Source organism: Lagenorhynchus albirostris, chromosome 18 (genome assembly GCF_949774975.1).
Source record: "Lagenorhynchus albirostris chromosome 18, mLagAlb1.1, whole genome shotgun sequence".
Classification (NCBI taxonomy): Eukaryota; Metazoa; Chordata; class Mammalia; order Artiodactyla; family Delphinidae; genus Lagenorhynchus; species Lagenorhynchus albirostris.
The window spans coordinates 21,353,955-21,607,392 of NC_083112.1; the positions used below are offsets into that span (position 1 = coordinate 21,353,955).

At 40.4% G+C, this 253,438-nt stretch overlaps 3 protein-coding genes, 1 long non-coding RNA gene and 1 pseudogene across 4 annotated transcripts; 1 reads left to right on the forward strand and 4 right to left on the reverse strand.

Moving 5' to 3' along the window:
• Nucleotides 1-17,948: 17,948 nt before the first annotated feature.
• Nucleotides 17,949-171,132, reverse strand: GTF2F2 (general transcription factor IIF subunit 2). Its single transcript, XM_060129191.1, has 8 exons — nt 170,887-171,132; nt 156,383-156,456; nt 145,883-145,901; nt 144,510-144,654; nt 87,570-87,651; nt 46,879-46,978; nt 32,651-32,794; nt 17,949-18,502 (listed from the first exon to the last, which is right to left on the reverse strand). Exons 1-8 carry the CDS (start codon nt 170,950-170,952, stop codon nt 18,383-18,385), a joined length of 750 nt encoding a protein of 249 aa, XP_059985174.1. The 5' UTR covers nt 170,953-171,132; the 3' UTR covers nt 17,949-18,382.
• On the forward strand, nt 107,913-109,247 carry KCTD4 (potassium channel tetramerization domain containing 4). Its single transcript, XM_060129261.1, has one exon. The coding sequence runs from the start codon at nt 107,920-107,922 to the stop codon at nt 108,697-108,699; it is 780 nt and encodes a 259-aa protein (XP_059985244.1). The 5' UTR covers nt 107,913-107,919; the 3' UTR covers nt 108,700-109,247.
• A 3,060-nt stretch (nt 171,133-174,192) lies between the features above and the next one.
• LOC132508899 (phosphatidylinositol N-acetylglucosaminyltransferase subunit Y-like) lies at nt 174,193-174,578 on the reverse strand. The gene has a single exon (XM_060129339.1). It carries the CDS (start codon nt 174,576-174,578, stop codon nt 174,402-174,404), a length of 177 nt encoding a protein of 58 aa, XP_059985322.1. The 3' UTR covers nt 174,193-174,401.
• Nucleotides 174,579-175,046: 468 nt separating this feature from the next.
• LOC132509012 (protein preY, mitochondrial-like) lies at nt 175,047-175,390 on the reverse strand (annotated as a pseudogene).
• A 546-nt stretch (nt 175,391-175,936) lies between these two features.
• LOC132508818 (uncharacterized) lies at nt 175,937-204,166 on the reverse strand. The gene is made up of 3 exons (XR_009536783.1): nt 203,981-204,166; nt 180,730-180,953; nt 175,937-176,392 (listed from the first exon to the last, which is right to left on the reverse strand). It is a non-coding gene; the product is annotated as an uncharacterized LOC132508818 (long non-coding RNA).
• Nucleotides 204,167-253,438: the final 49,272 nt, after the last annotated feature.

The window sequence follows — 253,438 nt, forward strand, 5'->3', positions numbered from 1 at the left end:
CTGCGTGACACTGGATGCTTTCTTTAACCTCTCTAAGGCTAACTGTATCCCTCTGAAACATGGAGATAGTATTTATTTTCCTAGTTAGTTGTGAGGTTATCTACCTATCTATCTACCTATCTGAAACATAACATGACATTACATAGGATTTTTCTCTTTAAAAAATTGGATAAACTCTGGGGAAAATCAGGGCAGTGGGGAATGTGTGATGTCCCATATTTAGGTCCTCCACATGCTGGCATTTCAGGATCCCCAGAACCATGGCCAGGTTCCCAACCTGCTCACCACAAAGTGAAGTCTGTTAGTTGAAAGTCCTGCCCACACACACAGAGCTCCAAATCAAACATGCAATTCCTTGTTTAAAAAATGTGAACAGGGCTTCCCTGGTGGCGCAGTGGTTGAGAGTCCGCCTGCCGATGCAGGGGACACGGGTTCGTGCCCCGGTCCGGGAGGATCCCACGTGCCGCGGAGCGGCTGGGCCCGTGAGCCATGGCCGCTGAGCCTGCGCGTCCGGAGCCTGGGCTCCGCAACGGGAGAGGCCACAGCAGTGAGAGGCCCGCGTACCGCAAAAAAAAATCCAAAATCGTCATTTCATCTTGGATCTTTCTTCTCCCTCATCCCCCATATAAGTTACTAACTGGTTATTTCTTTCTTCAGAACATCTCTGTTCTACTCCTTATCCATTTCCACCTTAGTTCTCAACTTTATCCATTTATTCATTTAACAAGTCTTTATGAAATCTCTTGTGTGCCAAGCACTGTGCTAGAGAAGGGTCAAACACTGATTCCCAATGCCAGCCTGGTAGGAGGACCCGCATGTGGCCTTCTCACCCAGCAGTCCGCGGTCTCCCTCTTCCACCTCCCGCCGCCGCTGACCCAGCAGGCCGGGCAGTCTGAGCTTCAAGAGCGGTTCTGTTCACACAACTTCCTCCGCAGGGCCTAGGAGTTTAAGCAGTGCCACTACTTGACAATTCTCGTATCTCCCTAAAACCTGTTACTCTGGAACCATTTCTTGAAGAAGGAGATTTAAAACATCGGCAAGAAGAAGCCTCCTGAGTCTCTTGGGCATGTTTGCCAGCAGAGTGATACCAGGGAAGAGGAGGTCAGGGCTCTAAAAGCGTGGAGCTTTGAGAAAGAAGACACAGGGGACAAGATCAGCACTTGGACTGAATGCGTTTCAGAATGCGGTGAGCCGGGGTGCAGGAGCTTAGTTCCTTATTGATGAGCCTCCAATAAATTACAACATCGTGGAATGCGTGTTCAAGAAGCGGGCCTACAGGGAATTCCCTGGTGGTCCAGTGGTTAGGGCTCCGCGCTTGCTTCCACTGCAGGGCACGGGTTCGATCTCTGGTCCGGGAACTAAGTTCCCACATGCTGTGCAGTGCGGCCAAAAAAAAAATAACGGACCAATAAACTACATTATTGCACTGCTGCATTTCTATCCTTTATATTTGGGTCCATGGGGCAGATTCATTCTACTTTTTGCTTAAGCCAGTTTGACTTTCTGTCATTTGTAACTCAAAGGGCCCACACTAATAAAAAGAATTAACATGTACATATTCTTCGACAGACTACGGTTTTACCCTTACAGGAAACAACGTAAGGTAGGCACTTTGTTGTTCCCTTTATAAGGAAGAAATGAAAATGCAGATAGAGGCTGTCCCCAAACAGCTGAAATTTGAGCCAGAGTTCCTGCCCCAGAGCCTCTGCTCTTTTCTATTGAACCCCCTTCTCTCATCTGTACAGGAAGTTTTTTAAGTGGTCTCAAACACTTTCTGAGGATGGGTGTGGTTCACATTACTTACACATGATAAACTGAAGCAGGGCAATTAGGAGCTATGTTTTCATTGACTTTTTTTTTTTAATGATAGTGCTTTTTTTAAAAAAAATATTTATTTATTTTGCCTGCGCCGGGTCTTAGTTGCGGCCCGCGGGATCTTCGTTGCCACATGCGGGCTCTTAGTTGCGGCGTGTGGGATCTAGTTCCCCGACCAGGGATTGAACCCGGGCCCCCTGAATTGGGAGCGCGGAGTCTTAACCACCAGGGAAGTCCCTTCACTGATCATTAATTTGAATATTCCCACAGTCTGATTTCTTTAGGTCCTTTTAATTTCTTTCAAATTCTGGACAATGGGGCCTGACATAAACGGCAAAATGCGAGACCCCAGACTTCCCTTTACACAGGTTTAGTCAAAGCCTTAAGGGAATCGCTAACTTCTCAGCCAGGACACTTCCTTTCTCCTTTCCCACTCGAGAGGCATGAGCTATTTCTGTCCCTATTATCAAGTCTCTCTGCAGCCAAGTGAGGGGATGGTGTCAGGTGCCAGGAAAACTAGAGGAGGCTCCTGCAGGCCTGATGGAGCTTCTAAATTTCCTTTGTCAGGGGTCAGCGGCTGACCCCACTGCTGGCTGTATCACGCTCATTTCCACCATCCCGAGCTCCGAGGTCAGTCCGAGTGTTTTCAGCCCACCTGCTGGAATTGCTATTCAACCCAATTTAGATTAATTTGGCAAGTCAGTGCTCATGAGCTGTGGCATCACCACCCTCTTCAAACCCAAAGTAGATCCTGTAGGTGTACCCTCCGCTTTGATAAATAACAGAGTTGTGCACTCAGTTCACGACGAGGCAGCAAACTGTTTTCAAGATACGGCTTGTTCATCATCAAAACAAACATGATCTGGAGATAGGTTCTCATATCAAGCTCGTTCAAGGTGTGAGAAGCCAACCACTGCACCAAAACAAAGATGTGTCCAGACTCCTTGTTACCCAACTAGGTGAGGGTCTCCCCTGTTCAGAGGTGTCTACGTCTCCTTGTGTGTCACCAAAGCGAATGACGGCACCAACCCAGTGGGAACTCCGAACATCACACACTTTCTATTTTTCACCACTGTGGATTCCGAAGCGTGTAGGACTTGAGGGTACAACTGAGAGTGCCTGCCTTCCAAGGAGTGACCATGAAGAGGTACTTTCTCCATCTGTTCTTAGTGCTCTTATCTCCTGAGATGTACGGAGCAGACATTGAAGGAAACGAGGGACCTAAAATCCCAAACGACTGGTGTTTTGGAGGGTACGTTTGTGCACAGCACACTGCGGGGGGACAAGTGCTTCCTCCTTCCATTGTTTACACTGGGACACTCACGCCAAGGAGGGACTTGATAGGAAAACTGACAGGAGGTGTGGAATCCAGGCCTGGACAGACTGGCTTGCCCACTCTGGTAGCCCTGCTGGGGCGAGTGGAGGTGAGGGGAGACCTGCTCTTGGGGCACCTGAACCCTCAGGGTTCTACACCAGTTAGCAAGGCTTGAGGGCCAGTCAATATTTACCTTTGTTTTATCCCAAACTGGAGTGAATATTTGGCCTGTTTGATTAAAAACAATTACCATTATCCAATATTGGATTTCCTAGGTCTTCTGCTTTTCATCCCTGTTAACCGTTTTGGCCATTTCCTGTGAAATGGCTAGAAATGAAAGATGAAAAGTGCAGGTTACCCATATCATTTAGTGACACCATCTCTGGAAACAGATTCAACAATAAACATTTTTGAACACATACCATGTGGCAGACACTGAGACACAAGAGCTACAAACTCTCACGTAACCCTCCAGTCCCGGTTGGAAGTATTCTCATCTTTGGACTTCAGATGAGAGCAGGGAGGCCTCGTGAGGTGTCCACGTCATACGGTCAGTGTGGATTCACCCTCAGGTTCTCAGGGCAGGCTGTGTGGGGTGTGATGCATACGTAATAGATACGGCGCACGTTTTCAGGAAAGCTGGAAACTCTCTTACAAGCCCTTCACGGTCGGGAAAACACAACCTCCCTTATTTGTTCTGGGGTTGGAAGTTTTGACGAGCGCAGCTGCTTCCAGATCTGGCTGCTCGTCACAAGTAACTGTGGAGGGACTTCCCTGGTGGCGCAGTGGTTAAGAACCCACCTGCCAATGCAGGGAACTCGGGTTCGAACACTGATCCAGGAAGATCCCACGTGCCATGGAGCAGCTAAACCCATGCACCTCACTACTGAGCCCACGTGCCACAACTATTGAAGCCCGGGCACCCTAGAGCCTTAGAGCCTATGCTCTGTAGAAAGAGAGGCCACTGCAGTGAGAAGCCCGTGCACCACAACTAGAGAAAGCCCGTGCGCAGCAACGAACATCAACGCAGCCAAAAATAAATAAATAAATAAATAAATAAATAAATAAATAAAGTAACTGTGGAACCTCATTAAAATACAGAGCCAGGGTCCCACTCCAGGGATGTTTCAGTTCTCGGGTGGCGCCCAGCAGTCTGCATTTTGCACGCCCCCTCCCGCCACAATGATTCTGATGACTAGGGAGGTTCAAGAGTCCTGGGGCTGCAGAGACCACGGCACTGGGGATGGTTCACCTCTCTGTGCTTTTCTGTGTCTGTGGAACGGGGACAGAAAGGGCTGTTAAACTGTAAGAGATGTTAAAAGTGCCTTTCGGTGCACACTAGCAGTGTGTAAATACAAGTATCACCTCAACCTTCTCAGAACTGGAAATCAAATATTTTAACTTTTGCTAATCGTATGTGTGAAATGGTCCTTTATTAGCTGAATCTGCACATAAGCACGTCACCCTTCTCTTCGATCGGTTGAGTAGTCTCTGTTCTTCTACCTTTACAGGGGAATTCCAGGAATTTAAAGCCGGAAGCCCCTTTTCTCGTAATTCTCACCGTTACCTGAGCTTCACTGGTGCATCTTTCCCCAGTGCCCTCTCTCTTCAGCTGTGGGACTCCAGGCACAGACTCTCACCAGAGAGGAATACACTGGAGCAGAACCCCAGGATTCTTCTATCCCCAGATGTGCACTCCTGAGTGACTCTGTTGGGAGGGCACCGAGGTCGCCTTCGGGGGTGCTCGGCTAGCAGAACTGCTTCCTTGGGAAGCCCTCCTGTCCCCGCACTGGCGGGGGCTCTGTGGACACACGCTTCCCTCCACTGGTCAGATTAGGAGCGGCAGCAATCAGATTCTTGCAGGAAAGCTGGAGATGCGACCCGGAGTTAGAGTCAGTCAGCTGTGGGAAGCTGGGCTGAAAAGTCATGGAGAAGTGAGGCTGGAGCGGAAGATAAAGCGAAGTGCGTGCTGCAGTTCTGGGGGAACATGGAACTCTGGAGCCAGGGAAGCCTGATGAGCGCAGGACGGAGGCAAACCAACGGCAAAGACCACATGGCCCCTAAGCAGGAGGGAAGAAGGGCCAGTCCCCCGGAGGACTGTCCTTCCTGCCTTTGAGCCAACTTGAGTGGATTTCTCTTTCTTACAACTGAAGAGCCCCGCGTAGGACGGAGTTGAGTAAGGACTGGGTGACAGATGAGTATTTCCGGGCGCGGGCAAGACGTGCAGAAGCAGGGGCGCCTGCAGTGGGGGGCAGGTGATGCTGTGAAGCCAAGTAGCAAATGGTCTTTTCCCAGAATACACACACCTGTTAGTGCCTGCCATCCTGTCCACAGCGGGACATTGATGTGTACAACTCAGCGTGTGTGCTGTAGCTGGGGCTGTACCATGTGCAGAAGCTGTGAGGGAGAATAAACCCCGTTCCAGTCTCGGGATGGGCAAGAGTGACGGGCAGGCCCGGCCAGGCCCACGGCTTAGAAATATGGAAACCCAAAACCAGACAGGATGCTGGAGATCATCCTGGCCAACTTCTCACCAAGTACAGATGCCCTCTTCTGCTGACCAGTCTCCCTCCAGCCACTTGCCCTAAACCACAAGTTTCTCTGTCCCAGAATACTAGTGATAGCAACCACCTAAAAGCACCTGGCAAAAATAAGTATTAGATATGATGGAGAATGTGAAACCCCAATTCTAACTTCCTGGCCTCTCTCCTTGTTCTTTTTTAGCACATGATACCCCAGCCTCGACTGACATACTCAGTATTTTCATGAGGAAATCAACTACTTGGGCCCAACAGCAAAGTGTTTTTAAAAATGTTATTTAAGGGCTTCCCTGGTGGCGCAGTGGTTGAGAGTCCGCCTGCCGATGCAGGGGACACGGGTTCGTGCCCCGGTCCGGGAGGATCCCACGTGCCGCGGAGCGGCTGGGCCCATGAGCCACGGCCGCTGAGCCTGCGCGTCCGGAGCCTGTGCTCCGCAACGGGAAAGGCCGCAGCGGTGAGAGGCCCGCGTACCGCAAAAAACAAACAAACAAAAAATGTTATTTAAGATAATGCTTTTTTTTTTTTAAAGATAAATTTATTTTTGGCTGCATTGGGTCTTCGTTGCTGTGCGCGGGCTTTCTCTAGTTGCGGCGAGCGGGGGCTACTCTTCGTTGCGGTGCGCGGGCTTCTCATTGAAGTGCCTTCTCCTGTTGTGGAGCATGGGCTCTAGAAGCATGGGCTTCAGTAGTTGCAGCACGTGGGGTCAGTAGTTGTGGCTCGCGGGCTCTAGAGCGCAGGCTCAGTAGTTGTGACTCGGAGGCTCGAGAGCACAGGCTCAGTAGCTGAGGCACACAGGGTTAGTTGCTCCGCGGCATGTGGGATCTTCCTGGACCAGGGCTCGAACCCGTGTCCCCTGCATTGGCAGGCAGATTCTTAACCACTTCACCACCAGGGAAGTCCAATAATGCTGTTTTTCTTTCCTGTCCTTTCCCAGTTGATTACTTGGTAACCATCTGCAACAGCATTTAACTAGAGACATCCACACGCAGAGGTGTTCTCATTTCAATGTACTAAGCTTGCAGGCAAAGGTTTGTGGGCTTTCAGATGAATCTTTGTGTAGGTGGTTAACAGAATGCAATCTCAGTGCTGACTGACTGATGCTGTTAAGGTTTCACTTGCCAATGCTGTCTGAAGGCGATTAATAAGTTTTATTTTCTGAGAGGATATAAAGCTTGGTGAGTAATAAGGACTCACTACCTTCAGAAGCTGCATCTGAACAGGCCCATTTGCCTGGGCTCACTGCAAGGCTGGCCGGCACCCAGGAAGCGAGGAGGCCCTCGCGCTCCTCTCAGACCCTTGGCTCCATGCAGGGATCAGGCTGCTCGCCTGGAGGCATGAGACGTGAGAAGGTGGATGGTGTGGGGCCGACAACATTAGCAAGAGCTTCAGCTCAAGGTGACTCGAGTTCTAGCCTGAGCTTTTCCGCAGTTCCACGGTGACATGCTCGAGAACTTATCTTGGTTTACTCTGCTTTAAAACCAGCACATCTCTTGCCTCCCCTACTACAGTAGGAAATAATTATTCAAAATTGCTTTCTCATACACTCAGCAAATCAAAGAAGCGAGCGGTTTCTCTTTCCTCAGTGACACTCATCTTCCAAATGTATTGTGCGTGTATAAACGACTCATCCCACTGCTGACTTTTCGTGGACCCTCTCCCAGTGGACTTAACTCAAGGCTTTCATCATTGCACATACTGGGCACTTTCTTCCTTTTCGGAGATGGAACTGACCTCTGTTAATCCTAAGAGAATTTGTCAAGGCAACAGAGCAGGCCTCTCTCAAACACTCTAAAAGGGTACTGACCCACTTCTCATGTCCTTCCCTGATGGAAGAGATCCACAGACCCCCGGGCTTGCAGTGCAGGATGAGGATGGAGCCTCATTCGGCTCCCCCAACCCAGCAGCTAGGGTGGCACCTAGGACGCAGCAGGTGAAATTCAATACATGTCTGAAGTGCAGTTAGCCTCTCTCCCACATTTAGTCCTCTAGAGAGAGGGTCTTCCTTGATGGCTGGACTTAACGTATTCTCTAACCCTATTGTCCAGTGGGGTAGAAATGGAGTAGGGTGTATCTTTGTAAGTTAGTTTATTTCATAAAAGCCATGCTCTCCTTTTAAAATATAGGTAGTGTAATATATATACATACACATATATATATATATAAAAACACATATTCAAATATTCAAGTCAGTAATATACTCACTCTCATTATAAAAATACAGTCATCCCTCGGTATCCAGATGATTGATTCCAACAACATCCTCGGATACCAAAATCTGCGGGCGCTCAAGTCCCTCATAAACAATGGCGCAGTACAATGAATACTGATAGAGAGGACTGACTGTACACACATAAAGATAAACCTCCCCCTTGCCCTTCTCCCTATTCTAGTCTCCTCCCTCGAGGTAGCTCTGTTAAAGAGTTTGGTGTGTTTCCCGACTTTTTCTTGTTTATATACATGTGTGCTCATGTAGAAATACATACTTTGTTTTGCTTTTATTAACAGAAATGGGACCTTACTATTCACGCTGATTTGAAACTTGCTTTTTACACTCAAGAATACTGAACTCTTTCCATGGCAGTACACATTCTTGTATCTCATTTTTTAACGGCTGCAGACATTCCATAATACGGATGAGTCATTGTTTAACTTTTCCCTATTGATGGATATTTTTTCCAGTTTTCATCCAGTTTAAGTTTCTAAAGCCAGGTGTATTGAGGTATACTTTACATGCAGTAAAATTCACCCTTTTAAATGTGCAGATGATGTTTTAGCAAACACAGTTATGTAACCACCACCACGATCAGGAGTTCCATTACCACAAAAGTTCCCTTGTGTCTCTTTGTAGTAAACCCGTTCACGCACCCTCAACCCCAGGCAAATGCTGACCTGTTTTTATCCCCATAGCTTTGCTTTTTCCAGAATGTCATACAGTCAGAAGCATACAGTATGTAGCCCCACAAGTCCGGCTTCTTTCGCTTGGCACAAGGCATTGGAGATTCATCCAAACGGCTGTATCATTCGGTCCTTTACTTTCATTGCTGAGTTGTATTCCACTGCACGCCTACACTACAGTTCATCTAGGCACAAGTTGGTGGACATTTGGGTGGTTTTCAGTTTCTGGCAATTAGAATTAAATCTGCTTAAACATTTGTGTACAGCTGTTTGTGTGCATGTATTATGTTCATTTCTCCTGGGCAAATACCTAGGAGTGGGATTGCTGGGTTGTATGGTGGTATGTATAGCTTTACAAAAAAAATGCCAAACTACTTTTCAACGTCCCTGTACACTTCTGCATTCCCATGAGCAATTCGCACGTGTGAGAGTTCTGGTTGCTCCGCACGCCCATCAGCACTTGGTACTGTCAGGTTTCTAAAATTTTAGCCATCTTTGTAGGTATGTAACCTTACCTTGCTGTGGTTTTAATTCGCATTTCCCTAATGACCAACGATGTTGAGCAGCTTTTCATGTGCTTCTTTGACCATCCACAGCTTCTCGGTGAGGCGTATGTGTACATCTAGTGCCCATTTTTAAGTTGGGTTGTTTTGTTATTATTGAATTGAGAGATCTCTTTTTTTTTTTTTTTTTTGCGTTATGCGGGCGTCTCACTGTTGTGGCCTCTCCCGTTGCGGAGCACAGGCTCCGGACACGCAGGCTCGGCAGCCATGGCTCACGGGCCCAGCCACTCCGCGGCATGTGGAATCTTCCCAGACCAGGGCACGAACCCGTGTCCCCTGCATTGGTAGGCAGACTCTCAACCACTGCGCCACCAGGGAAGCCCTGAGAGATCTTTATAGTCGAGATACAAGTCTTTTATTTGTATTTTATAAATATATTCTCCTGTATAGAATTTTTAGTCTCCCTTTCAGCATCACTGACGAGAGATCATTACTTATTTCTGAAGTGCTATCAGCAGTTTCATGCTATACTGCTCTTCGGAGATCCACATGTGACAAATGTTAATTGAACGTATGGCTGAATGAATGCTCACTAATGTCTCAGCTGAGTCCCGGGGGAATCGGGCAGTACGCTGACTTAAGGAAGGGACTCGTTTGAGAACTCTTGGTAGCTACCATTCCATCGTATGTAAAGCCCATCTTCTCTGTTTCCACCGAATTAACAAAGATTCCTTAACAGTGTATCAAACAGCTCTGACACTGTATTCCTCTGTACCCATCCCCTGTTCTTGAACCCCTATGTTCACTCCTCATGGGGTGAGCATGCCAGGCTGTGCTTGCCTCTGGAAAGTCCGGATGTTTTTGGACTTTATTATTTTTAACTGAAATACATCTGACATAAAAACACTGTGTTAAGGTATACAACATGATTTGATAATTTATATACTGTGATATAATTGCCATTGTAGTGATAGTTAGCTCCTCTATCACATAATTACTTCTTTTTTGTGGCTGGTATAACTAAGATCTAGTCTCTTTGCAAGTTTGATGATTATTAATACAACAGTGTTGCCTTTACTCATATCAGCTCTCTAGGACTTATTTACTACTAGTTGCAAGTCTGTACCCTTAAACAGCATCTCTCCTACCCCATCCCCACAGCCCCTGGTAACCACCATTTTTCTGTTTTTAGGAGTTTAGCTTTTTTACATTTCACATGTACATGATATCATACACTATTTGTCCTTCTCTGACTTATCTCATTTAGCATAATGCCCTCAAGGTCCATCCACGTTGTTGCAAATGGCAGGATTTCCTTTTTCTCATGGTTGAACAATATCCCATTGCATACATATACACTACGTCTTCTCTATCCATTCATCCACTGATGGGCACTTAGGCTGTTTCCATATCTTAGCTATTGTGAATAATGCTGCAATAAACATGGGAGTGCACATCTTTTTTTTTTTTTTTTGCAGTACGCGGACCTCTCACTGTTGTGGCCTCTCCCGTTGCGGAGCACAGGCTCCGGACGCGCAGGCTCAGTGGCCATGGCTCACGGGCCCAGCTGCTCCGCGGCATGTGGGATCTTCCCGGACCAGGGCACGAACCCGTGTCCCCTGCATTGGCAGGCGGACTCTCAACCACTGCGCCACCAGGGAAGCCCCACATATCTCTTTGATATCCTGTTTTCATTTTCTTTGGGTATATACACCCAGAAGTGGGATCGCTGGATATGGTTTTTTTTTTTTTTTTTTTTTTTTGCGGTACACGGGCCTCTCACTGCTGTGGCTTCTCCCGTTGCGGAGCACAGGCTCCGGATGCGCAGGCTCAGTGGCCATGGCTCACGGGCCCAGCTGCTCGGCGGCATGTGGGATCCTCCCGGACCAGGGCACAAACCCGCGTCCCCTGCATTGGCAGGTGGACTCTCAACCACTGCTCCACCAGGGAAGCCCGGTAGATCTATTTTTAATTTTTTGAGGAACCTTGGTATTGTTTTCCATAGTGGCTGAACCAATTTACATTTCTACCAACAGTATACAAGAGATCCCTTTTCTCCACATTCTCACCAACACTTCTCATCTCGTCTTTCTTGAGGACAGTCATTCTAACAGGTGTGAGGTGAAAGCTCATTGTGGTTTGATCTGCATTTCCCTGATGATTAGTGATGTTGAGTATTTTTTCTCGTATCTGTTGGCCATCTGGATGTCTTCTTCCAGCGGCTCCAGATTTCTCACCTGCAAATGGTTAGGTCAGGCCAAGCAACAACCAGTGGCTGGCTAGTGGTCACTAACTGAGGAGAAGGATAGGTAAAGAAAGCTCTATTTCAGCCTCAGCTCTTAGCTAGGTCTTCCAGTCCAGCTAGGAGTCAGTGGGCGTCCAAACGGAATCGTTTGACCCCTTTAGTTCTTACTCCCTATTTATCTTTATTGATTAGTTTGCAGTGGTGAGGGGCAAATGATTGGAACCTCAAACCTCTAACACATGATTCACTAAGGTTGGTTTGGACTGCTACTCTAATAGGCCCATACTAAAGAAACGTGTTCAGGAATAAGTCAATGTGAAAAGCATGCTACAAATAAGGGAGCAACTGCGTCGTCTGCATCATTTTGAGCTTGTGTGGACAACCGAAGGAGGTGAGCCCTGCCTAAACCCTCATCCATTCCACCTAGGCCCAGGGTGCGATTACCTGACCTCCAGGTTCTGCCATGAGACTCATGCTGGACTCAGCTCATCCAGCTACACTCCTCTGCTACTGAGCGACATCTGTAAGAACACTGAAGGGGTGTGTGGGTTCTCACTCCAACTACCTTGTGAAGAAAGGCTGCTCCTAATATCCTTACACTTGTTCTTTCTGTATTTCCTGCCTCTTGACTTTTATTAAACTCCTAGACCCTTCAAAACCCACTTCAGATATCAACTCCTCTAAGAAGCCTTTCCTGATTCCTCAAAGATGTAATCAATCATTTCATGCTCCGTACTACTTCTGTATTTTACATATTTTGTATATGACAAAGTTGATACTTATAAAGTACTTTCTATGTGTCATGCAGTGTTCCAAGTGCTTTACATATATTGACTCATTTAATTTTCTCCACATTCTATTCAGTAGATACTCTTTTTTTTTTTTGCGGTACGCGGGCCTCTCACTGTCGTGGCCTCTCCCGTTGCGAAGCACAGGCTCTGGACGCGCAGGCTCAGTGGCCACGGCTCACGGGCCCAGCCGCTCCGCGGCATGTGGGATCTTCCCGGACCGGGGCATGAACCCGTGTCCCCTGCATTGGCAGGCGGACTCTCAACCACTGCGCCACCAGGGAAGCCCAGTAGATACTCTTAATATTCCTATTTTGCAGATGAGGAAACTGAGGAACAGAAGGTAAACAACTTGCTGTAAGTCACAGGCTTTGAATCCGGGTAGCTCTTAAAACGTTTTGCCATGTACTTCTACTGCTGCACTTACTACACTGTATTGCCATGTATTTGTTTCCAAGTCCTCTTCAACACTGTGAGTTTTTGAAAGCAAGGACCTGTCTTATTCGCTCAGCTCTGTACCTGCAGTCTTATGCTGAGGAACTTCTTTTGTGCTCACTAGGCCATGGCAGAGACCCTCAACTGGGACCGGCCAAGTCAGCATCTTTCTCATAAGTCTGGGATTGGACATTCACTGGGCAGTCGAGAATGTAAGCAAATCAAATGCAGTGGCCACCTGCATTCGTTCCTGGGAAATACCTCATCTGAATCTACAGCAAAAAAAGGAACTTCATCCCACAAGTAAGAAACTCTAGAACCTGAACAAGAATTGGAAATAAATCTCTGATGACAAAACAACTCAGAAGAGACTCTACTGCCCATTAGTTAGAAGTCAAATACAAGTCATATGTCAATTATATCTCAATAATAAGAAGAAGAACAAAGCAAACAAAAACCTCCCAAACATGGGCAGGTGCATTACAGCTTTGGGTAATCAGCAGCGTAGCACCCATTATCAACACAGGACAGTAACTAAGAGCCTGCACTGCAGAGTGCTGCTCTGGGATTTGAACCTGGCAGTGCCTCTGACTGCTGTATGACCTTGGTCAGGCTTGTTAACCTCTCAGTGCCTGGAATTCCACATCTATATAACAAGGGTGATAAGAGAACCCATGCTGTTGTAGGGTTGTTAGGATTACACGAGTTATAGGAGCCGAACGCTTAGCACAGTGCCTGGCACATAGTAGGAGTCCAATACACACAAGCTATTCTTCCTGCTTATTTAGTAAGGTAGGCAGAGAACTGGTGGCATGTAAGGCACATTATCACAAACACCACCTTTACCCCTGGCGCCTGGCATACAATGGGCAGTCAGTGGGTTTTCACTGAATGAACGAACGAATAAATGGCTAAAGTGGTTGGTAGGCTTTTGTTCAAGGAGAAATTAGAATAGCAAAAAGAAGTAACGCTTAAAAGTCACGAGGACTAGCCCAGTAAGCACTTTAGTATTCTATTAACAAGACTGAGGGATTACAGACATCCACTGTATGTGTTCATAATAATGATTCTTAGGCACTGTATAAATCCTTTTGTGTCTTAGGAATTATCAATGGTTATTTTCAAAGGAGTTTTAAAATTAAGTATATACTACTGCATCCAGATGCTTTAGAAATTGGAAATCCACGTAGAGCATAAATGGCAACATGAATTAACTGGAAAATCCTGATTGACTGTAACGCTGAGTTCACACTTCTGTGCCCACGTGGTGTTATAATCCGTCTACATTCTCTATTTCCAACTAGACTGTGAATGCCTCTAATGCCTAGCACTCTTATATCCACAGCGCCTGGGATATATTCATGGTCAATTACTACTTGCCAAATAAACAGCCACCACGTTCCATGACCCCACCAGATTAAAGTTTTTAGTCCAGCAACATACTCTTTGGTGTACTTACATTTACAAAAGAGTTAAAAACTCTTATCTTCTTAAGACCTTTTAAATACAAATTTCAACATTTAAAAATATGGTATACCTTAAGAAATCATTCTTTTTTTTAAAAAAAAAGCAAACTTAAAAAAAAAATTTATTTTCTTTTTTATTTTTGGCCACGCTGCGCAGCATGCAGGATCTCAGTTCCCCGACCAGGGATCGAACCGGTGCCCCCTGCAGTGGAAGCACGAAGCCCTAACCACTGGACCACCAGGGAATTCCCAAGAAATCATTCTTTAAAACCCTAAAATTTAAGACTAAATGACTTGACAGAATTTAGTTTAAACTGGAAGCTAGAGTATTGAAAAAGTCCTTTTTAACTTAGACGATTTCTAACAAAATCAGATAAAAGCTGTTAATTTTTTGTTTTTTCTTTTTTAAATTAAAAAAATTTTAACCATTGATAATTAACCAATTATCGGTAACCAATTATTGATAATTATCAATTAACCACTGATAATTCCTAAGACACAAAAGTATAGTTGCTTTTAATTTTCTTATATTAAACCATCAAAGACTTATACTGCTGGTCTGTCAGATGTTACATCATACTATTGTATAATCAATGGTGCTACCTGCTCAAAGGAAAGGAAGTAGGAAGAAGAAAGGATGGGAGTATGTGAAGAAAACTAATGTTAAAAAGTGACCTCTGCTCCCTCCTCTTACACACTTTGAAAATGATATTAGGCTTAGGAACCTGCTCTGGACGCACATAGCAATGAAAACTGAACCAAAAAGATAACCAGCTTACCACCTCCTGGACCGTCACACAAATGCCACGGAAAATGGCCAATGCATTGGCCATCAGCTAGTGCCCCGTCCTCCTGTCACATTCCACTGCCATCCTGAACTCCGATGCAGGTCTAAGAGTCCACTCTAAAGCTGCATACCCTACCTGGATACTTGAAGTGTAATAGGGATTAAAATGTCAGCAAAAGGAGCTTGACTTTAAAGGAGGGAATGTAATCTTCATCCTGTGGGTAAGGGAGGTTTGGGTGTCTGGATTCAAGCAGGGATGCCAAAGACAATTTGGCTGCCGTTTTGATAGCCCTTTTCCTGGTATGGAGATAAGACTGAGGGGAGGGAGGCATGTGCGGGCTTCTGGGAAAGTATACTCTGGTATTCACTTTACCCCAAGGGTAGAATTCCCCTAAAGAGGGATCAGTACTCATGATAATATGTTGGGCAGGAAATGGTTCTATAAAATGGACATTATCTACCTCTTACTTAGCACTAATTTATAACCCGGGAGAGATCTGATTGTATCTGCTGAAGTGTGTCATTACTGAATTGCTGCAATGTGCCTCTCTATGTGTAATACCTGGTCATTACACTACATATCTCTAGATCGTTTATGTAGTTACATGAGCCTGTGTTACTTACACAATTAAGCAAAGCTTTAATAATAAAAAAGAAGCATTTAGTCAATAGCATAAAATATCTGTAAGAGAGAGTGGTTAACAAGTTTATTAATAAGGTTAATAAGCATATTAATAAAGTTAATATGTTTATGCTCATCAAGCTAACCGCCTGATGATATTGACGGTGTTTACTGTAGAGCAGAAGGGCATCTAGTGATTAGATCTAAGTATATGTTGAATCATTAGTTTCTTTTCATTTCAGAGACATAGAAATAGATTTTAAACTAGAAAGAACCTGACTATCTCCTAGGCAAGAGTAACTGAACAAATACTGTACATGTCATTTCAATGTCTCTGTATAATACGTGTTCATTTTTAGTTTATAAAGAGGTTATAAAAATAAAATGACAAAACACTATATTACTGATGTAACAGTGTTTATATAAGGTATACTTCTAAATTAAAAAAAAATAATGTCTTAGCACTAAGTCTGAGGATTAAATGAGATAATATTTTAGAGCATTTAACACATGGCCAGGCACTGTTTACTCTCATTATCACTAATATGTACCAACAATGATGAAAACAGCTTCAAAGAAAATGTATTCACAGACCATTAGGAACAAATGCAACTCTGCTGAAACCCAGGAGAGCTGCTTCTGTTACAATAGAGCAAAACCTGTTTACTTTTTTAAGATATATCACTTTAGATGTTACTGTGGCAACATGTGATTTCAAAGCTTTCCACTGTCCAGCAACTATAATCTTATTACATTCTGTCAGTTAAAATATCCCCAAAGTGGGTGCACTAGTTGAGTTTAACCATCTCATTTGTTAAATATGGCCTTCCTCTCCTCTTACGATGTGACATCTTACCAGATGTGTATCTCCCTTATCAGCCTTCCTCTCTCTCCATCTCACAGTGGTTATAAGGGTTTAGGATGTTTGGCTGCCAAAACCATGTTTATCAGGGCAAGAGAATCCTGGAATAAAAGAAAAAAGGGAACCCAGGTGGAAGGGAGAGTCTCCTCCATGGCCAATAGCTGTATTTTTGTACTAAATAAGAAAGCAATTTCAAAAAAATTAATCAGGAACGGCACCAGTCAACCACCTAGATTAGCTATCCTACTGAGATAACAAGTTGTTGAAGAGACACAAGCAGATACTATCAGGTGTGATGAGGTACAAGGTCACTAAAACAAGCTAAAGAAACCAGGTTTGCAGAAAATACCAAAGCATAGCTTCAAATGAGACAAAGTTCTGCCCTGGAAACTCTACCAGCAGCCAGCAAGTTCAATCTGGCAGGTGTTGTCACCACAAAAACAAAAGGCAGGGGTAGAGGAGACACAGGTCTGTTTCAGGGCAGTACCATACCTCCAAAAAGACAAGGTTTGGGGGGAAGGTATGTACTATGAACAAAGCGCATGACAGGTGTCCCGAATTCTCAGCCCTATACGGATTTATCACACCATTGTCCATCTGCTTTCTGACACCGAGGCTTAAGTAACTAGGAATTGAAACGTAATGGGGATACAACATCTGGTTCCTGCGCCACAGCAAGGCAGGATAAGACAATTGGAGGTAGGGGAGGGAATGGGACCACCCTCCTCAATCAGTTTTATTTTACAGTGGGAATGCAAGGACAAAATTTTTCTTTATGCAGTGGTACCCAGCCTCAGCATTCTGGTGCTCTGCTGCTAAAAATCAAATAATACAGGAAAATATTTATCTGAGTGGATAGATTATCTCCTTGATTTGCTTTAATTACATAACATTAAAAATTTTGGCATTTGCTGCTTCCTGGTTGCAGCTGACAAAATTAACAAGTAAAGAAGACGCTTTTCATTGTGTTTAGTTTGCTAAAGCTTCTTTGGTTCTGATGGTCTTGTTCATGGGTATGCTTTTGGATTGCCTAATATATAACATTTTGTCCTAGAAAGACTTTAACCATGGACATGTATGGCTTTTATTTTAAATTAATTAAAGAGAAAGATAAAAGAAGCACTTTCATTCCCCAGGGACTGGCATCAACCTTTCTGTCTGCACCTATCAGCCTCACCCCTACAACCCGCATCTAGTCTGTAAACAGCAAGAGTCGGTGCACACCCGCCGAGGGTGCAGGAAGAGCTGGGGGGAAAAGTCAGTCTTTGAGAAACTTATAATCTGGGTGGGGGATAAATATCTTGAACTGGAAAAGTACTTAATTTCTAATGATTTTATTCTTTTCTTTTTTTTGTGGCCACACCACAGGGCTCGTGGGATCTTAGTTCCCCGACCAGGGATCGACTCTGAGCCCTCAGTAGTGAGAGTGCGGAGTCCTAACCACTGGATGGCCAGGGAATTCCCAATTTCTAATTATTTTAAAAGAAGAAAGAAAGAAAGACTAATTGACCATGATTTTTTCCATTTCTCATGTCACTATTGCTAGGGTAAAATAAGCTAATGATGAAGACAGCTATCTTAGTACAAACATAAATGCTATCCTTTCATTAATGTGCGTGAACATGAAACACAGACACCTGTTAAAAAAAATAAAGACAGCTTTGTTCTTCGACAGTTTCAGATGAAGGAACTCTTTTTAATCCCTTTTGAGAGTTTCTGTAGTTGACTACTTTTTCCTGCTATGCCATTCGGTTTCGATCTGTATCACCTCAGCTCCTCAGAGAGAAACAAGTACAGGGAGTCCTCATTTAGAAAACATTTCCTAATTTTACATTTTAAAAGTTAATATTTAAAAAGAAAAGCCTTCTTCAACCCCCAACCGCATCATGAATAATCTGATTAAGTATATAAATAAATGTGTTCTTTTTCCTCAAAAATCACTTAAGCAACTTGACAAGAATTATTGTTTAAAAAATTTACCTAGAGAAATTAAAGTACCAGTCATTTTCCCCCTACAACAGATGGTGCTCAAGGATTTCAGGTATCAAGGCCGTTTGCTTAGCGCATCACCCTTTAGTTGTTCTGTTAGCAGGCAGGCTTCGAGTCTTCTTAATCACTCTTTTCTTCTACTTGATAATGTCTGTACTCTGGCTTCAGCTCCCACGTGTTTTTGTGGATCCCTTTTACATTTTGAATACCAATTTCTTTTAAGATTTCCTTCAGGTACGACTGAAAAACAAAAACAAAATAACCTTGACAGATGAGATTATGAACGCAGGAAACAAGATTTAAAATAAAATGATACACCAAACCACACTTTTATTAGTAATAAAAATTATGATCCTGAAAGCTCGACAAGATTTCTCTATAAAGAAGCTCAATAAACTGCTGTTTTGACTCCAGGCATACAATACGTGAAAACTGCATTAAATATATGATCATTTGCATTAAAGGGGTTGGAAGTCCCGAATGCCAGCAACCTTGAGAGCTAAAGAAAAAAAAAAAAGAAGAAAAAAAAGTCTAGATGAAAATACACTAGAAAATTTGCTTGTGCTTAATTTATTAAGATTACACAGCATACCAAGTGTGATCTGCCCTTGAGTTCAGTGGCAGCACTGAGTTCACAGTCAGATAGGGTTATTCTTGGATTGGAAACAGTTGTTTCAGAAGCAGGAGCATATATTAAAAAAATGACATATATCTTTGGGACATTAATACTCTATGAAGCAAGCACATGATAGGTACCCAGAATTCTCAGTTCTAAGGTGAGTTCTCAAACTTGCTATTGGGCTACTTATTTTTCTTCTGGGGGCTGCAGCTTTCTTGTGCTTGGCTCCACCAAAGGAAAGAGGTGAGTGATGACGGAGGGCAGAACACTGCGTTATGGTATTTCCGGCACCTGAAAATTCAGTATTACCCAAATGCTTACTACAGTCATGAAAATGATGGCTATGACAAATGTAATATCAAACCCCACCGTTGCTTGCCAACGCCCAAGGTGAAAAAGCATTTCACTATAAACTGATCAATACAAATTACAGTACTTCCTTCTTGGGGAAGACAGAAAAGTTAATCATTTAAAACGGACTTTTTTCTTCTTTTTTTGCTGCAGAACCAACCAACCCAACAATAATTTTTATGTGTATGCTTCAAAGAACCAGTTACAGGTACATTACAGTGACCCATCCCATGGATGGAAGATGTAATATATGTAAATTTTTAAAATTTACTGAAATGAGGCACTAATTAGAAAAATGGCTGAGAAGCTCTTACCTTGATAATGTTTAAGGCAGTGCCTTTCTCAAGTGTGGTGCTAGACTATCTGCATCAGAACCTCATAGGAGCCTGTGAGATAAGCCCCATTTTAGAGACAGTGAATCAAAATCTCTGGGGCTAGGCACGGGACTATGCATTTCACAAGCCCCCAGGAGCCTGATTTAACTACACTAAAATCCACAGCACCTGCTTAAGGGATTCTTCTGGCTCTAACAGTCTGGCACCTTTGGGTCCTCGAAGTATTACTTATTTTTCTCAGCCTCACTGTTGCTGAAGAGCATGCGTGAATCAACGTCACCTAACACCACCTTACACAGACTGGTATAATGCTCTACAGCTGATAACGTACTTCCATTTAGGGCCACCTGTTCAGCACTGGAACTACGTACGGGTCCCTCAAACAGCCCTGGATGGCTCAGCTCTCGCTGGAGCAGCCTCCCCATCCCGGCTGCCAGGTCCCAGCAGGTGGCAGCAATGAACCAAAGGAGGCCTGGGTTTCCCCAGGAAAAGGCCTGCTTGCCTCCCACACCTTCTGCAGCTGGCTTCACCGAAGGACCCACCCGTAAGGAGTAAGCGAATTACTCAGGTGAGCTTCAGACAGCCAGGTAATGTGCACGCCTGCCATCTGCTACTTCAGATTGCATCGAAAAAAATGGGACACTGTTGGTAAACTACTTTCTAATAAACAGGATTCGTAAGTGGAAAATGATGGGTTGGGCTTTGATTTTCAGTTTAGGTGCCATGAATGACTTCTTTGTAAAATTCCAAAGAATGGTTTATTGTGAGAATGGCCAGACCCTGGGCACAAACAATCGCGCAACTGTGGATGCACTGTGATGGGTCAGAAATGAACAGAGCAAGCGCCAGGAGCATGGTGGCTGCCTGACAGACGCTCTTCACTTCCAGTCTAGCAGGGTCATTTATAATCTGGATACAGAAGATGAAAAGCCTAGAAAGGGTTAAACACAAAATATTAAGAAAGTCTTAAGGGTACAAATTCAGTTATCTTCATGTATCGCCCACCCTCACTTTATTAAACTATCAGTAGTATAATAAGGTTATGGAGTTATTTGTTTTTTATAAAGATGTCGCTCTTTTTTCTTTTTTAACAATAAGAATGCAATGAGACAGTCACAGTCTGTCAATCTGTCAGGTAACGAGATGGGATGAGGGTCGCCATATCTAGCATGGTACAGAAATCTTTTGGGGAGGGAGGGGCAAACTCCTGAAGTTTGAGAATGTTCCAAACTGCAACCTAAGACCATTCTACTATAACTAAATGAATTAACTTGGCACAAAGCATTAGCAGAGAAAGTGGTAGTAATAATAGAGAAAAACAAGGTCAGAAAATCCTTGAAGGAAAGACATAGGTAGAGAACAGTGAGATTATGTCATTTCTCTGTTTCAGAATTTTCTCTGACTTCCCCTTTGGCCTACAGGTTAAATTCCAAATTCTTTCACAGGCATCCACCCAGGTCTGTTTGCCCTTTGGCCTCTTTCTCTAACACCTCCCCATACGCGCGCACTTGCCATTTCTGCGTCTGCATGCTCTTGGTTTTTTTCCATGTGCCCTACCCTTTCCCTGTAATGCGCATCCCCTTCTCTCAGATCTGAACTCCTCCTCATCCTTTCCGACTCAGCACAAATGTCACCTTCTCAGAGAAACTTTCCCTAATGGTCCTACCTCTCAGATCTACATTTCACACTATACCTACTTCAGGGAGAGCGCTCAACTATATTATAACTCTTTGTGTACATGTCTATCTCTCCCATCAAACCCTGTGCTCCCACTGCAGGGCCCGACTGCACATCAGAGCTGCAGCGCACTGATAGTGAGTGAAATGGGTGTGCTTAAGAGTAAGGAGCTAAGAGGGTTTTGGACGGTGTGGTTGGCTGTGGGGAGGTCACTTAGAAGGCCCAAAGGAATAAACCTCTAATTCTAGTTGTTTTCATTTTTCATCTCATTAACATATAGGGCAATGACCCGGTTTGAGAAATAAAAATTGATTAAACTGTATTACCTGAATCTGAATGACATTTACTACTAAAATCTGTATTATAGTGCTAAAATATTATTTGAGACAAAGCCAACTGAGGTGGAGATTTTTTTTTTTTTTTTTTTTTTTTTTTGCGGTACGCGGACCTCTCACTGTTGTGGCCTCTACCGTTGTGGAGCACAGGCTCCGGACGCGCAGGCTCAGCGGCCGTGGCCCACGGGCCCAGTCGCTCCGCGGCATGTGGGATCTTCCCGGACCGGGGCATGAACCCGGGTCCCCTGCATCGGCAGGCGGACTCTCAACCACTGCACCACGAGGGAAGCCCAAGGTGGAGATTTTAAAGGTTTTAGCAGGATTGAAGATTAATTGGTAATCTAACTTTCCTTTTAAAAAATGTATACCTTCACACTAATATTTATTCTAGTATCAGGCTGAGTGGCACACAGTGTGTAGTCATCCTCACAGAGTTCACAGTTTAAGATCAGGGTGTTAAATGGGGGGAAACAAAGGCATATAAGCAGGCAATCATAAACTAAAACAGAAGCACAGTAATAGGACGTAACACGCAGGACATTATGGGAGCACTTGGAAGGGGCACCTAACCCAGCCGGAGTCAAGATGTTAGGTTCTTTGAGGATGTACATTTGATCATTTGAACTGAATGGCAAGTCTGTGCAGGGATCAAGGGAAACTAGTTCTCCTCTTACTAATTCTAAACACTGATTTTGCAATTTAATCTTTTGCCTCATCACTTGTATTTTAAACACCAGATTCCAGAACTGAGTAGATCACCTTTATGTCACATAGGACTGGAAAGATTTCTCATTACCAACTGTGGGCAGTTCTGCAGAACAAGATCTGAAATAATAAATTGGCTCATGTCCAGCAATTCTTCATCAAAGAGATGTGTGGGAGGGTATTTACAGCAAGCCCGAATGCAGAGAAAAAGGGGATAGAACATTACACCTTCCTTGCCAAGGGAAAGGCAAAGCACATACTGGAGCAGAGAGGTCTAGTGAGTAGGATGTGGTGTGCATGTGTGGATCAAGACAAAATGGTGGTGGCCAAAAAGCTGGAAATTCACAGATCAAATTCCTGATCTCTCCCCCAAGATCAAGACAAACCTGTGGAGAGTCACAGAGCACAGTAGCCTACTATTTTAGCCTCTCTTCTTCTCCCTCCTTACCAGCTTCCACCTCTGCCATTTTTCATATCATCTTTTCCTCTACTGCTCTGCCAGCCAAATGGAAGATTTATCTGCATTTCATTTTATCGGGCATTTGAGTGTTAAGCATTAACATACATAATAATAAACTAACTATAACTAAATTCCTAGAAGTTGATAAAAAAAATATATCTTTGACAGAGAGCTGATCACCAAATAATAATGCTTTAGATAAGCTAAAGATATAACCCTACTAGACTTATCATCACAAAATCTTCCCCAAAAGGTTGGAATAAATGTGCATCATACCAAAGACGGCACTGGTTAACAGTCACCAAAGGGAAACTGCTACCTGATTTTTATAAAGTGACCCAGGAGGCAAGGGCATTCATGATCAGTTATGTGATAATTTCAAAGTATCACTTCATATTTATGTGATTTTCATGTGACTGACTGTGACTCCTTTAAACAAGGTTAACAGAACAGAGGACTTACTGATGAAGATGTTAGTGGCTCCAAGGCACAAAATTCTTTCATTAAAAAGATAAACAGGGTTTCCCTGGTGGCGCAGTGGTTGAGAGTCCGCCTGCTGATGCAGGGGACATGGGTTCGTGCCCCAGTCCGGGAAGATCTCACATGCTGCGGAGTGGCTAGGCCCGTGAGCCATGGCCACGGGGCCTGTGCTGCGCAACGGGAGAGGCAACAGCAGTAAGAGGCCCGCGTACCACAAAAAAAAAAAAAAAAAAAAAAAAAAGATAAACAAACTGCACATTATACATAAGCTGTGAACAAAGGCAACCTATGTTTCATTCCTTTAGACAGAGAGAACTGTGAACAGGAGAGGGAAGATGGTACTGAGGGCATCTCTGGAACATGGGCCATCTCAGCACTTTTCTCCTCTTTTCCTTCTGGTTTCACCTCTGTTTTTATACTAGTCTCCACCCTGTCCTCCTCTCAGGGTCCCACAGGTTGCATTCCTCCCTTTGTAAAACTCTAAGAAGCAGAGAGATGATCGGTAATGAAATGGCCAAGCCACAAACTCTACCCACCCCCAGCCCTACTTTATGGCTTAATCCAAATTCTAAAGAAGAAATTTATCACTGCATTAATATTCACGTGCTGGTAAATCATCTTACTTTTAGTTAACACTTCATCTGTCCAGCAGTGAGTCGCAAATGATTCACATACTTCCATATTTCAGATAAAGTTTACTTCCTTTGGGCCAAAACTTTTAATTTTAACTATATGTTTAAAGACATGCCTTCTAAACTGTATTAGTTTATTTGTATGCTAAACATAACTTAACCTTGGAATACTGCAAGGTATTCCAAGGCTGGGATATGACGGCTTCCAACTGGGGGAAAAAAACATACATATATTCATATAGTTAATGTTAAAAGTGTTAACTAGGAACATACAAAGATATCTAAAACTTAATAAAGATGAAAAAAATTCCTATTGAAATATAAATATGAATTCTTGCATTTAGAACCATGGAAACTACCTATTAGTGCATTTGGTGTGACAAGTAGTTTAGAATGTACAAAAAATAAGAAGATATCAATTGGCAGCGTTATTATTAGTCCACTTGAAAATATTGCTCGAAATTAAATGGCAAGCAATGAGACTCTTTAGGTATATATTTTACCATAAAGAATTTTTAGAAAATTAGCTAGTATTCTCAACAATGAAGCATTATTCACCCTTAAAATATTTGGAATAAAGTTTTACTTTAAGGCAATAGTAGATAAAAGGTTTGCTGGCTAAGGATTAAAAAAGGATTGATGGGGCTCCCCTGGTGGCGCAGTGGTCGAGAGTCCGCCTGCCGATGCAGGGGACACGGGTTCGTGGCCCCGTCCGGGAAGATCCCACATGCCGCGGAGCGGCTGGGCCCGTGAGCCATGGCCGTTGCGCCTGCGCGTCCGGAGCCTGTGCTCCGCAACGGGAGAGGCCACAACAGTGAGAGGTCCGCGTACCGCAAAAAAAAAAAAAAAAAAAAAAAAAAAAGATAATTCCCATAAGGATAGCAAGCTTAAAACAAGTCCTTCCTTCTAGCTTGCTCAGGGACTAAATAAAGAAATCAGGAGAAAGCAGTTAATGAGCTTAAACATTTACTTTTCCCTCCCTTTAAAATTAAATGGGACTGGAAGGGTGGAGAAAGAGATTTTATGAATAATGACATTTTTCAGAATAAACATAAATTGTGTGGCCTACTGCTTAATTTAAAACTCTATGTAAATTCTGTATGTAAATAATGCCCAATTTTGCATACTGGGAGCCTATGTCAGATATTGCTGTTACCTACATAATGTCTCACGTAAAATATGGACTCAATTGGTTATGTTAGTAAATTCACCCCCAATTTTACCCCATGCAGAAATAAGGTAAAAAAGAAAAAACAGTAAAAAGGCTGAAACAAACCGTACAATAAATTAAAAGAGAAAACGTTACTATTTCATAATAAACTCATTAGTAGTAAATCTATTAGTTATTAGAACCTTCTACTCATAAGGAAAGCATTAAAATTTCATAAATGTGCTTAACTTTTATCCTTTTATATTCAACATAGTTAATAATTTATTTTAGTATGACATTTCATATTCTAAAACTTTTAATTAAGGCTCAAATTCACAAGCAAATAGTTATTTTTTAGCACCACCTTCTAACCAACTAAGTTAACCAGCCACTGCAAATAATTATTTTTTAAAATGGAAGTCTCGTGACTTCCCTGGTGGTCCAGTGGTTAAGAATCTGCCTTCCAATGCAGCGGACGTCGGATGTCGGTTTGATCCCTGGTCGGGGAACTAAGACCCCACAGGCCGTGGGGCAGCTAAGCCTATGTCCCACAACTACTGAGCCCGCGCACCACAACTAGAGAGAAGCCCACACACCGCAACAAAGAGCTGACGCAGCAAAAAAAAAAAAAAAAAAAAAAAAAAGTCTCACAGAGGGCTGTCACTAGCTAATATGCTCTGCTGGGAAATTGGTGGTCTTTTTAGTTTTGGTAGTACCATTCAAAACTGAAAACTCCCAGTTATAGGAGACATGAAGAGAGAATAGAAAGGAAATATGTGAACAGAAAGGAAATGATAAAGATTCAGGGGAAAAGAAGAAAAAGGAATCATGTAAAAAAGGGAAAGCATATGTCAGAACAAGACATTATAATAAAAACAGCATTATTCAGTAGTACATTTGGGAATGAACTTCAAACACGTAAAAAAACCCATTTTGGGGACTTCCCTGGTGGCACAGTGGTTAAGAATCCGCCTGCCAATGCAGGGGACACAGGTTCCAGAAGCCTTGGTCCGGGAAGATCCCATATGCCGTGGAGCAACTAAGCCCGTACGCCACAACTACTCAGCCTGTGCTCTAGAGCCTGCGAGCCACAACTACTGAGCCCACGTGCCACAACTACTGAAGCCCGTGCACCTAGAGCCTGTGCTCCACAACAAGAGAAGCCACCGCAATGAGAAGCCCGCGCACCGTGATGAAGAGTAGCCCTCGCTCACCGCAGCTAGAGGAAGCCCGCGCGCAGCAAGAGAGGACTCAACGCAGGCAATAAATAAATAAAAATAAACAAATTCATAAAAAAATTAAAAATAAAAAAAACCATTTTTACTTTGGATTAGAAACTGAATGAGCTAAGATAAAGCTTAGATTCCATTCTCTATGTACTTAGCTTAGATTAACGATGATGATTCTTTCTTTTAAGTTGGTTTCAACTTTTTAACGATACAATTTTTAAAAATTGATTAATCCATTAATTTTTACTTTTGGCTGCGTTGGGTCTTTGTTGCTGCACGCGGGCTTTCTCTAGTTAGGGCGAGCGGGGGCTACTCTTAGTTGCGGTGCGCAGGCTTCTCATTGCGGGGGCTTCTCTTGTTGCGGAGCACGGGCTCTAGGCGTGTGGGCTTCAGTAGTTGTGGCTCGCGGGCTCTGGAGCACAAGCTCAGTTGTTGTGGCGCACGGGCTTAGCTGCTCCGCGGCATGTAGGATCTTCCCAGACCAGGGCTCGAACCCGTGTCCCCTGCATTGGAAGGCGGATTCTTAACCACTGCGCCACCAGGGAAGCCTGGTGATTCTTAATAACACAGACATTTGAAAGCAGTCTGCCTGAGAGAGAAATTAGCTTCCCCCCTGCTCATTAAAAAGGGGCTCCTATTGTCAGAAAAACATTTTCTTTGCTTGTCTTTGGTTGTATACACATGTCTGAATAGAAGAGGCAATGTGGTAAGAGATGCCTTCAAGCCACTAGGCAACTTCCTTCTCTGGGACTACAACTTAGACTAGATTATCTCTAGGATTACTTTTATCTTTTAAGATCCTGAGCCAGAGATATATAACACATATATGATATATATGTACCATAATGTGTAACATAGATATCATGAAGAGGAAACAGGAGTACAGATGTCTGGCTTGAGCAACTTGGGGAATGGTGGTGTCACTGCAGTGGGGAAGTCTGGGGGGTCGGGGTTGGAGGGGTGTAGAAATCAAGAGTTTTGTTTTCAACAAACTAAATTTGAGATAACAGTCAAATGACTATGACTCATCAGGTGCTACTTCTGTAGCAAGCAGTGTGGCACAAGGGTGGGAGAGGCAGTGGGCTCGGTTGATGGACTTCCGTACCCTTGGCTCAGGAATAAGCATACAACCCCCATCAGGGCAATTAAAGTCTTCCCTGAGCTTTTGCTGGAATCATCAGGACAGATATTGTCTTTCTGCTTTGAGGCTGCTAGCTGTGAGGTGCTTCAGGAGGCCACTTTGGTTACCACATGGCAAGATCCTGCCTAAGGATAAAGACAACACACAGAATGATGAGGAAAGATGTGGAGAGATGGGGAGGGACAGTTCTAACTAAATAATATTAGTAGCTGGATCTAGCCATGTCTAAAGCAAGATGCATTCCTGAACTTCCCAGCTACAGGAGTCTATAAATTCTATTTTTGTTTAAGCTAGTTTGAGCTGAGTTTCTCTTTCTTGCAGAAAGAGTCCCTACCAATTCACAGATCTATAGGAACATATACTTGTAAATAAAATTTTATTTTTTTGACAGGAGAAATGCTCAGTATATCAAATTCCCTAGGTATTTTATCCTTTAAGAAAGCATATCTTCTTGTATCTCACTGATGCCAAATTTCACTTATTTCTGTTCAAGCATTTATTTAGGCCTGTCTGGAAACAAACTCTGAGGATTATGTTAACACTACCTTATTGCTGCATCGGTTTTATCAAAAGCTTACTTTGGGCAAATAAACAAGTCTGTTCAGCATTATTTAGTGCTAGGCAATTTGAAGTGCGGGCACCAAGCTGCTTCACAATCAAAGCCATGCAAATCTCTGCCTCATTTTTCTTGTTGATTTGAACTTACTTTATAAAAGCATGCAAACTGTTCAATTACATACACTGAATTGAAAAGTAAATGGTCCACTGGATCGACATGATTGGGGCTGCTGATTTAGAAGCGTCATCAATAATTAAAGATAAACTTCCCTGAATCTTGACGTGAAATTGAGTGGATTTAGAGCATAAGGAAATGAAGAGGTTCAGTTATAATTAGAGCTGATTTTCGACGACACTTCTAATACAAAAGGATGTTTAGAGAAACACTGGGAAATGGGTGCTGTGTTAAGAGAACAGTATGCTAGGGCTCAAAATGGTCTTCGCAGTTTGGTGTTTCAAAGGGAGCAATTATATACAGTTTCCAGTGGTTTTTTTTTTTTTTTTTTTTTGCGGTACACAGGGCTCTCACTGTTGTGTCCTCTCCCGTTGCGGAGCACAGGCTCCGGATGCGCAGGCTCAGCGGCCATGGCTCACGGGCCCAGCCGCTCCGCGGCATGCGGGATCTTCCCGGACCGGGGCACGAACCCGTGTCCCCTGCATCGGCAGGCGGACTCTCAACCACTGCGCCACCAGGGAAGCCCTGGTTTGTATTTTTGAAGGAAATGATATTATGCTTCTATTTTACAGATATAATAAAATATGAAGAAAGACTAGACATAACACATTCAAGGTGAAAGAGCAAAGACTGCCCGGAGAGAAATAACAGGCTTCCCCTGATAGTTTACTTTAGAGAGGGGGAAAAAAAAGTCAAAATTTAAACTGCATAAAAACACTTCTTTAAATGGATACCGTGTTTCCAACTTTTTATCAGTTACCAGAGCCTGGCATATTAATAAAATTGGCTTATTTGCCCTTAATGAGTAACTTTAATTTTTTGGTTGCTTATGCAAGTCACACACCTGCGAATGAGAGATAAAGGCTAGCCCTTAAGGACAGTTTCTCTAATCAATAATTTTGCTTGTAGAAGTGAAGGTTTTTAGGAAGAATATAGAAGGGAAGGAACTGGAAAAACAAGAAAATACTTCAGATTCACTCAGAATGTCAAAAATGACATTTTAAAGGTCAGAAAGCAGATGGTAACTTAAGAATACAGTAGTAGTGTTAATAACAAAGAGGAGGTATTAAAGCAATACACTTCATGGTTAGAAACTTGGTATCAAAAGTGGCACTGGGCGCCACTGGAAAACGAGAGCAGGGACTTCCCTGGTGGTGCAGTGGTTAAGAATCCGCCTGCCAATGCAGGGGACACGGGTTCGAGCTGTGGTCCAGGAAGATCCCATATGCCGCGGAGCAGCTAAGCCGGTGCGCCACAACTACTGAGCCTGTGCTCTAGAGCCCACGAGCCACAACTGCTGAGCCCACGTGCCACAACTACTGAAATCCACGCACTCTAGAGCCCACGTGCCACAAATACTGAGCCCGTGGGCCCCTAGAGCCCATGCTCCGTAACAAGAGAGGCCACCGCAATGAGAAACCTGTGCACCGCAACGAAGACCCAACAAAGCCAAAATAAATAAATTAATTAATTAAAAAAAGAAAACAAGAGCATGTCATTAAATGCATACACTAAAGAACTGATTTAACACAAAGAAGATCTCTTTTCTTCCCTTTTACACAGGGCTCAAAAATTTGTTTAATAATACTAATAATAATAGTAAAATACTTTGCTGTTGACAAATGCAACTTTCATAAACATTAATTATTACAAGGATCCTGTAAACTAGGTATTTTAAAAACATATTTACAAAGTATAATATGATAAACATTTACTTTGAATATGTTGGTAAATTTTATATTAAGAATGTCATATATTAAGTAAATTAAATATTAAATTATATAATGTATTAAACATTAAATGCATTTAAATACCTAGGACTCTTTGGCTAAATGGCAGGGCTGGGACTTGAACTGAGATCCTATTACTTCCAGTCCCGCGCTCTTTCCATCATACCAGGAAATCTCTTTCCTGGATCACTGACCTTCATGCGACCCTGGGTTCCTTCGTTCTCTTGCTATTGCTCAGACTAAAATCAAATTAATAAGGGTATATTCATGACAATTAGTACAGACTGACTTATGCCCTGTGAACCTTTTAAAGGGGATAGTTACCTACACAGAGGAGAGCTGGGCCCTGGCCACTTTCTTTCTAGGTCAAGGGGCTTTGCCAACTCAGTTCAAATGTGAGTGGGAGGTGGAGAGGAGGAGATGAAATAGGAGAAAGAGAGAATCACAGATGGAGAGCTGGAAGGGCTCACAAGGATTATCCAGTCCAACTCCTCAATTTTAGCAATGGAAGTGACTTCTCCAGATCCCACCGAGGTATGGCAGGACTGGAATCAATGCTGACCACTTCCTGTCCTCTCCTCCCCTCTATGCGAGGATAACGGTAGCTCTGGCATTCCATGCTTTCTCGAGATGGCTCTTTCTACCCTGCTCCTGCCATAAACGACATGAGGCCTGTCAAAATCCACCTGAGGAAAATATGGTGGTCTTTAAATGCAGAGGATGGGCCATCTCCTGATTCTTAGATCAATTACTGAATTGCTACTATGTTTGTGTTGTGGAATGTATGAATATTTAGGGATATGAATAATATACAAACCTGCCTTCAAAAACTTTACGCTTGCCGAGGCAATTTAGTCCCTAAATAATAAAACTATTATAAAATAATTGTTTCTAGGTCAGTGGTTCTCAAGCTCTTTGAGGTTCCCAGGCTTTCTATGAGAATCTGATATAAACTATAAATCTGCTCTCCAGAAAAATCCACACATTTCTGTACATATTCAGGGCGTTGCTGGATCTCCTAAAGCCCATCTACTGACCATGAATGAAGAAGCTCTATTATAAGAGATTCACTGAGTTCCACCATGTAAAAATTATCCGAAGAACAAAGATTGAGAGAAATACTAGTTATCCCTTTTCTTTGATGCAAAATGAGTAAACTTTAAAAATATGTCATCCCATGTTAAGGGCAAAGAAAGTGCTTTCCCTAGTATCATCTGAATGGCCCTCTACAAACACTTATTTTCCCATATCTAATTTTGTGTGTGTGTGTGTGTGTGTTATTCTATGAGAATATACTGTTTGCATCCAGAATTTCTGGAATGGCCTTTTCATGTATATATAAAATACAAAGGTAAACTTCATTAAAACCAGAAGAAACAGAGCTTAGCTTATGAATTATTCTATTTCAAATTTTTTATCTAGCTTGGAATGCTGTTTCTAAGGCTTTGATGCTGAAGGGAGCGAAGTCATTAAGATGAGTGGATAATACTGCTGGCATGAGCACTTTCCTCCTCTCTGGTAAAAAAAAAACAACGACAAAGTACTTAGGTCTTTCGGAATTCAAATTTCTTTCTTAATGAAAAAGTGAAAGGATGAAATATAACAGTAAAGAAATCTCTACAGAAGTGGGAAGCCGTACCATCAATACTGAAGTTTCAGAAATAATTTCCTAAAGCTTTGAATAAATCAGAAAAAAATTATACCAAGCCATTTATGTTAAAATATTTTACAAAAGCAGTTATCTTGTTACATATTCTGAAGCAAATAAATGGAGCAGTTAGAATTAACATATTCTTGAGTATCCTGGCAAAGCGGACAAAATAATAAAGCAAAGTGGGTAAGAGGACAAAAACAAGGGGGTTTCCATCTAATTTTTAAAAACCTGTAAAGTAAAATACTTTAGGTAAAATACTTAAAATACTAAAATATTTAAATACTTAAAATACTAAAATATAATTCAATTTGATACTTTGCTAACCTCAGGCGTGAGAAAGTTAAATGGAAGGAAATGTGACCCAAGGCTGGAGAAAGGGTTTAGATCCCTTACTTGTTACCAACATTTTAAATGGATTAGAAACACAAGTTATTAGCAAATAGGCACAAGAGTCTGGAGAAGTGATTAAAAATGATTACTTATAGAACAAACAAAAACTTTCTAAAACATCAATTTATTAAAATTTTCCTTGAAAATGGAGAATAGCCCAACGCAATCATAATCTCAACAAGCATTGTGAGGCAGTACAGCTCAAGTTTAAAAAGACCTAATGTTAGTGCTAGATAGATTCTGATTAAAAAAAAAAAAATCCACAGAGAACAGTTCACAAAACGGGGATAAACATTCACTGTGAAAGCCCCATACAACTCTTCAAGTTGAGCTTTTTTGGAGGGAGGTAAGAGAACAAAAGACAGACTAGAAAGGATATAAACAAAGAGACTTCAGGCTTAAAGTCAAGGATCAGTCAAAAGGAGGACAAATCCACCTTTTCTTCATATGGAACTACTGATAGTAAATGTATTTAAAATTGAAAACAATGAAGCTGAGGTAAGAAAACAAAATGAAGGAAGGGAGGAAAGAAGGGAGGGAAGGAGGGAGGGAGGAAGGAAGGAAGGAAGGGAGGAAAGGAGGGGGGGGAGGAAGAGAGGGAGGGAGGGGGAAAAAGGCTACACTGAGACATCTTTTCCGTGTTGAAACAAAACCTGACATCAGCATAGGTGCAAGTGAACGTATTCATTTACAATACACTTCTCTTCAGGAAAGCTGTATTAATGAAGCAGGACGTATTTAAAGGATCAATGTGAGCATATACATACCACAGGCTGTTTTGTGATGTCCACCAAGTCTTTAAGATTATAATATTGATGCTTCTCAAAGGCCGAAAACAACATGTCTAAAACGTGTTGTTTATCAGCTCGAGCTCGTTTCCCATCTTCTTTCTTTTTCCTTTCATATTCAATCTAGGTGCAAAAAGCAAAAAAAAAACCGGAAGGCATTAATTCAACATGCTCACTTTGAAACACAGGTGCTCTCTTTTCAGTCCTCCACGTGACACTTAGATTTTAAGCTGCAAAGCAGCAGGTCAAAGGGTGGTGGTTCAGTACCTGGGGTCCTCACTGCCCCCTGGGCTCCTCAGACCTTTAAGCCTCCAAGAAGGTATTAAAGCCCATCTGTAACCCGTTTTCATTATTCCCTAAAGCTTTACATAATGTGTCCACTTCCTCGCAAAAAGCCTTTCTTTACCGAAATTATATCAGTGCAGCGTGGCCACCAGTTAGCTCATGTTGATCACAAAGTCTAACTTGCAGTTCTTTGTTTTTGATTACCCGAAATTCAGTAAAACAGTTTATCTGCTACATGCAGTTTGGTAGGCAACATCTTTCAAAATTGGAGTTTTTCAGGGCAGGAAGAGGGTTGAGGGGCAGGCAGATCATAGAACAGGTTCTCTAGGGATGAAAAGTTTGGGGAACATTGGTAAAAAGGAAAGCACATGGGAGGTGACAGGAGGCCTTTCCTCCTCCCAACTGTGTGACCTCTTTGAACTTGCTTCTTCTGTAAGATGAAGTAAGCAGTGACATGAAGAGAGTGTATAAACTCTCTCCTAGTGTTACCTTCCAGATGTGCATTTGTGCATTTGTAAAAAAATTACCTTTTTATTGAAAACGTGCAACTCACTTGCATTCACATCAGTTGATTAAGCTTTTAATTTTTTTTTTTTAAGAAAAACTTTATTTTATTTATTTTTGCGGCACGCGGGCCTCTCACTGTTGTGGCCTCTCCCGTTGCGGAGCACAGGCTCCGGACGTGCAGGCCCAGCGGCCATGGCTCACGGGCCCAGCCGCTCCGCGGCACGTGGGATCCTCCCGGACCGGGGCATGAACCCGCGTCCCCTGCATCGGCAGGCGGACTCCCAACCACTGCGCCACCAGGGAAGCCCAAGAAAAACTTTATTTTGATAAAGCCTCAGGAACTATATGTTATAGGACATGTGTATAAACTGCAGCAGCCCACCTGGTAAATACAGCATCAGAAGGGGAGGTGAAAGCTGCCAATAGAACAATCTTCTGTGCGTCTCTATAATCTAGAGACTAGCTTCAAAGACAGTGAAATACGTTTCAAAATGTACAACTAAATTAGGCACAAATTCCAGCTTCATAGAGTTAGGCTTATTCTCTGGATTTTAACAGTAAAGTTGTAAAAAGATAAAGTCTAATTTCTACTGATGTCAAGACTAAATAATATATCAGAGACTTTCAAATTAGAGGCAAGAAGTAACTGACAACAAGTATCTGTCCTTCAATTAGATAAAATTAGGAGCTATACAAGGAAAAAGGACTAAATTGAATGTCTTAATTTTTATGATATGTACATCTTGGGAGTAAAACTCAAAACCCATTCATCTCCTCAACAGATTAAGCATAGATTAGGTGCGTGGTATTGCACTAAAATATGGGGCAAATAAGACACTCTCTTTCAAAAGGTATCCCTTTCTTAGCGCTTGTGTATTAAAATGTACAGACAGGGCCTTGAGCATTTTAAATGTAGTAATAGTAGTAATGTAGTAATAGAGAGCACAGAGCTACCTAGAACAAGATCATGATGCTGAAAAAAAGTGCAAATGCATGGCACAGACTGTATTGTTGGGGAGGAATGAAATCTAGCTAGTCTCAAGATTTTCTGGGTGGAAAGAGCCTGAAAGAAAACAACTGTGGGCAGCTACAAAGGAACTGCTAAAGAGCAGAGTGACTAGAAGAGCTAGAAGCAAGACTGCAGAGGGGAGAGACCAGAGAAACCCATGACCAAGGGGGAAATCCATGCCTTCTCAATTTGAGGAAGATGGAAGAACAGATGAAAAAAAAATGCACTTAAGGAAAATGGCAGAATTACAGATTCTGCCCCAATTCTGAGAGAAAGGAGGCTGCAGAGATAGCCAAGACCAACAGAGATCTACCTGAGGGCCACTCAAGGAAGAATTTTCTTTCTCTCGGGTCAAAAGAAGGATAGAAAGAACTAAGACAGTGGCTGTATGATGGAGAAAGAAATCACGACAGACCAGGACAAAACCCACAAATCCAAACAGTCTTTGGATTAAAAAGAAGAATGAGATCATGGAATGCCTTAAGGGATTAATCTTTAAGCCTTGCTTTGCTGACCAAGGTCTCAAATATGTCATTATTTCCCCCTACTTACATTTGTACTTAGTTTGCATCCTGACATTCCCTTCCACAGGTGCACTGTATTCGAAAGGGTTTGCTTTGTCCACTGTGATGGACAGTCTAGAAAGGAGGGCCTGGTAAAAGAGTACGAAAGTCTGGACCACGGGATGAAGATGTTATAGCCCTTTACTCTGACCAAGTGGGGACTAAGAGAAACTTAACTTGGTATCTAGAAAATAGAGGGAGATAGAATCAGACTAAGGAGGAGTGGGGAAAGCCTATTCCCTTCCCACAGGCTTGAGTGGGATGTGGGATCTCATTTAGGGAAAAGCCATTGGTCCTCAAGAAAAACAAGACAAAGAAGTGGGGACCTAGCAAAAGACCAGTGCTAGGCTTTGGACTCTAAGTGTGGAGCTACAGTTGTATGATATTCTGTCTTCTCTTCTGTCCCAGCTTTAATTTATGCTGAAAGAAGATGGAAAAAGTTAAATTAAGGAAATAGGAAACAGAAGTTATGGTATATTCAGCTTCCACCTTTAGCCATCTCTTCCTTGTGTAAAATGACTCAAGGGCTTCCCTGGTGGCGCAGTGGTTGAGAGTCCGCCTGCCGATGCAGGGGACACGGGTTCGTGCCCCGGTCCGGGAAGATCCCACATGCCACGGAGCGGCTGGGCCCGTGAGCCATGGCCGCTGAGCCTGCGCGTCCGGAGCCTGTGCTCCACAACGGGAGAGGCCACGATAGTGAGGGGCCTGTGTACCGCAAAAAAAAAAAAAAAAAAAAAGACTCAAGAAGCTAGGAAGATGAACAAAAATGTTTTCAAGTAAAGAAACATGCTGGTAAAGCAAGATGGCCCAGTTCAGAGAGGGCATACATTCTAGCTGGCAGTGGAGAGAAAAACTTAAGTGTTTGTTATCAAGTTGTCCCAACCCTAAAGCCATATGTCAGACCCAAAAGGACTGAAGAAAAGAATTTAGAATAAATTAGAAAGAAACTTCAAAATCAATATTGAGAATAAGGGACTTCCCTGGTGATCCAGTGGTTAAGAATCCGTCTTGCAACACAGGGGACGCCAGTTTGATCCCTGGTCGGGGAACTAAGATCCCACATGCCTCAGGGCAACTAAGCCCATGCACCGCAATTACTGAGCCCACACGCTCTGGAGCCCTCGTGCCACAAGTAGAGAGAAGCCTGTGTGCTGCAACGAAAAATCCTGTGTGCCACAACTAAGACCCGCCAAATAATAATACAAATAAATAGATATTAAAAAAATACTGAGGATAAGATTAAGAGTCAGATTAGGTTGTGATTTGTAATGTTAATGAGTACTGAGAAAAGCACCAATTCTACACAGAAATTTTTTTTAAAATCTTGGTTTACATGTTTCAATCTCAAAACACTGTATTTAACATTGCTGCTTTCCTTCTTTAAATTGTGGAGAAAACAGACTAGACTTGTATGCTTGTCTTTCTGTGTTAACCATGTCTATCAATGGCTCAATAACCCAGGGGACAGTGCAGCCTAACTTTACTTTTGACTAGTGAAATAAAAACACTTAAAAGCGCCCCTGAAACTAACACAACATTGTAAATCAACCATACTTCAATCAATCAATCAAATATTTGCAAAAGAAAAAAAAACACTTAGAAGTGTAATCTGAAAACCCAGACATATATCTCTTTAATGCCCTCAGGGCCTGTACTATAGGATAACTTACAGAAAAGATTGTTTTAAAACAAAATTTCTGCAGTACCGCATTATTTAAATCTTTTTTGATAATGTCCAAGACAGGCTTATAACCCAAATTCTGCTCTGTGGTATCAGGTAGTTCCAATATATGTGTAACTATAAAAAGGGACTGAAATTACTTCCATGATCATTTAGTTATTAATAACTGATACTCAGGACAAAACTAAGATCCCTGAGGTAACTTTTCTCTTTTAAGCCAAACAGTGTAGAAATGCCAATCTTAATATTGCACTTACAACTTTGTACTACAAATAAAATTAATTCTACAAATAAGCTACAAATGATATGAACTAGTTTAGGAGAAGACTACTGTTTTGAGATAATGCTATTTCTTCTCATTCTAGCTCTTTTCCCTTTGGGCATTTTGTTTTGTACTGGCATTATAAGGAGATGACACTCAAAGCAGTCATATTTTCTAACTTTTTAGCAGCTACCACAAAATATTAGTAGGAGAGTTACTGGACTAGAAATAGCTTTTATATTATATGAATTTTAATTACTGATCTTATATCTGCCCCCAATGACCACAGACTACAGTGTAACCAGCTGCATAGAAATAAATGTCAATTCAGAAAGAACATTAAATTTAATCTCTAGTTACAAATTTTTACAATCCAAAAAATCCATCATATACAATTTTACTTTCAAAATGAAAAGCAAATTATTCAAGACTAAAAACGCAACCAAATGTTGAAAATCCATTGTGGATGTGGTATAGAGCTGTTCAACCATCATTACTGAAACAATAATCACTGACTAAAATTATAAATGCCACCCACTGCCAATTAAAGTATTAAAATACAAATGTCTGTAAATTTCTAGATTGTTGTTTGCAGAAATATTTTGATTGCTTTGTCAAGGCAGTCTTTGTGGAGGCTTGTATTTTAACTTTTAAAGTGAGCATGACAGCCTTGAATAACATGGTTTGCATTTTAAATCCTTATGAAAGACTCCCCCCCACCCCCGATGCTCCTGTTTCTGCTTAGTGTGTTGTTATCTCTTAGGAGGAAATTATTTCTTTAGAGTTGATCAGTCCTTGGTGTGCAAATTCAAATGAACGAAGCATGTATCCTTATACTACACTATATACTACCCGATATATTCGGCAAATATTGCCGAAAGGCCTTTAGATACAGTCCTGCAGGCATCCATTTTAATCAGCAAAATTCCAAATTCATACAGATACCTGAGAACAAAACAAAAAGCCAAGCAAAACCCCCCCTACTGCCAACAACCCTAGCTCTGAAGACTAACACAGTTGGTTGCCACACAGAAGGAAACAGAGTATGCATAAAATAAATTTTCTTTTTAGTTCCTGGGGGTTTACGTCAAGATTTTATGTAATAGTTCTATTACCTCCAACAGTAGTTTTCTAGTTCAATTTTTCTAATTCTCTATCATTTTCAGACTAAGAGCTCTTGCCAGGAAAAAAAAAGGGAAAGAGAAATCTTTTTTCAAGCTGGGGTGGGTGGGGCATAGAGGGGGATTGATGATAACAGAGACGAGAAGATACTAAGCCTTTTTAAAAGCCTTAGGTTTAGTGGAAAGAGACTTCCTGGTCTCCCGGGCATCATTTTTGCTCCCCACCCCAACAGGAGATGGCAGACAGAGCTATAAAAAAATGCCTGTAACTGTGGATCAGTGGCGGAATGCTAGAATTACCTAGGGAACTTAAAAATTTAAGACAGTTGGCCTCCATAGTAGATCAATACAATCGATCTCTGGAGGTATTTTTCTTTTTAAAAGCTTCCCAGGTGATTCTAGTGTACAGCCAGCATTGCGAACCACTGTCTAGACAAGAGAAGACACAAATCCTTATGAGAAAAGGGAGTCCTTATGAGAATGGTCATAAGATGGAGACTACATATAAGAATACTGTGACATTTACACAGGCTGGATGATGATGTCCACAATGTCAACCAGAACACACATACACAAGCACCCTTACTTGCAATCAGGGATGGAGGGAGCTGAAAGGAATCTTACACGTCAGCCGACTCTATATTTTGATTATACAACTCTATCAGTAAAAAAAATTTTTTTTTCCCTTGCCACGCAGCTTGTGGGATCTTAGCTCCCTGACCAGGAACGGAACCCAGGCCCTCAGCAGTGAAAGTGCTGAGTCTTACCCACTGGACCACTGGGGAAATCCCAATCAGTAAAAAATGTAAAGCATGAACTATATGAATATATATTTGTAAATTATTAAAAAATGTATTCTGTATTAATATGCACAGTTATCTTTATAAAGCATACAAGAACAAAAAATTTAAAGAGATGAAATAAAAATAAAACTATTTTAGGAATAGGTTTTAATTTAATTGGTCAAAATTACAAAACACTTTTTTTTGTTTTGCTCTCAAAATACAGTGGATCCGTCTTCATGTTCTGGAGGCTTAGTCTTTAAATGAATTGCAAACTGTGATGGCTTTGAACCAGCAACAGCTAATACAACTTACGGTACAACACAAAGGTCAAGGGTCACTATGTCAAATTATTTCCAATAAGCCTTCAGCTCCCAGCCTTGGCGGCGGTGGTGGCGGCGTCAGGGGACTGCAGGCCACACTTCCGAGACCCCCCCTGCCAGCCTGTTCCCAGCTGGGGCTCTGCCAATGGAAGAAGGAAGCAGGAGGAAGGGCGGTTTTCTTCTCTTGTGCTGTGGAAGCACCTCTGGAAGCAGCAGCTTCCTCATCTCTGGCAACCTCAGCCCTTCCATTTTTGTTATTCCATTCTGTAAACCATTTGTAACCACTTCCCTACTTTAAGTGCCTTTCGGCTTGAAATATCTGGAGTTGTTTCTTCTTCCATGACAGACACTAATTGAATCATTAAAGACAGGGGATCACAAGCCATATTTAGAATGATAATTTCCTTTTCGGGAGGGCCAAGTTCTTGTCAGATATGATCACGTCATCACTGTTTCTACCTCACAAAGTGACTAATAAAAGAGATTTTTTTTCTTTGCCATGCCACACGGCTCACGGGATCTTAGCTCCCCGACCTGGGATCGAACCTTGGGCGCACAGCAGTGAAAGTGCCGAGTCTTAAACAGTGGACCACCAGGGAATTCCAAGAGATGGTTTTAGAAGAGAAGTGTCAGTTTCGCCACTTTCATGTTGATATATATTTGCTTCATTACTATTATCTTTAATCTACAGTTTCTTTGTTGGAATCTTTTTAAGCCATTTATTCACTTTTTGAGATTGAATTTAGTTAATAATAGATACTATAATCTGTAAATCCTTAAATTTAGCACCAAACCTAAAATGCTGAAAACAAAAGCGTGAGGTGCTGAAAGCACCAATGCCAATCCCTCTGTGTTGCACAATTTCTTTCTTTTTTCTTTGGCCACACCATGTGGCATGTGGGATCTTAGTTCCTTGATCAGCGATCGAACTTGTGCCCCCTGCGATGGAAGCTTGGAGTCTTAACCACCTAACAGCCAGGGAAGTCCTTGCGTTGTACAACTTCTACTCCTCTAATGAAAAATGACTGATTAGCACAGGGACTGCATAAGGGTACCAAGGTCAATCCCCATTGTAAATATTTCTAGAGCTCAATTTCTTTCCTTTATTAGGTAAAAACCAAGAAAAATATAAGCTCCAAAATCTCCCCCTCCCCCAATGGGCCCTTTTGTAAATCCTATTTTGACAGCCATTATTTTTCATAGTTTGTTTTTGCTACGTGAAAGGATGGGGGATGGGGAATGTGATGTTCAAATGTTTACAAAATGCAGGATTAAACAAATTCCTAGAGGTTCCCAACTTTAGTATATTAAATGCAGTGTCAATATTGAAGGGGGAGGATATAATCAGAATCTACAAGTTCTTTTAACACACAATTCTTTTTACACAACTCTTTTTTTCAAGGAGATTCTCATAAAATTAGTGTTTCAAAAAACTTTCTCTGGAAAAAGTTTCAGAAACTTAATGATGATCTAATAAGGCAGAGCAAAGGCCACGAAGGGAGAAACCTGACAGGTCACATCCTACTAAAGGGTGAGTTTTTCACGGCCAAGCTTTCAAGGAAGGACTATTCTAAGAGATAATGCTACTAATATCATTCTTTTTGGCTCCCAAAATGCTTTCTGAATGGCAAGAATAGTAGGTATCATATCCCAGATAGTTTGTGAAGCAAAGAGATAAATTTAAATTTAATGCTTAGAAAAGCTCTATGTACAAAGTAGGAATTCAAATATTTGGAGATGATCATATATACCAAACGTAAATTTATCTAGGTGTCACAGGTGAGTGAAAATGTTTCTGGGGGTAAATGCAAAGTGGTTTCTTTCTGATCAAATGTATGTATGGATATTCTTTTACAAATATATATGTCATTTCCACCTCCTTTAAAATTTTTTGTACAAGTTTTTCCCCCCGTATTTCTGTCCTGAAAATTGCATTAAAAGACCCTCAACTGTTAAAATGAAATACTGGGCTTCATGTTTATATAGCTCCACCTGGCAAAAGTTTGAGAACATTTCAACCTCATATTGAATTTAAAACTGGACATCATAAAGCCACCTAAGGAGACAAAAGACCTGTATGCAGAAAACTATAAGACACTGATGAAAGAAATTAAAGACGATACAAACAGATGGAGAGACAGATATACCATGTTCTTGGATTGGAAGAATCAACACTGTGAAAATGACTATACTACCCAGAGCAATCTACAAATTCAATGCAATCCCTGTCAAACTACCAACGGTATTTTTCACAGAAGTAGAACAAAAAATTTCACAATTTGTATGGAAACCCAAAAGACCCCGAATAGCCAAAGCAATCTTGAGAAAGAAAAACAGAGCTGGAGGAATCAAGCTCCCAGACTTCAGACTATACTACAAAGCTACAGTAATCAAGACAGTATGGTACTGGCACAAAAACAGAAATATACATCAACGGAATAGGATAGAAAGCCCAGAGATAAACCCACACACCTATGGTCACCTTATCTTTGATAAAGGAGACAAGAATATACAATGGAGAAAAGACAGCCTCTTCAATAAATGGTGCTGGGAAAACTGGACAGCTACATGTAAAGGAATAAAATTAGAACACTCCCCAGCACCATACACAAAAATAAACTCAAAATGGATTAAAGACCTAGATGGAAGGCCAGGCACTATAAAACTCTTAGAGGAAAACATAGGAAGAACATTCTTTGACATAAATCACAGCAAGATCCTTTTTGACCCACCTCCTAGAGAAATGGAAATAAAAACACAAATAAACAAATGGAACCTAATGAAACTTAAAAGTTTTTGCACAGGGGCTTCCCTGGTGGCACAGTGGTTGAGAGTCCGCCTGCCGATGCAGGGGACATGGGTTCGTGCCCCGTTCCAGTAAGATTCCACATGCCGCGGAGCGGCTAGGACCGTGAGCCATGGCCGCTGGGCCTGCGCGTCCAGAGCCTGTGCTCCGCAACAGGAGAGGCCACAACAGTGAGAGGCCCGTGTACCGCAAAAAAAAAAAAAAAAAAAAAGCTTTTGCACAGCAAAGGAAACCATAAACAAGATGAAAAGACAACCCTCAGAATGGGAAAAAATATTTGCAAATGAAGCAACTGACAAAGGATTAATCTCCAAAATTTACAAGCAGCTCATGCAGCTCAGTGTCAAAAAAACAAACAACCCAATTCAAAAATGGGCAGAAGACCTAAATAGATATACCCTGAGAAAACCATAATTCAAAAAAAGTCATGTACCACAATGTTCACTGCAGCTTTATTTACAATATCCAGGACATGGAAGCAACCTAAGTGTCCATCGACAGATGAATGGATAAAGAAGATGTGGCACACATATACAATGGAATATTACTCAGCCATAAGAAGAACGAAATTGAGTTATTTGTAGTGAGGTGGATGGACCCAGAGTTTGTCATACAGAGTGAAGCAAGTCAGAAAGAGAGAAACAAATACCATATGCTAACACATATACACAGAATCTTAAAAAAAAAAAATAAAAAGGTTCCGAAGAACCTAGGGGCAGGACAGGAATAAAGACGCAGACGTAGAGAAGGGACTTGAGGACACAGAGAGGGGGAAGGTTAAGCTGGGACGAAGTGAGAGAGTGGCATGGACATATATACACTACCAAACGTAAAATAGATAGCTAGTGGGAAGCAGCTGCATAGCACAGGGAGATGAGCTCGGTGGTCTGTGACCACCTAGAGGGGTGGGATTGGGAGGGTGGGAGGGAGATGCAAGAGGGAGAAGATATGGGGATATATGTATATGTATAGCTGATTCACTCTGGTATAAAGCAGAAACTAACACACCATTGTAAAGCAATTATACTTCAATAAAGATGTTTAAAAAAAACCACAAAAAACTGAATATCTCAGTACTTCCCTGGTGGCACAGTGGTTAAGAATCCACCTGCCAATGCCGGGGACACAGGTTTGAGCCCTGGTCCGGGAAGATCCCACATGCCGTGGGGCAAATAAGCCCGTGCACCACAACTACTGAAGCCCGCGCACCTAGAGCCTGTCTTCTGCAACAAGAGAAGCCACTGCAACGAGAACCCCCGTGCATTGCAATGAAGAGTAGCCCCCGCTCACCACAACTAGAGGAAGCCCGCGCGCAGCAACAAAGACCCAACGCAGCCAAAAATTAATTAAAAAAAATTTTTTTAAATAAATAAATAAAACTGAACATCTTGATTACATAATCTCTAAGTCATTCTTGTTGAATGAACTACATTGAAGTTTCTCAATCACTTAAAAATTAATGTTCCTGACAATAATAACAAAAGTTTTATACTCTTCTTACAGTTGGCATTATAATACTGAATATCCTTTTAAAAGCTATGCAGGTGCCTTCACCCATTTTGATACAATCCCATGGAAGAAATTCACTAAACATTCAAATAACATAATGTGGTAAGTTACAGTCAATCTCTGTTAATCAAAGATTACTATATGACTCATCACTGTAATTACGTTAATATTAACGACTCATTTACGCTATGACAACCTTAACGAAGGCTGTTACCATGAACTGAAATGTCACTTAATGTTAAAAAGAGTCTTTAAAGTGGATGTGATGGCTTTTTTTTTCTTTTTTTTTAAATAGATCTTTATTGGAGTATAATTGCTTCACAATACCGTGTTAGTTTCTGTTGCACAACAAAGCGAACCAGCCATATGCACACACTTGTCCCCACATCCCCTCCCTCTTGAGATGGGATAGGTTTATATCCTAATGAGTGGTTTAGAATATACAATATATTTGTATTTATTTTAGCAGTAGAAAGAAAGCAATGAAAAACATTCTAAAAATGACATTTGGAATGTATCTTCTATACCTGACAGGTAGATATAGTGCCAATGTCACTCTGTATATGAATTAGATAGAGGTCAGAGCTTTAATACTAAGCAAAGGTGCCGGCTTTGACTGACCTAAGAGAGATTTTCCTTTTGCCTCAGAAATGATGGTATGTGGTAGTATAACAAGAGTGACCCTTATAATGGAATTTAAGAAAAAACAATTATAATATACAAATGTGGAGTCACTAGGTCAAAGGAAATACAGATTAGACCCCAAATGGGGTCTGAAAAGGCATGACCAGAGAAATTGAAAGAAGTGGTAGCTGTTGCTTCTTTCTTCCGTGAAGACAGGAATTTTATTTATTTGGTTCACCAAGAGTAGGTATCTCAGGCATAAAGCAGGCATTAAAAAAATATTATTTTTGTTGACAGAAGACAAACCTTAGATAACTGTGGAAGGACATTGTCATGGCTAAGTACTAACACTCTTCCCTAGCTTTCTTCCCTTTCCCATTCCAAAAGAAAAGTTTTACTGCCCACTGTAACAATTCAGACAATACATGCTCACTGTGACAATTCCAACAATTCAAAAAAGATTTCATAAAGAGGAAAATTAGGATAAAATCACTCTAGAGCCTACCATCAAAAAATAACAACTTAAAGTACTGAACTAATCCTTATTTTGGGACAAGTGTTTCTGATCTTTTCCTATCTTAAGCAATAGGGAGAAACACTATTGCATATACATCTTTGGCCACTTGTCTTACTATGATAAATTCTTAGATACAAGACTGCTAGATCAAAGGATGTATCCTTTTATAGTGCTTTTGACACAAATTACCAAACTTCTCTCCAGAAAGGCTATATCTTTTTATAGCCTATGGAAGGTGTGGTCTTCCTTGTCCTCACTGCAATAAAAACTTACACAAGAGTAGAAACAGGTATACAGAAGCCTGACCCATAAGTGGAGAAAAAAGCACAGTCAGGGGCTACAGGAGAAGCATATTAATGAAGAAGCGAGGCAAAGACAAGTAAGACCTATCCCATTTCACTTCTCTGTTTCCACCTGGCTCCAGAAGGTTGTATGTATCCCCATCTAAGAGTAGAAAAAGACTGGAATAGAAGAGGACAAAGAAGGACACTTCTACTTACTTGTCTCAGTCAACAGACATCATAAAAATACCTCTCTTGGATTATCTTATGTTTGTCCCCACTTATCTTGCCTATCCTCTTTTTTAGTTTATTTTTCCCCTGACACATAACCAGAGGCTAGAAAACGAAAGCCTGCGTGCATGCAGCTGAATTGTGACTTGCTTGACTAAATCCACACAGTGTAGCAATTTTTAATATCTGAATGTCTTTAGAAGGGGCACATACACTCCAGTTCATCAGTCTCTACCACTTATCTTCTTAAATTTCAGCATCCCACCCAGAGACATGCCTGCTTGGTCCTGGAGGCACTTGCATTTGCTACCTTTCACATAAAATAACCAAAAGAAATTCAAATATCATAAAGCAGTGGTTTGGCAGATACTATCTGCGTCACTGAATAAGCCTGGGACTTAAGGCCAGTCTTAAAGAGTGTTTATTTCTTCCTAAACTCAGTATCAAGGGGAATCTTAAGCAACAAAGGAGGACACAGGTTATCAACTCTTAACTGCTACTTGACTTAACTTAGGCTTCCTTTTATTTTCAGAAAATCATCACATTTCTCCTGACACTGCAGGTACTTCAAGACCCAGAACCCTTGGCCCTTTTAGCACTGCTAATAACGTGCAACAACACAGCACAGTGGTTCATTAAGAGTAAGGCTCCTACTCATAGACACAGGAAACAAACTTATGGTCACCAAAGGGGAAGTAGGGGGAGGGATAAATCAGGAGTATGGGATTGACAGATACACACTACTATATATAAAACGAACAGCAAGGACCTACTGTACAGCACAGAGAACTATATTCAGTATCTTGTAATAACCTACAATGTGCATAACCACATCACTTTGCTGGACACCTGAAACTAATGCAATATTATAAATCACCTATACTTCAATTAAAAAAAAAAAAGTAAGGCTCTTAAAACAGACTATCTGATTCAACACCTGGACTGGCTAATTACTGGCTGTGTGACCTCAAGTAAGCTAACCTCTCTGTGCCCGTTACTTCATCTGTAAAATAAGGATAGTAGCAGTAGTTACAATAGTAAGAACAGTGCCTGGCACAAAGTACACATAATATGTATACATGTGTATACATATTTTATACACACAGAAAATATATACTGTGTGTGTGTATATATATGCTGTGTATATATATAATAAATATAGTATATATGATATTCTTCAATAAAAGAGGTTTAAATACACACACACACACACACACACACACACACACACACACACACAGGCAGTCCTTGCTTTGAATGGTAGTGTGAGGCCATAAAGATGCCCATAAAAGTTGAAACTATGCAAAGCCATCTTAATCAATGGGAAAAATTATCATTGTTTCACGGCCTTTAAAACTTTTTGTCAAAACATTAAAAACTCTCAGTAATAAAGGTATTGAGAAAAAACAGCAAAACTAATATTTATTAAGGACACTAAAACATTAGAAACATTGAAAAATGAAGTGTTTTATTTCTTTGAAAAACTTTTCAGGAGTCATTTGAACAGTGGTTGCCTTCTTCTCATCGTATGATTTAGGATACACAGTGAATATCTTTTCTATGCTTGGCAAACTGTTATCTTCCTCACTAAGTCTGGATAACTCAAGCGCCTGACAGCAAGTTATGTGACTGCCAAGGTCCTTTCAAAACCTAAGAGTTTGTGATATTAAAGACAGAACAGAGTGAAGAAAGACATGAAGACTTACATTGTATTGATGATTAGCAACAGGTTTGTAATTGGTTGTCACAACTTTGTCTAGTTGCTGTGATAGCCTCACAGGTTTGGAAGATTCTTCTATTTGTAATCTGAAAAACAGAAGGCATTATTAACAAACTTACTTTTTTACTGGGTGAAACCTGAAGAGTTATTCCTATAATTCTTCAAGACTAATACTTAATATATAAAGAAGATACATCAGTCTTAATACTTCAAAAACACACTGAATATGACAATAATGTAGAAACCAGACCATAAGTTAAACATACAAACCATGTCATTTAATTCTACAACTTCCTTCTAAACCTATACTTTGCAGTCAAACTTAAGTTTTAAAACAAAGAAGCTAATCAGCTTTAAATTTCTAGAAAAAAATTTGCATGTAAAAATGAATTATCTTAAGTTATATGGTCTAAAACGAATCAAGGTATTAATCCAAAACTTCTATTCATTTGATGAGATTAAAGTATGATAAAAAGATGATAAAAAGGATCTAGTGGCTAGTAGCTGCTTTAATGGACAGTGCATATAAATAACATTTCCATCATCACAGAAATTTCTATTGGACAGCATTGGTTGTCCAACTGTAGGACTCCATCCATCTAAATTAAAATATAATTAAAAACATCACTTTTGGAAAAAGAGTCATAAAATAAACCTATGACACTAGGTATAGCATATTATAAATATATATATTCAAATAGCAATCTGAGGAGATTTTGTTTTGGACTAAATATTACCATACCCAGTGACTCACATTCAACCATTTACTTCTTATTTTAAAAATTAATTCTTTGGTATATGAGCACAGTAAATCTAAAAAATGTTTTAAGGGGGAAAATGGTGTAGCTTTCAAAATGACTTATTTTTTTAATCGAAGTGACTATTTTTTAAAGGACAGAAGATACCACTGTACCTCTAGACTTCTCATCAGCAAGATATCAGAATACAAGAATATATTTAAAGTACTATAGAAAAAAAAAATTGCCAACCATGTCTAGCTAAATTATAATTGAAGAGTAAGAGTGAAATAAAAGTATTTTTGTACAAAAACAAAGTTTATCATTCACAGGTCCTCACTGAGAGAACTACTCAAGGATTCATTTCAGCAAAAAGTAAAATGAACCCAAAAGGAACTAGTGAAATGCAATGGTCACAGCAAAGAAACTGAGAACCATGTTAGAAGATTATCTACTTGATACAGACAAAAAAAAGAAGGTGGGTTTTTAAAGAAAATGGAACTTAACATGAAAGAATGGGAAGAAAGAGCAAAATGAATGCATTTAAGATTTCCATATGCTTTCTAAATTTTCTGCAATAAGCATCAATCACTTTCATAATCAGAAAAGGAAGTATACTTTCTTAAAGGAAAACGAAAAATCATTTCTTATTTGAAAGCCTTAAAAATGTTGGTCATTTAAAAATAATACATGTTGAACATCGTATTACTTTATTTTAATGGGACTTTAAATTCTTTGGTTCAACAGAACAGGAACTAAAAATGTTCATTTAAAATTCCTTCAAAAGAGAAAAACAAATACTGTATGCTAACACATATATATGGAACCTAAAAAAAAAAAAAAAGGTTCTGAAGAACCTAGGGGCAGGACAGGAATAAAGATGCAGACTTAGAGAATGGACTTGAGGACACAGGGAGTGGGAATGGTAAGCTGGGGTGGGACAGGGAGGGTGGGAGGGAGACGCAAGAGGGAGGGGATACGGGGATATATGTATATGTACAGCTGATTCGCTTTGTTATAAAGCAGAAACTAACACACCATTGTAGAGCAATTATACTCCAATAAAGACGTTAAAAAAATAAAATAAAATTCCTTCAAAGGCACAACTTGAAGTATAAAAGGTACCTGCTTTTATAACATTCTTATTATTTAATTACTTGGTTGGAGTTATTTCTGTTTATTTCTGCCTATTTTTAGGGATATAATACCAAATTCCTCAGAAGATATTAAATATCTACCAATTGCTTTTTTAATTTGAAAGCTATAAATACTACAGGTTTTATTTTTAACTATGATCCCCAAAATGAGTATAGCCATTTCTGTATTAAAATATAAATATTTTAATCCTTCCAATTATTCATAAATCCATATATATCCTTTAAATACATAAATTCATTATTTTATGAAGTGTAAAAAAAGTACTTCAGAAATGTCTTTAGAAACTTACTGTATATGTCACCATAAATCATATGTAGTTTGTTACTTTGCTTTTCATGGGCCGAATACACTTTCTATGAACCAGGAAGAAGGCACTCGCTAGAGGTCTAGAAGGGATATGTCCACCCAAAGATGGACTTGGGCTAACAATCCTTCAATGGCCTCTTAACTGTTCTTGGGTGACACATAAGCTCCTTTACATGACTGCATGTCCCTATGGGATCAAGTCCCTGCTCTCTCTCCAGCTTAATCCACTGCTCTCCCACATCTGCACCCGCATGGCTCCAGCTGTGCCATGACCAGACTTCAGAAGGAGCCTCTCGCAGGCAATCATCCAGCAAATGACTACTGGGTGCCTCTCTCTGAAGAAAAGACTTGAATAGTGGAAGACAAACACTAAACAAACGCTTATCTGTAACGGATTATCTGCAGGACTGAAGAGGGACAGGGGGTTGATATTATGACAACTGACTGGCTGCTACGAAGTAAAGATTAACTCCGAGATGTGCACTTGAGAGTAAGCTGGAGCAGGGCAATCCAAACTTGTAAGAGGTGAGGCGAAAAAGACTGGGCAGAAATCACTCCTCCAAGCTGAGAAGATGTCTCAAAGTGACAAAGAGATAAGCGTTTAGAGAGAAAAGACTGATTGATGACAGATATAGGAATGTTTACAAAGAGGTAGAACTAAGCATGTGTAATTCCTTGAAAAAAGGGCGGAAAACCCCCCCCATAACCAAGTGGCAACCTGTCTCTGAACACCTCTCTGTGCTCTAACCTTAGCCCCATCCCCTTAATGCAATCAGTTCTCAGGGGTTTGGCCTCTCTAAATGGTAATCTACCTGTTATGCTGCCACTAAATTATCTTTCCTGATTCAATTACCTCACTCCACAATTTGATCTTATAGGCATTCAAGGAGGGAGGCATGCGCTAGCTTCTTCCTTCTACATTAAATGATTGTTCCCCTTACTTCACAATTTGAAAATTCCTTGGGGTTTCAGTCTGTTCAGGTAAGTGCATTTTTATAAACGGTAGCTTATTCTCGTCATGCTCTTACACTAGAATTTATTTTCAGCCACTGCATCCCGATTCAGGTTCATGTGGCACACTTTCCTTTCAATTCCAATACAAAAGTTCTAAAAGCCAATTTCATCATCCATAGAGTGTCATGACTCATGCCATTTTTATCCTCAAAGTATTTAATCTTTTAAATATATAAAGGAAAACACTGAATTAACTTTTTAAAAAATAAAAAGCTCACATTAAAATTTAACGTTTTTATTATACATTTAAAAAGTCAAGTCTAAGCGTTTTGTTTTAATTAAAAGAAGATATCTTTATGATTCAAAACTCAAAAGGTGGGACTTCCCTGGTGGGACAGGGGTTAAGAATCTGCCTGCCAATGCAGGGGACACGGGTTCGAGCCCTGGTCTGGGAAGATCCCACATGCCGCGGAGCAACTAAGCCCGTGCACCACAACTACTGAGCCTGAGCTCTAGAGCCCGTAAGCCACAACGACTGAGCCTGCATGCCACAACTACTGAAGCCCACATGCCTAGAGCCCATGCTCTACAACAAGAGAAACCACAGCAATGCGAAGCCCACGCACCGCAACGAAGAGTAGCCTTCCGCTCACCGCAACTAGAGAAAGCCCATGCGCAGCACCGAAGACCCAATGCGGCCATAAATAAATAAATAGATTAAAACAAAACAAAACAAAACACCTCAAAAGGTTAATCTGTGGACTGAAAATATAACATATTCTTAAAGAACTAAATCTTAAAATACTTTAACTAACCTGAATAGTTTAAAATACTTTAGCAGGGTTCTTTACTTAACATTAAATAATCCATTTAACATTATCTCATGAAGCGTCAGAACAATTTGCAACTCCACTTCATCACTGAATAAAGCACCAAATTAAACATCACTGACCTCAACATGCCTTCAAAGTCAAAATGAGGTTTAAAACTAGGCTTGTACAAAATAATTTAATTTGGAAATATTAGGTTTGTACAGCTGAACAGCAAACTACACACAGAGGTTTTATGCTGGACTGGGAGGAAGCTAAAAGTTTTGCTGTCCCAACCATTTAAAAAATTGGGTCTTAACTTTTCCAGAAAATTTAAAAACATGGTGTTATTTTCAAGAAATAATAGAAAAATATTACTATGTGATCATTTAGACACAGCTAGGCCCTGTTTTACAAACCATTAAAAAAAATACGTGTTGCTAATTATTACCACCATTTCAGGACAATTTAGAATACACATTCACATTTTTAGAAGACTAGGACTCAATGAATTCCCAGTCTTTCTAGAATTATTATTTAAAGAGTCAGTTTTTTTGTTGTTTTTTTGGTTTGTTTTTTGCGGTATGCGGGCCTCTCACTGCCGCGGCCTCTCCCGCTGTGGAGCACAGGCTCCGGACGCGCAGGCTCAGTGGCCATGGCTCACGGGCCCAGCCGCTCTGCGGCATGCGGGATCCTCCTGGACGGGGGCACGAACCTGTGTACCCTTCATCGGCAGGCGGACTCAACCACTGCGCCACCAGGGAAGCCCTAAAGAGTCAGTTTTATCTCTCATTTTTTCCCAGCAAAGAAAAAGCTCAAGGGCTACAAGACCCAAGAGCTTAAACACTAATAAAACGACAACTATAACAAATAACAGACATTTAAAGCACTTACTATGTTGCTAGAAACTGTGTTAAAAGCTTTACCTACATCTTCTCAATCCTGCTTTTTCCTTATAGAAGGCAAAACAGAACTGGAACTCAGATCTTTTTTTTTTAACCCAAAGGTTCAAGCAGTTAATCTATACAGTCCCTAAAAGGCCATATAATAGAATAACATCTCTAATTAAAAGCTTATTGAATTTAGATCAAAATAAGTAATTCTCTTATAATAACTATAAATGGAATATAACCTTTAAAAATTGTGAATCACTTTGTTGTACACCTGAAACTTACATAATATTGTATATCAATTATAGCTCAAAAAACACTTAATTCTCCTTGATGCTCATCAACCTGCCTTCAACTAGCCTAATTCCACACACGTGCGCGTGCGCGCGCACACACACACACACACACACACACACACACAGAGAGAGAGAGAGAGAGAGAGAGAGAGAGAAGAGCACATCTCCTTTATAACACTGAAAAAAAATTCCTATTAAGTCAATGTCACTAGGCTATAATCATGGTGCATAATCACCCTTATTAAAGTTACTTCATTATACTTTATTAAGATTTATGCATTACAGTGGGAATTCAATTCTCAAATTGTTTAGTATATTTTGAAAATATAAAATTCATTAAAAAAAAGTAGCATAAACATCCCCAAATATTTTAAAGTATGAACACTGGTAAGATCTAACAGGAACTGAAAAAAGCCAAATTCTACTGCTCTAAGCTGTTGGCAGACTGGGGAAGAGAAGTCTACAAATTTTAGTCAATAGATTTTTTTTTTAACCTCCCTGCTACATATAATGCTGCTTATGTAAAAGTAACTCAAAAATATTGGCTAAGCATATGAACAAATGACCTTTACTGGACACCTTTTTTAGATCACGAAGGCTGAATCCCATATTAACAAATTTCCCAATAATGCCTGATTTTATACATATAGACTATTCTCCTGCCTAAGCAAGACACCCTAAGTAATACTGCCTTGCTAATCTGGTTATTAACTATAGAGTTAAACAACTACAAAAACACTGAATGACAAATGTTTCCATCAGCAGCTGCCAATGTAGGAGTCATTTTATAATGTAAACATCACTATTTTAGCATTCATCTATCCTTTGTGCTCTAGCTGTGTTTGATTGCAATTTATGCTATTCTTAAAATGACAGGTTTCACAAAAGAAGGTAAATTTTCTTAAGATGCTGATTTCAGTTTTGAAAGGGAGAGAGTAAAGCAGTGAAGGAGGTAAACAGTGCCTCCCAAGGGGGAGAAGGAAGCTGACATTTGCCGGGTGAGAGAGAAAAGTCTCTGAGCAAGGAGAAGCAGGAACAGCCCCGGAGCGCTGGGACTGCCTGTGAAAACACCCACTGGGCCCTAAGTCAGATAACAAAAACAAGTTTCAGAAGAAGGCCCAGCTTGGGAGCAGGTGGACAGAAGGCTGGGAGAAAGGCCAGGTGAGGGAATAACCAGATGTATGCTGAGCTGATTCACTAATACAAAAAGGTTCTGATGATGCCTAGTTTTAAGACAGTACATTTATAGGAAGCTTCAATAGGACAGAGAGCTTCTCAGAGGAATAGTAATAGTAAAACATTTTAGTCTATTAGAATGTGGATTTGAAAAAATTTTAGCACTTGCAGTTGACGAGTCATCAAATATACCCTTATCTGGCAGGACTACTAGAAGTATTACAGACAGTAAATATTAAAATTAAGTATCTCTTAGAAATATCTGTGAATTATTTGTAAGCTTCATGAAAACAGGGACCTTGCTCACATCCCTAAAGCCTAGAATGGGCATGCAATATAAACATGGTAAGTGAGGAAAAAAAGGATGAGAAGAAGAAAGATTTTAGGCTGCATTTAATCAGAGATGGTAATTTGGATGTAAAATCATAAGACTTACAGCGATACATGCTAACATTTAGATCCGGCATCTAAGAGACTGTAAAATACATTAAGGTTTAATGTTCACTCTGTAGGAAACACCCAATAAAGGGAAAAACTCCATTATCTGCTTGCACTGTCCAATACAGTAGCCACTAGCAACATGCAACTCTTCAAATTAATTTAAATTAAAACCTCAGTTCCTTAGGCACACCAGCCACATTAAGTGTTCAACAGCCACATGTGGCTACCATACTGGACAGTACAGATATAGAACACTTCTATCATTGCAGAAAGTTCTACTGGAGAGCGCAAGAGAATCGCCAATGCAAATGTCTACAGGGGCCTGTCAAGTAAAGAAGAAAAAGTAACAGGGAGAGGTGAGGGCTGTGGTGACTGGAAACAGAGCACAAGCTCCACCCCAAGTGGGCAACTAGTCCTCAGCACCAGGTTACTCTGCAGGAGCGTAAGACTGCTATTACCAGATTGCCTAATTACTCAAGAAAATCCAGAGTCAGATTTTTATGTGAAATCATTCATTAGACTCTGCCAACTAATTCAATTTTTTTAAAAGGGCAATCCTCCTCCCCCAAAACAAAACAAAACCCCCCTCAAAACCAAAAAACACATACACTAGCTATACCAGGCCTCCAGTTAGCAGTCCTCTGATCCATATATCTATATCCCAGGGGTTGTTTTTTTTGTTTTTGTTTTTTTTTTTTGTGATACACGGGCCTCCCACTGCTGTGGCCTCTCCCGTTGTGGAGCACAGGCTCTGGACGCACAGGCCCAGCGGCCATGGCTCACGGGCCCAGCTGCTCTGTGGCATGTGGGATCCTCCCGGACCGGAGCACGAACCCGTGTCCCCTGCATCGGCAGGTGGACTCCCAACCACTGCGCCACCGGGGAAGCCCCTGTTTTTTGTTTTAAGCAAAGCAGCAGCAAAGATCTAAGGATTATAACTAGATCTAAGAAAACCATGACACAAGTGCGTCATAAACACTGGCATCAAAACTACACAATTTTGTTGAAGGACCTTGCAATTCCCTGCACCTCCAATCCCACGCTGCCATCCTGAGATCCATGAGCTGGCTGATGGACTCTCCCAGATTCCTCTTAGGAGAGGGCATTTTAGCTCGTGCTCAAACAGTCAAAAAATATCTCCTATATAATACAGAATTTTGATCATTTTTGGCTTTTTATAAAACTAGCAATTTCATATGATTCAACCTAACAGCTCCCTCTTTTTCTCCTCCCTATGATTGTTTTTTTAAAATTTTATTGAAGTATAGTTGATTTACAATGTTGTGTTAATTTCTGTTGTACAGCAAAGTGACTCAGTTACAGATATGTATACATATATATTCTTTTTCAGATTCTTTTCCATTATGCTTTATCACAGGATACTGAATACAGTTCCCTGTGCTACCCAGCAGGACCTTGCTGCTTATCCATCCTATATATACTAGTTGGCATCTGCTAACCCCAAACCCCCAATCCTCTCCCTGCCCACCACCCCTCACAGGCAACCAGAAGTCTGTTCTCTAGGTCGGTGAGTCCTAACAGTTCCCTCTTAATGAAAGGCTTAACGCTGAGTTGAATTCTTTTACATGAGAGTAATATAATTCAAATCACTAATTAAGTCCCAGCGTGAGGGTGACTTGCCCATGATCATACAGCTTGTCTGAAAGGGAAAAAAATTCAAGATTCCTCGTCCAGTGCTCTTGTATCACTGCATCTTAAACATAATGAGGCAATCCAGATGTCTTTTCAAGTTGGTAAACATATACTATCCCAATTTAAAATATTTATAGCTATTTAAGAAAATACATTATGTCCAAAACGCGTCCATTACATTAGCTAGCAAGTTGTTCGGAAGGGACCTACATCTGGCGAGGGAAACCATAATGCACAACGCACCTTGTTTTCTCCTAGATTCGTTAGAAACAACAGCCATCCGCAAGTTTTTGGTATGTGTTCGGTAAGGTAAAATAAATGACAGTGTAATGAAGACATTTTATGTGTCTTGGTTTAATTTTTGCCTAATTTTTTCTTTTTCACCAAAACACTGTAAGACTGTCAATCCAATTTTCACTTCTCCAGGAAGAGCATATATCACCAACATTCCGGAGAGTATCTGTTTACCTAATCTGTGAGCTAAACAACACAATCTCCACTCCACAGTCCAAAATATAAATATCTTATCTGATGGCCAGAACATTTTTACTATCTTATGTAGTTTCTTTTTCTCTCATAGTCCTTCCTTATGTAATCTACTTAATATCTTGAACTTGAAGGCACCTTCAGTGGATCCCTTTAGCCTAAGCAGTAGCATTACTTCCCAGTCACCAGTGCTCTGGTTGCATGCAAGTACTACAGATGTCCAAATGGGAGGAAGTGGGTCAGGAAGACAGCACATGCAACTGGTTCTTAGGAGTCTGGGAAGCAACAAGGTATCTAAGGTTTGCACTGCCCGGAGTTTTTGTTCAAGTAATTATAAACTTTGGTCGCCTGAAACTTTTTCTTTGCAATGTGTTTTTTCTTTAGTCCAAGAAAGGCATGACTTCTTATATCATCTCATGAAAGCAAATTGTTTTTTACCTTAGAAAGTTGTGATTTCAGTGTAAGAGTGTGTGTGATAGGGAAGGGGAAAAAGAAGGGGGGCAGTTGAAGCGGGGGCAGAAGGAAGCAATAGCATTTGATGTAAGAAACCCTTTACTGCTTATGCTTTTCCTGTTAATCAAATACCCTAGTCAATATTTTGGTACAGGCACAAAGCAGAAACACATGAGGACAAAAGTTTAGCTAATCAGGGAACATTAATTGTTTCTCAATACATGTCCAAGTAGCTACTCTTTTTATGCTAGAAATGAAATTACCCTAAACTCCAAAGGATGATGAATGACAAAAATACTTGTTTCATTTTTAAGAACTTTTCATTTTATTTCCCTTCTCCATACTCCAAGAAAAGTAAAAAGCCTAAATAATTTGGTATGATTCCCAGGGGTGGCGGGTAAAAGCTTATCTATCCAAAGGACCAGGAACCATATTTATAACTCAATACAGTCGGGTCCTCCATATCTGAGGATGCAAAACACATGGATAACAAGGTCCAGCTGTATTATACCATTTTACATAAGGAACTTGCACATCTGTGAATTTTCGTGTCTGCAGCGGGTCCTGGAACCAATGTCCCGTGGATACCCAGGGATGACTGTTTTCAAAAAGGCAACAAAGAAATACCTTTTGTATTCAGATTCATGCTGATAACTTCCCATTAAAAAAAAAAATCAGAGATTAAGCAAACCTATGGCACACAGAACAACTCTGAACAATGCTTAGTTTAGAAAGAATGTACCGTATCATGGTATGGTAGGGTCTGAACCCAGACTCCAGTTTTAAGGTCCAGATCTACTATTAGGTGTTACCTTGGTCAAGTTAGTCAATCTCTTCAACACCTTGGTGCTCTCACGGGGAAAAATGAGAATTACAACAACAGAAATAAGTGAGATAATCTTTACAAATGGCCTGTCCCATGGGACGCGTTCAGTACATTTTATTGTTATTTTACTTACTGTAATCACTTCAGTAGCCACACTAAACAGAAATGTATGGAAGTTATTTGAATAAACATAACTTCTAATAATTATCTGCTTCACTGATTAGATTTATGGAATCTGTGTTCATCTTTTACCCTGATGGGGGATATTTGGTTACATCAGATAAAAAGTACTTTCTTTGATCTCCTTTGACATTTTCAAGGATAAGAAAATTTCTTTCCAAATGCCATTCAGCTGCAGGTAAAATGTGTAATGCTCATGGAAGTGCTAATTAGAACTAATTATAATTTAACCACAGCAATAGGGCAGCTTACAGTTTTGGGTAACTGTTCATATATCAGATTTTAAAAATTTACTGGATTTCAGATGTAGTCAAAATATGTTTGGAGTTAATCCTTAGGGCACTCAAATCAATCTCTCATATATGACCTTCAACCATTAGTGACCAGAACATGAGTTTGAGTTTAACAAAAGTAGAAAAATGCATTTGAGCAGAACATCTTCCTAAGTTATGCAGATACCTCACAACCATTTTAAAACTAAATATTAGTTTCAAAAATATCTTTCCCCATCTTCCTCGTCATATTAAAGCATGATTCAAGGAGGTTATGTAAATATTTTTCTTCCCAGGTGACAGGGTCACCTCCAGACAAACTGCATAGTGGGTGCAACTGAACGAAGTAGCTGTTTTATTCCTCTCCTTCCCTTTATTGTGGATATCTAGTTCACTGAGGTGAGTGGCCCTACTTTTCCACCTCCTGGACCTTTTTAGTCCTTGATTTTCTCTAGGTTTCTCTAGGACCTCTTGATTTTCTCTAGTTTTTCTAAATAGCTCTAGATTATTTCATACACATTATTTTACCTCATCGGCCAAAGAGGCTAATGCCTGCAGGAAACATTAAACAATAGTACTTGGGCCCATTTCTGCCCATAATCGCTAAGGAGTAGTTTAGAATTTCATATCCAACATTTATCCACACTGACCCGCGTACACTTCTGTGTGAGGCAGATCCATTTAGACGGTGTTCAGAGATCTTCTTGACATCACCGTTTCACTCATGCCACTCAGATTTCACCACCCATCTCTTCTCCCAGATTACTTTCATCAGCAGGAGGTGGGTGTTGCCTAAGTACTAATTCTAGGGGCTGCTGCTGCCTGAACTCTCCTGCCCAGCTCAGGAACTGACTCCTGTCTTCTGTTTCCTTGTGGAGTCCCCATGAACAACAAGAGCCCACAGAATCCCACAGGGATGTGTGACTCAGAGGACGACGGGATGAGAGAATTGTGGGCCAAACAGTCAGTGTGGCAGCTCAGCGTGGTGTACTGGGGGTTGCCAAGCCCTTGAATAGTCTCGAATCACATCATACACATCTTGCTAAAAACACTTTAATAATCAAGTGTTTAATAAACAGAATGCAAAAGCCTTTTCTTTTCATCAAGGATTGAAATTTATTCATTAATTTAAAGTTGAATTTGGTTTTGAGAGCTTAAGTCTCACATAGGTTCTACCTTTGTGGATAAAATTCTTTAAAAATTAAAAGAGAAACTGCTAGAAATTACCATTAATATAATAAAATTAACTCAGTTTCATAGCAGAAACACTAATGCTCAAATGTTCACCACATTGATAAAGTGCTGAGAGCAGTTATTACACTAAGGTTTTCTATTTTCACAATTTTGTCAGTTCTTGTTGCCAGCCCTCTCAAGAGACATTCAATCCCCACTTTTATAAGCTCCTAAAACCTATCCACTGACTGATAAATAGGCTTCTGGTTTGGTATCATTTGGTGGGGAACTGTGAACACTGACATGACCTAGCCAACATGCAAATTTTCTCTTATATAGAGCCTATGGATAGATTTATTAAGAACTGAGGGACTTTCCTGGTGGCGCAGTGGTTAGGAATCCGCCTGCCAATGCAGGGAACACGGGTTCGAGCCCTAGTCTGGGAAGATCCCACATGCCGCGGAGAAACTAAGCCTGTGCGCCACAACTACTGAGCCTGTGCTCTAGAGCCCGCGAGCCACTACTGAGCCCATGTGCCACAACTATTGAAGCCCGTGCACCTAGAGCCTGTGCTCCGCAACAAGAGAAGCCACCGCAATGAGAAGCCCGCGCACCGCAACAAAGAGTAGCCCCCCACCCCCCAAGGCTTCCCTGGTGGCGCAGTGGTTGAGAATCTGCCTGCCGATGCAGGGGACACGGGTTTGAGCCCTGGTCTGGGAGGATCCCACATGCCGTGGAGCAACTGGGCCCGTGAGCCACAACTACTGAGTCTGTGCGTCTGGAGCTTGTGCTCCGCAACAAGAGAGGCTGCGACAGTGAGAGGCCCGCGCACCGCGATGAAGAGTGGCCCCCACTTGCCACAACTAGAGAAAGCCCTTGCACAGAAACGAAGACCCAACACAGCCAAAAATAAATTAATTAATTAATAAACTCTTACCCCCAACATCTTAAAAAAAAAAAACCTATCAGAAAAACAGAAGTGCAGGAACTGGTCAAGACTAAATGTGAAGCAGTATCCCCATTCTTTAAAAAAAAAAAAAAAAAGAGTAGACCCCGCTCGCTGCAACTAGAGAAATCCTGCACGCAACAATGAAGACCCAACGCAGCCAAAACTAAATAAATAAATACTTATTAAAAAAAAAGAATATATCATTTTATGAGTTTAACAAAATAATTTTTCTTGCTATTAGTAGAGGGAAGAAGGCATTATAGAAATGCTTCAGTCTGCTTTTTCTAAATATATAAAACACTACCTGGTTCAATTCAAATCTAGGATTTTTATAGCTGGTCTTAGAACAAAGACAATAAATTTAGCACATAGGAAAATGATTTCTAAACAAGATGTGGGCAAAAACAGTATTGATGCTTTATGGATTTAGACTCTATGTGTCATTTTACTTGTATTACCAGCTCTATTTAAAAGTACCTTTACCTTTTAGTCACTTATTTTATAGCCTATAACTCCTATAAAGTTTATTAGGGATATCAGGCTATTCTTCATGTGGCTCTGGTTAGTCACAGAATGACTACTATTAGGGGCCCCAAACAAACGTATAAAAACATTTCCTGCATCATCAACATGCACGGATGTATTACAAGTTATTACACAGGCTACTTATATGGACAAAATCCACTTTATTTTGCTAATGTGTTGATATGATGATCTGGGTCATTAATCTTTGTAAATGTTGCTTTGGTAGACATCCTGAATGAGGCTGAATAGCAGTAAGAAAGCATAAACTCCTACATTAGTTTTTCCAGTTGTGGTAATGGTTTCATACCAAGCTCTTTCACCCAGTTCCTTCTAGTGTCACTAGCTAAAGGCGAGGGCAAAATCTGTGTCCGTGGAACAATCCAAGGTAACATGCTCAAATAGCAACTGACCATACAACCTTGGTCTCCTCGTGAATCCATTCAGTAACTGAGTTAGGCAGGAAAAGGTGAAAAAAATATGCATGTATGTATATGTACATATTTATATTTGAATAAACACATTCTAAAATATGCCCATGTTTCTTCAGGTTCAATATTCAGAGCCCAGAAAGAAATTAGTAAGGATTTGAGCTTGCTGCATTTTTATACAGATCCAAATGAAATTACAGATGGCTAAAGGGAAGTGGGCATCTGTGGGTTTCACTCACTCATTCGCAAGGTAGGGGTTAAAGTATAGAGTGTGTTTGATAAAAGCAATTTAGGTGTGAAATGAACTTGGTGGTTTAAAGTGAGCTTTTACATATTTTAAAACAGATGGTACAGCAATAATTTTTTATCATTTAAGATGAGATCAGATTCTTGAAACTGTGAATTCTATCACAACAAACAGGCTACACCGTCTTCTCCAAATAATGTATATTAGAGAGTGTGTATTTTCTGCAAGGTACATGTTTACGCTATGTGAAATCTGAAGAAAACACATTTTAAAAATGAAAATAGATTTATGTAACTTAGTTTCAGTGGTGACTGAAGGAACTTAGAGTGGGTGTGTAGGAAGGGAAATATTCAAATGAGGTAATGCAGTTCAAAGAAGCTGACCTAACAGAAATCAGACAATAAAAGACTGGAAAAATTACTGTGATGAGAAGTACTTTCCGATTTTCCCATTTATTATACTGTAGCTTGAATTCTTATAACCAGAATTATTTAAAATGGTTTAAAGCCAAGCATCCAAGATTATCAAGCAGCCCCAACTGCTAACCTCTGATCACTTTCTTTTACTCCTAAAAATATTTAGGTTAGGGATTTAATAAGCTGCTTATGAGGATAAATGCAATGTTTCTCTAGCCAGTCCCTGTGATATATACTGCAAGTATGAATCATTTTTCCAAATTAAAATGTCTATGATCCTATGACTACGTGATGGGTGCCAAGAGAATACAACAGTGGAATCAAAACAACTTCTATTCAGCAAATTTAAAAATACCATTCTGCAAATTTCCAGTTGCCTCTGAGCAGAAATCAGAAATATTAGCCGCATATCATGTCAAACTGTAAGAAGCTACCCAGGCATACATGAACCAAGACACTGTTGCTATGGTGACTAAGCAAATACAGCAAATGGCTACTTCATTAGTGACTCCATGAAACTATAAATGCTGGAATAATAGATGGGAAATATCTGGCAGGCTGTGGCCATCAATGTGGGCTGGAATTCAGAGAGAATTTCTGAAAAAATGAGGTAAATTTTAATATGCTGTTTTAGCAACCTTTGAAAAATTAAAAAGTGAGATTAATTAGCACCAAATGAAGCTGGGGGGGGGAAATCAGAGGAGTGGTTTGGTTCAAGAGAGAGTGCTCTGTTTAGGATCAGCTGCTGTGGTACTGATATTAAAGAGTGAGAGACACTTAGACTATCATTTAGGACAGCAAAGGGAGGAAGAAGGACTCCCTGTTGACTCACTGCTTCAGACTTCCCATTGTGAACGGGGTTCCAGGCCATATGGTCTCACTTTCTCCCTATCAAGAAAATTAATTCAAACCCTTCCAACTTTGAAGAGTTTAAACTTTACATTCAAGAATGAAAATAAAAGCTGGATATGAACTTCGGTAACACAGTTATAAAAGATTAATGCTAGAATTAGATTTATCTCAAATAATTTAAATTATCCAGCATTCCACATACTCTTACTTAATCTTATAAAAACAAAGGCTGGAAACGAAAAAAACCCAAATGTTTTTGTCTTTTCCTCATGAATTTACAAGGCCTCTAAGAACTTTTAACTGCCACTATATAGGTACTAACTAAAGACATGTTTATATTTTAGTATCTTCTAAATTCTACTGATATAAACAATATGTTATATTAATATATTATGTTTGTACATAAATGTTAGTTATATCTGACCTTTATTTTAAATTAAAACTTTTTTATTGAAGTATAGCTGATGTACAATATTATGTAAGCTACAGGTATACGATATAGTGATTCACAATTTTTAAAGGCTACACTCCATTTATAGTTATTATAAAATACTGGGTATATTCCCCTTGTCATACAACATATCCTTGCAGCTTATTTTATGCCTAATAGTTTGTATCTCTTACTCTCCTACCCCTATATTGACCCTCTCCCTTTCCCTTTCCCCACAAGTAACCACTAGTTTGTTCTCTAAATCTGTAAATATGCTTCTTTTTTGTTATATTCACTAGTTTGTTGTAATTTTTAGCTTCCACATGTAAGTGATATCATACAGTCTTTCTCTATCTGACTTATTTCACTTAGCATAATGCCCTCCAAGTCCTTCCAAGTTGCTGCAAATGGCGAATTTTCATTTTTTTTTATGGCTGACTTCTAATAAATACTAGGCAATGCTATGCTTGTTTTTATCCTTGTTTTGATTGGTGTAAACGTCAAAGTGTAAAAGCCACAGTTACTACACACCTCAATTCATCCTCCCAGATTTCGATCAGGACTTTCTAATCCTGTCCTATTTAGCCCAGTGACGTGCACACTACACCACAGCAGACTCTGCCCTTGCTTTCTACTTGAATGGCTTTTTCATCAGCATCGCTCAAGACACACAAATTAGATTGGAATCACCTTTTTATGCCAAACTGAGCTATCAGGAATCAGTTGTTAAAACACGGGAACTACAGCAAAGGATTCACTGTAAAATGAAGATGAATTCTGGCAGCAATATGGAGAATGAAGCAGGGTAAGGAGAGACTGGTGTCAGGGAGAACAATAAACAAGAGATGAAGAGAAGCTACACAGTACCAGTGAGTGGAAGGGCAGAGCGGTATGTGAGTACAGTAAGTGTACATATGATACTGAATTCAAGAGGGTTCTGCAGACCTAACATAACCTAGGCCCAGTGTCAGGTACTGGAGGAGAAACAAATATGAAAAAGCTACCAGCTGTTGGAGGAGTAGGCAAGACAGACTGCTAGCCAAACAAAACATCCTCTAGAACTTTTGAGGATCCGCTGGCATTTGCCACCTTCTTTTCTATTCTTACTCCTCCTTTTCTGCCTGGCAAACTCCTTCCTGGGTCATCGCCTCTCCAGCAAAGCCAGCCCTTACTCCGGAGGCGGCTGCTCCGTCTCCCATGTTCTTTACTCACAGCTCACATACTGGAGGGTAACAGTATTCCCACAGGCACCTGCGAGGCAAGTGCTGACAGCATTGTACTAAAGAAGGAAAAGCAATCCAGTGTTACTCAATTACATTCCGCCTAATACATTCAGAGTGTCTATTACCTGTCAGGGACCATGGTAACTACTGATCTGCACTCCTTTTCAAGTTCATTAGCAAAAACTGTAATAGAAATCTTCAGTGAAAGCAAATGAAGGCAAGACTCAGAGAAGACTTCTGAAGAAGAAGTCTTCTGAAGAAGACTTCAGAGAAGAAAACTGACTCAAGCAAAGATTCTGTGATACTGTTTTTTAAAACAGTTTTATTGAGGTGTAACTGATATACAATAGACTGCACATACTTAAAGTGCACAATTTGATAAGTTGTCACATACGTACATACCTGTGAAACCATACGATACTTGTTTCAGAAAAACCACCCAGCCTTACAACCTAGGCTCCTCCATGCTGAATTTTGTATTCCCCGTGGAGGAATCAATAAACTCAAACTGAATTTTTTTTTTAAGTTACTGTCTATTTCTGATCAATAATCTCAGGAACTTAAGGACACAGAAGTTTTATTTTGTACTTTTAATAGAATGATAACTATGGATATATATATTTATATAAAACTCTTCTAAGTTTCATATGCTAATGAAGTATCAGTATATATTTGCAGGCAATATAACTATATGCTTTTAAAAAAGAGAAACAGAGCTTCCCTGGTGGTGCAGTGGTTAAGAATCCGCCTGCCAATGCAGGGGACATGGGTGCGAGCCCTGGTCCGGGAAGATCCCATATGCCGCAGAGCAACTAAGCCCCTGTGCCACAGCTACTGAGCCTGCACTCTAGAGCCCACAAGCCACAACTACTGAGCCCATGTGCCACAACTACTGAGCCTGCACTCTAGAGCCTACGCACCTAGAGCCCGTGCTTCACAAGAGAAGCCATCACAATGAGAAGCCAGTGCACTGCAGCAAAGAGTAGCCCCTATTCACCGCAACTAGAGAAAGCCCGCACGCAGCAATCAACACCCAAAGCAGCCAAAAATAAATAAAATAAATTTATATAAAAAAAGAAATAACTGAACAATGATAGACTAGAAATAGTGCAAATATACAAAAGTAGCTTTCTTATATTCTAGCTATATAATATTTTTTAAGGGAAAGCAGTTACAATAGCAACAAAAATATAAATACACAGGGCAACCCTTACCAAAAATGTTCAGCTCTATACGAACAAAACTACACATTGTTACTAAAAATATAAAGAAGGCTTGAATAAATGGAGAAAACAACTGTATTTCTGAATGGGAAGATTAAATATCCTAAGAAGCTGATTCTTCCCAAACAATTTTATAGGTTTAAAATAAATATTTACCGGAATTTTTTGAATTTGGAAAAAAAAATTGTTCTAAAATTGACATGGAAGACTGAACAGGTAAAAAGAATTAAGAAAAACATTTTCAGGGACCTAATTAAATTTAAAAGCTTTTGCACAGCAAAGGAAACCGTAAACAAAACAAAAAGACAACCTACAGACTGGGGAATATGTTTGCAAACAATGTGATGAATAAGGGATTAATTTCTAAAATATACAAACAGCTCATACAGTTTAATATCAAAAAAATAAACAACCCAATCAAAAAACGGGCAGAACATCTAAACACGTATTTCTCCAATGAAGAAATACAGATGGCCAACAGGCACATGAAAAGAGGCTCAACATCGCTAATTATTAGAGAAATGCAAATCAAAACTACAATGAGGTAACACTTCCCACTAGCCAGAGTGGTCATCATTAAATAGTCTACAAATAATAAACGCTGGAGAGGGTGTGGAGAAAAGGGAACCCTCCTACACTGTTGGTGGGAATGTAAATTGGTGCAGCCACTATGGAAAACAGTAAGGAGGTTCCTTAAAAAACTAAAAATAGAGTTACCATTATCATTCTACAGTCCCACTCCTGGGCATATATTCAGAGAACACTCTAATTCAAAAGATACATGCACCCCCTATGTTCACTGCAGCACTATTTACAATAGCCAAGACATGGAAGCAACCTAAGTGTCCATCAACAGATGAACGGATCAGGTAGATGTGGTATATATACGCAATGGAATATTACTCGGCCATAAAAAAAAGCCATTTGCAGCAACATGGATGGACCTAGAGATTATCATACTTAGTGAAGTAAGTCAGATAGAGAAAGACAAATACCAAATGATACTGCCTATATATGGAATCTAAAAATGTGACACAGATGAACTTATTTACAAAACAGAAAGAGACTCACAGACATAGAAAACAAACTTCTGGTTACCAAAGGGGAAAGGGGGGTTGGGGGGAGGGATAAATTAGGAGGATGGGATTAACATATAACACTACTGTATATAAAATAGGTAACAAGGACCTACTGTATAGCACAGAGAACTATACTCAATGTTTTGTAATAACCTATAAGGGAAAAGAATCTGAAAAGGAATATATATATATATATATATATATATATGAATCACTGTGCTGTACACCTGAAACTAAAATGATACTGTAAATCAACTATACTTCAATTAAAAAAAAAAAAAAGAAGTCTCCCCTAGACATCTAGATCCTCTCCTTGGAGGCAACCACTGACACAGTTTCTCACATATACTTCAAGATGCATTCACTAACACTTTATTTCTAAAGAAGCTGTTGGGTGGAAATGTTCTGCCTGTACTCTAGCGCTCTAATAACTGTTATCTTTGGGAGACAGTTTGTCATAGGCCACTGTTATTCTCATGGAAAAGATTAATTGTTGGTGGGGTATTCAAGAGAGAAGAAACACCATATTTAGATTTAATCATAGTTTCCAGTAATTTTATCTCAACATAAAGGTAAAAAGTAGAAACATAAGCCAGTGATTTAAAAAATAGACTCTTGAGATAGTTTAGATTATAGATGAAATACTGATCAGGTTAAACACAGAAATACATTGTTCTTGTCTACATACCATTTGAAGACTGTACCTCCTTGTAAATAATTCCTTATCAGCCAGACACATATTTGTCAAAATGTGCTCTCAGGACAACTTACATCAGAATCATCAGGCTGCCTGTTAACAGTGCATATTTGTAGTCCCAACTCAAGACCTACTGAGACAAAAACTCTGGAGGCCGGGTCCTGGAATCAGCATTTTAAATAAAGTCCCCAGGTGATCTGTATACACAGGTAAAAGTCTGAGAGCAACTGGGTACTACATAAGCCCTATAAAAACAGAAACCCTGGTTTCCTTATTCATTTTAGGCATACTACCTAGGATAATGCCTGACAAAGTACGTATCCCATTATATATGTTGGCAGTTTATTGAATGTACACTGGGCCTAACTGCAGAGTATCCTGATATGCTGTCAACACTTAATGGATTTTGAAACTGCATACTTCATCCATGATAGAAATTTGAATTTGGAAATCAACAGCTTTTAGAGATCATTAAGTTGTATGACTCAGTTTCATGGCAAAGCACTTGGAAAGATGTCAGGGAATTTAATTAGCAATACTTTATTATATATCTGAATTTCAGATAGATGGTACAGTGTACCAAGGACCAAGTGATCCAAAGGAAGGGTTCCAAATTCTACATATTTTCTATTTTGTGATTTGTTAAAACACAGTGACATCTGTCCTAACTAGTACCAGAAAAGAAGCCAAAAAGAGCATCTCAGCAACCAAAACATAAGTCACAAGGCCAAGTATGACAGCTCTGGGCACTTGACTCATAGGCGAGGCCATTAGACCTTCACTCAGAGTCTATTCAGTCCTCTTTTACACATATTATTCATTCTAACAGAATTTTAAAACTGGTTCCCTAGCTCACAGGAAATTAAAAACACTAAATCAGAACAAAGAGAGGGCCTGCAACTGACAGTAACACAATCAACATTACAAAAAGATAGTTGCTAAGAGGGGAGTGAAGAACTACATAAAATAATCAAAAGAACTCACAAAGTACATACTCCGTGGCCATCTTATGAAAGGGTAAATAACCCACTCTTCTTTTTTTTTTTTTTTTTTTTTTTTGTGGTACTTGGGCCTCTCACTGTCGTGGCCTCTCCCGTTGCAAAGCACAGGCTCCGGACGCGCAGGCTCAGCGGCCATGGCTCACGGGCCCAGCCGCTCCGTGGCATGTGGGATCTTCCCGGACCGGGGCACGAACCCGTGTCCCCTGCATCGGCAGGCAGACTCTCAACCACTGCGCCACCAGGGAAGCCCAACCCACTCTTCTTGATGTATCTGGAGGCAGCTACCACATAATTCAAAAATAGGCATTCGTGAGAAAAAACAAGTTAAAGAGAAGGCTAAATTATGTTCCCAATAAACTTTGTGAGGTATGGCTACAAGTATAATGTGTAATATATTTTAGGAAGATTTTCATTCATGAAGCTAATTTAAAAAATGTTAAAGTTACAAACTTTCAAAAACAGTTTAGTAACAGCTATTTGGAAAACTATTAGAAACAACTCATCTCTCTAGAGTTTCAGGAATAAAAAAGATACTAATGTACCAGACCAACAGAGGAAATTTTCAAAACAAAATGTCCTTGAAGGGCTTCCCTGGTGGCACAGCGGTTAAGAATCCACCTGTCAAGGCAGGGGACACGGGTTTGAGCTCTGGTCCAGGAAAATTCCATATGCCACAGAGCAACTAAGCCCGTGTGCCACAACTACTGAGCCCGCATGCCGTAACTACTGAGCCCGCAGGCCACAACTACTGAAGCCCGCGCACCACAACGAAGAGTAGCCCAGTTCGCCGCAACTAGAGAAAGCCCGTGCGCAGCAACTGAGACCCAGTGCAGCCAAAAATAAATTTAAAAAATAGTCCTTGAGGGGACTTCCCTGGTGGCGCAGTGGTTGAGAATCTGCCTGCCAATGCAGGGGACACGGGTTCGAGCCCTGGTCCGGGAAGATCCCACATGCCGCGGAGCAACTAAGCCCATGCGCCACAACTCCTGAACCTGTGCTCTAGAGCCTGCAAGCCACAACTACTGAGCCCATGCGCCACAACTACTGAAGCTTGTGTGCCTAGAGCCCATGCTCCACAACAAGAGAAGCCACTGCAATGAGAAGCCCACGCGCCGCAACAAAGAGTAGCCCCCAGCTCACTGCAACTAGAGAAAGCCTGCGCGCAGCAATGAAGGCCCAACACAGCCAAAGTAAATAAATAAAATAAATAAATTTAAAATAAAAAAATAATAAAAATATATAATGAGATATCTTAAAAAAAACAGTCCTTGAAAAAAATAATTTGTTATCTCTTGGTTGACATGGTCAGCAACAGTTATTCCTATTTTCCATATTTGAAGGACTGTACAGCATATATCCTGTCATTTAGTCACCACTTAGAATCCACATGGGGGTTATCTCTGGAAAAGTCAGGGTTCTGTATTCTATGAATTATTTTCATCTTGAACCATGATATTTTATGAAAAAGAAATATTTTACATTTATATTACAAAAAATAGTGCTACTGAAATGCACTAAAGATAACACAAATAGAAGTATAAACTCCTAGTGAGCTGCAATAAAATGCCATATGGCATTCAATGTAATTATGTAAAAAGCATTGAAAATTCTGTGAACAATAGCACTTGGCCGCCACCACACCCGCCCCCTCCAAAACTGGTGTGTGTACCAGACAGTACTGGTAAACAACAGATTTGTAAATTAACTTTAAATATTTCACATTCATGTTAGCTTCATAAAGTGTATGTGTGTGTGTGTTTCTTCTATACAGCAGCATCGTTCTGGACTATGCAGTAAGGCTTTTTAAAAGCTAGAAGATAGAGTGTAGTTCATAAAGTAGATTTAGTATTTTTCTTTTGAAACTACACAGAATGTTGCATATAAAAGCACAAGCTTTCTAAAGTGAGCAACTCAAGGACAAGTAAAGTGTCTGGTACATAATAGATGCTCAATGTTTACTGAATAAATGATTTTACATAAACTTGTGAAGCTTGAGCTGTGAAACCTTTGGTATTATGGTGTAAAATACTGATTCTGAGGGGGAAAACTCTACTCATTCTATATTATTAACTTCAATTTCAACACGTAATAGCATCTTTAATTCCCTGTCCAAGCTACAGTATATAGTATGTGTCATACCAAAGACACGCCATTTTAAAGAAAAAATGATTTCTTTGAGATTTTAAAATTAACTTTGGAATATCTGTAAATTAAATATAAATGAATTCAATTTTATGAGAATTCAACAAATAAAAAAGTATTAGGACTGAACAAAGGAAAAAACCCTGTCGATCTTAAAATAAATTTCTAAAATATAAGAGGGTAAAAATATTATGAAAAACATTCATTCATGTAACAAATAATTATTGAACATTATCCTGTGGCAGGCACTATGCTAGGTGACAGGGATACCGTCAATAAGTCATAACTAATAATTAATAAAGGTAGTGCCACACAGTACTAAGTGCTAAGAATACAATAAAACTGGGTAATGGTGTAGCAAGTATCGGGGAGGAGGCTATACTATTTCATAGGAGTGGTCAGGAAAGGCCTATCTCAGGAGGTAACATATGACCTGAGAACTGCATGATGGAAAGCAGGCTGACCCTTTAAGATCTGGTGAAACACTTGTGCTTAGGCTGAAAGAGCCCTCAAATGGGACTGTTCTTGTTCCGAGGGACGAGAAAGTGGCCATTCTGGCTGCTGCCTAGGGAATGAGAGAGGAGTGTGGTAGAAGAAGAGGTTGAAGAAGCTTCAGGATCACATCACGTACAGTCTGGAAGGCCAGAGCATGGAGGATTCCTGTATATTCTAAGCAGGCAAATAGTACGATCTGATCTACTCTGAGGACTCTGACTGCTATGTGAAGAATGGTCTATAGGGGGAAGCAGGGAGCCACTAGTTAGGAGGCGTCTGCTATGGCAGAGGGAAGGCCAGCTTTACTAGCAAGTGCCCCATGCAGTCACCCTGCGCCTGCACTCAGAAGGGCCTTGCGCTTGATTTAATGCAATGTTGGCACCATTCTGAAATTCTTAATAATTTACGAACAAGGGGCTCTATATTTCCATTTTGCAACAGGCCCTGCAAATTAGGTAGTCAGTCCTAAACACAGCTGAAGAAGGCAGCTCAGAACAGTGTAGCAGCAGGGTGTGTAGTGTTGGTACAGCTGACAGACCCTGAAAATGGACTGCATGTGTCTTGTCAAGAAAAGAGGACTCGGGCTTCCCTGGTGGCGGAGTGGTTGAGAGTCCGCCTGCCGATGCAGGGGACATGGGTTCGTGCCCCGGTCCGGGAGGATCCCACATGCCGTGGAGCGGCTGGGCCCGTGAGCCATGGCCGCTGAGCCTGCGCGTCCAGAGCCCGTGCTCCGCAATGGGAGAGGCCACAACAGTGAGAGGCCCGAGTATCGCAAAAAGAAAAAACAAAAAAAAAAAAAAGGAAAGAGGACTCAAGGATAACTCCCAGGTTTTTTATCCGAGTAACTGAGTGGAAACGGTGAAGAGTGGGGGAAGAACTGCATTAGGGGTGGGAGGGTGGGTAAAAACCAAAAATTCAATTTCTGGCATGTGAAGTTAAGATGCCTGTGTGATATCCAAGTGGTGTTATCAGGGGGAATGTTGTACATGTATGAGTATGAAGGTCAGGAGAGAGGTCTGGGCTGGAGATACAAATTCTGGAGTTACTGTGTGTGTATGGTGAAAGGGGATGGGATCACTCAGCGAGATAATGTAGGGGGGGAAGAGATCAAGACAGAAGCAAGAGCTACAAAGACTATTAAGGCAAGAGGAAAACTAAAGAGGACCACAGTAACAAAGGGAGGAGAGTGTGCCAAGGACAGAGCTATGAAGGAGACCTGGGACCTCCCTCAGAGGGAAATATGCTCAATCAGTTGATTCACTGGCTCGCCTGCCTGTTCAGTCTAACACTGAAATTCCCTACAATCAGCCCTCTGTCTAATCTGCCAGGCTGATCTATGTTTCCTAGAACACTCCCACTGATTTATCTCAAATTATGCTGTGCTGTTCCACCCAGAATCCCTCCCTCCCCCTCTTCATCTAGTCAAACACTATGACTCCTTTCTCTGACTTTACCAAGTCAATATTTTCTGAAACCTGATATTTACTGCTTGTGCCAACCTCTCTTTCATGCCCCTGAATAACTGTGGTAGACACACACTGCCAACAAACATTAGACGTAGAGCATAAATCAGAAGTGAATTGCTTTAAGGCCTTGGTTTTAATCATGTTGGGCTATAACCTAGCTATTCTGGCTGATACGAACCCCTTAGTTATCAGCTAATGTGTTACAAAGATCTACAGGAAATTCTGTATCCGAGTAAGCCAGGAGGAAACCCATCCTGGTAGATCCTGAGATCTGTGTAATATAATACGCGTGATTCTTCATGTAAAAGATGATGTGACCCAAATGGTTCAGTCCTTTCTAATAATAAAAACTGTGCTTTCTGGAATATTTGTGCTTTGTAATACAAGTCACGTCGTGAGTACAATGCACACAGTTTTTGGAAAATAATTTTTTCTCAAAAAAATATGATTATAAAAAATTATAATCACATAATACTCTAAATTATTATTTAGGACCCAGCTACGATCCATTCTCAAAAACGAATAAGCTCTGGTTGCTTTATGTTAGTTACACTGCTTAGTACACATTAGCTGCTCAATAAATATCTGTTGAGCAAATGAGTAATAAATGACACTCTGAAGCTATGAAGCATGGGGAAGTGACAGAAGTAGATAAATTAACTTGGCATGCAACAGCCTGAAAAGGCATGACTCATTGTCATCAAAGTCCTAGGCAGCCTGTGAGACAAAACCTAAGTCTCATGCCTTCCTTTCTTCATTCGACAAATATTCACTGTGCACCTACTAGGCGCCAGGCACTCTTCCAGTCATTAGAGATACACCAGTGAACAAAGCAGACGAGAAGTCTTGCCCTCATGGAACTGCATTTTAGTGGGAATACCGTTCATTGGCATATTTTGTTTTGTATAAGCTTACTACTAAGCCCACATCTTTCTCCCCTGTTTTTCCCACATGTCTACTGTTTTTCAGTTTGAAAAGTTTCTGCCTGAACATTATGATTATTGTTATTCCATATTTTCATATTTTCCATATTTTTTTCATTTTTCCATATTTTTTTATTTTTCCATATTTCCATATCAAAATATTCCATATTTTCAGTTTTCCTCAAATTTTTTTTATTTTCATATTTTCCATATTTTTTTCATATTTTCCATATTTTTTTCATTTTTCCATATTTCCATATCAAAATATTCCATATTTTCAGTTTTCCTCAAATACATAACATGTTACACAAAAAGGGTTTCAGACATCCTGAGGCCTTCAAAGTCACATACAGATCAGTATACAGTACATGACAAGTGTAATACTAGGGTATATTAAAGAGAACTAGATCTTCAAAATGGTACAACTACTAGTTCATCAAAAGTACTCAAAGTATTACAAATTACACGTCAACTTCACAAAAGTAAAACAATAAACTTCACAGACATAAAATCACTTAATACTCTACCTCTCTTCTACAGATACACGGAGCTTTGAAAGTCAAGCAAGTTATGCTAACAAAGCTCATTTTTAAGTTGTAGAATCTGAAATTTGATTTAAAAAATCTAAACTGAAACAATGAAGCCATTATATATTTTATATAATAAATCCATAAATGTTATCCTATTGTATAGTGAAACAGAACTATGGTCCTAACGATATTAGTTTAAGTTGTGGGGCATCAGGGCAATGATCATCCAGTGCAAGAGACGAGAGAAAGAGAACAAGCTCCCTTCCCTTTCCCTACGGATAAGCCGGGCAACGTTTTGAAACTACAAAAGCCAGAAGAGGCAGCCTGCCACCTAACACATTGGAATCAATCAGATCTCAGTTCAAATTGCAGCTTTGTCATTTACAAACTGTGAGCTTGGGCAAATCACAACTTCTCTATGACTCTATGATCATTTGTGAAAATGGAAATAAGACTAAAAAAAACCAGTAACTAAAATAAACATCTAATTAATATAAATATGAAGCCATTTAAGAGTGTGTGACCCCTAAAATCAGTTCCCCAAAACAGTCTTTTAAAATCTGTAAACAATATCTTCTCTTTCTCTACTTATAAATTGAAAGATTCTTTTAAAAAAATCCAAGTTTTCTTTACAAATACATCCCATGGCAATTGCATTAGAGTCTCAAGAAAAAGAGATAGTATATAAGATGTTTATGAGTCAGGTTTTCTTGTACTTTGATTGACTAACTACTAAGAATATTTAAAGCCTGATCATCCCAAAGTTTAATTTAGTTCGTCCTAGCAATAAGTTAAAGGCTTGATTATCATTATTCCTACTGATTCAACATACTAAATGGGACCCTTGTTCCCTAATAAAGGAAGATGTGGTATCTTTCCTTAGTTTTCAAGTGCTTCAGGGAATCACAGACCAAGAGATGAAAACCCAGTGCCTGCAAGGACCGGGCAAGCAACTTAAATTTTAAGCCAACTGGTAAGAAAACAGGACCTGAAGGCCTGAAGGCCTGCAGCAAACCAGAGAGTAGAACTCCTTCCCAGGTTTCTCTGTTTAGCGTGTACAGTGATGCCACATGAAGGGGCACATTCGCATCAGAGAGAGCAAAGATTTGTGTAATTATTATGACAATTTTCTGGCAGGTGGTAGTAATGTCTTATTTAACAAAATATGTAAATTACTATGATTTTCTGACAGATACAAATAAAAACACTTGAGGAAGGATCACCTTTAAAAATGTGTACAATACATCCTACAGACTAGTGGTGGTCCTGATCCTGCCTAAGGACATTTGGCCACTTCTGTGGGTCACATTCAGCAGCAAGTTTTAAATTCTCAGAACAGATCTCCAACAAATGCAGCTAGGCCAGATCTACCCACTCGGGCCAGGAAGCACAGATGGTTATCCTGGGGATAAGTCCCCCTGACAAACAAAAAGGCATATTTAATCTGTGTTTAGGGCCAACCTATAAATGCTATAATTTCAGTGACTTTTCTTCCTTTCTCGTGAAAAAAATGTGCCCACTCAAATACCTTGAACAGGTAACCTGATGGCTATTATCTCACATTTAGTAAGAAAAGGTTTAAAATCAAATACCCAGTTTGACTTAGGCCCATTCATTCTTAAAATATATTCAGAATTGATAGAATAAAAAAGATTAGAGCAGGATAAAAAGTAAATAGGCATGGACACATATACACTAACAAACGTAAGGTAGATAGCTAGTGGGAAGCAGCCGCGTGGCACAGGGATATCGGCTAGGTGCTTTGTGACCGCCTGGAGGGGTGGGATAGGGAGGGTGGGAGGGAGGGAGACGCAAGAGGGAAGAGATATGAGAACATATGTATATGTATAACTGATTCACTTTGTTATAAAGCAGAAACTAACACACCATTGTAAAGCAATTATACCCCAATAAAGATGTTAAAAAAAAAAGTAAATAGATGCGTAAAGACAGCATTACTAAGAGGAAAAGAAATGAAAAAAGGAGATGCTGGGATAATAAAGATAAACTTTCCAGACTTCACAGTTTTGCCTAAGGTTTAGCCCTGTTGATTTTCAATTGTGAGTGAACAAAGAGAAATTGTGTATTGAGGTTTTTTATCCTGCAAAGCTGTGAGGCTTTGTACAAACACCACCACATGCCAATACTGTTTCTCAGGGCCTATAATTTGAACCTTAAATACAGCTAAATGCATCTTTAAAAGAGTATTCATCCTGGAGAGATTCATTAATTAAGGTACACTGTAAATTCTTAACTTTAAACTACTGATTTTTGGTCAATTACTCCCCTAGCACTTATTGAACATAAAGCTGTTGGATTAAACATGAATGAGATTACAGACCCTGACCTCAAGGAGCTCACTATCTAGTAGAGATATAAACAAAAGTAATAAAAGTAGAATGAAAAGCAAAATGCGATTAGTGGTTTATTAGAAAAAGTATAAGCAGGAGCTTGGTGGAATGGTACTTATCTTGGGTGGAGAGAAACAGTTGTGCAGGTTGACATTTGAGCTGAATCTTAAAGGACGAACAGGAGTCTGGAAAGCAGGAAAGCAAGGAAAGAGCACAGCAGACAGTGGGACACGAAAGCACATGGGGAAGACTGATAATGACTGGGTTTGCTCTAGTGCGCGCTTGAGCTGCAATGGCAGCAGAGTAGAAGGGGTCAGAAGCCCCAGGAACACCAAGACAGCGGGCAGAAGAGGTGGGGAATTCCAAAGACGAGCTGTGTTTAGGGTGAGACAACGGTACCCAGATACTGAAAAAATCCCTCTCCTCCTGCAATCTTAAGGTAAAAATATCTGAGGACTTGAAAGAAGGATTACATAGAACCTTTGTTTGTTGTTTAATTATGCCAATGGTTTAATTTTTTAATATATCAATATATTCCTGATAACTTTTTATAATCATTTGGAAAATCCTTATTTCATCAGAATAGTAAATCTTTAGGAGCAGCCTACAGCTCAAGGGCTGTGGGGACAGCTTCTAGGGCTCTTCAGAGGGAAAAGGGACATCTTTACTGTCAATCTCCCTAAGAAGTCTTTCTTACACCAGGAATGCCCTGGCAATCCAGTGGTTAGGGCTCAGTGCTCTCACTGCCGAGGGCATGGGTTCGATCCCTGGTCAGGAAACTGAAATCCCACAAGCCCCACGGTGTAGGGGGAAAAAAAAATCCATTATTGGGACTTACCTGGTGGCGCAGTGGTTAAGAAACCACCTGCCAATGCAGGGAACACGGGTTCGAGCCCTGGTCCGGAAACATCCCACATGCCGTGGAGCATCTAAGCCCGTGCGCCACAACTACTGAGCCTGCGCTCTAGAGCCCGTGCACCACAACTACTGAGCCTGTGCTCTAGAGCCCACAGGCCACAACTACTGGGCCCGCATGCCACAACTACTGGGCCCGCGTGCCACAACTACTGAAGCCTGCGTGCCTAGAGCCCGTGCTCCGCAACAAGAGAAGCAACCATAATGAGAAGGCTGCGCACCACAACAAAGAGTAGCCCCCGCTCGTCCGAACTAGAGAAAGCCCACGCGCAGCAACAAATACCCAATGCAGCCAAAAACAGAAGGCTTCCCTGCACCGAAAAGCATTCCCCATGAAGATCTGTCTTTTAAAAACTTCTTGATAAAACACCATGACTACCTTTTCACGGTCGTTTTATCCCACTGGTAGTTTTGCATGTTTACTGCAGCTATCTATTTATAATACATTTAAAAATTATTGTACTTCAATGAAGACATCCAGCTTCTTTCACATAATGCTTCATTTTTTTTTTTTCCTTCTTTTTTTTTTTTTTTTTTTTTTTTTTTTTTGCGGTACGCGGGCTTCTCACTGCTGTGGCCTCTCCCGCTGCGGAGCACAGGCTCTAGACGCGCAGGCTCAGTGGCCATGGCTCACGGGCCCAGCCTCTCCGCGGCATGTGGGATCTTCCCAGACTGGGGCACGAACCCGTGACCCCTGCATCGGCAGGCGGACTCTCAACCACTGCGCCACCAGGGAAGCCCCTAATGCTTCATTTTTAAATGGTAGTTAAAAAGGAGCAGTTCAAGGTGAAAGGATGTGAGAACAAGGGCACACTTACGGCAAAGAAGGTTAGCTGCCTTCTTGGGTTAGCTCTCTAGGACTTCCTGTTCTCTGGCCTTTAAAAAAATCTTTGATGAAGAAGATTTACAGCCCCACATTCTAAAAGTCACACATTTGGGTACCTCAGGAGAGTCATCAGCTAAAGTATCACTGCAGGAGGGGACGATAAGACTGTTTCCAAAGGTAACTTGGGAAAATTTCAGGATCAGTAACCTTTACAATTTCCGTAAAGATTCTGAACATCCAGTAGAAGATTTATAAACTAAAAATCCATGGGTTTCTGATCTATATATGGTGGTGGGCACATTAAGGAGTTCTTGAGGGCAAGAACAGGGTAGATGAAAAGACTGTGAAGAGAGGGTTAACTCAGTTCCTTGGGTCTGAATCTCGATAATATCTAGGAACTTCTAAACCACTACTTTAGGGTTTTTGTTTTGAAAAGAGGATTATTATCATGAACTCTATAAAAAAATTCTTCAGATTCTTTTTCTTAGCTCTAGTTCTCTTTCTGCTCTATTTCCAATTTAAACTTGATTAAACTAATTTATCTACTTCAGGGCAGGAATTCAAAAAGAATCCTTGTGTGCAAGTCTCTTTTATCAGGAGAACTAAGACAAACCGGGTTGGGTTGGGAATATCTCCAGAGGGTTTTAGGACAGGAGTACTTACTCAGGCAACTGTCATAAACATAATGGGTAATATTTATTGAGTACCTACTCTGTGTCAGACACATCATGTAATATATAGTGTTATTTAATCATTATCATAACACAGATAAATGCCACTACCACATTTTACAGATGAGGAAACAAAGGCACCGAAAGGCCATGTACTTTGCCCAAGATCATAGAGCCAGTAAATGGGGAATCCAGTCTTTGAAACCAGGCAGTGAGACTCCAGAGCCCAACCTCTTCACCATCTTACCCTATTATTAGGGCATCTTCACAGAGTTGCTTTCTAATAAAAGTTCTGACCCTCTTTCAAGAGAGAAGACGGTCATTCCTCAAGAGAAGCAATGAAGGGTGCGAATGTCCCTGATGAGTGTTTCTTACCCCTAAGATGCTTTTCTGGTAAAAGGAGTTTCGCTGTGATCTCAGGATTATCTCCCTGGCGCCCACCCTGTGCCCCGCGACTGAGTAGCAGCCACATGTGTTGTTCGATGGGACTGACCCCCCCTCCTGTACATTTCCACAGGTGGGCCCCAAGCATTAGTGCGCACTTCCCACCTTCATTAACACATTTATTGGTTTCTGAAATAAATTCAGAACCATGTTGGCCCACAGAAGGAAGTGAAGGGTTCTGTTTAATGGTTGGTTGAAGACAAGGTCACTTAACTCCCGAGGCCCCGTATAAAGAATGAGGTAGACAATCCTGGGAGCTGCAAGTAGCCCTCTTGCTACCGGGAGAAAAGCCCGTCTGAAAACAGGCAAGCTGGAGACAGACAGACCCCAGAAAATTCGAAACAGCTCGAACACTAAGGACGCTGAGAACTCCTAGGTACAGCCACGGCTAAAGCCCACAATACCGCTGGATTCAATATATGGGAGTCAACAAATTCCTTTCATTTTTAAGCCAGTTTGCACTGGGTTTTCTGATACTTACAAATGAAAGCATCTAATTAATACAAGTACATTAACCATTAACCTCAACATTCACCAGAAACTCTGTTCAATAAAATCTGTTTCAAATAAGATCACCAGAAAGCTAAAATCCAATACTGTATTTCCCTGGTCATTAAAATTATCTTTATTGAACCCTGAGTTACTTCTATAACCTCACCTTTTATTTAGAATTAACAGAAAAGTGATTTTCTGCAAAGCTAAGTTTAGTTTATTATTCATTTTGCTGTTTAATAAACTTTATCTACAAATTTACATTAAGATTATACAAATATACATTTAAACGTTCACATCGCACTGTCATATGCCCAGATTTGGGTGGCTACTGGGACTCACACAACAGTTTGTGTTCAGCCATAGCAGTTTCTATTCTAGATTTTCTGATATATGTTTCCTAACTGCCAGAACTTTCATTATTTGACTCTTTAAGTTCTCATTTTAAAGTTAGCATTTTAATATATCCAGGCTATTCACAATAAGGGTGATCTTACATCGCAGTTTATGTGGGACAGTTTACACTGCTGTCTCAGTGTGGCTCTCAGGTTAGGCCTACTTTCATTCTTAAAAGTATCCTGTTTTAAACGATAAATTATATAATTACCCTATTTACAACTCATTTTGTACTTTTTTAAATATAAAGGGACATAGCTATAAGATAATCATCCTAATATATAAGAAATATCATTTATAAAATAATTATTCTTTATGTAATTTATATATGAAGAAAAAAAATAAAAATTACAAGGACTAAATATATTCAAAAACTAGTTTAAATATTGTGAAAAGAAAATGCTTCAGTGCTGTTATTGCATTAAGCAAAAATTTTATTTGCAGAAACTTCTCTGGGCATGAATCACATCACCCACAAATTACGTAAAGAGCTACTGAGTGAGAGGGTCCTTTCCACTTCCCTTACAATAAGACATTCTAAGACATCTTTTACCATAATATGAAGCATCAGGAATCTAGGCAGGTACAGCAAGGTAACTTCTCCCCAGGAGAGAATATGAATCACAACTTGCTTCCTCTGTCTGGTGTCTTAGAATAGAAAAAAAAAAACTGCTTTTTCTTTTCTCCACCCATCTACAGTCAATGTTCTGTTCCCAAAGGGAAAAGCTTTTCTTATTAGGTTTTTTTTTTTTTTTTTCTTATTAGGTTTTTGAAGAAAACCCACAAACACTGAAAGAACTAAAAATAAAAATTTTTGAGACAAATATTTTTAGATGACTTAGTGACAGAAACATGCAGAAGTTAAAAAGCCATATATTTTCCTATTACTAGGATTTCCTACACGAAAACACGTTAGGATGATTGTCTTATATTTATGTCCCTTTACATTAAAAAATGTACAATATGAATTATAAATAGGTTGATTACATAATTTATCATTTGACTATTAAGGAAAAACTCAAAATGATTAGTAAAGTTACACTTAATGAAACAATACAAATTAAATTTTAATTACATACTACATCAGATATGAGCTATTTTAAATATATTTACATTTAGCAATTCAAAATAAATTTCCTCCTAATAAAATATCATTCAAATCCATCCAAATTTATGTCAGATAAAGAGAAAGTACTAGAAGCATTGGAAATTTTTTTTTTCCCATTTGATTTTTAGATTTTCTTGCGTGGCTAAATGGATTTTTGTAAAACTTTATATACGTGATGGGTTTGGACAAAAGAAAATTATAGCACAGGATTCATTTCTTTCTTGGCTTAAATTTCACTGATTCAAAGGTTTACATATTTCTTGGGTTTACTGCAATACTAATTTCCACCTTCATTTAAATGAATGACAGACTCTTACAAACTAACAGAATCTTACTTACATTTGATGAATACAGGAGTTATAATTCTCATAACATTTGGCTAATTTATCAGCTAAATTTTAATAACAGAGAGCTGTAATAAGAATCTACTACTAAAATTAAATTCCCACCAAAGCAACACATCGTTCTTAGAGAGTATTACTTATAAATATAAAATACACTTTGTATATACCCATTTACATTACTAAGAGTATAGTTCAGCTGCTATTTGCTAAAATATAATATAGTAAAATCTCACTGGTTTCAGGAAAAAACCTCACTCAATTAAGTCAAGGAAAGAAAGGTCTTTGATACAAAGGCTTTCTTTTCTAGTCCTCTGTAAATGGAAGACTACTCAATTCTTATTTTATACTTTGAAAACCTTTTTCGTTGTTGACAAAATGTTTCTATATTTGTTTTACAATCACTTTCTTCTCAAAGCAAGATGTGTGTGTGTATGTATGTGCACACACATGCACATGTAAATGAACTGAAAAATCAAGTCCAGGTTTCAAGTGTAGCTCTGAGTAAAAAAAAAAAAAAATTAAAGCAGTTGAGTGCTGCTGATTTCCATGTTTCCGTACCTAGTTTTGCCATTCATTTCTATTTCAATCAATTTCAACCCAATAGATACTTCTGGATATTTATATATTTGTAATGTGCTATGCCAAGTGCTGAGATACAAAAAGGAAAGGAGGAAGGAAAAACGGAAAAGAAAGGAAGAAAAATAAAACTCACAGTTCCTGCTCTTATGAAGTTTATAATCTTGTAGAAGATGCAACTATGTACACCTAAGTAGTAGAAACATAGACATTTATATATACCATTAAAGAAGAACAGTATGTGGGAACATAGGAAAGGGGCAGGGGAGGCAGATCCTGACTGGAGTGGGGAGTGGAAGATATGAGAAGGTTTCTGTGAGTAAGCGACACTTGGGTTGGTTTTAAAGGCCCTTAGCAGAAGGTAGTTAAGGCCTTCCAGATAAAGGATGCAACATATCACACAGCCATAAGATGTACAAGTGCCTAGTACATCTGGGAAAACAACTTGTAGTGTGATATAACTATCGGGCATCTATGTAAAGGAGAAGAGCTGAAAATGAAGCCAGGAAGTGAGACAAGAGCCAGATTATCAAAAAAACCCTGAATGTCATTACAGAGTAGGCAGTCAGAAGAAGTCCCTGATGGAAGATCTAAATAGACATTTCTCCAAAGGAAACATACAGATGACCAAAAAGCACATGAAAAGATGCTCAACATCACTAATTATTAGAGAAATGCAAATCGAAACTACAATGAGGTATCACCTCACACTGGTCAGAATGGCCATCATCAAAAAGTCTACAACCATTAACGCTAGGGAGGGTGTGGAGAGAAGGGAACCCCCTGCACTGCTGGTGGGAATGGGAACTGGCACAGCCACTGTGGAGAACAGCATGGAGGCTCCTCAAAAAACTACAAATAGAGCTACCATACGACCCAGCCATCCCACTCCTGGGCATATATCGGGAGAAAACCATAATCTGAAAAGATACATGTACGCCAGTGTTCACTGCAGCTCCATTTACAATAGCCAGGACATGGAAGCAACCTAAATGTCCATCAATGGATGAATGGATAAAGAAGATTTGGTACATATATACAACAGAATATTACTCAGCCATAAAAAAGAACAAAATAATGCCATTTACAGGGACATGGATGGACCCAGAGATTGTCATACTGAGTGAAGTAAGTCAGAGAAAGACAAATATCATATGATATCGCTTATATGTGGAATCTAAAAAAATGGTACAAATGAGCTTATTTACAAGACAGAAATAGTCACAGATGTAGAAAACAAACTTACGGTTACCAAAGGGGAAGAGGAAAGGGAGGGATAAATTGGGAGACTGGGATTGACATATGCACACTACTATATATAAAATAGAATACTAATAAGGACCTACTATATATATATATATAGCACAGAGAACTCTACTCAATACTCTGTAATGACCTATATGGGAAAAGAATGTAAAAAAGAGTAGATACATGTATATGTATAACCGACACACTTTGCTGTATAGCAGAAACTAATACACCACTGTAAATCAACAACAAAAAAATTAATTAAAAGAAGAAGAAGGCCCTGAAAAACTTTGAGCCTGTGTATGAAATATCTAGGTACAGGATATCTGAAATATTGAATCGCCAATTCTGTTCTCAAACACTTCCACTTTGAGATCACCCACCCACATCTGAAAATCTGTCTTTCCACTTTACATCAATAGTACCACAACATTTCTATTCCTCCCCCACTACACTGTCAATAAATATTTTTAAATAATCCTCTGTGTGTGTTTTCTTGAGGTTCAAAGACTGAAAGCTCTCTAGAGCAAGAACAGTTATCTAGTGATTTTTCTAAAACTGAATCTTACCTTAGTGATCACAGCAGACATTGGAAAATGTTGAATAATGATAAACAAAACACATGAGATACAACTTATGACTTAGATTACTTTCCTATTTTGAGAATTTACCCATTGTTACGCTTCTTGAAGTTTTCGTACTTCCTGCTTCCTTAAGTTTTTACGTAAATTGTCAACCAGGATTTAAATTAAACTGTCAGGACTTCTTTATCCCTCTGACCTCGTCAGTGCATTGCACAGGATGGTATGCAGCCAGTCTGAGACTCACAGCAGGACATGTATCTAGGCCACAACACAAGAGCCACCACCATCAGTCTGGTCCTAGAGAAATCCCCTGTCCCACAACTATGGAAGTTTTAATTAAATTATTTATCTATCTATCTATTTATTTATTTATGGCTGCACTGGGTCTTAGTTGCTGCACGCGGGCTTTCTCTAGTTGCGAGGAGCGTGGGCTACTTTTCGTTGCGGTGCGTGGGTTTCCCATTGTGGTGGCTTCTCTTGTTGAGGAGCATGGGCTCTAGGCACACGAGCTTCAGTAGCTGTGGCACGCAGGCTTCAGTAGTTGTAGCTCACGGGCTCTAGAGCGCAGGCTCAGTAGTTGTGGCACTCGGGTTTAGTTGCTCTGCAGCATGTGGGATCTTCCCAGACCAGGGCTCGAACCCAGGTACCCTGCATTGGCAGGCAGATTCTTAACCACTGTGCCACCAGGGAAGCCCAACCATGGAAGTTTGAGATGAGTTTATCAAGTCGCACAAACTCTACCTCCAAATATCCTCAGAACCTAAGTTTCTCATCTCCCTTCTGCCTAACCACCTTGTTTAGTCATTCTGGCATTTTGTACCTGGGCTATTATGTCAGCCTCTAATTTATCTCCCTGGTTTCAATCTCTGTACTATGGCCAGAATGACTCTTGTAACACACAAATCCCTTCGCTTTCCATCAGCTTAAAATCCTTCAGTGCCTCCCTAATAGTAAAAGCACACAAAGTCCCAATTTCTTACCACAGCATGTAAGACCTTTTAACAAGTAATTTAACAAGCATATGAGACTAACATTTTAACTTTTGTCCTGCCATTCATCCACTCAACAAATATTTCCTAGGACTACCCTGGTGGCGCAGTGGTTAAGAATCCACCTGCCAATGCAGGGGACACGGGTTCGAGCCCTGGTCCGGGAAGATCCCACATGCTGCGGAGCAACTAAGCCCGTGCGCCACAACTACTGAGCCTGAGCTCTAGAGCCCGTGAGCCACGACTACTGAGCCCACATGTCACAACTACTGAAGCCTGCACGCCTAGAGCCTGTGCTCCACAACAAGAGAAGCCACTGCAATGAGTAGCCCCCGCTCACCGCAACTAGAGAAAGCCTGCACGCAGCATTGAAGACCCAACGCAGCCATTAATTAATTAAAAACAAAACCAAAAAAAAGCACACAAAAAACCACAAATATTTCCTGACTACCTGCTACATGTCATGAACTATTCTAGACACTTGGGGGTATGCGTGTGTGTATCAGTGAACAAAGTAGGTGCACATACAGACAAAACAAAACAAAAAACAAACTATGGGAGCTTAAACTGCACTAGGGCAAAGCTGGTAATAAATATAGTAAATAAATTACATTAGGTGATGTGTGCTATTGAAAAAAATACAAGCATAGAAGGAAATAAGGTGGTCAGGGTACACCTTATTGAAAAAGTAGAATTTGAGGAGAGAATTGAAAGAGGCGAGGTGAGCCATGCAGCTGTCTGGAGAAAGCGTGTTCCAGGTAGGAAAGAACATCCAGTGCAAAGACCCTCATATGGAACTGTGCCTGTGCTCGTGGACTGTTACGAGATCAGTGTGGATGGAGCAGAGTGAGTGAGGGGGAGGGAAGCAGGAAGTTTGAATGGGGAGAAGGGGAAGAGAATGGTAGGGAGATCATGTAGGTCCCTGTATACAATTATAAGGACTTGGATTTTATTCTGAGTAATACAGGAAACACTGGAAGTGACATGTGAGCAGAGGAACGGCACAACTTGACAGGTTTTAAAAGAACTGCTCTGGCTACTGTGCTGACAACAGACTCCAGTGGGGCAAGGGTGGAAGCAGGAACTCTGCTAGGAGGCTACCGCCGTGATCCAGGTGAGAAACAATGGCAGATCATGTGGGTGGTGAGAAATGGTCAGACTGCAGACGTATAATATTTTGAAGGTACAGTCAGTAAGATTTTTCTGACACCCTGGATGTGGGGTGTGAGAGAGGAGTCAAGAATGCAACCAAGGTTTATGGGTTGAGAAAAATGGGAGGACAGAGTTGGCATGAGCTCAGATGAGAACGAATGCTGGTGGAGCAGGTTTGAGGGGCGAGACTGGGAGTTCAGGTTTTGACATATTTGAAATGTCTACTGGACATCCAACCAGGCTTTTGGATATTTAAGTTCACAGTTCAAAAAAGGGCTAGAGCTTCTGCTTGTTCTGCCCCAAATAAACCCTGCGTTCCAGGCTTGCAGAACTACACACAGGTCCCTGATGCCTTCCCCGGGTCTCTGTACCTACATGTCTCTCTGTGTAGAAAGTGTTCTTACTCATGTCTTTTTCCACTGGGTCAAAAAAAATCTCAGCCTTATGTCATATAGCATCTAACTCACATAATTATCATCTCCTGAATCACCCTGTTTCCTCAAGTCACTGAAGTAACTGAAATATATAATGGCTGGTCTTTTAGCATACTCCAAAAGGCTAAACAATTTTAATGTCTTTTTTGGTAAGGAAAAAACAGCCATTTCATAAACACAGCAGGTGACTTGCCTGATCTCATCATCAGAAATTTTTAGAAACTTTTAAAGAAAATTAAGACCACAGAAAAGTATCTTGGCAAGCAGCAGAGTAATCAGATTTTGCATTTTCCAATTTCAGTAGTTATTTGAAGAAAAATTCTCAAAAAGACTTGTATTATATAATAAACTTTATAGGCCCAAAACAAAGAGAAGCATCTGCCTGTGTTCCAAAGTTATTTACTGTTATAAAAATTTTTCATTTTGATTGTCATCCTTTTACTTGCCCTGGGGAGGCATTGAAATTAGAGGGATTATTGGACAAAGCCAGTCTCTTTGTTTCATTCCCAGGAGACAGACTTCCAATCTAATTGAGAAAAGGGGAAAAAATTTTTAAATGTGAAACTGAGAGCTGATCCAGCTCAGCCAGTTTGGATATCCATAAGGGCTGCTGCTGTCACTTGAAAGTGTCCTCCCAACTACCAGTTCTGAGCAGCTACAATCTTCTAAAATGCAAGTGCCATGAGGGTAGAGATTTTTATTTGTTTTGTTCACTACTATTTCACATAGTAAGTGCTGGGTAAATGAAAAAATGTGTAATTCTAAACTACATGGGGTTGAAATACATTCAATATAAACTATAAAGCAAGTACAATAAATACATTTCTTCCAGGTTTAAAAAATTGACTCTTTGAAAGTCACAAAGTTTGAAGTATCAAGAATTCACGATCATAATCTTTAAATATTAATTACAAAAGGTTAACCACGTACTAAAGTGGGGAGGAAGGACCCCTAAGCAAAATCTCTAACAAAGTAATAAGTTTCTAAAAAGTTCTTTGAAGATTAAGAGAAAAGGATGGTATTCTAGCAACTAACTATACTTGCTTTTTAATGTACAGTATTTTAGATACATATTCATCATGGGAAAATTATAGCCCTTGAAAATAAAATAGTACAAAGATCTTATTACATGTCTTTGGAGAATCAAGATTTATAAGGACAACTAGAAAAAGACATTTAAAAAATTTGATTCCAGGTTATATTAACACAGTAGCTTAATATACCCCAAATTAACAGCCCAGGTTCTGAAAGTTCTTTTGCCAAAGAAACTCTTGAGTTTTTAAAAAACTGAGGTATAACTGACATATAACATTATATTAGTTTCAGGTGTACAAGAAACCAATTCAATAACTGTATACTTTGGGAAATGATCACCACAATAAGTCTAGTTAACTTCCACCAGCATAGGTAATAGTTAAAAAATTTTTTTTGTCTTGGGATAAGAAATTTCCGGATGTATTCCCTCAGTAAACTTTCAAATGTGCAATAAAGTATTATTAACTACAGTAACCATGTTGCACATGACATCCTCATGACATTTATTTTATAACTGGAAGTTTGTTCTTACTTGGTTTTAAAACCAAACAACCTTTGAAGAAAACACTTTCAACAATAACCATAGTTTTCATGCAGTCTATAGACAATCTAATATATGTATTTCAATCCCCAAAAAGAAATAGCAGGTATTATTTTAAAGTTAAAAAACACCAACCTCTTTAATCTCATGTAGTTTTCACTGGCAGCAGGTCGGCATTCAGCTCTTTGTACCACTATTCCTTCCAGTGAAAGCTTATCTTGAATGGAAAGACAAAAATTAACAAACGTATTGAGAAATAACATTTATCACGTTCAAGACTGTATTTTGACATACTAACCAAGGTAACAATGATTACAATCAAATATAGTTAATAATAAAAATCAAGGAAAGAAAAGGAATATTTTTAAGTTTACAGTAATATCATTGGTCAGAATAGAGAAAAACCTTATTCTTGGCTAGTAAAAAACTGGGCTTCTGTCAGGTTTATTTATTGGGCTGCCCCTTGCCAATAACAGCTTTTATACACTTAGCTCTTCCTAAAGAGAGTGGCTTAAAAGGGCATAAAAATCAAGTAAAAATTTGAAGGGTGTGGCAGCTATATCATCTTTGGGAGAGAAGTAAGTTCTGAAAACACAGCTAGCCTAAAGCACTAAATCAAAAATTCATACACACACGTATATGCATGCACGGGCACGCACACGTATATGTGCAAAAAAGAAAATTCTAGAATACACGGTGACTAGTACAGCTAGCTTAGAAAATACTGTGGAACTAGGCAGGTCCTTGATTGGGTTATACTGTGTACCAGTTCTGCCTGCCAGTTGCTCTGACTTCTATTTTCCAGCAAAATGATTAATATGATGTGTCTAAACTAGACCTTTAACTGCTATGAATATCTGTCCAAACAGAAGGGCAATTTATCCCACCATTAGTAAGAATTCTTATGGTGACCCTGACACAGAATTCAAGAGAAAACAAAAGTTAGCACCTACTGCATACCTACTAGGCACCAAGTCACTTTAAGACCTCATCTTATTTGATAATGCATGTATGACTGACCCACGATGGTATGTGCTTTACTGCAGTCTGGAAATGTATGACTATGGTTAGGAACAGTTAGGTTCAGTCGTATTTCCAGGAGAGTTCACCCAGGTTTCTGGAAGAGATTCAGGAACTCCTCTGGCTCATCAGCAATGCATTTATGATCCATCTTTTCAGGGCGAATGACCTCATGCATTCCACAAACATTAACTAAATGCCTACGATGTGAAGGGAACCATCTAGGCATTGCAGAATCGAAGATGACTGAAATACAGTATCGTCTTCAAGAAGCATACAGTTCACTGGAGGAACAGATAAGTTGACCAAAACATAGAATGCAGATAGATCCATGCCCACATGATTTATGTTAGAAAATTTTTCTTATGGTGACCTTTCTCGATTTTGCCTCCAAAATCTAGGAACTCCTTATTATAGCCCCTAAGTACTAATACACACAGTAACTCAATAATTCAATGTAACATATGCAACAAACCTCAAGTAGAGGCTGACAGATGACTGCAAAGAGCAATGATGAGAAGCACGTCTACCTTACACCAAAATATGCCAGGAAGGAAATAATAATAAGGCTGCAATTATTTTATATTAAATTTAAATATCTAAAAGTAATTTCCTCTTATTAATGAATTTAGTAAGATTAAAATTTGAATTTTCTTAAAGCAAAAACAAGTATTATATTTGAGCATGCCTCTCCACTGAAGCTGACAGTTGTATCTAGAAAAACTCTTGCCATAACAATAACAAGATTTGGGAAAGATTCCAATCTATAATGTCTTAAACGCATGAGAAAAGTTCACTTTTTTTTTTTTTTTTTTTCAGTACGCGGGCCTCTCACTGCTGTGGCCTCTCCCGTTGCGGAGCACAGGCTCCGGACGCGCAGGCTCAACGGCCATGGCTCACGGGTCCAGCCGCTCCGCGGCATGTGGGATCTTCCCAGACCGGGGCACAAACCTGTGTCCCCTGCATTGGCAGGCGGACTCTCAACGACTGTGCCACCAGGGAAGCCCCAAAAGTTCACTTTTTAAACATAAATTAATCCTTTTTAAAAAACAAAATAGATCTGGAATACTGTCTCTGAAAATAATTTAGTTACATATCCAGGTGTTTACTAATGCTGAATACTAAAAACCTACCTTTCAACACCACCTGTGAATGTTCCCCACTTATTTATCTGTACCTACTCCTGGTGGACAGGATGAGTTTAATTTCTAGTTAAAGGTTTCTGCTGTCAACGTTCCACACATAATACCTGAAAGGGTTAAAAGCATCCAAAGCACCTGCCCATTTCAACTTGGCCACCACTCATCACTCTTCTTCAATCAAGCTCACTCACACAAAGCAGTAAAATTCACCTCCCCAAACCATGATTTTCTGTCCATCACATCCCCTTTTCAAATCTAAAATAGCCTTCAAATGCTTCTCAAATGAAAGGAAAAGTCTTCATCAGCAGCAATGAAAACTTCTACCAATTGGCTGCTCTTAAATAACCCCACATCTTTGTTAACTCTTTGCCATTCCCGCTCTCTTCCTAAATAAGTTTTTTTAAAAACCAATTTACTTATAATACAGCCCCCTAAGCAAGATTTAAAGGGGTCACACACTTTTTAAAGCCTCACAGGAACATGTTTTCATATTCTTTCCACGAAACCATGCTTCTCTTCTTCTCCAAAACAGTGCTTAAGATTTCAGGGGAAAGCTATTAAATATCCCATTTTAAGGCATTTGAAAGCACCCACTTGCACACCACTGCTGTTAATTACAGATCATATTCATTAAAACAGGAATCGTGACTTAAGACTACTTCATTGGCCCAGTTTGAAAGACTGTAAATACTTGAAAAATAATCTTTTTATTGCTCATATATTTATCAAATATTTACTAAGTGCCTTTATGTAAAAGATAATACAAAAACACATCAGGAATAACAAAGATAAATGAAACTTGGCTCTTGCCCTCAAGCAGTAGAGGCTAGTGCAGCCGTTCACAAACGTGTGGCATATATGCCTGAAAAGTAGGGAGGAACCCAAAGAACCTTTTATGTAGGTTTACTACTGATATTGATCACACTAGCAACTAAAACTGAAAAATGTTTAGAAAATCAGAGTGAAAAAGGCAAAAAAAGGCTTGGTATTATTATAAAAATAGCTTTGATTTCACAGGCCCCTTAAAGGGTCTCCAGGACCCCTCTACCCAGTGGTTTCCAGATCACATTTTGGGAGCTTCTGGTCTAGTAGGATGATGAGATAGGCATACAAATCACTTTAACACACAAGAAGCACTTGTGATAGACCTCCACTTAACCCACTTCTAGATTACCAAGGCTGTCAGTTCCCATCTTAACTATGGCGACAGATGCCCACAGCTCACTATACACTAGTGGGTAGTAGGTTAATCTCTACTACTCCCACACACTTCTGCTCAAACTATGCAGAACTTGTTTATGCTAGTTTTACTCTGTTAGTAATTATGCAATTTGATTCTATATTACATAATCCCATTAATTAAGAGTATGGGGGGGGCTTCCCTGGTGGCGCAGTGGTTGACAGTCCACCTGCCGATGCAGGGGACACAGGTTCGTGCCCCGGTCCGGGAAGATCCCACATGCCGCGGAGCGGCTGTGCCCGTGAGCCATGGCCGCTGAGCCTGCGCGTCTGGAGCCTGTGCTCCGCAACGGGAGAGGCCACAACAGTGAGAGGCCCGTGTACCGCAAAAAAAACAAAAAAAGAGTATGGGGGAGGGAGATGTTTCTACAAAAACTAGGTTTAATGCTTTGTAAGATGTGATATAAAGATAAGTTGCTAAAAATCTGTCAAATTAGGTACTGGAGAGACAACTAGAGATTAGAAGAGAAACATAAAAGTCTAGAAGGATTCTGCATTCATACTGTTTCGCAGTGTCTAAGTTTTTGCTCCTTTTTAAAGAAACCAAAACTGAAAATCGAAACTAAATTATGGGTTTACTTTTCACAGGAAAGAGAAATCAGATGCTTGTCAGCACCCTATACTGAAAGCAAAGGCCTTGTCCTTCATGTACACTGGTGACTAAATGTACATTTGTGGGTCTTAAAATGTTTCAGGCAGTAGGAATATATACTATTATCATTTTTATGATTCCCTACCTTTTAGTTTAACTACTGGAAGGACTGCCAGTCCTTCCATAAAGGCTGTGGGATCTACTGTACTACGCAGAATTTGCCATGGCTTATGAGGGTTATAATCTACTGACAGAGACACAGAGTACTGGGATTAAAACACACAGACACGAAGAGAATATGTCTAGCTGGGGATTACGATGAGCTGTGATGGAGAAAGCAATGTTTGTGCTGGACCTGGAAAAATGGGTAGGATTTAGACTGGGAGGTGAAGCAGAAGGGCACCGAAGGTGGTGGGAACAGCATGAGCAATGGCTTTTGTCTCTTCTCTGTTTCTCTGTCTGTCTCTCTCAGAATTTTAAACTAAGGGACCCATACCAGAGTCACTCCACCTCAGAAATCTCTAGAAGGACATGGTCACGACAGCACTCTGAAGAGAAGCCACATAGGCTCATCCTACTGAAAGCCCAGCCATGGCTTGGTTCCTATCTTTCCCTAGGCTTGGCCATTCATTCAACTCTTCTTTAGATTCTGGGAACTATTCCAGGATCTTTTTCTAAATTTTCTCACCTCCCTCGCTTTTGGGGCTAGATTGGTTTGCTTATTGGATTCTGCTACTTGTAACCCAAAGAATCCTCATGACTATGAACATACACCTTTGGTGATGGTATTTTATTGGTCTATATCCTGCCACCTAGTTTCAGAAAACAATTGAGAGAAAGTTTTAAAGGGTAAGTTACACAAAGTGCATCCTATAACAAGAATGGAAGTGTTCTAGTTCTGATTCTGTCTCTAAACAGCGGTGTTACTTTGGAGAAATTACTTTACATCGCTGGGCCTCAGCATCTATATGTATAATAAAGTCACTGGGATCTCTGAGATCTCCTCCAATTCTCTCTCACTAAAATAAACAAAACAAAACTGGCCTTCCCCTCCAACTGAGGATGTTTTATTATTTCATTAGTATTTATTTTGTTTGCCCTAATACTTTCTAAAAGACCTAGATATAATTAAATTTTCTTTGAGTAGAAATTAGAGAAGAACTGTTTCTTGAAATGACGATGAGAAAATGTTGAGAAGCTGTCCAAGACTTGAAAATATACAAACTTCTGTTCTAAGCTGGACCTTCCAACATACTCTATGTTGAGGAACCCAAGAGAAACAACTGACTGGCATTTTTTACAAGTTAAGGGCCTGGCTAGTTTGAAAAAGTTAAAGTGGAAGTAAACAGGAAGGGTGTCTATTAGCACTGGCATGTAAGTAATGAGAAGTAAGGTGTTAAGAAGATGTTGGGGATCAGGAAGTTACAGGCGTTCATTTCCACAAGAACACTCGATCCAGTTCAATGTGGAGGCCTTTAAGAGCACTTCCAACTCAAGTTAAAACACAGACAAGGTTAGAACCAAGATTTTGGACTGATTCTTGAGATTTGAGGCTACTTTCCTGATTCTTCCTTACATCACACCTGTGTCTACCCTCGCTGGAAAAGGACTAAAGAAATAATATTTCAACAGAGCAAGAGCATTTAAAAGATAAACCATTTTTAATACTCCTACCAGTCTCCACTGTTCTCATTTAAAATCTTTTCCTAGCAGTTTCTGCCTGTGGTTCACAGGGCAAGGCCTATTAATACATGCTACTTGGCATCTTAACAAACCAGCTGGGCAAAGCTGCAATCCCTATGTTATTAAGAAGGTGTTTCTTGCTGTATTCAAATTTGTCAATTGATGTTCTGATCTCTATCTAATACTCAGGAATTTTAGGAATAAAAGATCATGCTCAGATTTCAGTAAACCTACAGAGTCAGCATTTGATTAATTACCTCAAAAGCAACAAAATGAGCAGCCATATAAGTACTCCCCCAAATTATCTGTTCACGCAATATGTTTTCTTGTAATGATATTCAAATTACAAACATGCCTGAATAGCTGGGAATTCCCAATTTTAAACCAAATACTGAAACCATAATTTGAGGACTAGACTTCGGATTAGAAAACATCTCGGCTTCCTCACGCCTACTACTGCTCTTCAACTTTTCCCCTATGGACTGGGAGAAAGAAGGTTTATGTACATTCCTATACAAGGGATGTTGTAATGCTCATCAAAGAGTACCTGTGAATGACAAGACTGGTTGTCCGGGAGTAGAAGAGTGGTTACGTAAGGTACAAAATCGAAGATGGAGGCCTTAAGCGTACAAAGGAGTTGGGATTGTTCTAGGAGTCTACAGAAGCCATAACAAACTTTTCGTCAAAGAAATAACTTAGAGAACGACATTTTTAAAACAAACATTTGTATGTTTTACTGTTTACAAGGCAAGTTCACAAGTTATCATTCCTCCTATACTTCACAGTAGTCTTCTTTTTGCTTGTTATATATAATTATATAAATAATTTAATATATATAATTAATCAATATAAATCCTCAAATACAGATGTGGGCATAATGTTGTAATGCTGTATAAACAGACATAATTCCTAATCTAAAAGTTGCTTTCAAGAATAAGAGGTTGGCTCTACCTCTCCACACCAGCTTTCTAGTTCCCAATTCCCTCTTCCTCTTTCTCCTCTTGCCCTTCCAGTCCTCTGACTCTGAGCCCCCAGAACCAGCCTCTGGCCCCATACATGTACGGCTGCCCCACTGCAGGACCTCTGGTTTGCTGGCAGCTGTGTCTCAGGAAAAGCTGTCTTCAGCAAGGCAGAAGCAGTTCCCTGCTGGTATTCCCAGAGTCTGGTGGAACGCCTAACACATACTGTGTGGCTCACAGGGTCTTGGTGCTCCCGCCAGGTGTCAGGCGTGAACCTCTGAGGGGGGAGAGCCAAGTTCAGGACACTGGTCCACCACAGACCTCCCTGGTAGTATCAATCGGTGAGAGCTCTCCCAGAGATCTCCATCTCAACGCTAAGACCCAGCTCCACTCAACGACCAGCAAGCTCCAGTGCTGGACACCCCATGCCAAACAACTATCAAAACAGGAACACAACCCCACCCATTAGCAGAGAGGCTGCCTAAAATCATAATAAGTTGACAGACATGCCAAAACACACCACCAGACGCGGTCCTGCCCATCAGAAAGACAAGATCTAGCCTCATCCACCAGAACACAGGCACCAGTCCCCTCCACCAGGAAGCCTACACAACCCACTGAACCAACCTTAGCCACTGGGGACAGACACCAAAAACAACGGGAACTACGAACCTTCAGCCTCTGAAAAGGAGACCCCAAACACAGTAAGTTAAACAAAATGAGAAGACAGAGGAATATAAAGCAGATGAAGGAGCAAGGTAAAAACCCACCAGGTAAAATAAATGAAGAGGAAATAGGCAGTCTACCTGAAAAAGAATTCAGAATAATGATACTAAAGATGATCCAAAATCTTGGAAATAGAATGGAGACAATACAAGAAATGTTTAACAAGGACCTAGAAAAACTAAAGAGCAAGCAAACAATGATGAACAACACAATAAATGAAATTAAAAATTCTCTAGAAGGAATCAATAGCAGAATAACTGAGGCAGAAGAATGGATAAGTGACCTGGAAGATAAAATACTGGAAATAACTACTGCAGAGCAGAATAAAGAAAAAAGAATGAAAAGAATTGAGGACAGTCTCAGAGACCTCTGGGACAACATTAAATGCACCAACATTCGAATTATAGGGATCCCAGAAGAAGAAGAGAAAAAGAAAGGGACTGAGAAAATATTTGAAGAGATTATAGTTGAAAACTTCCCTAATATGGGAAAGGAAATAGTCAATTAAGTCCAGGAAGCACAGAGAGTCCCATCAGGATACATCCAAGAAGAAACATGCCAAGACACATATTCATCAAACTATCAAAAATTAAATACAAAAAAAAATATTAAAAGCAGCAAGGGAAAAGCAACAAATAACATACAAGGGAATCCCCACAAGGTTAACAGCTGATCTTTCAGCAGAAACTATGCAAGACAGAAGGGTGTGGCAGGACATATTTCAAGGGATGAAAGGGAAAAACCTACAACCAAGATTACTCTACCCAGAAAGGATCTCATTCAGATTCGACGGAGAAATTAAAACCTTTACAGACAAGCAAAAGCTAAGAGAATTCAGCACCACCAAACCAGCTTTACGACAAATGCTAAAGAACTCCATGCAGGAAACACAAGAGAAGGAAAAGACCTACAATAACAACCCAAAACAATTAAGAAAACGGTAATAGGAACATATATATTGATAATTACCTTAAATGTAAATGAAATAAATGCTCCAACCAAAAGACATAGACTGGCTGAATGGATATAAAAACAAGACCCGTATATATGCTGTCTACAAGACACCCACTTCAGACCTAGGGACACATACAGACTGAAAGTGAGGGGATGGAAAAAGATATTCCATGCAAATGGAAAACAAAAGAAAGCTGGAGTAGCAATTCTCATATCAGACAAAATAGACTTTAAAATAAAGATTATTAAAAGAGACAAGGAAGGACACTACATACTGATCAAGGGATCAATCCAAGAAGAAGATATAACAATTGTAAATATTCATGCACCCAATACATAAGGCAAATGCTAACAGCCATAAAAGGGGAAATCGACAGCAACACAATAATAGTAGGGGACTTTAACACCCCACTTTCACCAATGGACAGATCCAAAATGAAAATAAGGAAACACAAGCTTTAAATGACACATTAAACAAGATGGATTTAATTTATATTTATAGGATATTCCATCCCAAAACAACAGAATACACTTTCTTCTCAAGTGCTCATGGAACATTCTCCAGGATAGATCATATCTTGGGTCACAAATCAAGCCTTGGTAAATTTAAGAAAACTGAAATTGTATCAAGTATCTTTTCCGACCACAACGCTATGAGACTGGATATCAATTACAGGAAAAAGAAATACAAACACACGGAGGCTAAACAATATGCTACTAAATAACCAAGAGGTCACTGAAGAAATCAAAGAGGAAATCAAAAAATACCTAGAAACAAATGACAATGAAAATACAATGACCCAAAACCTATGGGATGCAACAAAAGCAGTTCTAGGAGGGAAGTTTGGAGCAATACAATCCTACCTCAAGAAACAAGAAAAATCTCAAATAAACAACCTAAACTTACACCTAAAGCAATGAGAGGAAGAAGAGCAAAAAACCCCCCAAAGTTATCAGAAGGAAAGAAATCATAATACCAGATCAGAAATAAATGAAAAAGAAATGAAGGAAATGATAGCAAAGATCAATAAAACTAAAAGATGGTTCTTTGAGAAGAAAAACAAAATTGATAAACCATTAGCCAGACTCATCAAGAAAAAAAGGGAGAAAACTCAGATCAATAGAATTAGAAATGAAAAAGGAGAAGTAACAACTGACACTGCAGAAATACAAAGGATCATGAGAGATTACTACAAGCAACTATATGCCAATAAAATGGACAACCTAGAAGAAAAGAACAATTTCTTAGAAAAGCACAACCTTCTGGACTGAACCACGAAGAAATAGAAAATACAAACAGACCAATCACAAGCACTGAAATTGAAACTGTGATTAAAAATCTTCCAACAAACAAAAGCCCAGGACAGATGGCTTCACAGGTGAATTCTATCAAACATTTAGAGAAGAGCTAACACACATCCTTCTCAAACTCTTCCAAAATACAGCAGAGGCAGGAACACTCCCAAACTCATTCTACGAGGCCACCATCACCCTGATACCAAAACCAGACAAAGACGTCACAAAAAAAGAAAACTATAGGCCAACATCACTGATGAACATAGGTGCAAAAACACTTAACATAATACTAGCAAACATAATCCAACAGCACATTAAAAGGACCATATACCATGATCAAGTGGGATTTATCCCAGGAATGCAAGGATTCTTCAATATACGCAAATCAATCAATGTGATAAACCATATTAACAAAGTGAAGAATAAAAACTGTATGATCACCTCAATAGATGCAGAGAAAGCTTTCGACAAAATTCAACACCCATTTATGATAAAAACTCTCCAGAAAGTAGGCACAGAAGGAACTTACCTCAACGTAATAAAGGCCATATATAACAAACCCACAGCCAACATCATTCTAAACAGTGAAAAACTGAAACCATTTCTACTAAGATCAGGAACAAGACAAGGTTGCCCACTCTCACCACTATTATTCAACATAGTTTAGAAGTTTTAGCCATAGCAATCAGAGAAGAAAAAGAAATAAAAGGAATCCAAATCAGAGAAGAAGAAGTAAAACTGTCACTGTTTGCAGGTGACATGATACTATACATAGAGAATCCTAAAGATGCTACCAGAACACTACTAGAGCTAATCAATGAATCTGGTAAAGTAGCAGGACACAAAATTAATGCACAGAAATCTCTTGCATTCCTATACACTAATGATGAAAAATCTGAAAGAGAAATTAAGGAAACACTCCCATTTACCATTGCAACAAAAAGAGTAAAATACCCAGGAATAAACCTACCTAAGGAGACAAAAGACCTGTATGCAGAAAACTATAAGACACTGATGAAAGAAATTAAAGATGATACAAACAGATGGAGAGATACATCGTGTTCTTGGGTTGGAAGAATCAACATTGTGAAAATGACTATACTACCCAAAGCAACCTACAGATTCAATGCAATCCCTATCAAACTACCATTGGCATTTTTCACACAACTAGAACAAAAAAACTGCACAATTTGTATGGAAGCACAAAAAACCCCGAATAGCCAAAACAATCTTGAGAAAGAAATACGGAGCTGGAGGAATCAGGCTCCCGGACTTCAGAGTATACTACAAAGCTACAGTAATCAAGACAGTATGGTACTGGCACAAAAACAGAAATATAAATCAATGGAACAGGACAGAAAGCCCAGAGATAAACCCACACACATATGGTCACCTTACGTTTGCTAAAGGAGGCAAGAATATACAATGGAGAGAAGACAGCCTCTTCAATAAGTGGTGCTCGGAAAACTGGACAACTACATGTAAAAGAATGAAATTAGAACACTCCTTAACACCATACACAAAAATAAACTCAAAATGGATTAAAGAACTAAATGTAAGGCCATACACTATAAAACTCTTAGAGGAAAACATAGGCAGAACACTCCATGACATAAATCACAGCAAGGTCCTTTTTGATCCACCTCCTAGAGAAATGGAAATAAAAACCAAAATAAATAAATGGGACCTAATGAAACTTAAAAGCTTTTGCACAGCAAATGAAACCAGAAACAAGACGAAAAGATAACCCTCAGAATGGGAGAAAATATTTGCAAACAAAGCAACTGGCAAAGGATTAATCTCCAAAATTTACAAGCAGCTCATGCAGCTCAATAGCAAAAAAACAAACAACCCAATCCAAAAATGGGCAGAAGACCCAAACAGACATTTCTCCAAAGAAGATACACAGATTGCCAACAAACACATGAAAGGATGCTCAACATCACTAATCATTAGAGAAATGCAAGTCAAAACTACAATGAGGGGCTTCCCTGGTGGCGCAGTGGTTGAGAGTCCACCTGCCAATGCAGGGGACACGGGTTCGTGCCCTGGTCTGGGAAGATCCCACATGCCGCGGAGTGGCTGGGCCCGTGAGCCATGGCTGCTGAGCCCGCGTGTCCAGAGCCTGTGCTCCGCAACGGGAGAGGCCACAACAGTGAGAGGCCCGCATACCGCAAAAAAAAACCAAAAAACAAAAAACTACAATGAGGTATCACCTCACACCGGTCAGAATGACCATCATCAAAAAATCTACAAACAATAAATAATGGAGAGGGTGTGGAGAAAAGGGAACCCTCTTTCACTGTTCATGGGATACAGCCACTGTTCATGATACAGCCACTATGGAGAACAGTATAGAGGTTCCTTAAAAAACTAAAAATAGAACTACCATATGACCCAGCAATCCCAGTACTGGGCATATACCCTGAGAAAACCATAATTCAGAAAGAGTCATGTACCATAATGTTCACTGCAGCACTATTTACAATAGCCAGGACATGGAAGCAACCTACGTGTCCATCGACAGATGAATGGATAAAGAAGATGTGGCACATATATACAGTGGAATATTATTCAGCCATAAAGAGAAATGAAATTGAGTTATTTGTAGTGAGATGGATGGACTCAGAATCTGTCATACAGGGTGAAGTAAGTCAGAAAGAGAAAAACAAATACTGTATGCTAACACATATATATGGAATCTAAAAAGAAAAAGAAAAAAAAGGTTCTGAAGAACCTAGGGGTAGAACAGGAATAAAGACGCAGATATAGAGAATGGACTTGAGGACACAGAGAGTGGGAAGGGTAAGCTGGGACGAAGTGAGAGAGTGGCATGGACATATATACACTACCAAATGTAAAATAGATAGCTAGTGGGAAGAAGCCGCATAGCACAGGGAGATCAGCTCGGTGCTCTGTGACCACCTAGAGGGGTGGGATAGGGAGGGTGGGAGGGAGACGCAAGAGGGAGGGGATATGGGGATATATGGATAGCTGACTCACTTTGTTATACAGCAAAACTTACACACCATTGTAAAGCAGTTATACTCCAATAAAGATGTTAACAAAAAATAGACAAATGGGGGGCTTCCCTGGTGACGCAGTGGTTGAGAGTCCGCCTGCCGATGCAGGGGACATGGGTTCGTGCCCTGGTCCGGGAAGATCCCACATGCCGCGGAGTGGCTGGGTCCCTGAGCCATGGCCGCTGAGCCTGCGTGTCTGGAGCCTGTGCTTCACAACCGAAGAGGCCACAACAGTGAGAGGCCCGCGTACCACAAAAAAAAAAAAAAAAAAAAAATAGACAAATGGATAAAGAAAAAAAATAAGAGGTTGAATAGAACCCAGAAATAAAATATAGTTCTATTTAAAAAAATGAAGTAATGCTGCATTGTAATAATAAATGAAAAGGAAAATCAGAGTACTGTGATAGTTTGTCTTAGTTAGACCTTCATCAAAGGGTGCAATGCAGCTTTGGCTGTTGCACTTGAAATTAGAGAGAATTCAAAAACAATAGCAAATGTGATTAAATGGACAGAAAAACAAATCCTTCTAGGAAAGATTAAGTCTCCTGGAGAAAAGACTTTTACTATAGTGCTTCATTACAGTTAAGTAGTGCCAAACACTGTGCTAGATGTGATGAGGGGTACAAAGGAAGAAAATTACAGACCCCTGCACTTAGAATGCCCGTAATATAGTTGAGGGATACAATATTAATATAGACCATCTGATGACACATTTTTAAATCAACTGAATATGATTCAAGTTTCATTACTTTCATCCTCAATAACTCCTGTTCTCTTCACCATGTTTAGGAACAGTAGTAATACCACATACTAGTTTAGTTCTTTACAATTTTCAAGACACTTTAATAGTAAGTGATCCCCATAACTACAGAGTAGAAATTATGCCCTCATCATTAAGAACTCTTTTGGGATAAGTTCCCCTTCCTGAGCTCATCAATTTCCTGTATATGGTAGTTCTTCAACTCTGCTTGATCCTAAGAATCACCTGGGAAGCTTTTTAAAAACTACTGGGCCCACTGTCAGAGATTCTCCCTTAATTGCACTGTGCGGGCAAGAGGTGTTTTTACAACCTCGCTAGATAATTCTAATATGCAGCAGCCAGGGTTGAGAACTACTGCCCTGATATTTCTCTCCTCCTCTCCCCTACATCTTTTCCTCTTCCTGTATCTCTGGTAATTTTATTTTCTGGTGGTATGGGGATAACAGCTTACAGAACTGCTCAAATATTTCATCAAATCTAAGATACCATCAATTGTAATAGTCACCATCATTTTATGTGCCCCCAAGAAAGACACAATACTACCATGAGAATTTTACAAGCCAATGATTTTAAGACATACCCTGATGTCAGAAATGTTAAATGTGAAAAAGTGTGCAATATGATAGACTTCTCCATCCCTGATTTGCAATCACTCTACACTGCGTAAGAACTCCATTTCCTCCTATGAACCATGATATCCCGTCCTGCTGGTTCAGGACCCCCTCTCTCCTCAACACCATGTCATCACTGAAGACACAAGAGAATCTAAAATCAAGATGATAACAGGAGGGACATTGGTAGGACACCGCATCAGCAGCGGAGACTCTTTGGGTTACTGATTTCATAACAATATTAACTTTACAACTTTTCAAAGTCATGAAACCTCATTTTGAGATTGTAGACAATGGCTATTAACTTAAAACATCTCCTTCTGAAAGAGGAGGCAAAGTTCCGTTTTGCCAAATAGCACTATAAAAATGAGTTCTACACAATATAATTTCAGTGTTCATTTGATGGCTCATAGAAGTGCTTTGCTCATCTAGTTACAATAAAATTTTCCAGTGAATAATAATGCATAGTCTGCATTTCAAAAAAAAGAAAAGCAAACTCATTTTTAAAAACTTAAATGACTTCTGCCTACAGAATTATAAAATACAGTTTTCCCTGAAATACTCATCTCCCAAAGTACATTTAAAATATGAATTAATGTAATTTGTAAATTGTTTTCAAGATTACCTCTGTAATGAAAAGCAAAGAAACGTGGAATGGAATTTTGCCAGAACTTCTCATTTAGTCTGTCATTTTTATTTGTGCTCCTTTTGATACAAAGTGTTTTCATCTTTTCTACACTCCTCAAGTGAGGTTTAAAAATTTGCTGATGCAGCAAAGTTTCCTGGGCTTCTCTGAAGACTCAGTTCAACACTGCAAAACATTTACAAGCTTATTCACCTGACTGGAATTACACATCCACATCACCTTCCTGCCAAAGCTATACTGAATGTGTCCTAGGAGGACTTCAGCACTCTGCACAGGTGGTGAGATACTGTGGTCAGTCAGCTCCATAAGGTAGTGAGGTAGTACTTGTGGGGATGGAAGCCCAGTACAAGACAACATCTAATTTTGCAGAAAAAATTTTATATTTCAAAATGAAACTAAAGTTTTGTTTTGTTTTTGCGGTACACGGGCCTCTCACCGTTGTGGCCTCCCCTGTTGCGGAGCACAGGCTCCAGATGCACAGGCTCAGTGGCCATGGCTCACAGGCCCAGCTGCTCTGCAGCACGTGGGATCTTCCAGGACTGGGGCATGAACCCGTGTCCCCTGCATCGGCAGGCGGACTCTCAATCACTGCGCCACCAGGGAAGCCCGAAACTAAAGTTTTGATGTTCAAATAGAATTAGATTAACACAGAAAAATCCTTGATTCTTAAAATATGTTAATACATTACACTGTGTAATTTATTTATATTTTTTAACACCAAAAAAGAGGCTAAAATAACAGGATTACAGCTGAATATCAAAGTGAATATTTCTCACATTCAATGCTATTAACGGGAGGCTATGAAGAACAAGAAAGCCACACATTAAAAAAGAGAAACTCAGCTTGTAAAAGTTATAGGAAGATCAAGGCAAACAGGAATGAGAGGACATGCAAGTCAGATGGCCAGAGGTTAGCCAGATTTTGGAAAATGAACAGATAAAGATATCACTGCAGAATCAAGTAGATGGGTATCAAATTCAAGTGAAGAAGAAAGACCCAGATCAATAAGCCTTAAAAAATCTGCAAAAGACCAGGGCAGAGACATAGTGCCAGCTTTAAGTGAAAATTGACAGCTACTGCTCTTTCTGCAGTTGGTTTTACTTTCTTCCTAAGGTAATGGGAAATAATCTTTTTTAAAAAACAGGCATTAATGTATGCAGGTGAAAATAACCAAAAAAGATTTGGTAGAGACAGAGAATGAGGAAACAGAAGCCCAGTGTTTTTAATAAAGGCAGCTTCTGAGACCATCCCTTTTCCTTGGAAAGAAGTGCTTGAATTTCAGAAAGTGATCGGTTGAGTCTAGGGGAATTATCACATCTTTTATCTTCCAACCAAGAGAAATACCTTCTTGGTAAGGTTCCACTTCCTTCCATGGCAGGAGAATACCTCTGGCATATAAATGGAGCAAGCATATATTATGGTCATGTTCTGTGTCAATAATGTTGATGATGATGACCTCATTTCCTATCAAGAGTTGGTAGATAAGATGGAAATTCCCACTGGCCTGGAATAAATTCTGCCTAATGCAGACAGTGGAAGATTAGCATCACCATATAATGGAAAGGTTTTGCTAAAATTTGGTTAGGCATTGGGCCTAACCAATGAATATACTCATAACAAGAACCTGACAATGACACTGTTTACATCCTCAAAGTTGGCTATCATCAACAGGAACACAAATAACAAATGTTGGCGAGGATGTGGAGAAAAGGGAATCCTCATACACTGTTGATGGGAATTAAACTGGTGCAGCCACTGTGTAAAAGAGTATGGAGGTTTCTCAAAAACTAAAAACAGAGCTACCGTATGACCCAGCAATTCCACTCCTAGGTATATATTCAGAGAAAACTCTAATTCGAAGATACAGGCACCCAATGTTCATAGCAGCATTCTTTACAATTGCCAAGATATGAAAGCAACCTAAGTGTCCATCAACAGATGAATGGATAGAGAAGATACATACACACACACACACACACACACACACACACACACGCACACACACACACTGTAATACTACTCAGCCATAAAAAAGAATGAAATTTGCACAACATGGATGGACTTGGAGGGTATTATGCTAAGTGAAAGAGGTCAGACTGAAAAAGACAAATACTATATGATATCACTTATATGTGAAATGTAAAAAATAAAACAAAACAAAACAAAAAAAGAAAGGCAGATAACACCAAGTGTTGGAAAAAATGTGGGGAAACAGGAAACCACAGGCACTGCTGGTGGGAGAGTGCACTGATAGAGCTGATCTCGGGAGTCATCTGGCAGTTCTAAGTGAAACTGAACACGGCCAGCAAGCCCTCAAATTTCCACAGACACCCATAAGAGGACGTGCTTGAAACTGTTCATCACAGCAAGGGATTGAGGCAGCCTGGGTGTCCATCACTAGGGAATCAAAAACAACATTTATTGGGTACCTAAGTGTGAAATACCGTGTGCCACCCACAAGTAGTGAAACAGATGTATACACAGCAGCATGAACTAATTCAAAAAACAGAGTTGAATGAAAAAAGTAAGAAACAGATATATATATATATATATGAAAATAAATCTTCAAAGTTGACTAAAGGGTTCTTTTATATGTGTGATTACAGATGTCTATGACAGACACTTTTTAAAAAATATATCTTTCTGCCTGTAAAGCAGATGAAATCTTCAAGTCTAGTGGTCAAGTGGACTAAAGCGAGCTAATCTTTTTTTTTTTTTTTTTTGCGGTACGCGGGCCTCTCACCGTTGTGGCCTCTTCCGTTGCAGAGCACAGGCTCCAGACGCGCAGGCTCAGCAGCCATGGCTCACGGGCCCAGCCGCTCCGCGGTATGTGGGATCTTCCCGGACCGGGGCACGAACCCGTGTCCCCTGCATCAGCAGGCGGACTCTCAACCACTGTGCCACCAGGGAAGCCCACGAGCTAATCTTTGATGTGTAGGTTAAGCCCTTCTGCTGAAACCACTGAATTGATTACTTCCAGTTGGTATCTGCAGTGAGGCAGAGAAATGTAGTCACATAAACCATGGATGTTTGCCTTGGAATAGTTATTGAAGCACCATTTTTACAGTTTTAGGGATGTGTGGATTTGATTGACATGACTCTCCCCACCCTACAGCCCCCCAAAGCAGGTAAATATAAGCTTAAAAAAGACTAAAAAGAAGACAACCTGGCTTTCTCCTAAGGGGCATATGAACCACCACAGCAGCAATGATCAACAAAGCCCCGTGATTTCTGTAAACTGCAATCATCTTGCTTTAATGGGGATGGAGCGGAGTAACGCAGAGAAGCTGGGACCTACTGGGTACCATTTTTATTTCTCAAGACGGCAAGTTGGGAGCAATAGGACATAAAAGAAAAGTCCTACGGATTCTTATCAGCTTCCAGTCAGACAAGGCTTCTGTTACACTATTGCTGCCAGGCCACGGCTGGCAAACAAATCACACAGGTCAGGTCTGCAGAAGCCAAGAACATCAGAGTGAAGTCTACAGAGAAAGAACGGTCAAGGGTTAGAGGCACATGTCTAGGCACACGTCTGTCAAGGCAAGCCAGCAGAAACAAAGAACACACACCAGGAATTTTAAAAACCAGAAACCAGAAGTGAGCAAGTCTGCAAGTGTAAGGTGGCCCTGGGGGTGACGGCTGAAGGGATCAGCAGTCCAACTTCCTCCAGTCCTACCTCACCTCCCCACCCCATGGAAGCAAATCCTCCAGCAGCACTAGCTTTAGGGCTCCCCCAGGAAGGCATCTATAAACAGGCCAAACGGTGTAACAGGAAGCAGACTAAGCCTTACATAGAATTCAACTATATCACTTTATTTAAACATACAAAGAAAATTCTAGCACAGTCTCCACCACTATACTACAGTTATGTTCTATTGATTCTGGTGTCCCACGAAGTTCATTGACACAGGACTATAACTGTAAATGAAACTGGCATGCCTTTGCTGGTTTTGCCATTACATGGTACTACTCACGTGCATTGACTATTAACACAAGAATTCCATTTCTAAAGTTGTACCCCCCAAATCTATTCAATATTTCAGAAAAAGTCATAGCCATAGGTAAGACCTGATTCCAAAACCACAAAATCAACACATATGAAATTGTTAGAATATAATAGTAAACTCTTCTTAAATGATGCAGTACTGAGAGGAAGTTTTAGTCAAAATGTTGGCTTACTATTAACAAGTTGTAAAGTTCTATATAAAACACTAAAAACTCTCGAGAATTCAATCTTACCTTTGGTTCTATTTCATGGTCTCAAAACAAAAACTCAGCCCTAAGAATGTTATGTCTTAGATTCCTAGTTTAATTTCAATGAAATTTTGATAAGCTCAAGGATACGTAAATACTAAATTCAAAATGCGCTATAATTAAAAGTAAAATTTTTATATCTGAAGAAAATCTAACATTGTTTAGAGAAAATGCAAGGCACGCATTTTTAGAAGAATCTGTACCAATATTTCTATCAACACAAAGTTGAAAAAATTTCAAATACCTTTAATGTAATAAAAATATAAATCAATTTAACAAAATCTAAAGTCTAATTCTCAGGACAACGCAGCTCCTCAGAATAATCTGGCAGGTAGATCAGCCAAATAATAGTGCACTGGGGACAACGCTCACATTTCTTACCACTGGGTCTTTAAATTCTAGAAACGAAGACTCAAGATCCCTAAAATGTTTTGGAAGGCAAGTTACAGCGGAAGGAGGAAAAAAAAGAAAGGGGAAAAAAACACCACACTCACACTGTTCCAGCTCCAAAAAAAAAAAAAAAAAGGGCAGCTAGGCTTTGGTCTTTTCTCTCCCCCTATGTGAACACTGAAAAAAAGCCAACAGCGGCAAAAGAAACCCAACTAACTTAGCCCATGACACTATTTTACAGCAGGTATTTTGAATGTGTCTCTCTGTTATCTTCTCAAGGGAGGACATGCCTGCGTGCACACACACACAGACACACGGTTACAGTGTTTTCCACAGCAGTCCAAGTCTTTGTTCAGCAGTGAAGCACGTTTAGGGTGAAACAAGCTTATGAATTTTCCATAGGAAATCTTAACCAAAAAAAAAAAAAGATTACTGTAAAACCTGTATATTTGATTTTTTACCTTTAGGGTAAAAAGCCAAAATAACAGAGACTTTTGTTAAAGGACATGAAGAAAATTTCTTCTCACTCGCTAAAGATCCACAAAGCAGAATCACAGGCAAATCCAATTAAATTCAAGTACAATGTCACAAACAACAGGTTAAATATTCTCACTTGTGTCTCTAAAATGACTACACCACTTGTGAAATGTGTGACTTTTTTTAGGAGAAAAACTGCTATACACCTAGGTCCTTTGTCTTTGGGTTTCCTACTTATGATTTACTTTAAAAAATGATACTAATTCAACATACATTATTCTCCAAAAGGTGACACTATTATTCATTATTAAGCCTGCCTGATTAATAACTTAAAAGACATTTAGAAGTGGATAAAAATTCACACTTAGCTGGAGAATTAAACATATGTAACTGCTTAACTGCCAATAGGAAATTCAATTTATTCAGTAACTTTCATTACTTCAAAGAATACACATGAAAACCTTTTCACAGCGAGTTCCTTCCCTGATACAGTTAAATGCAAATTATCTTTTTCCCCTCTTACTCCAGAAAGCTCCTGCATACATAGCTGATACGCCACCTACTGCAAAACCGAGCTGACAGCACAGGCAACGCTGCCAGCATTTCCATTCCATCACCAGGCTGGGGCTGAATAAAGGCGTGTTTGTGTGGTAGTGTTTCTTTTTAAAAAATCTCAACGCCAAGAAGAACAAGCTGAAATAGCATTTTCAAAAATGGAGCGTAAAATAAACAGAAGAGAAAAAGAAAAGGAGTATGAAGGGAAACACAACAGCCTGGAAGATGCTGACCAGGGAAAGAACTGCAAATCCACCCTGATGACCCTCAACGTTGGTGGATACCTATACATTACTCAGAAACAAACACTGACCAAGTACCCAGACACTTTCCTTGAAGGTATAGTAAATGGAAAAATCCTCTGCCCATTTGATGCCGATGGTCATTATTTCATAGACAGGGATGGGCTCCTCTTCAGGCATGTTCTAAACTTCCTACGAAACGGAGAACTTCTACTGCCAGAAGGGTTTCGAGAAAATCAACTTCTCGCACAAGAAGCAGAATTCTTTCAGCTCAAGGGACTGGCGGAGGAAGTGAAGTCCAGGTGGGAAAAAGAACAGCTAACACCCAGGGAGACTACTTTCCTGGAAATAACAGATAACCATGATCGCTCACAAGGACTGAGAATCTTCTGTAATGCTCCTGATTTCATATCAAAAATAAAATCTCGCATTGTTCTGGTGTCCAAAAGCAGGCTGGATGGCTTTCCAGAGGAGTTTTCAATATCGGCAAACATCATTCAATTTAAATACTTCATAAAGTCTGAAAATGGCACTCGACTTGTACTGAAGGAAGACAACACCTTTGTCTGCACCTTGGAAACTCTTAAGTTCGAGGCCATAATGATGGCCTTAAAGTGTGGTTTTAGACTGCTGACCAGCCTGGATTGCTCCAAAGGGTCGATTGTTCACAGCGATGCACTTCATTTTATCAAGTAATTACCTGTGTCACGAACAAAGGCAACAAGCATGCAGCCAGCAAGCTTCGGAAAACCACAGCATCAAAGGCATCCCAAATAACGTGCCCAGCTAGCTCTGTACTCAGAGACCTGCTGCTAATCAATTACTGTGAGCTAACGGTATGTAAATTCTATCGCTAAAGATGTCCTTCTCTAGGGTGTTCCTGCCGATCAGACTCGTACACTTAAAGTGAAAACAGTGATCTTCTACATATTGTAAATAAAGACTGAATGCTTTTGCTATTTGTTTATTTTTCCTTAAGCTGTCTTTCAATCAGAATGTCTTAAGTATTTGCACAATGAACAAGCATGTACATTATCTATCGTTCTTTCAAGTAAATGGTAATAAAATATTTTAAGGGACTGTAAGATTTTAAATCCTTGCTACTTATGGCAAAAATCTACAAAGAAAACTGAACTGGTAAAATTAACCATTGAGACCAAGACAGATATGCAGATCTACTAAAACAGAGCTGTGGTGAAACAAAATGAGGTTGTAAGAATTAAAGTTATGGATTTAATTTTTAATGGTAGGCACCAAAAGCTTGTTCATAGTTTCTGTATTTCATACTAGAATTACAGCTGAATTGATATATTGCTGAAAATTCCTAGAAAACGGCTTGATGACAATAAAAAAAAAAGAAAGCACTACTAACTTCTTTGCTTTGTATTAATAATTATAGTAAAAAGTTAAATGTGTCACTTTTAAAACAAATAGTACCTTTTGACGACTTCACACAAAATTATGCATTGATGTGGTCAACTGGCAGGCTGCAGTAACCCTGGCTGGACTTGCAAATGACAAAAATCAGCCAGTTCATTTCTTTGCAGGCTGAGCTCCAACACAGCATGGATAACTTAGTCTCAATACAGTAGTACATGGTATTAGAATAATGAAAGAGTTCATTTTCAGAATCGTCCTATCTTCATTTTTCAAGCTCAAAAATATTAGATGAACATCACTAAACATCCTTATGAAAGAACTTTATTCTTCTCAGCACCTCTTCTGATGCTAAAACTCAGACTCAGTGAGTTGTGGTAATTTTTTTGCTTCATACTATATAAGAAGGTATTTTTAGAAATTAAGTTTTATATATGGCTCTCAATTAAATAATCTAGAAACTTAGCTTTAAATGTGAGTGTATTTTTTTCCTCCCAAAGAACAACTAAATCATTTATTTCTATGCCATTTATTTTCTTTGGCTTCTAAGAACAAATTACATCTTAAATTCGCTCCTTTAAAATTTAACCATTAAAACTGATAATTAAATCTTAACTTTAACAAACTTCAACAAAGTATTTCTGAAAATCTTGACTGAGGTTACGTAAGTTAGCATATAAGCCAAAAGTTTGCTTACACATAAAAATTCAGCAAAGCTAATATTCATTCTCAGAAGTAAAAATGATGTCCCATTACAACATCTGAGGTAATACAAATGTTGGCTGTACATACTAAAAGAAATATTTAAAAACCTCTTGTACAAAAAAGTCCCTTAAAAATTCACATTAAAAACAAAAATCTCTACATCAACCACGCAATCTTCTTTTTGTATTATAAGAAAAAAATGTTTCTATTAAAGCATCAAATTATCTCTTATGTACTTAAAAATGGCTTAATCAAGAATTAAAAGAACTATGAAAACAGAAAACAGTAATAAAATCTATTTTAGCAGTCACTATAATTGAACTGTTTATATACCTCTCCAGCTTACAAGTTGACTTTTCCTTGGCATTTAGACTTCGTAATGAAAAAAAGGGCAGTGATTTAATGTCAAAGCAAGATTTTCTCTAACAGGGTTTCATTACAGATAATAAAAATAGCCCTGACATCTCTTTTTACAGGAAATATAGCTGAACAAATCTCCTTAAAAGTATTATAAGTGAGGTTTTTGCATCAGTTCACAAAAAGAAAGTTTAACTGTTATAACAAAATTATTGATGGAAACCATTACTTAAAGAAATTTGTCACTTGTGTTTTTGTATATCTCTAAAAAATCGTTTCTGGAATGCATTCAATTTTTCCTCAAGCTTTTGATAAATCCTAATATCCTAAAACAATTTAGGAATCTACAAGGAAATATGGCTAGATTGATAACTCTTGTGTAACTTTTCATAAATGTACCTTTTTAAATTCAAAATTACCTGAACTTGTATTTACATATTCAAGTGCCTAAATATTGTAAGTGTACAGAAAGTATCTAGTTTTTAAATTTCACTATTAAAAAAAAAAACTTAGAAATACTTTCCATTCAAAAAATTCAAGAAATCATACAAAATGCCAACTGTAAGTCAGAGTGAAGCTGTCATAACATTTTTGTTTGCAGTCAATGAAGAATTTCTTCCTCAAATCTTTTCTCGTAAGTATATATTGCTCCAAAGAATAAATCACAAAGTGACTCGTCATCTTCTTTTTCAGAAGAAAGGTAATAAAAAATAGGTTACTGTACTTGCCATGAGCCAAACATATATACGCCTGTATTTGGAATTACACCACACAGTGATTCTGGCATTGCCCTTAAAATATTAAAAATAAACACATAGCTTACGGTGTACTATATTTCTAAAATGTGTGCAGTGTGCAGAACAAATGAAGGGAAACACTTATGAGACTTTTCAAATGATACAAAAAAGATGACTACCATCCCAGACTGAAGATCATGATACCAATTAAGCTTGTTCAGTTATTTTTTTTTACAGAAAATTACTTATATTTAAAGTGTTATTTTTAAGATAAAAAGGTAACATTTATTGTTTTATTACATGCCAGGTATCATGCTATGCACATATATTATCTCAATTAATTCTCACGATGACCCTAAGAAAGGTACTATTATTTTTCCTTCTCACAGATGAAGAAAGAGCCTAAGAGGGCTAAGGAACCTGCTAATAAGATCATACAGTTATTGAGAGGTAAAGGTGGAACCCACATTTGAAACCCAGCTATACCAGTTCCAGAGCCAGCAGGAACTACGTCTGCTTTTGCAGGTCACTTATCTCTCTAGCACCTAGAACCTGGTGTTAAACAGGTTAAAACAGGCATTCGTGAAGAACATGCTAAATAAAGCATACCAAAATACAGGTTTGCCTCACTTGATAAAAATTTCACAATGCAGGTATTCTTAAAATGTTAAGTAAAGCAGCTGAATTTTGGGAAAGCAAATAATATTTTAAATGTCATGTCGTGTCATTTATAGAACATGAGATGAATCATCTCACAAGAATAAAGAATATCCCAAATTTGTATATTGGCAAATCTAGATTTTCACATGTCAGGTTTGCTGAAAAGGGGGGTTACTTTTTATGACTTATACAGTCCACAGAATTGACATATTTTTCCTCATAGGAAAAAAATATGGCACAGTGAAACACACACAGGCTCTGGAGTCAGACTTGGGTTCAAATTCAATTAACTTCCACTAATTTGCTTACATGACCAGAAGCAAGACGCTTAACTTCTTTGAACTTCAACATCCTCACAGTAAAATGGAGATAATAATGACTAGTTGATAGAGCATTTATAAGGCTTAAATTCTAAATTACATGTAAAATGCCTCACCCATCACAGACTTCCCATAAGCACTGGTTATTACCTTATCCAGTGTAAAGGTACCTTCATGACATAACCATGAAGAACAAAAATGCACATTTACATTAACTAGGCTTTCAACTTAGACATGAACAGAACAGAGAACTTTTGACAAATGCATGCTTACTACTGTGATGAATACTATAAGATACAAGAATCTACTTTAAATTAAATTGCTCCAGGCAAATGCAGTTTTCAACTTTATTAGTTTAAAAATACATATAATGAGTTTTTCTTGGGACTTTTATCTTCTAGCTTCATGCACAAAATCTACAAGATCAAAATAATCACTGCAGCTGTTTTATCAGCAATTTAAAATCAGTCAGCAATAATATATGATACCATACTCTTAAAGATATCCCTGTCTAATAAATTACGATCAAATGCCTTAAATTGCAATGATGTCAGTCAAGGTTAAAATCTGAGTATCTGAATCATAATTATCTTGCAAATAAAGCAGAAATGTAATATGGACTATCCAAAACAGCATGCAACTTAGAAATTGTTTGTATTTAGCTTTTTAATATTTTTTATTTAAGTCGAGTTGATTTACAATGTTGTGTTAATTTCTGCTGTACAGCCAAGTGACTCAGTTATACACATATATATTCTTTTTTATATTCTTTTCCATTATGGTTTATCCCATGATACTGAATATAGTTCCCCGTGCTATACAGTAGGACTTTGTTGTTTATGCATTCTATACGTAATAGTTTGCGTCTACTAACTCCAAACTCCCAGTCCATCCCTCCCCCCTCTCCCGCTCCCGCTGTATTTAGCTTTGAAATATACAATGGCTACTTCTGTAGCAGACTTATTTTCCTAATCATATTTTCCTTAAGCTAATATTAAAATTAATTTGCTTCTGTGAATAAACACCAAGGGGGTGGGGATAAAGGAAGATGTGCTGGGCAGAGGGAAATATCTAAGATGAAATTTTATTTATTTTTAACATCTTTATTGGAGTACAATGGCTTTACAATGGTGTGTTAGCTTCTGCTTTATACAGAGTGAATCAGTTATCCATATACATATGTTCCCATATCTCTTCCCTCTTGTGTCTCCCTCCCTCCCACCCTCCCTATCCCACCCCTCTAGGTGGTCACAAAGCACCGAGCTGATCTCCCTGTGCCATGCAGCTGCTTCCCACTAGCTATCTATTTTACGTTTGGTAGTGTATATATGTCCATGCCACTATCTCACTTTGTCACAGCTTACCCTGCCCCCTCCCCATATCCTCAAGTCCATTCTCTAGTAGGTCTGTTTCCCGTCTTGCCCCTAGGTTCTTCATGAACTTTTTTTTTTCCTTAGATTCCATATATATGTGTTAGCATACGGTGTTTGTTTTTCTTTCTGACTTAACTTCACTCTGTATGACAGACTCTAGGTCCATCTACCTCACTACAAATAACTCAATTTCGTTTCTTTTTATGGCTGAGTAATATTCCATTGTATATATGTGCCACATCTTCTTTATCCATTATAAGATGAAATTTTTTATTTATTTATTTTTTTTTTTTTTGCGGTACGTGGGCCTCTCACTGCTGTGGCCTCTCCCGCTGTGGAGCGCAGGCTCCGGACGCGCAGGCTCAGCGGCCATGGCCCACGGGCCCAGCCGCTCCGCGGCACGTGGGATCCTCCCAGACCGGGGCACGAACCCGCGTCCCCTGCATTGGCAGGCGGACTCCCAACCACTGTGCCACCAGGGAAGCCCATAAGATGAAATTTTAAATTTGCCTAATTTATAAAGAGGTGACTGTATTCCTACTTCTTCTCTTTGCAAAGATACACAATAGTTCAAGAGTTTCTATCAAACAAAAGTCACTGATAGAAGTCTTATAAGCTATTATAAATAATTTAATTAAATCTTTCCAATAATGCAAAAACTATACAATATTAAGCATTCTGTACGTAAAATATGGCAATTCTAAATTTATCTAAATTACTACTTATTTTAGAAAAAAATACTGAACTGGATATTAAAGACTTAGACAATTATAATATACTTCTTTATTATCTGTCTTAAAAAACTGTTCCCTAGCATAAAATATAACACAGTTAACCTAATAGTACAGCAGGTTTTTCCAAACCAAGGATTCCAGAATATTCAGTTACATTTAAAAGCAAGTTTTACTAGCTATTTTTTTTAAAGATCTAGTTAATTTTATAAATTTCTTTTTGAAGAAAGGGCCAACTTTTCAGAAGTAATTTTGACTATGGCCTTCTAGAATCTTCAGTACATATTTTTCTACATCATTAAAGTGTAAAATTGGGCAAATTTACTGATTTTTTTAAAAACAATTCCACCCTACTGATTTTGCCTCGTTATAAAAGAGATTTATTAACTAATTTTAAAGGTTCTTAAAACTGTTGAATGATACTAACTTTAACCTCAATGGTTGCTTGAGTTTGATAACCTTCTATGACTTAACGTGGTTTTACAAAGGACTACAACATTTAGCATTAACTTCAGGTACCGTACCATTTGATGAATTTTTATTTAGATTTATTTAAAAAAAACATTAAAATTAAATATACATGCAGACATCCTAAGAAAACTACTTTGAGGTTTGCATATCTTTTCTATCCATGTATAGATATTTTTAAAGAAACCACCATGGAAAGAAAAAGGAAAGACGCAGGGCGCAGTGGGGCGTGGGGTGGGAGGGAGGCGCAAGAGGCAGGGGATGTATGTACACGTACAGCTGATTCACTTGGTTCTACAGCAGAAACTAACACAGCATTGTAAAGCAATTATACTCTAATAAAAAAAAAGGAAAGACTAATTACAGCTGTGTGCAGAAATAATTATTAATAAAGGTTGATGATTACTGGAGAAAAACATCAAAAGAATCTAAAAGTCACAGGTGACTGATTTATAAAACAACAAAACAATGCAACCACAGGCACTTATGACACATATATGCTTACTTGTTACAACACAGCCAGAAAATAACACATTGGGATTCAATATAAAAATATTCAGCTACCTTGAAACCTGGAGGCAGGCTTTATCAAAATGTTATTTTGGTTCCCAGTTATATATCCCTTCCCTCTTTTTTCTATCTTATCAAAATTTAGATTATTTGGATATAAGGCAAATTGTACTTAATAAGAGGCAAGAAAAGAAGGCTCGACTATAGCTCTATTATAGAACAAAAATCTGTGTATTGTAAAATTCACTACATGATGAATATACAGTAAAACAGCAAAGCTTAAAAAAATTGGTAGTTAAAAATTTGGTAGTTAACAATGAGGTGCTTTACTGAAGCAAGGCTAATAAGCATTAAGTAAAATCATTCCCAATCTTCATTCTGTATCACCCTAAGACTTTGCATTTAACTAAAGGATGTAATAAAAACATTTTTAAGTGTAATAAAAACATTTTTAACCCTAAGACTTTGCATTTAACTAAAGGATGTAATAAAAACATTTTAAGTTAAAAATTTGGTAGTTAACAATGAGGTGCTTTACTGAAGCAAGGCTAATAAGCATTAAGTAAAATCATTCCCAATCTTCATTCTGTATCACCCTAAGACTTTGCATTTAACTAAAGGATGTAATAAAAACATTTTTAAGTGGAATTAATTCTCTTTATTAAAAAAAAGAATATGTACCAATCAAAGTAAAAAAAGACATATCAACTCCACCAATGTTAAGAACTGCTAATGAAGCAAAAAAAGAGGAAACTTCTACAGAGACTAATGGTTTTCCAACAAGGGAACAACCACTACCTACCTAGCTCTTCCCTTCAAAGAAATCATCTATGGTTGTTTCTGTAAGTTTCAGCTATTGTATTACGGTATTATAAAAGATCACTACCCTGAAAAGTATATGAATGGGTGGAAAGGAATAAGAAAAAGTGGGACATGCTGGTAATATGACCTTTTAGCAAAAGTCATAAAAATGCCTGGCATTCACTGAGGCGTTACGATTTGTCAGTCAGTACTTAGTACTTTATTTGCCTTATCTCCTTTCTAGTAGAGCTACACAGATTGCTTGTTACTTCCCCAACCCTCATTCTTCCCTTACTTGTTAGTAACTGAACCCTAATTCCATTGAGGTGGCAACTGTACCCAGATAAAAACCTGTATTTCCTGATATTCTGTGGCTGCAAGGTCAAGTTATCGAGTTCCGACCAATGGAATATAAGCAAAACTGAGAGGGTGTGACTTTTGGATATGGTCCTCTCACAAAGCTGGGTGAGCCTTTCTGCCTTGCCCTCCTGCTCCATTTTGCTGCCTGGAATGTACATGTGATGTTTATAACCACAGCAGTCATTCTGGATCACCTTGAGAATGGAAGCCACAAACTAATGATGGCAGACAGTTGCTGATAACCATGGAACCGCCATACCAGACCTGCACTTCTTACCTCAGAACTTCTGTACAAAGAAGAAAAACGCATTAAGTCATTGATACTTTAGATGGAGGTGGGTGGTATTAAAGCCCCCGTTTTACAGATGAGAAAAGAGACCCACGGAGTTAAACAACTTGCCTCAGGCGCACCGCTAGCAAGCAATCTCCACTTACACCACTGTGTAAGACCACTTTCACCCAGGCACCAGGAACTGAGCGGGAGACTCAGCAGAGGACGTGAGCCTTGAAAATGGGCAGGATAACGCTGAAGGGAGGAGGGCACCTCTACTCAGTAGACTATGCCAAAACCTGGCTTAAAATACTGGAAGACGCCAAAGTTAATGAAAAGGGCATCCAGTCAGCCTGGTGAGTTGCTACAGAAAAACCACACTAGAACAGAGAATCCACTGATGAGAGGTGCGGGGCCACAACCACAGAACGGAAAAGGGGTAACTGATAGGTCTGGGAACAAGTGTAACCTGGAGAGAAACCTCTGTGAGCCAGGCAGATTTTTCCTCATTCAGGTACAGATTCATTACTGGATTAAATCCAGAAAAACAGCTACCTGGGAATAACCACCCAACTGATTTCTAAAAATGAACTAAAAATTCTTAATGGGAACATCTAAGAAAAAGTAGAATATCTTTATGCAAATAGGAGGAGAGGAAGGGTGTTTATATACCAGGTAGGCACAGGAACAACTTCACAGATTTCTGAGATATAGTCAACTTTTATACTACCACCCCCTCCCCTGCTTTGGGGGTGGAGGGGGAGTGTGAGGGTGGAATGGAGAAGAGCATAATCCTCCTGTTTCCCTGCGTTATCAAGCAATTAAAATACTTAGGATGAAAAAGCATCTTGCATGCTCTGTTTTAGAGTCTTCCGGGAGGGAATGAAGTAAAAAAACTGAGAAAGAGAAACAGTCTGAAAAACTGAACTTGTGGAAGCTGGGAAACATAATGATCATTTTTTTAGAAACAGTAAGGGATGAATGAATGAAGAGTTACATAAGGAGCTACCTCCAGACACAGAGAGGGGCCTGAGGCTTTAACCAGCAGGGCGGCTGTTTGTTCCCTAAGTAGCTAGTACTATCTTCAATTATCCAAATTAATAAGCTTGTAGTAAACTACTCAAATAATTAGACATTTTCCCCAAGAACATGTTAACAGAAGGATCAAGAAAAGCTACTGCTAGCTTTTTTACACATAAGTTAAAATACTGGAGCACAGATGATAAAGCTCACATACTTTTTAAAATAACCAGATAAAAAGTGACCTAAAGGACACGGATAAGTGAGTTTTTCTGGTTATATAACCCAAATTCGACGATCCCTTAAGAGGCAAAACGTACTCATGCACATATTAACAGATTTATTTTATATTTACATACTACTTGTTTTTTGTATTGCACAACTTTAAAAGATAAAATACAGTTATTGTTGCTTAAAACTTTATTTTACACAGCCACATGGGAGGCAAATTATTTATAAATCATTAGAAGACTTAAACACAAGAACACAGCGTAAAAGAGTTCATCAAAGAAAAAAGTATTTCGAAAATTAGTAAACAAATAAATGAACGATGTCAACTAAGACCAATACAATTAAATAGACCCGAATGTTGCCCTGCAACTTTTAGCTTCTGGTCACTTATAGTGCATTAAATAACTAAACAGATGAGGACAGACAGAGAAATGTTCTTATTCTAAAACATTCAAGGAAGATGCCCGCTACCCTAGTTCCCTACCAGTCTTTTATAAAATTAAATAGAGAAGCACAGGACCAACGTCAGTGCGTGGTCCAACTTTCTGGATTGAACACACACCTAACTAAAGCTGCTAATAGTATCTTCTGCTTGGCTTCACATTGATTACAGACTGCTTTCAAATGTCCTTGTAATCTGATACAGGCCAAAGCAATTAGACCCATATCTTTAAAACATATTTACACCGGACGCTTATTTAAAATTGTCTTTGTAGCTGAAGACCCTTACACCTTTAAGTTTATTGCTCAGCTCTGTTCAAAATCCTAGCCTGCACAATTACAGGCTCATATTATATGTGTATAATAATAATAATAAATTAAATTAAAATAAAGATGAATAAAAGGTTAAAATGAGCATTAAATCATGCCAGGCACTCTGCTAAAAACACTGTTATTGCTACAACTCATTTACAAATGGAGAGACTGAAGTCTGGCAAAGAAGTGTGTCAGACTTCCGATCTCCTAATGAGAGACTGAGGAGGGTTTTAATTCAGCAGTCAGTTTCTAGAACCCATTCTCAATTACTACCACATACATTCTGTCAACCTACATTCTCCTTCTAGCTTTGAAAAGTAGAAAATTGACTTTTTCCTCCATCTATGAAAAATAGTGTTCATCAAACAACTTAAATCAAACAACGTAAATATGATTCAGAGGTGAGGTGCTCAGCTCATCAAAAAAGTGTTTTTAAGAACATTAGAGATGTTTACATATGTAAGTAACTGACACATTTTAAATAGTCTTATAGCTATTCATTCGAAGATTCTCCCCAAATCTCTCTGGGCCAAGCTCTTTGACTCTGATTTATTATTTTGAAATAATGACAATGACTTTCCTTAAAACTACTATGAATTGGGACTTCCCTGGTGGCGCAGTGGTTAAGAATCTGCCTGCCAATGCAGGGGACACAGGTTCGATCCCTGGTCCGGGAAGATCCCACATGCTGCGGAGCAACTAATCCCGTGCGCCACAACTACTGAGCCTGTACTCTGGAGCCCGAGAGCCACAACTACTGAGCCCACGTGCCACAACTACTGAAGCCCACACGCCTAAAGCCCGTGCTCCGCAACAAGAGAAGCCACTGCAATGAGAAGCCCCCACACCGCAACAAAGACCCAACACAGCCAAATATAAAATAAATAAAATAAAGTAAGTTAAAAAAATAATAATAATAAAAAAAGAATCTGCCTGCCATTGCAGGGGACACGGGTTCGAGCCCTGGTCTGGGAAGATCCCACATGCCGCGGAGCAACGAAGCCCGTGCACCACAACTACTGAGCCTGCGCTCTAGAGCCCGAGAACCACAACTACTGAAGCCCACGCACCTAGAGCCCATGCTCTGCAACCAGACTAAACAAAAAGTACAAATCTATTTATACAATACTAAGGTGAAATAACAGGAGAATTAGCTGCAGAACAGAATGTTAATCTTAATAAAGTGAAAATACAACCAATGAAATTTGAGAAATTGTGTTTTGAGGAAAATAATTTCCTAATTTTTCGTAACAGAGAATCAACAGATTGTCAAAAAATGAAACCTGGAGTTAAAAAAAATAAACAACGTAATGACTCCAATCCCTTAATTTCTCTCCCCTCACATCCACAACCTCAACCCCCAACTTTAGAAGGAGCTCTTGGGAACTCATAGTTTTTGTGGAAAAGAAGCATTTATCTGACATTCAGCAATTCTTTCTGTTATCTTTCTTCTGTTAATTCAAGTAAATTAACTAGAGTTCTTCCTATTCCCTATAATGGTGAGCTAAGTTATTTAGATCAAATCTCACACCAAAAACAACTGTAAAAGTTGAATAAAATTTTGAAAGTATTAAAAAGACTACAAGATAATAAGTAATCACCAAGCTCCAAAGATAGGGAAAACAAGACTCTCTGAGGTCATGGGCCAATCCGAAGAACACGAGACCCTTTGTTTAGACAGATGTCCAAGGCGAGTGTGGGTGGACAGAAATCAAAGTCCAGGGTGCGCACAAGGTGGAACGCCTAACAGAAGTTCCTTACTTTAAAAATTAAAATCCCAAAAGACTATACCCACAGGGTGAGAGTAAACAGGATGTGGAAAAGTCCCCTAACGTTCTATAATTTAAAACATGCCCACTCAGACTAATCAGTGAATTGTGCTAAATATTTAAGTTAGAAATAAACCCAGTCTCATATAAGTTCTTCTTGGTAACAAAAAAGGGGGTCACCTCCCCAATTCATTTCATGAAGACAGTATAACCTCAACACACCAAAACTTAACAAGGACATTAGGAGAGAGGAAAATTATGGGCCAATTTTACTCATGAACATAAATGTAAAAATCTTAAACAAAAGATAAGCAAACTGAATCTAGCAATATTTAAAAATATTATAAATCAAAGCTGACTTGGGCTTATTCTAAGAATAGACGTTTGATTAGCAGTAAAAAAAAAATCAACATAATTTTCCACATTAATAAGATAAACCTTATAATCATCTCAATAGATACAGAAAAGGTATTTGATAAAATTCATCATCCATTCATTGACACGTTTAGCAAACTATGAAGAGAAGGGAATTTCCTTAATCCGATGAGGACTAACTACCAAAAACAGCAAACTAACTAAAAGTTACAGCAAACAAAGATAAATGTTAAACAGAAAGTGACCTTATCACTTCCCCAACTAGTAAAACAGAGCAAGAAAAAGAAATGACAGGTATAAAATTTGGAAAGAAAGACATAAAACTGTGATTATATTCACAGATCTTAAAATTATATAGTTATAAAATTTTTTAAAAGTCTATAGATAAATGAGTAGAATGTATAAAGGCAGTTTGGCAAGGTTGTTGGATATAAGATCAATGTTAAAATTCAACTGTATTTCTATATGCCAGCAACAAAGAGAGGATAATCTTTTTAAAGATACTTTATACAGCAGTGTCAAAAATATCAAATATATAGGAATTATAATTAAAAAATATAAGAAATCTACAGAGAAAACTATAAACATTACTGAGAACAATTAAAGAAGACTTCATAAATGTACATATATTGCAAGAGTCAATAAAAGATGTCAATTTTTCCTAAGCTGCTATACAAGACATCCCCCACCCCGGCCAAATCCAGTCAAATGCTTTGTGGAAAATTTCAAGATGATTCTAATTTATATAGAAATGGAAAGGGGCCAAGAATAACCAAGAAACTCCTGAAGAAGAACAAGGTGGGAGGGCTTGCTGTCCTGGATATCAAGAATTATTAAGCTAGGATAGGAAAGAAAGTGTGGTATTGCACAGGAATAAATGAATTGATTAACAGAACGGAGAGGAAGTCTAAAAACAGACCTGTGCTTCAGTAGATACTTAAGGCAAAGATAGCACTGCATAACGGTGAGAAAAAGATGGTTTTTAAAAGTACATGATATTCATCCATAAGGAGGAAAAATAAAATTTGACCCCTATCTCACACCATACAGAAAAAACAATTCCAGGTAGACTGTAGATCTAAATGTGAAAGACAAAAGAGCTTCTGGAAAATGATATGAGAATACCTTTATGATCTTGGAAGCTGAAAGATTTCATAAATGGGACACAAAAAGCACAAACCATAAAAGACAAGACTAATAAATTGGACTGCACTAAAGACAATAACTTCTGTTTATCAAAAGACACCTTTAAGAGAGTGAAAAGGCAAATCACAAAATAAAAGACATTTGTAACCCATGTAACTATGGGCTATACCCAGAATATATAAAGAATTACAACTCAAAAAGAAAAAGTCAACGCAATAAAAAATAGACAAGAGGGCTTCCCTGGTGGCGCAGTGGTTGAGAGTCCGCCTGCCGATGCAGGGGACGCCGGTTCGTGCCCCGGTCCGGGAGGATCCCACATGCCGCGGAGCGGCTGGGCCCGTGAGCCATGGCCGCTGGGCCTGCGCATCTGGAGCCTGTGCTCCGCAACAGGAGAGGCCACAACGGTGAGAGGCCCACGTACCGCAAAAAAAAAAAAAAAAAAAGACAGAGATATGAACAAGCATTTCACAAAACAGAAAATCCAAATGGACAATAAATACATGACAGGGGTTCCACTTCATTAGAAATCAAGGAAATGTCAAATCAAACCACAAAGACAAGTCACTACACATCACGATACCAGTTAACATTAAAAAAAAAAAGGACAATACCATTGGAGAGGAATTGAAACAAAAAGAACTCACATACACTGCTGATGGGACTATAAACTGGTGTAACTTCTTCGGAAAACAGTTCGGCATGATCAACTAGAAGCGAACATAAACTCTGTGACCAAAGTCCACACTTAGGAACATACCTTTAAAATTTCATGTACCAGGGCACAAGTATAAACATGCGACAGCAGCACTGTTAATAAGTCACAAATATCCAGCAACAGTAAAAATGGATAAACTGAGTTAAATACACACTGTGGAATACAGCGAAGAAAATGAATAAACTGATGCTATATATAACATGGATTAGTGTTAGAAAACAATGTTCAGTGAAAAAGCCATGCCAAAAAATAGTGCATACTCTGTGGTTCTATTTAACATCCAAACACAGGCAACATAAAATATATTGCAGAGGGATGAAGGCTTAAATGCTAAAATTACGGGAAAAAAGTGATTATCATAAATGTCAATGATAATGGCTACCTCCTTGAAGGAAGGAATGAGCTATGACAGAGGAAAGATATCCATGTTCTATTTCAACTGCTTATGTTAATGCATTTTTTCTGTATGTTAGTGTTCACATTTAAAAAAAAATGAATTTTCTGTATGTTAGTGTTCACATTTAAGGGACCTCCCTGGCAGCTCAGGGGTTAAGAAACCGCCTGCCAATGCAGGGGACACTGGTCAATCCCTGGTCCGGGAAGACCCCACATGAAGCGGAGCAACTAAGCCCGCGTGCCACAATTACTGAGGCCACGCGCCACAACTACTAAAGCCCGTGTGCTCTAGGGCCCGCATGCTGCAACTACTAAGCCCGCGTGCTGCAGCTACTGAAGCCCACGCGCCTAGAGCCTGTGCTCCGCAACAAGAGAAGCCACCGCAGTGAGAAGCCTGCGCACCACGACGAAGAGTAGCCCCTGCTCGCTGCAACTAGAGAAAGCCCGCGCGCAGCAACGAAGACCCAATGCAGCCAAAAATAATTTTTTAAAAAATTTTAAATGTTTTTCTAAATTATCCATATTGTTATTTTTAAAAATAGCCACTCTGAAAAACAGTTTGTCAGTTTCTCACAGAATTTAACATGCATTACCATATGACCCAGCAAATGCCTTCTCGGGCTTAAAGAAAAACTTACGTTCACACAAAAATCTATACACAAATGTTCATGGCAGCTTTATATAATAGCAAAAGACTGGAAACAACCCAGATATCCTTCAAAGAACGACTAGACAAACCGTGATACATCCATACTATGGAATATTCAGTGAAGAAAGGAATAAATTATTGAGACATGCAAAACCTTGGATGAATTTCCAGGAAATTTATGCCAAGTGAAGAAAGCATTTATATAACGTTTATTTGCACAACATTTATGATACTTTTTAAGTGACAAAATTATAGAAATGGGGAACAGATCAGTTGTTGCCAGGGGATGACGACGGGGCTGGGGTAAGCAGGGGCTGGGGAGTGGGAGGAAGGTGGCATGGTTACAGAGGGTAACACAAGGGATCTCTGTGGGGATGGAACTCTCTGTATATTCATTACGGCGGTGGCTACATAAAACTACACATGTGATAAAACTGCATGGAACTAGACACACGCAAGTAAGTACAAGTAAGACTGGGGACAGCTATCTGAATAAGATCAAAGGATGTCAATATCAAAGTCAGTGGACTGTACTATAGTTTGGCAATATATTACCATTGGGGGAAACTGTGTAAAGAGTACACAGGATCTCCGTGTTAGTTTTTACATGTGAATCTACAACTATCTGAAATTAAAAGTGTAATTAAAGTAATTTCAAAAACAGAACAAACACAATTTCTCTCTCTCTCCCTTTCTTTCTGTCTCTGTGTATCTTTATGATGTACAGTTGGGATGATGTTCATTAAATGATAATTACAACACTTATTCCTTGATGGTGTAACTCTGGGTGATTTGAATGTTCCTATACTGTTATAATATTTTTTATAACAGGCATCTCTTTTTAGAAAAATAACAAGTCATTACTTAATTTTTTAAAGGCAATACAGTATGAAACTTATGCTCTTAAAATTATAAGACACTATTAAAAAATTAAGAAGACCTAAATTAATGAAAAGACATCTATGTTCATGGATTAGAAGACAATATTGTTAAGATGACAATACTCTCGGGCTTCCCTGGTGGCGCAGTGGTTGAGAGTCAGCCTGCTGATGCAGGGGACACGGGTTCGTGCTCCGGTCCGGGAAGATCCCACAAGCCGCAGAGCGGCTGGGCCCGTGAGCCATGGCCGCTGAGCCTGCACGTCTGGAGCCTGTGCTCTGCAACGGGAGAGGCCACAACAGTGAGAGGCCCAAGCACCGCAAAAAAAAAAAAAAAAAGATGACAATACTCTCTAAATTGATCCACAGATTCAACACAATCCCTCCCAAAATCCCAGTTGGTATTTTTGCAGAAATTAACAAACTGATCCTAAAATTCACAGGAAAATTCAAGGACCCAGAATAGCCAAACAATCATGAAAAGTAAAATGAAGTTGGAGGGGCTTCCCTGGTGGCGCAGTGGTTGAGAGTCCGCCTGCCGATGCAGGGGACATGGGTTCATGCCCCGGTCCAGGAGGATCCCACATGCCGCGGAGCAACTGGGCCCGTGGGCCATGGCCGCTGAGCCTGCGCGTCTGGAGCCTGTGCTCCACAACGGGAGAGGCCGCTACAGTGAGAGGCCCGCGTACAGCAAAAAAAGAAAAAAAAAAAGAAAAAAGAAAATTAAGTTGGAGAACTCTCAACTTCACAATTTCTAAATTTACTACAAAACTATAGTAATCAAGACTGTGGTACTGGCATAAGGATAGATATATAGAGCTATGGAACAGAATTGAGAGTCTGTAAAAAAATTTCTGATTTTCCACAATGGTGCCAAGACAATTCAATAGGGAAAAAAAGGTAGTCTTTTCAAAAAATAGTGCTTGGACAACTGGATATCCACATGCAAGAAATGAAGTTGGACTCTCACTTCATACCAAATACAAAATTAACTCAAAGTAGACCATAACCGAAATGTAAGAGATAAGACTATAAAACTCTTAGAACAAAGCACAGGAGTAATTCTTTATGACCTTGAGTTAGGCAAAGCCTTCTTAAATATGACACCAAAACCAAAAGCAACAAAAAGGAAAAACAGACAACGTGGATTTCCTCAAAATTAAAAGTTTTGTGCTTTAAAGAATACCATCAAGAAAGTGAAAAGAGAACCTACAGAATGGGAGAAAATGTTTGCCAATCATATAACTGATAATAATACACATGTATACAGCTCTTACAACTCAATAATGAAAGACAACCAAGTTTAAATATGGGCAAAGGATCTGAATAGAAATTTCTCCAAAAAAACAAACAAACAAACAAAAAACCCAAAACAAACAACAAATGGCCAACATACACATGAAAAGATATTTACATCATTAGCTATCAGGGAAATGCAAATCAAACCCACAATGAGGCCACTTCACACTCACTAAGATGACTATAATCAAAATGACAGATAGGACTTCCCTGGTGGTCCAGTGGTTAAGACTCCGTGCTTCCACTCCAGGGGGCACGGTTTGACCCCTGGTTGGGGAAGTTCCACATGCCGCCCTGTGCGGCCAAAAAAAACAAAAAACAAAAAACAAAAAACAGACAGACAATAACAAGTGTTGATGAGGATGTGGAGAAATCAGAATGTTCATATACTGCTGGTGGGATGAAAAATAGTACAGCTGCTGTGGAAAATAGTTGAGCAGTTCTTCAAAAGGTTTAACATAAAGTTACCATACGATCTAGCACTTTACTTCTACGTATATACTCAAGAGAAATGAGAACATAAGTTCACAAAAAACTTGTACACAAATGCTCACAGCGGCACTATTCATTGCAGCTCAAAAGTGGAAACAATCCAAACATCCATCAATTGATGAATGGATAAGTAAAATATGGAATATCCATACAATAGAATATTATTCAGCAATAAAAAGGAATGAAGTACTGATTAATGCTAAAACATGGATGAACCTTTGAAGCATTATGCTAAGTGAAAAATGCCAGTTACAAAAGACCGAATATTATATGATTCCATTTACATGAACTACCCAGAATAGATTTATCTATAGAGAGAGAAAGTAGATTAGTGGTTGCCTATGTGATGGGGGTTTGGGGTGAAAATAACAAGTGACTACTAATAGGTATGGGGTTTCTTCTAGTGATAAAAATGTTCTAAAATCGATTGTGGTGTTGGGTGCACATCTCTGCAAATATACTAAAGAGCACTGAATTGTAGTACATTCTAAGCGGGTAAATTGTTACTAAGTGAATTATATATCAATAAAGCTGTTCTATTTAAAAAGGCAATATAATGCAAATACTTTTTCATTTACAAGACCACTAAATGACATCACGTTTACTTATAGACGAAATAGGGAATTATGAAAAATTCAGAAATTCAATACAATGTTTAAGCAGAAAACAGACAAGTTTTCATTTTGGAGCTATTTATTATTTTATTTTATTTTAAATACGAGGGATAAGAGCAATCCTTAAAGAAGGAGTAGGATCTGAGGACCAAACTAACATATGCACAGAAAAGGCGATAAACCTGGAATTTGCTTTGAAGTAATCTAGCAGTGGATAAGGGAGGTAGGAAAGGGAGATAAAAAATGTAACAGGACTGGCTGTTGTCAATTTTTGAAGCTAAGTAATAAGCATATTGAGATTCATTTATTACTCTCTCTACTATGTTTGAAGTTTTCCATTAGAAACTAAAAAGTATTTTTCTAAAAATAAATCAATAATTATATTATATTCTAATACAATATGTCATAATTTACTTCACCAGCTATTTGTTTTTGGACATCAGCTCTGTCCAATTCCATTATTAGTATGAATGCTGGGTAAACAGTCCCCAAATCACTTAATGCAGACTTAGTTGGACCACACACCTTGGGAAAGAAGGGAAGATCAAAGGAAGCAGTAGAGGATACAATTAAGGTGCACATTTTTCGCTTTTGCCCCACCCTCTACCTGGTACTGACAGATATCCAATTACCCCATGGTTAGCTCTGGAGGTTTTGAGATAGACTCTTATGATGATAATACATTAATCATATCAGAAAAATAAATAAATAAAATTAAAAGTATAACCTTAAGCACCAAACTTCCAAAGAATTATTTAAAATAGTACAGGGACTTCCCTGGTGGCGAAGTGGTTAAGAATCCGCCTGCCAACGCAGGGGACACAGGTTCGATCCCTGGTCCAGGAAGATCCCACATGCCACAGAGCAACTAAGCCCGTGTGCCACAGCTACTGAGCCCACACATCGCGACTACTGAAGCCTGTGTGCCTAGAGCCCATGCTCTGCAACAAGAGAAGCCACTGCAATGAGAAGCCCGTGCAACACAATGAAGTGTAGCCCCCGCTCACCTCAACTAGAGAATGCCCGCGCGCAGCAATGAAGACCCAAGGCAGCCAATAAATAAATAAATAATACTATAAAATCAGTTTTACAATGATATCTATGGTTCTGCAGAAATGGTACAAATGGTTTTCAAATAAATCTGATTTCCTAAACAGCTTAGACAGCACTATAGTATCCTCCACAATAAGGCAGAGTGTTTTAAAATGGAAATTCTTACCAACTTATATCAAATATGCATCATCTGATTAGATCTAAAGCAGATTAAATGTGTTTCTTACTATTTATAAAACATCACTATACCCAGCTAACGATTTGCATAGTCAGTTAGACAATATATCAACCAAGACAACTAAAAACTGGCTCCAGGAACTTTCCTGGTGGTCCAGTGGCTAAGACTCCATGCTCCCAACACAGGGGTCCTGGGTTCCATCCCTGGTCAGGGAACTAGATCCCGCATGCCACAACTAAGAGTTCTCATGCCGCAACTAAAAAAGGTCCTGAATGCCACAACTAAAAGATCCCCGCAAGTTGTAGCTAAGACCCAGAGCAGCCATAAATAAATATATAAAATTTTTAATAAATAAATAAAAACTGGCTCCAAATAAGGGCTAATGATTAACATAACTGAAAAGGATCTTAAACAGAATTATAAACACTAGCAAAGCTAATTCTTTTCACTGAAGGGTAATGCCATGAAACAAATGATCATAAAATGTGAAATCCTTCACAAAAGTATTCAAAGCAAATTAAATTTTAGAATGACAAATATTCAAGTGCTACAGTATGAGAAGTACTGTGCATTGTCTGAATAAAAGTAATGAGAGATAATACTGAAAAACAGTCACCATTCGTGAAAGAGGCACTTAAAGATAATAGTTGTCTTGTGAAAAATACTGTACCCCCAAATGATCAAAACATTCCTCATTCTTCAGTAGGAGCAATAAGAAGATGAAATAGAAATGCATATAAAATATTTATAGCTGCATGACAATTAACTGCAAAATGATACTGAGTCTCTCATGAGCCCCTTTGGAATTACATGTCTGACAAATTCCAGGCATTAAATATCACGTCTCTTTTCCCCTCCTTTCTTCAAACCTTTATTCTAGTAGCACTGCTCAGTCTGAGATGCTCTGCACCACAGCCCCTCCCTACCTCCTGGATTGTGAGGATGCTACCAATCTTTAACGCTCCCAAACCATCTTCCCCAAGATGCACACACTTCCAGGAGCTACCATTTCCCTTCAGCAAAGTAGGGGAAAGCACTCATCATCAGAGCTCGACTCACTCTCTGATGTGTATGCACATCTAGTCCCAAGTCTCCTCACTCCGCGCCTCATCCTTTACACTCGCAAAGTTCCAAACCCATCCTGCTCTCGCACCTCTGCACACGCTGTTTCCGAAGGCCACAGGCATGCTTTGCTTGCTCATGTAGAACCCCAACTAATACTTCAGGTCTTAACTCCGGCTAGGTTCTCAGCGAAGCTTCTCTCACTCATCCAGGATAATCGGCTGCAGCTTCTCCCTTTTGCTCCCAGTAAACCACCCCCATTTCAGAGGCGAACTCTCTGAGGACAAGAACTGTGTGTCTTGCCAAAACATTTTGTTCTCAGGGCTTGGTATAACGATCTCATAGTAGGTGGTCAAATTATATCTCCTTAACCCACCTTGAGTTACTTATTTTTCCTATCAGAATTCTTGAGGATCATGTGATAGTACTGCAGAAGTGTTTTGTAAAAGCACTGTACAAATGATGGGTTTGTATAGGCTGTACTTATCTTTTAGACAGTGAATCACAGTGCTTTTCATCCTAAATTATAGTTGGGAAATATAGACACCCTGTTAGTCTCTACTGTCGAATTTCTTAATTCCCTAATCAAATAAACGAAACGATTCCATCCCTAAGATTAATCTGACAACCTTCAGGAATATTAAGATTCCCACTTCAGGAATTTTTTCTTTTAATTTCCCCTAGGGACTTCTCTGGTGGCGCAACGGTTAAAGATTGCGTGCTCCCAATGCAGGGGGTCTGGGCTCGATCCCTGGTCAGGGAACTAGATCCCACATGCATGCCGCAACTAAGAGTTCACATGCCACAACTAAGACTCAGGGCAACCAAAATAAATAAATTAAATAAATAAATAAAGTTTAATATCCCCTAACCTCAGATATAAAGGAAAATTTATAGTGTTTATTATTTGCCTCAGAGGTGCAAAATGAATAGTCAGGCAGGACCCCCCAATTCACTTAAACCTGTTTCTTTCAAAGTTTTGTCTGGACGCCTAAAGCAAAAACTGCAGAGCACATTATCATTCTGTCCTGTGTCCAAAGAGATACAACTTGGCTTCTTACTCATCTCTTCACTTCTTTCCTATCCTTTCAATGGCAGGAAGGACATGGATACAGAATAAGAAAACTGGCCTCTAGTTCTATTTCTCAAAGGCATTCAAAACAATTTTGCTACCTCAAAAAGAAAGACTGAAAAAATAAGAGAGACTGGACTAAAATTAGGCAGTCTCAAATTGGGGCAGGTAAAAGAGTTATGTAAAACAACTGAGTAGTTAATAAGGAATAATGGTTACTATCCTGGCCCTCTGGAGAAGAAATGTCCTGCCTAAAAATCTCAATATTCACTAAAAACAAAACAAAAAGCTAGCCAAATAAAATACACCTGAAGGCTGGACTCAGTTTCTTACACCAGCAGTATTTTAGTAGCCATAACACACATAAATTAGTGAGTCATATTCGTGAGTTCCTTGCTGATCCTGATAATCTTTAAGCACTGCCTCTTCTACCTTTGAAATTTAACTCAAAAAAAAAAAAAAAAGGACCATGAGAGCCATGTTTTCCAAGTTAAAGATATTATGGCTGGGAGATAGTTTCAACAAGCCAGAGTTGCTGGTCCCTATTTTACTCTAATAATGAACCAATATCTTTGAATGTCTTGTCCTAAAACATCTTTGGCCTAGTACTAAAACTCTACCTTCAGTCTATGACTTTTTATTCTCCCAATATACTCTTTTTTTAAAAAATCGAATTGTATACTTTATTTATTTTTAATTAATTAATTAATTTTTATTTTTGGCTGTTTTGGGTCTTCGTTGCTGCGCATGGGCTTTCTTTAGCTGCGGCGAGCAGGGGCCACTCTTCATTGCGGTGCGGGGGCCTCTCATTGTGGTTGCTTCTCCTGTTGCAGAGCACGGGCTCTTGGCGCATGAGCTTCAGTAGCTGTGGCACATGGGCTCAGCAGCTGTGGCGCATGGGCTCAGCTGCTCCGCGGCACGTGGGATCTTCCCGGACCAGGGCTCGAACCCGTGCCCCCTGCGTTGGCAGGCGGACTCTTAACCACTGTGCCACCAGGAAAGTCCTGTACTCTCCTTTTAGCTGTGCAGCAAAGCCACCATCCTTGAATGTCAGAATTACAATACGTTTATTCATAAACGAAGGTCGCTTCCAACCAATATCCCAATACCACCACAACCCCACACACACGCGCACACACAACTCCTGTTCAGAAATGGTCTGGTTCATAAGGCGTCTCCCTCTCCACTAATAATGTGAGAAGATTACCATTTAAATAGCACTCCTTCTAATTCTGTAAATTCACCCAATAGGATTCCACTGGTTGAAGTATATACTATTCTCCAACGATGCATAAACTATGGGACAGACATAATCGTGTGCTGCAGAGTCATTCTCAGGTTCCCAATCAAATGTCATAATATCGTAACCCACAGGGTAAGCTTCTGGAGAAATCCAATCAAGACAAAAATAGTAAACTGTAACTCTACAGTTACTGTACTCTGCAGTTAGGGTGGGCCCTAACGCCACACGACTGGTGTCCTTTGGTCATAAAGTGACACACCAGCGGTGCATGTTCACAGAGGGATGACCATGTGAAGAGGCAGCAAGGGGGCATGCCAAGGAGAGAGGCCTCAGAAGAAGTCAAACCTGCCAGCACCTTAATCTTGGACTTCTAGCCTCCAGAACTGTGAGAACATAAACTTGTTGTGTAAGCCACGCAGTCTGTGATATTTTGTTACAGCAGCCCTAGCAAACTAATACAATGTGATTTAATACCTGCGATTAAAAATTTTTGAACAAACTAAAAGATGTGGTTGGATTTTTAGAAAAATGTGTTTTCTCCTTGTGCTTTGCTTTGTTAATACAATTTGTACTGAAATATAACCTACGTTTAATAAAAGTATACAAATCATAAGTTTCCAGCTTTGATGACTTTTCACAAAGTGAACACATTCATGTAACCACCACTCCTATCAAAACAGAAAACACTGGTAGCTGTGCTTTCTGAATTCATGGATTCAAAACTGAATTTTCTATACTAATTGCTTACATATCTTGAGTAACTTTGTTTCCTTCCTAATATAGATTGTTTTTTATCTTTCAAGCATAGGTCTTATTGGACACAACCAGTATTGTTTAGAAATACTGCAATATCAGAAACATTAAACTTCTTAAGGACTAACATGTTAAAAAGAAACCAACCAGAGTCATGGTTCCATCATTTTATCTATCTACCTATCTATCTATCTATCTATTCTTCTTTTTTTAATGGGAAGAGACTGTGGTTATCTTTGTGAGACACACAGTCTGGTAAACTTATCACATAGGCTCCAATTAGTTTTTCTTTCTCCCACTTAATATCTTTTAACATTTTCTTCCAACAAGACTTCAAGCAAGTAAAGACTTTTGTGGAAAGTGAATGTCAGTTGAAGCAGTGATGCAGTTAATTTATTTGAATTACTTTTCATGAATTTTATAGTCTTGAAATGAAATTGTTTCCAACAAGTGATAGTTTTTTCAGCTAATGAGGAACCGTGTATTATCTTCCCCTTGCAACTGTCTTCCTGAGTAAATTATATTCTAATGGAAAAGTTCTACGGTTTTGAAGTAGTTATTTCAAAAAGCTGGAGAATACAGAGAAACTGCATAAATGAAAAACTAGATGCTGAAATCCAAAAAGATCAGAGGCAGTCTCTAAGAGAACTTTATTGGAATCATAACCACAGTTCATGGAGGGATTGGAGAAGTCCAGATGAAGAGAGGGGCAGGGATGAAAAAAGACAGGATTACCCTGGGGGCTGAGGGGAGACGGTGGTAAAAGCCCAGTGAAGGCAACAGCAGCGTGATCAGTCATCCTGATCACGGGTGCCAAGGTAATCCCTATAAAGACATCATTTTCACTTTCTGAATAAAGGTAGGGCTATAGTTTACTATCTCTATCTTGGTTTGTATTCCTCCAGAAGCTGACTGAGACAAGGTTTTAAAGTTCAGGTAGTTTATTTGTAAGGTGATCCCAGGAAACACTGGAAGAGGATTGGGGAAAAGAGACAGGAAGAAGAAAGAAGTCAATAAAGAGCCCAGTCTAGAAAACGGGTACCAGTTGCATGCCACTGTGGACAACTGCAGAACAACTGCAGTTCTGCTGCAGAACTCTGCAAGACAGTGTAGGACGCGTGCCCCGGGTCACCCCACCTGAGGGTTAAGAGAGCTGGGTATTTACCCACCAACTCCTTTCAGATATTGGTTGAGGGCCGCTCCCAGAGTGAGGGTTAATACCCTGACATTTCTGACCCGTCCTCCAGGCCAGCAGAGGAGCTGGCAACAGAGAAAGCTCTCAGGCAGAGATACAGATACTGGGATTTAGAAGTTGGCCAGTGTGCACAGAAATGGCAAGGGCTGAGGGACTCTGGGAGGGCACTGAGAGCATCTAGGGCATGTAGGTCACAGTTCCTAAACCAGGGGAATCTGTCCCTAACTTGGAAATGTAAGAAACATCACCCTTCTCCTAGAAGATGCAGAAAAAGGACTGAGAACTGCTCTAAATCAATAGACATTTTCCTTTGCTAAACAGTAGAGGTGCTCTTCTCAAGACATTGTTTAGCTATGATACATAACAAGTTACAAAGAAAAAATCTGCCAAATCCTCATAGTTATTAAGTTCTGCATAGTTATATAAAAGAAACCAAAGCTGTAAACGACCCTGGGTGGTGTGCTTTTTTTCTCTATGAGCAGAGAAGGCCACAACTTCCAATCATAAAATATTCTCCAGAAAGGCACTTTTAAAGAGAAGAGAAAAAAATGTAAAAACAGTATGTCTGTAGAGTTTTCCCCTTCTTCTTTTGGAATAGCTAATGATACAATATAAGCAAGAAACTGAGGACTGATACACATACACATGGTTCTTACAATAAACTAAAAAACAGACTTCAGCTGAATTTCTTTTCAAACACAGTCTTTCCGAATACGCTGGCTCTCCATCAGTGTTTCACCTCTGGCCAGGCCACAGCTGTCTATGTCTAACATTTGGTAAGAACATGTAAGAATAAGGTTTTATTTAAGAACTTAAAAATGTTTATTAAGTCATTTGGCATTAAAGACATATAATTGACCTAACTTTCAAGAGGTTTATTTTAAACTTAAACTCAACTTAGATGAGATCGGTTTCTCTAGTCTTCTTGATCAATTTCTTTAATTTTCCAAGAAACTGATATTCTAAATTGAGGTCTGTACACAAATTGTATATGTCCCTATTGTTTTTTTTTTGTTTTGCTGTACGCGGGCCTCTCACTGTTGTGGCCTCTCCCGTTGCGGAGCACAGGCTCCGGACGCGCAGGCTCAGTGGCCATGGCTCACAGGCCCAGCCGCTCCGCGGCATGTGGGATCTTCCCGGACCGGGGCATGAACCCGTGTCCCCTGCATCAGCAGGCGGACTCTCAACCACTGCGCCACCAGGGAAGCCCCCCTATTGTTTATATTGAGATAAACTAGTACTTCCCTACTCATAGTAACTATATTGGATTAAATAACATTTTTTAGTCCATTCATCATATAAATTCTTACACAGCTTCTATTTTATTGTTAACTTTTATTTTAAAAGCCCTCTATGCCTTTAGAGTTTGGTCATATTGCGCTGACAACATTTTCTTCTTTCTAAATGTATCTATTTGTTAACTTTAACTTTATGCAATCTGAAAATAATCCATGACATTCGGTAAACACAGTTTAAGTATTTCCCTCTCCAACAGTGTTACAAATTTGACATCAGTGCCTTGGTACAGCTCTAAAAATGATTTCCTATTCTGTCACTTCTTTGCCAGCCAAATTCCTGAAACAGTTCTGCAGAAAGACTGCTTCATGCCTTCACAGTAATACAAATGACTTGATGAACTGTATTTTCTCCAGTGGTGCCTTCGTAAGTGGACACTGTAAGCTGTTAAATTGCAAACCACTGTGATTTCAGATAAAGTTGAACCACAAATCAGAAAACAGAACGTAAAGAGGAAAAACAATCAAGAAACACTGGAGTCTGGACTACATCTATGATGATATTTTGGAATTAATGTTCATTTTCTTAGGTACCATAATGGTACTGTGGTTATGTATTTTTTAAAAAGGAATCCTTATGGAGACATGTACTAAGAATTTAAAGATGGAATGATATGCTGTGTGAGATACAATAACCTTGTGAGGTACAAAGGGCAGTGGCTGGGCTACAGCTGAAGCAAGACTGACCAAATGTTGATCCTCTGAAGTTGGATGACAGGCACATGGAGTTTCACTATACTATTTCTCTACTTTTGTATATGCTTAAAATTTTTTCCACAATGAAAAGTTAAGCTGCAGGCCAGAAGGGAGTAGCATGATATATTTAAAGTGATGAAAAGGAAAAACCTTTCATCACTTTAATTCTCTACCCAGCAAGGCTCTCATTCAGATTTGACGGAGAAATCAAAAGCTTTACAGACAAGCAAAAGCTAAGACAATTCAGCACCATCAAACCAGCTTTACAACAAATGCTAAAGGAACTTCTGTAGGTGGGAAACACAGAGGTGAGAACAAAAGAGTAAGGGAAGAAAAAAGACCTACAAAAACAAACCCAAAACAATTAAGAAAATTGCAATAGGAAAATATATATCGATAATTACCTTAAACGTAAATGGATTAAATGCTCCAACCAAAAGTTAAGCTGTCTCAAGAGCAGTCTCCTAAAAGCACAGAAATTTCTTCTGATACAACAAAAGGAAGAAAAAAGGCAGAAGGAGGACGGGAAGGGGAAGAACAGGAGGAGAAGAACAAAAACCAACTATTGGGGAGGTGAACAGGTTCTGGTCACTCCTGTTGGCTCCGTCAAAAAAAAAAAAGGCATTTTTATTTTATAACTTTAATCTGATCCGTAGTTATACCAAATAGCTTGTCCACTAAAAATAACAGCTTCTCTTACACTAGACAAGGGTTTCTCATCCTTGGCACTACTGACATTTGGGCTGGGTAATTCTGTGTTGCGAGGGGCTGTCCCTGTGCACAGCAGGATGTTTGGTGGCATCCCCAATCACCAGATGCCAGGAACATGCAGCCAGTGTGACAGTCAAAAACGTCTCTGGATGCTGCCAAAGCAGCCTCCAGGTGGAAACCATTGCACTAGATAATACATAAACACAAATACCCATCTGGAAAGAGGCAGGTTAAAAACATATTGATAATCTGCAGACAGACAATGATCAGACAGATTATTTTTGTTTCTGCAGGGCAAACCCAATAGGGAATTTATGAAGGAATTGAGGTTTAGAATAAGTGAAGCTATATATCATTTTGATAAAATCACAATGATAGGCCTTACAGAGGCTTAGGAGACAAAATGCAGCAGGGCAATGAGGGGTGCAAATATTTAAGAAAAAAGCAAAATACCTTTTTATAAAAGTAATTTGTTCTTTATCACTGACAGCACGTTAAAAAAGCTGGGTGGGGACAGTACACAGGGTTTATTATAATATTCTACTTCAGTATATGTTTGAAATGTTCCAAAATAAAAAGTTAATTTTTTTCCATTCTATTTCTCGCTTTCTTTTTTTTAATGGTGCCAATTACTCACAAAATTGATTTTGCACCTACACTCTGAAAACCGCTAGAATGATGATTAAGGGCACAGGTCTACAAGCTGTATGTTGGTCAAATTATATCCTATGTAAACTCCATTTCTCTCATCAATAAAATAACAATAGTGCCTACCTCATAGGCTTGTTGTGTGAAATAAATAATTCCTGTAAATTGCTTAACATAGTGAAAAAATAAGTGCTCAACAGGTTACCTACTTCTGTTTAGCTATCACTGCTTAATGACAAGAAAGACATAAACCTTAGTAAAAAGTTCCTTCAATTTTTCTAAACCAAATAGTTATGAGAATATAAAACGAGACACTATGTGTCACAGCAAATGTAACCAAGAATATAGTCCAACTATAATTCAAAGATACATGCACCCCTATGTTCACAAAAGCAGTATTCACAATAGCTAAGACATGGAGACAACCTAAATGTCCATCAACAGATGAATGGATAAAGATGATGTGGTACATATATACAATGGAATACTACTACCCACCATAAAAAAGAATGAAATAATGCCATTTGCAGCCACATGGATGGACTTAGAGATTATCACAGTCAGTGAAGTAGGTGAGACAGAGAAAGACAGATATCATATGATATCACTTATATGTGGAATCTAAAAATATAATACAAATGAACTTATTTACAAAACAGAAAGAGACTCAGAGACATAGAAAACAAATTTATGATTACCAAAAGGGAAAGGGGGTGAGGGAAAGACGGATTGGGAGTTTGGGGTTAGCAGATGCAAATCATTACATATAGAACTGATAAGCAACAAGGTCCTACTGTATAGCACAGGGATATTCAATATCCTGTGATAAATCTTAATGGAAAAGAATTTTAAAAGGAATGTATATATATATATGTATAACTGAATCACTTTGCTGTACAGCAGAAATTAATGCAACATTATAAATCAACTATACTTCGGTTAAAAAAAAATCTCAGAGTCCCACTGCAATGGCAATTAGTAATATACAGATGGTGATAATTTATGCAACAGTATAATTCATGTAAAAGCAGTGATAAGAAAAAAATTCAAAAAAGAAAACAGCTGTAGTTTGAAAGCTATAAAGCACACACAGATACACATAAAGCTTAATTCAAACCAACTGACTCTCAACAAACAGGGGAAATGCACCAAGCATTATTATAATGTGTCCAGTGGCTAACCAAGTGTCACATCACACAGCACTGAACTAATCTGATTAGCAAAGAGAAAGTAGAAGAATCATCTGTGCCAAAATAAAAATATAATGAGCAAGAAATAAAGTAGGGAACAAAGGAATTTAATATTCAATTTTGAACCTCAAGTGTCCTAAGAAAAAGAAGGAAGAAAATCTACCCTTTTGTCACTAACAAGCCATCTCACTTAAAAACATGCTAAAGAGTACCTTTAGAGTATTAGTAATTCTTAGGAGAAAATAAAGGAAAACAAACTACTTCAACACATATTTGCTTTAACAAGCCCATGTGCTATGTGCTCAGTCCTACTCTGGAGACAAGCATGAGCCACAGTCCCCTGCCCATAAGGTTTAATTCCGGGACAAAATGAGTAATACAAACGTTACTACCACACAAGTCCAGATGAAGGAAGAATCAATCAAATCAAAAGGCTACAGCCATAAAGGGCAGAATGGTTATGACTGTAAAAGGCAAACAAATTCCTGCAGAGGAAAACAAGGGGAAAAGGAGAGGCAGCAGTGCCAGGAAGCTACTATGAGAGAGAAGGGATTCCAACAGATTGGACTAGAAGAGGGTAGAGAGGATTGGTGAAGTTTTCAGAGGATTTTGGATTAAGTGGTATCGAGAAATGTATATGTGTGATGTCTACTATGGGAATGACCAAGTGGGTAACTGACTGAATGTGAGAGTTAGAGGAGGCCAAGAACTATCATGGCCAAGAGAACAGAAGAATGATGTTATCACTGACAGAAATATGGATACATAGAGAATAAAGGAATGTAGAAGTCAATTTGATTTCATAACTTCCGAGTTTCAGGTGATAAGAAATCCAAGTGGATTGTCTGTTAAGACAACTAAAGATGGAATGAACATCAGATGAGAAAATAGACCTTTGTCACTGCCGCCACACTGGTCCAAGTCTCTGTCATCTCTCCCTGGATTACTGCAATAGCCTCTAGCTGCTACCCTTGTCCTCATGGTCTCTTCTCAACTGGCCAGAGAGGGCCTTCAAAATGTAAGTCAGAGTATATCACTACACTGCTCAAAACCCCCCAGTGGCTCCCCATTTCACTCAGTAAAATCCAAAACCCTTATAATGGTTCACAAATCCCTTCATGATCTGCCGCCGCCAACCCCCTTCCTCTCCAGCCTAATGGCCTCTTCCCTCTGCCCATCGATTCTGCCCACACTGACTTCCTTGCTTCTCCTAGAACATTCCAGGCTTGCTCCCACCTTAGGGCAAATGTGTTCCCTCTGCCTTGAAGACTCCTAGCTGGATAACTAACTCCACAAGGCTACCCTTTGCCTCTTTCAAGACTTAGTTCAAATCCCACCTTCTCGACGAGCCCACATCTGACCACACTATTTAAAATTTCAAGCCCCACCCTCAACCTAGTACTCCTGATCCCACTTCCTGCTTTTTTCCCAGAGAACTTACCACCTTCTAGGCTGCAATGCAATTTATTTATTATGTTTACTATTTGTTACTGTCTCCTCTTACTAAAATGTAAGCACTATGAAAGCTGAGATTTTGCTCACTGAAGTATCGCAGGCCTAAGTAAAAGAGGGCTTGCAAAAGCTAGGTACAAATACCAATTTTTTAAATTAACAACAAGCTGCTAAAAAGGGGTCAAAGATAATGAAAACTGGGGCTTCTCTGGTGGCGCAGTGGTTAAGAATCCGCCTGCCAATGCAGGGGACACGGGTTTGAGCCCTGGTCCGGGAAGATCCCACATGCCGTGGAGCAACGAAGCCCGTGTGCCACAACTACTGAGCCTGCGCTCTAGAGCCCATGAGCCACAACTACTGAGCCTGCAAGCCACAACTACTGAAGCCCATGCGCCTAGAGCCCATGCTCCACAACAAGAGGAGCCACCGCAATGAGAAGCCCACGCACCGCAACGAAGAGTAGCCCCTGCTCACCGCAACTAGAGAAAGCCCGCATGCAGCAACGAAGACCCAACGCAGCCAAAAATAAATAACTAAAATAAATAGATTTAAAAAAAAAAGAAAATGAAAACTTGATCAAAAAAGTCACCTTGTCTCTATCAGCTCCAAGCCTGCCCATTTCTTCCAATACTTTCTAACTCAGTAATGGTCTCACCATTCAACCAGATTCTCAAGTCAAAGAAGCTTGGAAACCATCCTAGACTTCTCACTCTTCCAGTCCCTGCCCAGTCAATTCATCACCAAAAGCTGTCAAATTTCCTCTAATATCTCTAGAACAGGAGCCCTCTTGTCCACTGCCACTGTACCAGTACAAAGATTTTCATCTCTAAACTAGACTATGAAATCCACAACTGAGCTTTTTTGCTTTGCTCTAACCAGGACCATTGAACGGACTTTAGATGATGACAGAGTATGACAGGTAGCAGAAAGCTAAGTGAAGAATAGGATACTTGAAGGTGAGAGAAATAAATTTTATCTTCACTTTCTTCCCTCCTATTGATGTGCACTTATTCATATATTTGAGGTCCAGTTCAAATATTTTCTCCACTTTTGAAGCCTCTCCCATTTCCTTCAGGCAAAGTACATACTCTTTTTTGTACATAACTCTAACAGAGCACTTTCTGTAGGAATTATTTTTTCACATATCAGTTGCCCAACTGGACAGGAGTCGAGTCTTATTCTAGCGTAGAGCCTAGCATCAAAAATATCTGTTGAACAACTTTTAGTCTAGAATTGGCAATTGTAAAATGAAAACATAAGTTTGAGCAAAGGTAGTCGTACAAAGGACAAAAGAAACAGAAGTTATCTGGTTACCAGAAAATAGTAGATAAAAATACTAAACTGAAGACCCAAGGAAAATTAAAAAAAAGGCCAAACACATGAGGCTTTTCCATGTAGATGAGGGTAGAGAGATAAGCTAATAGAGATCCCCATGGAAATATTTAATAGAGAAAATAGATTATCTGGAATTCCACGGAGAAATCTGGAGGTGGAAGAAGGGCTAATCTAAATGGCCCTTAAAAATGAAACCCATTCTCTGAGATAGGAATGCTCAACTAGAAACAAATGAATTGTGTTCATCAAATGCTCATAAAATGCAGATTGTTTTAATTAAGGAGAAAGCATTGTAAAACATATCATCAGGCCCCTCTAACCCCATCACCCCAAAGACACTCAAATATTTAGAATTCAACCATTAGAAAAATTGGCTCAAAAGAGGTCTCTCAAAAACCGACAAAAGTATGTTAGCTGAGAAAATAAAGCTATTAAAATTAAACTCAACACACTGAACTTAAGTGAAGGTCTAATCTTTTCTTATAAAATTCTGTTTTATAGACCTGGGCACTAGTAAAAAGAAATAAAGAGCCCAGAAAAGCAATTTTTTTTTAATAAGAAGGTACAGTTCTATGCTTGAGAGAAAAATGGAAAAATATTCAGGATAATGTCCGCCTCCATGTATATTTCAATGTAAAATAAATGGCTTGCTCATTGTAAGATGACTCAGTCACTTACACTTTGGCAGGTTCATGACAAACCAAGCTAATACTAGAGTGGTGGCTCTTTAGCTTTTTTGGGTCCCAGATCCCTCTGAGACCCCAATGAAAGCTAGGGTCCTGTCCTGCAGAAAAACATGCAGATATACACTTAGCTAGCATTTTAAACATGTCACAGCAGTCACAGAGTCCCTGTTGTCTATTTATGACTTCCTAGAGAGCCAAGGAACCCAGTTGTACAACTGATACCTTAATGAGTAGAAATAGCAAATGACGCAAGGCTCAGAAAAGGAAATGAACCGTTAACGATTCTAGAGCATTTTTCCTGGTCCTCCGGGCAATTAAAAACACTGAACATAAAAATCTCTTCTGGTTGAATTTTATCAAGTGATATACACCCAGATATAGGTAAAATGCATGCACACACCTTAAAATACATTTGAAACCTAAAATGTTTAAAAGTAAAATCTAATATTAATAATAGTAATAACAGCTAATAGTTACTGAGCATGTACTATATACCAAGTATTATTCAAAGTGTTTTAAATATATTCATATTTATGCACTAATGTAAATAACTATTATCCGTATTTCATAAATAAGGAAATTAAGGCCTAAAAAGGTGCAAAGAGAGTTAAGGAACAATGACATGAAACAGAAATGACTGAGATTAGGCAGCAAAGACCTCCCTTATAGTGTGCACCATCTAATAGCAACTTAGACCTCCCTTATAGTGTGCACCATCTAATAGCAACTTAGACCTGCACTTGTATTATCACAGTTCTACAAAGCAAGAACATATTGTACAAACTCCAGAAGAAGGATGACAATCTTGATCTTTTTCCATATTCCTGGCAAGATAATCCTTATAATACCATGTTCACTTTGGAGTACACTGTAACCAGAAATGTGAATACAAAATGTTCAAAAAGATCACAATGCTAACCAAAGGATTTACGAGATTAAAAATGAAAGATTAATTTTGAGGGTAACAAACCTTAGCTTTCTAAACCACTGTCCTCTGTATACGTACCAGCAATGAATCATGCTTTGGAAAAATGAGCAACTTGGTAAGAGGTAAAAAATCTGAAATAGGGCACCTTTTTCTACCAAGGAAGCTCAAGTTTCCCTACCTCAAGCTTTTTTCCAGACTGCTTCCTTTTTATCATATTGGTGCCAACACCTCTTCTACTCCAGGGACACACACAAAAGTAGAGAAAACCTCACAGGTTCAATAGGTCTTATTAAATCCCATCAGTTGCAAGACTAATTCAGATTCCTTGGATGTGCCTATGCTATGCCCTGCACAATGTAGCATACAATAAATATTTGTTGAATGGTTGAATCTTCTCCAGGAGAAAATGCATACGTTTAACATTTTCTACTTCCCATAATAATACACTACAAATTATTATGGTAACAGAATAATGTAATAATACAAATCTTTTACCTTACCATTTTTTAAATTCTACGTCCCAGGGGGAAAAAAAGACTAATTTTTTTGACATCAATTTATGCAGCTATTGGCAATCCAAGACACCACAAAAAATTTATCTGAGTACAGGTGACGCCTGAACAACATGGGTCTGAACTGCACAGGTCTACTTATATGTGGATTTTTCTCAATGGTAAATACTACAGTACTACACAATCTACAGTTGTTAAGTTTGAGCACACAGAACCACAAATATGGAGGAAGCTTGGATACAGAGAGCCCACTGTAAATTACATGCGCATTTTCAACTCCGTGAGGGCTGCTGCCCTTAACCTTCCCATTTTTCAAGGATCAACTGTATACTCTATTTAAACAATAATGTTCTTAACATATTATAATTTCTTACAGCTTTCTTTTTTTTTCTAACATCTTATCGGAGTATAATTGCTTTACAATGGTGTGTTAGTTTCTGCTTTATAACAAAGTGAATCAGCTATAAATATACATATATCCCCATATCTCCTCCCTCTTGCATCTCCCTCCCACCCACCCCCATCCCACCCCTCTAGGTGGTCACAAAGCACCGAGCTGATCTCCCTGTGCTATGCGGCTGCTTCCCACTAGCTATCTATTTTACATTTGGTAGTATATATAAGTCCATGCCACTCTCTCACTTCGTCCCAGCTTACCCTTCCCCCTCCCCGTGTCCTCAATCTTACAGCTTTCTTTGTAATGTTTAATGAAAATACAACAAAACCACGGATGTTTTTCTTTTAAACAACCAATAAACTTTCTGAATCAGGTAAGAGAAATTAGTTCTGTTAAAGTGAGGTGGCCTGCTGCTTTACGAGTAATATGCTAAATTCAGTGAAGCTTAAAAACCAAGAAACAATGAAAATAAACATATACTCTTACATATGCCACAAAAAAAGTTCCCTTTATATTTAATTCACAAACTGAAACACCTGCTCTCATTTACTGAACTGTTAAAACATCTGAGAGCAAACACACAAAAGTAAAAACTACACAGTTTTCTTAGAAGTTGATACCAATGAAAAGAAATTAATTCCTATGCATTAAAAAGTACAGAAAGCATGCAAGAGCCAAAATATTCCCTCAATTTTGACTAAATATTCCCTAATATTCAGCAGTACTTTTTAACACAACTTATAGTTACTGAATATTAATTTACCAAAACAGGCAAGGATGACCTTATCTTGGCAAAACTCATAATACTGTTTCCTCAACATCCTAGAAGACAGCTTGATGCACCACACTCTTCCATCTGCTTTGTTCTATTTCTTCATGCCCCAAATGGAAATTAAACCCTTCCAGTAACAGCCAAAATTTCATCAGTCACAGGAAAGTACTTAGCGCAGAGAAGTAGTATGATATGAATAAGAGGTAAAAAGAACAACAGGTGGAACAGCCCTGGTAATGACCTTAGAGTATGTGCTGAGAGAGAAAATCTACACAACATGTACAGGAATTGCATTTAAATAATTCTCTTCCCACTTACCTGATGAGCTCTCAGTAAACACCGTTAATGTCTGTCCTCCAACACTTTGCAAGACAAATGGATGTTCTCTAGGAGCACTGACTGAAGCTGGTTTCCCGCCAATATCATGAATGTTTGCAAGATCCTCATTCAAAGTAAATGACACCTAGGAGACACATTAACCGGAGCTTATTACAATAGATTTCTGTATTCAAAGTATCTGTACAGAAATTCTAACTATAAATCAAATACTTTTTTAATGTGAATCTTTTCCAGTCATTTTATTAAGCATTTTTTTAAAACTTTATCAAAAAATTTTTAATAATTAGTCCTAATAGGAGAATCTATCCCCTTTTGTCAGAATAATGGGGCTAATCTACCATTATATAGACAGCTTTCAAATGTTTTCTCTGGTCTATGGCTGAAAAACTTCTATTTACACAATAGAAATAAATTTTTTTTCCTAAGGTGTCTGAGGTCAAGGAAGAAACCATGTCTTGTTATATTTATACCCCTAAATAAATTAGATAAGTATTAGGTGGATGGATGGATGGATTGACAGATAGATAGATAGATAGACAGACAGACAGATCTATCCATCCATTCATCCATTCATCCATCCATCTCCTAGCAAAATGCCTGGCACACAGAAGGAAAACAGTGTTTGCTGAATGACTGAACATTTTAAAAGTATTAAGAAAGCGACTGTACTTGAAGCAGGGGGAAGTGAGCTATTTACTCAGGAAGCTTAAACACTCCCATAAGCAGAGGATGTCTTTCTTGTTAGATCCAGTAACTGTATGAGTACACGGTGCTGTTTTACTTTTGAATATTTCAACAAATACAACTAAATATTCGTAAGGATAACTCAATATTGAGGTTTAGAATAAAAAGACACAGTAGGTGTTTTTTCAAAATGATTTTTACCATATCTCCCCCAATTTTACATCAAAGGGATTTATAAACTTAACATACTGATCTCTTAACCACGTAGAAAGATTATGAAGTATTATTAAATGTCTCTCTACTATGCGAAAGGTACTGCAAATTATGTCCTGGACTTAATGGGTCAAAATCTAAAGCCTTCAAAAATCCAAATCAAATGCATTTGCCAACCTGAAATAATGTTTAAAGTATTACTGAAACAATACTAACTTTCATAGTACCAGAGCGGGGATGTTTAGGTCAAAGTAGAAAAATGCTAAGCATGAACAACTAGAAAGGAGCCTATTCATTCACACAAGAGTGGCGTTTATACTAGTATGTGTTCCTGACCAGCCACCAGCTTGATGTGGAGTTTTCCAGAATGCAAACACTACCCTCTCTTTACTATTACTAAGGCATAGTAAAATAATCTAATGTTTTAAATAAAATTTCCATAGAAGTAATCTTACCTCGGTCCTTCCTTGATTTCTGAAAGAGAGGAAAGAAAAAATTTTCAATTATTTAATTTCATTTTATTTTCAAATGTAAGCTAAGAACTAAAAGAAATAATGCTACTTCATATTTACATAAAAATATTACATTTACAGAGATTAACTAATATTTATCCTTGGCTCTCCTAAACTATTCTATTTGTAATCCTATAGGAAAAACAAATACACATTAATCCCACATGAGTATTTTAGATATTATGAGTTTGTGTCTCTTAACACTATTACAACCTGACCTAATAATATTTTATCCAAATAATGATCTTATTACAATTCTTATTTTAATTTCTGAGTATTTTAATTTATTATTTATTTATTATTTTTGGCTGCATTGGGTCTTCGTTGCTGCGCACGGGCTTTCTCCAGTTGCGGTGAGCAGGGGCTACTCTTCGTTGCGGTGTGCGGGCTTCTCATTGCGGTGGCTTCTCTTGCTGCGGAGCATGGCTCTAGGCATGCTGGCTTCAGTAGTTGTGGCACACGAGCTTAGTAGTTGTGGCTTGTGCGCTCTAGAGCACAGGCTCAGGAGTTGTGGCACACGGGCTTAGCTGCTCCACGGCATGTGGGATCTTCCCGGACAAGGGCTCGAACCCGTGTCCCCTGCATTCACAGGCGGATTCTTAACCACTGTGCCACCAGAGAAGCCCTCTGAGTATTTTTAGCATTCAGCAGCATGTGAATGGTATATTTAATACCAGATATATAGAACTTCAACAAATTTTACTATTTATTTTGTCTAGCTGAAGAAGTTTCACTTACCTAACAAAATCTTAAAGATCAAAAATTATTTTTAAATTATAAGCAATTTTCTCTGCTATAAAAATAATATATGCCCATGTAGAAATAATTTTATTACAGACAAGCCAAAAGTTTTAAATTAGCCAAGATTCTACTGTTAACATCTACTGCTATCCCCAGTAAATATCCTTCCATACGATTTTTAATTTATTTGAATTACATTTAAAAATTTTTCTTTTTCTTTTTTTAATAAATATGGGATCAATGTACACCCTAATAATAGCCTAATTTAAAAAAATCATGTATTAAATACCTGCAAAGTACTGAGTGGAAGGCCCCTATCCCCAGCCAGCAGAAGATATAAAAGCTAAATCCAGGGGCTTCCCTGGTGGCGCAGTGGTTGAGAGTCCGCCTGCCAATGCAGGAGACATGGGTTTGCGCCCTGGTATGGGAAGATCCCACACGCCGTGGAGCGGCTGGGCCCGTGAGCCATGACCCCGTACGGAGCCTGTGCTCCACAACAGGAGAGGCCACAACAGTGAGAGGCCCGCATACCGCAAAAAAAAAAAAAGCTAAATCCATAACTATAAAGTGAGATGAATTTTAATTTTAATTAAGAGAGCCACAATGTGCTAGGATTAGGTAGGCGTACACCACTTCTTCCATTTTAAGAGTTAAGGACTGGCTCAACAAGAGGCAGCTTTTGAGCTATAGTATCAAACGTAAAACAGATAGCTAGCGGGAAGCAGCCGCATAGCACAGGGAGATCAGCTCGGTGCTTTGTGACCACCTAAAGGGGTGGGATACCTAGGGTGGGAGGGGGGGAGACGCAAGAGGGAAGAGATATGGGAACATATGTATATGTATAACGGATTCACTTTGTTATAAAGCAGAAACTAACACACCATTGTAAAGCAATTATACTCCAATAAAGATGTTAAAAAAAAAAAAAAGTAAATAGCTAAGTGGGACTTTCCTGGCGGTCGAGTGGTTAAGACTCTGCACTTCCACTGCAGGGGACGCAGGTTTGATCCCAGGTCGGGGGAACTAAGATCCTGCATGCTTCGTGACAGGGCCAAAAAAAAAAGCAAAGTAAATTGCTAAGCAAAGCCAGGAAAATGTGATCAGATTTGGCTGGGAGGGAAAGTACAAAATAAAGAATAGTAGGAGATGAACTATAAAGGAGAAATGGGGCCAGACCATATAAGATCTTGAATATCACAGCACAGAGCATGGACTTCACTCTTTAGGCAATGGAGAGCTACAAGCATTGTTTGAACCAAAGTATAACAAGTACAAAGACATGTTCCAAGAAACTGACATCAGAAAATATACACAGAATGGATATGAAGACCAGTTAGAAAACTACTAGTTCTCCATAACACCCGGCTGAGTTCCAACCTGTCTTCCTTCAGTGGTTCAGTCATTCACCGTCATTAAGTGTCTGCTATACATCCACTAGGCACTGTGACAAGTGCATGGTATAGTATGAGTATAGGTCTTTATCCTCAAGAAGGTCCCAGTCTAATGAAAAAAAAAACAGCTCCAATCCATGAACAACTACAAACAGGACAATAACTTCAAGACAGAGGTATAACAAACTGTCATGGAAATGCAGATATGAAAGCTAGGAAAAGATGAACTGAGTGGGGGATGAGATCAACAACAAGTGGCCATTCCAGGCTAAGAGAAGAATCCAACTAAACACCAGAAATGAGAAAGTATCCAGCATAGTCCTTCTAACATCAGTGAACGGTAGGTTGGAGTCAAGTGGTAAAGAGCCTTTTAGGCCAGACTAAGGATTCCAGATTCTTACAGAGATTTGTTTACTGTAGGAATTCCCAGTCTTTCATACATTAAAATACAATGTCAATCTTCTTTTTGTTGGGGAAGTACCTAGAAGAGAGGTGAAAAAAGTTTAAGATTTCACATAAAAATAATGAATTTCCAGCTTCTCTTACAAGACCGGAAGATCTGGCAACAATGTGCTCCCAGTTCAGCATGACAACAATCCCCTCAACATGCAGACAGTCAGGCACTGAATTCACTACAGTCCCTTCCCTATCTCTCCAGAACTTTCCTTGTAGAGGAACTGAATTTAGCTACCCTAAGAGAGAGGCACTGTAGGCAAAGCAAAGGGAAGGACACAGAAGGCACTCACGTAATGTTTACTGAATTGAACTGAGGTTAATGCAGAAACGCATATAAAAAGTAATGAAGGCCTGAACCAGACAGCTGTAGAATTCAAGGAGGAGTGTGGCCATCATCAAAAAAGCTAGAAACAATAGGGCTTCCCTGGTGGCGCAGTGGTTGAGAGTCCACCTGCCGATGCAGGGGACATGGGTTCGTGCCCCGGTCCAGGAAGATCCCACATGCTGCGGAGTGGCTGGGCCCGTGAGCCATGGCCGCTGAGCCTGTGCATCCGGAGCCTGTGCTCCACAACAGGAGAGGCCACAACAGTGAGAGGCCCGCGTACCGCAAAAAAAAAAAAAATCTAGAAACAATAAATGCTGGAGAGGGTGTGGAGAAAAGGGAACACTCTTGCACTGCTGGTGGGAATGTGAATCGGTACAGCCACTATGGAGAACAGTATGGAGGTTCCTTAAAAAACTACAAATAGAACTACCATATGACCCAGCAATCCCACTACTGGGCATATACCCTGAGAAAACCATAATTCAAAAAGAGTCATGTACCAAAATGTTCATTGCAGCTCTATTTACAATAGCCCAAAGATGGAAACAACCTAAGTGTCCATCATCGGATGAATGGATAAAGAAGATGTGGCACATGTATACAATGGAATATTACTCAGCCATAAAAAGAAACGAAATTGAGCTTTTTGTAATGAGGTGGATAGACCTAGAGTCTGTCATACAGAGTGAAGTAAGTCAGAAAGAGAAAGACAAATACCGTATGCTAACACATATATATGGAATTTAAGAAAAAAAAATGTCATGAAGAACCTAGGGGTAAGACAGGAATAAAGACACAGACCTACTAGAGAATGGACTTGAGGATATGGGAAGGGGGAAGGGTAAGCTGTGACAAAGTGAGAGAGAGGCATGGACATATATACACTACCAAACGTAAGGTAGATAGCTAGTGGGAAGTAGCCGCATAGCACGGAAAGATCAGCTCGGTGCTTTATGACTGCCTGGAGGGATGGGATAGGGAGGGTGGGAGGGAGGGAGACGCAAGAGGGAAGAGATATGGGAACATATGTATATATATAACTGATTCACTTTGTTATAAAGCAGAAACTAACACACCATTGTAAAGCAATTATACTCCAATACAGATGTAAAAAAAAAAAAAACCACTGATAGAAGAGGAAATGACTGAAAGTGGGCAGCAAAGGAAAAAGGATGGATTTAAGATCATGCTGCCATTTCCCATCAGTGACTAGAAATCACCCAGATGCAATTAGGGAACACAGGAAGGGAGGTCAACTTCCTTTTCATATACAGTTGACCCTTGAACAATGCAGGAGTTAGGGCAGACGACACCCTCTATGTTCATGGTTCCATGTCCATGGATTCAACCAACAGCAAACGTGTGGAACTGTAGCATTCAGTCAGTAGACTGAAAAAAACCCATGTAATCAGTGGACCTGTGCAGTTCAAACTCTTATTGTTCAAGGGACAACTGTATATATTATAATAGCACCTTAGTTGGAATGATAAGAGATTGATCAACTCTGGATGAGTTAATTTTCTAGAATAAATATTAACCCTTGAAAACTTAAAATTTATTTTAAAAGGATTATGTATTGCCTTGTCTTGGTATATGAATGTATGAAGTATACATGACCTTTTGTCATTCTACATTACAACTAAAATGTACCCTTCCCATGATGATCTGTGGTCAAAGTAATAAACATCCACTATTGTAAAACACAGTAATGGCTTCAGAAATGGATGAAGTAAACACCTGGCCCACCCTTTCACCGAAAGTCTCATAATGTTTCTCGTTACTCTGAGTCTGTTTCTCAATACTCCACAGATACTTCTTTAGACTCCAACCTCGTTCCTCTCGCCTTTTTTAAAAAAAATTAATGTATTTCCTTTTTCTTACACTCTTAAAATACATCTTAGATTTGACACCAATGGGGCCAGACTTTTCACTAATCACTGATAACCAATAAATCACCTGCTTCTTCAGGATAAGAAAACCAACCAAATAATAATAATAATAGCCCTGTGCTCCCACAGGATTTTTTGTGGTTTTTGTTTTGTTTCATTTTGAATTCCTATTCATATGTCCCCTTCTTGAATAATATAGCTCAAAAACCAATAGGGGAGGCCAAGCAAGGTAGGCATCTGCAGAGCGGGTTGAGCAGAGCAGTCATAGCCCAAGTGGAAAGGAAGCGCCTGGGGTAGAGAGGGCAGGCCGGGGCAAGGTGCCAGAGCCCATGGGGTAAAGGAGGGCACCCCATAACGGAACAGCTCAACAAGAAATGGGTCAGAGCCTAGTGAGGCGAGGGCATCCACATGGAAGGACACACTGCAACAGGCTATTGGAGCCCTAGCAGGGTGAGGAGGCATGCCTTTGAGGAGAGGGCAGCCTCACAACAGGGGTGGAAGCCTAGAAGGGCTGAGGAGAGCATCCCTGTGGAGGGCAGCAAAGGTTAACAACAGCCTAACAAGGGTTGCTATAGCGCAAGGAGGGTGAGGAGGGCAATCACCAACGCGGGGAGGAGTGGGGGACTCTGAACAAGTAAGAACAAAGGCCTGAACAAATAAGTGAATATATTAAGAATAACAGGAACCAGGTTCCTCACTTTCAGAAAAGAGGTACGAATATGAAAAGGGAGGAAACTAGAACACACCCTGTAGTGCTGAACTGGAGCTGGGTATTGGTATAAATTCATGATCTTCAACACATGTAAATATAAAAATAAATGCAGACCTAGAGGTATGTGTGTGTACATATACGGCCACTTAGAGGGTCTGGGAGCAGCCATGAGCACCTGTGGTAACCAGAGCTTAGTTTCCAAATCCCATTTTCCTCTAGAGGAAACCAAGCCTCTTTGGAGAAATGACTGACTCTAGGGCTCAGACAGAAATGTACAAGATGAGTCTAAAACATCTTTCCTTAACAAAAAGTAAGTACTCAAAGAATGATGAAGACATGCCCAAAGTCCATGGGACTTACACTATTGAACTGTACACTTAAAAATGGTTAAGGTGGTAAATTTTATATGTATTCTCTACCACAATAAAGAAAACAAAGATCATGAGTGCCAGCTAGAAGGAGCTTCCATTGGCTAAACTTTGGACAATTTGAACATCAGAATAAATGATGATAAATTGAGTCTCTCACTGTCTTTCTGTAAGGGCAGCACCAAGAACTGAACATAATGCTTGCACTGTGAACTAACCGGCAGAGGAAACAGTAGGATTATTATTCTACTTTGTTTTGATCAGCAATGTGTATCTGTGCCTATGTGTGTGTATTATATACGTATATGTGTGTATATATATATGTGCATTGATATACATATATGTTTTGCCACACTGCCCTTCAGAAAGTTTGTACTGATTTAAACTCCTATCAACAGCATAACACTGTTCTAAACTTAGTCAATTTTTATAACAAAAAATTATCTCATTGATGTTTTTTATTTGCATATTTTCTATTATTAGTGGGCCCCGATATGACCTTGGAAGTTAAGTGTGTTTAGAAATAAAACAAGAAATTAAACGTCTCTGAAAGAAGCTGTATTAGTACAAACTGTATGACTGTCAGTAAAATAGGACATATATCAAACATTTTGAAAACTGAAGTTTGCTGAGGCAGGATGGTAATGTAGAAAGGCTGGTTTTAAAATTAAACAAACTAAAGCAAAACTATAAACCAATTAAAATGCAGTACACATCAGATGTCCAAAGGTATAAGAATAGTCCAAGTACAGTGATTTAGGGACATGGCATGAATTGCTTGACGAAAATGGCCCAAATGTTACCAACTGTTAAGAGAAGCTGTTACTCTCATCTTATTCTGGACTCTCCTTTTTTCAGGTATTAAAAGAACCAAATTTGGGAAGAGCTGCACTCCCAGCAGCATGTGTTCCCCTCCCCTCTGCCTCTCTTGATTCCTTTACTCCACAGTGCCTGTCTCTGCTGGAATCAGCGTCCACACCATGTATTTCTCCCTAGCTTCTGGCCTACTGCACAGCAAGCTGGTGTTGCTGCTTAACTCTGGGAGAGCTGACGGGGAGGGGAAGCGCCAGACATGATGCAGGGTCTACTGCCTGTGCTCTGTGGGGTGTGGGGCATGACAGCAGGTGAACACTTACGGAGTATTTTACATGCACTTAACCTATGAGGTATTAATACCATCTCCTTTTCACAGATGAGGAAACAGAGAGGGTAATAAGCAACTTCCCCAAAGTCACATAGCTGGTAAATGACAAGGCCCGGATAAAAGCCCAGAGCTGACTGACTCCTGAGTCCATACTCATTATAGGTATACCACACTGCCTTTTTAAAACCTTAGGTATTTTTCATTTTTTACCCAAATATACGTTTTTTCAACCACACAGATAACCCACCAAATGGTTAATCTGCCTCTAAGGATCAATAGTTGATCATACATCTTCTAGTCTTTAAAAACACTTGAAGACAGTTTCACTGGTTTGCCCTAAGTCTTCTCTCATTAAACAGCCATCGTGCCTTCAAACGTTCCTCACAGGAAATTGATTTTAGTTTTCTCATTGTCCTCGTCTCACTCCACTGAATGAACTTATTTGTCCATGTCTTTAAGTGCAGCACTAAAAACTGAACACAGTGTTTGCTCTGGAAGCTCACTGGCGAAGAAGAGTGGGGCTATCATCCCACTTCATTCTAAACAACAATCATCTATTAATGGAGCCTTCTGTTTATAGCCACAAAACCTTGATGAGTTATATTTAGCTGAAATTAAAGTATTGATAACTTAGTCACAGGCACTGCTAAGCCACTCCTTGCTCATCCTACACTTGTTTAATAGTGAATCTAGTAATCAGTAAGAAGAATGAAAACTAAGTAAATTAGAAACATAACTAAGATAGCCAGTAGACCTACTCTAGAACAAGCTGTTTTCAAGCATTTCCATAGCAATCTTAGGATACCAACTACTAAAAATCTGTTCCCACCATTAAAAGCATCTAGCTCTTCTGCGGCAAGATTATATTTCATGTTAGGTAGAAAATCTGCTAGATTTTTTATTTACATGTAAAATACACATACACACATCTGTTAATATTAAGGGCAAACATACAGTTTATTGCCAAAACCAGGACACTCTGGAGAGTGAAAGAGGGGACACTATTAATAATTACACAGGAAAAATATGTAAACCAGCGCTGTAAAACATGTAAATTGGTCACGACCTAGGGATACGGCCTCCCTATGCATATTAGATGTAACTATATAAAACATCTGCTTTAAACTAAGGACAAGCTTGAAATTTTCTTCCAAACAAAGGGTGATCAAGAAAAGGTGATCACAGCACACCCACTACTGTTTATTTAGCATGCTATCTTTAATATTTACCTTAGGGATGAAAGCAGTACTTAGCGCTTACATAGGTTTCCCTAGAGCTTGGCTCCCTTAACTCTGTTTCCCATACCAGCTCCCTCCTCCCCACACCAAAAGATTTTACATTCCTCAACTAGGTATTTTCTTCACACAGGTTTTCAGGAATGCAATATTCATGGTAGGGAAAGGTAGCGAATCTAAACTCAGAAGATTGAGTATCTGTCCAAAGTCTCACTGATAGCAAGTGACAGAGCTGGCACTGGAACCTGTTGGAGTTTTCTTACCACTCAAAGGACTGAATTTAAGCCCAGTTCTGCTATGAAACGTGTAGCTGTTTCTTAAGAAAAGAAGATGTTACTTCTCTCTACCTAACATTAGAACTTTGGATATAAAAGCATGCCCATTTCCAATAAATATCTTGTGAAAACAAAAGGGAGAATTAAAAGATCTGTCTGAAACAAATGCAAGTAAGATAAAGAACAAAAATGTTGATATTTAGGGCATAAACCATGAAAGTATCAAAGCTTCTTACTTTAAAGACATGACATCATCCAAGAACACAGGATTGCTCCTCCAAAGAACAAAACCCAGAGGGTGTCCAAATAACATTTAGAAATTGAGAAGATGAGAAGGAGCCAGCAAGAGAGTGATGTCTCAGAAGTGAGGTGAAAAAAAAGGGTTTGAGGGTAGAAGTGATCAACTATGTCAAATTCTGTTGAAGGTCAATTGAGAAGAGCTGCTAGTTGACTCTTAGATTTAACAATGTGGATGTGGTAGGGGCTTCCCTGGTGACGCAGGGGTTAAGAATCCGCCTGCCAACGCAGGGGACACGGGTTTGAGCCCTGGTCTGGGAAGGTCCCACAAGCCGCAGAGCAACTAAGCCCGTGTGCCACAACTACGGAGTCTGCGCTCTAGAGTCCAAGTGCCACAACTACTGAGCCCACGTGCCACAACTACTGAAGCCCGCGCGCCTAGAGCCCGTGCTCCACAGCAAGAGAAGCCAATGCAATGAGAAGCCAGCGCACCACAGCGAAGAGTAGCCCCTGCTCTCCGCAACTAGAGAAAGCCCGCGCACAGCAACGAAGACTCAACACAGCCAAAAATAAAATAAAATAAATTTTTTTAAAAACTTTTAAAAAAAAAGAATGTGGATGTGGTAGATTGTAAAAAAAAAAAAAAATTTTAGGACTACAAATTATTTGCCTCAAATCCCATCAAGAGGTAGAGTCTACTTCAAGTTACATTTACATTGGGCAAACATGATGCAAGCACAGCTTGCAGAGCACTTGTGTAGTGGGGCTTCCCTCTCTCTTGCTACTAGGAACTCTTTCACCACCATGTGGAGAAGCATGCTGGAGATGAAAAACACGTGGCAACTGCCCCAGCTGACAGCAAGCCAACCACTGGACACATAAATGAGGCCATTCTAGACAGGAAGACCAGCCAGGTCAGCCTCAACCAGAACAGTCTAGAACGGCCCCACAGAATTATAAGCTAATAAAATGGTTTTGTTCTAAGCCACTAAACTTTGGGGTGGTTTGTTATGAAACAAAAACTCAGTGATTAAGAGGTGGATATTGGTGGTATACAAGAGCCATTTGAATGGAGTAGTGGGCATGGAAATCTGATTAGAGCCGGATTAAGAACGAATGGACAGTAAGAGGGGAACACAAGGCCTATGGCTGACACCAGCTGAGCTATGGAGGCTTCCTTTTCAAACAAGGTTATTTTCTCAACCAGGAAACAATACTCTTAGATTGTTTACTAGGTGTTCCCTACCCTCTTCCAAAGCCTCTGTAAATAGGTATGGTGGCACAATGGCAAAATCCTTCTCCTGAAGCCCTTAACTTGGTGCATCCAGTTATGCCCAAGCATACCTCCTCAAAGATGCGGAGCGGATAGATGGATGAGGGAACTACATACTCTGCTCTTCACTGCCAATAGGCTTTACCAATACATTTTACTTGATATTTACACCTTTCATTAGAGGAATGTGTGTGTGTGTGTGTGTGTGTGTGTGTGTGTACACACTAATCCTTACAGGGCACCTAATCATCTCTTGACAAGCCTTGGCATGCTCATTACTTCTTATTTTTCAGGTAAATTCTCAGTTTGCAAAAGAACTCTAATTACATTTAAAAGCACTTGTACAAAAAAATTCAAAAAAGTTTTATAAAATGTCAAAAATTCATAAATAACTTACTTGGCAATCCGCAGTTTCCCAACTTCACCTCTTCCAGGGGCTTTAGTCCATTGCTGTGACAAATATTTAGGAACCTAAAACAAAATAAGACACTATTAGACTATGTTTTAGATGCTAACAAATCTTTTTAAACATAAAGTGATATACGGCTTCTATATATACTTTGTCTGTAATAATTGCTAATTAAGTAGCAAGCTCTCATTATATGTTTTGCACTAAAGAGGTACTAAGATATGTAAGAAATGATTTTAGCTCTCAGTGTTTAAAGTCAGTCGAGTTGATGACACAAAACTAAAACTGGTCATATAACTTAACAATAATGAAGTGCTAACTTATGTTCCCAGATAAGTCCAATAAAAGTTCAGAGATGAGAAAGGCTACCAAAAGAGGCTTCTTGGAGGAGCATAACATTCTGACATGATATTATTATTATTTGTGTGTGTGTGTGTGTGTGTGGGGGGGGGGGGGGGGTACGCGGGCCTCTCACTGCTGTGGCCTCTCCCATTGCGGAGCACAGGCTCCGGACGCACAGGCTCAGTGGCCATGGCTCACGGGCCCAGCCGCTCTGCGGCATGTGGGATCTTCCCGGACCAGGGCACGAACCCATGTGCCCTGCATCAGCAGGTGGACTCTCTACCACTGCGCTACCAGGGCGCCACCTGACATGATATTATTTAGAGACACTACTGAGCTTAAGATGATTCAAAAGTCGTATTTTGTATTTTTATATATTTTACATATATTTATTATGTATAAGATTATAACTGACCAATATGATGAAGGATCTGCTGAAATAAAAGAAATTATTCAATATAACAGCTAGCAGTTATATAATAGTACTTTCCTGACACTTATATGCATTTTTTATACATTTATACCTCACGTCTCTACAGGGAACTTTTTTAAAAATTAATTAATTAATTTTATTTTTGGCTGCGTTGGTCTTCGTTGCTGCATGTGGGCTTTCTCTAGTTGCGGTGAGCGGGGACTACTCTTCTTTGCAGTGCGCGGGCTTCTCATTACAGTGGCTTCTTGTTGCGGAGCGCAGGCTCTAGGCGTGCTGGCTTCAGTAGTTGTGGCACGCAGGCTCAGTAGTTGTGACTTGTGAGCTCTAGAGCACAGGCTCAGTCGTTGTGGCCCACAAGCCTAGCCGCTCCGCGGCATGTGGGATCTTCCCAGACCAGGGCTCGAACCCGTCTCCCCTGCATTGGCAGGCGGATTCCTAACCACTGCACCACCAGGGAATATCCCCATTTTCCAGATTATGAATTTGGAGCACCCAGGGATTATAAAATGTAGCCAAGGGTATATAATTAGCAAATGAGGAGCCAGGATTCAAACCCAGGCAGTGTGGTTCCAGCATCTATGTTCTTAACTGTGTTGTGTCTGACATTAGATATATGTAATCAGAAGGGTTTTCATTCTCAAAAAGATTAAGGGAATATATGCTGAATGTCTACTGTGGACCTTATCTCATTTCTTCTAACAAGTAGTTTGAACTCGGGAATCAGTGCGTACTTTTAAGGTATGCTCCATGCTTTATATGTACATGTAAAGTATGAAGCATAATGCCTCACACAAACAAGCATTCAGTGAGCGTCAGGTGTCATTATTATTTCCCATAGTAATCCTGGAATGATAACATGAACATGAATGTGTAACTGAGTCAGAGAGACCTTCCAAGGCTGGAAAGGAAAAAAAAATTCTATCTAGCACAATTTCTTTTGCAAAAAGAACCACTTGACCATTAGTCAAACAAACAGCAGTGCTCTGGATATAGTAAAAATTCAAGAATAAAAGAAGACCCTAATGGTGTTTGTTCATTCTTTACACTGAACTATACTGAACAACTACCGTGTCAGACAATATGCTAGAAAAGATGAAGGGGAAGGGAGCCAACAGTGTCAGGTACAGGGCTACACATGTTACACCCACTATGCCATTTAATCCTCCCAATCACCCTGCAAAATTGCTGCCGCTCTCCTCATTCTATATATAAGAAAACCGAGGCTCAGGGGGTTGAAATAACATGGTTAGCTAGTGTCAGCCACGAGAGGCCTCCAGATCGGTCAGATGCTCTCTTTGTTATACAACTAAATAAGAGTATGTAAAAGGTCCTAAAGGAAAAGGGGTTTTGAAGATTCCACATCTTAAAGTTTCAACTACACTGCACTCCACTTATTCATGCACGCTTAGAGGATTTGGCAAACTCCTTCTGCTAACTGTATCTACCTATTAGGTCTCCTTTGATTACCAACGAGAAGAAAACCCACTTAGTCATACAGAGGATTTACTGGCAAAAGTAACTAAAAATTCCAGAGGCAGTTTTAAAGTGGCTTGATTAAGGGCTCAAATGATGTAACCAGGCCTCTTTCACCATCTCTCATCTCTTCTCACCACACTGACTCATTTCTTTGACAGCCTTCCCCCTTGTGTAGCAAGATGGCTGAAAGCCGCTCCTGAAGAGCAAGAGTTCTCCTTCCCCAAATCCCCAGCAGAACTGTAATTGTCTCTCGTGGCTTTGACTAGGTCATGTGTCCTTCTTTGGGCCTATTACTGAACCCACAGATGAGATCCTTGCACTGTCAGCCTGAGTCAATGACACCTCTGGCGAGGGACAGTCAATGCCATTAGAATCACACAGACTGAAGAGGGAGCACTAAGTAAGTGCTGTTACAGTGTCAGAGCAAGAGGATACTGGTTAGTCAAAGAAGCAAATGTCAACATTACCTGTCAGAACTAAATACAAGATCTGAAACTGATCTGGACAAATACTGTTACAACATCAAATAAAACCCTGAATCCTTGAACTATGTAAATTATTCCCTCATGGCCTCAATCTTGAAATACTGCCTAACAAGTGAGCCTTTGCTTCTTGCTTGTCTTTGATTTTTAGCCCCAGGGAACCTTCTTGTCAATTACTCTAACACAAAGAGAAAATTATGTTCTACAGATAGCAGCCTACTCTACCAAGCGATCACAAGCGGTATTCCCTAACAAAGTCTTTAGGGGAAAGATGGTGGCTTTTCTTCATCATATTCCAAGTTACTGATTCAAATCAGCCCTACATTTACATACTGTAAAACTTTCTCGTTATCAGTAACAGTATCCCTCTCCGCAAACTGTATTTCAAGGAACAATTCTGACCACCACCTCCTAACTTCCTGGCCCTTTCCTTAGTACTTCGACTCCAACAATTCTTCCATCCCTCAAATCATAGACTCTACATCTGTACCCTGTCCCTGTCTGCTTATGTCCTCACGCCTCTCTTTAACGGAGCTACATTTCACAACCCATCATTATAACCATTCTCTTGCCCCTAACTCCCTCCATCATACTGGCCTGGCAGAACCTAATCCTGATTAAAGCCAAGCTATACTACTACTTATTTTATTAATTTATCTATTTATTGTTTTATTTGATCGTGCTCTATTCTTCCTCTACACTTGCACCTGAGCAGCTGAAGAAAAACAATCATGCTCAACAGTCTCCCTTGAAATACACGGCTACTAACATCAAGTAAGCCCTTCAAGATGCCCGGCAATTTAACGACCTCCCTGGTCAATTCTCACCTGCAGTGGGAAAGCCACTGCAGACAGGTCACATGTTCTTTTCACTCCTCAAATACGTAACACTTCTTCCTTCCTCTTCCACTGAGGAAAGACGAACAATCAAAAGGATACTTCCAAATCTACCACTTAGGACTTCCCTGGCAGTCCTGTGGTTAAGTCTCTGAGATTCCACTGCACGGGGCGCGGGTTCGACTCCGCATGCCTTGAGAACTCAGATCCTGCATGCCATACCGCTTGGCCAAAAAATCAGTCAGTCAGTCAATCAATCAATCTACCGCTTAGCCACAGGTGGGGCCTTTACTCTGCTTTCCCCTTTTAACAGGTGAACTATGTATGGCCAATCCCTCCAGGTGTGCACTGAATTTTTCCCTGTAGTCTAATCAAGGACAGCTTTCTTTCAATTCTACCCTTTCCTCCACTCCCTTTACGTAATCATTCCCCCATCGCAGTAACAATGATGATGGTGAGAGCTAACACTCAGAGCGCTTACTAAATGTGGCAGAAGACTCTAAGATGGCCCCCAATGATCCCCACCTCCTGATATTCGCACCTTTGGGTAACTGCCTCTCGCTGGGTGAGAACAGGACCTGCGACTTCCTTCTGGTCGATGCAATATGGCAAAGGTGATGGATGGGATGTTACTCCTGTGATTAGGTTACATCAGATTGTGATCTCTGTCTTGCTTCGAAGCCCATGTGGCAGGAAACTAAGGGCAGGCTCCAGCCGACAGTCAGCTAGGAATTTAGGCCCTCAGTCCCACAACCTTAGAGGAACTGAATTCTGCCAGCCACGGAACCTTGGAAACAATCTTTCCACAGGCACAGCTTCAGCTGAGAGTCCAGCCCTGGCTGACACCCGGACTGCATCCTGTGAGAGACTCTGAAGCAGAGGACCCAGGTAAGCCACACCAGGACTCCTGATCCACAGAAACTATGAAATAATAAATGCACACTATTTTAAGCTACTAAGCCTGTGGTGATAATGTTATATAGCAATAGATAACTAACACATTAAATGACAAGCACTCTTTTAAATGTTTTAAATATATTAACCATTTAACTCTCACACAATCCTTTTATTGTCTCCATTTTACAAATGAGGAAACTGAGGCACAGGGAGGTTAGCAAAGTAATTCATGATCACACACCTGGTAAGGGCAGGCTCTGAAGTTCTTTCCAGCCACTGTCCCGTCTCTCTGCCTCTCTACAGCAAAGCTCTTGGAAGAGCCGTCTCTGCTGGCTGACTACAGTTCCTCCTCTGCCACTTTGTTCTGCTCTAGACAGGCTTCCCTGCTACTACTCTGCTGAAACTGGTTCCCATGGTTACAAAAGCTCGCCATATCGCCAAGTCAATGTTTAGTCCTCGTCTTGCAGACCTATCAACAATATTTGAGAACTTACTGTTTCCTCCTTCTTCAAACACTTTCTTTACTTGGCTTCACGTCACTCTTGGAGTGACGTGATATAATTGTATCTAATACAAGCAATTGCCAAGTAGAGTCCTACTTCTCTGGACTCTCCTTTTTTGGTCTCCACACATATAGATTTTCATCTTCCTGACCTCTTAACCTCAGAGGGCCCTGATTTCAGTCCTCAGACCTTTCTTCTTCTCTATCCACACTCAATCTTATGTAATCTCATCCAATCTCTTGACTTTAAATACCCTCTGTATATTGACAACTCCCAAATTTATAGCTCTCCCCTCCAAATCCCAACTTATATATTCAACTGCCTACTCAAACTCTCCATCTGAATATTCACTAGATATTTCAAACTCAAAATATCCACACCAGAACTCTTATTTCTCCCTCATAAACCTGTTCCTCCTGCAATTTTCCTATCTCAGTAAAAGTCGACTCCGTCCTTCCAGGCACTCAGTCTGAAACTGGAGTTACCCTCAAATAGCTCCTTTTTTCTCACATTCCACATCCAATTAACTGACATAGCCTGTCAGCAACACCTTCAAATTATATCCGGACTCCATGTCCTTCTCACCAATTCCAGGGTTACCAGCCTAATCCAAGTCACCATCATCTCTTGTAACAGCCATCTCTTACTGTAATAGCCTCCTGATTCCCTTGCTTCCACTTTTGTCCATGCACACTTCAGTCTCAGTACAGCAGCCAGAGTGACCATATTAAAACCAAAGTCACATGATACTGTCCTGCTCAAAGCCTTTCAATTTAACAGACATCTACATAGTGCTTAACATGTGCCAGGTACTTTTCTAAGCACTTTAAAATTTTACTTCACTTAATCCTCATAACAACTCTATTATTATTCCATTTTGCAGATGAAGAAACGAAGGCACCAAAAAGTTATCATTTGTCCAAAGTCTCACAATTACTAGCGGTGGGAAGCCAGGATTCTAACCTAGGCAGTCTAGCTCCACAATCAGCATGCCAAGCTGCCCCTCTATGGCTACTCGCTTCCCATGTCACTCACTCATTGTAAAAATCCTCTATCATGTCTTAGATGATTCAGCCCTCTGCAATCCATGGCCTCATGGATCTATGGATTCATGACCCTCCTACTGCCTTCACTCACTTGACTCTAATCACACAGATCTGTGAACATTCCCAACACCATCCCAGCCGAGGGCCTTTGATTCGTTGTTACTTCTGTCTGGAATGCTCTTCCTCCAGATATCTGAAGGGCATCCCCATAACTTCCTTCAGGTCTCTGCTCAAGGCCCACCTTATCAGTGAGGCCCTTCCCCACGCCATTAAAATAGCATCCCCAGCTACCTTCTACACCTTTTACCCTGATTTGTTTTTCTTCAGAGCACTTATCACCTGCTATATACATATCTGTTTATTGTCCATTCTCCCTCCCCATTAGAATGCAATCTGCACGAGGTAGATATTTTGTGTGTTTTGTTTACTGCCACATCCCTAGCATCTAGAATAGCCTGGCACACAGTAGGAACAGAGTTATTATTTTAATGACTGGATATTGTTGAAGAAATGTTAGTGTAATGAAAATGATGGTGTTATTAGGATAAATCCAGGATACAGAATTTAATTTTAATAACTTTCACTGCATTCTCAAAGGGAAACCTTATTTCAGATATCTACCTTAAAATAAGGGGGAAGAGAGGAAAACACCAATAGTAGAGTGGAGCATTTTCCAACCTGCCACTGTCCCCTCATTGCTGGTTCCCTGAAATGTTATTAAGATAAAGGGAAGACAAGAATGTTCTGGAGCTCTTGAGGCTTCCTTGGTGGTGCAGTGGTTAAGAATTCGCCTGCCAATGCAGGGGACATGGGTTCGATCCCTGGTCCAGGAAGATCCCACATGCCACGGAGCAACTAAGCCTGTGCGCCACAACTACTGAGCCTGTGCTCTAGAGCCCGTGAGCCACAACTACTGAGCCTGCACTCTAGAGCCTGTGAGCCACAACTACTGAAGCCCTTACGCCTAGAGCCCGTGCTCTACAACAAGAGAAGCCACCGCAGTGAGAAGCCCGCGCACCACAACGAAGAGTAGCCCCCGCTCGCCACAACTAGAGAAAGCCTGCGTGCAGCAACGGAGACCCAACACAGCCAAAAATAAATTAATTAATTAATTAAAAAAAAAAAGAATGTTCTGGAGCTCTTGATGAGACCACTGTTCTTCAATACATTAACCAGTTCAGAAGATTCTATGATCAAACTGCTGGAGAATACAATTTAGGCCACCAAACAACAAGACAATAGTTCTAAGTGAAGTAAGTATATATCATACACTAAAACAAATTTAAGAATCAAATCCAGTACAATAATTGTATCTAATACAAGCAATTGCCAACTAAAACAAAGATTACGTCCCAGAAGTTAATTGATAAAAAAAAGTTTGGAACTCATACTGCATTGTCATCATTATTATAATAAAACTGTAAGTTCCCATGGAACTTCCCGGGTGGTCCAGTGGTTAAGACTCTGCGCTTCCAGCTGCAGGGGGCGCGGGTTCAGTCCCTGGTCGGGGAACTAAGACCTGGCATGCTGCGTGCAATGTGGCCAAAAAAAAGGAAAAAAGTAAGTTCCCAGGTAAGCCTACCAGCTTATTTAATTCAAAAGGTTGCCAAAATACTATACCCTTGTAATGAAAAATAGAATACAATGAGGATACTATGTCAATCATATATAACTTTCTACACCAAGAGCTTATGGAAATGGGCTTCCCAGAAGTCCCAGCCCATTAAGTTGTGAAAAAAAGAGGTAGAAGGAAAAGGAAAAATAATGGTATACATGGTTCCAAGGCTCCAAAATACTTTTTTTTGGACAGCTGATATTTTTATTTTAATTTTATTTTTAAGATTTAATTTTATTTATTTTTGGCTGCGTTGGGTCTTCGTTGCTGCACGCAGGCTTTCTCTAGTTGTGGCGAGCGGGGGCTACTCTCTGTTGCGGTGTACGGGCTTCTCTTGTTGCCCTAGGCTCATGGTCAGTAGTTGTGGCGCGCAGGCTCTAGAGCGCAGGCTCAGTAGTTGTGGTGTGCGGGCTTAGTTGCTCCGTGGCATGTGGGATCTTCCCAGGGACCAGGATGGAACCCATGTCCCCTGCAGTGGTAGGCAGATTCTTATCCACTGCGCCTCCAGGGAAGCCCCTGGACAGCTGATATTTTTAATTAAAACATTATATTTTATTTTTAAGGTGTACAACATGATGATTTGATATATGCAGTGAAATGATTACGCTAGTCAAGCTAATTAACATATCGTCTCCTCACATAATTACCTTTGTTTCTGGATGAGAACACCTGAATTCTATTCTTAGTAAATTTCTGCAAAACACTCTTGTCAACATGTCACTTGTGAGATATCCGTGTTGTTTCCACTGTCTACACATTCATTAAAGAAAATGAGATGGAGACAAGATAATGGGTACAGCGATGTTTGCTCAGATTTCCCAAGACCAGAAAATGACTCACTTAAGCATTATTTCCTCAGGGAACCTCCCTTGACCTCCCAAACTAAGTCAAGTTCCTTTGCTATTCATACTCACACAACAGTACTCCTTGCTTCAGTGCCCTCATCTGTCTGGAACTGCCTTCATTAGGACTTGACTGATGTCTCTCTCCAGCACAGACTACAGATCCGAGTTTACAGAGCCCAGGCCTGTCTGTTCTTGCTCACCATAACACACTCAGAGCCCAGAACAATGACTGGCGATCACTGAAAGCTTGTTGGATGAATCAATCCGCTCGCTCAAGCTACAGGTCAATTTTAAGGTCAACAGTGCCTTTGAATCCAAGGTGCTAAGGTGATATATACAGTAGTTACTCCCCTAAGCTTGTTTGCCAACTTTGCGTCATCAAATATCCAGTTCCCCAACTACTAGTCTCCAAAGCCCTGTTTCTCCCAGAGTACTGGACACTGTATTAGACAGTGATGTGACACCCTTTTCCTCGTTTAGGATTGAAGGCCTTATTCCCCTAGCTGCTGGGAGTGACCACAGAGAGCCCTCAGCTGTTAGCTCTCTGTGGAATTGCCTCCACTGAAGACAGGCCCTTTGGCCACGATCGCCCACTGTTCCTGGGGCAAACCACCCTGTGCCCAATCCTGCATAAGTTCTTTTCCTTCCACAGGTGATGGTCCCAGGAGCACTCCATAACAAACCTCTGCATGCTAACCTTCTCCTCAGAACCAGCTTCCCTGGGAACCCAACCTATGACGGGCAGCTTCTACTCACACGTTTACTTGAAGGTCAACATATGGAGCTGACAAGACCTAAGGCCATAAAAACAGTCCCAGGGCTTCCCTGGTGGCGCCGTGGTTGAGAGTCTGCCTGCCGATGCAGGGGACACGGCTTCGTGCCCCGGTCCAGGAGGATCCCGCATGCTGCGGAGCGGCTGGGCCCGTGAGCCATGACTGCTGAGCCTGCGTGTCCGGAGCCTGTGCTCCGCAGCGGGAGGGGCCACCACAGTGAGAGGCCCGCTTACCGTAAAAAAACAAAAAACAAAACAAAACAAAAAAAACACAAAGTCCCCCACCTCACCTCTGGTCTCCAGGGAGATGATTCATTAAAGAGAACCAAGGGGAAAAAAAGACATTTCCTGGGCTTCCCTGGTGGCGCAGTGGTTAAGGGTCCGTCTGCAAATGCAGCGTACATGGGTTCGTGGCCCCGTCTGGGAAGATCCCACATGCCATGGAGCGGCTGGGCCCGTGAGCCATGGCCGCGGAGCCTGTGCGTCCAGAGCCTGTGCTCCGCAATGGGAGAGGCCACAACAGTGAGAGGCCCACTTACCGCAAAAAAAAAAAAAAAAAAAAAAAGACATTTCCTATTCCTGGCATAAGCTTTGTAGCCAAACAGACCTAAATTTGAATTACTGTTCCATGCTTGGGCAAGATAATTAACCTCCCTAAGCCTCAATTTTATCATCTGAAAAATATAATTAGTACCTACTTCACAGGTTTGCTGTGTAAAATACTTGGTACATTATAAATATAAGTTCCTTTTTCTCCTGCAAGACTTCGGGGTATCACCCATTCCGGTTTCATCTCTCCCTGGTACATTGTTTTCTCTCTGGCTGCCAATGTCCAACTGTTTAACTGTCTGTGAAAAAATAAAAGTTGAGCTTGGTGGCGTTTGAGTTGTTGAATGGAGGACCCAATATTCACAGGGGATGGTGTCCATCTCTCTTGTCCTGATCCTCTCCTCCAACAAGTATCAATCAAAATGCTTATAAGAGGAAGGCTGATGGGGCTTGAAACACACCTTTTTGCTGGCTAGGGAGCTGTTGGTTGGACCCATTGCAGCGCTTGTCAATACCTCCACCTGTCCATTTCCCTCAAAAGATAGCATTTCTTATAATTCAAGCTCCAGTATGATATTCATTACTTACAAAACCCCCACCACTCCTAAAAACCCTGCCAGCTGTATCTCCCCCTCTTCCCCATCAGGTACCCTACCCTCCTGCCAATCATAACTAGATAAGATGATTTTTTTCCAGAAGTCTAAATATTGGAGGCTGGGCTTCCCTGGTGGTACAGTGGTTGAGAATCCACCTGCCAATGCAGTGGACACGGGTTCGAGCCCTGGTCCGGGAAGATCCCACATGCCGCGGAGGAACAAAGCCCGTGCGCCACAACTACTGAGCCTGTGCTCTAGAGCCAATGAGCCACAACTACTGAGCCCACGTGCCACAACTACTGAAGCCCGCGTGCCTAGAGCCCGTGCTCCACAACGAGAAAACACCGCAATGAGAAGCCCTCGCCCCGCAACTAAGAGTAGCCCTCACTTGCCGCAACTAGAGAAAAGCCTGCGTGTGGCAACGGAGACCCAATGCAGACAAAAATAAATAAATAAATTTTAAATAAATATTGGAAGCCAAACAAAAGAACTATGCTAAAATTTTTTTAAGTATCATTTTTAGATCCTGATTTGGTACCGGGTGTGTAGTAGTAGTGTGGCCAGCTGGCAACCTAACAATGGCATAGACTAAGCAACAGAAATAGGGCAATGCAAACTACAAGGGACTAGCTCCCTGACCAGGTGAAAACTGCCGCTGTTTATGTTTCTTAGCAGGTGGCATCTATTGTGAAGTTAAATCCAATCATGTCTATTATCTATCAAAACTCATTTAGATCATCATTGTCTTGTAGATTTAAGATATTCAAAACCCCAGAAATGGCATTTCATTAGGCCAGACCAGTTACAGGTAGTGGATATTCTGGTACACAATCTTCCACTATATTTGCCTTTTCCTGAACACACTCACCAGCCCTGCTGGGAAGTCTTTTCTAACTAATCAACTCCATAGGCTCTTCTTAAATGTTACCTTCCCCAAAGTCTTCCCTGTTCCCACCTGACAACTTTTTTCCTACTTAAAACTCTCAGAGGGCTTCCCTGGTGGCGCAGTGGTTGAGAGTCCGCCTGCCGATGCAGGGGACGCGGGTTCGTGCCCTGGTCCGGGAAGATCCCACATGCCGTGGAGCAGCTGGGCCTGTGCATCCGGAGACTGTGCTCCACAATGAGAGAGGCCACAACAGTGAGAGGCCCGCGTACCCGTACCGCAAAAAAAAAAAAAAAAAAAAACCTCTCAGAGATCTTGTATGTATAGCCCTTACTTGTATTTATCCTTTTCTATACCTGTCTAGTGATGGAATTAATAAAATATGAACAAAATGGCCCATAAACTTGCAACACTCTAGGAAGAAACTCATGTATTTTACAACAAATGATCCTCAAAGATCAGAACTCAAGGCGTTATTTATAAGAAATATTAACGTGTACTGAAAAGATTTAAAGTCGTATGTAGTTCTATTCACAAATTCTAATTGGGTAAGAATGAAAACAAACTCTATAAACAACATATTATATTTTAATATCACACAAAGCAAGCTGAAAATGAAATTAACCATTATAACTTGAAGCTCTCATATAATTTATTCCTATAATTCAGAAATAAAAATCCAAATATGCTTAGGATATGGGCATGAAAATCATACTGGATGCTAATCCCAGAGCAAATGAAACAAATTCAAACTATCTGACAGGTGTGAAAATCAAACCTCGTTGCCTACTAGTATTCCTTTAACTAAAGCAGAAATAAAAGTTGTCAAACAAAGAGGGAACATGAATGGATTTTAGAACAGAAAGTATTTGATAGCAATTCTCATCCTCTTTAAGAGATAAGGTTGTCAGAGAACAAGAACTGGCAAAAAAAAAAAAAGTCCTTTCACACTCTGGAAAGATGTAGTATTTGCAAGCCTGTTACTTTTCTTTGATACATAAGGTTAGAAAAAGAAGAAATACTACAGGCCAAGTTGATGTAAGGAAACAATGATACAGCAAACAATAAATAATTGAAACATTATAACTACCTTTATAAAACAGAACAAATCATTAGTCTGAGGTAAGTTTTTAAAGTGATAAAATGTATTCAAATGGCCATATATGAAAGAACACTAAAATTTCTTAACTTTAGATTCATTGCTTTCTTTCACATCCTCATTTAGTCAGTCACCACATCCTGACAACTTTTGCTGAAAAAGTTTCCCTAACTTCTCAGAATTCACTATCAAATGCCTATGATCCTGTGATAATTTTCTAGTTTTGACTCTAATTTTGCTATCTTCCCCTCAAGTTTTTTTTCCCCCTAAAAGAATCATTTGCATCCCTGCCTTACTCAAAAACCTCCAAAAGTTTCCTCACTTCTTGTAGACTAAAGTTAAAACATCCCCATTTCACAATGTGACAGTATCAGTATACAGTCCCAAGCCTCTACTCGAGGCATAATAATCTCCTCTCTGATTTTCAGGATACAGCATGTTACTGTGCATTTTCACTCTTGCATTTCAGTTCCACTCTCCATGGTATACTACAGAGATACTATGGGTGGCCTCTGTCCACCCATCCAAATCTCTCTGTAAGGCAAACAACATTTCTTGAGCATTTACCGTGCTCCAAGCACAAACACATCATCTCAAGCTTCACCATCTTTTCAAGCTCTTTCAGTCTGTAAAGGAGCTCTCCTCCCTAATGATTCCCCTCCATTTAGCATGCAGGAGGAGAGAGATGTTGCTGCACACGGGCTTTCTCTAGTTGCGGTGAGCGGGGCCTACCTACTCTTCGTTGCGGTGCGCTTCTCAATGCGGTGGCTTCTCTTGTTGCGGAGCACGGGCTCTAGGCGCGCGGGCTTCAGCAGTTGTGGCTCGCGGGCCCTAGAGCGCAGGCTCAGTAGTTGTGGCGCACGCAGGGGGTTTAGCTGCTCCGCGGCATGTGGGATCTTCCCAAACCAGGGTTCAAACCCGTGTCCCCTGCATTGGCAGGCGGATTCTTAACCACTGCGCCACCAGGGGAGTCTCTACTCCATTATTTAAATCACACTGATATCGCCGTGATAAGTCAAATGAGTACCAGAGACTAAGGCTAGCAATGAAGAATAAGAGTTCATTCATTCATTCATCACAAATCTGAGCTATTACCATGTGCCAAACACAGTTCGGGGTGTGACAGGCAAGGAGCCTAGTCTTGAGAAATGTGACTGTGCGTGTGCTGGGGAAAAACAGGTAACCAACACTGAACACAGAATCACTTTGGACTCTGACAAGTGCTTTGAAGAATATAATACAGGTTCGACTGACTAGCGAATAAGCATAAGAGAGCTACTTCAGAGAGGCAGACAGGACGGGCCTCTCAGATTTAACTGATGAAAACTCAGCCATGTGATATAAGTTTTTAAAAATCTAACAAACCAAGGTCCCTACATTTTACTTGAGTTTCGGATACTGTCACAATCACATTTTGAACATGCATATGTCTTATGAAACCCTCCTAAAAGACAACACTCCCCAATATGAAAAAGTAAAGCACAAATACTGTGTTCACTAAGGGCTAATCAAGATTGCTGTCTTTACAAAACAAAACAAAACGAAAGACATTTGCTGACAGTTTCACGAGACCAGGTCTTGCTCTAAAAGAACACTCCAGTCCACGGCTTCTCCTTTCCTGAGTTCAGAGCTCTCTCAGCTCTCCTGAGAACTGCATAAGAACCAACAACCTAAAAGAACACTTTAAGGGTACGCAGAGACCAGTTCTACTTTCTGGCTGAGAAAATTCTAACAGGAAGCAGACACTCAACTTCCTTATACAGACTGGTAACTAAAATCAGTTTCACCAAGAGAAGATGCAGAAATTTTTCAGCTTGGGGTTAAATGCACCGCTCACATTGGGGGACACCAAGACAGGGCCCCAGAAAAACCAGGTCGTGGGGAAAGGAGATCCATGCCAGGCAGGTTCGGGCTCTTAACTGGCTGAAAAACACTGGGCGTCCCTTAAATAATCTTCTCGTCTGCAAACGAGCATAACAATGAGTCCTGCCTCTCAAGATAACTGAAGCTCTAATAAGAAGGCCGTAAAGAACTTTAAAAGGCGCACGGGGTGGGACAGTCTCAAGTCACTGAAACTACTTTAAGGAGGAGCGCAAGCGGGAGCCGCGCAAACCTTACCTTGACCAGCCACACTCCGGTGTTCTGCTTGGCGCCTGTCAGATCCAGTTCCCCGCGCTCGGCCATGGGTCTGTCGCCGGCGGAGGCGTGCGGGCCAGAGCAGCGGCCCCGGAAGCTGGGGGACTGAGAAGCGAGGGACCGGAGCACAGCGCAAGCCGGAGCCGGAGGCTGACTGTGAAGAGCCGGGGTCCACCTGCTGGGACGCTGGGATCCCGGGAAAAGAGGAACACGCCGCCGGGAGCCGGGAACTGCGCCTGCGCGCTGCTACCGTCAGTACGGCGCACTGCTGCAGACAAACTTCCTGAGCAGGCAACTTCTTGAGTGGGTGTGGCTACTGCCCGTGGGCTGTGCCCGAGTGATTAGAGCATCAGGTGGGATGGGCCAAAACGTCAGTAATACTTTCAAAGACTAGGTCAGCGTAACTGAAGAAAGAAGGTGTCAAAACAGAAAACTGGGGTTCAAAGAGACAAAGGCTGTCAGTATCTGTCCAACCCTGGCCAAGGAGAGAGAGACAGCATTTGGAGGACAGGGTAGGAGTAATAAAGTGAATTAGCACAAGTGGTCTCAATTGAAAGGCACCTGAGCACCTCCAATTAAACAAGCAGAGTACACCCCTTTTAGACTCCAAAACCCGGAGCCCTGTAATTAGGTCAATAACAATAGACATGTAACAGACGAATCTGATTGTTAAACTTCCCTGCTTATAGAATTTCCTCTCTCTCTTCTTGCCTCTAGAATAAAATTCAATCCTCTCCACACAGGCCCTCTCAGTTTGATACCTGCCACTCAATGCACCACACATCCAACCACACCTAACCCATCAGACCTCCCTGAATACAGCAGAATGTTCCTCAATTATTTCAGAGCCTCTGCACACCGGATTCCCTTTACTCAGATGACCTATTCTTCCCTTACCCTCATTCTCACCTCTGTCTTCTGATTGGCAGACTCCTACTTAGGTGTCAAGACTAATGGAAATGTCACTTCCTATGAGATCTTTTATCAACTCCCCCAGAGGAAGTTTCATTTTTCTTCACATCACAGTGTGCGATACTTAGCACGATGCACTATAATATACATGTTTACATGCTGCCTTTGCTTTCTAGACTATGAGCTCCTCCTAGGCAGAAATAGTGTTTTATTCATTTTTTATTCACAGCATCTGGCACAATGCTTGACACCTGTCAGATTTCAATAGGCTTTGGCTGAATGAACATTTGCTGGAAGAGAAACAGACAGTAAGATATTGTAAGAATGGCAAGTAATGTATTGAATCCTGCATCAGAACCATACACATAATTGAAGAAATTCCATGTCTGTGCAGCATAAGGCTAGAAAAAGCTGTCAGGTCACTGAGATAAGCTGGGAAAACTAACAGTTAAAATAGGAGACGAGGCATGTGTTAAAAAGGAAGATTGCATTCTTGTGTTACAGCTTGGGAAATGGCCTTAAAGATATAAAGGACAAGTGGATAAAGAGAGCTGCTTTAAGCTTTGATCAAATAGAAGGAATAAATTAAAATATGAGACCATAAGAGAAGAGACTTAATGTAGTCTGGATGACCCTAGTAATGACCTTTAGAGTAAAGGATTAGAACCTTGGCCTTGATCTGTGGCTTATGGGAAGCCTAAAAATGTGTGTGTGTGTGTGTGTGTGTGTGTGTGTGTGTGTGTGTATGTGTGTGTGTTTACAGGGATTGGGGGAGAACAAATAGCTAAAGAAGAAGAAATGCCTAGAGAAGAAAGGAAAAAGTGAATATTTTTAAATGATTATATAAGGAAGAAGAAGAAGAAAAAACTTATTGAGCACCTCATCCTCCTACATTGCTGAATAAAGAACAGACTTCTTCTATCTGTCCTTTGCAAATTTCCTTCCAGCTTGAAGAGGATGCTTACGAGCTGTGAGAGGAAAGGAGGATGCGGGCTCCATGAAGCAGATTCACAGATTTACTTTGGAGACCAGCAGGGTAACGTATATTACAGCTAGATCCTTCACCCTCCTAAGGGCCTATTATATGCCAGACATCGATAATTTTGGCTGGATAATAAAAACATCCAGCTTTATGTTCTTTCCACCATGATCCCATACCCTTAATATCCATTCCCACACAGGTTCTATGGATTTCTGCTTGTGGTCAATTAGGCATATCCAGTGCAGATATTTTAGGTATCTCTATTGCCCAATGATGCCAGAGACCATTAGTGTTCTCTTTACTACTTGAAATAGAGTCATTAGCATCTTTAAATCTAATTAGGTTAGACAGCCAGTTCCAAAAACCCAGAACCAATTTAGGAAAACCTATCCTTAACACCCTGTTCCTCTAGGATCACTCTCAGTACCAAATAAGTATTAGGGTTCTCCAGAGAAACACATGATAGATAGATAGATAGATAGATAGATAGATAGATAGATAGATAGGCATTTACTGTATAGGAATTGGCTCACATGATTATGGAGGCTGAGAAGTCCTAAGATCTGCATTTGGCAAGCTGAAGACCAGGAGAGCCAAAGGTATGCTTCTAGTCTGAGTTCAAAGGCCTGAGAGGCAGGAGAGATGATGGTGTAAGTTCCAGTCCAAATCTGAAGGCAGGAGATGATTAATGTTCCAACTTGAAGACAGGCAGAGAGAGTGCATTCCCCCTTACTGAACCTTTTTTTCTACTTTGGCCTTCAACTGATTGGGTGAAGCTCAACCATACTGGGGAGGACAATCTGCTTTACTCACTCTACTGATTCAAAGGTTAATTCATCCAGAAATACCCTCACAGACACACCCACAATAACCTTGGACCAAATATCTGGACAAACTGAGGCCCAGTCAGGTTGGCACATAAAATTAACCATCACAGACAGATACAGAGGTCACCACACAAAAAGGAAACTCACAAATTCTTTACTCTCCCAGATGATTGACTAGTCAAGTTTTTTTTTTAATGGAAAATGTCAATACCTTATCTTATTATTATTAATGTAAGTATGTGATGCCAAAGAAATGAAGGTAATTTTACAAACTCAGAATTTTGGCAAACACAAGAAATTTCCACTTTATTACAGTTTTATACCACATTAGTTCAAACGCATTTCTCTGCAGTTCCTTCAACAGAGCTCCTCTGGAATTATTTCAGTCATCCTTAACATGTGACTTTACCAAAGACTTTGAATGTAAAATAAACGTATAAAATTTCAAATTACTAACTTTTAATTATGAATGGGATAGGAAATAAAGTCATCAGATGATGGCCGGGGATATTAATTTCCAACAAGACACTTTGTTGAAATGTTTTTTCTGATACCCCAGATATAAATGAGAACCTTCAAAAAATAAAGGGCAGAACCAAAGTACAATAAAGAAGCCTCCGCAGCTTAAGCCTCCCATAGTCCTAAACCTCTGACAGAAGCTAGGCAAAGCATCTTTCTTGCAAATTAAGTGGGTTTCCAGTATTTCCATGTAGTTGAGCTTTCAGGGACAGACACTCAAGCATATCCTTAGGATACACCATCTTGGCTTGGTTGTATTAATTATGCCTGAAGAGTTTAATACCCATCCAAGTCCATAGGTGGAAGAACACATAAACGGGTATGGTAATCAACAAGAGCAGACTGTAAGAGCACACCACAGAGGCCGAGTATAACAGTCCTGCTAAAGAGACCAATGGAATAAGGGCAGTCAATGTAGAAAGAGGCAGAAACATTCTTTTCCTCCACTTTTTACACACCACTCTGACTTTTTTCTTTTTATATAGATTTATTTATTTTATCTATTTCGTTGCTGCATGCAGTCTTTCTCTAGTTGTGGCGAGCGGGGGCTACTCTTCGTTGCGGTGCGCGGGCTTCTCATTGCGGTGGCTTCTCTTGTTGCAGAGCACGGGATCTAGGTGTGCTGGCTTCAGTAGTTGTGGCACATGGGCTCAGCAGTTGTGGCTCGTGGGCTCAGTAGTTGTGGCTCATGGCCTCTAGAGCACAAGCAGTAGTTGGGGCACATGGGCCTAGTTGCTCCGTGGCATCTGGGATCATTCCCCGGACCAGGGATCGAACCCGTGTCCCCTGCATTGTTAGGCGGATTCTCAACCACTGTGCCACCAGGGAAGTCCCCACTCTGGCTTTTTAAAAGGTGGATGGAATTTAGAAAATTTAGTTGTGCTGTTGTTTTCAAGTATGACCTATGGCTCCTTCATTTCTTCTTGCTTCTTATTTTGATGTGTCATCCTAGCTGCCTGTGGTATCATATTATGAATTCCATCAACAGTTGGATAGGCTATTCCTAACTCTTCGTTAATCAATTCATTGGTCGATGCTTCATATCTCAGCGGCTTCTTGGAGAGCGGGCACACCAGGAACAGCAGCAGCGCTGGGTCGAAGGAGCGGAGCGGTTTCCTCGTCCTCTCGCTCTTGTCTGTGGCGACCGCGACACCAACGCGTGCAGATGCCTCTGGGCGCCCGCGGACGGCTCTGCGTGTGTCCCCCGCAGCGCTGAGGCGAGCTGGCCGCACACTCCACTCAGCATGTTCCGGCGGCCCGCGACCGGGCGTCTGCGCGCCCTTGACCACCCCCCTCTAGTTTTTATTAAATCTTTTAAGGCACAAATGCAAGCCAAGGAGGGAAGGCTCAAGAACTCACTAATGGCGGAAAAATTTTCAAGAACACGACATGTTTTGTAAATTTAGAACACCACTGTTCTATCATGTAGCCATTAGAGGATAAGCAGCAGTCATTAGAGGAGATGTTACAAGCGAGTTGAAGGAATTAGAATGATATTAACAGTAGCTGAGTCCACTCTCAGATTTTGTCCTTGGCCCTCCCATAGGGGCCCAGTGTCTCTCTAGGCCAGAGATTCTCTTTGTTCATACTTACTCAGAAACATTCTAGCAAGAGGAAGTATTACCTTCAGCGGCATTCATATAGGCAGAAAAACACGATCACAAAATCCTTCCTTTTAAAAAATTTTTTTCTTCCAATTTTATTCAGATATAATTGACATACAGTACTGTATAAGTTTAAGGTATACATCATAATGATTTGACTTACAACCTGAAATGATTATCACAATAAGTTTAGTGAACATCCATTATCTCATATACGTACAAAATCAAAGAAACAGAGTAAAATATTTTTCCTTGTGATGAGAACTCAGGATTTACCCTCTTGACAATGTTCATATATAACATACAGCAGTGTTAATTATATTTATCATGTTGTACATTATATCCCTAGTGTTTATTTATCTTATAACTGGAATTTGTAACTTTTGCAAAATCCTTCTCAATAAGCCAGACTTACTCTGTATTGGTTGTTAACATAAAGATTTTCATTCAAAAATTACAAATGGGGCTTCCCTGGTGGCGCAGTGGTTGAGAGTCCGCCTGCCGATGCAGGGGATGCGGGTTTGTGCCCCAGTCCGGGAAGATTCCACGTGCCGCGGAGCGGCTAGGCCCGTGAGCTATGGCCGCTGAGCCTGCGTGTCCGGAGCCTGTGCTCCGCAATGGGAAAGGCCACAACAGTGAGAGGCCTGCGTACCGCAAAAAAAAAAAAAAAAAATTAAAAATGAATGTGGCAATGTGGTCATTAATTAGATTTCCCCTATACTAGTGATGGTATAGATCAAAAATTTTGCTTTGATATCACACCACGGCTATATGATCCCATCTGTAAATTCTCCCTGCCTCTCCCTTTGACCTCTCAGTTCTCTCTTTCACAGAATACCTGCCTTCCCCGGCAGAGTCCTTTCTTCCCCAGTCATCCACAAACAAAAAGAAATACTCCCTGCAATAGTTTCCATGTTGTTAGCACGAGCAAATGGTTGGGCACGAGCTGTGAAGTCATGGCTTCAAGTTATAGTACTGCTGCCTACTACCTTAATTATTTCTTCATCTCGGCACCTAATTCCTAGCTTATAAAATGGGATTATTATACCTACCTTGTAGAGTTCTGACATGATTAAATGTGAAAATAAATCAAGAAGAATTGGGCTTCCCTGGTGGCGCAGTGGTTGAGAGTCTGCCTGCCGATGAAGGGGACGCGGGTTCGTGCCCCGGTCTGGAAAGATCCCACATGCCGCGTGAGCGGCTGGGCCCGTGAGCCATGGCCGCTGAGCCTGCGCGTCCGGAGCCTGTGCTCCGCAACGGGAGAGGCCACAGCAGTGAGAGGCCCACGTACCGCAAAAAAAAAAAAAAAAAAAAAAAAAACTTCACACTACAATGTGAAAACTATGTGGTAACTGCATTAATTATATTGGGTCAAATAACTGAAAGGAAACACAAAAAATTTATTATAGGCAGTGGTGTGCTGGTAAATGTTTAACAACTGGCTTCTTCTAACCCCCAGAAAAAGCCCTGGTTTGTAATGTTTGCCTGATTTTTTTTTTTTGAGGATTCAGTTTATTTATTTATTTAAAAAAAAATTTTTTTTTTTTTATGGCCACACCTCGTGGCTTAGTTCCCTGACCAGGGATCGAATCTGGGCCCCCTGCAGTAGAACCGCAGAGTCCTAACCACTGGACCTCCAGGGAAGTCCCTGTTTGCCTGATTTGCAGTGTGAAGTTGGATGAGATGCATATTAGCATGGCATCGTATAGTATTTTCACCCAATGGCTACATTAGATGGAAATAGAGCGCATAGACAATCGTAAAATACAGTAAAATAATTGGGAAGTGATGAGTTTTTGGTTTTATTATCTTGGTGTTCAGTATAATTTATTTAATCATTAGTGTTCTGGAGAAAAGGGAGTAGCATGAGAACCTGCTGTATAGCATAGGGAACTCCACTTTGCTGTACAGCAGAAACTAACACAACATTATAAAACAACTATACCCCATTTAAAAAAAAAAAGGGAGTAGCATCTGCAAACCCCAAAGGGACCTATGTGTTGGTGTCTGTGGAGCGGGGGCATGCCAGCAGGCAGGGCACAGTAAGTGAGTGACAAAGCAGTGATAATGCCACCAGTTGGAGAGGGAATGGGAGGTCAGCCCATGCAAGGCCTTGCAGGCCTTGTTCAGATCAAATATAAACTTGAAGAAGCAGGTTTTTTTTTTGGCTGCGCCACGCGGCTTACGGTATCTTAGTTCCCTGACCAGAGATCAGCCCAGGCCCTCAGTAGTGAAAGCGTGGAGTCCTACCCGCTGGACTGCCAGGGCATTCCCTGAAGAAGAGTTTTAAGCCTGAGTATAAAATAATCAGATTTGCTTTTTTTTTTTTTTTTTTTTTTGCGGTACGCGGGCCTCTCACTGATGCAGCCTCTCCCGTTGTGGAGCACAGGCTCCGGACGCGCAGGCTCAGTGGCCATGGCTCACAGGCCCAGCCACTCCACGGCGTGTGGGATCCTCCCGGACCGGGATACGAACCCGCATCCCCTGCATCGGCAGGCGGACTCTCAACCACCGCGCCACCAGGGAAGCCCCAAATTTACATTTTAAAAAAGATCTCTTTAGCTACTGTGGAAAAAAAAAGTGGATAGTTAGGGGCCAGAATGGAAACCAAGAGACTAGTTCAGACATTACTGCACTAATCCACGTTGGAAGGAGCAGTGGTTTGTATGAGGAAAGTGGAGATAAAAAGAAGTAGATGAACTGGAAACATATAGACAGATTTAGGAGGTCGAATTGACAAGGCTTTGTGATTCCTTGCTGTGTAGCAAAATAGGACCATTTACTGGGCAGAAGACCTGAATAGATATTTTTCCAAAGAAGACATACAGATGGAAAATGGGCACATGAAAAGATGCTCAACATCACTAATCATCAGAGAAATACAAATCAAAAGCACAGTAAGATATCACTTCACACCTGTCAGAATGGTTATCATCAAAAAGTCTACAAATAAAAAACGCTGGCAAGGATATAGAGGAAAGGGACTATATGCTGTGGGTGGGAATGTAAATTGGGGCAGCCACTATGGAAAACAGAACAGAGGTTCTTCAAAAAACTAAAAATAGGGACTTCCCTGTGGTCCAGTGGCTGGGACTCCGCATTTCCAATGCAGGGGAACTGGGTTCAACCCCTGGTTGGGGAACTGGATCCCACATGCATGCCGCAACTAGGAGTCAGCATGCCACAACTAAGAGATCCATGTGCCACAGCAAAGATACTGTGTGCTGTAACTAAGACCTGGTGCAGCCAAATAAATAAATTAATTAAATATTTTTAAAAATCAAAAAAAAAAACAAAAATAGGGACTTCCCTGGTGGTTCAGTGGTAAAGAATCTGCCTTATAATGCAGAGGACACGGGTTCAATCCCTGATTGGGGAACTAAGATCCCACATGCCATGGGGCAACTAAGCCCGTGCACCACAACTACTGAGCTCTCATGCCTCAACCAGAGAGCCTGCGTGACACAAACTACAGAGCCTATGCACTCTGGAGCCTGCGTGCCACAGCTAGAGAGAGAAAACCCGCTCACCACAACTAGAGAGAAGCCCGCATGCCTCGACGAAGATCCCACGTGCCACAACTAAGACCCCATGCAGCCAAATAAATAAATAAATAAATAATAAATCTTAAAAAAAAAAAAAACCTAAAAATAGAATTACCATATATGATCCAGCAATTCCCCTCTTGGGTATATATTTGAAGAAAACGAAAATACTAATTCAAAAAGATACATGCGCCCCAATGTTCATAGCAGCATTATTTACAGTAACCAAGATATGGAAGAAAACTAAGTGTCCATCAACAGATGAATGGGTAAAGATGTGAGAGATATATATATATATATATATATATATATATATATATAATGGAATACTACTCAGCCATATAAAAGAATGAAATTCCGCCATTTGCAACAATGTTCTAGATCTAGAAGGTATTATGTGTACTGAAATAATCCAGACAGAGAAAGACAAATACTGTATGTTATCACTTACAAGTGGAATCTAAAAAATAAAACAAACAAATGAATATAACAAAACAGAAAAAGACTCACAGATATAGAGAACAAACTAGTGGTTACTGGTGGGGAGAGGGGAGCGGGGAGGGAGGGGATTAAGGGGATACAAACTATTATGTATAAAATAAACATCAAGGATATATTGTATAGTACAGGGAAATATAGACATTATTTTGTAATAACTTTAAATGGGGTATAATCTATAAAAATATTGAATCACTGCATTATACATCTGAAACTAATGAAATTTTGTAAATCAACTATACTTCAATGAAAAAAAATAGGACCATGTACCAAGTGATAACTCAGTACAAGAAAATAGAACAAAAGACAAACACATAAACACACATAGCTTTGCTCCTTCTGGGAGATGAGACAAGACTCTGCATGTATTTTCCCTGATGGATAACACAATTCAGTTGAATTGCTTTTGTTAAGTGTCTTATGTCTGATGTAACATATGGTTACTGTGGCCTGCTAAAAGCCCTCAGTCTCAGTAAGTCAGTTTAATTGCCCATTAGGGATTACTCTAGGAATAAAGTGTTAAATAAAGCATGAGAAAATTTAATTTGTCATTGCTGTAATGAAGTCCAATTTGTTTTCATATATGATTTACCAAAACATTTATATCATACTTTATATATTAAATAAAATTATAGTTAGGAAACAGCACTGAAACCCTTGATCAAAGTGCCCAGATAAAAATCACAAATAACAGTAAGTCCTAAAATATCATATTAAACAGATGGGTCCTCATTAGTGTTCAGATTTCAAAGCCAGGGAGGCCATGTGTGCCGAGTATCAATGAGGAATTATGTCCATATTCCTGCTAAGAGCCAAAGCGAGGCCCTTCCTTATTGATGGATCTGACTTCCCACCCAAATACACAAACATCAGGGACAGGAATAGTTTTCACATGCAGGGTGAGGTGAAAATATTAGCTAAAGCAAGGATGTGCCTACCCATCAATGGGTAAAGTCGGAAGTTCAGTTTAAGGCTCCTTGCTATAAGTAGAGCTCTTGCAATAGCTTTGTCAATGCATTTTTTACTTCTCTCTCATGTAACAACTGAGATGATGATGGCTCTGCTCCATGTACTTGCTGGGAACCTAGGGTTCTTCCATCTTATTATTTCGTCATCTCTGGGGTGTTGTCCTCCTCTGCATGATGGACCACAAAGTCTGCATCTTCCAACCAGCAGGAGAAGGAAAAGGGGAAAAGAATTATACATCACTTTGGCCAGAGCTTCAAAGTATATTTTTTCATGGCAGCATTATTCACAAGAGCCAAGAGGTGGAAGCAACTCAAGTATCCAAGAACAGATGAATGGATAAACAAAATGTGGCCTATACATACAATGGGGTACTATTCAGCATTAGAAAAGGAATGAAATTCTGTCACCTGCCGCAACATGGATGAACCTCAATGACATTATTCTAAGTGAAACAAGCCAGTCACAGAAAGATGAGTATGTGTGATTCCACGACAAGAGGTACCTAGAGTAGTCAAACTCATAAAAACACGGCAGAAAAAAAGGTAGAATAGAGGTTGCCAGGGGCTAGAAGGGGGGAACGGGAGTTGTAGTTTAATGAGTACAGAGTTTCAGTCTTGCAAGATGCGAGAATTTTGGAGCTGGATGATGGTGATGGTTGCACAAAAATGTGAATGAACTTAATGCCACTGAATGGATAAGATGGTAAATGTTCTGTATATTGTACCACAATTTTTACAAACACCTAAAATTAAAACTAAAAAATTGTAGTCTGACTTGGGATCCAAATAAGGGCCATAGGTTGTGACTGGTTGAAATGTCTCTTAGTTCTCAGTCTCTCTCTGTCTTTCTCTCTCTGTCTCAGTCTCGTTGTTAAAGAAACTAGATTAGTTTCTTAGATATAGTTCTTTAACTATACACTTTTCTACATTCTGTATTTTACTCATTGCATCTGAGGGTATCATTTATGATGTTTCTCCTTCCCTTTTATTTCTTACAAACTGCTAGTTAGATCTTGAGGCATGATCAGACTCGCGCTTGATTTTGGTGGAGGTGAAGATGATTTCCTTCCTGTGTGCTCTTGTGCACTTCCAGCCAGAGAGAGGTCACATCTAGCTTTCTTTCTTCTTGCGATGTTGGCAACCATCGATGAGTATTGCTGAGACCCAACAATTCATTAGGGATTGCAAAATTGTTATATTCCAGGTGCTGGGCTGAGTCGCTGCTGTCCTGAGACAGAGGCTGCCCCAGAGGAGTCAGTGGGGACCAGGGCTGAGGGGTTGACCCACCCACCACTGGCTTAGGCTCCCCATGTGGATTCATTGACACAATGACTCAAGGTTACTGTGTATGGGTTTATTTGGATGGACTATCTCTTAGGTACTACATTAAACATTTTTACCTACATTAACAGAGACACTTTTAGGCTGGAGTACTCCAGGGGGTTCAGCTCTCAATCCACCTGTAGTACTCTGATGCCCAGTCTTGCATCCTCTTCATCCTTCAACCCCAAAGCCATAGCCTTTTCTGTTTTATTTTCCTGCAACATCCTTTGATCACCCACCAAGAAGAGCTTCCATGGCCTATTAAAATTGGAGCTCCCAAATTTGCTACTGGCTGATTGCCTAATTGTTTTTGTTTCTACACATAATAGATTTCTACAGCATTTGCCTCTCAAGCATCCAGAAAGAAAAGCACTCTCTTTGGTAAACTAAGAGAATCAAGTGCAGAGTAACTCCATTCAATTTGCACAAAAGTTCGGCTCTGCGTGGGGATAAACTAGGCTGGGTCACAAGTCTGCTCTGTAAGTAGCTGCCCCATGTGGACACATCTCTGCAATGCCTCAGGACCAGTAAACAAGCTATTTGTTTACTGTCCTCTGGGAGGACAGAACTGATCAAGACGGAATGACTCCTGAGAGGAGTCAGTAGTTAGTGATACTTCTGTTCCACTGCTATTTTATTTTTCTGGCTTCAAGGCTCAGATTCAACTCTAGCAGGAGAGAAGGCCCTTAGCAATTACTTATTATTTTATATCCTTTTGTTCCTGTGTACTCCTCATTAATAAGATAATGAGAATTTGCCTATTTCCTGAAGCCAAAGAGCATTATGTAGATCACACTTTAAAACTGATTTTGTTATATTGATTCTTTTGCAATTCCTTCCAGCTTGCAGAGACCTTGAGCCATGAATGCTTTCTTGTGAAAAGGGTGTTAATTGCTTTCCCTGGGGTCAAACACGCTCTTTGTAAATCAGGAATCCAATACTCACTAAGAACCCAGATGAAGAATTGACCATTAGTCTTACAAATATTATAATTGAGCATTTTTTTACTTAGCTCTAATGCAGATTTGTTTTCAATGGATTTTTTCTCTTCTATCATGTCTAAATAAAATAATTACTGTGAATCTTTAGACTTAGATTATTCATTTATTGTATGAGAATTCTTTCCAAGAATCTCTTCCCTCAATGACTAAAACATCTCTCTCTCTCTCTCTCCCACCCCCCCGCCCCCATCTGTCTGTCTTTTCTTGGGTCACTGATGATTTACAAAGTGAACTTAACAGTCCTGATTTTCCGTATTGGTTGTAGTGGTGGGGTTGGCAGGTGGTAGAGAGACAAATGCCAGGATAAAAATTCCTGTCCATATCCAGACAGATTTAACCAATATCCTCTTGTGTGACTAGGCAGACTAGAGCAAGTATGCTGCACCTGCTATGTTACTATTTGAATTTAGATGAACTTTCTATGTACTATTTAAATTCCACCAGGCAAGAAAAAGGAAAACTATAATACTTCTATTGAGAGAATGCCAGAGCAAGCTACTATTGGACGTGAGTTACTGCCTATCTTCCTGGGCAACTCCTGTTGCTGCCATTGGCTATGACTCTGGAGTGGTTTTAAAATATATCCCAACCTAATCAAACTTACAAGCTTTTGCACAGCAAAGGAAAACAAAAACAAAATGAAAAAAACTACAGAATGGGAGAAAATATTTGCAAACGATGTGACCGACAAGGGCTTAATTTCCAAAATATAAAAACAGCTCATACAACTCAACAACAAAAAAAACAAACAACCCAATCGAAAAATGGGCAGAAGACCTAAATAGACATTTCTCCGAAGAAGAAATACGGATGGCCAATAGGCACATGAAAAGATGCTCGACATCGTTAATTATTAGAGAAATGCAAATCAAAGCTACAATGAGCTATCACCTCACACCAGTCAGAATGGCCATCATTAAAAAGTCTACAAATAACAAATGCTGGAGAGGGTGTGGAGAAAGGGGAACCCTCCCACACTGTTGGTGGGAATGTAAGTTGGTGCAGCCACTGTGGAAAATAGTATGGAGGTTCCTCAGAAAAGTAAAAATAGAATTACCATATGATCCAGCAATCCCACTCCTGGGCATGTACCCAGACAAAACTATAATTCAAAAAGATACATGCACCCCAATGTTCATAGCAGCACTATTCACAATAGCCAAAACATGGAAACAGCCTAAATGTCCATTGATAGATGAATGGATAAAGAAGATGTGGTACATATATATATAATGGAATACTACTCAGCCATAAAAAAGAATGAAATAATGCCATTTGCAGCAATGTGAATGCAACTACAGATTATTATACTAAGTGAAGTAAGTCAGGAAGCGAAATACCATATGATATCACTTACATGTGGAATCTAAAATACAGCACAAACGAACCTATCTACCAAAGAGAAACAGACTCACAGACATAGAGAACAGACTTGTGGTTGCCAAGGGGGAGGGGGTGGGGAAGGGAAGGACTGGGAGTGTGGGATTAGCAGATATAAACTATTATATACAGGATGGATAAACAATAAGGTCCTACAGTACAGCACAGGGAACTATATTCAATGTCCTGTGATAAACCATAATGGAAAAGAATAGTAAAAGAAAGAATGTCTGTGTGTGTATAACTGAGTCACTTTGCTGTACAGCAGAGATTGGCACAGTACTGTAAATCAACTGTACTACAATAAAAAAATAAATTAAATTAAATTAAATTAAAAAGAAAAAAATGGCACAAATGAACCTATCTATGAAACAGAAACAGAATCACAGACATAGAGAACAGGCTGGTGGTTGCCAAGGGGGAGGGGGCTGGGGGAGGGATGGAGTGGGAGTTTGGGGTTGGCAGATGTCAGCTTTTATATAGAGAATAGGTAAAAAAAACAAGGTCCTACTGTAGAGCACAGAGAACTACATTCAACATCCTATGATAAACCATATGGAAAAGAATATTTTAAAAAGAATGTATATATATGTATAACTGAATCACTTTGCTATAAAGCAGAAATTAACACAACATTGAAAATCAACTAAATTTCAATAAAATAATATTAAAATTGAACAATAAAATAAAATATATCCCAATTCTTTGATAGTCCTTCCTTCAAAATGTGAAGCCTAGGACCCCTACCCCTTGATACAGTGACTCACTTCAAACAAAAAGAATGCTATGAAAGTGAAATTATATGATTTCCACGGCTAGGATAACAAGGCTAGCTTTCCACCTGTTCCTCTCTCTCTTTCTCTCAGCAACTAGATGAGTCAGTTTATTTAGTATGCATATGGTCCCCAAATGCTCATTTGTAAATGCAACAATTATAACACAATCCAATTTTAAAATCTCTACTCTAATGAATAAAACAAAATAGCCACTACCATAGGAAAATTCAGCTGTGTATGTTTTAAGATGAAAATACTAATGGGAAGTTTAAAATTTATGGTTTAGAGCCTCATTATTCAAAGTGTGGTCCCCAGACTAACAATATCATATCACTTCAGAGCTTTGTGAGAAATGCAGAATTTAAAGCCCTACCCTAGACCTACTGAATCAGAATCTGCATTTTAAACATCCCCAGGTGATTCATATGCACTTGAAACTTTGAGAATGGAGGTGGGATGGGGGCGGTTAATTCATATACTCATTATTTAATAAATATTCATTGCACCGGGGATAGAGCAGTGAACAAGGCAAGTCAGAAACTTTCAGTTCTCTTCCAGCTCTAAAGCTTTACATTTTTGAAATCTAATTCTTTGACAGGTAGAATTATTTTTCTCTAGCTTTTCTCCTACCATCACATGGTGACAGTACCATGAAACTCTGAATAGAAAAACAGGTGCCAGAGAAAGCGGGGTGGGGTGCGTGTGGAAATTCCTTCAAGATTATAACTCTACCCTAAAACTGGAGTAGAAGTATGAGCATATACGTTAAAACACCCACTGCTGCCGCTGACAGCTTGCTACAAATTGTCTCCTTAAGGATTCCAAGGTTCTCTGACTCGAATTTCAAAATTGCTCCACAAATCGCTGTGAAAGTTCACAGTATTTTGGAAACAGTGAGATTCTGACAGCATGTCAGGCATCCACTGTTGTGTCTTGCAAAGTTACATCTTTAATGCTAAGCCATGGTGCTAGAAAAAATGGCAGAGGTTCACCTATAACAACAAAGCCAAAACTTGCTATTTGCCACTAGCCACAGGTCTAGAAACATCTTTTATCTTTTAAATTTCATGAATAGGCCTTTAGGCAGTAAAAAAAAGAAAATGGGGAGGAGAATAAACGGACAGAAAAAAGAAAAAGAAAGATGAAAAAGAAGTACAGTACATCAGAACTGACCTCCATTCCCATTCACTGGTCCCAGGTGCCCCAGGCTGCCTGCCTATGGTCTAACGCCTTCATTTAGCAGTCATGAAGAAAAAGCTAAAGCTATTATATTATAACTTTTTTTTTTTTGCGGTACGCGGGCCTCTCACTGTTGTGGCTTCTCCCGTTGCGGAGCACAGGCTCCGGACGCGCAGGCTCAGCGGCCACGGCTCACGGGCCCAGCCGCTCCGCGGCATGTGGGATCTTCCCGGACCGGGGCACAAACCCGTGTACCCTGCATTGGCAGGCAGACTCTCAACCACTGCGCCACCAGGGAAGCCCCTGGGGGAAATTTTTGTCATAATAATTATACCACTGTTTAACAGTCCTTTAAAATTTTAATGAGCACCTGACATATATTAATATCAAGAACATATCAATAAATATTTGTTAAATAAATAACTGAAGCAGAGTTCCGAAAGACAACAGAAAAAATAATTTAGACCCGTATCTGTTAAGGACTCAGCAGCTGGTTACATGACCAGTCACCGCCTGTTACCACAGCAAGGCTATTTTAATGAAAAGGGATAACATTGATTTATACTCTTTGGTTTCAGTTTGACTCCAGGATTGCTCAATATTTAGGTCTTTGGGGAAGCAAGACTGTTAAAAGCAATGCTGGATGAGGCAAACATATAATGGTCAAATGACTATGTAACTGAAAAATCCTCCCAAACCAAACATTCACAAATGAGCTTGGTTTGTGGGTTTAGAATTATAATGAAGAGAAGGCAGTGTTTGAAGCCCTAAAGACTGTGTGTGTGTGTGTGTGTGTGTGTGTGTGTGTGTGTGTGTGTGTAAGCAATGGCTTCTGAAGCACACTTTACAAAACTACGCTTCAAAGGAGCTAGCTGAATGTTTTATGTTCACTGCATGCTTGTTAGTAACTGCCCTCATTTCTCCTGTTTACTTCTTTTCTTACTGATCTGAAGGATGCAGTTAAAATCCCAGTGACTTGTGGTTTCTGCCAGAGAGATATACAGTGCCTGACCCCATGTGATCTGCTGCATGAATAGAGATCAGGATTTCATCTTCTAGCAACTCAATTTTGGGTGGTTGCTAAGGAGACTATTGGCATCGCTGTGTCCTAGGTGCCATATTGCTTGGAAAGAATTACAGCAGCTTCGCCTGTTACTTTCCCGGAGAGAAAACCTGAAAACTCATTAAGGCAGCCAACATTTTAAAATTCTGCTGGTCTCTTTGATGTTTTGAGTGCCTCTGGCCTTGGAGTATAACTTGTGAACATGTTGGCGTCTAAATGAGAACACTCTCAGAAATGACAGTGCAGCCTTGCTATAGAAAATAGAAGCATGAGTGGTCTGGCTGTGGGTACCAAATTCTCCAACCCAGCCTATAGCACAGGCCTGGTTTGTTTTTTGTTTCTTTTTTTGTTTTTTCAGTTCTACTCACCCTCCTTAAAGGTCAGTTCCAACCTTATTTTTAACAAGCCGTAAGGTCCTGGGCAAGTACCCTCTCTGACCTTCAGTTCTCTTATCCTTAAAGGCAGAAAAATAGTGATCCCTCACAATGTTGTTCATGGGGATTAAAGAAGGTACTGAGAACATGAGGTCCAAAGCTACTTGTAAATTGCAAAGCATGTATAAATTACTATTCCTGGGGACAGTAAATTTTGCACAAATCCAGATTAGCTCTGAAGCTAGAATGACCCGTCAGGATTGTCCCAAATAGGGCTAATATGGCCAGGCCTTCTTTCTCCTCTGTTATGAACTGAATGTTTGCATCCTTCCCAAATTCATAGTCAAAGCCTTAACCCCCATGTGATGGTATTTGGAGGTGAGGCACTGGGAAGGTTATTAAATTGAACTGTGATTATGAGGGTGACACCCTGTGATGGGATTAGCATGTCCCAGAGCTCTTTCTCTCCCCACCGTGTGAGAACACAGTGAGAAGGTGGCCATCTGCAAGTCAGGAAGAGAGCTCTCACCAAGAACCTGACTGTGCCGGCACCCTGATCTTGGACTTCCAGCTTACAGAACAGCAAGAAAGTAAACGTGTGTTGTTTAAGCGACCCCATCTATGGCATTTGTTACAACAGCCCGAGCTGACTCAGACACCCTCTGTCAATCCGTTATTTGGATGTGGGCTGCCCCAGGAAAGGGCTTGACTTCTGTCTACACAGTTCAGGTAATCCCTGAAGGGGCTGATTAGCTGAAGGCTATCTGTGGGTACACATCACAGTGGACACACAATCACTGTTATTATTTCTCTCTCCTCCCTAACAAGAAACCCCATTCTGTGCAGCTAGTGTATGTCAGGCAGTAATAACAAGCTCATTACTGACTTCACCTTTCATTTATTCATCTCTACTGGCTCCACTCCTCACCTCTTTTGCACAAAATCTTTTTAAATAGCAGGTCTCAATTACCTTTTCATTTGTACTGCATCCAGGGATACAACACGCACCAATTAGCAATGGTAGCCTGTGATTTTCCCCAGGTGGGAACGGTGGGATATGGGCTCATTCTTCCTCTCAGGGCAATATATTAGGATCTTGGAAAAAATAACTAATCACATCCATTCCGGGTGGAGTATAACTCTTACTATCAAGTCTTGGGCCAAATCATTGTTACTCTTATGTAACAAAAACAAATGGATTTAAGCAGATGAACACCATGGCAAAACTTGCAATTTAGAAAGATTTCTCAAAGCAGAATGTGGACTGAGTGGGGAAGCCTAGGAGCAGGGAGGTGCTAGAAGGACTTGCAGTCAAACACTGGAAGTGTTAACTACAGATTTATTTCCTATTTTGTCTTCCCTCAAATTCCCACTGAAAGGATGTTACCTTTAAATATATTTTTATTTATTTAAAAAATAATTATTTTTGCGGTACATGGGCCTCTCACTGCTGTGGCCTCTCCCGTTGCGGAGCACAGGCTTCGGACGCGCAGGCTCAGCAGCCATGGCTCACCGGCCCAGCCGCTCCGCGGCACGTGGGATCTTCCCGGACAGGGGCACGAACCCGTGTCCCCTGCATCGGCAGGCGGACTCTCAACCACTGCGCCACCAGGGAAGCCCCTACATATATGTTTTAAGAATAGAATAACAGCAAATGAGGAAAGAGTTAAGCCCCATTTGGGAAGCTAGAAAATAGATGGAAGAATGAAGACTGACAGCAGCATGGAGAAAGGTACCATCTAAGTGCCTGGGGAAAGAGATGTCAGTTAGGGATGTGTTCAGCTGCATGTAATGGAATATGTAACAAGCAGAGCCTTCAATATCCAGGGTTTACTTTTCTCATATCAGAAGAGGTCCAGAGGAAAGTCGTTTCCAGCATTAGTTCAGCTATTCACCTATGCCGGGTTCTATCTTTCTGCTCAGCAATCCTTAGCTAGTTGGCTTTTGTTTGCCTCATGGTCACAAGTTGATCCCTGCAGCTCCAGGTATCATGTCTGACTCAAAGAAAGAATGGGTAAAGGAGAAGCCTCATGACAGTCACATCCATCCCTTTCTATTGGGAAAAAAAAACATTTTTAAAAGTCTCTCCAGCAGACTGCTGCCTACAACAAAAGTGGTTATATTTGGTCTCTGTGGCTACACAGGAGGCTGGGTAAGTAAGTACCTTGCCTGAGGCTGGGCACCTGTGTCTTAAAGATAGCTGATATCCCGTTAGCAGAGCACAAGGAGGAACTAGATATCAAGTAGGTATCTGATAGGCTTGGCCATATATACCCACGAAAGGTGAGTGATTTGCCTAAAAGGCATCAGGTCCTGTGGAAGGAACGAAGAGCAAGCTGAAATCCTTGAAATGTGTTGAAAACCTGTTGCTAATCCAGGTGGACACCTCTGTGGATTGTCTCCTACACCCATCCTGCCAGCACTCAACCTTGCCCCCTCTCACCCTTATGGAGACAGGACCTATTCCCTAAAGAAACTGAAGGAAGAGAGGCTCTGGATCAGAGGACACTAGGCTTAGCAGAAGGCAAGAGTGAAGATCCAGACAGAAAGAAGGGGATTCAGGGGAAGTTTGCATGTGGAACGGTGAAACTCCAAGGAGGCTGCCTTGCTCCTGGAATGCCAGCATCTGTGTAGCATCCAGGCAGGAGTCCAAAGGTTCCCTTTCTGGAAAAAGGGAAAATCCTCAGAGAACAGACCTCCTGATACTTCTTGTCACTGTCATTTTTGTCTTAGTGTTAATGTAAAAGAAAAGTTTTGTTTTGTTTTGTTTTTAAATTGCGGTGAAAAGCAACATGGATGGACCTAGAGATTGTCATACTGAGTGAAATAAGTCAGCCAGAGAAAGAGAAATATCATATGATATCGCTTATATGCAGAATCTAAAAAAAAATGATACAAATGAACTTATTTACAAAACAGACTCAGACTTAGAGAACTAACTTATGGTTACCGAGGGGAAGAGTTGGGGGAAGGGATAGTTAGGGAGTTTGGGATTGACATGTACACACTGTTATATTTAAAATAAATAGCCAACAAGAAAAAAAATTGTGGTGAAAAACACACGCTCTCTAACAAATTTTTTTTTAATTAAAAATTTTTTTTAGCCATGCCACGTGGCATGTGGGATGTGGAATCTTAGTTCCCCAGCCAGGGATTGAACCTGGTCCCCCTGCAGTGGAAGCCCAGAGTCCTAACCACTGGACTGCCAGGGAAGTCCCTCTAACACATTTTTAAATCTACCCTCTCAGCAAAATTTTAAGAGTACTGTACCGTATTATTAACTACATGCACATTGTTGCACTACAGATCTCTAGAACTTTTTCACCACGCAGGACTGAAACTTGCTATCCATTAAACAACACTCCCTGCTTCTCTTTCCCCACAGTGCCAGGGAATGACCATTCTACTTCCTGCTTCTATGAGTTTTGGTGAAACAGCTTGACCAAAAGCTTAAGTTAAGCAAACCGTATCAGGCCATGTTTCAAAACAAGGAGTCGTGAAATATGCTATTTAGTCTGTGTTCTGGAGCTGTTCAGGACAAGCACTTCCAAAAAAAACACAACTAGGGTTGAAGAAATCAGACTCCTTCTGTTTGGTCAGGATGGATCATTGTAAATTTTCCTGATGTAATGGCCTATAAGGGACCTAGCAGATTGGGTGATGGACTGAGGGCGAATCATCCTGGGAGAGCCTCCCAGGCAACTTGTTTCCTGTCCTGAAATGTCAATGGTCCACCTGAATCCACCAGCTTGCCCTGTCTGAGAATAAACATGGCTTCTCTGGGTTTAATTAAAACTGTGCCCCTGGGAAGAAATAGAAATAAGAAATAGGGCAAAGGTAGGGGAAGGATAAACACCAATATAATGAAAAAGTAAATTTAAATCCATAGTTTTAGTACTTGTGATTTCTTTTGTGTTATGGTTCCTACCCGTCTTGTGTGAAACGTATAGCATTTAAGTTGTGTTAAGCCATGTTAAGTAGTTCAAAATGGAATCACGGTGGCCAATGTGAACTTCCATATTAGTGATTTTGAAACATCTGCTGGAAGAGTTCGAGTGTCTTAGATTGATAAACTAAGATTATTACTTTTGAGGGAATTCCTTGGTGGTCCACTGGTTAGGACTCTGTGCTCTCACTGCCGAGGTCCGGGTTAAATCCCTGGTCAGGAACTAAAATTTCACAAGCCATGTGGCACGGCCAAAAAAAAAGTATTACTGAAGACTGTGCACCTAGAGCCCATGCTCCGCAACAAGAGAAGCCACCGCAATGAGAAGCCTACACACCGCAATGAAGAGTAGCCCCCGCTCACCGCAACTAGAGAAAGCCCGCGTGCAGCAACGGAGACCCAATGCAGCCAAAAATAAATAAATAAAATAAAATAAAGAGTATTACTTTTGATAAGAAGTTTGATGGGCAATGCCCATTACTGGAACACAAGGAGCAACTGATAGTGTCAAGATCTCTTCCCTAGACGTAACTGTTACTCCTTAACAAGAGACCACTAGACTTAGTGACTTGAAGCCCCTTCGCTGGAGGACCTGACTCCATGCTGCTGAGAGCTGCTCCAGACGGACACTGCCTGGGGTCTTGCTGGAGCAGAAGGTGACTTCCCATTCATGCTTGTCGGGGAAACCCGTTGCCAGACCACTGCTCATGCTGAGATGCCTCTTCCCCGCGCTTCTCCCTGGAGTGGTTCATTACACCCTTTTCCCTACTTTGACTAACCTGTGTTGGGTGTTGTGTCCAATAAACAGAGTAATTTGTGCATTGAGTGTTGGCTACTGTTTCGTGTTTCTCCAATTCCTTACTGCTGGGCCCTGAAACAAACAGTACTTACTCTTTCATCATGTTTATTATCAGTATTCCAATCACTTTTGTAATCATTGAACTATTATATAAATGTTTTCCTTGCCTTTAAAGTAATTACTGCATTTAAAGGAATCTAAGGCATTAGACTTGCAAAGAATTTAACTGACTAAATTTGCAATTGATGTTTGAATGCTTGGAGAAAACTCATTTGCAAAATTATGACTTTGATTTATTAGTTGTGTAAGTAGTTTGTGCATACTTAAAGGAACATTAATTACTGAAATATTAATAAATTTGGGATTAGACTGAGTACAAGTAACAGTGAGTATTCCTCTCCAGCAGAGAAAACCCTAGAGACAGTTCAACACAGTGAGCTTTTGAATCAATCTGCACACACAAAGAAGCCAATCAACGTTTTTCTCCCAAGTTTTATTTTATTTATTTATTTTTGGGCCACACCGCACGGCTTTCGGGATCTTAGTTCCCCCACCAGGGATTGAACCGGGGCCTTCGGCAGTGAAAGCACAGAGTCCTAACCACTGGACCGCCAGGGAGTTCCCTCCCAAGTTTTATTGAGGTATATTAACATACAATACATTGCATATATTCATATGTACAATTTGATTTTTTCATATGTCTACACTTGTAAAATCAAGATAATAAACATTTTGATCATTCTGAAATGTTTCCTCTTGTTCCTTTGTGATCTGGGTCTCCCTGACCCACCACTTCCCCACAGTGTCCAGGCAAAATTAGTCTTTCTGTCTTACAGATTAATTTGTACTTTCTAGAATTTTATATATGTGGAATCACACAGTATGTACTTTTTTTGTTTCACCTCTTTTATCCACCGTAGTAATTTTGAGATTCTGCCATGTTGTTGCATATATTAATAATTCGCTGTTATATAGCTGAGTAGTGTTCTGTTATATGGATATACCACAATTTGCTTGGCCATTCACTTATTGATGGACATTTGGAATATTAGAAATAAAGTGCTATGAACATTAATGTACAAGTCTTTGGGCGAACATATGCATTCATTTCTTTGGGGAAATATCAGGATTGGAATAGCTGGGCCATAACAGAGGTGTATGCTTAACTTTTTAAGAAATTGTCAAACTGTTTTTCAAAGTGATTGTTTTATTTTATATTCCTTCCAACATTGTTTGAGAATTCCAGTTGATCTGCATCCTTGCAACATTCGGTATGACAGTCTTTTACTTTAAGCCATTCTAGTGGGTATGTAGTGGTATTTCACTGTGGTTTTAATTTGCATTTTCCTAATGACTAATAGCGCTGAGCATCTTTTCGTGTACTTATTCTCCATCCGTATATCTTCTTTTGTTAAGTGTCTGTTCAAATATTTTGCGCATTTTTTTAATTGGGTTGTTTGTCTTGTGTTATTGAGTTGTGAGAGTTCTTGGTATATTCTAGATACAAATCCTTTGTCAGATATGTGTTTTGTGAATATTATCTTTCACTCTATAGCTTGCTTTTTCATTTTCTTGACAGTGTCTTTTAAAGAGTGAAAGTCATTAATTTAGATGAAGTCCAGTTTAACAAATTTTTCTCTTAGAATTCATACTTTTTGTCTCTTAGGAAATCTTTGCCTATGCAAGGCTACTAAGAGTTTCTCTTATGTTTTCTTTTAGAAACTTTATAGTTTTAACCCTACATTAGGTATATGGTTAATTTTTAGTCAATTTTTATTTATGGTATTAGGTAAGGGTAAGGATAAAAGTTCTCCTTTTTTTTTTTTGGCATATGACAATCCAGTTGTCCCAGGATAACTAACTGAGATTATCTATTCCTCATGGAATTGCCTTGATACCTTTGTCAAAAATCAACTGACTGTATATGTCATATATGACCATATCTCTATTCTGTTCCATTGACCTATATATTTATCTTTACTTTAATAGCTCACTGTCTTGATAACCATAGTTTATTATAAGGCTTGAGATCAGGTACTGTGAGTCCTCCGACTTTGTTCTTTTACAGAATTGCTTTGGCTACCCTAGTCTCTTTGCATTTCCAGCTGAAATTTAGAAACAGCTTGCCAATTTCTGCAAAAATACCTGCCGGGATTTTGATTGAGATTTCACTGACTCTACAGATCAATTTGAAAGGAATTGCCTTCTTGATAACATTGAGTCTTCTGATCAACAAACACAGTATATTTCTCCATTTATTTATGGCTTTAATTTCTCTCACCCGTGTTTTGAGTTTTCAATATACAGGTCTTGCACATCCACTGACAAATTTATTCCTAAATATTTCACATTTGTGACATGGCCATAAATTGTATTGTTTTAAAATGTCAACTTCTGTGTAAGCTAGTATGTACAAATACAATTTGTTTTTTTGGTATTGAACTTATATTCTGCAATCGTACTAAACCCAGTAAGCTGGGACATTTGTAGGGCTTATGTTATGTATTTTTCCTGTTCTCAGAAATCATTGTCCCATGCTGCCTGATGCTGACTGTCTGAAAACCATTGTTTTATACATCTTTCTGTTTTTTGTTTTCTTTTGTTTCAAGTAGAAGAAATAAATCTGGTCATTGTTATTCCACTGTGGCCAGAAACAGAGAAAGCCAATCAGATATTTAGTGCCTCACTTTTTATCATGAATGCGCAGCCTGGGATCGCTAAGTATTTTACTAAGATCTTCAACATGAAAGACAGAGACCTAAACAAATAATTTTTTTAAAAGGAATTTAAGAGAAAACTTTAAGTATTTTCATTAATACTCTCAGATTACCCAGCAAAATAAATATAGAGAGTTATATACCAAGAGTAAATTCCTAAAAAAAACAAAAAAATTCTAAGAGGTTTGGGGACAGGGCAAGAGGTGGGGAACAGGACACAATAAAACATAAGAAATAAACATGTTCTCTGGTTTCTCAAACTGTATGGGAAACAGAAGATAATGGAGTGTTGCCTTCAACATTCTGTAAGAACATAATTTTCAATGCATAGTTCTATTCCCAGCCAAATTATCAATGGGATTTGATGATGAAATAAAAAATGTTTCAGCCATGTAAAGTTTCAAAAAGTAAACCCCATGCACCTTTTTTCAGGAAGCTAGTGGAGGATAGTCTCCAAAATTGTCTAGTAATACACCAGTAAGAGGGGACACAAAACAGGAGAGAAGGTGTTGAAAGACACAATGACATCTCTACCTCTGGCTTGGGAGACTAGTCCATATTGGAGCAAGAGGATGGAGGGCTGCTACAGCGAAGAATCCAAAAAAAAAAAAGAATGCTCTTGGGAACATTGTCTCAATAGCCCTTCCTATTCCCTGAATCTCTGTCCTTTACTCCACTTTCTTTTCCAGTAATACATCTGCAGCCTCTGCTGTAGGGTCATCTTGCCCCACTGCAACAAGACTCATAGAAGACCACTGTCTCACAACTTGCATCCTTGCTGCAAGCATACTAATGGAAACTCAGAAGTACCAATCTAGGGTCAGGTAAACAAGGTACTCAGGACTCAAAATTTAAGTATGCAAAGTGCAAGCTCAGCACCTCGTGCTTCCCCAAATCTAGTTCCCCAGGGATGGATGTTTGACCAGCTACCACTCCCGTGTCTGCCTCATTGTCTTCTGTCTTCTGGCTGTGTTCTTTACTCCCTTTTTCTTATGTTCCTCTTCTACAATGGGCTGAAGCATAATAGTGGGCAAATGTGTTTCCTTTAAGAATTTTTTTAAATATTTATCTGCTTATTTATTTATTTATTTGGCTGCGCTGGGTCTTAGTTGCAGCATGCGGGATCTTTTAGTTGTGGCATGCGACCTCTTAGTTGCGGCATATGGGACCTAGTTCCCTGACCAGGGATTGAATCCGGGCCCCCCGCATTGGAAGCACAGAGTCTTAGCCACTGGACCACCAGGGACGTCCCCAAGAATTTACATTGTAACGGAGCAGGACCCTATGGAAACTTCCCCAGACAGACCTGCCCCCACCCCCCTCCACTACCATATCCTCCACCTGCCTCTTGTTTGTAGAAAAGCTTTAGTCTCCCAGGCCTCCCATGAGTCACAAAAGGCTAGCTCAAGAGTTAAGGACTGGAAGAATGTGAACATACAGTAACAAAAGATAGCAGTTGGGCCAGGAGAACTGGTAACAATGTAAACAACAGATCAGCCATATAGCTGTCACAGAATCTTTAGTTTCTCCCTAAAGGACATAGATAACAGTGTCTGATGCACATTCCTGAGTTGTCTTGCAGATACTAACATTGCCACCAGAGGCAAAAAGCTAACTGTATGATGACCAGACTGGAGCCATGACATAAGCTGCTCCGTCTCGAGCAGTACTGAATCTGTGGCTTGCACAATTCCAGGAACTGGCTTCAAGGAAATGGGAGCAAACTGACCTTGGAGTAGAAGATTAATTGTGCATAAAGCCATTAACATGACACTAACCAGACCACCACACAACTAGTTTTGAGATGATTACCAGAGCTAGCTGTGCTGTTCTACAGGTAGCCCCCCTGCCTGTACACCACTGAAACTCCCATTTAAAACCTTTGTCCTCTAACAAAGGGGATGGTTTTGGGAACACTAGTTTGTCATCTTCCCGAATAAAACAACTTTTCCTTTTTAACCAACACTTGTCTCTCAAGTATTGGCCTTCTGAGTGGCAAGCAGCCAAACCTGAATTCGGTTCTGGCTCTGGCCGGTAACACAGTAATTTTTTTGGTATTGGGTTGGCCAAAAAGTTCGTTCGGGTTTTGGGGTCCAATCTTACAGACAAACCCGAACGAACTTTTTGGCCAACCAAATATTAATGAAGTTTAGGCCTTAGGGTTTTTTGTTTGTTTGTTTTTAAGTCCCATTAGAGATTTCTTCATATTTTGTGATGCTGAATTTTAATTTTAAAGTAGAATATCAACTCTGCCACCTCAACATTTCACGGGCAAAAAAAACCCTCCAAAATCACGTGGATCATGACAATAATTTGTGATCCAGGCATGATGAAGAATAGAAAAGGTATGAAGAAGAGAAGAAAGTGGGTGGAGAACACTGAAGTCTCCAAAACATGTTTTGTTCTCTCTAGTCAAATGAATCATATTGTTCCCTGAAAAATTTCTACTTTCAAGATTTGAGGACAGAACTTTCATAAGTGATTGTCTGAAGCTGAAAATCATGCTAAAACGCTAGAAATGGAAGAGCACAAATCACTACTCCAATCTTATGTCTATCTCTGAAAATATGCAGAAAGCACTTCCAAGCAGCGCACAGGGCTTCAGTGTGTGAGGTGCTTCAGAGAAAGTGCATTGTCATGATTTACCAATCTTCAAGGCCAGTAGTTGAAAATCAGTCTTTACTTTAGTCAATTATGATTAGAGAAGAAGGAAAGCTTTCTACTGTAGTGGTACCATCCCCACCAGCCAAAGACTGTTGGCAGAGCTAGAAACAAAAGTCTTGCTACTCTTCCAACTTCAGCTGAAAGCAAGTGATGATTTAGCATTCCTAATGTGCAGTATGGTGACCACAAGAGGAAGCCAGTGGCTGAGAATGTTCTGCACTATAAAAACTTTGGGGGAGGGGTGGGATGAATTGGGAGATTGGGATTGACATATATACACAATTGATACTATGTATACAATAGATAACTAATGAAAACCTACTGTAGAGCACTAGGAACTCTATTCAATGCTCTGTGGTGACGTAAATGGGAAGGAAATCCAAAAAAGAGGGGATATATGTATATATATAGCTGATTCACTTTGCTGTACAGTAGAAACTAACACATTATTGTAAAGCAATTATACTCCAATAAAAAATTTTAAAACTTTTAAGTAGGCCTCTAAAATTTATAATACTAATTTAAACATTTTGATAATATTTGAGATTTCTTGTTAAAACCCAGAAGTCCTATGATGGTAATATTTAGCTTTGGTCTGACCTTTGTCAAAGTATTTGTTTTAATGTTTGGCCACTAAGCATTTATCCAATTTGTGTATCTGTTAACTCTATCTGTTAGGTATTTATTTTTATATGTATTAACATGGTTTTTCCTCCCCTGCCCTGCCGCACTCCTTCTCCCTTAACCAGTTTTCCTTATTATTTTATATGTGTTTTGGTTCTAGTTAAATTTTAATTTAGTCCACAGATTACAGGATATTAAGACAGAATGTGATTAATCTAGAAGAATAAAATTCCCTTAGAAATAGATGTAGGGAGAGGGCAGACAGTAGAAGCAAGAAGAACTACAATTCTGCACCCTGTGGAAGGAAAACCACATTCACAGAAAGATAGACAAAGTGAAAAGGCAGAGAACTTTGTACCAGATGAGGGAACAAGAAAAATCCCCAGAAAAACAACTAAATGAAGTGGAGACAGGCAACCTTCCAGAAAAAGAATTCAGAATAATGATAGTGAAGATGATCCAGGACCTCGGAAAAAGAATGGAGGCAAAGATCAAGAAGATGCAGGAAATGTTTAACAAAGACCTAGAAGAATTAAAGAACAAACATCTAGAAGAATTAAAGAACAAACAGAGGTGAACAATACAATAACTGAAATGAAAGATACACACTAGAAGGAATTAATAGCAGAATAACTGAGGCAGAAGAACGGATAAGTGACCTGGAAGACAGAATGGTGGAATTCACTGCTGTGGAACAAAATAAAGAAAAAAGAATGAAAAGAAATTAAGACAGCCTAAGAGACCTCTGGGACAACATTAAACGCAGACACATTCACATTATAGGGGTTCCAGAAGGAGAAGAGAGAGAGAAAGTACTTGAGAAAATATTTGAAGCGATTACAGTCAAAAACTTCCCTAACATGGGAAAGGAAATAGCCACCCAAGTTCAGGAAGCACAAAGAGTCTCAGGCAGGATAAACCCAAGGAGAAACACACCAAGACACATAGTAATCAAATTGACAGAAATTAAAAACAAAGAAAAATTATTGAAAGCAACAAGGGAAAAATGACAAATAACACACAAGGGAACTCCAATAAGGTTAACAGCTGATTTCTCAGTAGAAACTCTACAAGCCAGAAAGGAGTGGTGTGATATATTTAAAGTGATGAAAGGGAAGAACCTACAACCAAGATTACTCGACCCGGCAAGGACCTCATTCAGATTCAAATCTATGACAAAGGAGGCAAGGATGTACAATGGAGAAAAGGCAGTCTCTTCAATAAGTGGTGTTGGGAAAACTGGACGGCTACATGTAAAAGAATGAAATTAGAACACTCCCTAACACCATACACAAAAATAAACTCAAAATGGATTAGAGACCTAAATATAAGACCGGACACTATAAAACTCTTAGAGGAAAACAGAGGAAGAACACTCTTTGACATAAATCACAGCAAGATCTTTTTTGAGCCACCTCCTAGAGTCATGGAAATAAAAACAAAAATAAACAAATGGGACCTAATGAAACTTCAAAGCTTTTGCAAAGCAAAGGAAACACAAACAAAACAAAAAGACAACCGTTAGAATGGGAGAAAATATTTGCAAACGAATCAACAAAGGATTACTCTCCAAAATATATAAACAGCTTATGCAGCTCAATATTAAAAAAACAAACAACCCAATCCAAATATGGGCAGAAGACCTAAACAGACATTTCTCCAAAGCAGACATACAGATGGCCAAGAAGCACGTGAAAAGCTGCTCAACATCACTAATTATTAGAGAAATGCAAATCAAAACTACAGTGAGGTATCACCTCACACCAGTTAGAATGGGCATCATCAGAAAATCTACAAACAACAAATGCTAGAGAGGGTGTGGAGGAAAGGGAACCCTCTTGCACTGTTGGTGGGAATGGAAATTGATACAGCCACTATGGAGAACAGTATGGAGGTTCCTTAAAAAACTAAAAATAGAATTACCATAAGACCCAGCAATCCCACTACTGGGCATATACCCAGATAAAACCATAATTCAAAAAGAGTCAGGTACCACAATGTTCATTGCAGCACTATTTACAATAGCCAGGTCATGGAAGCAACCTAAATGCCCATCGACAGACAAATGGATAAAGCAGATGTGGTACATATATACAGTGGAATATTACTCAGCCATAAAAAGAAATGAAATTGGGTCATTTGTAGAGATGTGGATGGATCTAGAGACTGTCATACAGAGTGAAGTCAGTCAGAAAGAGAAAAACAAATATCGTATATTAACACATATATGTGGAACCTGGAAAAATGGTACAGATGAACCGGTTTGAAGGGCAGAAATAGAGACACAGATGTAGAGAGCAAACGTATGGACACCAAGGGGGGAAAGTGGCAGGGGTGGGGTGGTGGTGGTGGGATGAATTGGGAGATTGGGATTGACATATATACACTAATATGACATATATACACTAATATGTATAAAATGGATAACTAATAAGAACCTGTTGTATAAAAAATAAATAAAATAAATTTCAAAAATTCAAAAAAAGAAAAAACAGATGCAGGGACTCATGTGGCTTTGGCTTCCCATCTTAGGGAGAAGGGGAGTGACTTAGGTTAAGCAGATAGTCTGTTACTGAGAAATTTAAATATGAGAAAGTTCAGAGGTTGAGTAGCTACAGTTGTGGACTGTTGCAGATACTGACTCTCCACACCCATTCCAATCACCTGCTGGCCTGGCTGTCTGCACCATATCACCCGAGAAACTACATTCCCAGAATCCTTTGCAGTTAGGCTCCAGATATATTTCAGGCTTCCCTGATAGGATGCACAACTGAAATGTTGACTTGGAATGAAGGCTATGGAGAGAGAATCAGGCTCTGAGTCATCTCTTGGCTGTTTTGGGTGATGACAGATGTTGCATCGTCAGACGACAGCTGTGCTTGTGGCTTCCCGAGTGGACAGCTTCCTGGTAGTGGCAGGGGCAGCAGCCATCTTGGCAGACTTGGCAGTTCTTCGGTGAGTATGGTTTTGGTTTGTGAGTCTACGTTTTTGAGTTTTTAAAATTTTTGTTTGGTCTTTGTCAACAGTTCTGTGAGTTCTTTATCCCCCTCAATAAATCTGGTTGTACTTAAACTAGCCAGAGAGGATTCTATTCTCAACTATTTTGGAAGTTGATAGTTCACTTTTTGTCTTGCGATATGATAAGCCCTTTACCTACATTATCTAATTTAATCATCACATGAACAAGAGATAAGTACTATTATTTATTTCTATTAGCAGATGAGGAAGCAACTTTTCCAATCTCTTCTGAAGGTAAAGAAGGGATACTACGGGAACTTTTTTTTTTGCGGTATGCGGGCCTCTCATTGTTGTGGCCTGTCCTGTTGCAGAGCACAGGCTCCGGACTCGCAGGCTCAGCGGCCATGGCTCATGGGCCCAGCCGCTCCGCAGCATGTGGGATCTTCCCGGACCGGGGCACGAACCCGTGTCCCCTGCATCGGCAGGCGGACTCTCAACCACTGCGCCACCAGGGAAGACCTTACGGGAACTTTTAATTATGGAAAGTTGCAAGAATTGTACAAAGAACTCTTGTTTACTTTTCAGATTCCCCACTTGTTAACATTTTACCACATTTGCTTTATCTTCTCTTTTTCTCTCCATACACACACAAACACACACACACTATTTTTTTTTCCTTCTGAACCATTTAAGAGTAAGCTTCAGACATGACAACCCTCAGTATATATTTTCTAAGAACAAGAACATTCACTTACATAACTACAGTACAATAATCAAAATCTGCAACTTAACATTCTATCCTCTAGTCTACAGACTTTATGCTTTGTCTACTGTTCCAATAATGTTATTTATAGAAAAAATAAAAATAATCTTTTTTCTGGTCCAAGATGCAATTCAGACTCACAAATTGCATTTAGTTCTCAAAGCCAATTTAGTCTTCCTTAACTGGAACAGTTTTTCAGGTTTTGTCTTATCCTTAATAATATATATATATATATTTTTTTTGTGGTACGCGGGCCTCTCACTGTTGTGGCCTCTCCCTTTGCGGAGCACAGGCTCCGGATGCGCAGGCTCAGCGGCCATGGCTCAAGGGCCCAGCCGCCCCGCAGCATGTGGGATCCTCCCGGACCGGGGCACGAACCCGTGTCCCCTGCATCGGCAGGCGGACTCTCAACCACTGCGCCACCAGGGAAGACCTTACGGGAACTTTTAATTATGGAAAGTTGCAAGAATTGTACAAAGAACTCTTGTTTACTTTTCAGATTCCCCACTTGTTAACATTTTACCACATTTGCTTTATCTTCTCTTTTTCTCTCCATACACACACAAACACACACACACTATTTTTTTTTCCTTCTGAACCATTTAAGAGTAAGCTTCAGACATGACAACCCTCAGTATATATTTTCTAAGAACAAGAACATTCACTTACATAACTACAGTACAATAATCAAAATCTGCAACTTAACATTCTATCCTCTAGTCTACAGACTTTATGCTTTGTCTACTGTTCCAATAATGTTATTTATAGAAAAAATAAAAATAATCTTTTTTCTGGTCCAAGATGCAATTCAGACTCACAAATTGCATTTAGTTCTCAAAGCCAATTTAGTCTTCCTTAACTGGAACAGTTTTTCAGGTTTTGTCTTATCCTTAATAATATATATATATATATTTTTTTTGTGGTACGCGGGCCTCTCACTGTTGTGGCCTCTCTCCCTTTGCGGAGCACAGGCTCCGGATGCGCAGGCTCAGCGGCCATGGCTCAAGGGCCCAGCCGCCCCGCAGCATGTGGGATCCTCCCGGACCAGGGCACGAACCCGTGTCCCCTGCATCGGCAGGCGGACTCTCAACCACTGCGCCACCAGGGAAGCCCTATCCCTAATATTTTTGACGTACACAAGCCAATTAGTTTTTAAATGTCTCTCAATTTTGGATTTATCTGTTTCTTGATGGAATAGTTTTAAATATACATATTACATGTGCATTGCAAAGAATTCAGAGAAGTCTTTCAAGTAGAAATAAAAATTGCCTCTTTTCCAACCCCTTCACTGTAAATAACTGTTGTTAACAATTTGATTCTTCGAACTTTCTAGTTCAAAATGTTGCTTAAAAATAATTGCTTTATTTGAGTATGCATTGCTAAAAGTTTAAAAACATTTCTTACTTTCCTAGGTGGCTGAAGTAACATCAGCATCTTAAAATTAATAATAGTTCCTTAATATTATCTAACACCCAGTCCATATTCAGTTTCCCATAATTATTCCAGAAATGCCCTTTAGAGTTCATTTGTCCATACCAAGACTCAGTCCAGAATCAGACATTTGTAACTGGTTGCTGTGTCCTCTAACTCTCTTTCATCCTGAAGAGTCCATAAGGTTGAATGGTAAGAAACAGTATGGTAAGAAAGCACTAACCTTTAATGTTGACCTTGGGAGTCTGTCAAGAAGAAATATTTGGCTGAAGTTCCAAGGGATCAGAAGTCATTCCTATGGCAGCAGTGAGAGTCCTCACTGCTGTGGACCAGGACAGGTGACTCAGGACCTGGCTGTTCAGGTAGATCACCTCTCCATGCTTTGATTTTCTCTTTTGCAAAGCAAATAAGAGAGTACCTAGTCCCAGGGTTTTGTGAAAAAAAAAAAAACCCAACTAATCATTGATCAAATATAAAGTATTAAATACAAATATACTTGCTATAAGAAATTACATCTAAAGCAGACAAGGGGAAAACTCAAACCACAAGGAATTGGATAATGAATATTCAACTCACACAAAGGAAGAAAAGTCTGTAGTCTGAAGATATTTCTTCTTTTGACTTATTTTTCAATTTTTTTCTTTCAGCGTTTTATTTTTCATATCATACTGGCAGTAGGTGAGACCAGATAAGTTAACGGAACACAATGGAGCAACATTATATTTATGGACCTGGCGTAGTGGGAGTGAACTGACAGCTATGACACGGGAGAACAAACACTGAACAATGTTTCACAAACCTTTCATGCCAGCAAATGCTATGGCTATTACTTTTAGAGGAGACTTCAGTTTGCTTTGAGATTTATTCTATGACTTTATTACCTAGAGAAAGGAATCGTTTGTTTACTACTCCTTTGGTTGTAAGCATGTTAAAAAGTCGAAAAATGAGACATAATTAATGATGACTTATGGATCTTTGTACTAGGTTGAATAGTGTCCCCCCAAATTTATATTCACCCAGAACCTCAGAAGGTGACCTTATTTGGAAGTAAGGTCTTTGCAGATGTAATTAATCAGATTAAAGTGAGGTCTTTCTGGATTAGCGTGGGCCCTAATCCAATGACTGATATCATTACTGGAAGAGGAAATTTGGACGCAGACACACTGAGCAAAAGCCATGTGATGATGGAGGCAGAGATTGTTGTGATGTGTCTTCAAGCCAAGGAGTACCAAGGACGGCTGGCAGATCTCCCAGAAGTTAGGAAACAGCAAGGAAGGATCCTCCCTTAGAGCCTACAGAAAAAGCATGCCCTGGGGACACCTTGATTTTGGACTTCTGGTCTCCCAGAACTGTGAGAGAATAAATTTCTGTTGTTCTAAGTTTTCCAAGTTTGTCTCCATTTGCCACAATGGCCCCAGAAAACTAAGACAGCCCTGAGGTGTCATATGCTGCTGGGCTTTGGAGGGCTGATTCATTATAACCAAAATTTGCCAACTGCTTTATAAACTCAAATTTCAACTTATTAATCTCCAGTGAGAAATAGCTGGCAGGATAACAAGCATTCTCTTGGGGAACACCAACCTGGTATATGGGCCTAAATTATAAATCAGGAAGGAGAAGGAGAAATTAATATTTATCCAGCATCTGATATGGTTCAGGCACCGTATGTGTCACAAATAAAGTTACAACGGTGATACGTGTCATAAATAGTTACAACTGTGCTTTGAAGAGAGGTATACTGTGGACATGAAGGAGATCAAAGAAAGTGAAGCTGAGGAAAGGATCTGGAGGAAGAATAGGAATTAACAAGGGGAAGGGGATACAGGAGGACGGCAGGTACAAAAGGCTTCTGTGTTCAAGGAACTGAAAGAAGGGTCAAGGGTGGGGGTTTGGCTTGTACAGTGTGAGGCAGGGGGGAAAGTAAGGCGTGATACGTGCAGAGGCTCCCAGATGGGCTTTAGGCTCATGTCTTTCTCCTAAGGATGATGAGGAGGTGTTAAGGTTTGCTATACAAAGGAGTGACCTGATGAGATTTGCATTCTCAAAAAGATGACTCTGACAGCAGCTGGGGTACAGGTTGGAGGGAAGGGGAGAGTGTGATGCCTGCAAAGGATCCAGGGATTAGGACTGGACAAACCACACTCAGCAGACGCTCTGTGAGACCCTATGAGAGTGAGCAAGAGGCCAGGCCCCTTTTCCCCCAGTGCCAGGAGTCCCCCCAAACCATACTCCTCCCCGTAGAGCCAGACCTCCTCTTGGACAGAACTAGGCCAGAGTGTTTGCCTAAGTTATCCAAGCAGAGAGGAGGTAACTCAAGTGGTTATTGAGATCATGGGACTGGATTAAGACTGTGGCGCTGGACTAACTTTTTACCCTTGCTACCCCAAATGATGTGAGTTCGTAAGAGCAGATTTGTTATGGGATACGATGACCTAACATTCTGTTCATACATCTGAGTGCTGTGTGAGCGAATTCACAACCCTGACACAGGTGAAGAATAAACATTTATCAATGTGCCATAAACATCCTTTCAGGTCAGAATATATACATCCTGGGCATTCTTGTGTGAATGTACTGCCATTTATTTAACTATTTTCTTATTTATCCATAAACAATCTCTCTCTGGTGTTTGTTATTACACCAGCACCTTGAATGTATATCTAGATACTCTTCTGAGAGATTCTTCTATGGCATAGAGCCTCAGGGGGGAGGATTTCCAGATATAAGAGGAAGCATATTCAACCACTGATAGATCCTGGCAAACTTCCTAAAAGATTTCCTGATACCATAATTCTATCAATAGTCAGGGCACGCCTTCACAATTATTTCAGCCTGGGTATGATATACACTACAGTTGCACACATGTTATCTAATTTTTGCATAAAGTTTTTTTCTGATTATAAAAGTTATATGTGTTTCAGAAGATGGACAGAATTTCTTTTCACTTGACCTATCAAGGAAAGCACTGTGTATGCTGGGCTGAGATGCACGATGCGCTGCATGGGGCGAGGGATAATTCTCCCCCGGGATGTTCAGGTGAGAAACTCCCTCAGGAGGATGGGCTTCTGCCTTTGCTGAGCTTGCATTTCAAAGTAAGCCCTGAGCCAGAACGGAAGCTTCTGTGTTCCAGAGGGGAGAATTTGAAGGTGGCAGGTGGGATGGGGATTCTGAGAGGAAGGCCCCCGAAGCTAGTGACAAGAAAGCCTGCGCAGGGGAAGGACGGAGAGGTAAACCCCGGACGCAGGGTAAGTAGAAAGGATTTTGGAAGTGAATGTACCATTTCCTAGAGTTCATAAATTCCCTTCTTTTTTGTGTTAGTTGTGCCTCAGAATATGTATTTAACCTCTTTATTAGAGGTTTTGTGAGTTGATGAGTTCTGGCCTTTGTCCCAGGAAGGCAGCTGCACAGCTTTCATGAGTCGTTTCAACACAGTGAAGAGAAGCCAGGAGAGCCAATCTCTGATGGCAAGAGTGGAAGAAGGTGAGGAAAGGTTGCCACCGATGGATAAGAAACCTATCTGCAGGCTTGCTCTTGGTACTGTTCTAGGGAACACATCTAAATCTGCTTTGCCCTCCCTTCAAAACCCATGTGAGTAAGTGAAGGGGCAGGGGATCACATATGTAAGACTGAGTCCCAAGGTTTTAGTCACACCTCTGGAAAGGGGTCTGGGAATCCTTGTAGACGGTCCCAGAAGGGTTTAGGTGTTGTGCACCTGTGCAGAAGAGATGGCCAGGGACAGCTGGGCGTCACCAGAAAATGCAACAAGGAGCAATGGGAGGAACAACCTGGGAAGTGTGAGAGCCACTGGGGAAGTAGGGGCCACCTGAGAGCAGGGAGGGCCTGCCTCTACCTGGGCTGGTCAGGGGAGTCTTTCCAGAGAGCACAGCACCTGAGCTGAGTTTGAAAGATGGACAGCAGATCTCCATAAAGACCGGGGTGTGAAAGGGTGAGTCTGATCCCTAGGGCTGCAGTCACAGAAATGTATTCTGCCACAATTCTGGAGGCCAGATGACCGAAATCAAGACGTTGGCAGGTTGAACGCTTCCCCGGAGGTTCTGGGGGAGACTCCCTTCCTTGCCTCTTCCGCTTTCTGGTGGTTACTGGCTTCCTTGGCTTGGGGTCACATTACACCAGTCTCTGCCTCCATCTTCACGCTGGCCTTCTCTTCTGTCCCTTTTAAGCACATTTGTCATTGAATTTAGGGCCCACTTGGATGACCCAGCATGACCTCATCTCAAGATACTTAAATCAATTACAACAGCAAATAAGGTAACATTCACAGATTCCAGGGGTTAGGATGTAGACAAGTCTTTTGCGGGTGGGACACCATTCAACCATCAGAGGGCACTCCATTCAGAGCATCTCTGGGAAGAACACAAACTCCTTAACAGAAGGTCCTGAATGATCATGACCCGGCTATCTTTCAAGTCCTAACACCCACTATTTCCCCTGACCTCAAGGTGTGATTAACTGCTTTTATTTCCACCAATGAAAGGTTCTTCCATGTCTCCATGTTTTGTACATGCTGTTCCCTCTTTCCATTTCAATGAATCAAGTTGGATGGTGGAAGGAGAATCAATGGGATGGAATATTTATAGGGAGCAGGTTTAGGGGGTGAGGCAAACAGGCTTTGTGGTTCCAAATGTTCATATCTCCTCAGTAAAATCTTCCTTTGGACAATCTAGCTACGTTCGGGAGGTCCCTTTACCATTTTGCCTGACTTTAAGAAAGTCACAATTAAAAGGTTTATTTGGGTGAAATGTAAAGAGTTCCTCTCTGAAATTGGATTTCATGTTTACTCATGAATAGCAGCTGCTCTCAAAAGAGGTTCACTTTTGAGTAAATTAGAAGTCTGTCTCTGAGCACATAATACCCTAAAGGTTTGTTTTGTTTTGTGTCTCAGGAGAAGTAGGGCAGAATGAGCTGGATATTCATAAGGCTGCAGGTAACTTGTTTTGAGTGCTCTCAGCAGACTAGAGAACAGCAGCTGAAGTGCAGAGAGAGGGGCTTGAATTTCACTGGGAATTGTTAACACGAAGCGAATGACGAAGATGCCAGCCACAAGATCAATGTCTTCATATCTTTCTTCTATTGCCTCACTGAAATTAAAGCCTAAAGTGAATTATGAAAATATACAGACAAACGTCTTCTGCCTTGGATTTATGCCTGGCGTGCTGTGAAGTTGTGGTGGGATGATTGCTTATGTATTATGTGTGCTATACTACAAAGGAGGGACTTTAATATGTAATATGGAGTTTCCATGTGATAAAAATGGGTCTATCAACACAAAGGCAGATGAAAAGGGCATTGCTGATAAAAGATCATAAATAGATGAGGAGAAGTGAAGAGGCAGGGAAGAAAAAGAAGCCAATGTGGGCCAGACACAGAAACGGTATAGAATATCTGGTGCACAATCAGAGACATATATTTTGGGGGGATGTGGTACACAGAATTTTAAGATGACCACCCAATGGCCTTGTATAATCCCTCCTTTTGAAGGTGGGCAGGATCTGTGAATATGACGTGTGTCACTCCTGTGATGGGGTTGTGTACTTATGCCGAAGGTTAAGGGATTTTGCCCATCAGTTGATTTTGAGTTAATCAAAAGGGAAATTACCTGGGTGGATCTGAATCAGATGAAACTCTTGAGAGTGTAAGGTTCTCCTGCTGGCCTTGAAGCAGCCATCATGAGTTCTATAACTGCAAGGAGAATTTTGCCAGCAACCAGGTAAGGCTGGAAGAGCACTTGGAGCCTCAGGTGAGACTCCATCTCCTGGCACTGACACCTGATCGCAGCTTTGCGAAACCCGGAGCAGAGGACCCAGCTATGCCACATCAGGTCTCCCAAGATACAGAAACTGTGGTCTAATAAATATGTGTTATTTTAGGGGGCTCCATCCCAGGTGATTTGTTACACAGCATCATGCTAGGTGCTGGGGATAGATACAATGGTCCCCAAGGCAAACACAACCCTGCCCTGCAAGGGACACAACAAGGAAAGAGATGACCATTGGCTGATGTGTGAGGAAAGGGAGGTACTTTTCAATTAACTCCTCCTATTGCCCCGGTAGTGATTCTTTCACTACAGCCCCTCTGCCATTACGCCCGCAGGGAAGCGGAACAGGGAATTTGGAAAGGAAGGGAATATGACGTGGGCGAAATCCCTGCCGGGCAGGCAGGGAAGGAAAAACAAATCCTGTTGGGTTCTGAGAGGTGAGGCAGAGGAGAAAGAAGGCAGGGGAGGCAACCACGTGGGCTGGTCCCCCCTCTCCTTCATCCTCCCCAAAGTTGGGGGAGGGGAGAGGTTTTAAATAACCGGAAAAGTTCTGGGGAGATTTCAGAGTAAGGGGTATTGTTCCTCTCTTTTCTGGATAAATACTGGCACGTTATTAAGTGCCCTGAGGTAAGTGCTGAATCCATCATGTACCTGCTTAGGTGGTAAGCTGGAAATAGATCTAGGCAGGGGGACGGCCAGAAACAGGGCCCGTTCCCTCCTCTCAGGTCTGCGACCTGATCAACAGTCAGCTCATTCAGTCCCACTTGCTTCTCTTGAGACACAAGATAAAGTAAACCTGTAGGACGTTTATGCGCTCAGAGGCAAACTTATAATTTATTTAAAAGTGAACAACTTTTGTGAGTAGCTGCTATTCATGAGTAAACATGAAATCAAATTTCAGAGAAGAACTTTCCACATTTCACACAAGAAAGAGATGGTTTTCAACCAGAAGAGAACAGGGTACCTTTAACTAGCAAGCGGAAGTGTTTTCTCTCGTTAGTGTGATGGTGGCTTGAAGGCAAGATCAGACCACTATTAGCAAGTAATGGAATCTTTTTCTTCTTCTTTTTTTCCTTAGCATCTGAAAGTATCTGGGGTATAATTGGCCCCAATATAAGCAGTAGCAGGGGTTTTCAGTGGGTGCAATTTTGCTCCCCAGCAGACATTTGGTAGTGTCTGGAGACATTTTTGGTTGTCAGAACGGGGGCGGGGGGATGGTTGTGCTAGTGGCATCTAGTTGATAGAGGTCATCGATGCTGCTAAACATCCTACAGTGCACAGTACAGTGCACAGGACAGGCTTCCTCACTAAAAACTAGCCAGCCCCAAATGTCAGTGATGCCACTGAGAAACGCTGCCCTGGGGAAAGCACGAGTTGCTAAGGAAGCACTGATGAGGATCCCCCACTCAGATGAAGGTGAAAGGGAGGAGAAGGGAAGGAAGGTTACAGACAGGGACTGGCCTGAGCAAAGGTCGTGGGGTACCTAGAGTTGGAGGTGGCTGAGAGACAGGAGACCTCTGCAGAGGTGAGCCGTGCACAGACTCTGGACTTCATTCCAAGGACCTGGGGGAGACGTTGGGGGTTTTAGGCACAGAGCAAGTTTGCCCTTTACAGCTTACAAAGGAATTTCAACTGCTTCTCATTGGATCTTCATAATAACTCGGTGAGGAAGGACTTGAAGCTGTTATTATTTCTATTTAAAAAGATATCTGTATTTCTTGACTTTCCTTACACAAACTGCCCTCCTGCCTGTGACAGGAGGAAATGCCGACGGAAAGAAGAAGGGAGAGATGCTTTCCTGCCTTTACGTGTGGAAGTGGCAAAGCTGGTAACTGCCTGATTCTCCCACGGACCATCAGTGTGTTGATTTTGCTCTGCTTATCGGCCTTTTGGTGAACCACGACTAGGCAACAGCTACTTAGAACCACACAGTTAAATCAAGTTCAAGTTCTGCTCTGGCAACTGCCTGCACAAGAATTGTTGTGGGATTAGTGGAAATAAAGATGGACCATGAGTTCATATAGACATAAGTAGAATTATCACTATGGGAGCATGATTAGCTTGTCAAAAGTCAATGGGCTGCACACTACGGAGAACAGCATGGAGGTTCCTTAAAAGACTAAAAGTAGAACTACCATATGATCCAGCAATCCCACTCCTGGGCATGTATATGGAAAAGATGAAAACACTAATTCGAAAAGATACATGCACCCCAATGTTCATAGCAGCACTGTTTACAATAGTCAAGACATGGAAGCAAACCAAGTGCCCATCAACAGAGTAATGGATAAAGAAGATGTGGTACATATACACAAGGGACTATTACTCAGCCATAAAAAAGAATGAAATAATGCCATTTGCAGCAACATGGATGGACCTAGAGATTATCATACTAAGTGAAGTAGGCCAAAGACAAGTATCGTATGATATCACTTATATGTGGAATCTTAAAAAATGATACAAATGAACTTATTTACAAAACAGAAATAGACTCACAGACATAGAAAACAAACTTATGGTTACCAAAGGGGGAAGGGGAGAATAAATTAGGAGTTTGAGATTAACAGCAACATACTACTATATATAAAATAGATAAGCAGTAAGGTCATACCGTATAGCATGGGGAACTGTATTCAATATCTTACAATAAACTATAATGGAAAAGAATCTGTATATTTATATGTATGTAAAACTGAATCACTTTGCTGTACACCTGAAACTAACACAACATTGTAAATCAACTATACTTCAATAAAAAGAAAGTCAATGGGCTGTGAAACCTTATTGAGCCAGATGTTAATTAATCAGTGTGGAAAGATAAGCTGCACAAAAGGACAGGTTACCTTATAAGTGGGGTGAAATACTGGTATTCAGATAGAGGAAGGGCAGCACATTTAGAGCAACCTGCTTAAAGTATGGCTCGTTCATATCACTGACTTTCAGAGCATCTCCTACTCTTTGTCTGCAACTGGACTGCCCTGAATTTGCAATGTGCTGGCTTTTCCTGGGAGGCACAATGCAATGAGCCTTCTCCACAGACTCTATGTATAAAGTCCTCCAACCGCGCAGCAGGTGAAGGTGTAGTGTTTTGCCTTCTGTTCTGCAGGTGGTGAAGAGGAGGATTCTGTGTATTCACTGTCCAGGGCAACGACTGCTTAACAACTTCTCTGATATATCTGAGAGATATTTGCCAATAAATATAAATTAAGTGAAAACCAGAATAAATTCAAGAAATAATTTCCATCAGGAACTATGATTGTTCTTCATCGTTTAACTTCGGGGACTGTGCTAAGTCCTCTGAACTTATTTGCCTTAATTGTAAAGGACACACGCAACACCCCTGTGCTCTAGAACCTTCAGGGGCTCCTTCCATTGTCAAAATTAAATTCAAATGCCAGGCACACAAAATAGTTTACAATCTGACTCCACCTACTCTGCCTTCCTTCCTCCCCATTTGGGACCCCAATATGGAAGCAGTGCAGAGGCCACATCAGGGGCCCTGCCACTCCTCCCTTGGGATGCCCATTTAATGCCTCCTTCTTTCTTTTTTTTTTTTCCAGTACGCGGGCCTCTCACTGCTGTGGCCTCTCCCACTGCGGAGCACAGCTCCGGACGCGCAGGCTCAGTGGCCATGGCTCACGGGCCCAGCCGCTCCGCGGCACGTGGGATCTTCCCGGATCAGGGCACGAACCCGTGTCCCCTGCATCGGCAGGCGGACTCTCAACCACTGCGCCACCAGGGAAGCCCTAATGCCTCCTTCTTTCTGACAATTGTTAGACAATGTTAGAAACCTCCCTTCCAGACATCTATCCGGAAGATGTCTCTGGATCACTTCAAATGATGAATTGGTTGAAGGTGTAGGCAAAATGACTGTGCTTGCAAACCCAGATTTTGGGAACCAGAGCCAAGCTCCTTGTCCTTTGACCTGTACATGAATGTCAGTTTGATTCTTTTTGTTTGTTTGTTTTACATCTTTATTGGGGTATAATTGCTTTACAATGCTGTGTTAGTTTCTGCTGTATAACAAAGTGAATCAGCTCTACGTATACATATATCCCCATATCCCCTCCCTCTTGAGCTCCCACTCTCCCTATCCCACCCCTCTAGGTGGTCACAAAGCTCCGAGCTGATCTCCCTGTGCTATGCAGCTGTTTCCTACTAGCTATCTATTTTACATTTGGTAGTGTATATATGTCAATGCTACTCTCTCACTTCGTCTCAGCTTCCCCATCCCGTCAGTTTGATTCTGACACTGGTCATTTGCAAGTACTGTTCAGCTCACAAGGATCCCCTGCTCTGGGGAACTGCCATCCCGATCCACAGGTCTCTGGAGTGGACCTCTGGCAGCTGTATTTGCATCATAGGATCCATAGTTTTTGGAGCTAGCACTTGACCCTGTAAAGGAATCTCTTTTCTGGAAATTTTTAATTGAGATCCAGGAAGAATTAGGTGGTACACATTAGGTGGCTGGAGCTGCAACTTACAAATTTAACAGCCATGAAGCAGCCACCTTCACTGTGAACCTGCAGAGGATGCAGAGGAAATAAGTCCTCGGAGAGAGGAGTGTAACAAATCCATATGGAGAAGCAGAGATGAGAGATGGAGAAAGAGACCTAGAAGCTTTGCAGACCTTAATTTCAGTAGCTTTCTGAAGCCCAGCCCAGCCACATTCCTGTGCTTGTGGACCAGGAAGTAACATCGTTATCTTTACAACAAATCCTCGCCTTTTCATTTCCATCTTACTCAGTTGCAGATTACAGCACACTAGGCTCATTTAATGGTGCAAATCCCCCCTCCTTTTCCTCTTTCATCTTCAACCTCCATTTTCTTACCTCAATCCCACTGCTTAATAGCAATCCATTGTTACTATAACACAAGTTGTTTATCCATTTTCCAATGGATGGACATTTAGGTTGCTTCCTTTTTATTTTTATTTTTTAAAATTTTGGCTGCGACATGTGACTTGCAGGATCTCAGGAACTGAACCCGGGCCACAGCAGTGAAAGCACAAAATCCTAACCACTAGACCACCAGGGAACTAGGCTGCTTCCTTTTTAAAAAAAATTTAAAATTTCCTTTTTTGCTATTTCAAAGAAAGCTGCTAACAATATTCTTGCGTATGTCTACAAGTGCACATAATTAAGAATCTTTAGGGTATATTTCTAGGAGTGGAATTGCTGAGTTGGAAGTTACATATGTTTAACATTACAAGATAATGTCAAATTGTTTTCTAAAGTATTGTACTAGCTTGTGCTCCCACCACCATTACTAATCAATAAATGACCAATAATATTTACTGAGCATTTATCATACACCAGGCAGTCACCCACTGGTAGAGGTTTAATGTTGCCCACTCTTGCATTCCTAGGCAAAACACTGCTTGATCATGATGTATCTTATTTGTAATATACTGCTGGATTTAGATGGTTAATATTTTATTTAGATTTTTGCATCCATGCTTAGAAGTACAAAGGGCCCAGATTTCCTTTTCTTGTCCCCATACTGCCTGGGTTTGAAATCAGAGTTATACCAGCCTCAAGAAAAGAGGTTAGCCCTCTTTTTCTATTTTCTGGGATGATTTGTATAAATGGTTATTTTCTGTTCCTTGAAAATCATCAAAACTCAACAGTAAAACCATTTAGAGCAGGCCTCTTTGTTGAGGGTAAGATTGGGGATGTCCTTGATAACAATGTCAATTTCTTTAACTATTATCAGTCTCTTCAAATTTCTTTTCCCTCTTGTATCAATTTTGACATTTTTGGTTTTGTTTCTGAACAAATCTCTTTTATCTAGGTTGTCAAATAGTTACTCATTTTATTATTACTTTAAACTGCGGTGTTTGCAGTTACTTTTCTATTTTGTGATTTAGTTGCTTCTTGTCTACTGTTTTCTTTTCTTTTTTTTTTTTTTTTTTGTGGTACGCGGGCCTCTCACTGTTGTGGCCTCTCCCGTTGCGGAGCACAGGCTCCGGATGCGCAGGCTTAGCAGCCATGGCTCACGGGCCCAGCCGCTCCGCAGCATGTGGGATCTTCCCAGATCAGGGCACAAACCCATGTCCCCTGCATCGGCAGGCGGACTCTCAACCACTGCGCCACCAGGGAAGCCCTCTATTGTTTATTTGATCAGTTAAAAAAAAAAAAACAGCTTTTAGTTTTCTAAAAGCTGATGTTCTCTGCTTTTATTTTTATTGATTTCTTTCTTCTGGTTTCTTTGAGTGTGACCTGTTGCTTATTTTCTGACTTCTTAAGCTCATGTGTTTTTAGTATTTTGGTTTTTGATTGTTTTCTTATTTTTCTGCTTAGAACATCACCGCCCCCCCCCGCCCCCCCCCACCCCCGCCCAGAGCTCCACAAAGCTCTCTCCCCTCCTTCCAATTGTCATTTAAATGTCACCTTCTCAGCGGTCTTCCTTGCCCACTCTATTCAAACTTGCAATCCTTCCTCCCTCTCCATTCCCCTTCCCTGCTTTATTTTTCTCTGCAGCACTTATTACCGTCAAATGTAGCATATATTTTCCTTCTTTATTACTTATCGTCTATTTCCCCACATTAAAATGTGAGTCCTTTTTAATGCCATTTGCAGCAACATGGATGGACCTAGAGATTATCATACTAAGTGAAGTAAGTCAGAGAAAGACAAATATATGATATCACTTACATGTGGAACCTAAAAATATGATACAAATGAACTTATTTACAAAACAGAAATAGACTCACAGACATAGAAAACAAACTTACGGTTACCAAAAGGAAAAGGGGAGAGGGATAAATTAGGAGTTTGGGATTGAAACATACATACTACTATATATAAAATAGATAAACAACAAGGACCTACTGTATAGCACAGAGAACTATATTCAATACCTTGTAATAACCTATAATGGAAAAGAATCTAAAAAAAAGAATACATACGTGTATATATATGTGTGTGTGTGTATAACCGAATCACTTTACTGTACACCTGAAACTAACACAACATTGTAAATCAACTATATTTCAATAAAATTTTTTTAAAATGTGAGTTCTTTTAATTTGGTAAATTTATGGATCAATCATCATCATATCTAGAACATTTTCTTCACCCCAGAAAGTTTCCTTGTGCCCCTTTACAGTTAATTTCCCCTCCATCCCAGTCCCAGACAACCACTGATCTACTTCTGTCTTTATAAATTTGGAAGATAGGGTTTTGACTGTTTTGCTCACTGCTACAGCTCTAGTATCTAAAGCACTTGGCACATAACAGGCGCTCAATAAATAATTGTTAAGTAAGTTTTTCAAATAATCTTACCCCTCCCCCCATATGCACTATCAGTTTCTGGAGGTGTTGTGTTTAAAATCTCCAAAAATACTTGTTGATATATTTGTTTCTCTCTGGGATTCTGCCCATTGATGCTTTATAAATTTTGGAGTTATTGTTGATCTATGATCTATTGTTCCTTTTTTCAATATGTGACATTCCCTTTATTGTCTATGACGTTTAAACTTTGAATCCTATTTTTTCTAATATTAAAATTGGTATCTTGGTTATCTTTCAGTTCCCATACCTTAATCTTTTCCCATCTCTTTATGCTTTATCTGTCTAGATCCTTTTTAAGTGTGTCTCTTCGTGTGGTTAAAATGTTACTAGATCTTATTAATTTTTTTAAGACTCTACCTTCTAAATGGTGAGTTCAACATTTTCATTTATTTCTGGCTTTTTTTTTTGACATTTTATCTTATATTTTCTACACTTTAATTTTCTGGATTCATCTCTCCTTTCCAGATTTCTACTGGGTAAACTGAATTAAGACCTTTAATTATATTTAGTTTTCCCTAGTACTTTCTTGCACACAAAAAAATCTGTCTTTCCCCCACATAAGACAAGTATGATACCACATTCTCGCTTTCCTCTGGTTGGTCTCCAGCCAACGCTGCTTCCTTCTCCAACACACTGGGGATCACCTGGCTTTAGTTCTAGACTGCAATCATCAGAAGAAAGAGAAGATCCCTCCTTCTTTCTGAGTGTCCTCCAGCACCAGATCACAAGCACTTTTTCTCTCTCCCGAAGAGGGAGATGAGAAGAGCTCTCAACTGTCTTTGTAGGTCTCTAGGTCCATACACTTTTTCTCTATAGCATTTATTAGCATCAAAATTCTATATATTTACTTATTTATTATCTGTCTCCTCCTATTAAAATGTTAAGCTCTTTTTTAAAAATTTTATTTTATTTATTTATTTTAAAATTTATTTATTTATTGGCTGTGTTGGGTCTTCATTGCTGCGTGCGGGCTTTCTCTAGTTGCGGCGAGATTGTGGCGGCTTCTCTTGTTGCAGAGCACGGGCTCTAGGCGCGCGGGCTTCAGTAGCTGTGGCGCACAGGTTTAGTTGCTTCGCGGCATGTGGGATCTTCCCGGACCAGGGATCAAACCCATGTCCCCTGCACTGGCAGGAGGATCTTAACCACTGAGCCACCAGGGAAGTCCCCAAGCTCTTTTAATTTTAATAAATTTACAGAATTGTTCCGTCATTACTGTAATCCAGTTTATCAGGGCAGGGGTGGACTGGGAGAGGGAGCTAGCAGCCTTTGCGAGTTTGCCACCTTCTGAAGTTCCATCTTTTTGCTTAGGCCAGCTTGAATTGGTTCTTGTTATTTGTAGCCACAGAGTCCTAAATGCAGCAACTATCAATTTGCATGTCATAGTATTCAGTTGTAGACACCAGGTTTTGTGGACAGAAAGTTATCATGGAACTACAAAATGCACTCTTCTTTCTAATTTGCACATATTCACGGATTTAAGAAATTTGTAATGCAAGCATGCAAGGTTACTAGCACACCCCTTCTCTGACATTTTTACTCTAAAATAGACAAGGGAAGAAATTACTGAATTTTCTAGATCTTGGTCCACAGCTTTGCTCTGAAAGAGTCATCAACTTTTGAAACTCTCCTCCCCATTTTCTATAGTATTGACATCAAAGTTCTGAGTAATTACTGAAAAGAGTTGAATTTGGATCTTATAACTTAGCTTTTCTAGTCATTATTTTGAAAAGCATCACTTATAGCAAAATAAATTAATGAAAACTTAAGGACAAAATATTTACAAGGAGGATCCTGTGCATGATGGTGATAACTAAGCATCAAGAAGTGTCAAGTGAGCACCTTCTCTATGATAAGTACTGACATTAAAGATACAATGAGAATAAAATATGGTCCCTGCTTTTGGATGGCTTACGATCCAGTGAAGAAAGCATGCATGCATTGTGGTAGGCATAAATCTAAGACAGTCTCCAAGATACCAGTCCCTGGTGTGCAAACACCTTCTCCCGTCTAGTAAATTAAACAATGATCTAGGTACTGCTGTGAAGAGATTTTGACGATGTAATTAACATCCCAAATCAGTTGGCTTTAAAATAGGGAGATTTTATCCAGATCGGCCTGACCTCATTACATGATCCCTTCAAGTCAGTGTCTAGAGGTCAGAGACGGGGAAGTCAGAGACTTAAGGTGTGAGAGGAATTCAGAGTGAAGAAGGTTCTTCATTGAAGATGGAAGGGACCATGTAGCAAGGAATGTGGGCAGCCTCTAGGAGATGGGAGCAACCCCTGAGAGGAAAGAGGGACCTCAGTCCTACAACCACAAAGAACTAAATTTGGCCAAGAACCTGAATGAGCTTGGAAGTGAAATTTTTTGCCTCTAGAAAGGAACACAGGAGGGCCAGCACCTTGATATACACCATATAAGACCCTGAGCAGAGAGTCCAATCAAGCCTGTCCAGAGTTTTGATCTGTAGAACGGTGAGCTCATAAATGAGGGATGTTTTAAGCTGCTAAATGTGTGGCAATTTGTTACACAGAAATAGAAAACTACTACATGCACAAAAAAGAGAATAATAATGTAAGAAAGTTTTTGTGCAAGACACGCTGCTCTATTACATGTGGAGCTGTAACCGTCTCCATGTCAGGGGACTATGTGTGCAGATAACGTGGAAGATTCTGGAGGATATTTTGAGAGTCTGTGTTGTTGCATAGTTAAGAGCTTAGGCTTTGCAGTCTACGTGACCAGATTTAAATCCTGACTCCATCTCTTATAAGCTGTTTGATGTTCCATAAATTACATACTATCAAGGAATGTTCTGAAAAGTAAATGAAATATAAACACCTACTTGAATGGCCAAAGTCTGGAAGAGTGACAACACCAAATGCTGGTGAGGAGGTGGGGCAACAGGAACTCTCATTCATTGCTGGAGGGAATGTAAAATGGTACAGCCACTTTGGGAGTAGCTTAACAGTTTCTTACAAAACTAAACATACTTTTACCATATAATCTGGCAATTGCATTCCTTGGTATCTACTCAAAGGAGTTGAAAACTTATGTCCAGACAAAAACCTGCACATGGATATTTATAGAAGCTTTATTCATAATTGCCAAAACTTGGAAACAATCAACATGTCCTTTAATAGGTAAATGGGTAAATAAACTATAGTACTTCCAGACAATGGAATATTATTGAGCACTAAAAAGAAATGAGCTAACAAGTCATGCAAAGAAATGGAGGAACCTTAAATGCATACATGTCATTATACATTTATCCAAACCCATAAAATGTACAACACCAAGAGTGAACAGTAAGGTTAGCTAAGGACTTTGGGTGATCATGATGTGTCAATGTAGGTTCATCTTTGGTTAAAAAATACACTATTCTGGTGAGTGATGTTGATAATGGGGAGGGTATACACATGCAGGGTATATGGGAAATCTCTGTATCTTCCTCTCAATTTTTTTGTAAACCTAAAACTGTTCTAAAACAATAAAGTCTCAAAAAAGAAAAAAAAGTAAATAAAAAAAAAAAGTAAATGAAATAATGCTTACAGAAGACTTAGTGACCACAGAATGGAGATATTTTATACACAGATGTATTTCTAAAAGGAGTATTTATTAAGTTAAATAATTACTGTTTGCTAGAATTTTCCCTAAGAGCTATAGAATGTTTGTCTCGAAAGGCACTCTGTGATGTAAAGGTTCTACAGTTCATTTCCCCTCTCCTGTACTGTATTCACAGTGCTCCTGGACAAATTATAGGCTCTGAGAAATCCTGCAGTACAGAGACCTGTTTAACTTTGTTTAACTCAGTTATTCTTCAAACTTACTTGACTGCAGAACCCTTCAGTCGGGAAAAATATATCATCATCCGTGAGAGCAATTTCTGTGGAGCTTACAGATATAGACAATTCACTCATTCATCCAAACCACTGAGCACTGGGCAGCAGGCACTCTGCTGGGGGCTCACAGGAAGAGTCAGGTCTCCTGTTTCTTCACATTTAACACACCAGCAGGGGAGCCAGACACTACCAAATAATCATCAAACACATTATTTAAAACTGCAATAAGTGCGATGAAGAGGTGAAGGAAACTTGAGAGAATCGCATTTAGACTGAAAGAGCATCAGGGAAGATCTTTTTTGACAAAGTGATGTTTAAGCTGAAGTCTGACAGATGGGGGAGAAGCATTCGGGGCAGGAAGGGAAGATGGTCTGTGTAATGCCTTCCAGAATCTGGAAACGGCACGTGCGGGATATCAACAATATTAATTTGCGGAAAAAGATCAAGGTTTCAGGTTTGGACATGATTATCTTGAGATGCTGTGACATAATAAGAAACATACATTTGTTCTTAGCTCCTGGTTCCTGGCACAGAGCTTCTAAAATCCTTGTAACTTCCTTGTTATTCACAATAAGTCCTTCCGCTGCACCTGCGTTTAAGCTAATGCAGTGACTCTTGGAGGTTGGGAGTGGTTGTCAGAAGAACAAACCCTGTGACCAGGGAGTAGGAACTTTCAGCTCCCCACCCTGCCTCAGGGGAGGGCTGTGGGGCTGGAGATTGACTTAATCACCAGTGGCCAATTAATTAATCAATCATGCCTATGTAATGAAGCCTTAATAAAAACCCTAAACAACAGGGTTTAGAGAGCTTCTGAGCTGGTGAATACAAGGAGGTGCTGCTGAGACAGGAGGGAAGGGGGCAGGGCACAACCATTAAAAGAATGACAGAGCTGTTGAGGATACAACATAAACTGGTTAGAACCAACTAGGCCCAAGATGGAGGAAGACTGGACTTCCAGTAGACCTTAAGCCTCATGGTACGCTCATTATAACACATTAGCATCTGCTGAATAACACACTCACAGGTGCCATGACAGTTCCGAGGCCAACCGTAAAAGGCCAAAAAGTGGGCGATGGCCCAATTCTGGGATAGCCCCGCCCCTTCCTCAAAATATTATAGTAGAATAATCCTCCCACTCCTTAGCCTGTGAAACTAGCCAGCCTGTAAAAACTGACCACCCACGCACTCCGGGGCCTCTTTTGCCTTCGGAGATGGCCCACACTCTGTCTGTGGAGTGTGCATCTATCTCTCAGGGCTGCTCTCACTTTCTGATATGGACCACATTCTGCTTATAGGATGTGTATCTCTCTAAATAAATCGACTTCTTACCTATCGCTTTGTCTCTCACTGAATTCTTTCTGCACTGAGATATAAAGAACCTGAGCTTCATTAAGTCCTGAGATGAATTGTGCGGTTTCAGCTGGAAGACTGTGGGTTTGCATCTCATCTGAGGTGCGACTGGGTTTGGGTCCCATCTGGGGTGTGGTTCTGTTAAGGAACCGTTGACAGAAACCACCTGCCTTGAAATAGAGACACAGATGTAGAGAACAAACGTATGGACACCAAGGTGGGAAAGTGGCGTGGTTGGTGGTGGTGGGATGAATTGGGAGATTGGGATTGACATATATACACTAATATGAATAAAATACATAACTAATAAGAACCTGCTGTATAAAAAAATAAATTAAATAAAATTCAAATATTAAAAAAAAAAAAAAGAAAGAAACCGCCTGCCTTGGCCAGGCACGCTATAACGGCTTGCATGAGTTGTCTCACAATAGGAAGGAGAATTCGGGAGGGGCCAAAAGGAGGGAGGAGATGCCGGCCCATAATATGTCCTGCTAACCTCCCAGAAACCCACACATCGGAATCCATCTTGGCTGAGAGATGCACGCACCACCAGGAAGGACCTGAGTCAGACCACATACAGGCAACAAGCAAGATGACTGGCCAGAGATGACCCAGAAAGCCAACTCCATTACCATAAAACCTGAGGCTGCGAGCCATGTGGCAGAGCAGTTCTCCTGGGTTCCCTTACCCTGCTGCCCTCTGCCCAGGCGCTCCTTCCCAGTAAAGTCTTTTGCTTCGTCAGTATGTGTGTCTCCTCGGACAATTCAGTTCCTAGTGTTAGACAAGAGCCCACTCTCGGGCCCTGGAAGGGGTCCCCCTCTGGTAACAGTTTCACCGGGAGGGTGGCACACCCAGAGAGGGCACACATCCACCCCTCCCCCCTTACTTGGCCTGATGCATCTCTTCCACTTGGTTCTTCCTCAGTTGTATCCTTTATAAAAAACCAGTAATAGTAAGTAAAATGTTCCCCTGAGTTCTGTGAGCCATTCTACCGAGTTATGCACCTCAGAAGGGGGTCCTGAGAACCCTAACTTCTGGCTGGTTGGTCAGAAGAACAGGTAGCGACCTGGGACTTGTGACGGGTGTGTGAAGTGAGGGCCCTTGTGGAACCGAACCCTTAACTTGTGGCATCTGATGCTAACTCCAGGTAGAGTGTCAGAACTGAAATGAGTTGTAGGACACCTAGTTGGCGTCCACAGAGAATTGGAAAATTGTTTGGTGTGGGGAAAAGAACTTACACATTTGGCATCAGAAGCAATGTAAGTCTAGAAAATTTTTCCCTTCAGATACTCATGAGATAGTTAAGGGGAGATGTTGTAGGTAACTGGAAATGAGTTTGAAGCTCAGAAAACAGATTTAGGCTAAATAGTTAAATTATAATTTGCTTATATTTTAATAAAAATTTATTAAAATTATAGTAACTGAAAAAAAAGTCACTGGTGGGTATATGAGAAATTAATCACCAAATTTTGTGCCTATTCTAACCAGGAAGAAAATGTCTGAGTGTGCCTTTAATTTAGTCTTATTTTCCTTAAAAAGAACAAAGCTTATTCTAGTGATTAAGGCTCTTAAAGCCCCCGGGAGTCCCAGCTGGCAGCCATAGTAGCTGTTCCAAAGCCAAAGAGGAAAAGTGTTTGTGTCTGCTTAAAAATGGAGTAATAAAAAAAAAAAAAGGAGTAATTAATGACGTGGGAAAAATGTTTTCTTTATTTACTTTTCAACATGATGGCTTTACATGATAAAGGATAGAGTGTTAAGATTGAATATGAATGCCACAAGGGAAAAAATATGTCAGCTGATATGTCTGTGTTGTACAAAGAATGCTCAGATGTTTAACAGATATGCTGCAAAGACCAAGATGGCATCTTGAAACATCTAGAGAATTCTCAAATTAAAATTCCTAGAAAATGATAACATCCACAAGGAGCTTTGGGCATCTCAACAATACTAACAAAAATTGGGAAACTAGGGCTATTGCAAGGGGATGTGCTGGACAAATTTTCCTGGTAACAAAGCAATGGTGGGGATTTTTTTTTTCTTCCAGGAAGAGGACATGGGAATATGCAATCTAGCAGCATTGGAGATAAGAAGTGCTTGGCCCACATCCTTTTCATTTTTTTTAATTTATTTTTTCACATTAAGGGCTTCCTATTCATCCTTGAGCTCTCAGCTAAACTGCAAGAAAATAACTTGATCTCCAGCCATCCCCTTCCTCTCATCCAGATGAGGCCTCTGTCATAGGCTCTTAAAGAACCCAGTCCTTCTTTCACAGCATGTGATACCATTGTAATAAATCATTCATTATGTATAGGCATAGAGATAGTCCACAGCTCAGGTGAGCAAGAAATATAACTTAATTTATACTTCAAGATCCCATTCAACCACAGTGGTAGAAATATACTTTCAGTCAACTTGGGGGTCCCCAAAGTTTCTCTAGTTCTGAAGGACTAAAGTTCTATAGTTGGAGAGAGGAAGGGGAGGACAAGAAGCGTTGAGGGTGATCATTTTGTCTTTAGTGTCATCTGTCCCTGAAGCTGTCTGCTCAGATTCCCAGAGTCCTCTCTGGTTCTATTTCCTTAGGCACCTCGGCTGTTGAACAACAGCAGTCAGAGAGATGCTGGGAAAACTCTGTGCCCTGCCACGCCTCCTCTGGGGCAATGCACACAACCTCACTATTTCAAAGGGAGAAAGCAAGGAGAGGCAAGGAAATCACTAGAGAGAGAAAACATTGGTTAATATTTTAAAAATAGTAGTTCAAACATATGTTTACTCTCTGGGAATGTGTAGTGAAAGTTGTGTGGGAGATATAATTTGCCAGTTTTTACCTGCTCTGTAAGTCTAGTGTGGGAGCTTAAATCCCTTTAAAAAAATAAAATAACGGGAAAAAAGTTTAAAAATACTATCCAAAAGGTGGAAGCAACCCAAGGGTCCACTGGTGAATAAATAAACAAAGTATCTACACATACAATAAGATCTTGTTTGGCCTTCAAAGGGAAGGAAATTCTGGGACTTCCCTGGAGGTCCAGTGGTTGAGACTCTGTGCTTCCACTTTAGGGGACGTGGGTTCTATCCCTGGTCGGGGAACTAAGATCCTGCATGCCGTGTGGAGCAACCATTAAAAAAAAAACCTGGGCTTCCCTGGTGGCGCAGTGGTTGAGAGTCCGCCTGCCGATGCAGGGGACACGCGTTTGTGCCCCGGTCCGGGAGGATCCCACATGCCGCGGAGTGGCTAGGCCCATGAGCCATGGCCGTTGAGCCTGCGTGTCCGGAGCCTGTGCTCTGCAATGGGAGAGGCCACAACAGTGAGAGGCCCGCTTACCGCAAAAACAAAACAAAACAAAAAAAACCTGAATAGTTACTTGACTCTGGATCTCAACGTATAATGATAAATAAAGATGCTTTAAAAAAAAAAAAAGGAAGGAAATTCTATCACATGCTACAACATGGATGAACCCTGAGGACATTATGATCAGTGAAATAAGCCAGTCATAAAAAGACATACTGTGTGATTTCACTTACATGAGTGTAGTCAAATTCATAGAAACAGAAAACAGAATGGTGGTTGCCAAGGGCTGGGGGAGAAGGGAGTGGGGAGCTGTTTAATGGGTATAGATTTTCAGTTCTGCAAGGTAAAAGAGTTATGGAAATGGATGTCATCGATGGTTCACAGCAATGTGGATGTACTTAATGCCGCTGAACTGTATACTCAGAAATGGTTAACTGTGCACTCCTGGATACAGGCTGCTTTACTAAGAGACACAGTATAGTGGCTTAAATAAGTTTCATGTTACATGTATATTAATCACAATAAAAAAATTATCCAAACACATGTGTAATTAGTTGTTTAACATCTTTCCCTGGAGCTAGAGTGGGATCTTGTCCCTCTTATTCAGTGCTATGTGTTCACCGTCTAGTACAGTGTTTAGCGGATAGGAGTAACTCTGTAAATATTCGTCAAGTGAATACATGGTCCTGGGAGCAGGACTTGGGGGCCGATTATGCCTCAGGAAAGCAGTACTCCATATAATGACCGACCTACGAAACACTGGCAGGGGGTCACAAAATTTGCTACTGCTAATATTCAGTTGCCATACCATAGTGCCTAGATGTTTGTGAACACGTATCTTGATTAAATACAGAAAGAGGGAAAATAGGTATTGTGTTACATATCTCTGGTCACATTATTAATCACTTGGTTCCCTGTAGAAGACGGCTTCTCTCTTCCTGAGAGAGCCTTTTAAAACAACGATGATTTTTTTCCCAATTTTATAATATTCATTGTATTTTCACAGATTAGCACAAACAAATGACATTTTAGCCTATAAGATTAGACCTAAAATGAACATGTCAGCCTTTTAATTATAGAAAATGAAACAGAGAAAGGATGCAGCAGAAAGTGGGGAAAGAGGAGAGTTATAGGGAGCAAAGGGAAAAAAAGGTTGGTTCTGGGAATTCCCTGGCGGTCTAGTGGTTAGGACTCTGCACTCTCACTGCCAAGGGCCCAGGTTCGATCCCTGCTCAGGGAACTAAGACCTCACAAGCTGTGAGGTGCTGGCTGTAAGGAAGCTATCAATTGCCACTGAAGATAATATTTATTAAAATTAAAAATTCATATGCCTTTTGACCCAGCAAGCCCACACCTGGGAATCAATCCTACAGAGAAAAACCACCATAAAAACACATGTACGTGGATAGCTATTGTAGCATTATTTGTTGTGACAAAAAGCAAGAAACAAAGCCCAGGGCTGAATAATTTATGGCACACCAACACCATGAATTATTATTCAGCCACTAGAAAGACTGAGTTAAATCTAAACCAATTGACTTAGAGAGATTTTTATGAGATTATTGTTGAATGAGAAGAGAAAGATGCAGAAAAGTGTGGATAATATGATCTCACTTTTGTAAAGCCCCCCCTCCCCGCTGCCCATGACAAAAACCCTCCAAATCTCTGTATGTGCTTCTGTGAGCATGGAGAAAAATGTGGGAGAATGCATACTTGGTTGGTGACCTGGTTTGTGTGTTTGTTAGTGTGGGAATGGCTGGTGTTGGAGGGGAGGAAGAAAAAGAGGAAAGGAAGGAGGAAACCAAGTAGAAAAGAAAAAAGGAAAAGCACTGTACCAAAATAATAATAGCACATGATACATATTTATGTAAAATTATATGTCATATGGAAAGAACTAAGTTAAAAAATTATGCAGGTCTTTCCTTAGGTCAAGGGCTGCTTTTTAGCTTTGATTCCATCATCTCTGAAATATTCATGTTACTAGCAGAGGAAGTGACAGCCTTAAGCAATATTGACCTCTAAGAGAGATTAAGATTCTTGATCATGGCTGGCTTGCCTCTCGCCTGGCTGTGATGGGGGAAGGGCCTGCTGCCTGGTATGTGGGAGCCAAATTACTTATGTATAATAATAGACATTAAGGTGGTCCTCAGGACCTTACAAGAGGTTCCCACAGGTAAAACATGAAAATGGAGTGAGAAGGAAGAAATATGGAAAAAACTCCTGGAGGGTACCATCTTTTATTCACTCTGAGATCTAATGTAGATCCAGGGCGTGAGAACCACCTTCATCAAAGTGTTCTACTATATGATCTGTGATATATGATGTAAAGTATATACAGAGAAGAGGTAGATGGGTGTGGAAAAACATCATGTGGTGGTTTTGGGGGCTTGCAACCCCCAAAAGCTTGCTTTGGGGTCAAGCATCCTTGGGTTCAAATCTGCATTTGCTGGCTATAGGCTGGTTTATTTTTTGTTATTTTTTTATTTTTGCTGTATGCAGGCCTCTCACTGCTGTGGCCTCTCCCGCCATGGAGCACAGGCTCCGGACGCGCAGGCCCAGCGGCCACGGCTCACGGGCCCAGCCGCTCCGCGGCATGTGGGATCTTCCCGGACCGGGGCACAAACCCGTGTCCCCTGCGTCGGCAGGCGGACTCCCAACCACTGCGCCACCAGGGAAGCCCAGGCTGCTTTAATAAGAGACACAATACAGTGGCTTAAACAAGAAAATAGTTTAAGTGTTTCTCATGTAATAATCCTGATCATTAGTTGAGGGCTGATCTGGTGGTTATGGCGATGCTCACCACTTTCATCCTGCTGTTCTTCCATCCCTTCATCCCTGCATCAGTAAAGACCATTATCATTATTTTTGCCTTCCAGGCTGCTAGCGGGAGGAAAAAGAATAGGGAGGGTGTGCTCCATACCTTCTAAGGGCTACACGCAGAAGCTGAACACAACCCATTGGCCAGACTCTAGTCATATGATCATATCTAGCTGCAAGGGAGGCTGGGAAATGTGGTCTCTGGCTGGCATGCATGCAGTTAAAACTTCCATTGCTAAAGCATACAAGGAGACAGACATTAAGCGAAAAACCACACAGCTATAGATTTATAAATCCTACCAAGTGTGCTCGCTTAGGCAGCACCTATACTAATAAATAAATAAATAAAACCTATGAAGGAATGGTAGGGTGAACTCTGAAAGCATAAAAAGGAAGCTCTGTTCTAGTCTGGGGAGTCAGGGAATTGACTTGTTTCAGCAGAGATCTACAGGACTTGATTAGATGGAGCAAGGAAGAGGGTTCCAGGAGGAGAGAACAGCATGTACGAGGAAGAGGCACAAGGCATATTTGAGGAATTGGAAAAAGGTGTAATTGAAGCAAATACATAAATCTGTTTTCTTCCCAAGGATCTGAGGCTGGTTTGTGAAATGTATTCTAATGTGCATACCTAATGGTCTAAAAGAAACCATTTATTTTCCATGGCTTGGAAATATCCCACTGCGGTTCGAATGGCAGCCCAGAGAAAGCTGACACTGGTTTGGGAAGGTCTAACTATTCCTCACATAAGACCTGGGTAAATGAGTGAAATGTTTGAGTATGTTCCTTAGAAGAATCTGACAAAGTTGTGAGCCTGGTTTGTGTTATTTATGATTTTAAGTAACATTGGGACGTGGTTCTAGAATTTCTGTCTATAATATATTGAAATTCGGTGTTTTGAAAATCATTTGCCTTTTTGCATGAAAGGAGCAAATTGGCATTTGGGTAATGAATCCACCTTGCTATGTGGGAGGTGAGAGCAACAATAATCGTTGACTCACGGAGACTCATTTCCATATGCTGCACAGGAAAATTGGTTTCATTTACTTTATAATTTCACCTCCTATTAAAGCCTTGTTAAGTGTGAGTCATAGTAAACTTGAGGTCCTAGAATTTGAGAGAGCCCAGTACAGAAAATTCATGAAATGTTTCTGCACTGTTTACTCCACTTTTCCTTACTGCAACTGGGTAATCGTTTTTGTTTTTGTTTTTGAGTTTTAATGTGCTTCTCTCCTTTGCTTTCCCAAGGACATAACTTTCACCTTAGTAAAGGTATGTATCTGATTTGGAGGAGATGAAAATCTTTTATGGGAGGAAAGCTGAGAGAAAGACAGGGTAGTTTCCAATTTTTGGAATTCAAAACCAGGATTTGGCAGCTAAGCTATTGTCTTTTTTATTTTTTTAAGATTTAATTTTTATTTATTTTTGGCTGCGTTGGGTCTTTGTTGCTGCGTGTGGGCTTTCTCTAGTTGCGGCGAGCGGGGGCTACTCTTTGTTGCGGTGCGCGGGCTTCTCATTGCAGTGGCTTCTCTTGTTGCGGAGCACGGGCTCTAGGCTTGCGGGCGTCGGTAGTTGTGGCACGTGGGCTCAGTAGTTGTGGCTCACGGGCTCTAGAGCACAGGTTCAGTATTTGTGGCACACGGACTTAGTTGCTCTAAGGCATGTGGGATCTTCCTGGACTGAGGATCAAACCCGTGTACCCTGCATTGGCAGGCAGATTCTTTTCCACTGTGCCATCAGGGAAGTCCCTAAGTTATTGTCTTGAATACGGATTTTGTACGTTAGTATGTTTAGCAAACCCAGGAAGCATGCCCCGGTATAGTGTAGAAAAGTATAGTGAAATATAAAAAAGATATCCCTAGGGAGGATCACCAGATAAAATACAGGATGCCCCATTAAATTTGAATTTCAGATTAACAAGGAATACTTTTTTTATATAAGTCTGTTCCAAATATTGTATGGGACATACTTATACCAAAAAAATTATTCACTGTTAATGTGAAATTCAAATTTAACTGGGCATCTTGTATTTTTATTTGTTAAACTTGACAGTCGTACCCCTAAGATCTAGGACAGCAAGGCAAGTACTACTTACACAGTAATAGGAGAATAAGATGTGAGGGAAGTCTAGGGCATGCTAATCATACTGACCATCCAAACTTTGAAGCCCTTCTCTCTATTTGAGCAGAGTCTGTACTCAGTGTAGAATCAGAAAGTACCAGATACTTGCTTTCCCAGCCTTCCTGAAATATACGTGAGGGCACCTCTTGCCAGGCAGATGCATCTACCCCAACTTTGATTCGAAAGCTGGTATTTGGAAGAAGCAGGTGAGGTGCAGAGTCAGTTACAGTGATGGCTGATGACAGTGACCTTGGCAGCATCCAGTGTCCAGTGTTGTCAGGGGAGTAAGCTGTGGGGTCCAGGGTCCACAGCAACAGCAGTGTCTCTAAGGCCTTATCCTGAGCATTCCTGGCTGCAGAGCCTCGGTGCCTAGGTTTGGTACTCCCTGGGACGCTGCAAGTTACCAATGTCCTTCTGATGAGTTCCTTTGCCCCTTAACTATGTCGGAGTCAGTTCTGTTCCTTGCATGTAAAAACTGTGCATGCATAGTACTTGAAGTATGAAATATAAGCCTCCTCAGGCTTGAGAAATTGTGGCGAGAAGAATAAGAGGAGTGAGAGGAGAACACAGTGGGCAGAACTGTGCCTGGGGAGGAGATGGAATATAGATCAGTTGGGGAGGACAGAGGCCTTAGAGGACGCTCCCATGCCGGTCTTCACCCAGGGAGCGGTCCTGGGAGTTTGCAGCCAGTTCTGACTGCCTGATGGGGCTCGTTAAGGTCCAGTGTCCATTCGAACTGCACAGTGTTTGTGCTCACTGGGCTTTGAAATATTTTCTTTTTATTTTTCGTTTTCTAAAATTGTGGTTAAAAAACGCATGACATACAATTTACCTTCTTGGGACTTCCCTGGTGGTCCAGTGGATAAGACTCCGTGCTCCCAAGGCAGGGGGCATGGGTTCGATCCTTGGTCGGGGAACTAATATCCTGCACACCGTACAGTGTGGCCTAAAAAAACAATTTGCCATCTTACCCATTATTAAGTTGAGTTCAGCAGTATTCAGTATATTCACATTGTTGTAAAGCGATCTCTAGAACTTATTAGTTTTGGAAATCTGAAACTCTCTCCCCATTAGACAAAACTCCCCTTTCCCTCCCTCCCTCCAGCCCCTTTCTGTTTCTATGAATTCAACTCCTCTAGGTCCCTCATATAAGTGGATTCGTACAGTACTTGTCCTTTTGTGTCTGGCTTAGTTCACTCAACATCATCTCCTTAAGGTTCATCCACGTTGTTAGCATGTGACAGGATTTCCTTCCTTTGAAGGCTGAATAATATTCCATTGTATGTATAGATCACATTTTCTTCCTTCATTCACCTATCATTGGACACTAGGGTTGCTTCTACCTCTTGGCTATAGTGTATGAACATGACAGTGCAGATATCTCTTCGAGGGCTCTTAAATATTTTGAATTGCTCGTGGGTGCAACCATTTCATCTTGGTGAGACAGAGGGAGTCGCCGAGGTTTAGCTGTCCAAAGCCTCCCTCAACTCCAGTACGGCGCACAGATAAAATCCGAGTGTGGCTGATGAGCCTGATTGGCAGAGGAGCGGTAGTTCTGCAGCTGAGACCTGTGCAGGGAAGAACACCCAAGCCTGGGTTGATGGCGAGTCACAGACAGACCTCAGAGCAACGGGGGCCCATTGAGGGCTCAGAGTTCAGGGAACACTGCTGGGCTGGGTCCAGCTGAGTTAGACCAGAGTTGCCACGGATTTTCAGTCTCAGATACCAGCACGGCAGGCAGTACCCCAGGGAAAAGAGATGCCTTCCCAGGTTCTTGAAGTCCCCAGCTCTTTCCGGCCATGATAAGGTTGTAAAAACCATGGAACTCAATACTCCTTCAGGAAGAGGAGCAGGGGGCAAGGTGAGCTATCTGAGAACCACAGGTTACCTACGCAGATTGTCAAATTACTGTATTAGATATAGAGTTACTTCTGTACTTGGCAAAGGTGTGGATAAGGCAGAGAAGGAAGGCTAGATCAGTGGTAGATTAAACAGTTAACTTTCGGTGACCCTGCTCTATTTCCCCACCTCCTCACTGCCTATCACTCCCCCAAGAACTACCCATGCATCATCACTCGGGCTCTGGAACTCCCTATGGAGTTCTGAGCAAGCAGCTCGGCTGTTGCTGTATGTGTCCTGGAGAAAAATCAATGGTTTCCAAGGTGCCTCAGCTTCGAACCCTGTGGGTTTCTGTTCATTCAGTTCCCTCGGTGTAGAACTCTCTCTTCTCCACTTGAGAAACCACATTCGCCCCTCAAAAGCCAGACCAAATGCCACGTCTGGGAAATTCACTGAGACCTGTGCTCCCTTCTGCGTTCCCTCTTCAGGCAGAATCAATCACAGCAGTTTCCCCCTGCCTTTTGTATTTGACGGTCATGTGTCTGTCTGCCTGGCTGGGCCATGAGCACGCTGACGACAGAACACATGGTCTTCTTTGTTATACCCCAGCTTCTGACATGAAACTGAACAGGGCACTGTGGGGCTTTCCTGGGAACAGACTCCCTCCATGTCCCCCATCTCTTGTTTGTAGAAAACCTTTAGCTTCCTAGGCCTTCCCCGAGTTCCAAAGAGCAAATTTAATCAGAGAAGTAAGAAAATGAAGAAACAAAGGAAAACAGCCTAGCAAGACAAAATAATAGTTTAGCCATAAAACAAAGTCAAGGACCTTTAATTCCTCCTCAAGGGATATAGATAATATCCTGAGCCATACTCGAGTTGTTTTGCAGATATTAAAACCCGCACCAGGTGGAAGAAGTTAACTGCCTGCTGATCACAAGCAAGCAGGCCCCAGACCAGCTGGAATCAGAAGGTTGATGATGTTAATCCCCGAAACACCACCGTGTCACCTTACCACCGACCAGTCAGAAGCATGTCCACGAGCTGATCATGTACCCCACAACCCTCTCTCTCATCTTTTTAAAATTTATTTATTTTAATTATCTTTTTTTTTTTTTGCTGCATTGGGTCTTCATTGCTGTGCACGGGCTTCTCATTGCAGTGGCTTCTCTTGTTGTGGAGCACGGGCTCGAGAAGCACGGGCTTAGTTGCTCCGTGGCGTGTGGGATCTTCCCGGACCAGGGATCAAACCGTGTCCCCTGCATTGGCAGGTGGATTCTTAACCACTGCACCACCAGGGAAGTCCCCCTCTCCCTCATCTTGCCTTTAAAAACCCTTCCCTGAAAGCCATTGGGGAGTTCGGGTCTTTTAAGCATGAGTTGTCCATTTTTCTTGCTTGGCCTTGCAATAAATGCTATACTTTCCTTCACCACAAACCAGTGTCAGTAGATTGGTTTTGCTTCATGTCCGGTGAGTGGACCCGAATTTGGTTCAGTAACAGACATGGAGTGTGTCCCTAATGTTAGCTGAACAAATGGAATGAGTGCTTTCCTTTGTCTCCCCCTATTTAACTCTTCCAATCTCACATTTATCTTTGATTTAAATGCTGGTGAGATTCCATTCTATTCATTATAGCATTTAGGGAAATAGTTTGCACATAATGGCACTCTATGGTGGCTGATTGATTGGATGTCTTGGTTTGATACCTGCATTCACAGAATGTCAGAGTTTGAAGAGACCTGAGAAGTCATCTGGTGTAAGCCCTTACCTGGTACGTGAATTTATGATGTCTGTATGCCAATGATTTTATGTCATCCATCTGGGTATCTATACTAATACATCCCTCTGGCTCTACACTATTTCATGGTCAATGCTCTTTGTTCAGTTATCAACAGCATTTTTAAAAAAATTAATATTTATTGGAGTATAGTTGCTTTACAATGTTGTGTTAGTTTCTGCTGTACAGCAAAGTGAATCAGCTCTAGGTATACATATATCCCCTTTTTTTTGATTTCCTTCCCATTTAGGTCACCACAGAGCATTGAGTAGAGCTCCCTGTTCTATACAGTAGGTTCTCATTAGTTATCTCTTTTATACATAGTAGTGTATATATGTCAGTCCCATTCTCCCAATTCATCCCACCCTCCTTTTCCCCCCTTGGTATCCATATGTTTGTTCTCTACGTCTGTGTCTCTACTTCTGCTTGCAGATAAGTTCATCTGTATCATTTTTCCAGATTCCACATATAAGCAATATTATACGATATTTGCTTTTCTCTTTCTTTCTTCACTCTGTATGACAGTCTCTAGGTCCATCCACATCTCTGCAAATGGCATGATTTTGTTCCTCTTTATGGCTGAATAATATTCCTATCAACAGCATTCAGTGTGTGCTGATGATTACGATCATGAGGAAAAGTGTTAGCTGCTAAGGGAATTTCTCTGCCATCCTATTGATAACAATATTAATTTCTAATATTTAGTAAATGTCGGCTATTTTGAAGACATTTTGCTGGACACTGAAGGGACAAAAATACCAGGACAAAAAAAAAATAGTACTTGCCTTTAAGGAACTAGTAAGTCTAGAAAAGGAGATAGACCAGTCAAATAATTACAGTACGATAAGATAAACTGTTGGATCGGAGTGCGTGGAAAGCACAAGGGAAGCCAGGCCGGTGAGAGGATGGGGAGGGGATGGGTGGTGGCACAGAGCGGGTAGAGAATAGGGATGAGGGCTTTGCCTGATGGACAAACTGGGGATGCAGTTCCAGAAAGAAGGGATGGAATGTGCCAAGTGAGGAAGCGTGAGTGAAATGCTGGTGGTCATTACGTCCAATCCTGTTTTGCAGCCGTAGCACGAGAGAGGCAGTGGTTACGGTGGCAGAGATGTAAGTGATGAGGCTGGAGAGAAAGGCAGGAGTCAGGTCATGAAGGGCCTTTCTTGTTATGCAAAGGCACTGGTTTTCATTATGCTAGCATTAGTGAATTTTGAGGACTGGACTGATATGCATATTAGAGACAGCTTGCTGGTATCATTATTGTTGACAGAGGTTGAGGCTTAAGGTAGAGGGAGACCAGTGAGGAGGTGATCTGAATATTTTGAGAGAGAAGGGATGAGAGCCTGGTGGAGGGGCTGGATGAAGAAGAGAAAGAAGAGGTATTTTAAGATGTACATGTAAGAGGTCCTGGTGATGTGGGGGAGAGAGAAGGACTGGAGGATGACTTCTGGTCTGGTGAGTAGGTGTCCTCGGTGGATGGTGGTAATGAGTTGAGGATGAGGAGTCCACAATCCTCCAGTCAAGATGGTTAGTGGCATTTTTATCTACTGCTCTGAAGCTCAGAAGAAATTTCTGGTTAGAGATACAGACTTGGGACTTCCCTGGTGGTCTAGTAGGTAAGACTCAGTGCTCCCAATGCAAGGGGCCCAGGTTCGATCCCTGGTCCGGGAACTAGATCCCGCATGCATGCCTCAACCAAGAGTTTGCATGCCGCAACTAAGAAATCCACGTGCTACACCTAAGAATTCTGTGTGCCGCAACTAAGAAACCCACATGCTGCGGCGAGGATCCCGTGTGCCGAAACTAAGACCTGGCACAGCCAAGATAAATAAATATTAAAAAAATAAAGAAATAAAGATACAGACTCGACACTGACAGTCCCCAGGGAGAGGTGATGCAGGTTAAAGATCTCCAGGGACACACAGACATAAGAATAGGCAGTGCGGGAGGAGCCAGCAAAAGAGACAGAGGAAGAACCGGAGAAGGTCATGGCCAGGTGAAAGTTTTAAGGGGAAAAAGTGATGGATGAAGTTAAATGCTGCAGAGAGGAGCAGGACCTTAAAAAAAGTCACATATTTTAGCAACTTTGAGGGGACGCTGGAAGAGCAACCGCAGTGGAGTGGGAGTCAGGAAGCCTAAAGACAAAGGTAGAAAGCTTTTTCTAGGAATTGGGTTGTGAAAAGGAAAGAGAAGATGATGAGCAGAGACAGTCGAAAAAAATTTTTTTTAATAAGAGACAACAGACTGGACCTACTTATGTGTTGAGAGGAAAGTGCCAAATGAGAGATGGACTGAGGATCAGGAAGGAAGGGTATAATCAAGGCATCGAGGGATTTGACGGGACTGCGGGACTGGAGGAAGGCTGATCCTTTCCTCTGAAACGTCGAGGAAGGGCGTGGGGACAGGTGCTGATGAACATGTCTGCTAGTAGCGGCGAGAGTAGGGGTTGACCAAGAGATGTTTGAGGGAGACTGTGCCCGTGGACTCTACACTGAGTGAGCTAGGAAACACCATCATTGGAGGGAGGGTGACCATCCCATAGTGGTGCAGACTGCGGGGGCACCGCTGGGGCTCACATTCTCTTTCTGCCATTTACTAGCTTATGACCTTCAGAAATTGACCCAAACACCGTGTGCCTCAGTTTCCTCATCTGTACAATGGAGATGATAATAATCCTCAATGGATCGTTGTAAGAATTAAATGGGTTAAAATACGTGAAGGGCTTAGAACAGTCTGGGCATATAATCAGCACCGTATAACATTTATTGTTATTATCATCTTCTGCACCATCATTATCTGCGGAGCCAGAGGGTTTCGGGTGCAAGCTGGAGGTTGTAAAGATTTGGACCAGCTGTTGAGTAAAACAGGAGAAGAACATGAAAGAACATGAAAGAGTGCTGAGTGATGCTGGGGGATACAGATAAGACCAGAAGATAAGACTTGCTAACAGTGTAAATCTTCAGAGGTGTGCAAAGTTATTACTCAATAACCTATAATAATGAGACATGGGTCTTACTTCCCTTTTCTAGATGGGGAAACTTTAGAAAGGTCCAGTCACTTGCCTAGGGTCACACACTGGTGCGTGGCAGACACAAGGGATCTGACTCCAGTGCTCTGCCTTTTAACACCCTGGTGTACAAAACACGCCACAGAGCAGCTCGCAGAGCAAACTGTCATCAGGCGTTTGAAGCTGTGGTTGCAGGGGCGATAATGGAGTTGTAACACACACAGGGAAAGAACAAAAGAAACGGATAAACAGAATGCTTGTGAACTTTGTGAAGCACTGCTAAGACACTGGCTAGTGAAAGTTTCCTTCAAAATGAAAATAGGCTAGTTCACATCTCACGTACTGGAAATACAAAGCCAAATGCCGATGGGTTCTGGTAAAGAAGGCTTTTTTTTTTTCTTTTTTGGCCACACCGCACGGCATGTGGGATCTTAGTCCCCAACCAGGGATTGAACCCAGGCCCCCTGCAGTGGAAGCCCAGAGTTCTAACCACTGGACCGCCAGGGAAGTCCCAAGAAGCCTTTTGATAAGTACATCCTTTATTCAAGGACTTGCCTCAACATTAAAGCTGATGGGACAGAGAATGTATATTATCTGGGATACATAGATGGTGGGATCCAGCAGAGTGCCCTGCACACCAAGGTGATTAACGTGTGTTTGCTGATAAAGTGATGGCTCTGGAGGGTGAGGGAAAAAGATCTGGGAGATCGTTTAGAAATTGGTCTAACAGAGGAAGTCCTATCAAAAGGCTTTCTCTCTAACATTTTACAGTATTGGCAGTACCCAGAAATTACTTAATTGTCTGTAAAACACTCACCTAAACTGAAATCATTCAACCATATTAACTGGCCTCCTAACAGCCAAAGCCTTATCAGCTTCTAGATGATAATGGCCCAGCTGGTTTAAATGGGTCTCCATGGTTACAGGCATACTCTGGTTTCCATGGTTACATTTCTCCATCCCTCACAGGAGTTAGAGACATATATTTGAGATTTAAAAGGATTTTTTCTTTTCTTTGCCAGCCTACACAGAAATCCAGGGTTCCAAGGTCTGGGATGAAAGTTTCAGTGACCTCTTGGGAAGAAAAAGGGGAAATGGTAATAGTATTTGTGACAGTTCTATTTTCCTCATTCTCATTGAATGAGGAAGAAAGGATTCAGTGGGGAAATATCGTGGCCGTAGAATGAAATCGCTGTAGTATGAGCCTGAGTATTTTGCTTAATTAGTGGAGGAGGAAAATGGGAGAGGCAACAACATGACATGGCTTCCCAGGGCGGTGGGATGTTTCCAAAGGTGGAGGGGGTCCTTCTGTGTTAGAGTCCCTTTAAAGTGATCATTCCTCTTTGCCGTAGCTGCGCCGTAATCGCCTTGCATTAATTTCCCCCTCAGTCCCCTTTTCAAATCATCCCTCTTGGCCCATTCGGGCTCAGCCAGGCATCTGTCACAAGGCATCAGCCCAGGTCAAGACACTTGGATCTGCCTTTTCTTGGCAGAGGGAACCCATGTGGAATTCTAGTGCCTCCTTGTGGTACCTCTAACATTTCCAGCTCTGCTTCACTCTGGAAAAACCTGAAGTTTTTACTGCTAGTATTTAGGAAGCAAAAATAGTTTTTCTCCGTGTATTAATGTATCCATCCATCCATCCATCCATCCATCCTTCCACCCAACTCTCTCTCTCCCACAAACTTTACTGTGTATCTATTATATATCAGCTAGGCCCTGGAAATGATACTAATAAGAAATACAGGCTCTTTTCTTCACAGAATTCACAATCTAATGGGGTATAGGGAGGGGACAAAATAAGCGAACAGCTCCTAACAGTACAAAGAGCTATGGGAGAATGGCAGGAGGAGGGACCCACTGGCTGGGGAAGCTGTGTAAGTTATCGAGATAGAAGATATTTGTAAGCTGGATGTTCAAGGATGCTGTCCCTCAAGGTTGCAAGATTTAAAAAAATGACAATATTTCATCAAATAGGGGTTTCTGTTATCAAAATAGAGTATAAAATGTAGCAACAGCTGTCTCTATCTGGGTTCATATGCTTGCTACCTTCAAAGCAGCTCTGCAGTCAGAAGCAACTACAAAGACCCAAACCTGAGAAGAAGCTGTCAATATCAGACAAACTGCAACACAGCATCATCATCAGCTGACAGTTATGGGGCATCTGGTGCAGAGGTGACAGGCACCTCCTGGGAGGTCCAGGCTGTTCACTGGGCAGAGGGTGGTGTGTGTGTGGGGGGGGGGGGCGCGCGCGCACGCAGAGTGGCACAAATACAGGTGAGGAGGAAGGCACAGACACCGCTCGCCCTCCCCCTAGCGCCGAGGGCTTTGGGAGCCCATTAGAAGAGATGGCACCTTAATCTGAAGGCTATGGAGTCATTGAAAGATGTAAGTAGGGCAGTGATATAATCAAGCTTGTATGTTACAAAGGTCATTTGTTTTGTTTTGTTTTGTTTTTTTGTGGTATGCGGGCCTCTCACTGTTGTGGCCTCTCCCGTTGCGGAGCACAGGCTCCGGACGCGCAGGCTCAGCGACCATGGTTCATGGGCCCAGCCGCTCCGCGGCATGTGGGATCTTCCCGGACCGGGGCACGAACCCATGTCCCCTGCATCGGCAGGCGGACTCTCAACCACTGAGCCACCAGGGAAGCCCTATTATTATTATTTTTAAATTTATTTATTTATTTTTGGCTGCGTTGGGTCTTCGTTGCTGCGTGCGGAGGCTACTCTTCACTATGGTGCACGGGCTTCTCATTGCGGTGGCTTCTCTTGTTGTGGAGCAGGGGCTCTAGGCGCGTGGGCTTCGGTAGTTGTGGCACACGGGCTTCACTAGTTGTGGCTCATGGGCTCTAGAGCGCAGGCTCAGTAGTTGTGGTGCATGGGCTTAGTTGTTCCGCGGCACATGGGATCTTCCTGGACCAGGGCTCGAACCTGTGTCTCCTGCATTGGCAGGTGGATTCTAAACCACTGCGCCACCAGGGAAGCTCCCAACTGATTCTTTTAAACAGCAGTGTTATGTTTCATAGAACGAAGGCAACAATTTATTTACAACCAGTCCCCTATTGATGAGCATTAATTTCTTGCTATTACAAAGAATGCTCAATTAAAAATGACATGTCATTCTACACTTATGTGAGTATATTTGTAGAATAAATTCCTAGCAGTGGAATTAAGGTTCTGTTGTATGTAATTTTTATGAATATCAACAAATTGCCAAAGAAGCCACATCAAATTCCATTCCTCCCAACAATGTATGAGAGAATGAATTTCCCACCAGCTTTGCCGACACAGGGTGTTTTAACATTTTTTGACTTCTGCTAATCTATTAGTTGAAAAGTGATTTCTCATTGTAGCTTTAATTTGCATTTCGTTTTTATGAGTAAGGTTGAGTTTCTTTTCATATATTTAAGAACTGTTTTGTTTCTGTGACTCATGAGTTCATATCCTTTGCCCAATAGGCTTGCTGATTTTTTTTCTTGTTCGAATTTTTCTTATTGACTTTTATCAGATATTCAAAAGCTAGCTTTTGTCTGTGATGTGAGTTGCAAAAATTCATTTGTCTTTTTTTTTTTTTTTTTTTTTTTTGCAGTACGCGGGCCTCTCACTGCTGTGGCCTCTCCTGTTGTGGAGCACAGGCTCCGGACGCGCAGGCTCAGCAGCCATGGCTCACGGGCCCAGCCGCTCCGCGGCACGTGGGATCCTCCCGGACCGGGGCACGAACTCGCGTCCCCTGCATCGGCAGGCGGACTCTCAACCACTGCGCCACCAGGGAAGCCCCATTTGTCTTTTGACTGTGTTTTCTATGCAGAATTTTTCTTTAATATAGTCCAATTTATCAGTGTTTTATTTTAGGGCTTCTGGATGTTATGTTATCCTTAAGCAGTCCTTGCCCATTCTGAGATTATTAAAATAAATTCTCTTACATTTCCTTCCAGTATTTTTAGGGTTTCATTTTTTACATATACATATTTAATATTTCTGGAATTCGTTTTGATCTACAGTGTGAGAGATCCAACTTATCTCTTCCCCCACGTATCTACACAAGAGTCTCAACATCATTTATTGAGTAATCTATGCCACCCTCTGCCACAGCTGATTTGAGATTTTTAAAAAAAATATTTATTTATTTAGCTGCGCCGGGTCTTAGGTGAGGCACGTGGGATCTTTGTTGCCGCGTGCAGGATCTTTAGCTGCAGACTCTTAGTTGCGGCATGCGGGCTCTAGTCCCCTGACCAGGGATCGAACCCGGGGTCCGCATTGGGAGTGCGAAGTCTTAACCACTGGACGGCCAGGGAAGTCCCTCAACCAGCTGATTTGAAATGGCTTCTTTATATTTGTGTCTCTTTCAAAACTTTCTATGACATGTGAACTTTAATCCCATTTGCGACCTTGTCCTTTTTGTTTTTTTCATTTTTCAAAGTATTTTATTTAAATAAGTTTTTCTCTTGGTGTGTTTGAATTTTCCAGAAAAAAAAAATACTGACAAATACTATACAACTGGGACCATTTATATTCTTCCTGAAGAGGTAACTGCCCTTTTTCTACATCTTCCCCTGCTCCCAAGAAACCCAAAGTGAATCCATTAAGCAGTGGGAGAAAGACCTCTTCTGACCATTCAGAAGTCCTGGGCCTGGGGGCTCCTCCCCAAGCCTGGGCTGGTATAGAAGGCCTCTTCTTTACCATCCTTTTTGCCCTCTGTTAGCTTAACCTCCCCAAGATGGGCCAAGCAGCCTCCAGTCCTGAGGCACCCCTGGCTGCCAGTGGCAGTTCTGGGACAGAGGCTGGGAAGAAGTAAAATTGGAGAGGGACAGAGGAATGGAGCCGGGGTGGTGCCCAGAGAGGGGAATGAGAGAAGAAAACAGGGGAGAGAAAGATGAGAATGAAGTGGGAATAAAAGGTAGTGGACTCCAATTATTGCTTTGAGCTCCTTTCACACGCCCACGTATTCAACAAAAATTTGCGGGCGTATCACACACAGGGATTGTTTTGGGCGACCTTGTCCTTGAAGGAAGGTTCATTGTTGCTGTTTTGTTTTTAAGTAGGGGAGAGACTTGAGCAAGTTTGTATGTGGAGGGAGAAGCAGGTGGTGCAGATGTGCAGAGGAGGCATAAATGGGCCATGAGGGGAAAACAGGGCAATTTACGGCAGCTCCAAAGCACTGATCGCGTGCCTACCTCCGGCAGGGGAGTGCGTGCTGGGAATTTCCCCAGTAAGTTTTTTGCATGACGTGAGGCATCTTCCCTTCCAGCTCACAGAGCCCCCTCCCAGTTTGTAGGTCTCCTCGAGGCCTCTTTTCCTCCCCATTCAGTCTGGAATGTGTGTTAATCGCTTGCGTTCCCACCTGGGATTCCACTTCTCTTAACATCCCAACATGGATCAACGCCATGACTCATCTTTCACTGGTCTCTGTGTAGGACCATATCCTTTGCCCTCAGGGTTTATACCAAACCTGCTAGCCCCTGACCCCTTCCTCTGAGCAAATGACCTGTCTCTTCTGGGTGGAATGCAGGTTTTCTATCCAGAGTCCATGGTTGGGTTTCAAAGGTTGGGAAACTGAAATTATATGTAAGAATCTGCGTAATGTGCATTTTTAAGAGGTGAAACATCCAGAGTGTTCATCATATTCTCAACACACCCAAAGGTTAGAAAAACCTTGATTTCAGCAAATTGAGGATGCCAGGAATAATCTCCCTTATCCTTTTGAACTTTACCTAAGACCTATTGATACCCATAACTGCCCTCATTTCCTTCTCTCTACTTTCAGAGGATGTGGATCTCTCTTCCTGTTTATCTAAGGCCAATCACTATTCATCATCCTTTAACTCCCCCCTTTCAGCGAGATTATTTTCTCTTAGCTCCCCATCTCTCCCTTCCACTGTCTTTCCTTTCAAACTGGTCGCTCTCAATCCCAGACACACATAACAGCACCACCACCCAAGCCCCTGTGTTGCTCTCGGTCTGTTTTGCTCTCAGCTCAACCTTGGTAGATCCTGCTGTCTCCTTTGTGATCTCCTGGTGTCCTGTGTGCATGTTTGTCCTGAACTTGCTGAGCTGCATTATCACAGCTATTTCTCTGTATCTGTCTCTCCTTAGGCTGTGAAGTTGAGGACCACATCTTAATCATTTCTGCATCCCTAGACCAGGGGCTCAAACATTGTGGGAGCTCAGTAAATATTTGTACACAGGACTTAATTTAGTTCTCCTTCTGTAGACTTCCTTCTTCTCTATTGAGTTCTTTCCTTGAGGTATAGAAACTAGAACAGGAAGCAGTACAACTTTTTCTTGTATTTCTTTTCTCTCTTATATTATCCAATACTCTACTAGCTTTTGGGGGCTATAGCTACACATTGAGTTGGTCTGAATGACTCCTGAACCCTTTTCTGCCTTGTAACTAAGAACTCAAAGCTCATACTCTAGTAAGTATAATTTGTATTATCATCGCCTAAATTAATGTCATTACTACCCACACTGAACCTTAACTGCTTGTGAGGCAGTACAAACAAAGCTCATTTAGAAATAGTTACCTATGTAAGGAAAAATATTCTACCTTTTTTCTCTTTAGAAAGATACATTTACACATGATCTAACTGCCATGTATAGGAGGCCAGCAGTACTATGGCAATATATCTGACTGTTAACTTTAAACAATTTATTAATGAACTACCTTCACTTGACAACACTTCTTTTTTAAAAAATCCATTTCTAAGTACTCCATATCAGGCCTTTTACTGATTGTAGTGTTTTTTTGTTTTTTCAAATTTTTGCCTGCCCAGAATATATTTTCTTTTGGTAACAATCCCTCCAGTTTCTCCTGGGGAACCATTATGCATGGAGGCCAGAACCCTCAGAGCATCTGACAAATCTACTGGCCACCATGTCCTCAACCAATGACGACTGCTGATGAGAAGTTGCTAACACTAGGCCTCATCTTTGGCTTGATGAAGCGAAGGCGAATTTGCTTCCTGTCTTGTTACATTAGTTTCCTAGGGTTGCCGCAAAAAAAAACTACCACAAACTTTGTAACTTAGAATTTATCTCTCACAGTTGTGGAGGCTGGAAGTGTGAAATCGAAGTGTCAGAAGGCTCTAGGGGAGAATCCTTCTTTGCCTCTTCCAGCTTCTAGTAGCTTGTAGAGTGCCTTGGCTTGTGGCAACAAAACTTCAATCTGTCTCCATCTTCCCGTGGCCGCCTTCTCGGTGTGTCTTTGTGTCTTAAATCTCCCTTTCCTTTCTCTTGTAAGGATACCAGTCATTGGATGTAGGGCCCAACCCAAATCCAGGATGATCTCATCCTGAGATCCTTCATTTAGTTATATCTGCAAAGATCCTTCTTCCAAATAAGGTCACATTCTGAGGTTCCGGGTGGACATGCCTTTTGGGGCCACTATCCAGCCCATGACACTTGCCTCTGGCACTCCTCCAGATCCAGCTCTGCAGATGCTCAAGAGGTAAACCTGAGAATCTCCTACTCCCCTTCCTGTTTCCTCCTACTTTCGTGATTTGGGAGTTTGTGGCCCCAACTTTGGCTAACACCTCTCGGGGGTTGCCTCAGATATTGGACACCTTCTATCAAGATACATGATAAATTGGCAATGGCAGGTAGGCTTCCTCGCTATTGATTGGGTTGAAGCTGGCAATCCTTTACGTATTTTTTCATTTCCTTCTCTTCTTTTTTCTTGTCTTGTTTGTAAATGGAAAGGCTAAATAAATCATTTTGAGTTGTGTTGTGATTTATACATGGCAGCAGAATGTGGTGAATAAACTATGACAGCCTCCTTTTTTTTTTTTTTTTTTTTTTTTGCAGTACGCGGGCCTCTCACCGCCGTGGCCTCTCCCGCCGCGGAGCACAGCCTCCAGACACGCAGGCTCAGCGGCCATGGCTCACGGGCCTAGCCGCTCCGCGGCATGTGGGATCCTCCTGGACCAGGGCACGAACCTGCGTCCCCTCCATCGGCAGGCAGACGCCCAACCACTGTGCCACCAGGGAAGCCCCTCATTTCTTACCTACTTTGGGCTAAATGTACTTCTTGATGTCAGAGGATTTCACGGAACCAAATAAGCAGGGGACAAGCAGTGCTGTCTTACTGGGCAGAACCTACCAACGCTAAGTCATCTCTAAAGCAGGTCAGTGTGTGCTTGTTCCCTCCCCAAACCTCCCACACAAAGATTCATAACCAGGAGAACTGGTAGAAGCTACCTAATGAAAAGGAGATTCACAAAAAAGAAAAAAAAAACAAGCCAAAAAGGGAATTTCCTGGTGGTCCAGTGGTTAGGACTTTGCACCCTCACTGCCGAGGGCCTGGGTTTGATCCCTGGTTGGGGAACGAAGATCCCACAAGCCGTGCAGCATGGCCAAAAACAAAGGGGGGGGGTGTTCACAAAGGTGAACCTGGAGTGAATAGACAGGTAGATGGGTTATATCCCATTTTTGTAAACAAAACACTGGTATTCTCATTAACAAATTGGTGGGAATAAAAAATGAGATGGGGGCTATTGCAAGCATCAGATGTTTTGTCCTTTGTAGCACGTTACCTTGTTTCCAGTTACAGCACTTTCACTTTCTTTTAGGGAGCTACCCTCCCAAGTTCTCAGCCTATGTGGTTTAGATCAGGTTTAACCTACCCTTTGGCTTCAAACGTAGAGATGTGAACCAGCCTGGGCTATTGGGTGACCTCCTGACCATATGATTGATTCAGGGGTAAACAAGTGACCAAAGCTGGTCCCTAGAGCCAATTAGCCTTAGTCCTTGGGCATTATTGGTTGGAACTAGTGGGAAAGAGAGGCCTTCTTTTCAGTGGTTGCTAAGCTGGTAGGATGTCAGTTTAGAGGGGCTGCTATCTCTGCCTGTCACCACCTGGTAAGCCCACCTAAAGATGAAGTCTACACAAAGGAAGCAGGCTGGGGGACAGGGACAGAATCCTGGTGACATGAACTGGGCATCCACATCCAGTTGTACCTCAAGCCGGGGTTATCTTTTTTTGCTTAAGCCAGTTTGAGTTTGGTTTCTACCACTTGCTGCCAAGAGTCCTGATAAATATAGGAATCTTCTGAGGTTGTAAGAAATGAGTGGGTCTGTTATCCACGGGTCTACAATAATGATAACCAGCATTTATTGCTGGATTTTGTGCTAATTGCTTAAGTGTGTCATCTCATGTAATCCTCATAACACCCTATGAGGTATCAGTGCCCCCATTTTAAGACAAATTACAGCAGAGATAGGTTAAGAAACTTTCGCAAGTTTACACAGCTAGTGGCAGTGCCAGGATTTGATCCCAAGATGCTGTCTCCAAAATTTCCGCTCTTAACTAGCAGAGTATAACTCCCTGATGTTACTCAGAGCTCTTACTTGCAAACAAAATAATATACCTGGCCAGTTTAAGCAGGTCTGGAAGCTATATAACCAGGGATATGTCCAACCTCACTGCAATGCTCCAGTGTTACCACCGTTCCATACCACATCACGGGCCTCCAACATGGTGGGTCACAACAGTGATGCTTGGGACTGGGTACCAGAAATGCCACCTCTGCTGCTGTTGAAAATCTAGCCACCCCACCACAAGGTGATTCTGGGAATGTCTGCTTCTTTACTTTTCTCTCCTTGGAATCCCAGCCCTATGTGGGTACATCGGATTGGCTGAGCCCAGGCCCCACACTTGTGCTCTATCAGCAAGGAAAGCTGGGAAATGAGTTCTGCCTTCTGTTCTTTGAATCAAGAAGCTCAGTGGCCACAGCATAACAGCAATCTGACTTTTTTGATTCTAGAAATCTTAATATGCCATGTTTGGACCAAACCAAGTTTGGTTCTTACACTTCGGAGTGCATCAGAATTACCTGGGGAGCTCGCCGAAAACAGATGCCTGAGCCCACACCAAAACCTACAGACAGAATCAAAATCTCTGATAATGAGGCGAGGGCATCTATATTTTTAATAAGCTCTCAGGGGATTCTGATGAACACTGAAGTTTCAAAAACATTGACCTAGAGGATTTTGTTGTCTAAATTGGTCCACACCATGTTTGTTCAACTATCACCCTCATCCCTCTAAACCTAGGGATTACTCAGTTCTGATAAATGCTGAACTAAAGATGCAGTCCTTCTGCGTGTTGATACGCACTAATTAGAAAGAATATAAGGACTTCCCTGGTGGCGCAGTGGTTAAGAATCTGCCTGCCAATGCAGGGGACACGGGTTAGATCCCTAGTCCAGGAAGATCCCACATACCACAGAGCAACTAAGCCCATGTGCCACAACTACTGAGCCTGCACTCTAGAGCCCGCAAGCTACAACTACTGAGCCTGTGTGCCACAACTACTGAAGCCCACGTGCCTAGAGCTCACGCACCGCAACGAAGAGTAGCCCCTGCTCACCACTAGAGAAAGCCTGCACGCAGCCATGAAGGCCCAACGCAGCCAAAAATTAAAAAATAAATAAATTTATTTTTAAAAAAGAATATAAATGTGATTTTTTAAAAAGCTCTTTATGATTAGATGGTAAAAGGAAATGCTCTGAATCCATCTTTTCATGTTTTCTTAGAAGGACCACAGTATTATGAATGGGTCAACTGACATCTTATACGTTGATAGGGTGAGTACTAATCTTGTCTTTATTGACAAACCAGTTTGACTGATAAACATTTTTAACTCTAAGAGTCTCAGTTTCCAAGTATGACAATTTTATTAACCAGTGTACAAGGCTGTTGGGAAAAAAAGACATTTAAAAGACCATAACGTGTCCAGTTAAAATGAAGACTGAAAATTGGGTACAATTTCTAGATTGATTTTTCTGGCCAGTGTCAAATTAATTATGTCTGTACCTGTTGTAAAAAGTAGCAACCTTAGGTTAATAAACTGCTTTCTTTAAATGTATAGTGTGGATGAGGTATTACAGTATTATGTATTCTTAGGGGAGCAAGATGTGTTGCTTTCGGCATTACTCAAAAAGATAAAAATCATCCTAAGTTATATTCATAGGCAACTCCATTTCTTCTTTTCTGTCCAGTGATAAAAGGAGCAAGTTTATTTTTATCTCAGAGTGCTGATTATGTAAAGAGAAAACTTTAGGACAAAATACCTGATCATATGGTCTGTTCAGCCAACATTAACCCATCCTAAGGAAATCAAATGGAAGTTCTCTAAAGGGCTGCACAGTGGAAAGGAGGTGATCAGACAGACTTGAAAATGAGCTTCAAAATGCTTTGCAATATTCTAGCTTAGGTTCTGGACATTTTTCAGTCTTAATACAATCATGTACCTTTGCTGTTTGCCATTATCTATAGTCATCTTTTATTAGCAAATGCAGAAACTGGTATCTAAAAGTGTATTTGCTAGCTTAGTTCAAATAATACCTTAGCTGCCAAAGCAGTTACCTAAGACTTTAAAATACTTCAGTAACATTCACTGATTAATTCCCCCAAGGAAAATAGTCACAAGGCACCCACTCTGAAGTTCATCTTTAGCGTCCCATTGAGCCCCCTAACCCTTTCAATGTTCTGTACTTCCAGGGCATTCAGTGATCTCACAAGGACCCAGGCAGCCAGGGACAAGGATCTTATAACCTAACTATTGCTCCCAGGGACTCTCCCATTTTAAAAGGCACCCAAGAGAAGGCAAAGTCTAATGAAATTAGACTGAATTACCACTGACAGTATAATCTTAAACCCTGTAGCACCTGGCTGGTAAAAAATGTTTCAAGAATGAAAACTTTTAAGCATCAATTCACTCAAGAGAAATGATAATCCACTCCTCATAATGCAAGTATTATCAGTACTGGTGATTATAGCCATGTAACATAAAATGACTATGTATTTAAGAACATTTAATATAGGAAAGTGGAACGCATCAACAAGGGAGAGGGGAGTGTTTAGAGGAACATGTATGATAAGTGCGGTGATTCTCAAACTTGAGCTGACAAACAATAACGGGATAATTGTTAAAAATGGAATTTCCTGACTGTAACCTCAAAGATCCCCATTCAACAGGGGTGGGTTTGGGAATCTTCATCTAAACAAGCTCCCCAGGTGATTCTGATGGAGGTGGTTCAAGGCTCTCAAATTAAGAAACAGGTCTACTGTATTCTCCAGTCCCCAAATGAAAAGGTTCTGCCATGTCCTGGAATTCTAAAGATTAATTGCTATCAATTAATTAATTAACTGATTGATATCAATCGATATCTATTGAATTCATCTGGTGTTATTTAGCTCTTAAAAAGGCTGTATATCCTCAATAATTAGGCCTAAGAGGAGGAAATGAACAATCATTTATAACAAATTCTGAAAAAAAAAAAAGCAAACAGCTCTACTTAAATAATTACAGGTTTGGTGATAAAATATAGGCAGGAGTTCAATGTACTAATATTCTGATAACTGATGACTGTTATTAGTGAGGATTCATACAGGTTTTTAGAGCAAGGGCCTAAGGTATGAATTCAGATATGTTTAGGAAATTCTGGAAGGCCAGTAAGGTAGATCTTTGATGTTAGGATGCATCAGGCCAGCTCCTGTGCGATGTTTATGACTTGACCAAGAGCCACTCTCCTCTGGGAGGCTCCTTTTACCTTCTAAAACTGGGTTAATTGCAGTTACATGGGCTTCCTAGTATCTGCGGGCACAGGGACCAACCCTACGCGTATTTCTCACTGTACACCGCCCACACTCGTGCGATTCTTCAAACACCAAAGAACGAATGCTTCAGGGTTTTTGCATACGTGGTCTGTAAGCACCTTTTGGCAGGAAAGGGCTGGTTGCAGGAAAGGGGGCTCTGCAGGAGGCCCCTTTTGTCTTATCACTTACCTTAAACCCGGCAGCCCCATGCTCTACTCAACTCGGGTCCCAGCACACCTTTCAATTTTTTGATCACACAATACCTTGCCTAACCTGTTCTTTCCATGGATCAAAGTAGAAATGAAGAAAACATAATTAACAGATGATCAGATCTCTTCCCTAGCTTCCCCTTCAGTAATCTCACGAACAAACCGTGCGAAGCCAACTGTGTGAACAAGACAGCATCTATAAGCCTACACGACGAGCCTGCACAGAGCGGGATGGGGATGACTCTGATCCCCCCATCTCAATGACTGAGGTTACTTCCCTTTTTCCATTTAAAAACTTTCCTGACTGAGCAGAATCTTTGGAGGTGGTTTTAGGGGGACACTGAGTCCACAATCTCCCCAGATCGCCAGCGTTCTGATTAAAAAAGCAGCTTTCCTTTCTCGCGACATTTGCCTCTCTCTAGAGTTATTGACTGAGCAGCGAGCAGCCAGACCTGATTTGGTAACAAGTCATTTTTCAAACTGCTAGTTTGTCATTTTTTTAGGTTTCAGCTTAAATAACATCTCTTCAGATAGATTTTCCTTATCACCTTACTCAGGTAGGATTTCCATCCTCAATTACCTGTTGGACTGTCCCATTACCCTGTTTTCTTTATAACACTAACCAGTTTGTGGCGTCCCCCCGTTTTACGGAGAATTGACATACATCACTGTATGAGTTTACGGTGGACAGCACAATGGTTTGATTTACATATTGTTAAATGATACAACAGGTTGAGCTAACATCCATCTTCTCATATAGACACAATAAAAAGAAAAAAAAATTTCTCCTTGTGACGCGCATTCTTAGGATTTACTCTTAACTTCCCTATACACCATACAGCAGTATTAGCTATAGTCATCATGATATACACTTACTTGGTCTTTTTAACTGAGATCTTCTGCTCTCCCACGTCTCACGAGGCAGGGAATCTGCGTTACTTACCTGTGAACACTCTGTAGTGACTAGCACAGAACCTCCTCTCATGGACGAGGGCTACGAATGTCTGGTTCACCACTGTGTTCTTAGCACCTAGGACACACCCGGGTATTTAACAAATGTTTACTGAATGAACAAACACATTATCTCCTTAAGAAATACTTATTATAGGGAACTGATCTGAAAACTCAAGGGCTTTCTTTCCTTGGATCCTGTATGTCCAGATTCCTATCATTTAATGCTTAGCTTTTGTATTGCAAAGTATCTCTTTGGTCACTTCCCCAGTTAAGGAAGAGAGAAATTTCTGTAATAACCTAAATGGGAAAAGAATTTGCAAAAGAATAGATATATGTATATGTATAACTGAATCACTTTGCTGTACACCTGAAACTAACACAACATTGTTATTCAACTATACTCCAATATAAAATAAAAATTTTTTAAAAATAAAGAGAGAAATCCCAAGTCCTGTCTCCTTAGTAATTCGGTTTCTAACTCTGATCCTATATAACACAAAATTGGGACTTAAAAAAAAAGAGGTTCACTTCCCTTGGAATTATAAAAGAATACATGCTTCCTGAAAGAATTCGAGAAGTAGAAAAACGGAAAAAAAACAAACCCAAAACAAAAAACCGTAAAATCTCATAATCAACCAATCCAGAAAAAACCCACCAACTGTCAAATAAAAATGGAATATTGGTTACAAATCCAGTGCCAGCCCCTCTCGTGCCATGGTGCTCTTAAGAGCATTTCCAATTTGTCTGTCTTGTGTTTCTAAATAGTTTATATTTGTAGTTATACTGGGGTAATGAAAATCTGGCAGGTGAGTTGGAGTGAAAGACCTTTTTTTTTAACCCACAACAGCCCACAATGATCTGGTTGGTTAGAATAAATCTTTACAGGATATTCTCTTTATGCAAATTGCCTGCTTCAGATAAGCTAATAATATTAAAAGAAACAAAACAAAACAAAAAGACGACAACTTCTCAGATACAGATGCAACTTTATTCATACATAAAAAAATCACACCTCAGGAATTCTTCTTTTCTAAAAAACAGTCTTTTAATTATAAAGTTCAAAATGAAAAGATTGAAAGGGGCAGTGTATAACTTTTTAATTTTGTACATACTCTAGTCACGGTTAAACATTTAAGCTGCAAAAAAATATACCTCTCCTATAATAGGAAATGCACGACCTTTTGTAACTGCAGACTAAAATGACATGATGGTGTCAAAAGCCAAAGTAAAAAAATTTAACAGTCTGAAGTAGAAGACTTGGTCCTGATGTTACATGGGTACTATCCTAGCTACTTCCCCCATGTTGGCTATTCCTCTTAGGTATACAACTCAACAGAGACTTTTTTGTGAACAATACTTGTCATTGCCATGGAATAAGTGAAGAGAAGTGATAAGGGCTCCTGTAAATAGTCTAGAATCTATCTCCCACGATCATACGTTTCTAAGTAATATATAATGTTAACATTATCCACCCTATATAAGAAACAAAAAGTGCCAAGATGTTTCAGGATCAAATAATTTATATGATAACTGTTAATCTATTCTGGAGCATGTAGGCCTCAGTACCATCTAAAGCCCAATCTTACTTCCAAAAAAAATCATTAATTCAAAGAACCATAAAATGTTCAAGTGATAAATGTCAACTAGCTGCTACATCTGAACAAGATAAAAAATTCTTAGAAAACTGTAGCTTTTCTTTTCTTTCTCTGTTTGGCATAGGGCTTAATTTATGATATTTTTCCCAATACAAAAAAATTTATTGGATGAGACAGCCTTATTATGGGTGTAGCTACCACCTCTCACCTTTTGTCTCCCCTCCCAATTCCCCCACTTGCTAAAGCCATTTATTTACCAGTAATGATGTTATTATTTGAAGGATCAAAATCTACCTGAGATGACAATTTAGACAGCTGAACAAAATCATATAATTTCAGGGACAATGAACTTAAATGTCACCTTCACCAAACAGTAAAGAATGTTAAAATGTCTGCTCCCCTCTTTGAACTTAGTGTTGTTCTTTTTTCTTCTTCATTTTTAAGTTTCAAAAGAGGTCACAGCTCTACAAAATTTGGCCAAGAAGTACAGAAAATTAAAAAGTTCTTAGCAGAAAATGTCAACAATCCCAATTTTCTGCCAAATGGACAGGAGAATTGATTTACCAGGCCTTTTGCGGCTTTGGAAGAGGGAAGGGAATAAAATGAAGACCACCTGTCTATCCTGTTCAGATAGCTACTTTCTTCTTTTATTGTCAATGTTGTTATACTGGGTTTGGTCTCTCCATGGGGCAAAAACCTCTGGCTTGGCCTCACATTTCGTTAAAACTGTCCTCAGGGTGGCATGAGAGCATTAGACCTGAGGTACCATGTAAGGTGGTCACTCATGGAAAGTATTAATATTTTCTCCCTTTTGTTAAGGTCACAGACATTCCAAGGGTGATGGAAGAAATAGTAAATACATACTAGAGAAATATCCCTATCTACCTTCAGGTAAGGAAAGCAAAGCAAAAGTAAGTATCCAAAGATGACACTTTTACATTAAAAATACCAAAACTTCTCAAAAATATATATTAGGAATCTACATAAGGATGAGGAATTAGAAAACATTTATTCCTTTCGTCAGGGAAAAAATCATAACAAAATTAATGAAAGTAATAGATGCTGCTGTACAAAGTTTTCTGTTCAGAAAATACCATCCACTAAAAATGACATCTTTGGTCAAAAGGTAGCTCTGTTCAATCTGCTTAGACTAGACTTCTTCAATTTGCTTAGGAGAAAAATTCATCTTACAAATAGTAACACTCTGAGTAGGTTACGGTTATGGA

What these genes read in the sequence shown, in the direction of transcription:
- KCTD4 (XM_060129261.1), top strand. Translation starts at nt 107,920, where the DNA reads ATGGAGCGTAAAATAAACAGAAGAGAAAAAGAAAAGGAGTATGAAGGG.
- GTF2F2 (XM_060129191.1), bottom strand. Translation starts at nt 170,952, where the DNA reads ATGGCCGAGCGCGGGGAACTGGATCTGACAGGCGCCAAGCAGAACACC. An exon ending in GTTTACTGAGAGCTCATCAG is followed by an intron (nt 87,652 to 144,509) that starts GTAAGTGGGAAG and finishes TTTCCATTCAAG; the next exon opens with ATAAGCTTTCACTGGAAGGA. An exon ending in AACTACATGAGATTAAAGAG is followed by an intron (nt 46,979 to 87,569) that starts GTTGGTGTTTTT and finishes TCTGTTTTTCAG; the next exon opens with ATTACAAATAGAAGAATCTT.
- LOC132508899 (XM_060129339.1), bottom strand. Translation starts at nt 174,578, where the DNA reads ATGTTTCTGCCTCTTTCTACATTGACTGCCCTTATTCCATTGGTCTCT.